At 54.3% G+C, this 248,555-nt stretch overlaps 18 protein-coding genes and 1 long non-coding RNA gene across 27 annotated transcripts; 7 read left to right on the forward strand and 12 right to left on the reverse strand.

The window, feature by feature from the left end:
• Window positions 1-684: 684 nt before the first annotated feature.
• Window positions 685-3,524, reverse strand: LOC122153268 (protocadherin alpha-2-like). The gene has a single exon (XM_042790508.1). It carries the CDS (start codon window positions 3,487-3,489, stop codon window positions 685-687), a length of 2,805 nt encoding a protein of 934 aa, XP_042646442.1. The 5' UTR covers window positions 3,490-3,524.
• Window positions 3,525-11,140: 7,616 nt separating this feature from the next.
• Window positions 11,141-14,488, reverse strand: LOC122153212 (protocadherin alpha-2-like). Its single transcript, XM_042789957.1, has one exon. The coding sequence runs from the start codon at window positions 14,451-14,453 to the stop codon at window positions 11,502-11,504; it is 2,952 nt and encodes a 983-aa protein (XP_042645891.1). The 5' UTR covers window positions 14,454-14,488; the 3' UTR covers window positions 11,141-11,501.
• Window positions 14,489-23,910: 9,422 nt separating this feature from the next.
• On the forward strand, window positions 23,911-25,513 carry LOC122153269 (basic proline-rich protein-like; the record flags this gene model as incomplete). Its single annotated transcript, XM_042790509.1, has 1 exon — window positions 23,911-25,513. A coding segment is annotated over one exon (1,494 nt), but the record flags the coding sequence as incomplete, so codon positions are not given.
• Window positions 25,514-35,189: 9,676 nt separating this feature from the next.
• On the reverse strand, window positions 35,190-40,546 carry LOC122153214 (protocadherin alpha-13-like). The gene has a single exon (XM_042789959.1). The coding sequence runs from the start codon at window positions 38,061-38,063 to the stop codon at window positions 35,238-35,240; it is 2,826 nt and encodes a 941-aa protein (XP_042645893.1). The 5' UTR covers window positions 38,064-40,546; the 3' UTR covers window positions 35,190-35,237.
• Window positions 40,547-55,143: 14,597 nt separating this feature from the next.
• Window positions 55,144-61,755, reverse strand: LOC104362636 (protocadherin-10-like). Its single transcript, XM_042790468.1, has 5 exons — window positions 61,651-61,755; window positions 58,294-60,999; window positions 57,035-57,093; window positions 56,841-56,929; window positions 55,144-56,588 (listed from the first exon to the last, which is right to left on the reverse strand). The coding sequence occupies exons 2-5, from the start codon at window positions 60,763-60,765 to the stop codon at window positions 56,329-56,331; spliced, it is 2,880 nt and encodes a 959-aa protein (XP_042646402.1). The 5' UTR covers window positions 60,766-60,999; window positions 61,651-61,755; the 3' UTR covers window positions 55,144-56,328.
• Window positions 61,756-70,996: 9,241 nt separating this feature from the next.
• On the reverse strand, window positions 70,997-80,814 carry ZMAT2 (zinc finger matrin-type 2). Its single transcript, XM_042789945.1, has 6 exons — window positions 80,727-80,814; window positions 77,651-77,744; window positions 77,019-77,142; window positions 75,787-75,860; window positions 73,329-73,474; window positions 70,997-71,825 (listed from the first exon to the last, which is right to left on the reverse strand). The coding sequence occupies exons 1-6, from the start codon at window positions 80,742-80,744 to the stop codon at window positions 71,682-71,684; spliced, it is 600 nt and encodes a 199-aa protein (XP_042645879.1). The 5' UTR covers window positions 80,745-80,814; the 3' UTR covers window positions 70,997-71,681.
• On the forward strand, window positions 80,743-86,465 carry LOC104364968 (histidine--tRNA ligase, cytoplasmic-like). 3 transcript variants are annotated; one of them, XM_032988481.2, is made up of 12 exons: window positions 80,743-81,066; window positions 81,145-81,264; window positions 81,678-81,773; window positions 82,500-82,625; window positions 82,793-82,900; window positions 83,088-83,186; window positions 83,502-83,595; window positions 83,747-83,874; window positions 83,975-84,217; window positions 85,026-85,142; window positions 85,425-85,571; window positions 85,821-86,465. In XM_032988481.2, exons 1-12 carry the CDS (start codon window positions 80,743-80,745, stop codon window positions 85,875-85,877), a joined length of 1,659 nt encoding a protein of 552 aa, XP_032844372.2. In that variant the 3' UTR covers window positions 85,878-86,465. The 3 variants fall into 3 exon arrangements, with proteins under 3 accessions (XP_032844372.2, XP_032844375.2, XP_032844374.2); XM_032988484.2 differs by lacking the exon at window positions 85,026-85,142; XM_032988483.2 differs by lacking the exon at window positions 81,678-81,773.
• Window positions 86,466-86,566: 101 nt separating this feature from the next.
• LOC104369479 (histidine--tRNA ligase, cytoplasmic) lies at window positions 86,567-101,654 on the forward strand. Of its 2 annotated transcripts, none has more exons than XM_042789942.1 (13): window positions 86,567-86,689; window positions 87,509-87,598; window positions 89,538-89,657; window positions 89,843-89,938; window positions 90,505-90,630; window positions 92,696-92,803; window positions 94,216-94,314; window positions 97,045-97,138; window positions 97,284-97,411; window positions 97,512-97,754; window positions 99,055-99,171; window positions 99,942-100,088; window positions 101,139-101,654. In XM_042789942.1, exons 1-13 carry the CDS (start codon window positions 86,609-86,611, stop codon window positions 101,196-101,198), a joined length of 1,509 nt encoding a protein of 502 aa, XP_042645876.1. In that variant the 5' UTR covers window positions 86,567-86,608; the 3' UTR covers window positions 101,199-101,654. The 2 variants fall into 2 exon arrangements, with proteins under 2 accessions (XP_042645876.1, XP_042645877.1); XM_042789943.1 differs by lacking the exon at window positions 86,567-86,689 and adding an exon at window positions 86,712-86,730.
• Window positions 101,655-102,112: 458 nt separating this feature from the next.
• DND1 (DND microRNA-mediated repression inhibitor 1) lies at window positions 102,113-106,029 on the forward strand. Its single transcript, XM_042789944.1, has 5 exons — window positions 102,113-102,139; window positions 103,238-103,355; window positions 103,469-103,930; window positions 104,654-105,052; window positions 105,331-106,029. Exons 1-5 carry the CDS (start codon window positions 102,128-102,130, stop codon window positions 105,345-105,347), a joined length of 1,008 nt encoding a protein of 335 aa, XP_042645878.1. The 5' UTR covers window positions 102,113-102,127; the 3' UTR covers window positions 105,348-106,029.
• Window positions 106,030-107,319: 1,290 nt separating this feature from the next.
• LOC116960616 lies at window positions 107,320-108,744 on the reverse strand. Its single transcript, XR_004406479.2, has 3 exons — window positions 108,569-108,744; window positions 107,939-108,465; window positions 107,320-107,769 (listed from the first exon to the last, which is right to left on the reverse strand). It is a non-coding gene; the product is annotated as an uncharacterized LOC116960616 (long non-coding RNA).
• A 1,956-nt stretch (window positions 108,745-110,700) lies between these two features.
• On the reverse strand, window positions 110,701-112,709 carry WDR55 (WD repeat domain 55). 2 transcript variants are annotated; one of them, XM_042790173.1, is made up of 8 exons: window positions 112,608-112,709; window positions 112,407-112,534; window positions 112,207-112,307; window positions 112,048-112,135; window positions 111,762-111,941; window positions 111,545-111,644; window positions 111,307-111,444; window positions 110,701-111,155 (listed from the first exon to the last, which is right to left on the reverse strand). In XM_042790173.1, the coding sequence occupies exons 1-8, from the start codon at window positions 112,623-112,625 to the stop codon at window positions 110,778-110,780; spliced, it is 1,131 nt and encodes a 376-aa protein (XP_042646107.1). In that variant the 5' UTR covers window positions 112,626-112,709; the 3' UTR covers window positions 110,701-110,777. The 2 variants fall into 2 exon arrangements, with proteins under 2 accessions (XP_042646107.1, XP_042646108.1); XM_042790174.1 differs by having other exon boundaries at window positions 110,778-111,155; window positions 111,275-111,444.
• Window positions 112,710-112,955: 246 nt separating this feature from the next.
• IK (IK cytokine) lies at window positions 112,956-122,675 on the reverse strand. 2 transcript variants are annotated; one of them, XM_042790381.1, is made up of 21 exons: window positions 122,588-122,675; window positions 121,745-121,811; window positions 121,468-121,560; window positions 120,324-120,383; window positions 119,590-119,757; window positions 119,391-119,505; window positions 119,082-119,152; window positions 118,925-118,971; window positions 118,496-118,659; window positions 118,272-118,380; window positions 117,849-117,888; window positions 117,236-117,449; window positions 116,858-116,876; window positions 116,278-116,356; window positions 115,911-115,991; window positions 115,293-115,350; window positions 114,753-114,841; window positions 114,329-114,437; window positions 113,914-114,037; window positions 113,615-113,649; window positions 112,956-113,213 (listed from the first exon to the last, which is right to left on the reverse strand). In XM_042790381.1, exons 1-20 carry the CDS (start codon window positions 122,601-122,603, stop codon window positions 113,618-113,620), a joined length of 1,755 nt encoding a protein of 584 aa, XP_042646315.1. In that variant the 5' UTR covers window positions 122,604-122,675; the 3' UTR covers window positions 112,956-113,213; window positions 113,615-113,617. The 2 variants fall into 2 exon arrangements, with proteins under 2 accessions (XP_042646315.1, XP_042646316.1); XM_042790382.1 differs by lacking the exon at window positions 113,914-114,037.
• Window positions 122,676-122,772: 97 nt separating this feature from the next.
• On the forward strand, window positions 122,773-124,167 carry NDUFA2 (NADH:ubiquinone oxidoreductase subunit A2). The gene is made up of 3 exons (XM_032988492.2): window positions 122,773-122,891; window positions 122,990-123,096; window positions 123,970-124,167. The coding sequence occupies exons 1-3, from the start codon at window positions 122,791-122,793 to the stop codon at window positions 124,059-124,061; spliced, it is 300 nt and encodes a 99-aa protein (XP_032844383.2). The 5' UTR covers window positions 122,773-122,790; the 3' UTR covers window positions 124,062-124,167.
• Window positions 124,087-131,289, reverse strand: TMCO6 (transmembrane and coiled-coil domains 6). Of its 3 annotated transcripts, XM_042790409.1 has the most exons (13): window positions 131,211-131,289; window positions 130,526-130,650; window positions 130,198-130,307; window positions 129,882-130,065; window positions 128,533-128,637; window positions 127,804-127,889; window positions 127,127-127,243; window positions 126,324-126,435; window positions 126,065-126,239; window positions 125,825-125,919; window positions 125,106-125,273; window positions 124,467-124,665; window positions 124,087-124,330 (listed from the first exon to the last, which is right to left on the reverse strand). In XM_042790409.1, exons 1-12 carry the CDS (start codon window positions 131,287-131,289, stop codon window positions 124,507-124,509), a joined length of 1,515 nt encoding a protein of 504 aa, XP_042646343.1. In that variant the 3' UTR covers window positions 124,087-124,330; window positions 124,467-124,506. The 3 variants fall into 3 exon arrangements, with proteins under 3 accessions (XP_042646343.1, XP_042646342.1, XP_032844393.1); XM_042790408.1 differs by having other exon boundaries at window positions 124,087-124,665; XM_032988502.2 differs by lacking the exons at window positions 127,804-127,889; window positions 131,211-131,289 and having other exon boundaries at window positions 124,087-124,665; window positions 127,127-127,215; window positions 130,526-131,046.
• Window positions 131,290-133,704: 2,415 nt separating this feature from the next.
• On the forward strand, window positions 133,705-137,406 carry CD14 (CD14 molecule). The gene is made up of 2 exons (XM_032988485.2): window positions 133,705-133,966; window positions 134,999-137,406. The coding sequence occupies exon 2, from the start codon at window positions 135,009-135,011 to the stop codon at window positions 136,362-136,364; it is 1,356 nt and encodes a 451-aa protein (XP_032844376.1). The 5' UTR covers window positions 133,705-133,966; window positions 134,999-135,008; the 3' UTR covers window positions 136,365-137,406.
• A 7,214-nt stretch (window positions 137,407-144,620) lies between these two features.
• Window positions 144,621-146,438, reverse strand: LOC104369482 (probable UDP-sugar transporter protein SLC35A4). Its single transcript, XM_009976997.3, has one exon. It carries the CDS (start codon window positions 146,417-146,419, stop codon window positions 145,472-145,474), a length of 948 nt encoding a protein of 315 aa, XP_009975299.3. The 5' UTR covers window positions 146,420-146,438; the 3' UTR covers window positions 144,621-145,471.
• A 53-nt stretch (window positions 146,439-146,491) lies between these two features.
• LOC116960625 (SLC35A4 upstream open reading frame protein) lies at window positions 146,492-147,687 on the reverse strand. The gene is made up of 3 exons (XM_032988504.2): window positions 147,576-147,687; window positions 147,369-147,467; window positions 146,492-147,179 (listed from the first exon to the last, which is right to left on the reverse strand). Exons 1-3 carry the CDS (start codon window positions 147,588-147,590, stop codon window positions 146,982-146,984), a joined length of 312 nt encoding a protein of 103 aa, XP_032844395.1. The 5' UTR covers window positions 147,591-147,687; the 3' UTR covers window positions 146,492-146,981.
• A 14,118-nt stretch (window positions 147,688-161,805) lies between these two features.
• STING1 (stimulator of interferon response cGAMP interactor 1) lies at window positions 161,806-181,188 on the reverse strand. The gene is made up of 8 exons (XM_032988507.2): window positions 179,608-181,188; window positions 168,280-168,451; window positions 167,734-167,978; window positions 166,217-166,397; window positions 165,203-165,311; window positions 164,807-165,045; window positions 163,061-163,247; window positions 161,806-162,233 (listed from the first exon to the last, which is right to left on the reverse strand). The coding sequence occupies exons 3-8, from the start codon at window positions 167,976-167,978 to the stop codon at window positions 162,040-162,042; spliced, it is 1,155 nt and encodes a 384-aa protein (XP_032844398.1). The 5' UTR covers window positions 168,280-168,451; window positions 179,608-181,188; the 3' UTR covers window positions 161,806-162,039.
• A 134-nt stretch (window positions 181,189-181,322) lies between these two features.
• Window positions 181,323-212,675, forward strand: UBE2D2 (ubiquitin conjugating enzyme E2 D2). Of its 2 annotated transcripts, none has more exons than XM_032988465.2 (7): window positions 181,323-181,438; window positions 192,523-192,586; window positions 197,367-197,398; window positions 197,485-197,562; window positions 197,651-197,756; window positions 209,070-209,163; window positions 211,019-212,675. In XM_032988465.2, coding segments are annotated over exons 2-7 (357 nt in total). In that variant the 5' UTR covers window positions 181,323-181,438; window positions 192,523-192,585; the 3' UTR covers window positions 211,065-212,675. The 2 variants fall into 2 exon arrangements, with proteins under 2 accessions (XP_032844356.1, XP_032844357.2); XM_032988466.2 differs by lacking the exon at window positions 181,323-181,438 and adding an exon at window positions 181,445-181,782.
• Window positions 212,676-248,555: the final 35,880 nt, after the last annotated feature.

A 248,555-nucleotide genomic window follows, 5' to 3' on the forward strand; every position in this document is an offset into this window, starting at 1 on the left:
TTCTCAAGATAAGCACCTCATCTCCCTTTCCTGTGTTAAGACATAGCCATGGTTTTCCAGTAATTTCCAATTCCCACAGACAAGTCTTCCCACCGTTCCAGGTCACCCTTCGCAGCAGGAAATGGACAGGCCCCACTCAGGGCCACCGCCACATTCACCTCACACTCTCCCGTGGCTTCAACAGTCTCAGATGGAAATGCTACAAACCTGGGAGCAATGCTACTTAGAGAGGGGCTGTCAGCACAACGCTGAGAGCAACAGGCACTGCGTTCATGGTGTCAGAAAACAACCCCAGATATTGACAAGCCAACCAGTCTCATCAATGATAAATACCCTGTAGAAGGATTTGGTGTTGACCTCTTGGGGTGAAGTATTTTGGGTCGGCTGTTTTGCTTTGGGTTTTTTTGTGTGTTTGGGGGTTTTGCTTGTTTATTGTTGGTTCGTTTTGTTTTGTCTTTCTACTGTTCTGTCTGTTCTTTCTACAAGAGGATTTGCGAGTGTTTTTTCTCAAGCTGTGGCTTCCGAATCAAGTGTTGAAAGACCATCAAAGCAGGGCAGCATATATCCCACTTGTGCTCTGGCCAGGAAGGCAGCTCCCCAGCCCGAGAGCTGGGCGGAGCAGGGACAGAACATTTCCCCTCTGCAAACCCTTCGCGGGGGGACGCTCCTCCTCCTCCAGGTAACTCACACGGCTAAACGCAGCTTCGACGCCCTGCGGGAAAAAAAGCCCGCGCCGCCGCCCCTGCTTTCGGAATGACTCTGCTGCAGAGCTGCGAGCCCCCGCTGCGGGCGGGAACCGCTGCTGGGTGCGGCGACACCTTCGCCGCCCCCCCCGGCCCCGCCAGAGCCGCGGGGCTCCCCAGAGGACGCGAGGGCACAGGCCGAGGTGCCGGTGCCACCCGCCACGCACCCCCCGCCCGCGGGCCCCGGGGGCTGAGCCCGGCTCCCACCAGCGCCCGCCCACGGCACGCGCGGCAGAAGGGCGGGAGGGGGGAAGGAGGGAGGGAGGGAGGGAGGGAAGGGGCGGGAGGCGACAGAGGGAGGGCCACTGACCGTGTCCGGCGGAGCGGGCGGCTCCGGCTGCGTCTCCTTCGCCGCGGGGCCGGGCGGCGGCGGGAAGTTGGGGCTGAAAACCATCAGGTCGCTCTTGCCCGCGCCGTCCGCCACGCACAGGCTCCGGCTCTGCCGCTGCGAGTACGACCAGCTCCCCACTTCGCTGGCGCACACCAGCGTCGCCGGCCCGGGCCCCGCCAGCACGGCCGCCCGCGGCGCCCACCGCGACGCCCCGTACAGCACCACCGCCAGCAGGAACAGGCTCGACACCGCGCAGATGGCCACCACCAGCCACACGTTCGTCGCCGCCGCCGCCGCCGCCGCGCCGCCCTCCGCGCCCGCCGCCGGCCGCAGCCCCGGCCCCGACGACCACGACGACCACGACGACGACGAGGAGCCCGCGGCCGCCAGCGCCGCCTCGGCGCCCTCCACCAGCGACACGCTCAGCGTGGCCGTGGCCGAGCGCGCCGGCTCGCCGTGGTCGCGCACCACGATCACCAGCCGCTGCCGCGGGCCGTCCGCCTCCTCCAGCGCCCGCGCCGTGCTCACCTCGCCGCTGTACAGCCCCACGCGGAACGGGCCCTTCCCCCGCGGCTCCCACAGCTCGTAGCGCAGCCACGCGTTGTAGCCCGAGTCCGCGTCCACCGCGCGGATCTTCGCCACCACCTGCCCCGCCGGCGCCCCCCACGCCGCCCACGCCCACAGCGCCTCCGAGCCCCCCGCGGCCCCGGCACCCGGCCCGCCGCCGGCGGGCGGCAGCAGCGCCGGCGCGTTGTCGTTCTCGTCCACCACGAAGAGCTGCACCGTGGCGTTGCCGCACAGCGGCGGCTCCCCCGCGTCCACCGCCCGCACCTCGAACTGCAGCACCTGCACCTCCTCGTAGTCCAAGGGCCGCAGCGCCCGCAGCCGCCCGCTCTCCGCCTCCACCGACACGTAGCTCGACGCCGCCCGCCCCCCGACGCCGCCCTCCGCCACCGAGTAGCTCACGCGCCCGTTGCCCGCCTCGTCCGGGTCCCGCGCCCACAGCCGCGCCAGCTCCGCGCCCGCCGCGTTGTTCTCCCGCGCCAGCACCGTGTACACGGCCTGCGCGAACGCCGGCGCGTTGTCGTTCACGTCCGACACCGGCACCCGCACCCCGCGGCTGGCGCGCAGCGGCGGCGCCCCGCCGTCCTCCGCCCGCACCTCCACCTCGTACTCCGACACCCGCTCCCGGTCCAGCGCCTCCCGCAGCACCAGCGAGTACGAGCCCGCGAACGTCGCCACCAGCCCGAACGGCGCCGCCGGCCACACCGCGCACCGCACCCGCCCGTTCGCCCCCGCGTCCCGGTCCGACACGCTCAGCAGCGCCACCACCGTCCCCACCGCCGCGTCCTCCGGCACCGGCACCGACAGCGACGTCACCCACACCTCCGGCGCGTTGTCGTTCACGTCCAGCACCTCCACCTCCACGCTGCAGTGGCCCGACAGCGGAGGGGAACCTTTGTCTCTCGCTTCGATTTCCAGGTCATACGACTGAATGTCCTCGAAATCCAGCTCAGAGGCAGTCCGGATTTCCCCGGATTTTCTGTCAATTATAAAAAGGTCCTGGACTTTGGCAGAAACCGTCTCGCCAAACGAATAATATAGCTCCCGGTTAATTCCCTCGTCTCGGTCTGTCGCTGTTACCTGGAAAACCACAGTTCCCGGGGAAGCGTTCTCCGGCAGCTGCACTTTATACACCGACTGGTTGAACTGGGGCGCGTTGTCGTTGGCGTCCAGCACCGAGATCACCAGCTCCATCGTGCCCGTCAGCGACGGCCGGCCCCCGTCACTCGCCGTCACCAGCAGCCGGTGCACGGGCTGCCTCTCGCGGTCCAGCGGTTTCTTTAACAGGAGGAACACGGAAATTTTTTTTTCGTCTTTAGACTTCACATCCAACTCGAAATGCTCGCTGGGGCTGAGGGTGTAGGAGAGCTGCGCGTTGGCCCCGATATCCGCATCCGACGCGCCCTCCAGCGGGAAGCGGGACCCCGGCAGCGACAATTCCGCGATGCTGAGGTTCTTGCGGGCGGCGGGGAAGAGCGGCGCGTTGTCGTTGATGTCGGTGACCTCCAGCTCCACGTGGAAGACGCGCAGCGGCCGCTCCACCAGCACCTCCAGGCGCAGGGCGCACGGCGCGCTCTTCCCGCACAGCTCCTCCCGGTCCAGCCGCGAGCTCACCACCAGCGCCCCGCTCGCCCCGCTCACCTCCACGCTCGCCCGCCGGCCCTGCGCCACCAGCCGCAGCCGCCGCGCCTCCGGCTCGCCCGCCTCCAGGCCCAGGTCCTGCGCCAGCCGGCCCACCACCGTCCCGGCCTTGGCTTCCTCCGGCACCGAGTAGCGCACCTGCCCGCCGCCCAGCGCCCAGGCCGCCTGCAGCACCAGCACCCGCACCACGGGCCCCCAGCACCCGCCCATCGCCGCCGCCGCCCCCCGCCCGGGCCCCGCACGGCTCCCCGCCGCCGCCCGGACGCACCGGCTCGCCCGCCCGCCCGCCCCGCCCCGCCCCGCGCCGCCCCCCCGCGCTCCCAGCCGGGCTCCCCGCCGCACCGGCCCGGAGCCGCCGTTGCTGAGCCTGCAGCGACACCGTGTGCTGCTCCGCCGCCCGCCGCGCTCCCCGCCATCGCCCGCGCCGCCGGCCCCGACCCGCTCCGCTCCTCTCCCGGCCCTGCCCACCGGCCTCCTCTCGCCGCCGCTTCGCCGAGCTCCTCGCTGCTGCCTTTGCGCTCGCACACCCGCCTCGCTCGCCGCCTTCCTCTGCCGCCTTCCAGATTGCCTCCGCCGGCTCCCTTTTGATTTCTATCGCTTCCCCTTTCTCTTTCCTTCTTTCTCCTTTCCTCCGTCTATTTTCCTTCTTCTCTTTTCCTTTTTATCGTTTCCCTTTTCCTTTCTCTTTCTTCCTTCCCTTTTGCTTCTTCTCTTCTTCGTATCGTCTCTTTTCCTTTCTCTTACCTGCTTTCTCTTTTCCTCTTTCCTTCCTTTCCTCCGTCTATTTTCCTCCTCCTATTTTCCTTTTTATCCTTTATCCTTTCCTTTCTCTTTCCTTCATTCTCCTTTCCTCCGTCTATTTTCCTTCTTCTCTTTTCCTTTTTATCGTTTCCCTTTTCCTTTCTCTTTCTTCCTTCCCTTTTGCTTCTTCTCTTCTTCGTATCGTCTCTTTTCCTTTCTCTTACCTGCTTTCTCTTTTCCTCTTTCCTTCCTTTCCTCCGTCTATTTTCCTCCTCCTCTTTTCCTTTTTATCCTTTATCCTTTCCTTTCTCTTTCCTTCTTTCTCCTTTCCTCCTTCTCTTTTCCTCCTTTCCTCCTTCTCTTTTCTTCTTTTCCTCCTTTCCTCCTTCTCTTTTCCTCCTTCTCTTTATTCTCGTTTCTCCTTCCGTCCATCGTTTTCTGCTTTTCCGTCTTCTCTTTCTTCTCCATTTCGTTCTTGCCTTGCCGTGCCCTGCCCTAGTAGTTACACCACGTTCCCTTCTCTTTCCATTCTTCTTTCTTGTCCTTGCTGGCAGATCAACAGCCGCCCCCCGCGGCGACCACCAAAGTCGGAGCCATCAGCGCTAATTAGTGGCCAGCAACACCGGAGCGCTGGGCTCTCACCCAGGCGGAGGGACCCAGACCTGTTCAGCGCCGAGAGGTAAGGGCGGGGCGTGCTGCTCATCTCCTTTACGGCATTTTCCTTTCTTTCCTTCTCCCCGTCGTCATCTTCTTTCCTTTATCATGTTTTTGCTTCATTCTTTCCTTACACATTTATTTTTCTTCCACTCTTCCTCTCTTTCTTTCTTCCCTTTCTTCTCCCCTGCCTTCTTCTCTGCCTTCCTTTTCTTCCTTCCTTTCTCACCCTCAACATATTTCTGTGCACAGTGAGAGCTCCAGTGCATGCTAGAAAACTCCTTCATCGTTCTTTCCTTTCCCTCTCTTCTTTCTTTCTATTGCTTGCTTTCTTCTTCTTCACCACTCTTTCTCTACATTCTTCCTTCCTTCTCCTCTTCCCACTCTTTCTTCTCATCTTCTCTTCCACGTACAGCCCCGTCCACCCAGAACCACACACCCTCCACGTCACTTCCCTCTTTGCCTCTGATTTGTCCCCTTAACCAGCACCTTTTCTAGGTGAATACATCATGCTGGCCACAGAGCACAGACGTGCCCTTTGGCAACAGCTCTCATTCCTCTTACTATTGCTTTCCATTCCTCCACATCGGGAACAACCACCCCCTGAAACACAAGCCCCGGCTCCAGGTAGTTTGACATCTGGGCAAAGTGGCTCCAGTGAGTCCAACCAACCCAGGGGACTATTTAGATCGGGGACTCAAATGCATCACTGCCCAGCAAGACCACGATCCAGGAAGGCTGAAAAAGCTCAATCCATAACAAGCATCATGAATGAAAGCATGATGCATGACAAGCTCTCGCTTCCCCTTCAGGCAGGCATGTTGCCACAGAACAACAGTGCAAGAACCTCCGTAGCCAGGGGCAAGAGTCCCCACAGAACACGCCTCACTCATATATCATGGTCCTCCCATCAAAAGCCACAAAGGTAAAACCATGCCATTTACACCGAGAACATCTCCCCCATGCCCAACACATCTGCTCCAAGAAACACGTCAGGGTCCCTCCTCCACCCCTGCTTGTCGCCCCTTGCTTGCGCTCTGCCTGCAAGCAGCAAGAAAGGAATGAGAGCAGTCAGAGGTGCTTTGACAGTCCAACCACAGAATCACAGAACAGCCCACGTTGGAAGGGACCCGTAAGGATCTTCGCGTCCAACTCCCAATCCAGCCAACACTCAGGCAACCCAACATGAAGAGATCATGACTAAACAGAAACAAACAAACATCTCTCTCGCAGACTCCTCTTCCTTCGGCACCAGTGACTTACCTGCAGTATCACTGCTTGCCTCTCCAGAAAAGAAACATTTTCAGGGGAGGGGAACTAGTCTAAAGGGACATTTTCCCTTAATGTTATCAGAGACTTCTGCAGAAGGTGGATAGGAAAAAATTATATGCAAGCTGCAAAAGCCTCGCAATCACAGCGCAGTGCACAGTGCTTCATTATTCACTTCTATCCCAGGGGAAGCAGCAGGGACACCTGCAAGCTAAGGACATTCTCTCCATGTCAACCTCAGCTCAGGAGACTCCCAAAGCCATCCCCCACACTGATGGCCAACGGCCTGAAACTCTGACACCCAACACCTGCCAAAATTCAGCGGTCTGCATTTCATCCAAGTTACCGATATGAGAGAAAGAAAAGAAAAAGAAATACAGAGATGGTAGTTTTTAGCAAGAGGAGAGAAGAAATCCAAAGGATCCCCATTCTGCTGTATCAAAGCACAAGGTTTGCAAACTTCTTGACTATGAAGAGCACTTGTTCAGCTGACTAGCAAGACTGAGAGCAGAGAGGTAACCAAGGAGAGGTTCAGAGAAGGCTGGCCAAATTTGATTGACATTGGAAAAAGCTTCAGTTTAATAAACACCCTTCCCCATCCAAAGTAAGGGCTCCAAGCTGTGTAGGGCAGATGTCTTCTCACCTGACAGGAGTAGTACGGAGAACACCGAGGCGCGAGGATGTGCAGTACTTCTGGAGGTCCTCAGAGGATCCCAGGCAAGCACCAACGGTGCAACGAGCATCTTCCCAAGGTTTTCTACTGGAATCCTCTATCCCAATCCATGGGAAATGGGATCTCCAGCTAAGCAGACATTCCCCAGTTCTTCCCCAATGACACAGTCCATGTTCTACACAGAATCTCCATTTATTCAGGATAGACTCTTCCCCACTAAGAGTCACCCTTCCCCAAACGGATGCCCCAAGCCCCACTCCGTGGCACTCAGGGGATCGCTGCCACAGTACCCACACGTGGTTCCACCATACCACCATGCCCCAGCAGTAACACCCACACTAAGTACAACCCAGATCATAAAACATTCCCACCTTCCTCCGCGATTCTCACAAAGAACATATGGATGGATGCAAAGTCAAAAAGTGTCTCTGAGGCTCTTCCCAGCTGCATAAACTACATCAAGAATACCTTGCACCTTTTCAGCAGTCTCAGATGCAAACACCACAGAGTTGCACATTCAAGTTCTTAAGAATTCTGTTTTTAGCACTGGAGCAGCTCTGATCACAATACAAATGGATTTTATTTAAGAGAATCACAGCAAGTGCTGAAGCGCAAGTGCACTCACAGTGTCAGCTTGCACCACAGAAAACCAGAGCTCGGATGCTGTGATGGATTTGGTGTGTACGTGCACATATGTGAGCTAAGCATGACAAGGGGACACACCATCACTTTTGAGGCCGACTCTGCAAGTGCACAAGTAGGGGAAAGCAAACACACACAGATTACACCCACCTCCTCATCCCATCCACTTACAAATCCTGCCAGAGGAGGAGCAAGGAACCCTCATGGCAACAGCAACAGATGTGGAAGCTCTTCCACTACACAAGCACAGCAGGCTGAAGCACGACTCTCCCACAACACTCCTCTCAAAACAAGTGGGAACTGGTTCGTCAGGCCACGTTCAGCAGTCTGCATCTCATCCCAGCTTACAAACACATTTCCTACGTCAATCCCATAACAGCACTGGTGACTGTCTCTGGTCAGAGATACTCCAAATCTCAAAAGACATTGTGGGCATTTCAATACCTTGTAACAATCTCAAGCTCCAGGAGGCCTCCAACCCCAGACCCTTGGAAACTTGGAATGCACCCTGCGAAAGAACACTCTCTGTGCATCCTGCCTCATGTTTTCCTCTAGGCATCCTCCAGTCCCCACTCTGCTGGTACACGTGTTCTCAAGAGAAGCAGATCATCTCCCACCCTCGGCTTATGACATGGTCCATGGTCTTCCCACTGGTTTCCACTTCCCTCAGAGAAGTCTTCCCACTGTTCACAGTCACGCTTCACATGAGATGACCAGTCACTACTTACTGCCACTGCCACATTCCCCTTGATGAACATGACAGGGTTTCCAGTCCAGCTTTTGTGAACTCTTTGATCAATGAATGAACAATGGGAAAAATTACAGGTGATATCTCAGACATGGTCAACAAGCCAGGATGCTACTGGCCTTCTTGGCCACCTGGGCACACGGCCAGCTCATATTCAGCCGGCTGTCCACCAACACCCCCAGCTCCTTTCCCACCAGGCAGCTTTCCAGACACTCTGCCCCAAGCCTGTAGTGCTCCATGGGGTTGTTGTGACCAAGTGCAGGACCCAGCACTCAGCCTTGTGGAGTCTCTACAATTCGCCTCTATTCATCCCTTCAGCCAGTCCAGATCCCTCTGCAGAGACTTTCTACCCTCCAGCAGGTCAACACTCCCGCCCAGTAATTTACTGTCACCTGCAAATCTACATCGAGTGCACTTGACCCCTCACTCAGGTCACTGAGGAAGGTATTGGGATGAACCCAAACAAGGACACAGGGCTGGCAATGAGTGGATGGGGAGCAGCCCTGCAGAGGTGCCCTTTGGGCTACTGGTGGATGAAAAACTAAGTATGAGCCAGTAATGTGCACTCGCAGCGCAGAAAGCCAACCTTATCCTGGGCTGCATCAAAAGACGTGTGGCCAGTGGGTTCAGGGAGGGGATTCTCTCTGTCCACTCCACTCCTGTGACACCCCAACTGCAGCGCTGTGTTTGGCTCTCGAGCACACAGACTAAGAAAGACATGGACTTGCTGGAGTGAGCCCAGAGGAGGGACACCAAGGTAATCAGGGGGCTGGAGCACTTCTCCTATGAGGACAGGCTGAGAGAGTTGGGGTTCTCGAGAAGAGAAGGATCCAGGGAGCTCTGATAAAGACATTTCTGAACTTACAGGGGGGCTACGGGAAAGATGGGGAAGGACGTTTTAACTGGGACTGTAGGGATAGGATGAGGGGTAACAGTTCTAAACTGAAAGAGGGCAGTTTTGCAGTAGATATGGGAAAGAAATTCTTTGCTGTGAGGCTGGTGAGAATCGGCAACTGGTTGCCCAGAGAAGTTTTGCGTGCCCCGTCCCTGGAAGGATCCAAGGCCAAGCTGGACGAGGCTTTGAGCAACCTGCTCTAGTGGAAGATGTGCCCACTCATTGCAGGGAGGCCCGAACTACGTGATCTTTAAGGTCCACTCCAACCCAAACCATTCCATCACTCTAGGATCACGGCAACATCAGCAGCTGAGGAAGCTGCTGTAAATGCCCACCACTACGCAAGAACAGCAGATTGAAGCGCTACCCTCCCACAACAGATTTCTGAAAACCCGAGGGAAAAGGTTCATCAGACAGTATTCAGCAGCCTGCATGTCACCCCTCCCACCAACACATTGCCCCCGGCAGGCAGGCAGCAGCATGAGGGCCTGTCTCTGGTGGCAGATATTCATACAGCATTGGGGGCATTTCAGTACCACACACGATCTCAACATCCGCACGGCCTCCAGCTCCAGGCCCTTCGAGCCCGGGAAAGGATCCTGGCCACGAACACTCCGTGCCCATCCTGCCTCATTCTTTCCTCCAAGCATCCTGCATCCCCCACTCAGCGACATGCCTTCTCAAGACAAGCCGAACAAACCCTTTGCTGGTCTTGCAATATGTCCCATGGTCTTCCCAAGGATTTCCAGTTCCCGCAGACAAGTCTTCCCACCGATCAAGGTCACCCTTCGCATCAGGAGATGCCCAGGCCCTGCTCAGTGCCACCGCCACACTCCCCTCTGTAACATGCCACAGTTTCCTTTCATTCCTCAAGCCTCAATCCCACTTTTCCTTTCTCCATCATACCTCCAGCTTCAAACCCACTTTGGCTTACCCTGCCCATCTATGAGAGCACCAGAAAAAACACACAGAGGTATCGCATCCACGGTGTCCAGCAGGCTCCTGCTGCTGACCCGTCATGTCTGGCAATGCTTCAGCTATCGCAGCTGGAAACATGGCAGGCCTGGCAGCAATACTCTTTCTAAAGGCGATGTCGGGACAGCTCTAAATGGCAAAGGCATAGATTTCACATTCTGAGAGAAAAAACAAAATGTTGATGAGCACGCTACCGTAATGGATGATACCGACTGTGGAGGAGAATTTGAATTGGATTTTGTGGGGGCTCAGCAGATCTTTGGTTTTGCGGTGTTTTTCTGTGATTTGTTTGCTTTGCTTTTTTCAGAAAAGAGTATTTCCAGGGCTTTTGAAACAATATGGCTCATGATGGAAGTTTTGAAAGAATATCGAAACCGATTTTCACGCTACTTCTCTGGCCAGCAACAAAAGTCCACAACCAGGAGGACACATGGAGCAGGAAAAGAAAAAGAAAACTCCCGTTTCAAACACAATCACCTTAGGTGAAACTCCTCTGCCTCAACAATTTACACTACTAAGTAGAGCAATAGGATAGTTTCAAAAAGAACAGAGGAAAAGTCCGTGTGGCTTCCCCTGCTTTCAGAATGACTCCGATGACCCAACCCAAATGGAGAAATGACACCACGGGGAGTGAAAACCCTCAACTCCCTGTTGCCACCTTCCATCCCGTCTCTTGCAGAGAACGAGGGGAGGGTTTTCGACAACGCTGACGCAAACACTGTCAGCAGTCAGCAGAGGCAATAAGGCAGTAAGTAGTGCCCGGGCGACTGTCACCACCCCAGCCTGAGCGTCTCGGGTCAATCAGACAGTATTCAGCAGTCTGCGTGTCACCCCTCCTAAATCAACACGCCACCTACGTCATTCAGGCACCAGCACAAGGTTCTGTCTCTGGTCGAGGACCTTCGTTACCTCCAAAGACATTGTGGGCATTTCAATACCACGCTCTATCTCGAGAGCCAGGAGGCCTCCAACGCCAGACCCTTGGAGCCTGGGAAAGAAAGGATCCTGGCCAGGAACGCTTTCTGTTCTTCCTGCCTCGAGCTTTCCTCCAGGCATCCTCCACTCCCCACTCTGCGACTCGCCTTCTCAAGATAAGCACCTCATCTCCCTTTCCTGTGTTAAGACATAGCTGTGGTTTTCCAATAATTTCCAATTCCCACAGACAAGTCTCCCCACTGTTCCAGGTCACCCTTCGCAGCAGGAAATGGCCAGGCCCCACTCAGGGCCACCGCCACATTCACCTCACACTCCCGTGGCTTCAACACTCTCAGATGGAAATGCTACAAACCTGGGAGCAATGCTACTTAGAGAGGGGATGTCAGCACAACACTGAGAGCAACAGGCACTGCGTTCATGGTGTCAGAAAACAACCCCAGGTATTGACAAGCCAACCAGTCTCATCAATGATAAATACCCTGTAGAAGGATTTGGTGTTGACCTCTTGGGGTGAAGTATTTTGGGTCGGCTGTTTCGCTTTGGGTTTTTTTGTGTGTTTGGGGGTTTTGCTTGTTTATTGTTGGTTCGTTTTGTTTTGTCTTTCTACTGTTCTGTCTGTTCTTTCTACAAGAGGATTTGCGAGTGTTTTTTCTCAAGCTGTGGCTTCCGAATCAAGTGTTGAAAGACCATCAAAGCAGGGCAGCATATATCCCACTTGTGCTCTGGCCAAGAAGGCAGCTCCCCAGCCCGAGAGCTGGGCGGAGCAGGGACAGAACATTTCCCCTCTGCAAACCCTTCGCGGGGGGACGCTCCTCCTCCTCCAGGTAACTCACACGGCTAAACGCAGCTTCGACGCCCTGCGGGAAAAAAAGCCCGCGCCGCCGCCCCTGCTTTCGGAATGACTCTGCTGCAGAGCTGCGAGCCCCCGCTGCGGGCGGGAACCGCTGCTGGGTGCGGCGACACCTTCGCCGCCCCCCCCGGCCCCGCCAGAGCCGCGGGGCTCCCCAGAGGACGCGAGGGCAGAGGCCGAGGTGCCGGTGCCACCCGCCACGCACCCCCCGCCCGCGGGCCCCGGGGGCTGAGCCCGGCTCCCACCAGCGCCCGCCCACGGCACGCGCGGCAGAAGGGCGGGAGGGGGGAAGGAGGGAGGGAGGGAGGGAGGGAGGGAAGGGGCGGGAGGCGACAGAGGGAGGGCCACTGACCGTGTCCGGCGGAGCGGGCGGCTCCGGCTGCGTCTCCTTCGCCGCGGGGCCGGGCGGCGGCGGGAAGTTGGGGCTGAAAACCATCAGGTCGCTCTTGCCCGCGCCGTCCGCCACGCACAGGCTCCGGCTCTGCCGCTGCGAGTACGACCAGCTCCCCACTTCGCTGGCGCACACCAGCGTCGCCGGCCCGGGCCCCGCCAGCACGGCCGCCCGCGGCGCCCACCGCGACGCCCCGTACAGCACCACCGCCAGCAGGAACAGGCTCGACACCGCGCAGATGGCCACCACCAGCCACACGTTCGTCGCCGCCGCCGCCGCCGCCGCCGCGCCGCCCTCCGCGCCCGCCGCCGGCCGCAGCCCCGGCCCCGACGACCACGACGACCACGACGACGACGAGGAGCCCGCGGCCGCCAGCGCCGCCTCGGCGCCCTCCACCAGCGACACGCTCAGCGTGGCCGTGGCCGAGCGCGCCGGCTCGCCGTGGTCGCGCACCACGATCACCAGCCGCTGCCGCGGGCCGTCCGCCTCCTCCAGCGCCCGCGCCGTGCTCACCTCGCCGCTGTACAGCCCCACGCGGAACGGGCCCTTCCCCCGCGGCTCCCACAGCTCGTAGCGCAGCCACGCGTTGTAGCCCGAGTCCGCGTCCACCGCGCGGATCTTCGCCACCACCTGCCCCGCCGGCGCCCCCCACGCCGCCCACGCCCACAGCGCCTCCGAGCCCCCCGCGGCCCCGGCACCCGGCCCGCCGCCGGCGGGCGGCAGCAGCGCCGGCGCGTTGTCGTTCTCGTCCACCACGAAGAGCTGCACCGTGGCGTTGCCGCACAGCGGCGGCTCCCCCGCGTCCACCGCCCGCACCTCGAACTGCAGCACCTGCACCTCCTCGTAGTCCAAGGGCCGCAGCGCCCGCAGCCGCCCGCTCTCCGCCTCCACCGACACGTAGCTCGACGCCGCCCGCCCCCCGACGCCGCCCTCCGCCACCGAGTAGCTCACGCGCCCGTTGCCCGCCTCGTCCGGGTCCCGCGCCCACAGCCGCGCCAGCTCCGCGCCCGCCGCGTTGTTCTCCCGCGCCAGCACCGTGTACACGGCCTGCGCGAACGCCGGCGCGTTGTCGTTCACGTCCGACACCGGCACCCGCACCCCGCGGCTGGCGCGCAGCGGCGGCGCCCCGCCGTCCTCCGCCCGCACCTCCACCTCGTACTCCGACACCCGCTCCCGGTCCAGCGCCTCCCGCAGCACCAGCGAGTACGAGCCCGCGAACGTCGCCACCAGCCCGAACGGCGCCGCCGGCCACACCGCGCACCGCACCCGCCCGTTCGCCCCCGCGTCCCGGTCCGACACGCTCAGCAGTGCCACCACCGTCCCCACCGCCGCGTCCTCCGGCACCGGCACCGACAGCGACGTCACCCACACCTCCGGCGCGTTGTCGTTCACGTCCAGCACCTCCACCTCCACGCTGCAGTGGCCCGACAGCGGAGGGGAACCTTTGTCTCTCGCTTCGATTTGCAACTCGTGTAAACGCACCTCTTCAAAGTCTAAGTGACCCGTCAGTCTGATCTCACCCGTCTTAGGATCAATGCGGAATACATCTCTGTATTCGGCATTAACCGGACTTATGATACTGTAAGAAAAGTCCTGATTCAGACCCTCGTCTGGATCTGTGGCGTTCACCCGCGTCACCAGCGTCCCCCCCGCAGCGTTCTCCGGCAGCTGCACTTTATACACCGACTGGTTGAACTGGGGCGCGTTGTCGTTGGCGTCCAGCACCGAGATCACCAGCTCCATCGTGCCCGTCAGAGACGGCCGGCCCCCGTCACTCGCCGTCACCAGCAGCCGGTGCACGGGCTGCGTCTCGCGGTCCAGCCCTTTCGTCAGCACCAGGAATAAAGATTTTCTATTTTCATCAGGGGATTTAACATCGAGACTGAAGTGCTCGCTGGGGCTGAGGGTGTAGGAGAGCTGCGCGTTGGCCCCGATATCCGCATCCGACGCGCCCTCCAGCGGGAAGCGGGACCCCGGCAACACCGATTCCGCGATGCTGAGGTTCTTGCGGGCGGCGGGGAAGAGCGGCGCGTTGTCGTTGATGTCGGTGACCTCCAGCTCCACGTGGAAGACGCGCAGCGGCCGCTCCACCAGCACCTCCAGGCGCAGGGCGCACGGCGCGCTCTTCCCGCACAGCTCCTCCCGGTCCAGCCGCGAGCTCACCACCAGCGCCCCGCTCGCCCCGCTCACCTCCACGCTCGCCCGCCGGCCCTGCGCCACCAGCCGCAGCCGCCGCGCCTCCGGCTCGCCCGCCTCCAGGCCCAGGTCCTGCGCCAGCCGGCCCACCACCGTCCCGGCCTTGGCTTCCTCCGGCACCGAGTAGCGCACCTGCCCGCCGCCCAGCGCCCAGGCCGCCTGCAGCACCAGCACCCGCACCACGGGCCCCCAGCACCCGCCCATCGCCGCCGCCGCCCCCCGCCCGGGCCCCGCACGGCTCCCCGCCGCCGCCCGGACGCACCGGCTCGCCCGCCCGCCCCGCCCCGCCCCGCCCCGCGCCGCCCCGCGCCGCCCCCCCGCGCTCCCAGCCGGGCTCCCCGCCGCACCGGCCCGGAGCCGCCGTTGCTGAGCCTGCAGCGACACCGTGTGCTGCTCCGCCGCCCGCCGCGCTCCCCGCCATCGCCCGCGCCGCCGGCCCCGACCCGCTCCGCTCCTCTCCCGGCCCTGCCCACCGGCCTCCTCTCGCCGCCGCTTCGCCGAGCTCCTCGCTGCTGCCTTTGCGCTCGCACACCCGCCTCGCTCGCCGCCTTCCTCTGCCGCCTTCCAGATTGCCTCCGCCGGCTCCCTCTTGATTTCTATCGCTTCCCCTTTCCTTTCTCTTTCCTTCTTTCTCCTTTCCTCCGTCTATTTTCCTTCTTCTCTTTTCCTTTTTATCGTTTCTCTTTTCCTTTCTCTTTCTTCCTTCCCTTTTGCTTCTTCTCTTCTTCGTATCGTCTCTTTTCCTTTCTCTTACCTGCTTTCTCTTTTCCTCTTTCCTTCCTTTCCTCCGTCTATTTTCCTCCTCCTCTTTTCCTTTTTATCCTTTATCCTTTCCTTTCTCTTTCCTTCTTTCTCCTTTCTTCCTTTCTCCGTTCCTCCTTCTCTTTTCCTCCTTTCCTCCTTCTCTTTTCTTCTTTTCCACCTTTCCTCCTTCTCCTTTCCTCCTTCTTTTTATTCTCGTTTCTCCTTCCGTCCGTCGATTTCTTCTTTTCCGTCTTCTCTTTCTTCTCCATTTCGTTCTTGCCTTGCCGTGCCCTGCCCTAGTAGTTACACCACGTTCCCTTCTCTTTCCTATCTTCTTTCTTTCTTGTCCCTGCTGGCAGATCAACAGCCGCTCCCCGTGGCGACCACCAAAGTCGGAGCCATCAGCGCTAATTAGTGGCCAGCAACACCGGAGCGCGGGGCTCTCACCCCCGCGGAGGGACCCAGACCTGTTCAGCGCCGACAGGTAAGGGCGGGGCGTGCTGCTCATCTCCTTTACGGCGTTTTCCTTTCTTTCTTTCTCCCCGTCGTCATCTTCCTTCCTTTATCATGTTTTTGCTTCATTCTTTCCTTACACATTTATTTTTCTTTCACTCTTCCTCTCTTTCTTTCTTCCCTGCCTTCTTCCCTTTCTTCTCCCCTGCCTTTTTCTCTGACTTCCTTTTCTTCTTTCCTTTCTCACCCTCAACATATTTCTGTGCACAGTGAGAGCTCCAGTGCATGCTAGAAAACTCCTTCATCATTCTTTCCTTTCCCTCTCTTCTTTCTTTCTGTTGCTTGCTTTCTTCTTCTTCACCACTCTTTCTCTACATTCTTCCTTCCTTCTCCTCTTCCCACTCTTTCTTCTCATCTTCTCTTCCACGTACAGCCCCGTCCACCCAGAACCACACACCCTCCACGTCACTTCCCTCTTTGCCTCTGCTTTGTCCCCTTAACCAGCACCTTTTCTAGGTGAATACATCATGCCGGCCACAGAGCACAGACGTGCCCTTTGGCAACAGCTCTCATTCCTCTTACTATTGCTTTCCATTCCTCCACATGGGGAACAAACACCCCCTGAAACACAAGCCCCGGCTCCAGGTAGTTTGACATCTGGGCAAAGTGGCTCCAGTGAGTCCAACCAACCCAGGGGACTATTTAGTTCGGGGACTCAAATGCATCACTGCCCAGAAAGACCACGATCCAGGAAGGCTGAAAAAGCTCAATCGATGACAAGCATCATGAATGAAAGCATGATGCATGACAAGCTCTTGCTTCCCCTTCAGGCAGGCATGTTGCCACAGAACAACAGTGCAAGAACCTCCGTAGCCAGGGGCAAGAGTCCCCACAGAACACGCCTCACTCATATCACATGGTCCTCCCATCAAAAGCCACAAAGGTAAAACCATGCCATTTACACCGAGAAAATCTCCTCCATGCCCAACACATCTGCTCCAAGAAACACATCAGGGTCCCTCCTCCACCCCTGCTTGTCGCCCCTTGCTCACGCTCTGCCTGCAAAGGAATGAGAGCAGGCAGAGATGCTTTGACGGTCCAACCACAGAATCACAGAACAGCCCACGTTGGAAGGGACCCGTAAGGATCTTCGCGTCCAACTCCCAATCCAGCCAACACTCAGGCAACCCAACATGAAGAGATCATGACTAAACAGAAAGAAAAGTACATCTCTCTCGCAGACAACTCTTCCTTCGGCACCAGCGACTTACCTGCAGCATCACTGCTTGCCTCTCCAGAAAAGAAACATTTTCAGGGGAGGGGAACTGGTCTAAAGGGACATTTTCCCTTAACGTTATCAGAGACTTCTGAAGAAGATGGATAGGAAAAAATGACATGCAAGCTGCAAAAGCCTCGCAATCACAGCGCAGGGCATAGTGCTTCATTATTCACTTCTATCCCAGGGGAAGCAGCAGGGACACCTGCAAGCTAAGGACATTCTCTCCATGTCAACCTCAGCTCAGGAGACTCCCAAAGCCATCCCCCACACTGATGGCCAACGGCCTGAAACTCTGACACCCAACACCTGCCAAAATTCAGCGATCTGCATTTCATCCAAGTTACCGATGTGAGAGAAGGAAAAAAAAAAAAATATGCAGATGGAAGTTTTTGGCAAGAGGAGAGAAGAAAACAAAAGGGTCCTGTTCTGATGTATCAAAGCAAAAGGCTTGCCAAATTCTTGACTATGAAGAGCACTTGTTCAGCTGCCTAGCAAGACTGAGAGCAGAGAGGTAACCAAGGGGAGGTTCAGAGAAGGCTGGCCAAATTTGATTGACATTGGAAAAAGCTTCAGTTTAACAAACACCCTTCCCCATCCAAAGTAAGGGCTCCAAGCTGTGTAGGGCAGATGTCTTCTCGTCTGACAGGAGTAGTACGGAGAACACCAAGGTGCGGGGATTTGCAGTACTTCTGGAGGTCCTCAGAGGATCCCAGGCAAGCACCAACGGTGCAACGAGCATCTTCCCAAGGTTTTCTACTGGAATCCTCTATCCCAATCCATGGGAAATGGGATCTCCAGCTAAGCAGACATTCCCAATTCTTCCCCAATGACACAGTCCATGTTCTACACAGAATCTCCATTTCTTCGGGAAAGACTCTTCCCCACTAAGAGTCACCCTTCCCCAAACGGATGCCTCAAGCCCCACTCCGTGGCACTCAGGGGATCGCTGCCACAGTACCCACATGTGGTTCCACCATACCACCATGCCCCAGCAGTAACATCCACACTGAGCATGATGTGGGTTGTCACGCATCCTCAACTTCCCCCACCACTGGCACGAAGAACATATGGATGGATGGAAAGCCACACAGTGTCTGTGAGGCTCCTCCCATCTGCATAAACTACATCAAGAATACCTTGCACCTTTCCAGCAGTCTCAGATGCAAACACCACAGTGCTGCACGTTTCAGTTCTTAAGAATTCTGTCATTAGCCTGTGGTAGCTCTGATCCCCATACAAATTGATTTTATTCAAGAGAACCACAACAAATGCTGAAGTGCAAGTGCACTCACAGTGTCAGCTTGTACCACAGAAAACCAGAGCTCGGATGCTGTGAGGGATTTGGCATATACGTGCACATATGTGAGTTAAGCATGACAAGGAGACGCAGCGTCACTTCTGAGGCCGACTCTGCAAGTGCACAAGTAGGGGAAAGCAAGCACACACAGATTACACCCACCTCCTCATCCCATCCACTTACAAATCCTGCCTGAGGAGGAGCAAGGAACCCTCATGGCAATAGCAACAGATGTGGAAGCTTCCGTGGATGTCCACCACTACTCGAGCACAGCAGGCTGAAGCACGACCCTCCCACAACTCTCCTCTCAAAACCAGCGGGAAGCGCTTCATCAGACAATCCCTTTTCAGCAATCTCGGATGGAAACACCATGGGGCTCCATGCTAGAGTTCTTAAGGGCAAGTCTTCCTGACCAACCCAGTGACCTCCTGTGATATAGTGACTGCAGCAGTGGACAAGGGAAGAGCTATGTGTGTCGTCTAAGTGGACTTCTGTAAGGCCTTTGACATGGTCCCCCACAACATCCTTCTCTCTAAATTGGGGAGATACAGGTTTGATGGACAGACCGGTCGGTGGATGAGTAATTGCCTGGACGGTCACAGGCAGAGGGTAGCGGTCAACAATGTCTAGATGGAGACCAGTGACGAGTGGTATCTCTCAGGGCTCCGTACTGGGACCGGTACTGTTGAATATCTTCATCAGCAACACAGAGAGCGGGATCGAGCGTACCCTCAGCAAGTTGGCGGATGACACCAAGCTGAGTGGTGCCACTGACACGCCTGAGGGATGGGAAGCCATTCAGAGGGACCTGGACAAACTCGAAAATGGGCCCATGTGAAATTCACGAGGTGCCACAAGGGCAAGTTCAAGGTCCTGTAGCTGGGTCTGGGCAATCCCGAGTATCAATACAGGCTGGGGGATGAAGGGATTGAGAGCCGCCCTGCGGAGAAGGACTTGGGGGTACTGGTGGGTGAAAAAACAGACATGAGGCAGCAATGGGCGCTCGCAGCCCAGAAAGCCAACCGTCGCCTGGGCTGCAACAAAAGAAGCATGGCCAGCAGGTTGAGGCAGGGGATTCTGCCCCTCTGCTCCGCTCTGGTGAGACACCACCTGCAGTGCTGTGTCCACATCTGGGGCCCTCAGCACGGGAAAGACATCGACCTGTTGCAGTGGGTCCAGAGGAGGCCACAAAAACGATCAGAGGGGTAGAACATCTCTCCGATGAGGACAAGCTGGGAGAGTTGCAGTGTTTCAGCCTGGAGAAGAAAAGGCTTCATTTTGAAGGATCTATTGCTCTAAGCAAGGTGATTTAGATGGAGTTGTCCCTGCTCATTGCAGGGCAGCTGGAATAGATGATCTTTAAAGGTCCCTTCCAACCCAAACTCTTCTGTGATTCCCAGGACACCCGACACAGCCACTCCAAGGAAAACATTAGGGTCCTTTCTCTATCCATGCTTCCTGCCAACCGTTCTAGCTGTGCCTGGAAGCGACAGGAAAGGAATGAGAGCTGGCAGTGGTGCTTTGCTGCTCCAGTACAGTCCAAATCTGATCACTCCAACATAAAGTTACTGTGACTAAACAGCAACAAAAGTACATCGGTCTCTTCAGATATGAGCAACTTACCTATAGCATCACTGCTTGCTCTTTCAGGAAAGAAACAATTTCAGGACAGCAGAGTTGCTTCTAAGCAACTTTCTGGGAAGCCAGAAAGAAGAAAAAACACTCATGTCCTCCAAAAGCTTTGAAATTACTGTACATTATATCACGTTCTCTTACGCACCTCTGTCACAGGGGAAGCAGTTGGCACACCTGAGAGATGATGATATTCTCCAAATGTCACACTCAGCTTAATACAGTGGAAAAAATATATCCCCCACACTGATGCCCGACCCCCCAATCCCCTGCAACCTGAGAGCTGCCAAAATTCTGCCATCTGTATCTCATTCACTGTTACCAACAGATTGCCAATGGGAGAAAAGGAAACACAAAAGAGTGGGAGTTTTTGGTAAGAGGAGAGGAGAAAACCAAAGGATCCCATTCCACTGTACTGAAATGCCGGGTTTGCCAACATCTCAGATATGGAGAGCACTTCTTCCTCTCCCCAGCAGGAAAGAGAAGCAGAGAGATGACCACGGGTGAATTTGGAAAGGCTTCTGTTTGACCAACAACACTCCCGATCAAAACCAAGTGATTAAAGGCAAGTATGGCAGATGTCATCGCCTCTAGCAGGAATACCACAGAGACAGGGGTGCAAGAATACGCAGCAGAACTTCTGCAGGCCCCGAGAGGATCCCAAGCAAGTAGCACCGTGCGCAGGGACACTTCTCGAGGTTTCCTGCTGCCAACCTCTATTTTGTGCTGTGGGAAACGAGATCAGCTAAGCAACTGTTCTCCAGTTCTTCCCCAATGACACAGACCAGGTTCTACCCAGCATCTCCATTTCCCTCAGGCAACACTCTGCCTGGCTCAAGGTCACACTCCCTGTGATGCACGCCCAGGCCCTATTCACTGCAACTCCGAGCCATCATTGCCACAATACCCAGACATTGCTCCACCACAAGAACATGCCACAGCTCTAAAGCCCTCTCTGAGCATAACCCAGGCCTTTGCACACCCTCATTTCCTCTCACAATTGTCACAAAGTATATATGGAGTGCTGCAAAGCCTCTCTGTGACTCTTAGATTCTTCCCAGCTGCCTGGACGCATTGCACCTTTTCAGCAATTTCAAACAGAAATGGAGTTCTTAAAGATTCTCTGGTTAGAGCCATGACCGCTCTGACCTCAGTCCACACAGCTCTTATTCTTCAAGAAGACCACCCCGTTGAACGTTGAAGTGCAATTGCACTCAGAGTGTCAACTGCTTAGGAGAATTGTGCCATAGGGAACCAGAGCTGAGCTGATCAGGATGGTTTGGCGTGTCCACCCAGGCATCCGAATGAGTCTTGGGCGATAACAGAACACACCATCTCTACCAAGGCTGATTCTGCAAGTGCACACTGTGCAAAGTTGAATACGCACAGATTGCATCCCCTTGCTCCAGCGTCCTTACACATCCTGCCTGAGGAAGAGCAAGGAACCATCATGGCAACACCCACGGACGTAGAAGCTACTATGGATGCCCGCCACTACACAAGGACGGCAGGCTGAACCGCGACCCTCCCACAAGCCCTTTCTCAAAACAAGAGGGAAAAGGTCAATCAGAAAGTATTCCGCATGAGGGCCTGTCTCTGGTGGCAGATATTCATACAGCATTGGGGGCATTTCAATACCACACACGATCTCAACATCCACACGGCCTCCAGCTCCAGGCCCTTGGAGCCCGGGAAAGGATCCTGGCCACGAACACTCCGTGCCCATCCTGCCTCATGCTTTCCTCCAAGCATCCTGCATCCCCCACTCAGCGACATGCCTTCTCAAGACAAGCCGAACAAACCCTTTGCTGGTCTTGCAATATGTCCCATGGTCTTCCCAAGGATTTCCAGTTCCCGCAGACAAGTCTTCCCACCGATCAAGGTCACCCTTCGCATCAGGAGATGCCCAGGCCCTGCTCAGTGCCACCGCCACACTCCCCTCCGTAACATGCCACAGTTTCTTTTCCTCAAGCCTCAATCCCACTTTTCCTTTCTCTTCCCATCCATGAGAGCACCAGAAAAAACATACAGAGGTATCACATCCACGGTGTCCAGCAGGCTCCTGCTGCTGACCCTCATATCTGGCAATGCTTCAGCTATCGCAGCTGGAAACATGGCAGGCCTGGCAGCAATACTCTTTCTAAAGGCGATGTCGGGACAGCTCTAAATGGCAACGGCATTGATTTCACATTCTGACAGAAAAAACAACATGCTGATGAGCATGCTACCGTAATGGATGATACTGACTGTGGAGGAGAATTTGAATTGGATTTTGTGGGGGCTCAGCAGATCTTTGGGTTTGGGGTGTTTTTCTGTGTTTTGTTTTGCTTTGCTTTTTTCAGAAAAGAGTATTTCCAGGGCTTTTGAAACAATATGGCACATGATGGAAGTTTGAATGAACATTAAAACCAGCCAGCGTATTTCATGCTACTTCTCTCGCAAACAACACAAGTCCACAACGAGGGGGACACATGGAGCAGGAAAAGAAAAAGAAAACTCCCGTTTCAAACACACTCACCTTAGGTGAAACTCCTCTGCCTCAACAATTTACACTACTAAGTAGAGCAACAGGATAGTTTCAAAAAGAACAGAGGAAAAGTCCCTGTGGCTTCCCCTGCTTTCAGAATGACTCCGATGACCCAACTCAAATGGAGAAATGACACCACGGGGAGTGAAACCCCTCAACTCCCTGTTGCCACCTTCCATCCCGTCTCTTGCAGAGAACGAGGGGAGGGGTTTCGACAACGCTGACGCAAACACTGTCAGCAGTCAGCAGAGGCAATAAGGCAGTAAGTAGTGCCCGGGCGACTGTCACCACCCCAGCCTGAGCGTCTCGGGTCAATCAGACAGTATTCAGCAGTCTGCGTGTCACCCCTCCTAATCAACACGCCGCCCACGTCATTCAGGCACCACCACAAGGTTCTGTCTCTGGTCGAGGACCTTCGTTACCTCCAAAGACATTGTGGGCATTTCAATACCACGCGCTAGCTCGAGAGCCAGGAGGCCTCCAACGCCAGACCCTTGGAGCCTGGGAAAGAAAGGATCCTGGCCAGGAACGCTTTCTGTTCTTCCTGCCTCGAGCTTTCCTCCAGGCATCCTCCACTCCCCTCTCTGCGACTCGCCTTCTCAAGATAAGCACCTCATCTCCCTTTCCTGTGTTAAGACATAGCCGTGGTTTTCCAGTAATTCCCAATTCCCACAGACAAGTCTCCCCATCGTTCCAGGTCACCCTTCGCAGCAGGAAATGGCCAGGCCCCACTCAGGGCCACCGCCACATTCACCTCACGCTCTCCCGTGGATTCAACAGTCTCAGATGGAAATCCTACAAACCTGGGAGCAATGCTACTTAGAGAGGGGCTGTCAGCACAACGCTGAGAGCAACAGGCACTGCGTTCATGGTGTCAGAAAACAACCCCAGATATTGACAAGCCAACCAGTCTCATCAATGATAAATACCCTGTAGAAGGATTTGGTGTTGACCTCTTGGGGTGAAGTATTTTGGGTCGGCTGTTTCGCTTTGGGGTTTTTTGTGTGTTTGGGGGTTTTGCTTGTTTATTGTTGGTTCGTTTTGTTTTGTCTTTCTACTGTTCTGTCTGTTCTTTCTACAAGAGGATTTGCGAGTGTTTTTTCTCAAGCTGTGGCTTCCGAATCAAGTGTTGAAAGACCATCAAAGCAGGGCAGCATATATCCCACTTGTGCTCTGGCCAGGAAGGCAGCTCCCCAGCCCGAGAGCTGGGCGGAGCAGGGACAGAACATTTCCCCTCTGCAAACCCTTCGCGGGGGGACGCTCCTCCTCCTCCAGGTAACTCACACGGCTAAACGCAGCTTCGACGCCCTGCGGGAAAAAAAGCCCGCGCCGCCGCCCCTGCTTTCGGAATGACTCTGCTGCAGAGCTGCGAGCCCCCGCTGCGGGCGGGAACCGCTGCTGGGTGCGGCGACACCTTCGCCGCCCCCCCCGGCCCCGCCAGAGCCGCGGGGCTCCCCAGAGGACGCGAGGGCACAGGCCGAGGTGCCGGTGCCACCCGCCACGCACCCGCCACGCACCCCCCGCCCGCGGGCCCCGGGGGCTGAGCCCGGCTCCCACCAGCGCCCGCCCACGGCACGCGCGGCAGAAGGGCGGGAGGGGGGAAGGAGGGAGGGAGGGAAGGGGCGGGAGGCGACAGAGGGAGGGCCACTGACCGTGTCCGGCGGAGCGGGCGGCTCCGGCTGCGTCTCCTTCGCCGCGGGGCCGGGCGGCGGCGGGAAGTTGGGGCTGAAAACCATCAGGTCGCTCTTGCCCGCGCCGTCCGCCACGCACAGGCTCCGGCTCTGCCGCTGCGAGTACGACCAGCTCCCCACTTCGCTGGCGCACACCAGCGTCGCCGGCCCGGGCCCCGCCAGCACGGCCGCCCGCGGCGCCCACCGCGACGCCCCGTACAGCACCACCGCCAGCAGGAACAGGCTCGACACCGCGCAGATGGCCACCACCAGCCACACGTTCGTCGCCGCCGCCGCCGCGCCGCCCTCCGCGCCCGCCGCCGGCCGCAGCCCCGGCCCCGACGACCACGACGACCACGACGACGACGAGAAGCCCGCGGCCGCCAGCGCCGCCTCGGCGCCCTCCACCAGCGACACGCTCAGCGTGGCCGTGGCCGAGCGCGCCGGCTCGCCGTGGTCGCGCACCACGATCACCAGCCGCTGCCGCGGGCCGTCCGCCTCCTCCAGCGCCCGCGCCGTGCTCACCTCGCCGCTGTACAGCCCCACGCGGAACGGGCCCTTCCCCCGCGGCTCCCACAGCTCGTAGCGCAGCCACGCGTTGTAGCCCGAGTCCGCGTCCACCGCGCGGATCTTCGCCACCACCTGCCCCGCCGGCGCCCCCCACGCCGCCCACGCCCACAGCGCCTCCGAGCCCCCCGCGGCCCCGGCACCCGGCCCGCCGCCGGCGGGCGGCAGCAGCGCCGGCGCGTTGTCGTTCTCGTCCACCACGAAGAGCTGCACCGTGGCGTTGCCGCACAGCGGCGGCTCCCCCGCGTCCACCGCCCGCACCTCGAACTGCAGCACCTGCACCTCCTCGTAGTCCAAGGGCCGCAGCGCCCGCAGCCGCCCGCTCTCCGCCTCCACCGACACGTAGCTCGACGCCGCCCGCCCCCCGACGCCGCCCTCCGCCACCGAGTAGCTCACGCGCCCGTTGCCCGCCTCGTCCGGGTCCCGCGCCCACAGCCGCGCCAGCTCCGCGCCCGCCGCGTTGTTCTCCCGCGCCAGCACCGTGTACACGGCCTGCGCGAACGCCGGCGCGTTGTCGTTCACGTCCGACACCGGCACCCGCACCCCGCGGCTGGCGCGCAGCGGCGGCGCCCCGCCGTCCTCCGCCCGCACCTCCACCTCGTACTCCGACACCCGCTCCCGGTCCAGCGCCTCCCGCAGCACCAGCGAGTACGAGCCCGCGAACGTCGCCACCAGCCCGAACGGCGCCGCCGGCCACACCGCGCACCGCACCCGCCCGTTCGCCCCCGCGTCCCGGTCCGACACGCTCAGCAGCGCCACCACCGTCCCCACCGCCGCGTCCTCCGGCACCGGCACCGACAGCGACGTCACCCACACCTCCGGCGCGTTGTCGTTCACGTCCAGCACCTCCACCTCCACGCTGCAGTGGCCCGACAGCGGAGGGGAACCTTTGTCTCTCGCTTCGATTTCCAGGTCATACGACTGAATGTCCTCGAAATCCAGCTCAGAGGCAGTCCGGATTTCCCCGGATTTTCTGTCAATTATAAAAAGGTCCTGGACTTTGGCAGAAACCGTCTCGCCAAACGAATAATATAGCTCCCGGTTAATTCCCTCGTCTCGGTCTGTCGCTGTTACCTGGAAAACCACAGTTCCCGGGGAAGCGTTCTCCGGCAGCTGCACTTTATACACCGACTGGTTGAACTGGGGCGCGTTGTCGTTGGCGTCCAGCACCGAGATCACCAGCTCCATCGTGCCCGTCAGAGACGGCCGGCCCCCGTCACTCGCCGTCACCAGCAGCCGGTGCACGGGCTGCCTCTCGCGGTCCAGCGGTTTCTTTAACAGGAGGAACACGGAAATTTTTTTTTCGTCTTTAGACTTCACATCCAACTCGAAGTGCTCGCTGGGGCTGAGGGTGTAGGAGAGCTGCGCGTTGGCCCCGATATCCGCATCCGACGCGCCCTCCAGCGGGAAGCGGGACCCCGGCAACACCGATTCCGCGATGCTGAGGTTCTTGCGGGCGGCGGGGAAGAGCGGCGCGTTGTCGTTGATGTCGGTGACCTCCAGCTCCACGTGGAAGACGCGCAGCGGCCGCTCCACCAGCACCTCCAGGCGCAGGGCGCACGGCGCGCTCTTCCCGCACAGCTCCTCCCGGTCCAGCCGCGAGCTCACCACCAGCGCCCCGCTCGCCCCGCTCACCTCCACGCTCGCCCGCCGGCCCTGCGCCACCAGCCGCAGCCGCCGCGCCTCCGGCTCGCCCGCCTCCAGGCCCAGGTCCTGCGCCAGCCGGCCCACCACCGTCCCGGCCTTGGCTTCCTCCGGCACCGAGTAGCGCACCTGCCCGCCGCCCAGCGCCCAGGCCGCCTGCAGCACCAGCACCCGCACCACGGGCCCCCAGCACCCGCCCATCGCCGCCGCCGCCCCCCGCCCGGGCCCCGCACGGCTCCCCGCCGCCGCCCGGACGCACCGGCTCGCCCGCCCGCCCCGCCCCGCCCCGCCCCGCCCCGCGCCGCCCCCCCGCGCTCCCAGCCGGGCTCCCCGCCGCACCGGCCCGGAGCCGCCGTTGCTGAGCCTGCAGCGACACCGTGTGCTGCTCCGCCGCCCGCCGCGCTCCCCGCCATCGCCCGCGCCGCCGGCCCCGACCCGCTCCGCTCCTCTCCCGGCCCTGCCCACCGGCCTCCTCTCGCCGCCGCTTCGCCGAGCTCCTCGCTGCTGCCTTTGCGCTCGCACACCCGCCTCGCTCGCCGCCTTCCTCTGCCGCCTTCCAGATTGCCTCCGCCGGCTCCCTCTTGATTTCTATCGCTTCCCCTTTCCTTTCTCTTTCCTTCTTTCTCCTTTCCTCCGTCTATTTTCCTTCTTCTCTTTTCCTTTTTATCGTTTCTCTTTTCCTTTCTCTTTCTTTCTTTTCTTTTGCTTCGTCTCTTCTTCGTATCGTCTCTCTTTTCCTTTCTCTTACCTGCTTTCTCTTTTCCTCTTTCCTTCCTTTCCTCCGTCTATTTTCCTCCTCCTCTTTTCCTTTTTATCTTTTATCCTTTCCTTTCTCTTTCCTTCTTTCTCCTTTCCTCCTTCTCTTTTCCTCCTTTCCTCCTTCTCTTTTCTTCTTTTCCTCCTTTCCTCCTTCTCCTTTCCTCCTTCTTTTTATTCTCGTTTCTCCTTCCGTCCGTCGATTTCTTCTTTTCCGTCTTCTCTTTCTTCTCCATTTCGTTCTTGCCTTGCCGTGCCCTGCCCTAGTAGTTACACCACGTTCCCTTCTCTTTCCATTCTTCTTTCTTGTCCTTGCTGGCAGATCAACAGCCGCCCCCCGCGGCGACCACCAAAGTCGGAGCCATCAGCGCTAATTAGTGGCCAGCAACACCGGAGCGCGGGGCTCTCACCCCCGCGGAGGGACCCAGACCTGTTCAGCGCTGACAGGTAAGGGCGGGGCGTGCTACTCATCTGCTTTACGGCATTTTCCTTTCTTTCCTTCTCCCCGTCGTCATCTTCATTCCTTTATCATGTTTTTGCTTCATTCTTTCCTTACACATTTATTTTTCTTCCACTCTTCCTCTCTTTCTTTCTTCCATTTCTTCTCCCCTGCCTTCTTCTCTGCCTTCCTTTTCTTCCTTCCTTTCTCACCCTCAACATATTTCTGTGCACAGTGAGAGCTCCAGTGCATGCTAGAAAACTCCTTCATCATTCTTTCCTTTCCCTCTCTTCTTTCTTTCTGTTGCTTGCTTTCTTCTTCTTCACCACTCTTTCTCTACATTCTTCCTTCCTTCTCCTCTTCCCACTCTTTCTTCTCATCTTCTCTTCCACGTACAGCCCCGTCCACCCAGAACCACACACCCTCCACGTCACTTCCGTCTTTGCCTCTGCTTTGTCCCCTTAACCAGCACCTTTTCTAGGTGAATACATCATGCTGGCCACAGAGCACAGACGTGCCCTTTGGCAACAGCTCTCATTCCTCTTACTATTGCTTTCCATTCCTCCACATGGGGAACAACCACCCCCTGAAACACAAGCCCAGGCTCCAGGTACTTTGACATCTGGGCAAAGTGGCTCCAATGAGTCCAACCAACCCAGGGGACTATTTAGTTCGGGGACTCAAATGCATCACTGCCCAGCAAGACCACGATCCAGGAAGGCTGAAAAAGCTCAATCCATAACAAGCATCATGAATGAAAGCATGATGCATGACAAGCCCTCGCTTCCCCTTCAGGCAGGCATGTTGCCACAGAAAAACAGTGCAAGAACCTCCGTAGCCAGGGGCAACAGTCCCCACAGAACACGCCTCACTCATATATCATGGTCCTCCCATCAAAAGCCACAAAGGTAAACCCATGCCATTTACACCGGGAACATCTCCTCCATGCCCAACACATCTGCTCCAAGAAACACATCAGGGCCCCTCCTCCACCCCTGCTTGTCGCCCCTTGCTCACGCTCTGCCTGCAAGCAGCAAGAAAGGAATGAGAGCAGGCAGAGGTGCTTTGACAGTCCAACCACAGAATCACAGAACAGCCCACGTTGGAAGGGACCCATAAGGATCTTCGCGTCCAACTCCCAATCCAGCCAACACTCAGGCAACCCAACATGAAGAGATCATGACTAAACAGAAACAAACGAACATCTCTCTCGCAGACTCCTCTTCCTTCGGCACCAGCGACTTACCTGCAGCATCACTGCTTGCCTCTCCAGAAAAGAAACATTTTCAGGGGAGGGGAACTGGTCTAAAGGGACATTTTCCCTTAACGTTATCAGAGACTTCTGAAGAAGATGGATAGGAAAAAATTACATGCAAGCTGCAAAAGCCTCGCAATCACAGCGCAGGGCATAGTGCTTCATTATTCACTTCTATCCCAGGGGAAGCAGCAGGGACACCTGCAAGCTAAGGACATTCTCTCCATGTCAACCTCAGCTCAGGAGACTCCCAAAGCCATCCCCCACACTGATGGCCAACGGCCTGAAACTCTGACACACAACACCTGCCAAAATTCAGCGATCTGCATTTCATCCAAGTTACCGATGTGAGAGAAGGAAAAAAAAAAAAAAACGCAGATGGAAGTTTTTGGCAAGAGGAGAGAAGAAAACAAAAGGGTCCTGTTCTGATGTATCAAAGCAAAAGGCTTGCAAATTCTTGACTATGAAGAGCACTTGTTCAGCTGACTAGCAAGACTGAGAGCAGAGAGGTAACCAAGGGGAGGTTCAGAGAAGGCTGGCCAAATTTGATTGACATTGGAAAAAGCTTCAGTTTAACAAACACCCTTCCCCATCCAAAGTAAGGGCTCCAAGCTGTGTAGGGCAGATGTCTTCTCATCTGACAGGAGTAGTACGGAGAACACCAAGGTGCTGGGATTTGCAGTACTTCTGGAGGATCCCAGGCAAGCACCAACTGTGTAACGGGCATCTTCCCAAGGTTTTCTACTGGAATCCTCTATCCCAATCCATGGGAAATGGGATCTCCAGCTAAGCAGACATTCCCCAGTTCTTCCCCAATGACACAGTCCATGTTCTACACAGAATCTCCATTTCTTCAGGAAAGACTCTTCCCCACTAAGAGTCACCCTTCCCCAAACGGATGCCCCAAGCCCCACTCCGTGGCACTCAGGGGATCGCTGCCACAGTACCCACATGTGGTTCCACCATACCACCATGCCCCAGCAGTAACGTCCACACTGAGCATGATGTGGGTTGTCACGCATCCTCAACTTCCCCCACCACTGGCACGAAGAACATATGGATAGATGGAAAGCCACACAGTGTCTGTGAGGCTCCTCCCATCTGCATAAACTACATCAAGAATACCTTGCACCTTTCCAGCAGTCTCAGATGCAAACACCACAGTGCTGCACGTTTCAGTTCTTAAGAATTCTGTCATTAGCCTGTGGTAGCTCTGATCCCCATACAAATTGATTTTATTCAAGAGAACCACAACAAATGCTGAAGTGCAAGTGCACTCACAGTGTCAGCTTGTACCACAGAAAACCAGAGCTCGGATGCTGTGAGGGATTTGGCATATACGTGCACATATGTGAGTTAAGCATGACAAGGAGACGCAGCGTCACTTCTGAGGCCGACTCTGCAAGTGCACAAGTAGGGGAAAGCAAGCACACACAGATTACACCCACCTCCTCATCCCATCCACTTACAAATCCTGCCTGAGGAGGAGCAAGGAACCCTCATGGCAATAGCAACAGATGTGGAAGCTTCCGTGGATGTCCACCACTACTCGAGCACAGCAGGCTGAAGCACGACCCTCCCACAACTCTCCTCTCAAAACCAGCGGGAAGCGCTTCATCAGACAATCCCTTTTCAGCAATCTCGGATGGAAACACCATGGGGCTCCATGCTAGAGTTCTTAAGGGCAAGTCTTCCTGACCAACCCAGTGACCTCCTGTGATATAGTGACTGCAGCAGTGGACAAGGGAAGAGCTATGTGTGTCGTCTACGTGGACTTCTGTAAGGCCTTTGACATGGTCCCCCACAACATCCTTCTCTCTAAATTGGGGAGATACAGGTTTGATGGACAGACCGGTCGGTGGATGAGTAATTGCCTGGACGGTCACAGGCAGAGGGTAGCGGTCAACAATGTCTAGATGGAGACCAGTGACGAGTGGTATCTCTCAGGGCTCCGTACTGGGACCGGTACTGTTGAATATCTTCATCAGCAACACAGAGAGCGGGATCGAGCGTACCCTCAGCAAGTTGGCGGATGACACCAAGCTGAGGGGTGCCACTGACACGCCTGAGGGATGGGAAGCCATTCAGAGGGACCTGGACAAACTCGAAAATGGGCCCATGTGAAATTCACGAGGTGCCACAAGGGCAAGTTCAAGGTCCTGTAGCTGGGTCTGGGCAATCCCGAGTATCAATACAGGCTGGGGGATGAAGGGATTGAGAGCCGCCCTGCGGAGAAGGACTTGGGGGTACTGGTGGGTGAAAAAACAGACATGAGGCAGCAATGGGCGCTCGCAGCCCAGAAAGCCAACCGTCGCCTGGGCTGCAACAAAAGAAGCATGGCCAGCAGGTTGAGGCAGGGGATTCTGCCCCTCTGCTCCGCTCTGGTGAGACACCACCTGCAGTGCTGTGTCCACATCTGGGGCCCTCAGCACGGGAAAGACATCGACCTGTTGGAGTGGGTCCAGAGGAGGCCACAAAAACGATCAGAGGGGTAGAACATCTCTCCGATGAGGACAAGCTGGGAGAGTTGCAGTGTTTCAGCCTGGAGAAGAAAAGGCTTCATTTTGAAGGATCTATTGCTCTAAGCAAGGTGATTTAGATGGAGTTGTCCCTGCTCATTGCAGGGCAGCTGGAATAGATGATCTTTAAAGGTCCCTTCCAACCCAAACTCTTCTGTGATTCCCAGGACACCCGACACAGCCACTCCAAGGAAAACATTAGGGTCCTTTCTCTATCCATGCTTCCTGCCAACCGTTCTAGCTGTGCCTGGAAGCGACAGGAAAGGAATGAGAGCTGGCAGTGGTGCTTTGCTGCTCCAGTACAGTCCAAATCTGATCACTCCAACATAAAGTTACTGTGACTAAACAGCAACAAAAGTACATCGGTCTCTTCAGATATGAGCAACTTACCTATAGCATCACTGCTTGCTCTTTCAGGAAAGAAACAATTTCAGGACAGCAGAGTTGCTTCTAAGCAACTTTCTGGGAAGCCAGAAAGAAGAAAAAACACTCATGTCCTCCAAAAGCTTTGAAATTACTGTACATTATATCACGTTCTCTTACGCACCTCTGTCACAGGGGAAGCAGTTGGCACACCTGAGAGCTGATGATATTCTCCAAATGTCACACTCAGCTTAATACAGTGGAAAAAATATATCCCCCACACTGATGCCCGACCCCCCAGTCCCCTGCAACCTGAGAGCTGCCAAAATTCTGCCATCTGTATCTCATTCACTGTTACCAACAGATTGCCAATGGGAGAAAAGGAAACACAAAAGAGTGGGAGTTTTTGGTAAGAGGAGAGGAGAAAACCAAAGGATCCCATTCCACTGTACTGAAATGCCGGGTTTGCCAACATCTCAGATATGGAGAGCACTTCTTCCTCTCCCCAGCAGGAAAGAGAAGCAGAGAGATGACCACGGGTGAATTTGGAAAGGCTTCTGTTTGACCAACAACACTCCCGATCAAAACCAAGTGATTAAAGCAAGTATGGCAGACGTCATCACCTCTAGCAGGAATACCACAGAGACAGGGGTGCAAGAATACGCAGCAGAACTTCTGCAGGCCCCGAGAGGATCCCAAGCAAGTAGCACCGTGCGCAGGGACACTTCTCGAGGTTTCCTGCTGCCAACCTCTATTTTGTGCTGTGGGAAACGAGATCAGCTAAGCAACTGTTCTCCAGTTCTTCCCCAATGACACAGACCAGGTTCTACCCAGCATCTCCATTTCCCTCAGGCAACACTCTGCCTGGCTCAAGGTCACACTCCCTGTGATGCACGCCCAGGCCCTATTCACTGCAACTCCGAGCCATCATTGCCACAATACCCAGACATTGCTCCACCACAAGAACATGCCACAGCTCTAAAGCCCTCTCTGAGCATAACCCAGGCCTTTGCACACCCTCATTTCCTCTCACAATTGTCACAAAGTATATATGGAGTGCTGCAAAGCCTCTCTGTGACTCTTAGATTCTTCCCAGCTGCCTGGACGCATTGCACCTTTTCAGCAATTTCAAACAGAAATGGAGTTCTTAAAGATTCTCTGGTTAGAGCCATGACCGCTCTGACCTCAGTCCACACAGCTCTTATTCTTCAAGAAGACCACCCCGTTGAACGTTGAAGTGCAATTGCACTCAGAGTGTCAACTGCTTAGGAGAATTGTGCCATAGGGAACCAGAGCTGAGCTGATCAGGATGGTTTGGCGTGTCCACCCAGGCATCCGAATGAGTCTTGGGCGATAACAGGACACACCATCTCTACCAAGGCTGATTCTGCAAGTGCACACTGTGCAAAGTTGAATACGCACAGATTGCATCCCCTTGCTCCAGCGTCCTTACACATCCTGCCTGAGGAAGAGCAAGGAACCATCATGGCAACACCCACGGACGTAGAAGCTACTATGGATGCCCGCCACTACACAAGGACGGCAGGCTGAACCGCGACCCTCCCACAAGCCCTTTCTCAAAACAAGAGGGAAAAGGTCAATCAGAAAGTATTCCGCATGAGGGCCTGTCTCTGGTGGCAGATATTCATACAGCATTGGGGGCATTTCAATACCACACACGATCTCAACATCCACACGGCCTCCAGCTCCAGGCCCTTGGAGCCCGGGAAAGGATCCTGGCCACGAACACTCCGTGCCCATCCTGCCTCATGCTTTCCTCCAAGCATCCTGCATCCCCCACTCAGCGACGTGCCTTCTCAAGACAAGCCGAACAAACCCTTTGCTGGTCTTGCAATATGTCCCATGGTCTTCCCAAGGATTTCCAGTTCCCGCAGACAAGTCTTCCCACCGATCAAGGTCACCCTTTGCATCAGGAGATGCCCAGGCCCTGCTCAGTGCCACCGCCACACTCCCCTCCGTAACATGCCACAGTTTCTTTTCCTCAAGCCTCAATCCCACTTTTCCTTTCTCTTCCCATCCATGAGAGCACCAGAAAAAACATACAGAGGTATCACATCCACGGTGTCCAGCAGGCTCCTGCTGCTGACCCATCATATCTGGCAATGCTTCAGCTATCGCAGCTGGAAACATGGCAGGCCTGGCAGCAATACTCTTTCTAAAGGCGATGTCGGGACAGCTCTAAATGGCAACGGCATTGATTTCACATTCTGACAGAAAAAACAACATGCTGATGAGCATGCTACCATAATGGATGATACTGACTGTGGAGGAGAATTTGAATTGGATTTTGTGAGGGCTCAGCAGATCTTTGGGTTTGGGGTGTTTTTCTGTGTTTTGTTTTGCTTTGCTTTTTTCAGAAAAGAGTATTTCCAGGGCTTTTGAAACAATATGCCACATGATGGAAGTTTGAATGAACATTAAAACCAGCCAGCGTATTTCATGCTACTTCTCTCGCAAACAACACAAGTCCACAACCAGGGGGAGAGATGGAGCAGGAAAAGAAAAAGAAAACTCCCGTTTCAAACACACTCACCTTAGGTGAAACTCCTCTGCCTCAACAATTTACACTACTAAGTAGAGCAACAGGATAGTTTCAAAAAGAACAGAGGAAAAGTCCGTGTGGCTTCCCCTGCTTTCAGAATGACTCCGATGACCCAACTCAAATGGAGAAATGACACCACGGGGAGTGAAAACCCTCAACTCCCTGTTGCCACCTTCCATCCCGTCTCTTGCAGAGAACGAGGGGAGGGGTTTCGACAACGCTGATGCAAACATTGTCAGCAGTCAGCAGAGGCAATAAGGCAGTAAGTAGTGCCCGGGCGACTGTCACCACCCCAGCCTGAGCGTCTCGGGTCAATCAGACAGTATTCAGCAGTCTGCGTGTCACCCCTCCTAATCAACACGCCGCCCATGTCATTCAGGCACCACCACAAGGTTCTGTCTCTGGTCGAGGACCTTCGTTACCTCCAAAGACATTGTGGGCATTTCAATACCACGCGCTAGCTCGAGAGCCAGGAGGCCTCCAACGCCAGACCCTTGGAGCCTGGGAAAGAAAGGATCCTGGCCAGGAACGCTTTCTGTTCTTCCTGCCTCGAGCTTTCCTCCAGGCATCCTCCACTCCCCTCTCTGCGACTCGCCTTCTCAAGATAAACACCTCATCTCCCTTTCCTGTGTTAAGACATAGCCATGGTTTTCCAGTAATTCCCAATTCCCACAGACAAGTCTTCCCACCGTTCCAGGTCACCCTTCGCAGCAGGAAATGGCCAGGCCCCACTCAGGGCCACCGCCACATTCACCTCACACTCTCCCGTGGCTTCAACAGTCTCAGATGGAAATGCTACAAACCTGGGAGCAATGCTACTTAGAGAGGGGATGTCAGCACAACGCTGAGAGCAACAGGCACTGCGTTCATGGTGTCAGAAAACAACCCCAGATATTGACAAGCCAACCAGTCTCATCAATGATAAATACCCTGTAGAAGGATTTGGTGTTGACCTCTTGGGGTGAAGTATTTTGGGTCGGCTGTTTCGCTTTGGGGTTTTTTGTGTGTTTGGGGGTTTTGCTTGTTTATTGTTGGTTCGTTTTGTTTTGTCTTTCTACTGTTCTGTCTGTTCTTTCTACAAGAGGATTTGCGAGTGTTTTTTCTCAAGCTGTGGCTTCCGAATCAAGTGTTGAAAGACCATCAAAGCAGGGCAGCATATATCCCACTTGTGCTCTGGCCAGGAAGGCAGCTCCCCAGCCCGAGAGCTGGGCGGAGCAGGGACAGAACATTTCCCCTCTCCAGACCCTTCGCGGGGGGACGCTCCTCCTCCTCCAGGTAACTCACACGGCTAAACGCAGCTTCGACGCCCTGCGGGAAAAAAAGCCCGCGCCGCCGCCCCTGCTTTCGGAATGACTCTGCTGCAGAGCTGCGAGCCCCCGCTGCGGGCGGGAACCGCTGCTGGGTGCGGCGACACCTTCGCCGCCCCCCCCGGCCCCGCCAGAGCCGCGGGGCTCCCCAGAGGACGCGAGGGCAGAGGCCGAGGTGCCGGTGCCACCCGCCACGCACCCGCCACGCACCCCCCGCCCGCGGGCCCCGGGGGCTGAGCCCGGCTCCCACCAGCGCCCGCCCACGGCACGCGCGGCAGAAGGGCGGGAGGGGGGAAGGAGGGAGGGAGGGAAGGGGCGGGAGGCGACAGAGGGAGGGCCACTGACCGTGTCCGGCGGAGCGGGCGGCTCCGGCTGCGTCTCCTTCGCCGCGGGGCCGGGCGGCGGCGGGAAGTTGGGGCTGAAAACCATCAGGTCGCTCTTGCCCGCGCCGTCCGCCACGCACAGGCTCCGGCTCTGCCGCTGCGAGTACGACCAGCTCCCCACTTCGCTGGCGCACACCAGCGTCGCCGGCCCGGGCCCCGCCAGCACGGCCGCCCGCGGCGCCCACCGCGACGCCCCGTACAGCACCACCGCCAGCAGGAACAGGCTCGACACCGCGCAGATGGCCACCACCAGCCACACGTTCGTCGCCGCCGCCGCCGCCGCCGCGCCGCCCTCCGCGCCCGCCGCCGGCCGCAGCCCCGGCCCCGACGACCACGACGACCACGACGACGACGAGGAGCCCGCGGCCGCCAGCGCCGCCTCGGCGCCCTCCACCAGCGACACGCTCAGCGTGGCCGTGGCCGAGCGCGCCGGCTCGCCGTGGTCGCGCACCACGATCACCAGCCGCTGCCGCGGGCCGTCCGCCTCCTCCAGCGCCCGCGCCGTGCTCACCTCGCCGCTGTACAGCCCCACGCGGAACGGGCCCTTCCCCCGCGGCTCCCACAGCTCGTAGCGCAGCCACGCGTTGTAGCCCGAGTCCGCGTCCACCGCGCGGATCTTCGCCACCACCTGCCCCGCCGGCGCCCCCCACGCCGCCCACGCCCACAGCGCCTCCGAGCCCCCCGCGGCCCCGGCACCCGGCCCGCCGCCGGCGGGCGGCAGCAGCGCCGGCGCGTTGTCGTTCTCGTCCACCACGAAGAGCTGCACCGTGGCGTTGCCGCACAGCGGCGGCTCCCCCGCGTCCACCGCCCGCACCTCGAACTGCAGCACCTGCACCTCCTCGTAGTCCAAGGGCCGCAGCGCCCGCAGCCGCCCGCTCTCCGCCTCCACCGACACGTAGCTCGACGCCGCCCGCCCCCCGACGCCGCCCTCCGCCACCGAGTAGCTCACGCGCCCGTTGCCCGCCTCGTCCGGGTCCCGCGCCCACAGCCGCGCCAGCTCCGCGCCCGCCGCGTTGTTCTCCCGCGCCAGCACCGTGTACACGGCCTGCGCGAACGCCGGCGCGTTGTCGTTCACGTCCGACACCGGCACCCGCACCCCGCGGCTGGCGCGCAGCGGCGGCGCCCCGCCGTCCTCCGCCCGCACCTCCACCTCGTACTCCGACACCCGCTCCCGGTCCAGCGCCTCCCGCAGCACCAGCGAGTACGAGCCCGCGAACGTCGCCACCAGCCCGAACGGCGCCGCCGGCCACACCGCGCACCGCACCCGCCCGTTCGCCCCCGCGTCCCGGTCCGACACGCTCAGCAGCGCCACCACCGTCCCCACCGCCGCGTCCTCCGGCACCGGCACCGACAGCGACGTCACCCACACCTCCGGCGCGTTGTCGTTCACGTCCAGCACCTCCACCACCACCTTGCAGTGGCCTGACAGCGGGGGCGTCCCCTTGTCTTCTGCTTCGATTTGTATCTCGTATGAACGGCAATCTTCAAAGTCCAGGGCGCCCGTGAGACGGATCTCTCCCGTCTTCGGGTTTAAAGTGAAAAGGTTTAATCCTTTTACAGGAAAAACATCCCTCGCAGTGAACGTCACTTCGCCATTGCTTCCGATGTCTGGATCTGTGGCGTTCACCCGCGTCACCAGCGTCCCCTCCGCAGCGTTCTCCGGCAGCTGCACTTTATACACCGACTGGTTGAACTGGGGCGCGTTGTCGTTGGCGTCCAGCACCGAGATCACCAGCTCCATCGTGCCCGTCAGAGACGGCCGGCCCCCGTCACTCGCCGTCACCAGCAGCCGGTGCACGGGCAGCGTCTCGCGGTCGAGGGATTTCCTGAGCACCAGAAACAGGGATTCTCGGTATTCCTCACTCCGCTGTAAATCCAGACCGAAGTGCTCGCTGGGGCTGAGGGTGTAGGAGAGCTGCGCGTTGGCCCCGATATCCGCATCCGACGCGCCCTCCAGCGGGAAGCGGGACCCCGGCAACACCGATTCCGCGATGCTGAGGTTCTTGCGGGCGGCGGGGAAGAGCGGCGCGTTGTCGTTGATGTCGGTGACCTCCAGCTCCACGTGGAAGACGCGCAGCGGCCGCTCCACCAGCACCTCCAGGCGCAGGGCGCACGGCGCGCTCTTCCCGCACAGCTCCTCCCGGTCCAGCCGCGAGCTCACCACCAGCGCCCCGCTCGCCCCGCTCACCTCCACGCTCGCCCGCCGGCCCTGCGCCACCAGCCGCAGCCGCCGCGCCTCCGGCTCGCCCGCCTCCAGGCCCAGGTCCTGCGCCAGCCGGCCCACCACCGTCCCGGCCTTGGCTTCCTCCGGCACCGAGTAGCGCACCTGCCCGCCGCCCAGCGCCCAGGCCGCCTGCAGCACCAGCACCCGCACCACGGGCCCCCAGCACTGCCGTGTCGGTCCAGAAATGCCCATCGCGGTCAGCAATTCTTTTTTCTTCACGCCGTTTCGTTACGGATCTTTGTATCTAGTCGGTTTTTGCTGTGCACTCTACAGAAATCCTCTGTCAGGCGCTGCACATCCTCTTCTCCTCTTCTTTTTCTCATCTCCGTTTTTTTTTTTTTTTTTTTTTTTTATCCGCACCGGAAGGTATTTCCCCGCCCTTCCCCCGGTTTTATCATACGTTTATTAGGTTAGAGCGGCATCATGTGGCACTCTGCACAAATTGCCTCTGTTGGTATCGACTTGGTTTGCTTCATCTGTATCATTTTCCATTCTTGCACTTCAATTCTTTCTTCTTATTTGTTGCCGAATATTTATGCCCAACATTCTCATTGTATTGGTTTCGGAGAAGTTCATATGAGTCTCCCCATCTTCTTTGTAGAGCACTCTTCGGCCAGTTTGTCTGAAACAAGGTGCTTTTTGCTAACTGCAGCTCATTTTGACGCCTGAATTTTGTTCATCTGTTAAAACAGACGGGAAAATCCCACCAAACTTTTAATTCTTCCCAGAGACATTTTCTCTTCTTTGGGTCTGGTCTTTCCTGTCACCTCTATTCATCTTGATCTGTAGCCTGTCATTAGTTGAAGTGGCTGAAAAACTAATCTTTCACACTTGTCTTCCCAAATAAATTGTTTTTCCATAAATTATTTTCAATTAATGGGACAGGTCCCAAGATGACCCTGATTGGGGCTCCTCTATTAGAAACTCTCAGTTTCGTTGAAGTGTTTCTGAAAACATGCATGTTCCACATGCAGTTCTATATGTTTCTTGCAACAAAATATATCTAGAGTGTTTCGTAATGAAGGCACAGGGGTGAGGGTGGTCACAGGTCGGTGCTTGTGAGCAAGTCTTGTATGGATTGAGGGTAGAAGGAAAGGGAAAACCAGGAAAGATCCCTTTCTCATGGTCTCTGTGTTCCCCCCCCAGCATCCCTCTGAGCAAACAGGGGGGGTCAAACTGTTCAGCGGTAACTGTTTCACAGTAGATACTCCCTGTTACCCATCAGCTCTGCTGACAGCACAAGTGACCGCTGAATGGAAAAGGGATGCAGCAGGAGAGCAGACTGAGAAACACAGGTTACTCCACATTTCCCTCTACTCAGAGCCAAGGGGGACACGGGAGGGCAGAGCTGAGAGGGGATGCGGTCGACTTGGGAGGAAGCAGAAGAGAGCCGCGTCAGGGGGGAGATCCTTCTTTCAAAAGAGACAAGGCTGAGTTTTTCTGCTATCTGTGCTCTCCATTCGAGCCCCGCTTCTACCGGAGGCTCATCTGTGTCTCAAGATACTGAAACAAACGTTACAGTCCTCTGCTCCCCGGCTCCAGAAAAGCCGGGTGCTCGGCTCTGGGTGGGTTTTCGACCACCATTTGAAGCCTTAGGGCAAAATCTGACGCCTGCCCACACAGCTTTGGCCCATCCCCGTTTGCATTGACCGTTACCTTCCCCCAGGCACACCGGCCCCGCAGCCGCTGCACTAAGGATGAGAGCAGCTTCTGCCGTTAGCTCTGCAGCTCACGTACACAGATCACAGTTCAAAAGATTATTGAACACAATTGTGCCTACTGACCTTTTTGTATTCCTGCCCGACTGATCTCCACAACTCCACCAATTTATATGGAAATCTGCCACTGAAGGTAGTCAAGCTTTCCATGGACAGCAATGATGTCTTGATTCCAGATCTGTCCCTAATGCTATTTTTGAATAGCCTATGGCATCAGAACGCAAAAGACGAACTTTTATTCCTACTGCATCTTCGTAACTTCATTTCCTTATCCCAACCAGTGACAGGGTTTTCTCCCCAGGGAAGGCATTCAGAAAGAGCACGTTTCATATCCCAAATTCTTGTGGAAGTTCAGCTTTTAAAGAGTGATCTTTCCCTCCAGCACTGCTCTCAAGCAGAGCAGCCCACAGGAAATGGCAAAAGGGACCTCTGGCAGATGCTGCTGCTGCTAGGGACTCGGATTTATTAAGCCCATTAACACATCCCTATTGCATTCATCGTCCCACAGAGGTTTCATAATTCTCTCCCATTGTGTAGGTTCTACACATGAATTTTCTGCAGTCTCCCGCTGTCATTACTATAGATCACAGATAAACAGACAGAGATAAATCTCTCCTATCAAGCAGAACAGCACTTGTTAACTTTTTCCAGGTGCAGGCGACGAAACTGATCTTTTTGATGGCAGAAGACTGACGACTAAGATTCTACAAGGCACAATTTTTGCAAAGGTGATCTGGAAACACGTTCCCGACCTCTGAATCTCCTGGAGTTTTCTGGCAGTTTGTTTTAATTCGTGTAGCAAAAGGAAATGAAGGTTTGGATAGAGATCATTGTCTTGACATGGATAGGAAGAGATGCTGGGGCAGATCTTCTATCAGCAAATTCATCATGCTTGGTCCATGTGAGTCCAGGATGAGAGGTGTTTAAGAAAGCTTTGATTTTGTTTTCTCTATATACCCACCTTTTAAGTTAATGCACTTACCTGGAATAAGTAGATCCTCTCTGGAGGAATATTTCATGCCTTATTTATAGGGATGAAAATGCAGTTTCTATGTCAGCAAAAGCAGCACCATTTTATTTTCAGGTATCTTAGAGCTGTGCTAGGGTCTAAGTTAAACGTAGTAGGATGTTTTAAATCAGTAAAACAGCTGTTAATGAGATGATAAGCACTGACGTCAAGGATAGAGGACATGGTCTTCTTTTTCCTGTGGTCTGAATGCTTGTCTGCATTGTTTCTATATCTACCAAGCAGCAGCTTAAATTGTCCCACAATGCCAGAGATCTGAGCTTAGCTAGGTTAAAAGTGCTTCTATACACAAAGAAACAGTTAAAGAGTCCAGGATAACCTCTGCGTTGGAAGAGTTGTTTCTTGCTTATTCAAATCCAGTCCACGTGAGATTCTCACATTCTGATGAAATCCAGCTACTACCTGAGTAGCAGTAAGGTAGTGGATGGCATTGGCAAATCCTTAAGCATTGTAGCATTGCACTACTACCACAGATGTCCAATGAAGTTTCCTTTTATACCACCTGCATCTATAATGAGAAGCCACAGAGGTCATAAGAAAAAGCTGAGATGATCTGGCAAAAATCACCTGAATTAGTGGAAGGATTAGTTTAGCTACCTCTAACTTTGGTCAGTCTCAGAGTGTGCCGTGTGCCTCTGACTAAGTGGCAAGATGTGAGCAGTGGTGATCCACATCAAGAAAGAATCTGTACAGAAAAATCAGTAAAATCTACTCACCTTTACACCCCGACAGCCCACCAAGTGCCCAGGCGTTACTCTGAGTCTCCTCCATTTGATGGGAAGGGGTGGAAGACTAGTTAAACTGTGGCAAATAATAACCAACGTGTTTTCACATCTCAAATTCAGTTCATCCATAAGAGCTCACTGAGTGAACGCTGGATTCTTAGAAAAGCAAGTACAGCCCGATAGCAAACACTTATAGTAGCTCCGGGTTTGTCTCCTGGCGTTCTTTGGACAGTGGAGAGACAGACATCCAGGGGTATTTGGAAAGCTCCCGTTCGACCCTCTCTGAACTCCTGCGCAGCGGGTCCTTCCCGCCTCTTTAACGCCGTTCAGCCGTTAGATCAAGGCACTTAAAAGCCGAAGTGTGGTTTCAAAGGCTTCCCGAGACTGAAAGCGTTAAGAAACAGCGTCTGCCACCATTCAAGAGTGCCCTAATCACTGAGAAAGGCACCGCTCGTACGGGGCCTCGCCGGTCCTTCAGAGGGGCGTTGACCCCGGGAAGTGCGGGCGGAGCCCGGGGCGGGGGTTGACCTGGTCGCCCAGCGGCTGGGGCACTCCCCGCCGCGGGTTTTACCCTTCGCTTCCGCACATCCCCCTCAGCAGCCCCCGAAAAGAAGGGGGGCAGGGTCCGGACACCAAACCCGTCCCTTTCCACCTCTGTCTTCCTCCCTCCCCCGGCCATGCCCGCTGCTGCCGGCGCTCTGCCTGTCCCTCGGGCGGTGACAGGACCCGTCGCAGGGTCCCGCAAAAAGCCTTCCCGCGGGCCGGCCCCAGCCCGCCCAGCTCTCCCCAACAAGCCCAGCGCTCGCCTACGAGCCCGGCTCCTTGAACCCGGAGCCGCTCGCCCGGGGAGCGGCCCAGCACCATCCGGCCAGGCCGGGCTGCCCCGCCGCCACCCGCGGGAAGCGAAGAGCGGGTCCCGGTCGGCAAGCGTATTAAAATAAATAAATAAATAAATAAATAAAAATAATCCACTTCCAAAGCGCCCCTAAGCCAGCGCGTCCATTCTCGGGAGGGCGCGGAGCCGCCCCGCGATGCCGGGGGGCCCCGAGCACCCGGCGGAGCCCGGCCCCCGTCCCGCCCCTCCGCCGGAAGTTCCCGGCAGCCTTTCCTCCCGCCTCACCGGCCCCCCGGGAGCCGTTACCGGCCCGAGCCGCGCTGGGCTCCCGCTCGTCCCCCTACGCAGGGGGAAGGGAGGGTGCAGCCCGCTGCCAGCCGCCGCGGGGACCGGGCTGTACGGACCCGGCGGAGCACCAGCTGCGCTTCTTCCTCTTCTGCCCCTCTCTCCCGTCGCTGTAGGTTTATCCCCAGCTGGCCTTTATTTAGGTGGGAATTTCTCCCAGTGGGGTTTATAGGAGCCCGGGTTTTCTCACGTGTTAAGTGTTTTAGGAGCACGCTGCCCGATCCTAGGTTCTGTAAGGGAAGGCATACGCCTGCTAACACAGAGCCCACCCGATCGCTGTCGGGCAGAAATACTCTCCAGCAATAAACACTTTGGCTACTCAGCCCCCGATGAGAGCTCATGCGATAACCTCTCCGCGCCCCCAGCCTTTCGCATTTAACATAACTGACACCTTGGCGTTCACAGCACCCCACAAGTTCCCGTTTTGCCGGGGGATAGCAGGCACCGGGACCGGGTGGCGGGCGGGCTGTTACCCGCCCGGTGTCGTCTCACAGCCAGCTCGTCCCTTCGGCTGCTCAGCGTTGGAACGGGCTGAGCTGGAAATCCTCGCCAGCTGCTCCGAGAAAACACATCAGGCAGCGTTAGGGGTGAAGGATAAAACGTGGAGAATAATATTTATGGGCGGCAAATAGCACCGACAGAGAGGAAAGGCGGGCGAGATCGGTTTCCACGCCCGGGGGTGGGGACAAAAGGCAGCCCGGGGGACCGGGGCTCTTCCCAGCCCAGGACCCTTCGATGTCTGGAAAGGATCTCGAAAGGGAGGGCGAGCTCCCCGGGGACTGGCCGAGCCTGGGAAGCTGGACAGGTGATGCTCACGCTCGGCCTGAATTCCACTTCTCTGCGCATCCATGCGGGATCTTGTCCGGGGAGTGGGGGACTCCTTGTGTTGTCTCACCCTGGAAAACCTGTGCGGAGACCAGGCACCCCGGGAGCCCGGCTGGCCGATCCCATTGCCTTTCATTTGATAAATTCATTCCCCAGACACCATTAGAGCTACCGCTGGGGAGCAGATGGTTCCCCTCCGTCCCGAGGATCATCCCGGACAGATTGCATACATTTTATTAATAACCCAGCAGATGCTCGGGCACTTTCCAGCTCAGATTATATTTCCTGATTGCACAAATCCGGGCCTGGGGGAGCTGTTCATTTATCTTCCACTGCTCCTCTGTACCTTACCAGCACTGACTGGACAAGGAGGGAAAGGGTGAAATCCGTGTGTCCCCCGCCCCAGTCCTGCGTATAAGCATCCGGAAACTAAACGGGGCATGATGCCAGCCTTGGTTTGACCCTCGCAGCCCCTGTGTCCCAGAGAAAACCACCTCTGCATGGTGCTGGGGCTGCTCCACACCTCGCGGGCCCAGCACAGATGAGCTGTCGCGGCCCTCTGGTGCTGCTCCCTGCAGCGGGGCTGGGAGCCGGGGTGCCCGTTAGCAGCCTGCCTCACCGGTGCCTGGCAGGGACACATCTGTTGTGACTCTGAGTAAAACAGCAGGAGTCAGGATTGATGCCTTTTACTTCCCAGGGTTACGCTAACTGGGTCATGGAGAGCCAGGTTCCCCCTTTCGGAGCTGCTTTTCGACCTGCGGGGATCGCTGTATCGAGGTGAAACTAAAACAGCTTCATGAAGAAAACTGATACTGCCCTCAACACGAACTCCCCCAGTCTTGGGCAGTATGGGCAGCGAGACAGGCAGAGCTGAGGGCCAGTGACCCCACCTCCTGCACAGACACAGGTTCTGAAGAGAGGAGGGGGATGTATGGGGAGAAACTGCTTACACCCTGCAAGACCGCTCCTGGAACTAGATAAGATGCGTTGAGTTCCAGAAAAAAGCCATCACAGACCTTTCAGCTATGCTATGTTCAATTTTAATGTATAAAATGGGCTTTTCCTTGCTCTGCAGGGAGAAGCACAAAAGTAGCAGGTTGTTTATACTACTGAATAAACTAAATGTAGGTCTCTGAGGGATCTTATGCAAACCACTTACCTTGAAATACAATCTCATGGGAACGTGAGCTATAGATGCATGTTTAATGTTTTACATCTTCAGAGTAGCATCCAAGTGGCTGGCTCAGCACCAGTTAGCATTAGATATCACAGAAGGTAAGGGCTGTGGTTATAATTCAGAATGTAGAAGTCACTTGTAAGACATAAGTATCAGGACATTTGGGGTTGAAATTTAATGGAGCATGGTGTAGAAATTAATCCTAAAGGCTGAGGGCTTAAATTAAGTCTTAAAGCTGAAGGTTAATTGTTAAAGTGAGAGTTTGAACAGAAGGGGTATGTATTATTAGAATGTGTGCCATAGTGTAGTTTTAAAATAAAAATAGGAAGCATGGCAATCTTTTCTGCTCAGTGGCAGCTGGACTTGGTAAAAGACACTTCTGTGAATGCAGGTGAGAGACACTCTCAGCAATAACAGCAGAATAATATTGACGTCTGTTACATTTTTCATAGCTCCTGACATTTGCAATATAATTCCACATCCTTGCTTTCTCCATGCTCCCCATGCCCAACAGATTTAGTGCAGGGGTGAGTTTTCATTTTAGCCTCTGTAAGTAAAGCGTGAGAATTATGCAGTTGCAGGAAAAAATATTCCTTCCTCCTTGCTCTCTTGTTCTGGGAGGGAGAATCAGGATGTAAAAGCTGGGAATGTTGTTTTAAAATGACCAGTGAGCATGAGGTTATGGGGGATTACGGGCTATCAGAGATCGAGCTCTTTGCAATTTCAGGTGGAAAGCACCCTGCTTCCATAGCAATTTTCTTTCCTATCCATAGGTTCCCCTAATACCACATTCCCTGAAATGTCCACCAGAAGAAAGGGTATAGAGGAAAATTCCAACACTGGTACAGGGTTCCTGGTCAGATAATGGCTATTTTATCCAGTTTTCAATGTTCTGCCCATCTTGCTTCATTTTTTTCTGTAACAACTACAAATAGTATCCCATGGCAGAAATTCTCATAGGCTGTTAAATTAGACAAATCTCCCACTGTATCTTTTTCTTTCACTTTCCTTTGCAGCACACCAGCTGTGCAGGTCCAGAATGCCATCTCCTTTTTTCTTTCACAGACCTCCCAAACACATCCTCAATGAGTTTCCTAGGCCAGGTCACAGAATAAAGCAGAGAATGAGCAAAACCAGCAACAACAATAAAAATATTTTCTGGGTTGATAAATGTTCTTCAATCACTCACTACTTTGTGCCTCTGACAAATTGTCACCACAGTGAGTAAATATTTTTAAATAACATATACATTTTAAAGGAATATATAATTATGCGATCTGTTGGTGTTTTACTAATTTTTCAGTCTCAACCCCCTCATTGTTGAGCCCAAAAAAGTGCAAGTATGAGGCATATCCAAAATAACAAAAGTTGCAAAATAGAACCTTGTAACAAAACAACAACAACAAAAAAAAAAGTCAGAAGGATTCACTTCCTGCATTTTTTTATTCTTTCTTTTTCCCATCAAAATTTCCTTGAGAGTGAAAGGATCATCCATACTCTTCATCACTTGGAGGACAGACATCCCAATAAAGACAAAATGGAAGTGTACTCTGATGATCAACCAACATATACATGCAAAAGAGAACTCACTGGGGAACTTCAGCTCTTCCCAGACCAAGGGTATGTGGAAATGTTTGGGCAAGAGAGAAAGAGATGGGGAAACAGGGCTCATGGGGCAGCTGTTCAACATAGAAAATAAAAGTTCATTGCCTTCAGACTCTGTTTCTGCCTGTACAGATTTCTAAACAGGTACCAGTAGTGACGAGGGTGCAAGGTCAGGCCCTGGGGGTTGTCTTTGTACAGTTTGACAGAGAGGTACAAGCCTCCCATCGCAGTAGTTTTCTCTAAGGTACAAATCTGGTACAAACCTCTGCCCATATTGCAGGCAGGAAGGGTTGAATTACCATCACTGATTCCAGGGTCTTGGGCAGTTTGGAAAACTGTGGGGACCAGCTGGTCCTCTTCCACCTCTCTAGGTCACACCACAGTCTTAGATAAAACCTGTTTTCTTCTCAGTGCCTTATATTCCCCAAACTTCCAATGTTTAAGCTTAGGTGAACATTCCTGGGCATTGTCATGGAAAGACACTTGCTTCTGCTCAAGCAGTTCCAAAATTACAAGGTTGCCTGGTGTTTGAAGTAGCATGCCAAAAAGCTGGGACAGTCAGCAGAGCCTGGCTGGTGTGCAACTGAGAGCAAGGCATGGTTAGTACAGGGCACGTCCAGCCTTTGTGAGGCTCCTGGAAAGCTTGGTTCCAAATGAGAGAAACAGAAACTGGTTTGCTTGATAGCTATGCAAAATATTGCATTGTGCTACATGTTGTAAGCAAATGTGATGCAAATATGGAAATGTCTGAATTGTCTCCTTTCTTGCTGTGGCCACAGTGACATGTCTGTCTCTTTTGGGTTAAGGAAAGGAAAAAGCTATGGTCACGGAATCACAGAATAGTTGTGGTTGAGAAAGATCTGTGGACAACTTCTAGCTCACTTCCCTCTGCTTAAAGCAGATTTCCCAGGACTGAGTCCAATCAGTGATTTTATTCTATGTGTTGGTTTCCTTGGGATCAGCTTTCAGCATTTGGAAGCTGGAAAAGCTGATTTGTTTGAAGAATTGCCTGGTTTGCTTTGTTAGAGTTATGCCTTCATCATTCTTATTTTGGAGGTCTTTCTGTGCACATGAGCTTAAAAGCATTCTCTGTCTTTGTTAAGACTGCTGCAAGATCGTCCTTAAGGCAACAACCAGCTGTATGTGTGCCAAAAGATTTTACTGAAAAAAACCCCATAAAGCAGCAAGCAAACCAGTTAAGCCAATGAATGACAGTCCCACAAGCCCAACCTAGAAAACAATGAAAACTGCCTCTATATTGATACTTCATTTACCACCAAAATAAATAAATAAATCAAGCCTTAAGCACCATGACGTGCAACAAGGAAACAAAAGCTAGTACAAGTGCAGATTAACAGCCTCCTCACTTGGAACTGTGGGGAGGGGAAATAGGATAACTGAAGCCTGACTGTCTCAGCCCTTGTAACAAATCTATATAACAAGGTCCACTATACTTTGCAAATACAGGGTATCAGGAACTGGAAATTTCCATTATCCACCCTGATTAGACTTGCTGCATGGACATCTGTCCCTGGTCTCTAATATTTTTTGTTTTCTTCCACCTTTTGGTTTCTTTCGGGCAGAAGCACACTCGGGCCCGCCCCACATGAAAACACACACTTAGGAGAAGATCTGCTGTCTCTGGTTCCTGCCCAAGTCCTTAGTTTGGCCAAAGGGCTCACTAGACAGCTGTAGCTTGAGGGATTCTGCAGCTGCTTTATTTGTTTCCAAAGACATCGGGCGATGCTGTTTTTCCAATTTTTTGCTAATACAAACTCCTTAGTTCACTGCCTTGTTTACCACTTCTTGGATTTTCAACTGAATCCCAGAAAGAAACTAGACATGCAATCCTAATGAAAAGCTTGGCATGTAAAGGGAGAATTTGTATTTCACTTTTTGCCTTTGCTATTGGTTTCACAAGTGATTGCTCATCAGAAACCAATTACCACAGAAAGGCTTGGGTTTGGGTCCCTACTGATGTTAGCAGGATGAATAGCCTCATTTACAATCTCTCAACTGGAACACAAAAAGTAATGATAATAATAATAATAATAAAAAAAAGTATTTTATAATTCTCTCTGCCTCTGTTGTAATTCACAAGAAAATTAAACTAATAAGTCTCTCTGTGAGCGTGTTACACAGATGCCAGGAGTCAGGGATAAATGGATGAAACTATCCCAGGCAAAATCCCCGGAGAAAGAACCTTTGAGCAGACAACTGTTAATGCCTTGCAAGATTCAGAGCTTCTCCAGTGTTGCAGTCTATGCAGAGAGGACACTCTTCAATTTTTCTTTCTTCTTTTTCTCCCCCTCTTTTTCACTTGAATTCCACCTGCAGGCAGCAAAAAACTTGCGCGTTTTTTTTTTTTGCTGGGCTTATTTCCCCCTCCATCTCCATTTCCCATTTGCACATAGAGGTCCTTTGTGAGGAAAATTCTCCATGCCAACACAATCAAGCTTTTCAAGAGTGCTCCCAGAGTGGTCTTCCTTCCTCATTCATTCAGCAGACAGACAGTGCTTTACTAGAAAGATAGGCTTGAGGGAAGACACATTTTGTACCCAATCCCTGCGCTGTGATTTGTCCCTGCAGCTCAGATCCAACTTTTAAATTTGTTTTTTATCTTTTAAAATAATATATAACATTAAAACAAGGTCTGTAAGTTGTGCCTGCCGGTCTCCAAGATAGGAGGAGCAGAAATGATCTTCTAACTCCTCTCTTGCAAGACTGGAAGTGTCTTGTGGGTCAACCATGATACCCCGTGTAAATCTACCCTGGTTTTCAGACACCACACCACTGCGCACAAGATGGCTCAGTAGACAGAAGCACAGCAGATAGGATGGTTTTGTCCCAGTTGGGTGCTGGTGGTGTTGTGCGTCAAGTGGGTGACATGGAGGGGGCACAAATTCACTAAGGGTTTGGCAGTTGGCAGCATGGGATCTTCATGGATTCACATGATGACTGAGACTGAAGGGGATGCCTGGAAGTGACTGGGTCAGCCTTCTGCTCAAAGCAGGGTCAGATTTGATCCAACACCACTAGGAAACTATAGCAGATATAAAACTTGAGCCAAAAGAGAGGCAGAAAAGAGGGCATGAGCGTGGACCCCGCAACAACAGGAGGAGCATGCTGAAGTCTGTTCAGCTATCAAAGGAACATGGGCATTACAGTGAGCACGTCACATTACAGTGACAGGCGTTGAGGGAATCAAATGGCTCATGTTGTGTGGCACAATCAGCCAAGAGGACTAGTGGGGGACATGGGAAAAGGATTCAACCCCAGCTGTAGATTTTCTTACATACTGCAGCAACTAACAGACTATTTTACAGTGGAAAAATGAGATGAAGGAAAGCTGCTTTAGGTAAGCAAACTTAATATAACATTGCATTTCCTGACAACAGAAAAAATAAGCTTTAGTTCTAGGAACTGATTTCAGGTTTACATTCCTGAAGTTTGGTCTTCTAGAGGAGACTCAAAACAAATAGCAAATTTGTTTCTCTGGTCTCTGATAAAAGCCACTGACAGACAGGTGCTGGGAACATAGGGCTTTATTTTCGCTTCTGGTAAGTAAGGTTAAAGGAAGATCAGGGAGGAGACTGGGGACAAGATTCATCCCCAGGTCAAACTCCTTACGTTTAGATACCTGGGTGGATATGTTCCATCTGTCCTCAGGGGAGCTCTGGAGATTTAATCAATACAGACTGAACAACTGCAGAGCAAGAGCAGTGATAAACTGGGTGCAAAAGAGCAGCAGCTCCTTGACAGAAAAATTAAGCCTAGAGTCCTCAGCCCTCACCCTTGGCAGTACGAAAAAAACTTTCTGTTAGTTAAAGCACCAAGAAATATGGACGTGGACTTAAGAGGAGACTCATCAAACCAGTCAGGCTTCCCTGTGATGCTAGAGTCTAGACTAACCTCTGAATTTCAAATAGACTTGGGCTGAAAAAAATCCTGGAGTAGAGATCTGCGTTGTTGTTTGCATCGTGATGAACTCCAGTGTTTTTTAGAGGAAGATTTGGATACAGAAATTCAGTGACTCATTGCAATAGAACAGAACAAATTCAGACAGCTCATCTTTTCTCTGGGTTCACATAGCAATTTAACCCCAATTTCTCATCCTGGACTATGAGAAAACCTACTAATGCTCATAATAATTTTCTTGATTGATGGTTGCTTTTCCTACTTCTGTTTCCTTCATATGATTTATTTTCTGTGCAGGTAAAATGCATGATAAGACATTTCTGGAGCTATTTAATGATATTTTCTGTTGTAGACATTATTGAAATGGATGGATTTGATGTGAAGACCTTAGTGACCCTTCTGGGAATCTTCACTCTCTCTTCAGTTCTTCTGATGCATTTTTTCACCTGTTGTTGCACATATTTCTAGCAATGAAATAAAATAAATATCTCATCACAAATTCCTGCAGATCCTCTGGATGTGTTTCTGAAGGCTGACTGCACAAATCTTTTATTTTTCAATCCGTTAAACATGAACTTGTTTGCCCTGTTTCCTGGCATTGCAAACCCACTTTGAATTCCAAATGCTGAAGTAGAAATCACTGCTATTGTTTAAAACATGTAAAAATGTATCATTTATTCAAATATAAGATTTGTATATCATTAAATTTCATGGGAGATGAATCATTAGTCAAAGTGCAGACTGCACTAGAGGTCATATTTAATTTATTTTCAAAGCCTTCATTTGTGCTTTTTGGTCCAGTATGTCATAAGTTATGCAATACACAAAGGTGTCTACTTACGTCTCACAATAATTAAGCTGATTAAGTCATATTATCACTAACAAGAAGCATTAATTCCACTTGAGTGAACACCGCAAACAGAGTCAGTGACATTTCCACCACTTAGATTGAAAACACATTATAGGCAAACTGGGGAGGCAAAAGCTTCACTTAGTCCAGGCCTGTTTCTTCATCTGATCTCTGTGGAGGGGTTGGCAACTGACGTTTTCAGAGCAGTGAAAAAAAGAAAAGATGCAAAGGAGCAGAGAAAATCAGCATGTGACAGTCATGCAGACCATTTTTCGGTGTGGCAAAGGCTAATTTATTATGACAAAAGCTAAAGGATATTTGTTTCTACAAAACATCTGCTGAAATCAAAACGGAAGCAGGAGGAGGGGATCCAGCCGAGAACAGCAGGCTGTTTAAGTATCTCCAGGAAGATACTTAAAACACTGGGGTAATTTGAAAAGGAATCAGGATGGACTGTGACCCAGTCTTGGCTAAATTAAGGTGCGTTTGGTCCAGCGTCATCTTCAAGTGAGAAGAGAACAAAGTCCTAGCCTCTCTGGAGACTGTAATTAACCACTGAGTGCCACAGACTTTGGGCTGGATCCAGAACCTTCCAAGGTCAATGTGCAGATTCCCAGTGGTCCCCATGGATTTTAGCTCTGTCCTGCCAATACCGACCCCTCTGGGGAGCTGAGGCTGCTGGTATTCACGGCTCTACCCAGCCTAACCTGACTGTGTGCTGTGTCCCTGCTAAGGATTCCTGGGGGCTTCACTGGCTGCTACTTGACTCCATGCGTGGCAGATCAGAGTAGAGCTGAGCGCCAGCCCCTCTGGGTCTTGCTCTGCCCTCTTTTCTCTCTAGCTCTGGACTCACTTTGTCTATCTTGTATACCCTTTCAAGTCATCACAGAGACATAAGTAATATTTCCATCCAAAGAGTCTATTCAGCAACAGCAAGAGTACTAAAAAACCACCCTATTTGTGCTGGTGCCCAGAAGCACTATGTACCTGCCTAGCATGGCCTGCAGCATTTTACATCCAGCTGCACCACATGGCAGCTTTCCCGCTGTTGTAGAAGCAAATCTCAAACTGGTTGACAGGTCCCTGAAAGCCAGATTTGCCTCTGGATCTCTGAGAGAGCTGGAATGTATGGGAGGGGCTTATAGAGAGCATTCTATTGAGTGTGTCTCCAAAGCAGCTCTCACGCCCAGTGCATTACCAGACTACAGAAACCAGCTAATGCTCATGAACTGTGCAGGAGTGTAAGCACAGGAAGAGTTGTAAAAATAACTGGTTGCAGGGCAAGACCTTGCATTTTTAATGATGCCCTGTCCCTGTGGGAGATCTTCAAAGGAGATCTCATCTATTAGATGCACGATTCTGACCTGGCGTGCCCTTTTTGAAGAAGGGATAGTTGTGTGGTTGAAGTAGTTTTAGGTAAGTGCTCTCTTCCCTAAAGCAAGTCCTTTTTATCAATACGGTGATTAAGAAGAAAGACTGAAACTGAACTCTTGTCAGTGCAGGGTTTTTTTCAACTCAGCAAAAGGAGATCCTCAGGGAATGTGGGGTGTTGGGGCCTGGGCTGGGTGCTGTGTTGACCCCCAAATCCATTTTGGAAGAGGCCTGACTTGAACATGCAAACCTGAGGATCAGCAAGAGGTACAGATGTCTGTGTGTGCATGTATCTATCTCATCTCCTGGGCTGAGGATAGCCAGGAGTAATGGAGAGGACAGGGAGGAAATTTACCGAGCACCAGTTGAACCTTAGTAGTTGGGGTTAAAAAATGCCAAGAAAATACACTTGGAGAGTGACACACTCATGGGGAGGTGGCAAAAGCTGGCCACTTGGCTGCTCAACCCCATGACTTCCCAAAGAGAGGGATGCAAAGTATCACTATGCCTATGGTTTTGGAGGATCAATTTGGAGATCAATTTCCCTTTGGAGAGTCACATCTGGGAATCTGATAGAGAGCACCAGCTCCATGTGTTTGTTTAGATCCTGGATACCACAAAGTACTGGGTGCTTTTGCTGTGGGACCTAAAACACAGCTAATGGCTTGGCCCTGCTGCAGAGGGGCTGTAGTTGATCCCCTGTGGGCTCACTGGAGAGGGGCTGCACCCCCAGAGAAGATACTGCCAGAGCTAATCCAAGAGAGGGAGATGGTTGCTGCCCCGCAAGGAGTCAGGTCCATTTGGTGCTTTTATTACTTCTTGAGGCTGTAGTTCATTTTATTATATCACTTTACATAATACTCTTGCTTTGAAGCAGTGAAACAGGGTAATGCTGTACAGAGGTCTCGGGCAGTGGCTGTTTGGGGTTTTTCACCCTTAACACCCTGTAGAGACCATTGAAGAATGCACTTGGCAGCATAAAATCCTTCACTCTATCATCCAATTGGGACAGGGAATATTTCATCTACTCACAGTGTGCTGGGTTTGTGTGGTGGGGTTTTTGGTAGTGGGGAAGGGGGCTACAGCTGTGGCCCCTGTGAGAAGCTTCTCAAAGCTCCTCCAGCTCCAAGCTGGACCTTCCTCTGGCCAAGGCCAAGTCAATTAGTGATGGCGGCTGCACCTCTGTGATAATGTATTTAAGAAGGGGAACATGAGAAGGTGTTGGGACGTGTAAAGAGGAATTACCAGGAGGACACTTATGTGAACACTGAGGTCAGTGGAAGGAAGGAGGAAGGGGGGGAGGTGCACTGGAGCAGAAACCCCTGTATCTCATGGTGAGACAGCAGGGCCACCCCCCTGCCACCCATGGAGGTCCCTGGTGGAGCAGAGGCCGATCTGTGGCCTGTGGAGGAGCCCACACCAGGACACGATGCTGCACTTAAGTGGGAGGCCAGGACTCTGGGGGGAGAAGCAGCCTCCACTGTTGTAATTCAGCGCTGGGTGGATTGCAACATGTGGGGGTGACCCACACCAGAGCAGCATGGGAATGGCTGCATCCCGTGGGGCGGACTCATGTTGGAGAAGGTTCATGGAGGACTGTGTCCCATGAGAAGGAAACCACAGGGAGCAGGGGAGAAGAATGTGTGGCATTCACCCCACCTCCCAAGAAGGAAGGAGCAGTGAACTGACTGTAACTCCCATCCCCTGCCCCCTGCGCTGCTGGGGGAGGAGGTAGAGAGATAGTGAGCAGAGCTGAGCCCGGGTGGGGGAAGGAGTTTTGGGGATGTGGTGGCATTTCTCACTGTCTCACTCTTTCTGTTAAGTGTTGTTTTTGTAACTGAAGTGATGTTCTTTTTCTTCCCCTATTGAGTCTGTCTTTTGCCTGTGACCGTAACGAGTGAGCCACTGCTCCCCGTCCTTACCTTGATTCTCAAGCCTTTTGGTTCATTTTCTCCTTCCAAGAGCTGGAGGGAAGGGGTGAGTGAATGGCTGCGTGGTGCTCAATTGCCCTCTGAGCTCAAACCATGACACACAGTCAGGCAGATTTGAGCTGGGACTGAAGTTCCCAGAAGCAACTAGGTCCCTTTTGTGTCCAAAGCACTGTCCTCATGGGTCCCTGACTCCTGTGGGATCCCTTTGAGTGTTCCCTGCCCCTTGCTTCTACTGAAGAACATGTTATCCACTTGTAGGCAAGGACTTTTCTGGGTTGCATTGCAGCCTCCCCAGGCCAGTCACTGAGCAAGCAGGGGGTAAAAGAAGGACAGCCACAGTGTGGCCATCTCAGGACTTCATCCAAAGTTGAATCACTTCCTACGTTAAAACAAGACTCATCCCACCAGCAGATACAGGCTTGCCTATTCCCAGGCAGTTGTTCCCTATGCCTAACACACATCCAGGTTATCTCTGTGACTCCTGAGGCAAGTTGGTGGGTGGTGAGCATCCAGGGGAAAGCCTAAATGAACCATAGAAAGCAATGCACACCGATAAGCCATTACTGCCAGATCCAAACTCTTTCCCCAGTAGTTCGGTGCCCTTTCTGCCCACACCTTGGTGCAAGTCCCTGCAGAGTCTCTGACCATGGAGCCAGCTGTGTGACATCTCCAGCTCATGGCTTCTCATGGCCATGACCCCAAAGTGCTCCTGTGTCCAAGGAAGGAGGCAAGGGGACCTTAATCCCCCAATATCCAGGTGAAGTGAATAAAATGAGCTCTCCTGGGTTGCTCCAGCAACTAAGGAGGACAGAAGGATGGACACACATGCATCCTGGAGCTGAGAGCTCTGCTCCAAGAGCTGAGCAGCAATTCCTGCTGTCATATGTGGCTCAGGGACAGTCAGGGTCCAGGGTGAGCTATTAAAATACAATTTATTGGTACAAATCAAACATCGTGAAACAAACCTGGTTTAGAAAGAGCTGTCATGTTCTGCACAGATGGATTGGAAATGAACTGTCCCGTGACAGCAGCGATTGGCAATGGTGGCAGACAGACCGGATGGACAGGTGTAGGGTAAGCAGGGAAGGGGAGAGACTGTTCTGGGACTGGAATCCTGCCCTTGAGTGCTCCTGACAGACAGCTAAAAGTCCTCAAAGAGAACCAGGGCACAGTGGGAGATGTCTGTCCTATGCAGGTGGGGACCCCAGTGCAGGGGTTCCCCCAGGCATTCATGAGCTGAGGAAAACAGAGATCTGGGTGAGGGCTGGAGGGGAGGGAAGAGGACCCTCACCTGTGTTGGGGCCCCTCCTATGGATGGAAACTCTCTTTTGATCAGATGATGTTGCCTTGGGCTAAAGAGTTACCAGCAGGGCCTCGCCTTGTGTATCTCGCAGCTGCTTAAGCTAACAGCTCTTGTGTGTGCCCTAGCCCATGTTGCTCCTGGAGCAAAGACTGGCTGTGTCCTTGACCCTGGCTGTGCCCTGGACTTTGGGTCTCCAGCCCTGCAAATGGTGGGTCAGGGTTCGAAGGGAAGAACCCATAATGGCTGGGTTTTGCGCTTGCTCCCCAGAGAAGACAGATGCCAGTGGCTGCTCTGGACATGCAACACATTCCACTGGATCTCAGGGACAGAGCAACAGTCACTGCCCCAGCACGTAGGATTGGGCTTGACTGAACCAGGTTTGGTCTGCGTACACTTTCCATGCCTACTGGGACAGAAATACAGGCATGCAGCTCAGTAAATTCACACAGCCAGACAAGACATATAAGTGATAATGTTTACAGAGAGATATGGTCCCTAAGGGGACATGAGAATGGGTAAACTCAAGGCAGATTTTCTTAAATCTGGTCATATGGACCCCCAACAGCACCTGCTGCCAACACAGCTCTGCAGGATGAGATGGCAGAAATGCCCACACCCCGCCCGCCTCCCGCTCATCCTTATCACTTTTCATTCTCTTGCTCATTAAATCCTTTCCCCTCACTCTGGTGAGCCACTATCCCAGCAGCCCCACAAAGTCCTGAGTGGTCTATACACAGAGCTGCGTGCTGCAGGTGCACATAGCAGTTGAAATAATGTGAGAGATTCACAGGGCCTTGGGCAGAGCCCTCCAGGCCCAGTGCTGGCCACTATTTCAGGTTGTTGTTGATAACCACGCTGTCATTCATGTCACAGTAAGTTGCCATCTTCTTCCTCTTGCCAAAGGTGGAGAAGCTGTTCTTGTTCTCCCGGCCCAGGAAGAGTGGCCCGTCTTTGCTGGAAAGCAGAGTAGGGGTGCCAGGGATGTAGACATTGTGCTGATAATCCAGGTCTGGATTGTGATCTGGGTACAAGGGGCTGTACTGGGGTGTCCAGATGCTGTTGGTGCCTGCTGAAGCCTTCTGAAACTCTGGAGAAAAGATGAGCATGAGACTGGCTCACGGGGAGGTCACATCCATAGCTCAGTGGGGCACAATCACATCCTTGTCCCAGAGTGCAAGCCCGTGGCCGTGTGTCACCAACTTCCCTTCTGGAGCCTGGACATCTCTTCCACCCCACAAAACTCTACCACTACTAGGAACAGGGATGTGTCCCCACCACTGCACCACCACCAAGTGACAAGAGGGTCTGGTCTTTCCAGCCCCAGCAACCCAATACTAACCAGAGACAGGGGTCACCAGTGTGCACAGCCTCTCGTGCTCCTTTTGGAGGGCTTTGCGGATTTCCCCCACATCCTCCATGCTCTGGGAGCTAAAGACAAGAGACCAGTTCAAAGCTGAGTTGGACATAACTTCCCCATCCCCACACCCCCCCTTCCACCCACTCCCTCTGTTCCCACGGGGCTGGATTTGGTACCTCTTCAGGGCAGGTCGCTGTGTGCTTGGAGGCAGCCAGTCCATGTTGGGCTGCTTGATCTGGAAAACAGAGGGAAGGGCAAGGCTGGTTATGAGGACACTCTGTTAATCAGCCCAGGGACCCTCTGTTAATTAGCCCTGTCCACACCAGGCTTCAGTTACTCAGGGATACAAGACTCCATCTCCTCCTTTATGGAGAAGCAAACAGCACATTACTATTTTAGTGAAACTGAGGCAGCGCTGAACCAGCCTTTTCCCTTTTGGACCTTCCCCACCCTCCTGAGACATCGGAGTTGCCTGGGGCTTGCTCTCCATCTCTGGGAGTTTAATTGCCAAGGTTTGTCCTTCCAGGGAGAGAGAAGGGCTTTTCCTATTTCTGTTAATTTTAAAAAGCCTTTTTTTGCATGTGGGATGGTAGCTTAGCCCAGATCTCAGACAGCAAAGGGTGAGAGGTGTGGAAATTGGCAGCGTACCCAGTGTCTCAAGGGGGTTGCAAACAACTAGGGGAAAATCCCATTAAGGTATTAAAGAAGTGAGTCCAGTCGTGCAAGAAGACGTGTGAGGAGAGCCTCTTGGTAGCGAGTCTTGGGCTCTCCTTAGAAGGGTTGTTTTATTAAAAGTCAAACGAAAGTGGATTATACACCTCGTCACTCTCCATCCTTGTAATTGCGTTTCAGAGGGATTCTTTCATTGGGAAAATTAGACATTCCACCTTTCAAGACCTAACAAATGTTGACATCAAAATCCCACCCCAAAGACCCCACCTCCCTCCCTGCTGGCGCAGCCCAGTGCAGCCCAGAGGCCAGGCCTGGGTGCCAAAACTGGGGACACGAGTGATGCTGGTGGGGCCAGGACCAGCCCTGGATGCAGCAGCAGGACACTGTGGAACCCCGCCGGCATGGGAGAAGCAGAGCGGCAGTGATGTTCAGGCTGCCCCAGTGTGAATTGCTCACCCACATGAAGGAGATGCCACCCCACCACCACCCTACCTTCCCCAGGGCACTAGAGCACCTCCGTTGCCTCTAACGGGTGCAAAAGGCATTGGCATTATCAAGCCTGCCACCCCCCAAGCAATTAGACCCGTTGTGAAACTCAGTGGAGAGTTTCCCACTGCCTGATGGCTCCTAATTTCTCCACTGACCAAAGGTGACAGTTATTCTCTGGGAAAATCCTTGCCTGGTTTCTCTCATGGCAGAGGCTGCAGGAGGGGGCTGGGGGTGCCTGTGGAGCACCAGTAAGCACCACTAGGCATGGCATTACCTGTTTTGAGACCTGGAGATGCTGGCCTGCTTGGGACCGCTTCCCGGGGTCCTTCTCATTGTTCCAGGGTGGGCTGCAGGGTTTGAGGAACATGAAGTCGCTCTGGGCAGACTCAGGGCCAAGGCAGACCTTGTAGCAGTAGCCCGGGGGGCCACCCCCGGGTACGTCAAGGCAGGTGGCAGCCGTGGTCCCTGTGGGGGGCTGCGTTGCCAGGTTGGATGTCTTCAGGCCATCAGGGGAGGGTCTGGACCTGGGGCAGCAGTGGCAGCCACCACCTTGACGGGAGCGCCGCTCTCCATGGCACCGAATGGCTGTGAGGATGAGGATGGCGAGGAGGAAGGTGAAGGAGATGGAGCCCAGGGAGACAAGGAGGTAAATGGTGAGTGGGGAGAACGAGGAGGCCTCTGGGGGGAGGCTGAACTCGCTGAAGTCAGAGAGAGTCTGCGGCATGGTCTCCACCACTGAAAGCAGAAGGGACACGGTGGCGGAGAGGGCTGGCTGCCCGCCATCACACACCTGCACCACCAGCCGCTGTCGGGTTGCATCCTGCTCCAGAAAGGAGCGGAGGATGCGCAGCTCACCCGTGTCCGGTGTCACGCTGAAGAGGGTGAAGTCAGTGGCCTGGAGGAGCTGGTAGGAAAGGCGAGAGTTCAGCCCCGTGTCCGCATCCACTGCCGACACCGTGCCCACAAGGTAGCCAGGCCCAGCTGATCGCGGCACCAGTTCGGTGGCCACGGAGCCATTGCGCGGCATGGGAGAAACGATGACTGGAGCGTTGTCATTCTGGTCCAGCACGAAGATGTGGACGGTGACGTTGGTGCTGAGTGGGGGGAATCCCGCATCCTGTGCTTGCACCTGAACCTGGAAGCTGCGGATCTGCTCGTAGTCAAGGGAGCGCAGGGCATACATGTGCCCGCTGTCTGAGTTGATAGACACATAGGTGCCCACAGGCATGCCGTGGATGTGCCCGTCAGCAATGGAGTAGGACAGGTAGGAGTTTTGTTGGCAGTCAGGGTCCAACGCGCTGACGGAGCAGATGGAGGCACCGGGTGCGTTGTTCTCCATCACGTAGACACTGTAGGAGGGCTGGAGGAAGCGTGGGGCATTGTCATTCACATCGGACACCGAGACGGTGAGGGTGCTGCGGGTCAGCAGGGCGGGGGACCCCATGTCCCGTGCTGTGATGCTTACGTTGTACTCGGACACAACCTCCCGGTCCAGTGCCTGCGTGGTGACCAGGGTGTAGTAGTTGCGGAAGGAAGAGCGGAGTTCGAAGGGTACATCGGCGCTGACCTCGCAGCTTACACGCCCATTGTCCCCGGAGTCCCGGTCCAGAACGCTGATGACAGCGATGACGGTGCCCAGTGGGGCATCCTCCAGCACGGGTGTGGACACAGAGGTGAGGGTCACCTCTGGCGCATTGTCATTCACATCTAGGAGGTGCACAAGCACCCGGCAGTGCACGGCCACAGCAGAGGGTCCACGGTCCTTGGCTTGCACGTAGAGCTCGTGGAGGCTTGCCCGCTCATAGTCTAGAGGGCCCTTCAGCAGCACCTGGCCACTCCGGGGCTCTACGTGGAAGAGCTCCCGGACGCGTGGCGGGGCGTGCCCACTGAAGGAGTACTCAATCTCCCCGTTGGGGCCCTCGTCCAAGTCAGTGGCATTGAGCTGGATGACCAGGGTGCCAGCAGGGGCATCCTCAGGCAGGCTCACGCCGTACGAGGGCTGGTCAAAGGCAGGCACGTTGTCATTCGCGTCCAGAACCGTGACGAGGATGTGAGCTGTTCCTGAGCGCTCGGGGACGCCGCCGTCGAGAGCGGTGAGCAGCACCCTGTGCGCGCGTTGCTGCTCGCGATCGAGGGCACGCTCCAGCACCAGCTCCGCAAACTTGCTGGCATCACTGCGTGTCTGCACTTCGAGTGAAAAGAAACCATTGGGGCTGAGGCGGTAGGTGTGCACTGAGTTGGTCCCCACGTCAGGATCCTGGGCACTCTCCAGTGGGAAGCGGGCACCGAGGACGGCGGACTCGGACACCTCCAGCACATACTCTTGCCAGGGGAAGGTGGGCGTGTGGTCGTTGATGTCCAGCACCTCCACCTCGACACGGTAGAGCTCCAGCGGGCTCTCGACGAGGAGCTGCAGGTGGAGCAGGCAGGTCCCCCCGGCCTCACACACCTCCTCCCGGTCAATCCGCTCGTTGACGAAGAGGATCCCGTTCTCCAGGTTCACCTCCAGGTGCTGCCTGGCCCCAGCCCGTGACACGATGCGGAACCGCCGCGCCGACAGCGTGGACACGTCCAGCCCCAGGTCCTCACCCAGGTTGGCCACGAAGGCTCCGTGCTCCAGCTCCTCCGGCACGGTGTAGCGTAGCTGCCCGCCCGCCGGGCGCCACGCCGGGGGCCCGGCCAGGAGGAGGATGAGGAGGGAGCGGAGGAAGAGCTGCCCCCGCCCGCAGCCTGTCCCGGCCCCCATAGCCCCGCAGCCCACTCGGGGACGCCGCGTCCCCCCTCGCCTTCGCTCGCCCCTCGCACTTTCAAAGAGTTTCGAGCTCCCGGGGGGGGGGGGCGGGGGAGGGCCCTGCTCGGAGCTGGGGTGCCGAGCGTCCGCTTAACCCTTTCCCTGCTGGCGCTGGGGAGGGGATGCAATCCAGCTCTCGGTGCCACACCGGAATCGGTCTCCCGGAGCCGGATGCACCTAGGGAAGGGGCTGGCCCCGAGGAGGTCCCGTTAACGGCAGTAGGACCTCCAGAGATACCGATCGCTTCCCGGGGCACCGGTATTACCCCGCAGACGCTGCGCTCGTCCCCGCGGTAGATTAAGAGGAGCCCAGATCGCAGCGGCTGCCAAATCCTCCGGCCGCGGCCCCCGCCGTGCCAGTCCTAACCTTTACCAGATGGTTAAGCCCCTCCAGACTTGATTACATTTCCCTGCACACCGTTTTCCTTGTAATGCGGAGTTTTTAATTACCGGAGCAGGGAGGATTACAGCCCTGGATAAAGCTGAGCCCATCCGCGCGTTGGCACAGAGAGACACCCCCACTCTCCTTCCCTTGCCTGCTCCCACCCCCGACACCCCTCCTGCCCACAGCCCCGCGCCCCTAATCCCGGTCTCCCACCGAGGACACCCAGTGCCAGCCCCCTCGGGCTCTCGGGGTACAATCCCGTCGGAGAACCCCACGATCTGCGCGCTCCCCGGCAGCTCCCCCCGCGGGCACAAACTTTCCACCCCCCGCGGAAGGCGAGGGGGAGGTGGGCGCAGACCGAGCCTCGGGTTCCTCCCCCCCTGCCCCCGGAGAGGGACAGACGGACCCCGCTGCGACACCCCCCCCTCCCCGCGTCCCCCCTCCCCGCCCCGGTACCGATCACGGTCCCTCCGCTGGCCGATCCGTTCTCCCCGCAGACCGGTCTCCAGCCGCCGCCGCGCCCGGGCGGCTCCGCGCGTCGCCTCCCACCGGCTCCGTCCCCGGGGGCGCTCGGTAACGGGACGGGACGGCCGCCCCCCCCCCCGCCCCGCGGCTGCTTAGGGCGCGGATAATCCCCTAACGATCTAGTTAAGGGCTCGGCGGGGCTCGGAGCGGCTTTAGCCGTGCAGTGATATTTCACCGCCTTTGTCTCCTGGTCCCCGGTGGGAAGGGAACAGCCGGCCCCAACCGCCGCGCCCCCCTCACCCCCCGCCGCTCCCCACGGGGACCCGCGTGGGAGGCAGGATCCAGGGCCGACCGGGAGACCGGAGGAAGCAGGAGGCGGCGGGGCTGGGGGGGTTCGTCAGGCTGGGAAAAGGGGATTTGGTCCCTGGGAGGGCAGCGCGACCCACGCAGGACGTGCCGGGCTCGTGGAGCCGCCGGTTAGGGAGAGTCGCGGGCAAGGGCGGGGTGGAGCCGCGGGGCGCGCAGGTGGAAGGAGCGGCGCGGCGGGGTCACGCGTGGGCTCTGGCCGCTCACGGGTGGAATCGGGACGGCTCCCGGTAAGTGAAACCCAGGCTGCATCGGAAGCGCCGATCACGGCCAGCCCGGCCCCCGCACCATCACCCACGCCAGGGCCACCCCTGCCGTCGTCGCTGTCCCCCGCCTCCCTGCCCCGACCTGTTTCTTTCTCATTCCACAATCCTCATCCCCACCCCCCCATCTCCGCTCTGCCCCCTCTCCCCGCCCTGCATCCCTGGGCTGGGACCCCCGGGGGTGGGATGCCTGGGATCGGGCTGCTCCGGGAGCCCCCCGAGGGCTGCTCAAGCCAGAGGGGGATTTGCGGGGGGCACACCGGATGCAGAGATTTTCGGGGGTCTTATTTCCCTCCCTCCAGACCTTCCCCTTCTCCGACCAAGTGCGTTCCGGGAAATCCTCGGAGCGGCTCTCGTCCTTTTGTTCGATTTAGATTAAAATATTCAATCTCCTCCTCTCCTCCCCGGGTGCAACCCGCTCCCGGCAGGAGCTGTGCCCCCCAGGGCCCGCTGCCCTTTTCCCCGCCTCCCCCACCCCCCCAGTCGTCCCCCCCCCCGTCCCCCCCCCGTCCCCCGCAGCTCTCTATCACCGCTTTCTTGGAAGGGGGGGAATTCGTGTGCCTGTCCGTCCCCCCTCCTTGCTTCCCTCTTCTAAGAGAGGTCACACGATAGTCCCATCCTGTTCCTTTTCCTCACCTCCCCAGACCCTGGGGTTGCTGCCTGCCCTGCCAGACCCCACAGTTCCAGTGGACCAAGGTCAAAAGTGGGGGGCTTGAGAGGGGGCACAAGATTGTTTTGAGGAGCTTTTTCCTGAAAGAAATGGCACAGACTGGGGGAGGCTGGGGATGCTGCACAGGGATAGGGGATCCCAAAAAACCCCTTATTTGGGGGACCATAGCAGAGGAGGGTAAACAGCAGGATGGGGAAGATGGCATGGGGGCAGTCCAGCTAACACCCCACTTCACATCTTGTAGATTTTAAGTCCTCTTATGATGCAGGGTAGTGTTCAGCTGCCAGCCCTGTTCTCTCAGGGTAAGGAATCAGGACGCAGCTAGAAGCTTGGTTTTGGAAGACACTGGAAGCTAGAAGGGCTCTGTGTGTGTGTGTGTGTGTGTCCCTGTGAGATGTCTTGGCACAGGCGGGCAGGTGGCCGGTTGCTGCTGGTAAGCACTGATGTGCCCTGGCAAGGCCAGCCGGAGAGCTCAGGGGATGTAGCAGGAGATGCCGCAGGTTAAGCCACCTTGGAAAAGCCACGGAGAGAGCAAAGGGTTGGAGGACCATCACCCAGCTGCCTGCAGGCACCAAACCTTGCCCAGCCACCACCGTCACTCCATTTTCCCATCCGTTGTGTTCTGGGGCAGCAGAAGGGTCTGCCAGAAAAGCTGTCCCTGCCAGACCACAGATCCCTTCCCCCAGCTCCCCGAGGCACCCGTCTGCCCAGCCATGCATGTGGGTTTGCTGCTCCCTTCTTGCTCAAAGCGAGAGCAGTTACTGTCTGCAATGACCAAGAGGGCAACCACAGTGGGAAGGGGGGGTGTCTCCTGATTGAAGATGAGAGCAGCCCTGGCCCCGGGGCTGCTAAGTCACTCCCAGGTTGCTTGTGCAGGGTCAGGTGCTGGGGGCTCGGTCTTTGAAGCCACAGAGCTCCTTGCCCTGATCAGTGCTCCTGCCCCTCTGAAGCATTGGCTCCCTGCCCTCCCTTGGGAGGAAAAACCAGTGCCCTGAAGGGGATGGTGGCCTTCCTGGTGTGTTTATCAGGGCTGTTGGGGCACTCTGCCTGCCTTTAGGTGCTGGGATGCAAAACATGAAACATGCTCCATCTCCTTGCAGAAGTGCACAGGGACAGGATGAGAAGCTATGAGAATAAGCTGGAGAAGGGAAATTCTTGTTAGATATTAGGGAAAAAAAATCTTCACTGTGAGGGTAGTAAACCACTGGCACAGGGACCAGACTGGGGCAGGAAGTGCCGTCCTTGGAGAGCCTCCTGAGCAACCTGACCTACCAGCCCTGCTCTGAGCAGGGATGTACCAGGGACCTCCAGAGCTCCCAACTAATCTAAACTGTTGTGTGATTTGGAAAGCCCCCATCTTTAGCAACCCACGCTGAGCAGAGGTGAAGTGGTCACTGAGGTAAGGGAGCTGGCTGCTCAGAGAGCCTTGGTTTCAAGAGAACGTGGGTCCTGTGTTTGTCAAGAATCCATTTATTTTCACAGACACCTTGCCCAGAGGCGGGGTATGGAGCAATGAAGGATGCTGGGGCTCCATTCCCACTGGAAGTCCCAGTGCATAGGCTCTGTCCTGCCAGGTGCTTGAGTTGCTCAGCACTTTCATATTCCGTGGCAGAAGTGCAGGTAGACCTTTTGCACCAGGCAGGTTTAGACCTCGGGTGTGTCAATAAAGTTTTCTTGAAGTTCCATGTAGTCTGTAGGTGAGAAGAAGATGTAGCTGAGGTGACCAACTCAAGGGCCACTACTGGTAGAGTAAATTGGATTCTTTTGGCCAGCAACACATAGGAACAAACCCCCAACCACTCTGCCTGGGACAGATGGAGGCTGAGACATGGGCTCAGCCCTGATCAGACCTTCTGTAGCCATCAACTATTTTTGAGCATTTTCAGAACCTGGGTGAGCCAATTCTGGCTCCCGGTAGGACACACACTTCACTGGCAGCTCAGAAAGCCAAAGTCTCTGCTCCTGCTTCAGAATGAGGGATTTTCTTGCAAGCCCAAGCCTGCAAAAGGAGCTGCTTTCATGTCTGGTGTCTTGTTCCTCTTGAAGTAAGAGACCTTGGACCCAAATCAGAAGAAGGCCTGTGTTCCTCCTGAGTGCAGGGAATTGTACTGCCTCGGTCACCATGTTAGAGCCTCTTCTCTAAAATGTCCTGTAGGAATGTCTCCTCTCCTTTGGGAAAGACTGAAGAGAAAGGGGAGGTCAGTAAGCAGGAAAGTAAGGGTGGGCAAAGGTGTGATGCTTGCATGGGGGGGAAGCAGAGGCTTTGGGAGCTAGGAGGTAACACCTCTCCCCTGTTGGGCACCAGTGTGACTGGTCTTGGAGTACTGTGCACAGCACCTGCACCTGAAGTTTTGAAAGAAGATTAAAAAACTGATTTAAGGCTTTGAAAAATACATTACAGGGAGAAGTGTAAGCGAACTTGCCTGAACTCTGTGCAAAAAGAAGCCAGAAGACACTTGATGCTCGGGCCAAGGAGGTGTCACAAGGAGGAAAAGCCGGGGATGACAGGACAGTTAAAGGCATGCAGACCCACGGCTTGATCCAGGCAGCTTCACACGTTGGACAGCGAGAAGCGATCGAGCTGTCAGAACTGTTGATGGTGTCTATGTTTCCTGGTGTCTGCAGATCCATGTGGAACAGAAGATGTGGGGTCATCAAGCCCAAGTTCCCCAGTATATCTTAGTGAAATGGGAAGACTGGCCCTGGGGACAGGCGTTCCGATTCATCTCACCTTCTCCAGCAGAGAAACCACTGCAGCTTGCCCCTCCATGTGGGTAAGCCTACAAGCAGTTGATTTGCTCTTTCCTATGAGAAGAAGGTCCTGTAGCCACAAGGAAGTATATTGTCAGCTCCCAAAGGGATCCAGAGAAGGGGCTATAATCCTCACATAACACTAACAACTTCCCTTGGCCTCTCCTCTCCTCAGGCAACATGCTAAATAACAGCTGGAAATGTTGGAGTTGGGGCCCCAACAAGGAGGTCAAGGGGCAGGAGTTGGGGTGGGTGTTTCCTTGTCTTTTCCCCATACACATCTCCTTGCATCAACACCCAAACAAAAAATGGGTGCCTGCATTTCACTTTGAAGTCCCACATCCCTGGGATAGGTTGGTGGTTTCACAAAGGAAAAGTAGAAAAAGACACATTCTCTTTTGTCCCCATTTCTGGTTTTTAGACACTTGCTTCTGTGGAGCCATCCTGGATTTCTGGGGATGCATCTCAGGAGAAGAAATTCCAGTTTCCAGTCCTGGACAGATATGAGGGTGTTCCCCAATTCCCCTTTCCTCCCTTCACTTAATTTTGCTGTCCCCATTCCCAGGATAGGGACCACCTCTACCTTCCGGCCCTCCCCTCGCCCCTGCCAGGGACTGTGTGGCCCCCTGAGACACTCCTCAACATCCCCATCTGCTCCCGGGAGCTTTGCAGATCCTCCAGGTCTCCCTTTTCTCCCCCACCAGCCCTACTTCTTTCCTCTCTGTCTGGGAGATCAGTCACTGAGGGTGTCGACACACACGCACCCGACTCCCCGGGGAGGATGGGGAGCATGGAGCTGGGGGTGGTGTTCTGCTGTGAGAAGGCAAAGCTGCCATCAGCAGGCGCTTTGATCTACAGACAATTACAGACGACTGTAGGACCTTGCTCAGCTCAGCCAATAAATAATGGAATTTGTGTGTTGACACAGACAGATTTCCCCCAAACTGTCAGAGAAGGGGAAACAGAGTGAGCGAAGGGGAGCCTGCGTGGCTGAAGGGGAGAGGAGCAGGCAGGGGAAGGGATGAGGAGGGCTTGTGGGAAAACAGGGAGAGGGGCAAGGGAGGAAAGAAAGAACAAGTTTGGAGAGGCAATGGTGATGGGGGAAGCCGGGCAGGGAGGAGGAGAAGGAGCCTAAGGAACACATCTTTGTAGAGGGGAAGGAAAATCAAGACAGGAACTGTGGGTGGAAAGGGGGAGGGGGGAGTGCTGCATGCACAGCAGACTGGAAGCAGAGGTTAAAAAAAATAATCTGAAGGTGGAAAAGAAAGAGAAGGAGGAACAAAGGCATGGCAGTGCCCCTGGGGCTCCCTGGCTGCCTGGCAGATCACATGCTTTCCGAGCAGGGACCGTATTCCCGCATCCCTCTGCAGAGCGGCCCTGACCCCCCCGGGCTCTAAGCCCATGGAACTGGCAATGGGGAGGTGCGTGTCAGTTGGCGAAATGGTGCCACTGGCATGCAGCCAACAGCAGAAATTTGTTCTGAGATCACAAGTCCCCGAAAAACCTCCCGTGGATGCCCTGTCCCCACAGTCCCCCCTCTCCTCCCCATCACCCTCCTCATCTCGCCCTCTCCCTGATCCTTCTCCAGCCTGGAGCTGTTTGTTCTTTGGGTGATGATGGTTTTTTACTTTGCTCAATGCAAAGAAATACCTCCCCTTTGCTCAGGGGCCCCACCACCAAACCCAGCAGAAACCATCCAGCCTTCCAGCAACCCTCTAGCCCAACCTGGTTGCAGCAGCAGATCTGACAGGGATGGAGGACCCACCTGGGTTGTCTCCTTCCTCCCAGCGTGGAGCACTCGAGCACCATTTGCTCCCTCTTGGCCCCATCTGTGGGCTGACCTGGCTCAGTCCCGAATACTTAGGGTGTGGAGAGTGGCACAGCTTTCCAACGTCACCAGGCCAAGCAGGACTTTGCTGTAGGTATCCCCTGCTTGGCCCTTTTTGAAAAACAAGTGTCCAAGTTTCCCATCCAAGCTCCAGATGGGAAGCAAACGCCTCCCAGTCCAGGGACCCCCCCCACAAGTCTCTACCTTTTCCTACCTGAGCCTCCCATCCCTTCCTGCTCCCTTCTGCAGAAACACCAGCTCCAACCAGGGGTTGGACCTTTGCCCTTGTACAGATCGAGCTCTCCCCTGGGGACACCTTGTCCCCCTGCGTGAGGAAAGCAGGACAGGTTACAGGTTGGGCCAAGGGTTGGCTGATTGGAGTGGCACTTAATAAACAAGGTGTCCATAGAGCTTGGGGGGCGGGGGGCGGAGAGGAGCAGCAATATTGGCTCCAGGGTGGTGTGGGATGGTGCCACAGCAGAAGGTTGCCTTTGAGGGGGTGTGGGAGACCCCAGAGCCTCACAGCCTGTCCACAGCAGATGAGGGATTCAGTGGTACATCGTCCGGGCACCGCTGCACTGGGTCGAAGCAAAACAGGAGGAAGGCTTTCCAGGGATATCGCCAGTGGATGTTGTTTAGCTTAATGATGGCAAATGGCAGGAACGGCCGCCTAACTGGGGCAGCAGTAGCTTATGGCCCAAGCAGTGGGAGGACTGGAGCTCCTGCCAAGCTCTTAAACCTCTCTTTTGGGAGGGCGGAATGTGAAACTGGTGTAAACTGCTAAAAAGCTGGGTCTTTTCACTAATAAAGTACTGGAGCAGCTAATGATTCAGCTGGCCACGTTAGACTAATGCACAGGGCCAGGCAGAATCATTCCAGGTCCCTGATCCCAGTCATTTTACAGGGATGGTGGGAATGCTGGGCTGGATCTGGCTGATGCTGCTCTAGTCCTGAGCAGGCCCTGAAGAAAGGGAGGGGAAGGTGGGCCAGCAGGAAAGGGCAGCGTTGGGGGGATGCCCAACAGCCTCCCAGGTCCCTCTGAAGGAAGGAAAGGGGAGAAGCAGCTGGGTGTTTGTGCTCAGCCCCTCCACGAGGCTTTAGTCGTCCCTCCCAGGATGAGGCCAGGGAAGAAGATGGCTGGGAGAGAAGTAGTGGGAGCAAGATGGTTTTGTGTTTTCTCTAGGGCCTGCTGTGATGCCTGAGTGCTTCTCCAAACACTATCATCAATATTTAATGGGATGGAGCTGTAGTAGTCCGGCCTTCCCCCGCTGTCCTCAGAGCTGCATGCCGCAAACAACTGCTCTGTGGCCAGGGCAGAGCCTTGCACTCTGCCCAGGCGCTGAGAAGAAGCACCAGGCTGGCTCCAGGCATCTCAAAACACTTCCATGGTAAGACCAGGTAGGGCACCTCAGCCTGGATGTGAGAACCGTGAGAAACACCCCTCCTTACTCCACCAGATCCCCATTCTAACTCGTGGATATGTCCCCTTTTGGCAAGAGCAAAGCAGGTATCAGCAGGCACAGAGCACCCCAGCCCTGTTTGCTGGTGGAAGGAAGCAGGAGGAAGAGCTGCAGAGCTGGGGCCTCCCTCTCTCCGGTTAAAACTCCCAAGGCCTGACCCGTGCGGGCACATCCAGCACCAGCAGCCTTACGATCCAGCATGGAGATGGCGAGTGGTGAGGCAGAGTCACAGAGGACCGCTGCTCCAGCGTTGGGGGCGGTGAGCAAAGGGTTAACACCCCACAGCAGCGCTAAGCAGCGGTGGGAGCAAAAGGTTAATGCGGCAGGTGCAGGGAATGTTATCCATCTCTAAATATTATTTCTTCCCGTGAAACCAGCTTTTCCTCCCTGGCTAGAAGCAGCTGCCGCTGCTGGGAATCCAGCAAGAGCCGGTGTCTGGTGCCACGCACGCCCGCGAGGCGAGACAAAGCCCCAGCACAGGGACCGAGTGGCAGCAGCAGCGCTGAGATGCTGGGGCTGGGCCTCCTGCCCTGAGGATGCAGAGGGCCTCGGGATAGAGTTTGGGTACCACAGGCTTTTTCCCAAAGGGGAATCTCGTTGCTGAAAGCTCTCTTCTGCTCCACTGTACCGCGGAGGGATTTCCCTGGGACTGGGAGCAGCGGGCAGAGATGGGCAGGGCGCTGGGACAGGCTCCAGCCCAGCGCCAGGAGGTTGCACAAGCCCAGCCAGCTCCCTGGGAAGTTTTCTGAGGGGCTTCCCATTTCACACCTCGCCCCTTGGGTGTGCAGGGATGGACAAAAGCAGCAGGATGCTCCGTGGGGAAACCAAGGCAACAGCCACTGGCTCCAAAGGCACACGCTGGGGAAGAGGGAGGGTGCACGGCAGCCCCTGCCCCTTCCCTGGAAACCAAATTCAGGCTGCAGCGAGGGTCTGGTTGGCTGTAGAACTGGTGGCTGGGATAAAATGGCTGCTGCTAAATCTTCTCTGAAACGTCCTAAACTTTTAATGCATACGAAACCACAGCAGCATCCCTTTTGCACCCCGGAGGGCACAAAGGCACAAGCGTCTCCTCTCTCCCATTCAGCCGGAGCCACGTGCTGCAGTCTGAGCAGCTCTAGGTACGTGGCTGGAATGAAAGTCGCCCTTCCAGCTCGTGTGCTTGGAGAGCGTTTGCCGAAGTCAAAGGATTGCCAAGTTAAAAGGGTCAAACCTCCAAGGACAGTTGTTATCTGACTGGCTATATATCATTTCAATAGCATCTTCAACAGGGATTATAATCTGAATTGAAGCGGAAAGACCTGAGGCAATGAAGCTGTCAGCAGTCTAAGATTAAGGAATTAAACCAGCAGCACAACATTACAGGATTTGTTCTAGATGTATTAGAAAGTGCAGGCTAAACACACTGCAGCCTTCCTCGGGTCGGAAATTTCATACGCATACAGAGAAGGGCAAGAGCAAGGATTTCATCAATATACATAAAAAGAGAGAGGAGAGCGAGACAGAGCTATGAAAACCCAGCCACGCAAAGTATAAATCCTAACTGTAGACAAAAATGAGTCACACAAGGTTTGATTGAGGTAAATAAAAGCAGAAATGTAGTGAATTTAGGGGAGGGTAGAGGTGAAAAGACACTGATAGTCAGTAGACAGGAAAAAAATGGCCCTTAATATACTAAGGCTGGTAAATTCTGGAACGCAGCCCAGCCTGCTCTTGGATTGTCCGGTGGAAATGCAGGTCTCTAGTCCTGCCCTCCCTTCTCCTTCCCCTTTCGTTCTTACACCCATCTCCAGGATTACTTTAAAAAGCCAAGAATGATGGCAACTGCCTGCATAGGGCAGCTGAGCCGAGAGAGAAGGGGTCACAAGCCTTGCCTTTGCCTCTGTCGAGGTCCCCAGAAGGCCACCACCAGCTCTGCGCAGCATGGGAGATATCAGCAGCTCTTCTTGGTGGGAGGCAGAAGCTCTCAAAACAAAGAAAGAATCAAACTCCCACCAAAAGACCCATTAAAACGATCCATTTATTTCCAGCAAACACACCTTTCTTTCATTCACACAATCCTAGATCAGTTGTGGGGAGGAATTTCTCCCCGACCTTAAAGATATCAAAGTTATGGGACAAAACACAAAGAAAAGCAGGGAAGTATCCCTTGCAGATAAAATACACAGGGAAGTTTCAGCGACCCAGACTCCATGCAGCCACCAGCTCTGCTCAGCACAAGCCATAAAGATGCAGGCTGTACCGCTCAACACTGCTTGCTGTGGCACATTTCCTTCAGTTACATGATCCAAAAAGAAAATACACAGCCTGGTTGACAACTAGAACAACCAAGGCCCGGAACAAAGAGGCCTGCTTGACAGCTAGATTAATCCTGAACCAGGCCATCTGTACAGAACTGTTGCACCTTATTGACACAAAAACGTACCCAGCAGAACGCTTCCCTGCACACACAAGGCCACAGAGCAGTGATGAGCAGCCAGATCTAGGACACAGAAGGAGATGGGAAGCTAATGGCAGGCAGAGCTTGTTCTGTAGCACAGGTAGAGCATGGAATCGCTTTTCGACTCCTTCAGCCAACTTCTACTGGGAGATTTACATACAAGTCCTCAATCAAGTCTTTTAAGAGTTATCCAGAGTCCCCTGGGTAAAAACAATCTGTTTCAAGAAAGAGGAGAGTCCAGAACTGCTCAGTGATTCTTTTTGGTTGAGCCGAAACCAGAGAAACCCATCACAGCTGCCATTTCATCATCCTCTTCAAACGTCAAATCTTCCTCCGCCCGCCTTTTCTTCTCTCTCTGCTTCTCCTTCTTGTAGGCTTTGGCTTTCTCCTCCTGCAGCAAAGGACAGAACAGCAAAATAACGTGAACCTCCTGAGCTGAGTAAGCTTTCAAGACACCAGGCACGGTTAACCCAAGCCCTACCAACAGCACCCAAGTTGTGTCTGAGGAAATCAAATAGCCAGCAGAAATCCTGGCTGCCTCCTCCTCCAAGGTTTCCCACTGTCTCCAGACCACCCCACCTGCCATCCCAAGAGCAGAGTAAACCACACAAGATGTAGCCAAAAGGAAGTGTTATGAAAGTCTCTCTTCTGAACAAACATGAGAAGTTTCATCTGGAATAAATGCTGAGGTAAGAAGGAGCTGTTTTCAAAGCAGGAGGCCCTTCCCTTGTATGATGCCCCATCCCAGAGACTGGGACGCTGAATGTTGCTGCCTGTTGGCTTTCAGCCTGGCAGAGTGACAGCTGCTCACTGGAGCACAAGCTGAATCTCTGAGCAGCTTTGGGGGGCTTTGGCATGAAAGAATTTGCGCTGCTCTAATCAAAGTGTTTTGCTCTGCAAGGATCACAAGCCCTGGAACAGCGCCAGGCTTGTACCGGGTGATGTAGACACATGGTTTTGGCTCCCAACTTAACAACTGCTCCTGCTGTTCCCATCACTGGCCGCTGCGCTGCAGCTACCCAAGACAGCCATGCCCCAGAGAAAGCTACACCAGAAGTTGCTGCTGATTTCTTTGTTGCCATACGCTGACTGGCAGTATCTTTTCAACCCACAGCACTCCCTTCACTGCTGGGGTACCTGTCTCCTACCTCCCCCAAACAGATCAGGCTCAGCAGCACCAGAGCCTGATCAAGAGCAGAGCACAGGACTGCTCCATGTGCTCAACAGAGCACCCCTGCAGCGAAGCAAAGCTCAGGGCTTGGGCAGGAAGACTCAAAAGGGCAGCGATTTTTAACGTTTGGTTGTTATGTGACTGCTGATGGAAGAGCAGCACCCACAGAAGCTCCTCAACTGTCAGAACCTTGTCAGGTTTTCAAATAAACTGAAACCTAAGCTCAAGTTTGACAGGAATCTGCTGTCTTTCACTGTGTCCACACACATCTCGCACCGCAGCACACTGTTCACAAGGCCCTTCCACACTTGGAGAGGCCACACAGAAGCAACGTGCCATGTGGAGAAGCATCCCAGCAATCCTAAGAACCATGGAAGATAAGGGACAAAGACAGATCTGCTTATCAGAGCACACAAGTTCAAACACAACTAATTGAAGACAAAAAATGGATGCGTTGTCAGCCTTGTGCTGCTCTCAGTGGAAACCTGAAGCATCAAAAGTTATTCTCACACAGAAAGAGGGGAAAAGGGTTTCCAGGGACAGGAGCAAAAAACTTTTTAAACAGCAAACAACAAAGAAACAAAACCCACTTGTGGCAGCAGACAAGAAGCCCATGCTAGCAAGAAAAAGGCTTCTGTGGAACAACATTAGGAACTGGGGTTGATTTCCTCACAAAACATGTTTCTGGGGTGCTTTGCTTCGTCCGTCGTTGCCCAGACTTACCTCCTCGCGGAGTTCCTTCATCCTCTCCTCAAAGTCATAGTCCTTCTGCTTCTCTTCCATCTTCTTCTTGTTCACCTCAAAGCGTTTCTTCACCTGGTCCAGCGTGGAGCGCTCCACCCGCATGGACATGCCCAGATTTCTCTGGTCTAGAAAACAGGAGTTGAATCAGCTGTGTTCAGCAATACTTGTAGCCTTTGACTGTCTGCCCATAGTCCCTGATCCTGATTTAAATATCTCAGCACAGCAGCCTCTTCCTGCCTGTCATCCGGCCCCTCAAAGCAGCTGCCAGGGCCAGGCTACCCTCACACCCAAGGCCGTAGGCCCTCAAGGATCGCTGCTCCGACCTGCCCTGACCGCAGTGACTCGCAGGCCACCCGCCCCACCCCGCAGTGCGCAGGGAGCAGCGCTGTCCCCGGCCTTCCCCAGCGGCAGCGCCTGGTACAGCCCAGCCTGCAGGCACTCCTCTTCACACCACGGCTCACCAGGTAACTCGGAGCCAGCTTGGAGAGCGTGACACAGCAATGCCCCCCTTCCACAGAGAGGCACGCACTTTCTGTCCTCCTCTGGTCCCATATTCCTACACAGAGTGGGATTTCTTATGTCAGAGGGGATGTGCTTTAGGGGGACACCATAATGTAAACCAGGCAGTGACTACAACAATCTGTACATTACTTGTAACAAGAAGGAGGATGCAGCCTATTCTTTTAAGTTTCCCTATTAAGATGCTCCTCATCGTGCTGGTGTTCTGACGCTTCAGGAAATTTAATCTTGGACCAGTGGGAAAAAGTAAGGTTGGAGTGTTGAAAAAGGAGCCAGAATAAAACTGACAGGCTGGCATCTCTCAGCTGTGGGAGGAGCTAAACAAGACATCAGTGACACTCAGAGATCCTGATTACACAGGACATTTCCAGCTAAAGCACAGACATGAAATATTAAGCCGGGCGTCTGATTCAGTGGCTCTTAACAGCAGATTCCCAGGTTTCTGCTCACGAGTAAGCCTAGGTTGAAGGGGCCACCCCGGCAATGTCTCCAACCCGCACGGCCAAGTGAATCCAAACGGCCTGTTGACTCCAGCAGCCGTGCACAGATTTGTCCCAGGGATGCAGCAGCCCTTCGAAGCTCAAACTGCACACCAGGAATTGGTAAGAGGGCTGCCAAGAACAAGCAGGTTTCCGCCAGATTTATGGACTGGAGCAAAAGCTCCCAAACTTACTCTGTAATCATATCGCACCCAAGAGCTATGCATCGGCCACTTTCCAACCCCAGCTCAACCCTTCATCTTAGGCCCATGCACAAAGTCATGCCAGGATTTTGATTCCAGATTCTCTCATATGGACTTACTGCTAATCTCCCAGCACGTCAACCAGGGCACTTCAGCATCCTCCTCCCATTCCCGTAAAAGCACAGGGCTTTAACACGTTGGGTTTTCTTTTCCTAGCTATAGAAAAGTGGCCCTCAGGTCCATTTCTGAACCCCCCATTTCTCCAAGGTTCAAACAGACAAGTGTGCAGGTCTGGATTGCGTTCATCGCTGCCTTTTTGTAAACTGGATATTTGTTGACTTCCACAGGGAGCCAAAATCACCTTCAAGTGTGGAACAAGATGGTAAGAGTATGTCAGTGTGTCCTGCTGCTCCTTTACTTTCTCCACTTTTTGAACATGTCAAGGAGAAGCAATGCCCACAGTTGTGAAATGAGTCAGTCCAACAAGGGCACAGTCCTCTTTTTCAAGTTAAACACATTAAGGGAACAGACTGATAAAGAGGGAATTATTTTCTCTTGTCTTTATCTTGGCCCAAGTTAACTGTAACATTGCAGCAACGGTGAGGAGAACCAGAGATAGGTAAAGGACAATAACATCACCATGCTGCCGGACCCGACTCCTGGGTCAAACTGCACAACTCCTGTCTCTGCTTATCCTCAGGAAACCACAGCCTCCATCCTTGTAAATTCTGATCTGCACTCTGGAGCTCAGGGACCAGCTAGTTCTGAGCTTCATAGTCAACTTCTATGAAGAGAAGCTTCCTATCCAAAAAGGGGCTAATCCCATACCTTTTACTTATCTAAGAATTTCTTTAAAGTTTTGGTGCTGTAAAAAAGCCTCTCTCCAGATTTTCAGAAGAGACATCGGGATATGCTGACCCTGGGCTTCTCGCAGTACAGACACTCTGAATGGGAGAAATACATCCCCCCTAACCAGAGTAAACCAACCACTGTTTCTTCTGGGTTTATTCCATGAAAATAGTCCAGCACCCTGCAAGATGCCAGGAGATAAAGGCAGCACCTCCACAGCTCTCATGAGCAAACACTGCCTCCATCCTGAACTCCAAAGCACACTTTGATCCATGTGTAAGTGTTCAGCCCTCAGATACTGGTGATTTATGAAGGGAATAGCCCAGAGTGTTGCAGCAGCCCTCCAACTCAACCAACCCTCCAACAAGGCAGAAATGTTATCCTTACGTTTTTTGCCATTGATGTGATCCAAGAAGTTGATGGAGTCTTTCACCACACAGTCGCACACGTTACAGTAATATCTGAGAGGAAAGAGAGAAAAAAATTAACTCCAAAGCATGAGACAAACCTCATATCACAGAACAACTATTTAAGATAATCTACAATGTGAAATCTGCATGTCACTTGGGATACGGGTCCTTTCTCCAGGGCAAGAGGGAAGCCACTTCCATTACAGAGCACCCCAGTGGAAAGAAATGTGCAAGGGCACACCCTGGACTTACAGAGCTGCCCGGTTTAACACTGGAGGTACCAACCCTTACGCCAACTCCAGTCTGACAGATGACAGAAATCATGAGCTGATCCGTAATACGTCAGCCACAGAATCTTCCCCTTCCAGTCACAACCAATAGGGTGGGATGAACTCTGCAACACCGCAGGGCTCGGCTGCTCTCCTCCCAGGCAGGACTGGCCATGCAGCCCAGGCTTCCAGACCGCAGCCTGCTGAAGGCTCTCACCTGGCTGCGAGGTAAGTCCTCCCACCCCCATCGCCTCACAGTAGCCACTCCCTGCTTTACACAGCAGTACTTTCTACCCATCTTAAGAGCTGTTGCAAAAACCCAGCCAGGGCCTGCACTTCTATTCCTGGATGCTGTTTAGGGCTGTGCACCTCCCTGGCACTGCTGGCTATTAGGCTAGGATGGTGAGACACTAAGAGGCTTACTCTTATGATGGCACAAACTTAATGTATTCTTTTCAACATCTCGACGGCTTAGGATGAACTAAGAATCCTTCCAGCCTTTGGCTGAACATGATCCACACAAACAGTGGCCAAATACCATTCCTAGAGAGAGGTATTTGGATGTTTCTCCCATTTCCAGTGCACAGATATCCAAACCAGAAACTCAGATCAACAGCCGGTAGTGTCTCAGTGCAAGCAGGCCTCTTGGCTAACAAAACCAAAGCAGGCAACAGAGATCTGCCTCAGCTGTTTCTACAGGTGGGCAAAGCAACACTGGTATCAGGTAATAATGTCAGAAGGGGCCCAGCCTGATGCGTGTCTCCCATACATTACCCCAGAAGACCCAGTTTTGGTGCAATACAGTGCAACACCACTGCATCAGGCTCAAAACACTGGAGGAAATCACCACCTGGAGCACCGTAAGGGCTCACTGCTGTATCACAGCCCCCTAGTCTCACCAGCACAACTCTGAGACCTCAACAAAAAGACCACGACCTACCCTCCCATCTCTGACTGAGGGGTAGTTTTGGTGATGACGATAGTTTTCCCCAGCTTCGATTCCAGGTCCACTTTGTAGTCCCGGTGCCGCAGAAGTTCCCTTTTGACAGGCTGAGCTGGTTTGCCTAGACACATGCAAAAAAACAAACTTTATCAGAAAAGGTCAAGCTTGACATGCTGGATTTCACACTGCCCTTGCTGAAGAGGGATCTGCCAGGAACCTGGAAACTACCTGATTCAAGCAGAAATTGCACTTTTTTTGTTTTTTAAAAGTCAGTAAAGGATATAATTTCCTCCTCACTATTTCCTGGTTCCTATCAGAACCAGGTAGATCTATGAGGTATCACCAGCTCCGATTTGAGTCATACTCTGAGATCTCCTTGTTTCTAGGGGCTTCTTGTTCCTCTCCCTCCCCAAAGAACAGGTAGACAGAGGCAAAGATTCTCAGTAATTACTTTTGTCAAAAAAATATATTCAGTGGCAATCACAGGAAAAAGGATCAAAGCAAGACAGCTATTGCTGCTTGCTATTTCCCTCTGGGATTTCACTTCTAGCTGCTTTCTGCCTCTCAAAGGGTTTGGGTGACTTGCTGCCAAATGAGCAAAGCTTGCCTAGAGTCAGTACACTACGCACCATCTTTCTTTTCTCTCTCTTCTGTGAGCCGCTTCTCTGCAAGTTTCTCATATTCATCCTTGTCCCACTTTCGGCGGAAGTCCAAGTTCTTAGTCTGAGAAGGAAACAAAGTATATTAACATTTATGATACAGTTTGACTATCTCTGAGGGGAAACTAGGGAAAGAGGTGGAATCACTTGGCCTGTGAGGCCACAGCAGTAAATTAGGGGCACTACATTATATCCCCATGTCCTCTGTTCTCCTATCTAGGAATTAAGGATGTAGCTTAAGAGAGTAACACTCAGCATGTCTATATCTACTTCTTCTAGAAGGATTTCAAAGCATTGAGAAAAGTAACGAGTTTATCTTAATAGCTCCTTAATCACTCAGGCTTTTGCTTTGAAAAACAGATACACAGAGGATTTAAACCCACTGATCTAAGACCTCAGAAGTGCCACTCGACAAACACAGCACAGTCATTAGCAGGTTACACGTATTTCTTCCAAAAGTCAGTTAAATCCAAGTTGCAAATATCAGATGAGGAAGCCATGAAACACAACACAAGCCATAAAGAGTTTGAGTAAAATACAGGAGTACAAAAGGCTGTGTACCCCTACTCTCAAAGAGATCAGCAGTGTGTCTGTGCATTACAGGAATCAAAATGCTGTTTGCTGTGAAATCAGAGGAACCAGTATGGGGTTTTCAAGTGAGACGTGTACAAACAAACGAAAAAAGGCTCTGAAATGCCCATCTGTCAAGGCAGGGTGTGGAGACACTGGGGAAGCACCTGCATGAAACGCACAGTAAGCTGTCCCACTCCTGCAGCCTCATGCTGCAGGCACACAGGGAAGGGAAAAAACACCTCTGAGGCAGTCCAGCCCTTCGTCAGCTCCCCAGAGGACTCTACAGTGACAGCGAAAGGATAAGTTGCAGGAAGGAAAGATGGAATCAGGTGAAGCTGGCACTGAAGAATATAAAAATTATTCTTTTTAGGAGGGATGTTTACCTAGTCACCAATGCTGAGGGCAGAAGCAACTGGGTAAGAATCTCATTTCCATTCACCTTTACTCTCACCAAACCAGCACAGCCTCCTCCCAGTGTCTGCCCCATGTGCAGTTAAGGCCTCTGTGCCTGCTAATGGTCATGGCTTATAACTTAGACACTTCTTTATTTTCCTGAGAAGATAACCCTCATTTGGTTAGAAAGCTGCATTTCACTTGGCATGGCAGTGAGAGGCTCTCAATTTCATATTAAAAAAAAAAAAGGACGGATGTATTTCAAAACACCTCCGGGAAAAAAGTACCCCCACACGCTCCTCTGCCTTCTCCGTTCAGCCAAATCAAGAATCCAATCACAATCCAAAGGAAATAAATCCCATTTGAAGCTATAGCAGCAGCACAGTCATTTAACGTTTTCTCCTCTGGCAGTCCTTCAAATGGAACAAACAACTACTGATAGGAATGAAAATGCCTTAGGGAGGCATAGAAAAATTCTCATTTATTCCCAGAGCTTCTTAAGCAGTTTAAGCATGTCATAACAGGTTTTATTAACCACCCTGAGCAAAAGAAAATAAAATATCACAGAGCGTAAATTAACCTTTGGGGGTATATTCCAGAATCGAGACTCTCCTGCATACCAGTGCATTATCACAAATCATAGCTGGTGGGAGCCCAGGGAGGAGGCAATTTACCCGTTGCTTCATTCTCCTGTTGTAATAAAAGGGAAGAAGTCTTTGGTAACTCTTCTACCAATCTTTCTCATCCAGGCACAGGGAAAGAAATTAAACCCAACTGTGTAAAAAGATCTTGGCTTGACATTATCTGAAGGAACTTTCCTTAATTGGTCTGGTGGAAGCAGGGGTGGCTGCAAGCCCTAAAATCTGTATCTAAGAACTGCTTTGGGTGACAGATAGTATTTCCCAAATAATTAACAACTATTAAAAACCAGAAGTGCCCTGAAGCCTCCTGCTCCCTGCACCAACTGATCTGCCCACTATCAGCATCAAAGCCTATAAAATAATACGGGAGTCTCAAGTCTGGCTCAACCTAACAGGAACACAGCTGCCTGCAGCTGAGAATAAACCACAAGCCCCATCTCAAACTCAGGCAGGCAGCCCACTCTTGACCTCTCAGCACTGCTCACTTCTCAGCAAATGGCTTAAAGTGAAGGAAAGATTGTCCAGGAAAGTAGAAAAACACAGGTCCTGTGGTGCTGACAGCTGCCTGGGGTATTGCTGGTGTTGCTTAAACCAGTCTGGCTCTCCAATCAGGCTACACCAATGGCATCCACCTCACTCAGCCAATCTCAGCGTTCCCAACAGCAAATCCTATAAGACCCATAAGACCTCACTGCCACGCTACACAAACTGAGCAATGCTAATAAAATAATCTAATCAGGTGTCACAGGAGGCATCCGAGACTCCAGGATCACAGTCACAGGAAGGGCACGTTTCCCATGCAGGGCAGATGGCAGCAAGCAGCAGCTTCAGCAGGACAGTGTGAGAGCCAACTGGCAAATGAGCAACACTTTCCCAGAGGAACCGAGAAGCAACGGGGCAGGTCAAGAAAGGGAATGGAAAGAAGGAGCTGCCAGCGCCCACCATCGCCCAGCCCCAGGAGGCTGAAGGCGGGTGGGCAGCCTCCCCCAGGAGCCAGGGGCACGTTCGGATCTCCTCACGCAGCCTGGCTTAAATTTGGGCTCCCACGGGGGGGGGCCTGGCCCTAGGAAGAGGAGATCGGGAGGGGGCCCACCCTCTTTGTAGCCCTGAAAGCACCGGGGCCTCTCAGGGGACCCCGTATCTCTCACCGCCCACAAGCAGCCGGCACTGCGGTGTGAAAAGCAGGGATGGGGCCTCCCTACGTGTCCCTACCCAAGTGGGGGATCCCCGGCTCCGCCACGTCCCCACCCGCGGGGCCCCTCAGGCCGCGGCCTCGCCGGCAGGCCCCAAGCACGGCCCGGCCGCCGCGGGGAAGCCCTTCCTGCCGCCTGTCCCTCCAGAACAGCCCCAGCTGCCACGACCTCGCCTGCGACACGGCGCAGGGCCTACCAAGCAAAAGAGAAAGCGACGAACACAGCCCCACCGCCCCCAGCACCTACCCCGCTGCCCGACGCCATGTTGACGGTGTGGGCGACGAGCGAACGGAAACTGTCGCGCGGTGGCTCCCGGGCCGTAAAGCGAGCCAGTCCGCCCAGGCACCAGCGAGTGCCCGCCACCCCCGGCCTAGAGCGCCGCGAGGCGGTGGCGGCGGGTGGTCACGTGGCGCGGCCGCCCCCGGGACCCACCATGTTGCGGCGGGGCCTGTTCGCCGCTGCCGGGCGGTTGCTGTCCGCGGGCCCCGCGAGTTTCCCCCGCTTCTGGCCGCCCCGTCCGGTCGGTGACCGCGGTCTCCTGTCCCGGCAGGACCCGGACCCGGGCCCGGTTCTGAAGACGCCCAAGGTAACGGCGGCCTCCGGGCGTTGTTCCCCTGCCCCGTCCCGTTCCCGCCGCTGACGGCCGCTCTCCCTCCCGGGGCAGGGCACCCGCGACCACCCCCCCGCACACGTGGTGCTTCGTGACCGGCTTCTCGCCTCCGTGGTCGCCTGCTTCAAGCGGCACGGGGCGGCCGCCATCGACACCCCCGTGCTGGAGCTGCAGGTGAGGGGGCGGCAGGACACCCCCCCTTCCCTTTGGTGGGGGGCGGGGTGATCCCCTCCGGGCCTGGGGCATCCCCCTCTGCTCCCCGTGGCGGGGGGGCTGTGGGGTCCGCCCTCCTCCTGCGGGGCAGAGGGGCACCCCCCTTTCCCCGGGGCTGAGGGGGCAGGTTTGGGGCAGGGCTGGGGGTTCCACCCGTGTGGGGGGTAGGACTTGGGCCCCCATTCTGTGGGGGGATGGGGACCCTCCTTCTGCCCCAGGTCAGAGGGGGCTTGGAGGGGGATGTGTGTCATGCCGCACTCTCTGCTTGTCTTGGGGGGCTTGGGGCTGGGCTCTGTCCCCCATCCTGGGCGACCCTGCACCGCAGAGCTGCCCCAGTCCTTCGCTTCCCTGCCAGCCCTCTCACTTCTCCCCAGGAGATGCTGACGGGGAGATATGGGGAGGGCGCAAAGCTCATCTACAAGCTGCAGGACCAGGGAGGGGAGCTGCTGGCCCTGCGCTACGACCTGACCGTATCCTGCACTCGCCCTGCGACTTGTGGAGGGGATGGGGGCACACCGAGGTCACCGCCACCTCTACCTTGCCGGGTCACCCTTGCCCTGCCCTGCCTGCCAGTCCCATCGGGGTGATAGAAACCCCCTTTCCTGCCAAGCAGTGGACACCCCCCAAGCTGGTCTGGCTGCCGTTGGCATGACCCCACCTCAAACCACCCCACAGCCCATCCAGGATCCGCAGCAAAGCAGCCCTTTCTTCTGTGGGCTGTGGACGTGCACCAGTATGCTCCACTGCACTGGTTTACCTCCTCCCAGTTACAGTTTCCACCTCTGTGAGCTCCTGCCCAGCGTATCCCAGTGCCTCAGCAGTTGTTCTGAGAGCGCAGCGGTCTTTGCAGGTACAGAACAGGTGTCCATCCCAAGCCTTCTCCACCTCTCACCTGAAAGCTCTCCTCTTTAACATCTGTGTGTTGGATTGTCTCTAATTGCACCATAAGAGAGCAAAATGACCTCGCAAAGGTCTGTGTTTGTAGAGGTGTTGACTTACTGTGGTTCAGGAGAAAGAGAAGGAGTTCTTCCTGTGTTGGAAGAGCTCATTGTACTCATCATCAACCTGGGTTGATGATCTCCCTATAGATAAGGGAGCAGCTGGCAAAGCGAAAGGGAGACAGGGTGCTTTGACGGTCAGTTTTCTGCAGCTCAGGGGATCTCCACATTCCTGTCCTTAACTCCTCGGCTGCCCAGGTGCCCTTCGCTCGCTATCTGGCAATGAACAAGATCACCAACATGAAGCGCTACCACATCGCGAAGGTGTACAGGCGGGACAACCCGGCCACGACCAGGGGCCGCTACAGGGAGTTCTACCAGTGTGTGAGTGTTGTGGCAGCTGCCACGCGAGGGGCCAAGACGGAGCGGGCGACCTGTGTGGGTTTTAGTGGCTGGATTGCCTTCAGCTGCTGTGGGGCTGTGTGGCGTGCCTTGCGGAACTGAAGCACCTCAGCAGTACCGGGAGCCTTTGCTGCTTCTTCTGCCCCCAGGATTTTGACATCGCTGGCCAGTTTGACCCAATGATTCCTGATGCCGAGTGCCTGAAGATTGTGCACGAAATCCTGAGTGACCTGCAGCTTGGGGACTTTGTTATTAAGGTGAGATCAGAGCTGAGTGGTTTTCATCCCTCTGCGCCTTCCTTTCCCATGGGATTGAGGCACTGGTGAAAAGGCACGAGGAAACACCAACAGCTGCAGCTTCCCACACCTTTAGAGCAAGAAGAAATGGTGGGGCCGGGGCAGGGGGAATTCTCCCCTGAGCTAAATGTGTCTCTCCCACCCCCAGGTCAATCACCGACAGATTTTGAATGGTGTGTTTGCCGTCTGTGGCATCCCAGAGAGCAAGTTCATAGCTACATGCTCTACCATGGATAAGCTGGACAAGGTAAGTGTTGTGCTCCGGGGGAGATCGCGTCCAGTCTTGGTGGTTGGATGTCTTGGGCTGGACAGTGTTGCGGCTGTTCTCATCATAAGGATGTTAACAGCAGCCAAGCTATTGATGTTTGTAAAGGATTTGGGGAGCTCTTGGGTGTGGTTAAGAAGAAAGCCTGGTGTTTACAGTGGTTTCTGTTAACAATTTCTGTGAGAGAGACGAAGATCATTAGTGAGACTGCCAACTGCTGTCTTCCTGCACATATTGTGAATGCAAGGGCTGGTGGACACAGTGTCCTGCAGCAGTGGATGTTCTCTCCCCTTGCAGATGCCGTGGGAAGAAGTGAGGAGCGAGATGGTAGGAGAGAAGGGGCTCTCTCCCGAGGCTGCGGATCGCATTGGGGAGTACGTCCAGCTTCACGGTGAGCGCTGTGGGGTCGAGCCCTCGGCCTTGTTCTTCCAGGCCGGGCAGGGAGGGCCAGCGACAGAGGGGTGCAAGGCAGCGTACACGGCTGGCCGGGCCCTTTGCTGCGGGTGCTGCTGCGCTGGGAGACCTGAGGCTCGTTCCCACAGGTGGCCTGGACCTGATTGAGCGGCTCCTCCAGGACCCAAAGCTGTCCCAGAACAAGCTGGCCAAGGAGGGGCTGGGGGACATGAAGCTGCTGTTTGAGTACCTGACCCTGTTTGGCATCGTGGGGAAGGTGAGGAGGTGCAGGGGCAGGAGGGGGTGCTGGCCTCATGGCCGGGCAGGCTGGGCCCCCTGAGTGCGCCCGGTGACGGGCCTTCCCTCGCGTCCTACAGATCTCTTTCGACTTGAGCCTGGCGCGGGGTCTGGACTATTACACGGGGGTCATCTATGAGGCTGTGCTGCTGCAGCAGGAGAACGACCATATGGAGGAGCCAGTCAGCGTTGGGAGCGTGGCCGGAGGCGGTCGCTACGACGAGCTGGTGGGGATGTTTGATCCCAAGGGACGGAAGGTGCCCTGTGTGGGGGTCAGCATTGGGATCGAGCGGATCTTCTCCATCCTAGAGCAGAGAGTGAAGGTAGGTGGTGCATGGGGGAGGGGTCTAGGAAGCCAGCTATCATTTATAACAGGAGCTCTATGGCTCCATGGTGTTTGAAGGGAAAGAATTTTGGGGGAAAGGGTGGCTCCTGTCGTGCCTGATTGTCCATGCACAGAAGACAGAGCCCTTTTCTGCATCTCATCAGGATGCAGGTGTGGGCAGCTGAGGGCAGCATTTCGTAGCGGATGCCAAGGAAGCGTTAGAGGCAGGTCCTGAGCTCTGGTCCTGGCTCTGAACTTTGTGCCCCAGTCACTTTGCTCTTGTGTCTTGCCTGTGAAGTTTTCTGTCTTGAGAACTGAGGAGCCATGAATTCAGTAACAGCTGTGGCACTCGCTCTGTAATAAGCACCCTGGGAAAGCCTATGAAGAAATTCATGACTCTGCATTTAGTTCTGAGCTTGTGATTCATAGCAACTGAGGCTGAGACAATGTGTCTGTATCTGAAGAATCAGAGGAGACGCTGGAAAGCTGTCTGGGTCCCGTCCAGGCGGGAGGGAGGAAGGCCAAGGTCCCATGGGAACAGCAGCACGTGATTAAGTAGAGTGTCACAATGCAGATTCTCTGGGGACTCGTTCCATGTGCCCAGGTTGTCTTATCTGTGCACTCTTTTTGCTTCTGAAAGGTTAGGCTTGCTCAGTAACATTCACTGAATGGTGGTGGTTAGCTTTTAAGTATACTTGTTTTGGGGAGCTAAGTTAAGTTCTGTAGGTAAGGCACGATGAGCTGCTGTTGGGAGCTGCAGGTTCCCTCAAAGCCAGTCACTCCCACGAGTGTGTCTGTCGCTGCAGGCTTCTGGGGAGAAAGTTCGAACGACTGAGACACAAGTGCTGGTGGCTACACCTCAGAAACACTTAACTGCCGCAAGACTGAAGCTCATCTCTGAGCTGTGGGACGCAGGGATCAAGGTAAAGGACTTGGACTTGGCAGTGGTACAGGTGAGGGAGGGATAGCCTGAAGGGAGTTGTAACACAGCAAGACCAACTCCATTACTTGTGTGTCTCTTCAAGATCTGGGCCTGTCTGAAAGCTAGCAAGCAGAGAAGAACAGCTGAGAGCACTAAAGGCAACCGGTTGCTGCAGGAATAATGAGGCAGAGTTTTCTGTGGGGTTTTGGTGCTGGCTGTTTTTCTCCAAGATCCATCAGAGCAAATTTAGCATTAATGATTTACCTTTTCCACTCCCTCCTAGGCAGAGATGCTGTACAAGAAGGATCCTAAACTGCTGAAGCAGCTGCAGTATTGTGAGAACACGGGGATACCCCTTGCAGCCATTGTAGGAGAGCAAGAGCTGACAGATGGAGTTGTCAAGTTGCGAGATGTTGCAACAAGAGAAGAGGTGAGAATGCCTTTTTACACCAGGTTTCAAAAGTACTTCCAAAATCTAGAGATCATTGAGCAGTTCTGGGTTTTCCCTCAGCGACATTGTTCCTCTGGGGAGCTGTAGCACAGATCTGTTGGGTGATTGCTTCAAAAAACGAGTCACAAACTGCATTGGTATCCACAGCAGGTCCTTAGAGCCAAGATTGAACTGTGCGCTACTCAGGGTTCCAGTGCTGCTACCTCTTCCTCTCTGTTTGCTTTGTAGGTTGATATCCCAAGAGAAAAGCTTGTTGATGAGATCAGAAGAAGACTGGAGCCTTAGGACTTTTCTGGCCAGAGATACTTGACTGAACCATTGTACAGCTGGAACCCTCCAGTTGCCCTTAGCCAGGCACTTTCCACTGAAGTCTGGTCACCATCTACTAACCCGAGGCTCATCTGCCTGGGCTAAGGCAGGGTCAACATGAGATACCCGCTTGGAAAGGAGCGGGCGGATTGTTTTAAGTTAAGGACAGCGAAGCCGCTAGGTTAAACCTACTGGTTAACTGCTCTGAAGGACTGGTCAGTCCCGTGGGTTCCTAATACTGCAGTGCCTGTCCCTGTACAGCCATTCCCACCCACTGCAGGTGGGGGCACAGGCACGGGTGGATGTACCAGCGCTCAGCCGGGGTCGGTGGGGGGAATCTGGCGTGCGGGGCAGCACCCGCCGGTTCAGGATTTGGGAGGTGGTGGCAGTGGAAGGCCACCACCGCCCCCCCACACCCCCTCACAGGGGCTGAGGGCCAGCCCCGGGCTGCAGCCGGGCTCCGGCGGCGGACGGGGAGCACAACAAGCGGTTGGTGGGGCGAGCATGGAGGAACTCTGTATTTTTATATATTGAGAAATAAAACAACAACAACAAAAAAAAAAAGGCAAAGCGCAACCCTCGGGCACGCACTTGGTTTTGGCGGGAGTGGCGCCTCGCCCCTCTCTTGGCGGAGGCGCCGCAGTGCGCAGGCGCGGCCCGGCAGGGCGCAGGCGCGGGGCAGCGCAGCGCGCAGGCGCGGGCCGGCAATGGCGGCGGAGGCGGCGGCGGTGCGGGAGCAGGCGGAGACGGTGCGGCGGCTCAAGCAGGATAAAGCCGATCCCGACGAGGTGCTGCTGGTGCCAGCGCCCGGCCGCGGGTCTGGGAAGGGGCTGGTTGGGGCTCCGGGTAGGGGGCTGGGGAGAAGGGGCTCGGGGGTTGCTGGGAAACGGGGTCCTGGGGGTGGACCAGTGTGACTGGGAGCCTGGTGTGACGGAGGGAAGTGGAGCGCTGGGGGGGGTGGCGTGGGGGAACTGGGGGTGCTGGTGCTGGGCTGGAGAGGGCGCTGCTGAAGCGACTGAGGTGTGGTTGGGGTTCCTGGGCTTAGGTGGAGGGTGCTGTGGGGGGAACCGGGAGTACTGGTGTAGGTGGTGTTGGGCTAGGGTTGGTGGCATTGGAAAGAGGGGTGTTGAGGGGGATGGTATTTCTGTTGTGGGCTGGGGAGAGGATGCAGGGGAGACGGGGAGTGGGGACTGGCAATACTGGTGTTAAATTGGAGAGAAGGATGCTTGGGGGCGTTAGGAGGATGCTGGAGACTGCTGATGCTGGGGTGCACGTAGCAGGAGCTGGTGGTGCTGGGCCTGGTGGTGATACAGAGACTGGGAGGTGTGGGGAGGCAGATACTGAGGGTAGTGGAGGTTGAGGGAGTCAGAGGATGGTGGTGGTGTTGGGGGTGCTGAGACTGGGGTGTTTGTAGCAGAAGTGGGGAGTACCGGCTAAGAGCAGGGAGTGCCCCTCTGGTTGTTCGGGGAGACTGGAAATCGTGGGTGTATTGAGGTTGGGACGTCGGGGTGTACTGGGAATGCTGAGGCTGAAGGTATTGGGGAAGGTCTGTGGGCTGGGCCTGGCAGGTAGGCTTACCCACAGCTCCCTCCTTGTTTCCTCCCCAGATTGCGAAGGAGGTGGCAAAACTGCTGGAGATGAAGGCGCACCTGGGGGGAGATGAGGGAAAACACAAGTTTGTGCTTAAGACCCCGAAGGTAACTTCCCCCAGCACACGCATTCTCATACAATCTACTCCTGTGCATGCACACAGCACTCCCCCATGCACCTGTGTCTGCAAAGTCTCAGCACAAACTTGCCTGTGTTTTTTTCATTTCTCTTTCCCTTTTTTCTTTTAGCAGTAGGGGAGAAAGGGGTGGAAACATCCCTGACAGCATATGATCCAGATACCCTACTAACTGAAAGGCTTTCTGGGGCTTCTGTGACAAGCCAACCACTAGCTGGTGTGGTCAGGAAATTAAATTCTCTTTTGGTCAAGCTTTATTGTAGCTGCCCAGCATGAGAAGTCTCATATCTGCTTGGATTGCGCTATTTGAAGTAATGTCATGACTTGCATTGCCCCAATGAGTTTAACATTAGGAATCTTGAGCTCTTGTAGCACTGACCCTGCTAGTACCTGCAGACACTGGCTCCCATGGATCAAGGGTCCTCAGGCTGGTCCTGTTCCCTGTTAAGCTGCACAGAGTGGTTGAAGCTGCTGGGAGGCTGTGTGTGGTAGGTGGGAGTGCTGCGAAGTGCAGCTCTGCTGCTGCGAGGGTCATTGTGGGGGAACTGCAAAGCTGAAGCCAGCCAAAGAAACCCAGATGCATGGCAGCGTTTGCCAGAAATGCAGCACATGTTGAAATGTGGGGAGCAAGAAAGCTCTCATGGCTTTTGATCTTGCCTTAGTCTCTGGGAGTGGGTAATCCTGTTTACTGAGCAGGCCTGGCCAGCTGCTGACATTTCTGTATCCTCTTGCAGAAGGACCCTTCCTTCAGGGGTTGGTTTTCAGTCTCCAGGCCCCTCAGAATAGTGTCCATAATGCAATTTATGCTGAAATTTTTTGTGACCTGAATGTTACATCACTAGCAGCTGACCAGAGACTAACTGCACTTCCATACTGTGGTGTGGAGACAGTTATGAACGTTGCGCACAAATAAAGCAGTTTGTTAATGCCACTGATTTATGAAATGTCTCAAATCTGTTTTCCTTGTCCAATTCCCTTAACATATGTTTTGGTAAATGTGATTGAGGTGTGAGATCTGGAAAGTGGAAGGGTATTTCACTGTTTAAAGATGTGGAGAGAGGATGCCATGATTTGAGCCCAGAGGGCAACCAAGCACCATGCAGCCGTTCACGGATTTTGCAGCTCTGGGAGGGCCAGGGAAGCACAGTTGGGGTTTCCAGCCTATCTCAGCCACGTCAGTGTACTGCTGAAAGCTGCTCTTCACTCTGCGACCTGCAGGTGGGGTGTTAGCAAGTTCCTGCTCTGGTTCCTCTTGCCTAACTTCCAGTCCCTAGAAAATGAAAACGAGAGGTCTAGTTAATTAGCAGTGATGTATGTGTTGCTGAGAGCCTGAGGGTGGTCATCGAAATAATTCAGTGACGCTTAACAGCAAAGAAATGAAAAAGAAGCACATCCTAGTGAACCGTAGATGGGCACTTCACAGGTATAACACTTTGGAAAGGTGATTTCTCTGTGTGTGTACTTGGAAATTGTAAAGCTGTTGGTTGTTCCCCAGCTTTGAAGCGTGCGTGTCCACTGATTCCACCTCTCAGAGTGGTTTGTTGTGCAGGGGTCTGGCTAATATGTCTGAATCAGAGCTGTGGACAGATCCTGGCTGTGCTGTCATCTTGTTTGAAAGCACTGAACTCTCTGACTGTTGGATCTGTATTAGCTGCTCTATTTCCTGAATTCTGAAACTCTTGGCTTAGATTTAGCTCTGCAGACCATGGCAGATCATGTCTGAGCTGTGTTCTGATGTTTTCCAGCATTTTTTTGGTGCTGCTTTTTACCACTTTGCCTGGTATCTGGACCTGACCTCTGTGGTTTTCTTAGCCGTATGATAGCTTCTTCACATTGCCTCTCATGTATATCTCCACTGCATGCCTCTAACCCAATGTGCCCTTTGCTCTTCTTTTCCTATCTCACCCCAGGGCACACGGGATTACAGCCCCAAGCAAATGGCCATTCGTGAGAGAGTCTTCAATGTGATTATCACCTGCTTCAAGCGCCATGGAGCAGAAGTCATTGATACGCCGGTGTTTGAGCTGAAGGTGAGTGAGGACACAGCAAGTTGGCTGAGCTGATGAGGATCCTGCAGTTGGAAGCTTGTGATGTGTTGAGGGTTGAGTTTTCTTCCATCTCCTAGGTGTCCTCCCTTTCTTTCCTTTTCTGTGTGCTCTAGGGCTGATCCCCTGTCACTGAAGATGCTGTTTCTTCCTGTGTCCTTTTGTTGTAGGAGACGCTGACGGGGAAATATGGTGAAGACTCGAAGCTAATCTACGATCTGAAAGATCAAGGAGGAGAGCTGCTGTCCCTGCGCTATGACCTGACAGTATCCTGCCACAGCCAGTGCTGAGGGGTCTTGTCACCTCTGCTGCCCTCCTTCTGGAGCAGTGCTGTCCAGAGGGGAAGGGAGGAGGAGGGAGGGCAGTCTCTTGGCTCTGGCTCTGTACTGACGAGGGAGAGCTTCAGCAGGCAGTGTGGTTCAGTGGGTACAGAACCCTTGCTCAGTTATTTACTGTACGTTACTTCTGTTCCTCAAAGTGACACTTGTATGTGGAGGTAAGGAAGGTCTGTACTGAGTGGGGTTTCTCCAGCAGCAGGGTACCCAGACCAGGCTGCTGTGGTAGACAGCCTGCATGAGACTGAAATCCAACTGCAGGTGGTGCTGGAAGATGCCTGTAGGGACAAGCATGTGTGGGCCGTGTCTTGGACAGCTGTGGAGACCCTGGGGAGCTGTGGCAAGTCCAGCCATCTCTTAGCAGTTGCTTTGCCCCACGGGTATATGCCACGCTGTGCTGAGTGTTGGGGAGATAGTGAGGACCCAGCACTGCCTGTGACTGATTAGCTGGGTGAGGCGATCCCTCCCTGTTCCCATCCTTAACCCTACCATCTCAGGTCCCCTTCGCTCGCTATCTGGCGATGAACAAGATCACCAACATTAAACGCTACCACATCGCGAAGGTGTACAGGCGGGACAACCCAGCCATGACCAGGGGCCGCTACAGGGAGTTCTACCAGTGTGTGAGTCTGGCCGTTGGCAGGGACACTGCTGAGTGAGGCTGTAGGCTGGGCAGTGCTTGTGGGCATGTAGCACCATAAACACATAGGACTAAAGGCTGTGTTACCCTGCAGTGGCCTTCCCCGGGGCTGTGGAAAGCTCAGGAAGGTCCACTGATCTTCTTAGCGTGCCCTTAAGGGTGTGAAAAACAGCTTGGGAATGGGAGAGTGAGGACAGTGGCTGACACGGGGTGCTGGTGTAACACAGCCCCCAGGTATCTGGCCTGCTCTGCACTGTGAAGGAGGGTAGCTCCTTGCTCCATCCCACAGTGCTTCCAGCCTGGTGGAGGGGAAGAATTTCCTTCTGATCCCAAATCTGGCAACAGTTGAACTGCTGGGGGTGTTAGCAGGATACATGAACCAGGCGAGCGACTCAGCTGTAGCATATGCTACTTACGTCCTGTGTTTAGGGGTGTTCCCTTCAAAGGAAGGGAAAAACCCAGATGCCAAATTACAGAACATATAAGAACGCAGTTTCTTTTGTGGCTTTCTCAGACAAATGCTGTAGCCACAGGGAATGGCTTCGTTCCACTGTACTAACAAATTCCTGTTTCGTCGTATGACCCCTGTGGGTACCTTCCAGCTCCAGCTTGGTGAATTCCCATTTCCAGACAACTCATGGTCTTTGCCTGCTGTCTCATCTGAGAGACTGTTCCAAGATCTCAATCCTAGGATAGCTAGAAATAGTCCTTTAATATCCAGGCTAAACTTACTGGTGTCTGATAGTTTATTTTCCCTTGTGCCAGTGCAGCTCTTCAAATGGTAGCTGTCATTGCTTGATATGGATTCTTCCCCTTTTCCAGATAAATATTTGGGAAATGTTTAAAGAAAACTTCCCTTCCTTAGTCTATGTAAATCAAGCTCTGTTATCTTCTGTCCCTGGAGATGCTTTGCTTCTTTGCTCAGCCTAGTAGCTCTTTCTGCATCTTTTCTTAAATATGTCTCACCACCCCTTGGTTGGGTTTTTTCAATGGGATTTCACTTGTGCCATGTAGAGTGGTAGCAGCACTTTCCTGACTGTACCAGGCTTTGCCCAACTTCCACAGGGATTACATCAGCTTTTGTTGCACTCAGCTGACTGGGGAGTAACTGATATGATATCATCTCTTTTCTCCTCCATTGCCCCAATGTATTTTGGAAGCTTGGTGATGCCATGTTTAAATTTACCCACTTAATTAAAATTGTACTCAAAATCTCACTGAAGACTTTGCATTTGGAGATTCGTAAATGTGAGTCGAATAAGAGGTCTCGTGTTTCTTCAGTGTTTTATTTCTCTCTGAACATTGATGTTGAATTTGCTGTTTTCCAGTCACAGGGTACCAGCCTGTTAAAACAACTTGCTGTTGGGCTTCAATTCTATGTGCTAGTTCATCTGGTAATCTCTGGTGGAGACCACTCAGGCTTTCTGATTTCTTTTTCTGTATTGGCAGTTGAAACTTTGGTTTTGCCTCAGTTGAGATTGCTCTTTTTGTCTTCTTCCCTGATCATTAACTTGACTGACGTGTGTATTAAAAAAAGAACGTTCTAAGAATCAAGGCAAAACATTCGGCATTTAGGTCATACCAAATAATAAGTAGTTTTCCCTTCCCCTTCCTGGTTCCTTTGTTCTACTTATTTGCTGTTGATAATTGCTCTGCTGTCTCCTTCTTGTTGTTTTTCAAGGATCTGTCTTTCAAAGTGTATCACACAGCAGACTGCTATGTTGGAGTCAGGGAGCAGGTCACACACCTCCAGAAGCACTAAGCAGGGAAAAGCAGCACGGCTTCTCGCAAACTGTCTGCACTGACCACCACACAGTATACAAACTCTTTGCAGTGCGGTGGACGCGAGAGCACTTTTGCCTTTGATGAAAGAGGGTCATAACCCCCATCCTGTCCCTTCTGGATCCTATTGGCGAGGGCTAGTGCTCCCTTATATCCCATTTGTGTCGCTTTTTGTAAACAAACTGCCATTAACAGCAGAGATGAAGCTGTATTGCCGCAGCTACACCAGTGGTGCTGAATTGCTCTGCTTTTTCCTGTCCCGCCAGGATTTTGACATCGCTGGCCAGTTTGACCCGATGATTCCCGATGCTGAGTGCCTGAAGATTGTGCATGAGATCCTGAGTGACCTGCAGCTCGGGGACTTTCTCGTTAAGGTGAGACTTGGCAGGTTTCTCTGTGCCGTGGTGGGAGGCAGCAGACATTGTTCCTGTGGTTTTATGCAACAGCACCTGTTCCTAACGCCCACTAAGGCCCAATGCAGATGTTCATCCTGCCTCTCTGCCTCCTCATGGTGTATAAGCTAAAATGCTGGACCTCAGCTTAGGCTTGCCTTTAGCTGAGAATGCAGGGAGGCTTCCTGAGGCTGCAGTTAGCAGAGTTCTCTCTAGCACCAACCACATTCCCCTGCAAAATGTCCAGCAGCCAGCAAACCAGGTGACTGTCACATTCACTGCCTGCAGTAAAACCCAGGCTCTGGCTCAGGATCCCTTCCCTTCTCCCAGCTCCCAGTGCCCCCTTAGTAGGGACACCCTGAGTAGAGGAGTCATGCCTAATGTAGGTTGAGCTTGCTGTTTGCTTGAAAACACTTCTTTTATCTTGGTGTGGCAGCAAGTGGTGCTGGGTGTGCAGGTCAGGCAGGGTGGGGAGGGTTGTCCAGCAGTAGGAGAGCGATAGGCAGGAGTGCCTAATGTGCACTGATGTGGTGGGGTCTCTGAGAGGGACCCAGAGCTGGGTTGTTTCTGGGCTCTGCAGCGGAGGTGAGCAGTACAGGCTGGGTGTTACCCTCCGATGTGCAGCCCCCACTGGATAGGGGGACAGTTACCAGCCCTTGAACCTGTCTGGGATGAGCTGAAGAGCTGTGCACAGGAACTGCCTGTCCAGTTACTGTGTGTTTAGGGCAGTGGTTAAAGTGGATGCCTTTGAGGATGAGAATGCCTGCACCCCTGCAATATTATAACCCCTGTGGTTATTCTTGCCTTCTATGAGCCACTGTCTGGTTCATGTTGATGCTGGAGGATCAACAGTCTTTGTTTCTGTCTAATTAAATTGCAGATGTTCTCTCTACCCATAGAAATTCTGAATCCAGCTGAGCCTTTGGCCTCAACTACCGACTGTTACAGAGCATAATTAAACTATGGTATTCACTAGACTATTAAAAAAAAAAATTCCTTAGCAAGATTTTAACACTGAGAGAGCAGCGTAGTGCACTGTATTAATCTTAGTCCATGGTCTGTTCGTGAGCTGTTTTTATGTGTTCACATGAGAGGACTCATAGGCCCCTTGGTTTTTCTTCTCTGTTGAGCAGAAGTGTCTATGGCTCTAGAAGGAGAATGTGATAGCTCTACCCAGGCCTCGTAGGAGTCAGTTGTGCTAGTTGGCCTGCTGTGGGCAGAGAGGCAGCTTAGTTGCCAGGAATGGGAAAGAGACAAATATTACAAACAGCAAAAAATCGTTGCAGACATCTGCTAGTTCCTCTTCCGTGCTTAAAACTAGAGAGGGGAGAAACTGGAGACAGCTGGAGCATCTATTTGAGTTCACAGTTAATGACTTGCTCCCTCTCCCCCAGGTCAACGATCGGCGCATCCTTGATGGGATGTTTGCAGTCTGTGGTGTCCCAGACAGCAAGTTCCGAACAATCTGCTCCAGCGTTGACAAACTGGATAAGGTATGGGCTGGAGCTCTGGGCTGCAACTACCGCTGCTGGAGTTCCAGTGAGCCTCTGTCCCTCTGGGATGCTCTTACTGTGGTCCACGAGAACTGGCTGGAAAATGCTGATAAACCCCCCTTTCTCTGGAGGGAAGGCATGCCACGCACAGCAGTCACAGGAAAACTGGATCCTATGCTTTCTTCTCCAGTATCCCACAAGGTCCTGACAAATGGAAAGGAGGGAGGAAGGGAAAAATACTTTTCACATGGGAGATTCAACATTCCAAACCTTAGGCTTCTTAAGGTGCTGCTGCTTTTGAACTGGGATTGTGAAAACCTGCCCCCAGACTGAGCCAGGGCATTGAAAAGCCTTTTCAAATGCATAGGGCTCAGATGGGTGGTGTGAGGAATCACAGTTGTGTCCTGAAATCATAGAACAGCCCAGATTGGAAGGGATCTCAAAAGATCATCGGGACCAACCTTGACTAAAATTTCAGACCTCAGCTGTAAGGCGAGTGTGACATAAATGATAAATCTCCGTGGTAATGCAGGAGTAGAGAAGTGCAATCATAGGTGACAGTCTGTAATCATAGCCTGTAAGGCAGTTAACTTGCAGGTGGCAGGGCCAAGTCAAATAGAAATCCACAGGTGAGTTGGTTGCCAGAGTCATTGTGTTGACCAGTACCCTATTCATAAATATTGTCTGGCAAGCTGGTGCTGTTCTTGATTGGCAGTGAGATATCTAGCATCCCTGCTGAGGACACGGAGCCTGCAGCATGTGTGTGGTGCTGGCCAGGCTGTTTCAGCATGATCAGGGCACCACTGGACAGTGTGTGCCTCCGGCTGGTTGTAGGACTCGGGAGGTACTGAGGAGCAGCAGGGAGGCAGCAAAGAGAAGCGAGGTAGACAGGTATGGCCAAAGTTTCTACATTTTACCTGGAAGAGTAAAGAATTTGAAGTGAGAGAGAGATTTCTAGATTTTAGAAAGATAGCAATTTTGGAGTGAGAGAGGTTTCTATAATTTACCTGAAAGAGAAAAGGATTTGGAGTGTGAGGGAGTAAGAGATCAGAAACAGAGACCTGAAAAATAACTGAGCAGCACATTTCTGTGTCCTGAGCAGGGAAGGGCTGTTCTACTCGGTGTTGTGCTGCACTGTGTGCCCCCACAGCATGTCTTCACACTCATCTGTGGCTGCCATCAGTGCAGGCATGGATTGCTAGGAACAGAGCTCCTTGGGGCAGGCCTGGACTGTGCAGCATTCTTGCAGGGTAGACACAGTGACAAGGACAATACACTGCTCAGTGCTGTAATCTCTTCCCACTGCAGTGAGATGGTGGTAGCCCACCCCATGTCTCCTCGTCACTTCATTCACACCTCTGCTGACTTGGACAGGTAGGACAGGTACTTTTATAAAACACGCTGTGTGTAGACGTCGCTGTTTGTATGGCTCACTCAGGATTGGTGTGACACAGAACAGCTCCTGCTACGTGCAGCTGCTCCTGTAGGACACAAGGCAGGAAGCACCCACAGGTTTGTGCTCGGCAAGCTGCTTCGAGAGCATGGGCCGTTAAGCTCTTAAGAGATTCAGGCCCTTCTGTGGCCCTTTGGGAGGAGGGAAAGGTGACAGTGTAGATAGGACTTTTTATTTGCAGCAGATTGTCTTGACTGTAGGCCCTAGTCAACTATAAAGATGCTGGAGATCAGTCTATAAATGTGTATACGGTACTCCACTAATAGCTAAGGAAGAGGAACCTTAAAATGAAATGCAATCTAAAAACTTAGTTTTCTTGGCTCAGGTTCTGAAGTAGAATTTGGAGGCAAATTTCTTTGCGTTCAGAGTCCTGTGGGGTACACTGCGGACTGACTGCTTAAAGGAGTGCTCCTAACCTTCCTGTGAAACACTGTTAAACAGAGTGGCCTTGTAGCTCGTCTTGTGTATTCATGTTGCTTTGTTCAAGGATGAATTGTGTTTTCCTCTGGAGGTTTTGTCTGACAGTCGAATGAAGTCAGCTAGAGGAAGGCTTGCTTAAAGTCCTGTTAGCAGTGAGATCTATTGCAAAGGCGTGACCAAAGTGTAGGTTTTGGGTCTGCATCTATGTGGAAGAGCAGTAGGAAGGGAGGACTGGGCTTTTTTTAGAATGGGATAATTTCCTTGTTTTTGTACTGAAATGCTGTGATTTATCTCAGTGCAGCTGGATGTGATCAAGACTGGTTCTCTCTGACCCTTTGTTCAGCAGGAAAACTGCAGCATATTCTTCTTACATTGGGTTTTTGCATCACCCAGCCATCTCCTCACAACTTTCCAGGTGGTAGGCATGACCAGCAACAATTTCTTGACTGGTGTTTAAGACTAAGTAACTAACCAGGGAAACCACAGCAGCAAAACATCTCTCAAACTTGGTGCTTTTACAGTACTGATGTTTGATTCTGGCCAGAAATCAAAACCAAAGTATTTGTCCTGGATCCTCAAGTTTTTGGGCAGCTTTGCTGACCACAACGTTGTGAATACAAACAGACTGTGCAGAGGTACAAGAAATGGAGTTATGGCCATGTAACTGTGCTCTGAGAGCATCTGATCTGTTGCTTCCCTCATGCACTTCTTAACCATGCTGACACTGATGATGGGCTTCTGCCATGTAAAGATCTGTTGAGGGTGGATATGCCTGTTCATCTGTATTGGGCAGGACCACCAGAGACCTTCCCCAGAAGAGACCACGTCCCAGTAGCTGATGTTCTCTCCCCTTGCAGATGCCGTGGGAAGAAGTGAGGAGCGAGATGATAGGAGAGAAGGGGCTCTCTCCCGAGGCTGCGGATCGCATTGGGGAGTACGTCCAGCTTCATGGTGAGCGCTGTGGGGTCGAGCCCTTGGCCTTCCAGGCCGGGCAGGGAGGGCCAGCGACAGAGGGGTGCAAGGCAGCGTACACGGCTGGCCGGGCCCTTTGCTGCGGGTGCTGCTGCGCTGGGAGACCTGAGGCTCGTTCCCACAGGTGGCCTGGACCTGATTGAGCGGCTCCTCCAGGACCCAAAGCTGTCCCAGAACAAGCTGGCCAAGGAGGGGCTGGGGGACATGAAGCTGCTGTTTGAGTACCTGACCCTGTTTGGCATCGTGGGGAAGGTGAGGAGGTGCAGGGGCAGGAGGGGGTGCTGGCCTCATGGCCGGGCAGGCTGGGCCCCCTGAGTGCGCCCGGTGACGGGCCTTCCCTCGCGTCCTACAGATCTCTTTCGACTTGAGCCTGGCGCGGGGTCTGGACTATTACACGGGGGTCATCTATGAGGCTGTGCTGCTGCAGCAGGAGAACGACCATATGGAGGAGCCAGTCAGCGTTGGGAGCGTGGCCGGAGGCGGTCGCTACGACGGGCTGGTGGGGATGTTTGATCCCAAGGGACGGAAGGTGCCCTGTGTGGGGGTCAGCATTGGGATCGAGCGGATCTTCTCCATCCTAGAGCAGAGAGTGGAGGTACGTGCCTTTGGTGCTCAACTAAGAATGGAGAAAGAGCAAGGATTTACATCTTCCCCACATACTCCCAGTCCAGCAGATGCTGAAGTGAGTCTTCCTTCCTGCAGTCTTTGATGGGGAAGCCTCTCAGGCCTCTGCCGTGCTCTGCAGCAGGAGTCAGAACCAGGACATTATCTCCAATTTTCTCTGGCTTGGGAGATCATCTCCGGGGCTTCCACTGGAGACAAAACCCCTGTTGCAGCAGCCCTCAGACATGGCTTGTTCAGCTGCAGCAAGAGGGGGCATTTTAATCCTCAGCAGTACCAGGTACCAGATCAGATGCCTCCGTGTTCCCCACTGCATTAGGCATCCGTGTGACCCCACGTCCTCCTTGGCCAAGGGGCACTGCTCTGCAAGGCTGGCAGGAAGACAGCAGCCTCACGTGTCTACTTGTCCTGCCCAAGGCACTACAGAGACCAGACCGGGATCGGATGTCCCAGGGCAGGGAGCACAGTGCCTCTGGGGGGTTCCCAGATACCTTTTTCCTATTCCCCACTCCTCAGAGTTGCTGCACCAATGTGTTGTCCTCCATCCCAATCAGTGGGTGTTAAATAGGTCTTTGTAGGCTCTCAAAACACTGCCACACATTTCCCTCTCCAAGAGGCCTGTTGTGGGGAGTTCTCTCTTGGCAGCCAGACACATCTGGGATTTCTAAGTGAAAAGTGTATTCTTCCCCCACTGCCCCCAGTCCTGGCCAGGTTTGTTCCTCTGCAGGTGACCTGTTAAAGGCTTCTCCCTTCAGCAAAAGCAGTGTCAGGAAAATGTGACTTTGAGTATCCAGCATCTGGGACAGGAGCAGCTGGCTCCTGACAGCTCTGGAACATCTCATCTTACTGCTATTAATCTAACCCATAGTTACCAGCTCAGCTGTAGAGCAGGCAGCTGCCTCTGTGCAGCTTCTTTTGGGCTTGCTGCTCCGAGCAGATTTCTGGAAGGCCCTTGGGTGTGGAGGAAAAGTCTCTAGGCAGAAGCTAGCAGGGACATTGCTTGTTTCTCAGGACAGCCTCTAGTCTGTGTGCACCTGCAGTGCACAAAGGAGGCTGTGTCAAGTCCATCATGAAACAACTGTAGAAGAGATTCTGCTCCAGGATGGGGTCTGTGGAGCCTCCCTGACTCTCCTGAGTTTATGCTGTTCATCCCACTAAGCCTGATCCTCTTCACCACTAAATTGACGGGCCTGGAGTGGTGATCTGTCCTGCTCATATGCTCTTAGATATCTCCCTATGCCCATGGCATTTTTCCAGTCTTGTCCTCTCTCTAGGCCTCTGAGGAGAAGATCAGGACAACAGAGACACAGGTGCTGGTGGCCTCTGCCCAAAAGAAGCTCCTTGAAGAACGGCTGAAGCTCATCTCTGAGCTGTGGGATGCTGGAATCAAGGTAGGACCGGGTGATAGCAAAGTCAGGAGCTGTGTGGTCCACTCTCTGTGGCAGGAATGGACCAGATCTGGCTTTGCTTTGGGAGGTAGGAGTTATAGGGAGAAGGTGGGCATCAGACTGCCTTCCTGAATGGAGCCTGCCTCTTCTCAGTGTCCCGAATCGGGTGTTCTCCAGCAGGACTTGGTTAGCCCTGTAACGCTGCAGGGGCTGCTCTTTGTTGTCTCAGGACACATTCCCAAAGCAGGCAACACTCCAGCCCCTGCTGCGTGGCAGCTGGGGTACTGTGCTGCTTACAGCAAAAAGAAAAAGAAAAAAAAAAAAGCAGAACCTTGCAAGGAGGGGAGATTGGGGCTGGGGGAGGAGCCTGGGCTGTTTTCTGCAGGCCAAAGGCAAGCTGTGTGGCAGGGCCCTGCTCCCTGCCTGCTGCAGGCAGACTGCCTTGATGGCTGAGTGGAGAATGCCTGAGTGCTCTGCTGTGCTCCTGACCCTGGAGGGACCCCACAGGTGTCAGCCCTGGTCTGACATGGACTCGAGCTAATGACCTGGTGCTTTCCCAGGATAAGCAGTGTCTTGTGAGCACCTTTGAGCTGTGTTGCATTACTCGTTAGCCATAATGCCCGGCCTGCTCCACTAGCCCATCTTCTCCCCCACCACACACCCCCGCGCTCACCAGATGGCAATTAGCAGACTGGCCCGGCAGCGCTTGGTTGAGGGTGTGCAGAGAAACAGGCCAGTGCTGATCATGGTGGTGTGGTCTGGTTCTCTTCCAGGCAGAAGTGCTGTACAAGAAGAACCCCAAGCTGCTGAATCAGCTGCAGTACTGCGAGGACACAGGCATCCCTCTTGTTGCCATCGTGGGTGAGCAGGAGCTCAAGGATGGAGTCGTCAAGCTGCGGGTTGTGGCAACCAGGGAGGAGGTGAGGCCTGTGGGAGTTTGGTGTGAGGGGGGATTGGCTACTTGACCCTTCATCCCAGCTCAGGCCAGCCCTCCAGACTCATCCGTACTCTGCCCTGCGGCGCTGCCGTCAGGTTATACACAGCAAGGTGGCTTTGCTGGCCTGTGCTTTGAGTGTAGTGCCCAAAGGGGAGATCAGAGGAGGAAGGCACTTCCACCTGATGTGAAAAGCCTCCGAGGCTTAACAAAGCTGCTTACACAGAGGGTGTGGTGAAGGGGAGGCTCTCCGCATGCCCTAAGCTGAGTGGCACAAGCCAGGGCTGGCAGGCTCGAGGTGAGGCCTGTGGACTGACGGTGGTGGCCTGGCACTTCTAGAGAGTGGGTGAGGCAAGTTTCCTCAGCCCCCCTTGACTTGCTGTGGAGCACTGGTGTCAGTTTGCCACCAAGCCCCTATAACAGGGTCTCGGGATTTTATACATTGGCTTCCTTATGAGATCTTTTCAAGCAGTGGTCTCTCCAGGGACTTCTCTAACACCTCACATTCCAGTTCCTTGACCCATGCAATTTCCTGGAGCACTGTTGTCTCCAGCTCTGGAGAGTTTCCCATCGTGTGACCCTGAACTCCCAGCTAGTCCTCAGTTCAGGAGCCTGGAACCCGGACGGGCAAGTCAGTGGGCTGTATGACTGCTCACGTTTTCCATCCAGGGTGTGGGACCATTACTGAAGGTCCTGGAGGTGCCCTCTTGGAATGAGTGGGACCAGTGCTGATCTATGCCCTGCTTTTGGCTTTGGAACCAGTAGGAAAAAGCGGGAAGGACATGGTTCTTGTGATCATTGGACAGGAGAGGGTTCGGCAGGGTTGCAGGCACGTGCTTGCTTTCACAGGTTCAGCTTTGCATGCGCTGCAGCCCCCTTGATCCCTGTAGAGGGACTGGTGACAGCACCGTGGTATGATCTCCCGAGACAGAGGACCACGAATGTGATGCAGGCTGTCCCCCTGGGACCAGAGAAGGTCATGATACGTCAAGCTGCTTGCGTTGTATTGAAACAACTTTGTGCTCCCCCTGTGTAGGTCAACATTCGCAGGGAGAGTCTGGTTGAGGAGATCAGGATGCGAACGAGCCGGCCTTAAACCCCTTCCAGACGTGTCTACTCATTTCTTGGATTCTGGCTGACAGATTTCCTCCGGTAAATGCCTTTGTCAGGCTGTGTAGCAGCGGGTGCAGGGCCAGGGGGGCCTTTGAAAGCTGTATTTATTCTTGTCTCGTGCCCCCCCCCCCTTTCCTGGCGGGAGCAGAGAGGTTGCACCAACTCCTACGACATGCCCTGGCCCTCAAGGATGTCGCTGGAAAGATGTTTTACAAGTGGCTGTGGCAAACGCCAGCCTCCTGGCTGCTGTCACTGCGGTGACACGTGGAGCCCCCGCGCTGTCAGCAGAGCTCGGGGTCTTGGCTGCAGCTTCTTGTTCCTGTCGCTTCGAATAAACATCCTGCCCTGGCTCCCTGCTCTGGCTGCAGGGAGGTGACCTTAGCCCAAGCACACTGTAAAGGCGCTGCTCCCAGAAACACAATAAATCTGTCTCTCCCGCTCGGTGACTCCTGTCCGTGCTTTCGGCTCAGGGCAGGGATTTGCTCACCTGCCTCGCTGGGCGAGAGCTGGTTTTTAAATGTCATGGTGGATGTTTCCACCCTCCTTGCCTCTGGATCCCACCGCTGCCACCCCTCTCCGTGCACTATGTGCAGGGCAAAGCCCCCACCGAGGGGGCCCAAGCAGCCCGCTGTGGGCTCCCCACGTCCCAGACACGGGTGAAACCGGTTCCCCCGGCCTCCTGGGGGTGATGAGGGGTGCCCTCCGTCCCCAGCTCCCTTCGCGCCCCACACCAGCTAGGGTTTTTTTTTTTTTTATAAAAACCCGCGCCCCCCGGCTTTCTCGCGTGGGAAGGCGGAGCGCTGGGTGGGTGGGGAGGTGTCGCTGCCCACGGGCCCGCCCGGGGCGGGGCAGCCGCGGCGCGATGGGCGGAGCGGCCCCGCTGGAACTTTCCAGAGCGCGGAGCGGGCGGCGATGGAGGCGGAGGTGGGCGGCGGGGGCCGGGGCCGGGGCCGGGGCCGGGGCAACGGTTCGCCTCGGTGCTTCCCTTCCCGGGGAGGGGTAGTGGTGGTGGAGGCGGGGGGGAGCCCGGGGAGCCCGGGGAGCCCTCGGGCGGGGACAGGAGCCCCCGACACTGGTCCCGGTGCGTTGCCCCCCTCCCGCCCCTGGCGCCCCGGGCCCAGCCCAGCCCGTCCCTCCCCGGTGGGTGAGCTGGGGCCTCGCGGGGCCCGAAGCGGCGGGGTCAGTCGGGCTCCGCCGGGGAGGAGGCAGGTCCCGCCGCTCCGAGAGCCCTGGAACCACCCTGCACCCCCCGTCCCCCCCCGTCCCCAGCCCCGGGGGCTGCAGAACCGCGGCAGGAGGCTCTGAGGCGCGCACCGCCGGTCTTTCTGAACCCGCTCTGCAGAGGTTTCCCCTATATGGCTCCTCACCTTCGTCCCAAAGCGGTTCCTGGGCTTGAGGAAAGATGAAGCCCCTTGGAGCTCGAAAGGTGCCACCACCTGGTGATGCACCTGGAGGTGGACGAGGTGAAGGTGCAGCCAAATTGCGTTTAGCCTGAGCTAGGGCTAGTCCCACTCGGTGTGCAGTTTCAGAGGCCTTAATGAGCTAAAACCTAATGATGTTGCCACCTGGATGGTCGTCAGATCTTCCTTGATGGCCTTAGAAGCCTGAGGAGATGCTGGTAGAAGAAAGTTGGTTGTCTTGGGGGTCACAGCCTGCCTGGGATCTCATGGGCTGCTTTGGCTCTGTGCTCCAGCAGCTTCTTGCAGTGCCAGCGAGCTGCTGCCTGTGTTTTACAAAGCCCTTTCAGGCACCCACAGGGGAACTGTTGGTGTCCTTATGCTTTACTAAAGTTGCTGGACTTAGTCATGTGGAGCAGGCTCGGACAGTGGGCAGGGTAGTCCGTTGGATGCGGAGTGTTGAGAGGCTCCTCAGGTTTCCTGAGGCCAGAGGGGTTCAGCATTTGTTGCTCCACATGCTGGCTGGTGCTAGGCCATGCCGTTGCTTCATGGGGTTGGGATTCTTCCAGTTGAGAAGTTGGAAACTCTTTGCCCAGACAAGCACCGATGTCCTCTCCCTCCTCAGACGTGGACCAACAGTATCAACCAAGCCAATAAGATGGCCCTGCTTGCCTGGGCAAAGGAAACCGGCACCGACTTGGTGCAGATCAACGGGCAGAGGCGATACGGTGGCCCCCCCCCAGGTAGGTGAGAGGAGCATCTCGGCGCCGCAGTGCCCTGGGAGCACAGCACGCAGGGCGCCTGGCAGGCGCGGGGGGGTCTCACTCGCGGGCACCGTGTCACTGTGTGTCTGCAGGCTGGGTGGGCAGCCCCCCGCTCGCCGGCACAGAGGTGTTCATCGGGAAGCTGCCGCAGGACATGTACGAGAACGCGCTCATCCCACTCTTCCAGAGCGTGGGAAAGCTCTACGAGTTTCGCCTCATGATGACTTTCAGTGGGCTCAACCGGGGCTTCGCCTATGCCAAGTACAGCAACCGGCGTGGAGCCAAGGAGGCCATCGCTGCCTTCAACAACTTCGAGGTGCGGGAGGGCTGTGCCATCGTGGTGTGCAAGAGCACGGAGAAGTGTGAGCTGAGCCTGGATGGCCTGGCCACCTCGATGAGCCAGAAGGAGCTGGAAGCCATGCTGCGGCGGGTCACAGAGGGGGTCCACAGCGTCACCCTCTATGCCAGCCCCTGCCAGAAACGGGCCCAGCTTGCTGTGCTGAAATACAGCTCGCACCAGGCTGCTGCCATGGCCAAGAAAACCCTCATGGAAGGTAAGTGGGAGGCCTGGGTGCTGTGGGATGCTGCTTGGGACGCGCTTCCTGATGTCTCTAAGGAAGGACTGATCCCATCTCCAGACTTAGCTGCAAGGTGACTTCAACCTTGAGGCATCCCTTGTTCTCTCCCTGTGTCCTGTGGGAGGCCAGATTGCTGATCCTCAGCAGTCTTTGTGCTGACCTAGTGATGTTTGGGTAAAGGGGCTGCTGGACGTCTTCAGGCAGGTGCCTGCTCAGAGCAGGAGCATCACCAGTACCAGTCCAGGGCATCCAGAACTTTGACCAAGTTATTAAACCCTCCTGCTGGAGATGCCCTGCCTCTCAGTGCCCCGGCCCACAACTGCATTGCCCTCCGGTGGGACATGTTTCCCAGACGTCCAGCCAGAACCTCCAAAGTCCTGATTTATACCTGTTTCTACCCCAACTGAGAAGCTTTTGGCTTTGACGTCTTTGCACCTGTCCCTAAAGGCAGGCTGCCCCTAAAATCCCCGGAGCTTTGCAGCCTCGAGCCCACCAAGTAGCAAAAGGAGATGGGGAAGCAACTGCCCTGTGACTGCGTGAGGGGTTGTGGAGGAAGGGGGAAAGGATGATGTGGGTCAGTGCCAAACCACCCGGGGGGTCACTGCACCAGATGCTGGGGGACAGGATCGGGTGGGATGGAGTGATACTGGAGGGTTGGTGTGTGAGCATCCCCTGCCAGCTGCTGCCGGTCTCTCCTAGGGAACTTGAGGCTTGGTGGAATGGAGAAGAGAGTGGCCTGGCTGAACCCCAATCTGAAGCAGAAACTGCAGTTGTGCAAGGAGAAGCCATCATGCAGCCAGGTGCAAGGGGGCAAGTGCTTGAGGGTGCCCAAGCAGGTGCCCCTGTCTCCAGTGCTGTGCAACGTGCTGGACCACCTGAACACCCTGTGCCAGAGGCAGCGCCTGGGGACACCCCTGTTTCTCACCAAGTGCATCCAGGCAAACCCCAACGGGTGGCTGCGGTTCTGGTGCCGGGTGGTGATCCCAGGGTGCCCCGTGCCCTTCAGTGGGTTCACGTGGGTCCAGCAGGATGGGCCAGGCAGGAGCGGGCATGAGGAGGCGAAGGTTGCAGTGGCACTGCAGGTTCTCCGGATGCTAGGTGAGTCCTCGCACGGCGTTGGTGCCAAACCTCTGCCTTTCCCAACGTCTCGGAGCATCTCCTGGGAGTGTGGAGCTGTAGGTGCTTCTAGTGTATGGGGGGACCCAGCCCGGCAGGCAAGGCTGAAACACTGTCACCCCCCTGCCAGGTGTGACCTCGGTGGCTCTGAGCTCCGGGTGGGATTCTGGGTTGGAAGCAGAGGATGCAAAGGGAGGAGGGTTTGGGGGGCTGCTCCCTGCAGCACCACACAGAGCCTGACGCTTTCCTCTCTGCTGCAGGGTGCCAGCTGACATAGGCGGCCGTTCGGCCTGAACCAGGAGTTGAACCTGAGCTGCCAGCCTCGGTGCCCCTGGCCGCGGGGGCGGTGTGCGAGCCCCGCTGGGGACCTCGTCCCGTTCCAGCTCTGCTTTGAGTTTGAGTTTGTTCGGGTTTGTTTTGAGAGCCAGCTCTGGAGTATAGGGCTGCTGGCCTGGTCTGTGACAGCTGCCCTGTCCTAGCCGGGCCCTTGGGGACAGTTTTGTTTGGTGGTGGGGTGTAAGTTTACTTGCCCAGTTTGACTTCTTTTAAGTTGGTTTGTGTTGCCCTGCTGCAGTGGAGGGGCCCGGTGCAGGTCTTGGGAGAAGCAGCAGCTGTGTGGAGAGACTGCCGGCATCGGCTGGGGAGGTGGGGGTGACACTGGGAGCTGCCTGGGTCACTGGGGGACGGGCTGTCCTCCACTAGCATGCCTGGTTCCTGAGGAACAGCCTCAGGTGAGGACAAGGCCACACACAGGGACTGTTCCGGTGAATGGGGAACGTTCCGTGAGCTGATGGAGCTGCTTTTTAAGGAGGGGAGCGTCTGTGGGCTCCGGGAGGTGCAGGGTTGGTTGCGCTGCGAGGAAGCAGCCATAGGGTTACTGGCTGTCTATGAATGATTCCTCGGGACCAGGAGGTCCAGCCACGTTCTGTTCACTTGGTATTAAAATAGCCTGGAAAGCATGGGCTGCGTCATGTTGTCTTTTGCTCCCTCATTCTCAGCTCTCTGCCTGTCCAGTGCCACCTTGGTGCTCTCCCCCCACACCAGGAAGCCTGTCTTCTCCAGTGGCAGGATAAGGGACACGGTGAGACTTGAATCCATCCTGTAGCCTCCAGGCTCTGGACCCAGAGCCTGCTGAAAGCAGCGTTTGATCCTGTGGGAAGCAGCGGTTCCTGGCACCCAGAGCTTTGTGTTCAAACTTCACACTTTCTCACTGCCTTTTGGTATGCCCCAGGCTCCTCCACGTACCTCTTGATGAGCCCCTAGTGGCCTGAGTGCCTTCGGGTGCACCTCTGGGACATCGTAGCACCTTTATGCTCTTCTCTGGGGCTTCCAAGTGCCTTTCAGTGTGCCCAGCAGTCTAAAAGTGGCTTCTGATGAGCATTGCAGGCTTCCGAGTGCATTTCAGGACAGGGCTCTGCTACTCTCTTCTGGGCAAAGGACCCTGGTACCTTGCTGTTAGCCCCCAGGGGTCTTTCCATGCTCGTGATGGTCCTGAGCACCTTGTGACCTAGGGGGACTCCATGTGCCTTTCTATGCTGCCCGGGTGCCTTGCAGTGCAGCACCAGAAGACGCTGAAGCACCTTCAGGTGTCCTCCAACAGCCATTCTCTGTTCAACACTGATGAACCAGTGCCTTTTGTGGTGCCCCAAAATCCTCCCAGAGCTTTCAGGTGTGGCCTGTGGGCCTCTGAGCCCATTTGGTGCACCTCAAATGTCCCTGCACACCTATCTCTGCTTCTGCTCTACCAGTACCTTCTGATGTGCATCTGGACCCACTGAGTCCCTTGGGCAGCACCCAAGTACATATATCCTCATTCCTTTTGGAGACCCCCAGGGGGAATCCTCCAAGAGCCTTTTGGTGCACCCTCAGGTGGTATGAAGTGTCTTTTTGTACACCCTGGAGGTCTGCGTATCCTTTCTGATGTACACTAAAGACCCTCAGCATCCCTCTGCACCCGCAAGAGCCTTCCGGTGAATTTTCTTGCCTTCAGAGTGTTTCTCATTAAAGCACCTGCAGTGCAATGTGTCTTCTCTTGTGACACCCTGCTCTGGGACCTCCACAGGCCATTCTGTTCCCTTCAGATGTCTACCAGTAACATTTAAAGGCATGCCAAGGGTCTCAGGGGCTGTGCTGGCCCTGGGGATATGTTGCAGGCTTGGTGCGGCTCGGGACCACATGGGTGTCTGATTGCCCAGGAGCAGGGCTGGAAGAAGGGTCACCCCAGCTCCCAAAGCAGCCAAGTCTTTTTATTAGCACAGTCTGGAACGAGAGACACAAACCCAGCCTCGGTGAGCTCCCTGGAGAGAGGGAATCCCCCTCCCTGGGAAGTCCAGCCATCTGCATCCATAGTCAGCAGCACCCACCGCATACGGATGCACCACAGCTTCACAGCTATCTTAAGATGTAGCTACATAAACATCATTGCTTCATCTTCATGGGAGCAACCTGGATGTCCAGCTGGGTGATGGTGCTAGTGTTAGTGAAGGTGCAGTGCTGCCTGATCCTCTGGCTGCCGGGCTCCATCTATAGCACAAGCCACCACGAGCCTGGGGGCACCGGCATGGCCCAGTAGATTTGCTCATAGTCCAGCTCCTGGAAAAACACTCGAGGGGAGCTGCCAAGGGTGGGAACTGGGGCTCCGAGCAGCCCCGGTCTGCAGGGGCCAAGGGGCTTTGCCAATGGGAAATCCTGGTGGGCACCTGCATGGAGGTAGTTGTGGAGGTAGAGAGCGTGGAACAGATTAAAGCTGAAGGGTGAGGAACAAGCAGCCCCACAGGGGAAGGGAATGAGCAGAGCGAATGTCTGGAAGGACTGGCCCCAAGGGCATTGAGTCCTTCTGCTGCCATGGCCACGGCTGGAACATCTTACCTTGAAAGCGATGTGCAGATGGACCAGTGCAGGAGATGCTGGCATGGGTGTTGCCACAGGTTTTGCAGGGGTCTGGAGCAACACAGCCCAGGCTGAGCAAGGGCTCAGGAAGAGAGCATCCAGCAGATCTTCAGTGCCAACACCAAATCCAGCCTGTTCTTCCAGGTGCAGCAGGGATGGGCAATGGAAACCAGGCAAGAGGGAAACCAGCAGAGTGGCAGCAGCGTTCTGCTCCCAGGGACACAACTGCCAGGCCTGGGATGGCACCAGGGACCTCCTCTGAGCTTTGACACTGGGGAGTACCTGTGGCTTGTGGTCCTGGCCACCCCCGGTGTGCACCGGCCCTACCCCTCCGCTGAGGTGATGGTCTGTGCGATCTGCTCATTTGTCACCCCGAGGCCGTAAGTGCGGGTGGGTGCCCCTGTCCAGCCGGTGCTGACGGGGATGCTGGACGACTCCCCGGGCCAAGAGGGAAAGCTGAGCTGCACTGAGGCCCGGCCTGTAAATCCTCCTGCCCTGAGGTAGAGCTGCAGAGATCAGGCCCTTCATCACATATGTGACTGAAGAATGACTGCAGGCAGGTGAACGGTCCAGCTCCACTGTTCCTCCCCAACTCTGCCCAGTCAGTACCTTGTGTCTCCCCATGTCCAGTCAGAAGGTGAAGACCAGCAGCATGCTTTTCTTGGCTGTGATGGTGTTGAAGAGGCAGGCACCAGTGCAGGCAGTGGAGCAGTGTCACTGACACTCGTTGAGCCTCGGAGACAGACCAGGTTGAGGACATCTCTCTGGAAAAGCGTCTCCCCACAAACCTGTGCTGGCAGAGAGCACCATGTCCAGACAGTGCCAACTGGGGACACCACAAGTTCCCTTAGGGACACTGACACTGCAAGCCCCCCCCCCCCCTCCCTCCCTAGCACCCAGAGGCATGTGAGAGGCTGGAACAACCCCAAGGGTCTCCAGGGATGATAGTGGACAAAGCCTGTTGCCAGGTAGATCTGTCCCACCAGGCTAGATGGTGTCCCAGCCCGGATACTGGTGTGGACCCAGGGACCTTCCCTGTGCTTCCTGGGACAAAGCAGCAGGGACAGCCTGAGCACAGCATGTGGGCCCCAGATGGGACACTGACAGGGACGGAGGGTGCAGGACCCACCCACACTAACCTTGAGAAGGTGGTTGGTGATGTGCTGGTCCATGCTGATGGCACTGAACCCGGTCACTTCATCCAGGACGCTGGTGGAATTGGTGCTCCTGATCCTCTGAGCCACAAATGTGATGGCAGCCCGGGCAAGGGCACTGTGTGGGACCCTCAGTTGCATCTCATGTGCCAGCTGGGGGATGGGTGCACACCCCAGTGTGAAGGACCACGTGTTGGGTTTTGGGCACCCAGTACACGTAGGCGATGCTGATGGTTTCAATGGGCTTTTGCCCCTCAGGTGTCTCATTGCCACCAAGGAGGACAGTGATGTCTTCAGGTCAGAGGGACCTCAACAGGATGTAGGGGGGTCACGAGATGGCATGGGAACACTGCAGCTCTGCACTCCCCTTTCTCCTGGTCCATGCTGCCTGGTGGTCACCGGCAAGATACATATAGGCCACCTTCTGCCACCCCCTAACCCATGGTCTCCCGGGGTCCCTGCCTTGCACCAGGACAGGTTGGACTTGGTGTTGGCATTGAAGAGCCGCTGGATGCTCTCACTGCTCAGACCAGCACCGTGCTCTTCTCCACGTGGGTCAACCACCCAGCCCTTGCTGGATCAGGAAGGTCGATGCCACCCAGGGCTGGGCTGTGAGGGAAGGGGGGAGGGCAGGGTTTGGCCCCTGGCCACCAGCCACCCTGCCAAGCCAGGCATCCTTGGCCACTCGTAGCGGTGTGGAAGGACCCCGGCTCCCTCCTAATGCAAGTCATGACACCCAGGCACAGGGTGCTGTCCCCACCGCAACCACCCATCCCCACCCAGTGCCCTGCGGGCAGGTCCTGAATGTGACCAGGGGAGCCAGGCAAGTTGGGGTGAGCCAGACCATCAGCACAAGGCACTATGAACTGAAAGGCACTGGGTTTATTTGTAGTAGAGCTGATGTCTAAATTAATTAACAAAAGGCTAATTAACGCACCTGCTTGGACAGTGGTGCAGGCGCAGCGGGGGCCGGGCAGACCCCCAGGAAAGGGAGGGACCTGTTTGCCCAGGCCAGATCCCCCAAGACACCATGTAATCCCCCGCCCTGAGCAATGCCCTGCCTCAACCCCCACCCCCCCATCCCAGCACCCCCAAATACACCATCAAACCCCAGCCTCAGCCACACCCACACCACTTCCACTCCCCCTCCCAGGGCCGTATACCCCCCAGGGACCCCCAGCCATGCACCCCCATATCCCAGAGCCACCCCCCTCCTGGCCCACCCCCCCGGGATCCTCGGTCACGACCCCCCCAAACTCCTCCACCAGGGACCCTCAGCCATGTCCCCCCACCCCCGAACCCCCCACATACCAGAGACCCTCAGTCACGACCCCCTGCCCAGTCCCTCTCTCTCTAGGGACCCGAGCCAAGCCCTCCCCAACAAGGAACCCCCCCATACCAGGGCCCCCCCCCTGCTCCCGACCCCTCTCCTGTCAGAGACACAACCCCCTCCCACCGCCCCCACCGCCCCCCCCCAATCCCGGGGCCACCCCCGGGCTCCTCCCTCCTGGGCCACCGCCCCCCCCCCACCGCGGGCGCGAGGGACCCACCGCGCAGCGACCCCCTCTCAGGCCACCCTCCGCCCCGCCCCGCCCCTTTAAGAAGCCGCCTGCATCCCAGCCTGAGTGGCAGCCCTGGGAGCCAATCAGACCCCACCTCCCCCGCTACCGAGGCACCGCCCCCCCCCAGAGCCACACCCCCCCGGGCGCGGCCCCGCCCCTCAGTCGCTGCTGTCGCCGTCGCTGTCGCTCCCTGTCGCCGGCCCCGGCCCGGCCTCGTCCCGCAGATCGGCGAAGAAGTCCTCCCCGCTGCCCGCCGCCTTGCCGCTGAGGGCCCGCAGCGGGCCCCCCTTCTTCTTCTTCTTCCGGTAGTCGTCCACCACCAGCCCCGCCAGGGCCGAGACGTCCCAGAACTTCACCTTCTGGTCGTGGGCGCAGCTGGCCAGCAGCTGCCCGCCCGGGGCCAGCGCCAGCTGCTCGATGGGCTCCCCAACGTGCTGCCCCACGCAGCCCAGCACCCGGTTCGGCAGGACGTTCACCGCCCTGGGGACAGGGGACAGGGTGAAGACCTTGCCCCGATCCACCACCAGCCCTTGCCCTCCTCCTCCCTTGTTCCTAACCTGGTGTCACCCCGCACCCTTCCCACCCCACGCCCCCCTGACCTGATGACTCCGTCCAGGGACCCCACGCATACGATGCTGTCCGTGACGGGGACCATGCAGTCAACGGACTCAGCCCTCAGAGCAAAGCGGTCGCTGGCGGCCCCGAAGCCATCCCAGTTGAAGAGGTAGATGGTGCCTTCGCTGGAGCCACATGCCACCTTCCTCCCTCTCTAGGCAAAATGGAGGACAGTAAGGCAGAGGCAGAACAAGAAACTCCGGGTGTGGAGAGGGATCTGCAGGATCCTGCTCGCGGCAGGGCCCGCGGCCGACCTTCAGCAGCACGACAGACGTCAGGTCCCCGTTCTGTGGCTCTGAGAGCAGCTCAAAGCGCCGCCTCTTCACGTTGAAGACGCCGAGGGTGCCATCACCACTGCGGGAGACGGAAGGAGCGTTGTTGCGAGCACGGGACCACGGCGCAGGGCACACTTCCCCCCCGCCTTACGGGAAGGCTCCGCGTGGGCACGGGGGGAGCCCAAGCCCCCAGTACCTGGTGGTCAGCAGGATCTTCCCGTTACCGTCCACGGCCATCGCGCTGATGTACTCCTCCTGCTCACGGGCCTCCAAGATGGCATCCTCCTTGCGCAGGTCCCACACCTTCAGTGCCCCACCGTCGTCGCCCGTGGCAAAGACGTGGTTGTCGATGGGCAGCACGCAGTTAAGGGCCGAGCTGCAGCGACACCGACACCGTCACAGCTCACACCACGGGCTCCCGAGGCGACGCTCCGGCTGCTGCAGCAGCCGCTGCCCAGGGGGAGCTGCGGGTGCAGACCTACCCGTGGGCCTTGGGGAAGCGCGTTTCCAGCCGTCCCTCCTCCACCGTCAGGACGTGGATGGACTTGTCCTTGGACACGGTGAAAAGCTCTGGAGAGCCGTGTCAGCGCCCCCCGAGCCCCGGCATCCCCCCGCCACCACCTCCCACACCCCGCACTCACTCTGCCCGTCCTGGGAGAAGCCCACGTCCCGGCACGACTTGAGGTGATGCCCCGATGACCAGAGCTGCCGGTTCTCCCCCTCGGTGCAGGAGTACGAGTACCTGCCGGCACCGGGTCGGGCTCGCCAGGGCCCGCGGAGCCCCGACGGCCGGTGCCCGGAGGCTCCTACGCGCGGGACCCCTCCCCACGACCCCACTCACAAGTAGACGTCGCCGTCCACGTCCCCCGCCGCCAGCAGTGGCCGGGCGGGGTGCAGGGCGATGGCGTTGGCCGTCGCCTCGAAGCAGATGTCCTCGGGGGTCTCCCGCAGCCGCGGCTCCGAGCGCTCCTGGGGGAATTGCGGGGTCGTGGGGCCGGGAGCCGGCGGGGCCGGGGCCGCGCAGCCCCCCACGCGTGCTCACCTCCCCCGGCGCCGCCATGGCGGCTGCCCGCTGGGCGCAGGCGCCGGGCTCGTTTGCAGAGCACCGCCCCCTTCATTTGCGTGGGGCCGCCCTCCCGTCGCGCGTCACGCGTGTGTGGGGGGGGGCTACGGTTACAGCGGTGTTTCACGAACGCGTTGCGTCTCGCCGCGCGAGGGGTTCGATCCCGCGTGTACGTTGCTGGGACTCACGCCGGCCGCCCCATTTTAATTTATTTATTGATTTTTGTCTCCTGCTTCAAAAAATGTTCAGCAGCGGGAACCCCCCCGGGCTCCCTCATTTGCACCACCGCGGCCTCACCCCTCTGAGCCCAGCCCGCACAAACAGCTGTTCAGGAAAACTGAATAGTTTTATTACGGCTACACCATTTACACATCACAGGCTATACAGCAAACACTGGAGGGGAGAGCCTCAGCACAGTCCAAGGCTGGGGGGGGACATACAACCTGCCCCCACGCGGAAAGTGGACGGTGTGAGGACAAGAAGAGCACACCAGCAAGCTCCAGGAAGCATCCAGCAGGCCAGGGTTCCAGGAGCTGGAGGAGAAGATACTGGAGGCATCAGTACTTGGGACGCTTCACCTCAACCCTGGAAGAGACAGAGAGTCAGGACAGCAGTGAGGATACAGAGCTCCATCACCCTCCCCTCCAAGGTCCGCTGCTTCACCCCACAGAACAGTGGGAGGGACCCAAGAGCTCCTTAGAGCATCCAGGTGGACAGGACAGAACTGTTTGGTCAAGGTAGAGCCACAACACGGTCCCGGGGTCTGCTCAGCACCTGCCCACGGCCCAGGGGAGAGTTGCCCTGCAGGCTCTGCTGAGCTCAGCAGGGCAGGAGCACCCTGAGGGCACCAAATGTCCTTTGTTCTCCTTCCCGATCCATGTCAGGGAGGTCTTTGCCCACTGCAGCCCCTGGGTGAGGTGGCAGGAGACAGCCAGGCGCCAGCACTGCCCTGTGGCTGACCCAAGAGCAGAGACAACTGTACTAACCCATCAGCCTCCAACTTCTTCCTCTTCTCGATGATCTGCAGAAAAAACACAAAGTTCCGTTACCCTCAGGGTAGCTGGCTGCCCACAACTGCAGCAGAGGGGTGGTCGGGTGCAAGATACACCTGGGGAGAGCTGCAGCCAGGCCAGAGCATGCTGAAGTAAGATAAAGTTGTCCACCAGCTGCCTGATCTCTGGAGGAGCTTGGCCTTTTCCCCCTCTGCTTCATTTTGGCCAAAGACCATTTGTTCTCACCTTCCTCTATCCCATCCCGTACCCCTGGAGCGCTCACGCCAGCTCACCTTCCCAGGACAATCCCCCAGTTCTGCTGGTTAAACAGGGAGCTGCTAAGGTGCCTCGTCCCCTCCAAGCCCCTCTGAATGGCTCCAAGCTGCCAGTTTTGGACACATTCATCTGCTGCAGAGCCTGGAGCAAAAAGCCCCCATTTGGGACTGCTCCCAGGGCAACAGTTCCAAATGCAACTCCAGATGCCTCTGCAGTCCCAAAGTCCAAAATATCTGGCTGATGCGAGGAGCAAATCCAGCTTCTAGAAGCCAACCCTGCTGCATGTGCACACAGGCTGTGCCTGGCTGCCAGGGCATGGGTCGGACCAAAGAGCCATGACTAGGACAGCGAGGGCAGGACTAGGTGGGAACTCTACTGGGCTACGCTGGCAGCTCGCAGCCTAAACATGATACCCCAGCACTGAGCACTCACTGCACTGATCTTCTTCCACTGCCGGTCCAGCTCTGCCTTGTCATTTGTCTCCTTGAAGCGTCGGGTTTTGCGTCCCTCAGACATCTTGATCCCATACTGGAAGGCTGCCCTGGGGAAGGAGCAAGACAAGAGCTCAGCGCTCGCAGGGGATCCAGTGTGTTGGGTGAACAGACACATCTGCCCCAGCCATGAGCCTGTACTCCCGAGCTGGCTTGGGCCTCTGAAAGCAGCAGCTCGGCAGGAGACCTCAACAGTGATACTAGGAGCAAAGACAAACCACCAGGCCCAGGATCCACAGCTCCTCCTTGGGTCCTTCACCCAGGAACACCCTTCTTGCTTTAAGCCCCCACTGGACCCAGGTTTGGCCAGCATGGCCACCCCTACTCAGAATCCTTGCTCAGCCCTGCACAACAGCTACACTCACTTGGGCAGAGCCTCTTTGTTGTTCATGTATTCGCTGTACTCCTCCTGGGTGTCAAAGTCCCAGCGGCCCAGAGGTCCTTTCTTGTTACCCTGCAGTGAAAAAAAACTCCTGAGAGCAGCTCCACAGTTGACGCTGACCACGGCTCCGCACGCAGCCCCGCATGCCCAGGCAGGATCTCAGCCTCATCAGCCCCAGTTCAATGGGCTTCTACACTCAATCTGGCCTTGGCTCTGAGATCCCCTCCCCAGGAAGCCCCAAACAAGGAGATTCTGTGGAAGAGGAAGTTGAGACAGACTAGCACACCTCCCCAGCACCTCTTGGTTGAAGTGCCAGGGAGTCGCTTGTTTGCGACCTGGGACAATAGATCCTGCCCAGACCCAGGCACACAGCAGATCAGCAAATGCCAAAACATCTTCAACACCCAGCTCCAGGGCGTTCAACCCCTCTGCACAAGCTTACTCCTATCCAGTGGGATCCTCTCAGCCTACACTGACTGACCCCTAGTTTGTTGGCTGATCCTAAAAGCTGGTGACGACATACCTGATCCATTTTGCTGTAGTCCACCTCTTCATCGCTGTCCACAGCCATATCATCCATTCTGTAAAGAAGAACAAGCAAAGGGTTTGGAGCGGGTCCACGGGACAAGGCTCAGGACCTCAGAGCCAGGCTGGTAGAAGCCATCTCTCATGGTCTCAGACCAAACACACGCAGTTCCTATACCAGAGAAAAGTTCCTCCAAGTCCAAGCCCTGCAGGTGAGCTTTACCAGAAGGGCATCCAAGCCCATAAATGCTCCTAAGATGACTCTACAGGCTGAAAGCTGTTCCTCTTCTACTGAGGGACTGCTCTGCAGCCAGAGCTCAACGAGCACATGAACTACTGGGGAACCCAGCAGACTCCCAGCCACCTCAGCCTCTCCCTGGCACTGAGGGGCAGCAGACTCTGGTAGACATATATAGCAGAGACCAGCTAAAAAATAGGCCGGGTCTGTCAGAACAAAGGACTCGGGGAGCATTTTAATAGTAGGTTGCAACCCCAGACAAAGCCGGGCCCGCTCCTCCCAACAAGTAACGGGGCTGATGTTCAAGTTCTTGCTGCCAGAGAACAGCAGCCCCTCGGCACACCCTGCTCCCAACACAGCTCTTTGCTGCTTCCTTACGTAGCAGGGTAGCACTCGGCGTAGCTGTTTGACATGCCGAAGAAGTCCCCCAGCTGCTTCTTGTCTTCCGGCTTCTTCAATGTGACAACCGTCAAGGAAAGCACCACCATGTAGCCTTACAGCTAAGGGCTGAGCATAGCCAGCCAAAGAGCCATCTCCTGCCCTAACACATCTGAACTGGAGGCTGAAGAGCTTATATATGGTGTATGAGCAGCAGAGAAATGCCACCTAAACCTTGCTACAGGAGGAAGAGCTCTCCCCCGAGTGAGGAAGGAGAGCCACACAGACATGCCTGGGGGGCAAGGTCTGACTGCAAAGAAAGCCCGGCTCCACAGTGAGCCAGGCTGGCACAGCCAGTAAAGGATATGACTCTGTTCCTTCCCAGCCAGCAGCTCCAGCAAACTTCTCATTGATGGACTTGATGAGCTCCTTGGCTGAGCCAGGACCTGGGGTAAAGAGAGCAGCAGGCTGAGTTTTGTGGGAGGAACAGCTCATTACAATGCACATGGTGCCAGGCAGAGCCCTCTTCTGCCCAACCAATTAATTGGGACAGGGTAACAGGCAAAAGAACAGGCTGCATATGAGGTAGGAGAAGCCAGGAAAACACCAAGGAGCAGCAAACCAGTCTGAGAACAGACAGGGTCAGGCTGATCCTAGGAGACCCTGAATCCTCCTAAGTTTATAGCCAGTATAAGGTTGTTTGAGCTGGTCTGCTGCCAGGGAAGGATCTGTAGACACATTCAACCCAGGCTGGCATGCAGCAGCCTGCAGGCACAAGAGTCTTCACCCAAAACCCTCATGGCAGGCAATTCTCTCCGTCTTAGCAGTCTCTGGGAGAACAGGGAGCTCAGGCAGGCCAGCAAGCCAAGCAGTTCTGAAATCTGCAACCCCATACAGCTCCGCTCAAACAGCCAGCCTCATTCAAATGTCCACACCACTTGGCTCACCTTTGTCGATGTCTGTGGGCTGCAAAGAAGAGGGAGAGATACCATGTCACCTGGGAAGGCTGAAAGCAGGCAAGTGACGGTGCTGCATGACTTGCAGCTCACTTTAAGACTCTTTGTGCCAAGCACACAGAGCTGAACCAGAGCTACTGGCTCATGCTAGTCCTGCATTACTTGCTGAAGAAGGGGACAAGCACACACAGTCACTCAGCAGCCCCTGGCTGGAGGGACACAGCTCAGCAAGAGCTGAACACTGGCACATGTGGGAGCATGACCAGAGACACCCAAAGCCACCAGGGTGACCCCACTAACTCCGCAACCGCACTCCCCAAAGAGCAGAGATCAGGTGGGACTGTCCAGACTTCACAAGCAGAAGCTCACCTCATCATCAGCCTTGGGCTTCTCAAAGTAGCTGTGCCTCTTCTTTTCCTCCTCCCGCTCCCGGTCCCGGTCCCGCTCCCGCTCTCGGTCCCGCTCCCGGTCCCTGTCACGCTCCCGGTCCCTGTCACGCTCCCTCTCACGGTACCTCTCCCGCTCCTTCTCCCGTGGCATCTTCGCAGTGGAGGGCACATAATCTCCAATGTCTTCAAAGATGCTAAAAGTGAAAAAGAGCCTGAAGTTACAGATGCTTCAAGAGAAGAGGCCACAACCACCTCCCTTTGAATTGGAACCTAATAAAGGAGCATGTAGCACCACGCCGAGCGCTAAGGATGCCTGCTAGAACTGGCTTCTACATCTGTCAGAGGCATCGCTGAACTTCTGCTGCCTGGGCCTGCTTCTTGTGGCCCAGGACAAGAGAGAGACCTTGCCTGCCTCAAGCCTGGAATCAAAACCAGACCTTGCATCCAGCCTTATCCTACAAGCTGCAGGTCCAAACAGGCAGCTAACTCCAGAAGCGCTAAAACCCAACCCCCTCCAAACATGGTGGGCCAAAAAGACATTCCTTAAGGCAGAGAGCTGTGACCCCACAGCCTGTGGGCAGGGAGGCACTTACTTCATATCAGCTTCAGGGGGCTTCTTCTCATCCAGCTTCCCTGCAGGAACACAACCACAGTGAGAGGCACATTGCCCACGCCGCCACCTGCGCTGTTTCCCTGTCCCCAGTCATGTTGCCAAGCCTGGAGGATGTCCTGACTTCCTCTTTGGTTACCACATCACATCTAGCCCCCTCAGGAAGTCGTTTTGTCCCTCCCCAACAGGGGACATTTCCCCAAGGAACTAGACCTTAACCAGGAAGAGGAGCAGCACAAGGCACCCTGGCAGCTATAATTCCTCAGCAGCCAGCTATAGGAGGTCACTGTCCTCTAAATCCACTGCCTCACGGCACAGGGGAATGCAGCAAACCAATACACATCTCATTCTCTTGGGATATGCTTCAAACATTAAGTCCTAATACCTGGTTCCCTTCAGCTCCTACCTTTGTCTTTCTTCTTAAGCTTCTTGTTGCGGGTCCCTTGCCTGAGGTAGGAGAGGATCTGCGTCAGTTTGCTGATGACAATGTCATTGGTGGTCAGCGTGGTCTGTGCCTGAAAGAGAAATCCCCGAGGAAGCATCCGACTCCCTTGACAGGGAACCCCTCCTGGCAAGACCTGCTCTGGCCAGGAGCAATGCAGTCAAGCAACCCAGACGCCAGCTGCGTACCTCCATGGTGGGGCAGTCGGCCTTGCTCCGGATCAGCGTGGTCGGGATATCGGTGTCGGCATACTCGTCGTCCAGATCTACCACATAGGCCATCCTCCCCGGCAGGAACAGCTCATTCCGCTCGTAGGCCTTGTTCTTGAACAGAATGCGGTAGATGTTGCGACCTGGAAGGGAAGAAAACATGTGGGAGAGCTGCTCTCACGGGAGCAAGGGACAAGCCCATAGTGAAGTACATTCAGTCTATCAGAAACATCAGAATCATCTCCTGAGAGACACACTTCCTTCAGCCCTCAAATTCAGGATGCCTACACCTCAGACTCTCCCCCTCCAATGACTAAAGGTTTTAATTCCTCCATTCAGCCTCCAGGGTTTCTCCCACATTCATGGCACAGCACAAGGTGGGGAGCAGCCACATCTACACAGTCTTACCCAGTCGGGTCTTAAATTCAATTTTGTTCTCAGGATCCTCATCTTTCCTGAACAGAAACAAAAAAAAAGTAAGTATTTTGCTAAGCATATGTCTCCTCTGCATTCTCCTTTCTGGAAGGGAGCTGCACTCAGGAGCGCAAAATCCTCAACTACTCACTTAGTTTCTTTCTGGGGCTTCTCCATCATTTCCTCCTCCTCCTTCTCCTTGCTGGCAATCTCAGCACGTACCTGCACACAGAGTAAATCTGTGCATTACAGACCAATCCATGACACTGATGCCCATCACAATCAGCAAGCCCACTTCCACCAGCTCCCCAACCCTTCATAAATCTCTCCAAGAAAAAGAAATCCACGCTGAAAAGATTGAAGCGCTCGTAAGTAGCAACTAGCACTCTCTTCCCACCCTCTCTGCCTGCCTGCGGGAGCGGATGGGGTAGAAGAGCAGCACGGTGCTATCTGTGCTCACCTTCTGCAACAGCGCAAAGTCCAGACCTTTTACCAAGTGAGTGTGCTCCATGTCACCACCCAAGAACTTGGACTCCTGGATCAACTGTCTCCTCTTCTCTGCAGCGGATTTATCCCTGTGCAACAAAAATGGAGCCGGTTACGAGACAGCCCCTCTGGAGCAGACTGGCAAGACAAGGCCATGCCACAGACCCACGTACGCCTCTGCAGTTGGCCCCACAGCCCTGTAGTTGGCAGTTGTGCTGATCAGTTCTGTTTCCTCGTAGTCCTTGTTCACACCATCTCTCCTCTCCTTGGCTCGATCCCTGTACTTCTCAGCCAGCTCCCTCTCACGCTCTATCTCCTGCTGACGCAGCTTTGCATAATAGCTAGGGTTGGAAAAACAGCTCAGTGTTAGTGACACAAGCGCACTGTTGATGCACCCATCAGGTAACAGCTCCCAAGGCCCCACACGTGCTTGTTCTGCTCCCAATTCCTTCCTCACAAATGTACTAAAGCACCACGGGACACAACATGCCTGGAGGACACCAGAGAAGATGAAACTGCTGTACTGAGGATGAAGAGAAGCTCAGTCTTCCCTTCCAAATGGAAGGGGTCAACTGCAGTCCTGCTGTGCAGATGTGCCCCGAAAAGACACACTCACCAGTGCAGACGTCCCACCACTGCCTTGCTCTGCCAGGCATCCACAGAGCTTTTCCTGCTTCTTCCAGAGATGAAGCTTCACGTTCATCCTGCTGCCACCCTACCACATCTGTTCCCACAAGCAGTGACAGTCACACACTCTGAACTCTCCTCACTCCGCTTAGCTCCAAAGCCCCAAAATAATCCAGACCACTCAAGGTCCTCTTTACTAGCCCAAGAGCTCAGAAGCTGCTTCCATGTGAGGGATGAGATGTATGAAGACAAGTCCCAGTGCATCGCTTTCCCCTTTTACCTTTTCTTCTTTCTCCTGCGAGCAGCTGGGTCTTCATCTTCGTTGTACTCCCGGGGCATCCTGGAAAAGGGTGAGAAATCACATGTACAGTCTGCAGAGCCACACAAACACAGGCAGCTAGACAGAACAGTCCCTCAGACACAGCAGAGCACCATGACGATCAAAGATGGGAACAGTACAGTCCCATTTCTCCCTAATTCCACTCTGTCAGCAGGGTGAAGGGGGGAAAGCACTGATCTTCACAGAAGAAAAATTAAATTTGCCTCCTGCCCAATGTTTAACAGTCACGCAAGACTTGCTCTGTTATTTACAGCAGTCCTGACCCACCTCTTTCTCCACTTAACACACACGTTCAACCTGCATGGACCAAGCACAAAGGAAGGCTGAGTTCTGCTCCTTGGGCCCTGTCTGCACACAGTTGTGGTTTAACCCAAGCCAGCACCTAAGCAGCACGCAGCCGCTTGCTCACTCCTTCCTGCTCCCAGTGGGATGGGGAGAAGAATCGAGAAAGTGTAAAACTCATGGGCTGAGATAAGAACAGTTTATTAACTAAACTGAACTAAAATATAGTAGTAGTAATAATAATTTTAAAACTATAATTATTATAATGAGAAGTAATATAACAAAAAGAGAGAGAAATAAGACCCAAGAGAAGACGAGGGATGCACAATAAAATTCCTCACAACCTGCTGACTGGTGCCTGAGCAGCCATCTACCCCTCCCAGGCAACTCCCCCCAGTTTATATACTGAACACGACATTCTATGGTATAGAATATCCCTTTGGCTAGTTTGGGTCAGCGGACCCTGACCAGGCTCCCTCCCAGCTTCCTGTGCACCTGCTTGCTGTCAGCATGGGAAACTGAAAAATCCTTGACTTAAGATAAGCCCTACTTAGCAACAACTAAAACATCTGTGTGTTACAATAATGTTGGTAACACTAAATCCAAAACACAGCACTGTACCAGCTGCTAGAAAGAAAATTAACTCTATCCCAGCTAAAACCAAGGCACACATTCATTAGCAAAAGCCCCTTTAGATACTCCACTGCAAAGTGCAGGGGGAGAGAGTCAGGCAGGAACGGAGCCTCAGAGGGAAAGCGGACATGCTTTGTCCCCCCGTCCTATGAAATTGAGCCCTACTCACTCATGGTGGCGAGATTTGGATGGTGGCGCAGATGTTGGCGCAGCCCGTGGGGTCATGAGAAGCTTTCTGAAGTCTTCATTGGTCAGCTTGGACCTGCAAGGAAGAGAGGAAACAGACACTGTCATCCCCCCAATGAGCTTTGGCAACCTGCTGACTTCTGAGGAGGCAGAGGGTTTGCCAGCACGTCCTGGGAGATGGAGTCAGACATGGGACCCCTCTGGAGGGAGCCCAAAGGCTGCGTTGCACCAGTCACTCAGTACTCCAGTGTCACACTCACTGGTGGAAGGAGTGCGAGTCGTCCACGTCGTGGCCATCAGGGGCCAGGGGGTTGGAGAACGGTTCATCTGGTGGACAGGAGAGAAAAGAGCACTCAGTCTGCCTGCGTGGCTTCAACCCTCCTCCAACCCTCAGCACAATCCTCCCAGCCCCATCCCTGCTCAGGGGCAGGGGAGGGAGCAGCGGTCACCCACCACTCCGCAACTCTGCCCAGCCCAGGCTGCTGACACCCCGGGGTGCGTGACAGGGTCCCGCCGTCACTGTCCACCGTGACGCCTTGCTGTGCCCCCAACCCCACCGCCCTCTCGGTGTCTGTTCCAGTGCCTCCCCTGGGGGTGTGCTGTCCCCCCACCTCCCGGGGCTGTCCTTGCATCCCCTCCGCCCCCAGAGACGCTCTGCTGCCGCACTCCCAGAGCGTGTCCCAGTGTCAATCCCCCGCGTTGAGCTTTACCTCCAAACACACCCCCTCTTTGTCCCTACGTCCCCCCCGAGCACTCCCTCACCCCCTGCGCTGCCCCCCCCCCCAGCCCGGGAGGTCCCCTCCCTCCTAAGGCTGTCACCAAACCCCTCTCCCCCTGGAGGGCTGTTCCTCTCAGCAGGCTGGGGCTGTGCCCGCGTCCCCCGTGGGGGCACTTCTTCCCTTCCCCCGTGGGGGGCACTTCTTCCCTTCCCCCGTGGGGGGCACTTCCCCACCCCCGCCGCAGCCCAGTGCCGGCCTACACTGCCCAGGGCCGCTCCCCCGCCACCCCGACCGTCGCGGTATCCCGCACCCAAGGGTCGGACGCCCCGGGGTGTCCCGAATCGCTCCCCCTCCGCGGCGTCCCCCGTCCCCCACCCCACTCACTGTCGCGCTCCGGCATCGCGCCCCACTCCGCGGCCCCACGGAACAAACTGCACACCGCTCCGCCGCTCCCCTTCCCAGCAACCCCTGCGGCCAGCCGGCCCGCCCCCCCCCCCCGCCGCATTGGCCGGCCGCTGGCCGGCGGGCGCTGCGATTGGTGGGCGCCGCAGCCACTCCCCCATGTTGTTGTCAGGAGCAGGGAGAAGATGGCGGCGGCTGTGAGGGGGATTGGGGGCGGGTTGGGTCGCAACCTGCGGGAGCTCCGCATCCATCTGTGCCAGCGCTCTGCGGGCAGCCGCGGCGCCAGGTGAGCCGGGGCCGGGCCGGGGAGGGGACGAGGCACCGGCCTGCCCGGTGTGAGCGGGCTCAGCCACGGCGACCTGCCGTTCCTCCTTCCCTCCCCAGAGACTTCATCGAGCAGCACTACGTGACCCTGAAGAAAGCAAATCCCGACTTCCCCATCCTGATCCGCGAGTGCTCCGGTGTCCAGCCCAAGCTCTGGGCTCGGTACGGTAAGTGGGGGGCGCCCGCCGGGAAGCACCACCTGGGGACGGCTAGAAATGAGGGCCAGAGCCCAGCGGTCTGCGTCAAATGGCCGGTTCGGCCACTACAGTAAGGGCCGTCGATGGCGAGGGAGCAGCTGTCTGCAAGGCGAGGTGGGGATTGGCTTCAGGGAAGTGCATTACTGCTGCATGACTTGGTGGGAGGCAAAAAAAGGGACCTGTGACTCAAAAAGTGGTTTGCCAGCTTGTGGCTTTGATGTCCCACTCCTGCAAGATTCATATGCAGAAAAATGTTTCTGGTTTTCCTTTGTTTTCACTGCGTTCGCTCTTGCACTGCTTCCTATGGGCTGGACAAATATAATTTAGAAACTTTCTTTCAAAGATATGCAATGACTCTTTAAGCAGGAGTTTCCCAGTGTGAGCACACAGGCCAGTAGAGCCTGTGGGTATAGTGCCAATCTCATCAGTATGTGACTTGCAGGGAAATACACCTCCAGATAGGGGCTGCTGTAGGAACAGCAAGTTTTTCAGGGCTGTTTTACTGATGCATTAGTGAGCATCTTGATCTGAGCAGGAGAAAACCCACCAAGTTGCTTTGGGATGTGGTGGTGGATGCTGCTGAGCTGCCGCACAGCAAAAGTTAACAAAAAGGCAAGGAAGGGTGTTAGGCTGCATTGGCTTCTCTCCAAGAGAAAGGCTGAGAATAAAGAGAAGAGAGGTGCACTGGGGAGTGGTGGGTGTGAAGGAAAAGGGGTGGTGATGGGAGCCTGGGCTGTGATACCAGTGGTGCTTGGGAAACCTAAAGCAGAGTTGTGGGTTGGCCTTGCACCAGAAGTAGACCGAGGCACCTGCCCCCTCTCCCACCCTCTGTCTTTCCTGCAGAGTTTGGCAAGGAGAAAAGTGTACCACTGAACAACCTTACTGTGGATGAAGTTGCCAAAGCCTTGGAGAACCTTGTGAAAAGCAAGGTGTGAAGATGGACAGTAAATGCGTGCATGCTGACGACTTGACGGGTGATCTTTAATGTAAAATGTGTATCTTTCACTTATCAGTTGCATAAACACAATGTGCTTACCCTGAGCTTCACATGTTGGGTTCAAAGCCAGGAGATGCTGGCGGGAATGGCTGATCCAGCAGGGTTTATACACCACCTCCCCGGCACCAAGAACCCATCTGCCTGGGTTGCAGCTCAGCTCTGCTGCTGCATCAAGCTCTGGGGAGGCACGGGGCAGCCGGCTGGTAGCTACAAGGATGGAAACAGCCATATCTTGGCAAGGACCAGTGTCCTCGTGCAGCCAGCACTGATGCTTACAGCTGGCAGTTAGACCTCTAACCAGCCCTTGGGAAAGCAGGGCACAGGTTGAACAAACTGTTTATACCTCCTTGAAGTGCAGGGGGAGGGAAGGGAAGTGGTGTGGCCTAGGAGAAGGCTGACGAGGTGGCATGGCAGGGACTGGAGGCTCCCAGGGGCTGCCCGACCATGTCCAGCAGCGCTCGTGCCCGCTCCTGGAGTTCTGGGGTGTTCTGGTGCTGCTCGAGGGCGCAGTGCCCACCTTGCCTGACGAAGTCAGCAGCAGCCTGTGCGGGAGGAGAGGGGTGAGAGCTGACTGGCTGCCACCCGAGTAGCTGCTACTGCTATCCTGTCTGCCCAGAGCCACCACGTACAGCCCAGGGAACAGGGCTGAAGAAATTCCCTAGAGCCCCACCAGACACCGAAGCCCCAAGTCAGGTAAATCCAGCCATGCTACTTGCTGACCAGAAGTGCACAGAGCTTCAGGCAAGCACAGCTGCATCAAAAGAATCCCTCCATAATAACCTCAGAGGGTACAAACAACCTGCCCAAAAAACAGTCAATGAAAAGGAACTCCCCAGAAAGCCAACAAGGGCTCCCACCCTCTGCATCATACACGTTCACCCCCCTTCAGGCACTTGTCTGGGTGCTGAGGAGTGGAGGGGCTACCGTGGCAATGACTGAGGGCGGTATTATTTAAATAATAATCCCCACCCCCAGCTCTTACCTCTGGCCAGTGCAGGAAGAGGAGGTGCAGCAGCTCGAGGCACTGCCCCACCACTTCGGGATCGGGCAGCGCGAGGGTGGGCAGCAGCAGGGGCAGGACACCCTGCTGGTGCAGCTGCTGGCAGTAGGCTGGCCCCTTCTCTGCTATATTGCACAGAACTGTCAGGACCTGGACGGAGAAGCCATGAGAGGGAGTGAGCAGTGAGGGCTTTGTTAGTGGGCAGATCCTGACAGGCTTAGGAGAGCTCCGAAGAACTCCCCGTGTCCTCCCTGGAGGTCCTGCCAGGGGCTTCCCCAAAGCCAACCACCTGGATTTTCAGTGCTCCTTAGAAGCCTTCTCCATCCCCACCCCAAGGCACTGTTTGTCCCTGTGCCAAGCAGACGCAGCTGTACCACCCACTCCTCGGCAGAGCATACCCCCAGGACCCCCTAAAGTTTTAGGGTCTTCCAAAAGAAGGTGGTAGTAGCATCTCTGGGCCTGCTCCAGGTGCTGGCAGGCCTGGCCCCAAGTTAATATCTGCCTTGGGACTCTGTTAAGGGTAAACACAGGTGCAGTGACTTCAGGGGAGGCAGAGGGTGACTCTACCACAACATGAGACCTTGCGCCAAGCTGTTGCTACCACCCCAAGCCAACCTCAACTTCAGCACCGTGTGTGTGGGATTCATTAAAGTCCAGTGCTTCCCCGCCTCCCAGACCCGGGGCATGAGGCAAGGTCTTACCAACACACTGGCCGTCTGGGAACACGGCAGAAGCTGCAGCAGGGCTGGGAGCAAGTCCAGGGAGAGCAGAGCGGAGCAGAAGAAGGGCTCATCCGCTGTGGCGGGCAGAGAAGGAACGTGTCAATAAAATCGATGTTTCTGAGGGAGCTCTCTGTAGAAAAGACTCCACGAGTCTTCCAGCAGTCAAGGCAGGTCCCGACAGGAGCTTTGGCTCTGCTGACAGCCCCGCAGGAGACCCACCCGTGAGGTTGTTCAGCAGCCAGAGACACTCCTGTACGATGAACGGGTGCTGCTGGAGGAAGCACTGCAGGATGAGGAAGAGGGCGATGAGCAGGCGCTCGTCCTGGATCTGGGCTTCGCCGCCCGTCTCCTCCGCGAGCAGGTTGCTGAGACACCGCAGCACTGGGCAGACGAGCTGTGAAGGGAGCACAGAGTTGTTCAGCCAGACCACGTCCCCACAGTAATGCCAAGAATGGGCAGCACCCTGCCCGTGTCTTACCAGCTCCAGGCCCTCAGGAGCATCTTGGGGGATTTCAGAAGCCAGGTCGAGCAAGAGCGAGGTGAGGGCTGGCAATGCCCCCAGTGACAGCAATGCCACGTTGGCCGTATGGCTGCAAAGGGAAGGGACAGTGTGGTTGCTCTTGGCACTCGGAGAGGGAAAACTGCTGCAGCCCTCAGCAAACAACAGGGTCTGGAAATTCGGAGCGCCTTCCTGAACCACCCTAGGGCTTCTTTCATGTTTGAATAGCAGCTTGTTTCTGAGCTTATGAGAAAGTTTAAAAGCCCATGGAAAACAGATCCACTGGAATAATCTGTGTGGGTCTGGAAACAACAGCCCCAATCCTTCTTTGAGTACCCACACATTCCTTTCTGCTGGGGCTGCTGAAAGAGATGGCACCAAAGCAGCCACGCCAAGACAGGCAGAGATTGTTGGCAGCAGCCAGCCCGGCCAGGTGACACTGGGCCAATCCCAGAAGTGTGAGGATTCAGGGAGCTTGCCTTGGGGAGTGTGGAGGACAACTCCAGACACGGGGAGGCAATTGGAGGGGTTTCAGAGAACTGGGAACAGCCTCCTCAGGTTTATCATCTGTTATCACCCTCTAAAGGAACTTAGCGATCCTGCAAACAGTACGTGTGTGCTCAGATACGAGAGCGGGAGTGTCCAGGGTGGCAAGAAAATTGCTTTCCCAAGGGAAAAGGGCAAGGGGAGGCAATTCAGGTCCCTCACAGGCTCCTGATTCTCTGTGCTTCTCTGTTTGGCTGCTTCCAGGGAACTCAGAATGAGGAGAAAAGTGCATTTACCTACAAATGATGTAGTGGAGACACCATGCAAATTCCACAGCTGCTCCTATCCCAGCCTTGAGGCCAGAGCAAACCAGTCGAATCATGTGCTGGGGGAGAACAGAGTCCAGAACCAAGCTGGGGTCAGAACGACAGAGTTAATGGAGGCACAGGCCAGAGCACAAGCAGGACAGACAACTGACAGGGAGACACAGCCCTGGCCACTGAGCAGGGAGTTGCTCTCCCTCCATCCTGGCAGCCACATGCTCAAAAAAACCACCTGGAAGAGACTCTTACTTAAGGGCTGAAGCCTCAGGCACTACTAAGGCCCATCATAAGCTTTCCCTGTTCATGGCAGGGCCTGGGGGCATTCAGGGCATCGTGGCTGGGGTCACATTTTTGGTACTGAGGGCTGTCAAGCTGAGCCTTTCCTTCACAGGAGGAATACTGCCAGAATTTCCCTGCGAGCCTACCCTGCTCAACACTGTCCTTTACCGAAATACCAGAGATGTCTGCTCTGAGGGAAAAAAGTCAAGTCCCGCACCCTGATCTCCAACAAAACCTCCACAGTTCTGGTAGGATTCCGCTCTGAACTATTAATATCGCTGGGATGGGAAAGGTGGTGTTGTCCCTGGCATGCAGTGCCATGCTGGGCCCCAGGGCCCATCCTGATGCAGGGTTAAGAGGCTTGGACTCACGGTATGATCTTGGCAGGGGCTTCCTTGGCTTGCAGGAGCTGTGAGAGGATGTAGCCCACACCTTCCAGCACAGCATCGTGCGGGGACTGCAATCAAACAGAACAAAGCTAATCCCCCATGACAGAGCCGGGGGATCCCGGGGAGCCAGCTGCTGTGCTGGTGAGAGGGTGATACCTCTTTGTAACACCAAATGGCTGAGTGGCACAGTCCCTCCACGCCTGGGGAGCAGGGGACTGGAATGATACAGCAATCTGTGGCCACACCAAAGCTGAGCTGTCCCCTCTCCCTGCGCTCATACGAGCTGCAGCTGTAGGGATCCAGGAGCCCAAACACAGCAGCAGCGCTGCTTTGAGCATTCAGATCTGCAAATTACGGCCCCGTTCACTGTGCTGGCCTCGTATGCCTGCTGGACCCAAGCCATGCAGAGGGGAGAAGCCTGCAGCTCCCCGTGTTACAGATTGTTTATTAGCAAGCCACAGTTATGGATGTGAGAGATTCAGCCGAGGAAGAGCACAAGGTGGTGAACTGAGCCCCAAAAATGGAGTGCAGGAGAGCCCACAAGAGACCCTCGCCCACAAGGGAACAGCCCTCTGCAGAGGGGTCTCTGCCTGTGCCCACAGCTGGAAGGAGGGCTGGTAACTCAGTTCTGTCAGCCAGCATCTAAAGGGCATAAGAAAAGCCTCTGCCTGGGGCAGGGCAGGGGAAGTGTGGCTGAGCTATTTCACCCACCTGGATGCAAGATGCCAGCACTGGAATGATGCCCTGAGGCAGAAGGTGCTTCCTCACAGCTTCACTTTCCACCACCAGGTTCCCCAGCGTGTACAAACACAGCTCCTGAAACATGCCCAGGAGAGCAGGTCACCTCCTCCACACCACCAGCGGGACCCAGGCCATCCTGGGCAGCCAGCAAGGCCTCTAGGTGCTTGCACTCTGGGACTAGGGCACACCCTTCTCCTGAGCAGGGCAGAAGCTGTCTTCAGATGGGTAAACATAGATGGATACTGCTGGACTCTCCAGCCACCCCATTCCCAGCTGCATCAGCTTCAATTTACCCTTTTTCTATCTGGCTCAAGTTGAGATCTACTCTGGAGGTTTTTCAGGGTTCTAATTATTGCGGTGACATTCCCCTGAGAGCCCTCTAATTCCACCGTGTTGTCCTGGAGACTGCCCGTGTGCTGCCTCAAAATGTGATCATCACCTTGGGGTTGCTCTCCATCTTACTCCTTAGCTCTGATCCTGTCTGCTTCTCAAAGGAGCACAGCGTGCTGCACAAGGCACACTGCGCAAACCGCACAGGCATCCCAGAGCTCCTCCAACTGTTTACTCCTTCGTCCGGATCAAACCGCACAGCTTGGAGCCACAGGCACTCTGCTCTTCCTCCCGACCTGGACGAAAGCCTGCCTGTTTGTTGCATGAAGGTAAGCTGACAAAGTAGCTGCCTCTGCAGCCCAGCCCGCAGCTGCTCGTTTCTTTCCCTTCTCCAAGACCTTTTAAAACATCTAGACTGACCTGCATGTAGTATTTCTGCTTTACCCACCACACAGACTCCACTGGTGGCTCCTGTCCAGGCCCAGCCTATGTCAACAGTCCAAACCACAAGCCTGATGATGGAGTCCAACTGCCACAGCCTGCAGTCCTTGCTTCCCCAAACAGAGCTTGGGGCTGAAGAGAAGGAACCCATTGCAAATGGGGCAAACCAGTGCCCTGGGCTGTGGCAGGAGGATTTGCCTGGCCCGGATAAGGCTTAGGAGCATTTCAGAGCAGCCTGCAGCTACCTGGAAGAAGGCGCAAACACAATGGAATCAAACTCCCCTTGGTGTTGGGATGGGGCACACTGAAGGGGGGGTCTCCGTATTTCCAAGATTTGGCCAGACAAAGCCTCACTGCCCTGGGCTAGCACCGGGGCCAGTCCTGCTCCACGGGGAAGGTTCCACTGAAGACTCCCAGAGGGCCCCTTCCCCCCAGCAGTCCTGTGTGAGCCGTGTCAGGCTAAGGCTGGCCGAGAGAGGTCAACACCCAACTGTCACCAAAGGATTATCAGGTGCCAGAGCCCTGGCAAACTCAATCACAGATCTTACCGTGAACTCAACGCTGTGTCCTGAGAGGTAGGTGAGGAGGTAGGAGGTCGCTGGCAGACATGCCTCAGCCACCGCAGGGTCACTGGAGTGGGAGAGCTCGTGGAGACAGCGGGCTGCCTTCATCTGCATGTCAGCCTGGCTGCTGGTAAAGAGCCCGATGAGTGTCCGGATGCTGCCGTCCAGCCTGGTGGAACCCAAAGGGTGCTGTCACCTCCTGCCTTCCCACCCTCGGCCACACACCAGCTCACCCGCACGACTGGGGCAAAGGGCCACTCTGGACGTGCTAACAGGCATGCAGTGCCAGACCTGGGCTGACCTGACAAACTTCTGCTGAGTTTCTTTGTTCTGCAGTGCCCAGCGGAGGTGGCCGAGTGATCTTTTCCTGTCCTCTGAACCCCTCTGCATGCCTCTGAGCAGCTCAAGAACCTTTTAAATGAAAAGATGAGTGAATTTCAAGCAGTGCCAGGGTTAAGATTTCATCCTGTTAATCCCGGAGGCAAAGAAACCCAGGGTGCAAAGATGGTCACAAAGAACCTTCCTGTTTCTCACCAAGCCCACCTCCACCCAGGCCCCTCTGCATGCTAAGAGGCTGGGGAAGACCCCAGGGACCACCCCCCCACCGCTGAGAACGTCACGTTCTTCACCTCATCCTCCGAGAGAGGGTCCGGCACGATCTCTGCTCCATCCTGTCCACCCTCCTCTGCTGCGCTGTCCTCCCGCAGGAGCCGCTTGCTGACCAGCTGCTGCTGCCGCCGGGCTTTCCGGAGGGCTGTGATGGAACCCGGCCCCGTCACCGCCCGCCCTAGGTGCATCTCCACCCCACCAAAAGAGCCTTATTCCTTTTAACCGGGAGAAGGTGCCAGTTCCTTCCTCCTGGTGCGAGCCCGGGAGGGACACGCGGGGCTGTGACCGCGTTTAGACCTCGCGGGGCTGCGGGGCCGGGCACTTGTCAACGTGCGAAACCACCCCGAATGCAGGACAGAGATGCGGGGAGCGGAGCGGCTGCGCTGGGAGGGACCCGAGGCTGGTTTTAGGTAGGCGAGGCCTCGGAAAACCCAAACTGCAGGGGGGGTGCCTGAGGAAATGGGGCGCCCAGGGTAGAAAACTCACGTGGACTGAAAAAATAAAACTAAAAGACTGCAGAACGCTTCCCTGAGTGGGCAGGGAGCCAACCGCGCTGCGCACCCCCCCCCCCCCCCCGGGACGTGCGGGCAGATGGGGCGAAGGGCCGGGGCTGTGTTGGGGCGGCCACGGGGGCTCCCACCGGCGACCCCCCCGCCCCCCCCCCCCCCCAATCTCCCCCCGACCCCGCCCGGTCCCGCCGCGGACCTGCCTCTCGCTCCCGCCGCCGGGCCCGCAGCTCCGCCGCGCCACCGGGCCCGGCCCCGCGCCGCCGCCCGCCCCACATGGCGGCTGGGGGGGGGGGGGGGGGGCGGGGAGGAGGGGGAGGAGGAGGAGGAGGAGGAGGAGGAGGAGGAGGAGAAGAGGGGGGAGAGAAGGGGGGGGGAGGAGGCCGGGCCCGGGGCGGGGCGGCGGGTAGAGCCGCGGCGGGGCCCGAAGCCCGAGCACCCCCGGGCAGGAGGGACCGGGCCCCTGCTGTGCCCCTGCCGGGGCTCGGCCAGCCTGGTGTCTGCCTCCCCGGGGCTGGATTGCATGTTTGTTGAAGCCAAAAAGAAAAACAAAACAAAAAAAAAGAAAAAAAAAAAAACCAAACCAAACAAACAAACAAACAAACAAACAAAAAAAAAAAAAAACAAACAAACAAAAAAAAAACCAAAACCAAAACAACAACAACAACAACAAAAAAAAAAAACAAAAAACAAAAACAAACAAACAAAAAAAAACACAAAACCCAGAGACTCAGCAGAAATGTGACACAATGGGTGTCAGTGTCTGGGGATCTTCCACAGTGGTGACGAGAACAAGAAAGTCATCACCCAAAAGATGGCTCCAAAATCACTTCTGTGAAGCAGGGTGTGGCTGGCCGCAGAGGGGAGAGAAGAGCTCATTTCTCCCCAGAAAAGCATTGGGGCATTTGCTGTTGGTGGCCAGGGATGAGCAATTCAAAGGTACCAGGCCCAGAAAGAGCGGCCAACCTCACCAAAAAGAGCAGGGAGGAGAACTCAGAAAAGCTGCTACGCTGTTTCCATGCTGCACAAACAGCAGCATTTTCCTGTAACCCAAGGATGGAGAAGAGGGATCGTGGAATTGCTGAACTGCTCTGCGCAAAGGAATTGCTCAAGGAAAAGCATCAAAGCAGTGCAGCACTCCACCTGAGCTGCCAGGCACAAGAAAAGCATCTGCAGTAGGTGTAACAACCAAAAGGAGACCTTCCCTTCACCGGTCCCAGAAGCAGAGTGCACGGGACAGGCAGCTCTGGCCCTAGCTGTTGCAGTTACCTTAATAAAATAGCTTGAATCCTAGAATATTATTTTGATTTTAAAATGGAGCTATAGTGGCTATGAGAATATAAAGCACACTAAGGCCCTTAGGAATAGGCAGCTAGTATGGTGTGGGCCTTGAACACTATAAGAATCACCATGGGCTCTGAATTAAAACAATGGGTACTGGTTATGGATCTTGAGTCGAAACAATAGGTACCAGAAGATACTGGTTTTGGTTTGGAAGACTGGCCAAAGAAGAAATGAGCATCAGCCAAAGATAAAATGAGCGTGCGCAAGGATGGAGTTCAGTCAGCGGACACAGTGAGGAAGACTATTGACGACCACCAGAGGAAACCCGTCCAACATGACCACACATACGTTAGGGACATTTGCATATGATAATGATTTCCAGGAAATAACATGAATATGCTGATCATCGCCCTCCCCTCATTCTATTCAAATCAATCAGTAAAGATGACCAATGATTTCTGTACAATAGGAATAGAGGTAAGGTGAGGTAACCGAAAGCCAATCATTATCAAGGTCAAACTAAACTTTATGAATTTTGTTGATCTTATGTAACCATGACTCCGCTGAAAAAGTGTATAAATATGTTGTGCTTTGTACCTGGCGGTGAACACGTCTTTGGTGGAGCTATCCCCCAGCGCTGGAATAAAGGAGTGCCTGCTTATCTGCTTTGTGTAGATAAGTTCTATTCGCGATTGCGACCACTAACAATAGTGTCTCTCTGTAATGTTGCATTAACAACAACAAACTGGGAACTGCATATGCTAGCTGTGCAGTCCCGTTGCCTTTCTGAAATCCAACATAGGCAGAGAAATCCCCAGGGAAGAAAAAAATCACTGACAGATCTTTCCAAGCGCCTCTTGCTGATGGAGAGCGTTAACATCTTGGTGTAGGCACAGCCACCAGCTGCCAAAGGAGCACGGGGCAAGTGATGTGAGTTCCTCAGCAAAGCCAAATAGCCGGTTTGCCAAGGAAGCTGACCTTAGGTGAAGAAGTGCCCTTTGCAGCATTGGGCTGCGGATGGGAATTTGTCCTGTCCCCGTCCTACATGGGACACAGGCATCTGGGGATGGTTTGGATGCTGGGTCTGACAGTCTTGTACCCTCCTGCAGGGTGCTTGGCACCCAGTGGGCCCCAAGGCACAGCAAGCCCAGAGCATCTGTGTTTGGGCTGGTCCCAAGAGCGCATTTATGGCACCTTGACTGCATTCTCCTCTCTCATCCTTCCTAGGAAAGCGAGCATCATTGACACTTAAACCAAAACCCTTCCCAGCCTGCAGCCGCCGGCAGCCGCAAGAGCCCTTTGCTGCAGGGAAGCGAAGCAGAAGTGACTTGGTGGTTGCTGCACAGCGTGCTGCTTCCCGTGGCACAACTGGCCCCATCCTGCTCAGGAAGTCACGCAGTGGGAGCAAGGGCAGTGTCCGGGAGCCTGCCTCCAAGCGCCGGCAGCCTCGACCGCGTGGATCTAAACGTGGCAGGACGGGGCTGCGGAAGCACCGGCGCCCGCTGGAAGACACCTGCAGGCACTGAGGTCCCGTCCAGCTGGAGGCAGGGGAGAATCCGCTGCGAGAGAGAGCCGAGCACTTGCAGAGCCTTTGGCACCTGAGCCCTGGATTTGGCAGCAGCTAGAGGAAGCGGTTGTGGGGCAAGGAAACATTTCAGTGTGAGCTGGCCGGTGAGTCACTGGATAAATCCAGCCCTGCTTCGCACTGTGCCTCCAGTGAGGGGGACTGTGCAAGTGCTGGAGGAGAGCTTCTCTCCAGGAGGGTGGTGCAGCCCTGCGACAGCACAGAGAGGTAGGGAGAGCTCTGTCCTCTCAGGTTTTTAAGACACAGCCAGAAAGAGCTGTCATTCTCTGGGGCTAGTGCCAGCAACATGTCTGCTCGAAGCAGGAGGTTGGATGGGAGACCCTCAAAGACTCCTCACCACTGCCCCAGCTGGGTGCTCAGACAGACCCGAGGCAGCACATTCTTAGAAGCTTTTAATCTTTGCTTGCTGCTTTGTTGCAAACTGTTGATAAGACTCTCCCCTCAGCTGGACAGCAAAACAATACTTGGTGCTGAGAGGGATGCATACGAACCCTCAGAAATTATTTTCTACTGTCCCTGTGGAGGCTGGTAGTGAATCAAATCACAGGGTAAGAAAAAGGAAAACATGAAGCCCTCTGTTGCAATTTCCTGCCCCAGATTACAGAGCGCCTCATGCAGAGAAACAAAGCAAGCTGTGGCTCTTCCATCTTTCATCAGTCAGACTGATATATCTGGCTTCACTGTCCGTAACTCGACATTTCCAGGTTCTCCTGATCCATGGGATTTCCTGGTCACTTAGGAACAGGAGTCTGCAGCAAGGCAGCCCAGGCAGGAAAGCGCAGAGCCCAGCGGCTGCTGCCTCAGGAGGAGCCACCCTGCCTTGCTGGAACCCTGCTTTTGGGGTGGGACTCGTGCCACCAACCAACTCCCTGCCGAGGAGTGGGTGGCCCAGACGCAGCTCTAGGTTGTTTTGCTGGTGATCTGAGCTTTGCCCTGAGTCATGGCTGAGTAGCCAGGCGGGTGCTGATGGGGTGCGCTGGACCCGCGCGAAGGGCAGGAGGGCAGCGCTATGCCTCTGGGGCTGAGCCTGCCCAAGCCAGCCCTCCGGTCGGCTGGATCTGAATGGTCCCCTCAGCTGCCGTGAGACCGCTGCCTTTCACCGTTGCTCTCGTTTCTAGGTTGTTCGCCATGAATGGGGCTGTCCTCCTTTTCCTGGGGCTGGGGCTGTTGGAGGCCGAAGGCAGGTGTTTCTTAAATCGCACTCAGAAGCACTGTGTGTGCTACAACCTGTCTGAGGAAAGCGTAGGCAGCATCATCCAGTGCTTCCCAGCCTCTGTTGTGGAGTTCCGGGGCGGAGAGCTGGAGAGATACATAGCCTTCCCCATCACTGACCTGGACACCTCCACCACTGAAATGCTGGGCTCCCTTGTCATCAGGAAAATAATTTTTGGTGATCTCCTGGTGCCTGAGATACTCCTCGCCCGAGTCCTGAGGTTCTTCTCCTACACCCAGGTGCAGGAGCTGGCGTTTGAGAGCTGCGTTTTTGAGGGGAGAGGCAACTGGGATGAAATGGCTGACCAGAACTTGCCCATATTGTCTCTGCACTTCCACAACGTGACATCCGCCCCACTGACGGGCCGCGAACAGGACTTGTCTAGTCTGAGCAGCTGGCTGGAGACCCTGCAGGAGCTGGCTGTCACTGGCTCCCATGTCACCAGCCTGCCCTGTGGCATCGGAAGGGTGTTCAGAGCTCTGCGCTCCCTGGACATGGCACAAAACAGCCTTGGGGATGAGAGCTTGATGCCCACCTTCTGCAAGGGGGCTTTCCCTCAGCTCCAGGTACTGAGCCTGCAGCGCAACAACCTGACGTCCTACCACAGCGTGTGTGAAAGCATGCAGCTGCTGCCTGAGCTCCAGCATCTAGATCTCAGCCAGAACAAGTTCATGGCAGACCCATCTTCCTCCTGCCAGTTCCCAGTGTCCCTCCAAATCTTGAATTTGTCCAACACTGGCTTGGATGAAGTCCTCACACCTCTGCCTCCCCATCTAGAAGTGTTGGACCTGAGCTGCAACCACCTCCATGCTGTAGACATCTCCCTCAGCTCCCTGAAGAAGCTCTTCCTGAGCCAAAACGTGCTGCAGGCTGCCCCCTCCATCAGGAATTACCCCATGCTGGACACCCTCCACCTAGACAACAACTTGATTACAGAGCTGCCAGGGGATGAGGTGAAGCTCCTGGGGCACTTGCAGGATGTGGCTGCGGCAGGCAACCCCTACAACTGCTCGTGCTCTGGGGCTGGGGGGCTCCAGGCGCTGGCGGGCACGGGGCACCTTGGGCAGGGCTGGCCCCGGGACTACGTGTGTCACTCCCCTCCTCGGTACCAGGGCAGGCTGGTGAAGGAGGTGCCGGTCTCAGTGCTGCAGTGTAACAGTGCTGCCGTGATTGCCCCTCTCTGCATCGCCCTCGCCTCCCTCGGCGTGGCCGGGGCCATCTGCCTGGTCAGATCCAGGCCTGGGCTCATCCGGCCCTGCCACAGGGTGTGAAGGAGGCAGGTGACCGTTCCCACCAGTGCTTCTCTGCAGGGGCTCAGCCCCTGGGGCTACAAGGCCAGGAGCTCTGTGGGAATACTCACAGGACCCCCAAGTGCTGGTGAGGGGCTCTCTCTTTCTCTCCAGTCCAGGCTCCCCTGTGGGGCAGGACTGTCCCCAGCATCACCTCACAGTGGCTGTGGTTTTGCCCATCCAAGTTTTGGGGAAACCCCCAAGAAAATCCCCTTGCCAAGCTCTGTCCCAGAGCTGCACCCTCCCAGAGGAGTTTTCCTGATTGCCAACTCTAACCCCCCAAGCCCCAGCATGCAGCCATTCCCCCCTGTGATGCCATCTGCCCTGAACAAGAGTTCAGCTCCATCACATTTGCGGCACTGCAGGCAGCTCTCGGATGCTCCAAGTGTCACCGGGGTCTGATGGTGCTCCCCCCGCCTTGTAGCCCTGTGTCCCCCAGCCCAGCCACCCTTGCAGCCTCTGCGGCCCCTCTGCTGATCCTCCACTTCTCCTCACCCAGGGATATGGCTGGGCCATGCCTGTGAGGATGTCTGCTTAACTGCTATTCAGCATAAGAGAAAAACCACAAAAGACAGGAAAAGGAATAAATGAAACACCCCTATACAGAAATGCTAACGGGTGGGAGGTAACAGGGACAGTAACCAAGACCCCAGCTCTCAAGGCACTGGTGGATGAACTCCTCAAGTGTGATCTTGAAGAGGTTCAACCAGAAACTTTTTAACTGCTAAGAAGAAAACTGATTTATTCTGGGTTCTGGGTTATTCAGAAAATGTCCCATAGGAAAGAGAAAATTGAATGTGGGATGCTGAGGGAGATCAGAGGGGAATGCAAAACTTGCTGGGGAATGCTTGGGGGAAGGATCAACGGGAGGATCACGGTGGGTGGGTGGGGAAGGAACAAGCATGGGAAATTGGGGACGGGGAAGAAGGGGGCTGGTTGTAGGTAGGCAGCGCTCACCCGGCCAAGCCCTGCGCTTCATCCCCATGGTCTGTCCTGCCTTCTCATTAAAATCCATTCCTGGGTATTTTCCATGTCACTTCACTCTATTCTGTTTGTGCACACGTGCACGTGCCCTGCGATCAAACGCAGGCTGGGCTTGCCGGTGGGTGGGAAACCAGAGTGTGGGAAGACCCACGGCTGGAGCGGGAGAGTGGCTGAGCCGGGCCCAGGATCCAGCCGTGGATCCGTGATGGGCTTGGGGTCTGCTGCGAGTTCAAGGGCACGCGGGTGTGCACCGGCCTGTGGGTCGAGGGTGGGATCGTGCCACCGGCCCACGTCAGCCCTGAGCAACTGGAGGGGAGGGATGGGGCCGTGCCGCCCGTGGGCTTGTGTTCACGGGAGTGCTGCTGGCAAACTTGCTGCTCCGCTTGCGTTGACCCGTGTGGACGTGTGGACACCAGGCAACTGCATTTGGATCTTGGGGGCTGGTGCTCAGCCTTGCTGCTGGCAGGACCTGGGGATAGGGAGCAGCAGCTGCTATCTAATGGATGAGAAAGGAGAAATCCCTGTGTCCCTGAATCCTAGGATTTGCTTTCCCGTAGCAACACCCGCATGAAGCACGTCCCCACCCCTTGCTTTGCACCTGATGGAGCCCCAGGCGCTTCTTGCTCCAATTGCAATGGTGGCTCGTGTCCAGCCTGGCATCACCCCTATGCCTGAAGCTGTCTGGGCAGTCAGGGGCTCAGGGAGGTGGGGGCAGCGTTGGCAATTTCATTCTGTAGGGGGAACGGTGGCAAACAGAGGGAGGCGTGTGCACCTCCGCATCGCGCCTGGTCCTGTCCAAATGCAAAGGGCAGGGGCTGTCCTGGGACCTCTCTCCTCTCTCCCACAGTCTGTTCCCACAGGCCACAGAGCTCCTCAGCTTCAGCATTTCCTTTCGTGTTTCCTTGATAGGAACGATCTCCAATACATGTGATTCTGTGGTTTGTGGCTGCTCCTTGTGTCTAGAAAACCTTTATGACAGTCTGATGACCCTCATCTCCTGTCCCCGGCTTGCAAAGATGTCCCTCTTGGGGCCAGGAGCACGCCAATGGTGCGAGTGGGTCCAGGCACCCACTTGCTCCCCTGGTCCCACTGAGTCCTTGCCCAGAGGGGCTCAGCCTCCAGGACATGGTGCCTCCAGGCTGGGCCCGGCTCTGCCTGGCTCTGCCCCCACGACTGTGCCTGACACCCATTAATAATGCAGGGGAACAGGATCCCTCCGTGTAACCCCATCTCCTGCCCTGTCCAAAACTGCAGCTCGAGGGCTGCTGCTACTGAGCTGGCCATGGATGCTGGGGAGGTGAGCGCCATCGTGGGGGATATCACAAGGTGGTTTGGGGGGATCTGTCCCCTGCCTTTGGTGCAGCATGGCCGGGCACTGCCCAGCTCCCCAGGGGCTCATCCAGCTCCTGGCAGGTGCTGGGTGTGTGGGGCAGGACCCGGCTCATTCTCCCTCTGCCCTGTGTCCTGGCAGGCTGAGCAGGACGTGCGCGTACGAGCAGCCGTGGGGCTCCACCAGGCAGCAGGTAGAGCTGGGGCTCAGGACACCCGCAGAGTCCCAGCGCCTTCAGCACCACGCCAGGCAACCAGGCACTGGGACCGCTGGCCATGTTGGTGGGCCTGGGCCAGGCAGTGGTGATGGGGAGGGGGTGTCCTCCCCACCTTGGTGGCTCTGAGCACCATGGCCATAGCAGGAGGGCTCGGGAATGACGTGAAGTCCTGGGACCCGGCCCCAGGTGGCGATGGCAGTGCTGAGGCAGGTGGGGGTGACACACACCGCCCGTCCACCCCCCACACTGTGTTTTCAGGGCCGGGGGAGAGCGGGCCGGCCAGCACCGAAGACCCCCTGCAGCTTCTCTTCGCTGGGAAGGAGGTCCAGGTGAGAGTGGCAGGGATGTGGGCATCAAGGGGACAAGGGTCCCTGGGGAACCTGATGGGAGCAGTGAGCTCTGTCCCAGCCCCCGGCCACGCTTGGGCCCCTGCTGGGGGCTGATCCTGCCCTACACCCCTACGGGACCCTCTCTTGCCGGGGGCTCATGGGGTTTACCAGATAGCAGGGGAAGGGAGGAGGTGTCCCCTCACCGCTGCCTGTGCCAGGCCCTCCACGCCACCCCTGCCATCTCCATCCTAGTGTGCCCAGTCCCTCCTTTACCCTGCACTGGTCATACTGGGATGGGGGAATGCTAAACATTATCACCCTCCTTCCCTCCTGCCAGGGGAGCTGCTCAACTGTCGATGGCGTCTTCCACTTGGATGCAGGACAGGTATTGTGGCCCCCAAATCCTTCTGCACCCCTGTCCCCAGCCAGATGAGCCAGGGACGTGCTGGCCCAAGCTGCGGGCTGGGGCACCCAGCTGCAGTTCTGGGGGCACTGGGCACCGCTGCCAGCTCCTCGGGTGTCACAGGCAGTGCTGGGGACCCAGGGCTTGGTCCTACGCGTGGCTCTGCTGGTGGTTCTCTCCCCTTCCCGGTTTCCTCTTGGGTGCTGGGACATGGCTGCCACCGTATGCCGCGCTGTCTGTGCCTCGCTGCCCGGGCCGTGCTCTCTCTGCTCAACGCTGTGCTGTGCCACACCACGCATGCCATGCACCTACACCGTGCCACCCATACTGGGCTATCTGTGCTGGGCCACCCATGCCACACCACCTCTGTTGTGCTGCCTGGTCCATGCCAATGCCCTCTGTGCTGGGCCGTGCCATACCTGCTCTGCTGGCTACGTCTCTCCTACCAGGAGAAGGTTCTGGAGTTGGCAAGACCCCAGCTGGCCCTGGTTCCCCTTGGCTACAGTGTGTCCCTGCTGCTGTGGGACCCCCGCGGCCCTGGGACCCAGCTACCCTTCCAGAGCATCGTCTGGCAGGTGAGGACACGGCGCATGTAGGGGAGAGATGACAACGCAACTGCACAGTGCTGGGCTGTTGGGACACCCCACTGACCCCAGTCCTGCTGGTGTGGGTGTGACACCTAGCCACGGGGTGCCAGGAACCAACGGTTCCCAGCTTGCCTGGCTTGTCCCCAGGTGATCGACACCATCTTTCAAGAACTGGAGGCCTTTCGGGGCGACGCACAGAGCCTGAAAACTGTCAGCCTGGTCCAGGTAGGGCAGGAGCAGGGCTGGCCAGGATGCCGGGGGGGGGGATCCTGTTCCCTCGCCGCCACTGGCCAGGCCCTGCTGCGCCAAGGGACAGTCCCCTATGCCAGTGGGTGACCGTGGCCGGAGCCGTTCAGATCCCAGGTTTTCTCACCCCTTTGCGGGACTTCCCAGGCGTGGGAAGCCTCAGCTGCCAACAGGGTGTCTCCCAGGCTCCAGCAGCATGGTGGGCACAGGGGAGCCCTCTGACACCTCCCTGCCCACGTCGTGGCTGGGTTTTTTCCTGCTCCCTGTGGCCTGGAGGTCCCTCCAGTGCATCCTCGGTTGGCACGGGAGCGATGCAAGCTCCTGCCACCACGATGGGCCCTACGCTTTGGCTCTGGGATGCTGCCAGGGACCTGCCAAGCTCCACACACGGCTTGAGTGTTCCCAGGGCTCTGCCTTTCCCTGGCCCTGGGGCTGGAAAAGCTGGGAGTGATGCTGAGATCGTTGCCTTCTCAGCCCTCACCTGTGAATGGCCATGAACAACATGGGTCCCTGGTGAGGGCAGGATTCCAGCAGCCCCCTCTTTCTGCCCCGCCACCTAACACAGCCCCATTCCAGGTCTGCGCCCATGACAAAGCCTGGGACCTGCTCCATCCTGACGGCCGAGCCCTGCAAGTGATGGATGTCGCGCCCCTGGGCCTGTAGGTACCTGATGCCCCACGGTCAGGCAGGTACACCCGGGGGAGGGGGGGGCTGGTAGCCTAACATCAAGCATGGGGCTGGGCAGGGAGCATGGTGCCCAGCCAGAGAACGACCAGGGGTATCCCTCGGGGATCCTGGGCATGCAGGAGGAGGGTGGACGTGGCCCTCCGCACTTGCTCTTGTCTCTCTCTGCTTCCAGGATGGTGGAGGAGGCAGCAGAAATTGCCGTACCCGATGCCCAAGCTGCCATCAGTGTCTACGCCTGGGGGCTGGGCGCCATCCCGGCACTGTTCCAGGGGTGTGCCCATCAGCCCCCCGCAGACAGGAGCTTAGACATGCAGGGGTGAGGGATTCGGCAGATATCCCGCAGGGTTGGGAAGGATTGGGCCACGGGGTCCTGGGGCTGGCTCCGGGCACTGCTGCAGCCCCTCTTCCACGTTGGCCTCTCCCTAGTGCTGGCAGCCTCTTCACTCTCACAGTGGAGCGGGAGCTGGAGGGCGGCAGGTACCAGCGCTCGGCCCTCAGGATCCTGGCATCCCCTGGGGCCACTGGGCCCTGCCCCGAGACGTACGTACTGGACCTGCGGCTCTGTGCTGGGGCTGAGCCGTGACCCCTTTTGGGGTCTCCCGCTGAGGGGCCGTGGGGGGAGTCAGTACCCAGAGGCGAAGCAGGAGGGACCCCGACACCCCGGTGGGAGCCCAGGGCTCAGATCCAAGGGGTTGCCGCTGCCCACTGGGAACGCGGGCTTGCTCCCAGTTCCTTGGGCTCCCGTGGGTCCGGGCTCAGCCTGCCTGGCACGTGGGTCCCAGCCCCATCCCTCTCCTGGGGTGTTTCTCGCCCCACGCGCAGGGCACCGGCCGCTGCCCACCCCTTGCCTGATGCTGGCTGCCTGCCCTGGATCGTCGAGCGGCTGCTGGAGGGGAACAGCCTGACGTTCCTGCTGCTGTGTGTGACGCTGCCAGGTAGCCCCTGGGACTGGGACGCTGCTTCGGGGTGCCCCCCTCCCTGAGGTGTCCCCCTCCGTCTCCCCCCACGCCTGGCACTCGGTCCCTGGCCACTGCCCAGGGACACCCGCAGTCATTAGAAGCCAGACACCGGCTCCGCTCATCCCCACCAGCCCTGACCCTGTGCCGGGCACTGGGATGTCCCCGTGCTGGTGGACCCCCACGGCCCCTGCCCAGGGCTTGCTGCTCTCCCAGACACCTCCAGAGAAGAAATCCTGGCAGCCCTGGGGCTGGCCGAGCAGGTCAAGGGGCTGGCCAAGACGATCTCAGCCACACTCTGGGACCCCGCGCAAGAGGTTGCGGCACGTCGGAGGGAGATCCGAGGGCTGCGGACGGAGCTGCTGGCTAGAGCTGGCCTCCCCGAGCAGAAGATGGCCCTGGCCCAGCTGCGGAGAGCCCTGCGAGAGCTGCAGGTGGGGGAATGCCCCTGGCCCCCAGATGGGACCAGGATGGCACTGATGGCCCCCCGGGCGGATAAGGTCCGGGCTCCATCCTGGGGTCAAGACCCAGCACTAAGGACAGGGGCTGGCGGCTGCCTGCCAGGGGATGAGATGGTGGAGGTGGGATGCATCCCCCGAGGTGTGACGTGCCTGGAGTTCTCCAGCGCTGCAGCAAGGATCCCCAGCCCGCTTTTCCAGGTGCTGAAGAGCCAAATGTGGGAGAAGAAGGAGGCAGCGGCTGAGGTGCTCAGGACAAGTCAGATACATCATCCCAGTGCCAAGGTGGGCACAGGTCAGGCCACCGCCCCGCTCACCCAGGGACAACCCAGGCGGAGGAGAAGCCCTGAATCCTGGTTGCGTTCCCGTAACATCTCCTCCTGCTCCCACAGGACCGGGTACCCGCAGGGAACACGGTGCCGGGCCAGCAGACTGGGACCCAGACGCCCCTGACTGGTGCCAGTCAGGAGCCAGCAGGTCGGGAGCATGGGGACAGGCACACGCCCTGTGCCTGGGTGGCTGATATGTGGGCGCGGAGCATTGCTTTACACGGTGGGAAAAGGCTTTCCTCAGGCTGGAAGAAGCCTCAGTCCTTTGTTTAAACTGACTTCTTCAGCTGTGCCACATCATGCTCCTTCTCCTTCCCTCTCCCTGCCCAGGACCAGCTGCCAGCGAGAGCAGCCAGGGAGGGGACAGCCAAGCCCCAGCAAGCACAGGGCACGGCCTGCTGGAGGAGCCCTTGCCGAGCGAAGCACCACAGCCACGGCCACTGACCAGGGGTGACACGGTGAGTGGGAGCCCACTGGGTCCCTGCCTGCGGCTCCTGGGCCTGCATCCCTCTTGCACCAGCAGCACCGGGTCCCCCAGCTCCTGTCTGAGCCAGCTCTGCTCTCTGCCAGGCAGGGAGCCGGTGCCAGCCGTGCCCGTCCCTGGAGGTCCAGTACGCCCTGGCCAAGGCGCAGAGGCAGCGGCTGTGGGCTCAGCACTGCCGGCTCCTCCAGCAAGAGCTTGGGGCTGGGGCAGTGCCAGGCCGGGAGGCGAGCAGGGAGGTGGGCACGCGTGGGCTCCAGGCTCTCCTCCTTCCCCGGCGCTGCTCTTCCAGAGCAGGGCAGCCGCAGGGAGCAGAGACACCGCAGAGCTGCCCCGTCCTCATCCCTGTCCCCCGCAGTGGGATGCAGCCCGCTGGCAGCAGGAGGTGGCCACGCTGGGGCTGAGCCTGGAGGCAGCGCGGAGGGAGCGGGAGGCGGCTGAGTGGGACCTGGAGGCCTTGCTGCAGAGCCATCGGCAGGAGATGCAGGCCTGCAGGCAGCACCTGCTGCAGGTGGGCAGGGAGGGCTGGGGACGCGCCTCCGGGCTGCTGGGGCCGTGCCAGGCAGCTCCAGGCATCCCTGCAGGTGCTCCAGGACCAACAGCGCCTGGCAGAGGAGCAGAGGGAGGCCCTGGAGCGCCGGCACCGGGGGCTGCTGCAGGAGGTGCTCCGGGACGCCGTGGAGCTCGCTGCACACAACCAGCAGCTGCAGGATGCCAGATGGCCGAGATCAGCCGATGCCACCACACAGACATCCTGAGCCAGCACCACAGGATGGTGGGGACAGCTGCCCTGGCAGGCAGGACAGGGCCCCTGCAGACCCTTGCCACCTCAACCCCCCCCCCCCCCCCCCCCTCCCTGGAGTGAGCCACCAGCCCCGAGGCCAGGGGACCAGCCAGCCTCAGCTACAGCAGTTACACAGGGCAAGGCCTCCTACCCTGCATGCAGAAACCTGGCCCTGGGGGAGGGCTTCACCCCTCTGTCCCTGCGGGGAAAACCCTGCTCTGCTGCTGGGCACCTGCCTGCAGGAGCATGGGCTCGGGCACACAGCCCTGCAGCAGGAGCAGAGCGGGCACGGTGGGAGGGCTGGTGGCTCCCGCAGCTGCTGCCATGTGAAATAAAGCGTGTACCCCTTCACCAATGCGTGTCGTCAGGCTTGGACATACCCCTGCCCCCCCTAAACCTCTGCCAAGAGAAACAGATGCCTTCCTGGAGGGAGGACAGACACACACATGCTGTTGAACTGCAACTTTAATAACCCTTGCCAGGGCCAGCAGCGACTTCTGCTTGCCAGGAACCCACTAGCTGCAGCACTGGTACAAATTTGGGTGCTGTTTCCCTTTTGGAAAGCAGGTGAAACAGTTCCCACATCCCCCCATTCCCCATCTTCTCTGCATGAAGCAGTGACACCATGCCCGAGAAGGGGAAATGGGGCCTAAGGACAGCAGCTCTTTAGCCAGGGGTGGGCTGGAAGACTGCAGAGGTGGGAGAGATGTCCCTGGACACAGCACGAGGCTCTCCAGGCACCAGCACTCAGCCTTGTGCAGATAGCTAGGGGAAGCATCATCCACAGGAGTTGAAACAGCATCAGATCAACGCCGGCCTGGCAGTGATCGTGCAGCAGGCCTGCCCGTGCACAGAGGAGCCCACAGCACAGCGGAGCTAACCACTGCAGGAGCATTTACAGGCACAAGAGACAGGTACACTCTGATGCAGGGGAGATGGGGGGAAGCAGCTTGGGAATGAGATGCCACATGCACAAGGGGCTCAGGACCCACCCTTGGGGCTGGGCATGTCTGATCTCACAGGAACCCCGTGGCACAGAGCCTGCCTGGGCTGGAGCAGGGCCCAGCTTCCCCCCCTGGCAACAGAGACAGGACGCTTCCCCCTCAGCATTCTTCCTCTGGGGCCCCTGGCTAGTCGTGCATGTGCCCACCAGTAACAACACCCCGCAAACACCAGCGTGGGGAAGCCGACAGCAAGAGCACCTCTGTGCTTCCAACACCAGCCCCGGCACAAGCACTAAACACCCCTGAGGAACGACTAAAGGCTGCCCTGGCACATGGAGGGCAGGGAGGCAGCAGCTACGTGACCCCATAGTACAAGTGAACAGCGAGGCCGATGCATAAGACAGCAACAAAGAAGAGGAGGGTGAGCTGCAGATTGAAGAGGGTGACAGACAGGAGGGCGTTGACCAGGATCGAGCAGGAGATCACGAAGAGCCTAGTGATGTTACTGCTGTGCTTCATGACCACGGACATGATCAAGCCATTCAAGGCCTGGCTGATCACAATCACCAACACCCAGGAGGAAAAGCCCTCCAAGAAACCGCCCTCCACGCTGCTCCAGAAGTAGCCGATCAAGTTGAACAGGACCCCAAAGAAGTAAAGGAAGAGGTTCTGAAGGCTGAGAGGCAAGGCCTGCATTTTCAGGATGGCTTCTGTGTAGACAGCAGACAAGCCCGATATCAGGCAGTATACGGAGATCAGCAACAAGCCCACCAGCGTGATGTGCAGCTGCATCTCAGAGGGGCTGCCAGGGTCTTGCAGGCCACCGCAACTGTAGCTCACCCCAGCAGCCACCAGCAGGAACAGAGCCAGCCATTTGCGCATGCTGAGTCTTTGGTGCAGGAAGAGGCTGTAGAGGAGCGCGGTGCTGACAATCTTTAAGTTACTCAAGACCTGGTAGGTGCTGGGATCCATGAAGAGCTGCATGTGAACCACCAGGTTGTTGTTGGCAGCATAGAGCAGGGCAGAGAGGGCGAAGGGGACAACGTGGCGCCATGACACAGTGACTCCCAGCAGCTCCCGGTCCCAGGTCAGCAGGAACAGGAGGGAGAACACCAGCTTTGTCAGCTCGACAAGAACCACAACGGACGTGGAGCTGAAGGGGATCATCCCGTCCACCTTGCACCGTGTCAGGAGGGGAGCATGGGAGCCATATATGGCTACAGACAAGATCAGCATCAGTCCCCACAGTCCCCTCCGGAGCACCCAGTTTGCAGAGCCAGCAGAACTACTAAACATGACCATTTTCAGGCAGTAGCCAGCAAGGACGAGCTGCTATCTGTGCAGAGAGGTCAGACAGACTCTCACCCTAGAACATTCAAGAAGAGACCAAATACCATGAATTTAATGAGCCTGATTAAAACAGGATGCTACCTGCTACATTTCTGATGAAGTAGAAGAGAATGGTTTTGTCCTTCCTTAGGGAGAAAACTACAAGCCTCCCCAGGAAGCCACACAAAATATGTTCCTAGGGCAAAGTGTGCACTTGGTGGAAGGGCATATGGGTGGTGTGCGTGAGGACATGTCACAAGCAGCCTTTCAGTGTACAGGAGCATGGGTGAGAGGCGAGGGGAAAAGCAGCTGGCAAACCGTCAGCCACCGTGGGTTAGTGATCACCGCTGCCACGATGCTCTAAGAAATACCCCAAAACCAGACCCGCCGATGTCTCACAATGAGGTGGTATAAAGCCCTTTTCCAGTGGAATAGATCAGTGTGCATGATGTGCCTCTGAAAGCCCTAGGAATCTTCTGCACCTGCTGACTAAGAAGTACTGTTCCTACAGTCACTGCCGCCAAAGGGCTCCTCGCTAGTCCCGACCTTTTTTCAGTGAACCGAAATAGTCCCGGACTGTCTTTTCAACATTGGGGACGGCGTAGTTCTGAGCGGCGTATATCCCCGTGCAGGTCCCAACCACGAACCCCAGGACGGCCGAGAAGCGAAGTTTGGCTACCAGGTAGCCTGCCAGGAAGCCTTTGAGAAAGGGTGAGGCCAGCAGAGAGCCATCCTGAGGAAAAGAGTGGAGAGTGAGGCCACCGGGCAGGTTGGGCTAGCAGCCGGAATGCAGAGCATAAATGTGCCCCAGGGATTTGGGATTTTTTTTTTTTTTTTTTTTTTTTTTTTACTAATCCCGCTCAGGACGGGGGACAGGCCCCGCGGCACACGAGGCACCATACCGGCGAGGAAAGCGCGTTACCTGCCCCACGCCAGCGTGCACCTCATCCTCCACCCTGCGCTGCAGGCTCTCCAGCTGGTCCTTCAGGAAGGCGAGGTCCTTCAGCTTGGGCAGCGGGTCCTGGGGAGGGGTTGGGGGAAGACACTCAAGCTGATTCCCGTCCCCCGGGGCCAGGTCCCGGCGCCCCGCCAACCCCGTGCCGGGTCCCCTCACGCCCGCCCCGCTCACCTTATCGTCCGCCATCTTAGCGCAGGCACCGCCCGCAGCTGATTGGCCCAGGGGAGGGCACGTGACTCCCCCCTCGCCGCCGGCCCGCCCGCCGCCATCTTGAGGCGGCGTGTGTGTGGGTGTGTGTGTGGGGGGGGGGCGGTCGCTGCCGTGATGGCGGCGTTGGCTTCCTCCTGAGGGAGGTCCTGCGGGAGGGGTGGAGATTGAGGCCGGTACCGAGGCTCGCAGAGCGGCGGGAGGTGTGGGGCCGCCCCTGGTGAGGGGGGGCAGCCGGGCATCGTGGCCCTCCCCAGAGCCATCTGGGTTCCCCAGAGCACCTAGCCGCCTTCTCGGCCTCGACGGGGGGGCCCTGGAGGGCGGTGGCTGGTGCTGGGGAAGGACACCCGGGGGGGAGCTGTGTAAGCATGTGGGAAGGAAGGGCCTCAGAGGTCCTGCGGTAGGGCAGGGGGCAGCTGCTTGTGTCTTCGGTTTAACTGTGCCCTGAGCTGGTGGGAGCTGCGGGGAGTGTGTTCGATCGCTCTCCTGGGGCACGGGGACCTTCTGCACCAGCTGGGTGTGCACACCTCTGCCGGTGTACCCAGATCCCCCGTGTGGCTGTTCCTCTTGCAAAGGTCCAAGTGTTCTGGCTTAATATAAGGAGGGCTGTGAAAGAGCTGGTAAAGCTGACAGAGTGACACTATAATTAAACCAAGGAAATAGCGAGGTAAGTGTGAGGAGTGACACCGTAAAGCCATCAAGCAGGGAAGTGCCAAGACAAGCGCGCAGGAACAAAAGCTGCTAACTGAACCAGGGAGAGAACTAGTTTAACTACGAGCGAGCTTTTCTCATTGACATAGTGGAAAGCTGCACTCGAGTAGGAAAAAGCCCCCTACCAAGAAAAGCCCCCTTCCTCACTGAACATGTGCAGTTAAGAAAGTATACCGTGACTTTAAATTGGGATGAGGCGCGTGTTATTAACTAATAAGGAACAAAGAGGTGAGAAACTAACCACTGATCGTTAAATATGTATTTGTGTCGTCTGAAGTGTATAAATGTCACCTGCGTGTGGTGTGCTAGCTGTGTGGACTTCCCACCGAGCACCCACCTCTGCGCAGATACTGATTAAACAAATACCTTGACTCTTGGCTTGTTGCACACCCGGTAAAAGAACCGGGGCAATGGGAGGCTCAGCACGGCGCCTGCCCCGAGGTGCCTTGCCGCACCCCTCGCTGGCTGGCAGAGGGGTCCCAGTGCCTTGGCAGGGCGCTTGCTGGGGGCTCTGTGCTCAGGAGCCCCGTGGCTCTGCCCCAGAAGGTCCTGCCGCGCTGCTGGGGCTGGCAGCAAGGTCGGAGCGGTCTCCTGCGTCGCTCACTTCCCCCGCCTGCCCTCCTTCCCCTTCCAGGCAAAGCTCTGCCCCGGGGTCCCGGTCACACCTCGGCGGGGCGGACACGTCCTGACGCTGAGTGTTGAGGTCCGGGGAGGGAGCAGCGGGAGCTGAGGGGTGCGAGGAAGAAGTGATGGTGGGACACTGATGCCTTAGGTTTCTGGCTTGGTGGTGGAGGACGGGCTGCGGCAGGGTGTGGGAGCAGCCTTCCCCCGCCAGCCCCACAGGCACGGTTCTAGCAAGTGAAGAGCCCTGCAGGAATGTCACAGAGGGACAGGAGCAGGTTGGGTTCCTGTTCCAGTTCTTTGGTTCATAGGTAATAGAAACCTGTCTGCCTTTATGCTTCGTGCCTCCCAGCGTTGGGCTGTGGCTTTTCGGCATAGCTGAGAAGCTAGCTGAGGTGACGGCGAGTTGTACAGAGACGTGGCTGAAGGAATTGCTTGTCGGTCTGCCTCTACCCGCAGTCTTCCAAAGCTGCCGCCATCCGCTTGTGGCCAGGGGCTGGTGGCAGAATAGCGGACGTGTGAAGGGAAATGTCACAGGATCAAACAGCGTGAAGGCAGCTGGGTGACGGAGTCCAGAGCTGGGGTTTGAAGGAAGCTGGCAGGGCCCAGCTGTGACCCTGGGCTGCCAGGACCTGCCCCTCAGCAGCCCCTGGTCCCTCAGGGTCTCTCCCCAGGGACGGCTGGGGACCAGGTTGAGGAGATCTCTACAGGTTTGCCCACAGCTCTGTCACGGGGGAATCATCTGGCACCTCGGTGTGGATGTGTGCCCTGAAAACACTGGCGTCTTCCGTGCTAGTGAGCAGAGCCCCGCGCCGTGGCTCATGTGCTCCTGCACGGCAGCGACGTGGAACTTGGTCTGACCTTCTTAGCAGCGAGGATATTTTCCAAACGGATGAGCGTTTCCCCGTCACCAGCCTAAGAGGGAGGAGATGTTCCCCTGTGGTCTGGGCTGCACCTGTCCGGGATGTGGTACCCGTCACAGGGTACCATGCCTTCAGGCCCCACGTGGGCCAGCTCTTGGGTCCCAAAGGGCCCTGCTCTGTAAGTCTGTGTGACCAGATACTGTAAGTGTGGATGGAGAAATAACTGCCGCAGGCCACAGAGGCAAAGTGCATGCTGAGAGGCAGGCTGTGAAAGTCCCCCAAGAATTGGTGAGAGGCTGGCAGTGGTTTTGAATACACAGGAACTGGTGAGTGTAGGACACCATAAGGCTTCTGTCACGGGCGAGCATCAGCAGGGGGTCGTGTAACTCGGACTGGGTCCGTTGCACGCAGCAGGATGTTGTACAAGTGTCTGAAGAGAGAAGAGCCTCTCTGAGGGACATTGCGAGAACCTTCCTGGTGGGCTCTGGTGTGTCAGTGCAACACTCCACTCCGGGGAACAGACGGGGTCGGCCCCCCCCGTGTCGCTGCATGAGTGAGAGTGAGTGACCCCCGTGAGCCGGTGACTGCACTGTGGGACTGGTTATTTGTGGTTGATACCAGCTTGAGCCTGTTAATAGCCAATGCTTAATGGTCTTCTAGTGGACCCTCTTAAAGGTCTTCTAATAAATACCGATTCAGACTTGGTCCCCTCTCAGGTGAAATGGAATTTACACTGCTTGAGCACCCCTTCCATTTCCCCCTCAGAGGGGGAGCACTGGGAAGCTGCAGATCTGTGGACTCTTCTCCACCCGTGTGTGCCATGGTGCCTCCAGGCTCTCCAGGCCAGCAGAGAAAAGTCAAGGGCCGCCAAAGGTAACCCCTCCAAACATAGCAGATAGTTGTCAATGTGCATGCAGTCCTTGTACCACCAGAGCAAGTGAGGTGAGGGTTCGCCCCGTAGGGCTGGCCGGGAAGAGCACACTGTCCCTCCAGCCCACGCAGGAGACGGGGCAGCCCTCGGGTCAGGGCGTGCTGTCCCTGGCACGCGGAGGGGAGCTGAGCCCTGGGGATCGCTATCTGCCGCATGCCTGTTAGTGAGAACCTGTGTGGGTGGGTGAATGTGTGCTAGTGCAGCTCCAGCCTAGAGAGGTGCAGAGCACAGAAAGGTGGAAAGCAGCTTTCAGTGTAGGGATCTGTACTTGAGCCTGTATCTCATCCCATCTCTGGTCCTGCTCTTGCGGCAAGCCCTCGCCATGGGGCACTGGTGTGGGTCTGGCAGACAGCTGCACTGGAGCCTCCGGTAACTGGTCCTGTGGTTGGTGTGGGGCACAGGTGGCAGGACCTGTTTGGTCCCAATTGTGGTGTCTCATCCTGTGGCTCAAGATCCCTCCTGCCCTCTTCCTGGCCCTAGGCCACAGTATCAAGACAGCCATCCTTTTCCCAATATCGAGGGGTGGAGGCAATCCTCCTCGGCTCTCTCCTGCTGGTGATTTCAGGGCAGGTCTGGGGCCTCAGGAGGCTGCGTCCAGCCTGAGGAAAGTACCAGATACAGGAAAAAGAGACAAAACATGTCCCAGCCTAATTAACTCCTCTTCCTCTCCCTTTCATGAGCAGGATGTGTTTGTGCAGCCAACGCTGTGGGCTCTTTCCTCAGTGGTCAAAGCAACTCAGACGTCAGTGCTGTTTTTCTGGGGATAGACAGCAACTCGGGGCATCCTCTCTGCATCTGTGTCTGCTGTGGTTAGCCAGGTCACTCCTGCCCTGAACAGCTTTATGCCACACCAGTCAGGTCTGGGGGGATGCTCAGCTATGATGGCTGGCTGCGCTGGCTGCCTCCTGCTCTTCCTGCAGACCCCAGCACCAGAAACCAGAGCAAAACTGATGAAGGGAGAACAAAACTGGCTCTTTAAAACGAACACCTTGAAGTTACTATCTAAAGGTTAGAGCTGGCAGTTGTCTCTTCGCTAGTAAGGGGCTTTGCTTAGTAAAGAGCTGCCAGAAGAAGGGACCCTGTGTGGGCCCCCTGAGCCCCCTGTGACCCCAGACTGGCACCCAGAAATAACCCTTCTTCCCTACTTGGGGCTTTAAGTTGTGTTTTCATTTCTTTGTCTGTTCACCTTTCTGCGAGACCTACGCATTGCACAGTTGCGCTGGGGATCATACGCCATCTAACGCGTTCATTGGAGATGCCAGTGAAACACAAACTGCTGCGCTTTCCACCCGGGAAACAGGCACAACAGAGCCACAAGCAAGACTGAAGAATTGGGAGAAATGCATGTTTCAGATGCTTGGCTAACAATGCAATTAAAAATCAAGATGTTGGGTTTTAGGTATATGTTACCTCCATGGATGCTACACCAGGATTTAAAGGCTCAGGGATTTAAAGGTGTGAATTTTCAGGCAGAGCTGTGCACTAAAACAGGCAGCATGCAAGAGCATTGAGACAGCCCTGTGAAGGCTTTTGAACTGTCAGGCTGCTGGCTCTCAAATTTAATTTATACACATTCCCATATATATATATATATTATACTGCTCCCACTGAGCCACTGGAGAGAGGAAATGAAAGGGACTGTGGAGTCAGTAGCAGGTGCAGCGCGAAGCAGAGGCAGTTAATTAATAACCAGTTTAAGTCCAAGAGATGTGAGAGTCCAACCATCGCTGACAGACAAAGCGTTGAGCTGCTGTTTCCCTTGCTTTGCAGGATGCCAAAGTTTAACCAGAGACAGGTATGAATGTAGTGAACCTGTCATTTTCCTCAGCCACTTCAAACAAGCTCACTTTTCAAGCAGGACTTTTACTACGTGAAAGGTAAAAAAATTAAATAAATCAGTCTGATTGCCAGGGCCTTTCTTGGGGCACAACCACAAGACTTGAAAAGTGCAACTTAGTGCAGGGTTTGAAAATTTGGGTATTGCTAAAGAACAACACTTGAGGGCAGCATAGCTCTATTAAACAGTCATTGCTGCTCACCTGTAGCTTGTTTCCTCATGGAAAGTGTACCCATCACCAACCTCACAAGCACTTTTCTGCAGAAGATGACGTGCGCGTTTTTTCTGCATCAGTGCACACAGCCCTCTCTGACTGGCACACACACCTATTTCATAGAATCATACCATAAAATGGTTTGGGTTGGAAGGGACCTTAAAGATCATCTTGTTGAAACCCCCCTTCCCCCAGCCCAGGGGGCTCCCAGCCCCGTCCAACCTGGCCTTGAACCCTTCCAGGGAGGGGGCAGCCACAGCTGCTCTGGGCACCCTGGGCCAGCGCCTCACCCCCCGCACAGGGAAGGATTTCTGCCTTAGATCTAACCCAAATCCACCTTCTTTCAGTTTAAAACAGTTACCTTCATCCTACCCCCACCCCCCTGACCCAGAGTCCCTCCCCACCTCTCCTGTCCCCCCTTTAAGCCCTGGGGGGCCGCTCCAAGCTCTCCCCAGAGCCTTCTCTTCTCCAGGCTGAAGTTACGTGCCAATAACTTGTTTTATTTCAGCTTTATGAAGTGACCACCACTGCACAAGCTGGCCGTGCACCTGCAGAGTTAGGAACTAAACTGACCTACTCTTTAATAATGATGTGGGTATAAGATTTAAGGATACAAATAAAAGTAGCTCCTGATGAATCTTTTTAGCTATTGTCAAGTTTCAGAAATAGTTAATTTTGGCTTCTTTTTCCCTCCTGCCCCAGATACAGAAGCATCCTGCACTTGCGAGGCTCCATAATTTGGCTTTTTCAAACAATCAGAAAGTTTCTGCTCAAAGGCTTCAGGACCCAAGTGTGAGGGTGGGTTTGTAGCTCTCAGGGGTGGAGGGGTGGGAGCATAAACAAAGTTAAGAACACTTCCTGGCTCTCAGCAGAGATGGCCTTACAGTGATTCAGGTTTGGGGGTCTTCTAGAAGATCCGTTTGGTAATGCCTGCATTTATGTTCAAGACATAACGTTTTTAAAGTGTCAAAATTCACTCTGGCTCTTCCATTAGAAGGAAACATTACAGCCAACGTATACACTTGACATGAGACTTCAAGACACAGCAGAGAGTAGTTACTAGGAATATAATAAAAAAAGAGAAATCTCAACACATTTTCCATCATCCAGTCGCTAACCACTAGCATTGTAAGAACAGTCTCTCTACCAGCCCTTGCAGAGATAAGGTCCCACAAGCACAGCCAGCAAGACGGAGAAAACCAGCATCTGGATCAGCTGCTCAGATTCACAAGTAAGTAAGTGGAATATAGCCAAGAGCAGGGACTGCTGCATCTTTTATCTTTGTTCTTTTAAGCCACGTCTTTCCTTAAGTAGCTGATAGTGATACACGAGTACATAAGCATTTTGTACAGCACTTGATCAACTCAGGTTCCCACCACAAACTGAATGAATTTAAATGACTCAGTAAGTTCTCCTGATTTGGAGAAGAGCACAGTCTTGGGGCCAGAGAAACTGTGCAAAGGCTTAAATCTGGAGACAAAAACGATCATTTCCCTATGGCAAGTAGCAACGTACCCCCAAACTTTAAGTGATGCTGGATGCCAAGGAATTGATATCTAGACATATTTGAGAGGACTTAAAAAAAAAGTCAGTGCTGAAGCCAGCCAAGAAGAGCCACCAGATCAAAGGAACCAGTTTACAAGAAGGGCCACATTTTGCTGATGAGTAACGCAAGGTACGTTTTTAAAGTTTTCTTGCTGTTCAGCACTGGAGCAGATGCAACCTAAACACGTTTGAGGTGCCAACATCCATTGCAAAATGGCAAGAAAATGGGTGTGATTTCCTAGAAGAGCTGGCTGTTGTTTCTTGCTCCCAAACTATTGTGTCTCTCGCAGAGAGCATCCCAGAGCAAGGGGCCAGGGGTGCACAGCAAAGTGGGTGCAGTCACTGCCCTGGCCACGTGTGACACCGCTCTGATACTGCTTCCCGCGAGCATCTGCCACACGAGCAACAGTTCCTTCCTCTCAGTGTGGGCCCTGCGTGGTGCAGGTTGAAGTGCAGTGCTGCATCACTTCTTCTTCGAGGGGATTAGCCAAAGGAGGCTGACATCCCCAGCTCATTGGTGTGTTCATGACACATTCACAGTGGAAACTGGACAGTTAAAACAAGCAGGTAATTGCAATAAAGATGACAGTTGACTATCTTCTATATGAACCAGAGCCCGGCAGGGTGGCCAGGTTTGCTGAGGTCAAACACCAGTGACAGGCTGGTGCCACTTCCCAGAGATCAGTGGCTCACAGTGGTGGCAGGGAACACCATCCTCCCGCACCAAGCAAACATTTGCCAAAAGAGGGATGAGACCATTCCTGATTCTCCAAAGCAGCAGAGAAAAACCAGGAGGGAAATTTCTCTGCTGTTGTTCCAGCACTTTTTTTGTGCCACTTATAGAAGCAGGAAGCCAGGAAGCTGGATGGCGTGGAGCACCTTTTAATTGCCAATCGTTCTCGAAATGATTTAGCACTGAGTTGAATGATGGTGCCTGCTTCTGCTGTCATTTACAGGGACAGGGTCTCTGTGGTCATACTGACACTGACCTCCCAACCCCAAACCCCAGCAGTAAAACAGAAGCAGAGGAACTCTCCTTTCTAGCCTCAAAACCAGAGTCACAAATACGTTAGCATCAGCTGGGAGTTATGCTCAAAAGAGGTAGGAACTGAAAACTCTGAAGGGCGCCTGGGAAAGGCAGCTCCTTGGAGGTGCTGCCCTGCTTTCAGCAGACTGCAGCCTCCTGGGCAGCAATGTGTTCACCCTCTGGAAAGGGTGGTCACCAGGGTGGTGACGAGTGCCCAGTGCTTCTGCTGACTTCTGCCATCCACCATGGCTGTGTGCGGTGGAAATGGTTCCTGAGCCAAAACCACTCCTCATCCTAAATCTAGGGAGTACAAAGCAGCTTTCAGCTCCATCCACTTCTTTAAATATCAGCCCATGTAGCTGGAGTCAGCCTGAAAATTCCTGGGACTTCCAGTACCCTCCAGAGAGAAAGTCCGGAGAGATTTTAGACAGTAAGGGGAATGCAAACTCCACAAAAAGAATTCCTAAATTCACCACGTCTCAACCAAAAGGCAAGCATTCAGGAACCTTCTCGATACACCCCATCCATCTGACCCAGACACTTGCTGTGCCTGTGGAAATGGCAGGTCAGACTGCACTGACGGCTTTTCATTTGAGGTAAAGGTGAAGAGGTACAAGAGCAGGAGTAAAGCCACTCTTGTAATAGGCACATGCATCTCCTGCATAAGAACTGAAGATAATTTTTTCCAAGTTTGTGGTAAAAGCCTGAGCACCTGCTCTGCAGTGGGTCTTTGATTCAACTCATGGTATCAGCCACCCTGAGATTAAAAAATAAGTCTCTTTGCTGTATGGAGCAGGATGGATGGATCACTACAGGCAGTTAATAGTGATCTGTGGTCACCCACAAGGAGAAAAGACCCAAGTGTGCCTCAGAAAGGACTGCCCACCCGGCTAGCTCTGTGGTTTCAAATGAACAGGAGCTGGACTTATTTACATCCCAATGGCGCCAACAAAACCTGATGGGAAAGCAGCTGTGACATGAGGAAGAGCTGTGAGAAGCCTCCTCCTCGCTGCATCCAAGCTCAGCCCTGGCCCCAGCCCTGGCTGAAGTGGGGGTGCAGCCACGCTGTGCCTGGCTCTGTGCCTTGCTCACCCGGGGCCCTGACTATGAACCCCCCACCCTTGCTCCACCTCGGACCTGCCTCGTCCTTACCGGGTGGTTGTGGATCTCAGCTGAGCTTGCTGAGGTGTGGTGGCATTGCTGCTCCTCACGGCTCAGGCACACGGGTCTGATGCTCCCTAACGCCTCTCCATCCTGAGGGCAGAGAAGAGTTTCTCAGGCTCTGGAGCAGCTTGGGTGTTGGGGGAAAAATGTTTAGCAAGACCACCCTGCTGCTGGTGGGACTGATGGCTGTGATTGGCTTAGTCTCTAGTTGTGTGAGTTCTGGATGCTTGAGACCCAGCGATCCCACTGCAGAGCTGGCTGTAAAGCTCAGCTCCTCATCACATATACATCTTCCCTGAGTGGAGAAGCAGTGGAGAGAGGAAAAAGGTAGGGCCAGAGCAGTGGCAGCCACCTCTCACTGCGGCACTGAGCCCGTCCTTGCGTCACCCCCGTGGCTCTGTTTGCCCCAGTTGCTGAGCAATAGCTGGGGCTCGTAGCCCTGTGTCAGGCACTTCTCCGTGGTGGTTAGACTTGGAGCAATACTTCTGTCCCCCACAGCTTGTGCTCCTCAGGTTGAAGGTGCCCCCTAAATCTGCTCATCACCCCTCATGGCCCTGGCAGGCCCCGCAGATCGGGCGCCAGGTAAGGGCAGTGCCTGTACCTACGCTGGCAGCCGTGGCAACGGAGCATGGGCCATCGCCCGAGCAAGGCTGTGCCCGAGCACTCTGTGGTGGTCAGGGACATCCAGGGCTTTTGCCCCCTCACGGCCGTGGGCACAGTGGGGATGAGGGCACGAGGCTGTGGCGGGGGACACCACTGCCCTGCTGATGCCTGCCAGCGACGGGCCAGGCTGCATCTGTGCTGCTGGCGCCCGGCAGCGCCTTCACCCACCCTAGAAACCTGGCACTCCTGGGTCAGGTCTGGTGTAGAACGCTGCAGTTAGCACAAAAACTGAGATGATTTGCGCTGTTAGGGAGCTCAAGGGGAAATTGGTTACCCTCTGTTTGCCAGCTTGGGCAGCGAGCTTCCACTTCTTCTGAGGTTTAATTTTCCTGCCTCTGATTCTGCTCTGCCTGAGATTCACTCTTCCAGCAAAGGCCATTTTCTTGGCACTGGCTTTGCCCTTGAGCAGTTACAGGAGCTGAGCCTTTGGCTGGCAGCACAGTTTCTGCTGAAACAAGGGCGTGCTGTCAGGTTTCCTCTGGGCTTGTGCCTGTCTTTCTACCTGTCCCCTGCTAATATGGGCTGAGCTTATCAGCCGTCTTCAGCCTGACCTGACTAAAGGTGGTGATAGACAAGATAAGCACCCATACGGGAAGGGAGGAGCTTGTCAGGAAGGAGACAGTGTTTGTGCCCCAGTGAATTTGAAGGTGCAAACCCTCGGGGACTGTCTCGGTGCTGGCTTTGCGGCTCACACAGCTGTTTCTGGCTGCTCCCATGTCGCTGAGCTCAGCCCTGATGCCATGCATTTACCTCGAATCTCAGCAGGTGCCCACAGCATTCGCTCCATGCCCTTGGGAACGCTGCTCTGAAATCAGGAGGTGGGTGATCAGGACCCATGTCCACCTGCCCATGCCAAAACCCCTTGGGTGCAGCACTCTGCCCCCTGCACCCAGGGGTAAGTGTCTCCTACCACGAGCAGGAGGTCCCTCGCCTGCAGCAGCACAGCTCTCCCCTCTCCCTCGCTGGCCAGTGCAGCACCAGGCTCTTGGCACATCCCGGAGGCCTAAGGCAAAGATCCCCAGCACCTCTGCAGACCAGCGGGCCAAGAGGAGCTGGCTCTTTGCATCAGTCTTTGCTGACACAAACCCTCCTTTAACAGCCCTTTCATCTGCTGTTTTTGTCTTTTGCACAGATGCAGCACTCAGAGATTAGGCTGCAGATTAAGGTTTTACCGAATCCTGAAATGGGTTCCAATTCCCAGTCCCAGCGGGTCCAATGTGCAGCCAAATCACCTCTGAAAGCTTGCTGGGCTGGAGCTTGGGAGAGGCATCTCCCACTGTGTTCTTCCATGTGCATGAAAGATGGAGCCCTGATATTTGTCTGGGGTGCTTTGCTGAGAGGCAGCTGCCGGATAAGAGCAATTTTATCCTGGGAAGGAAAGCTCAGGAGAGACAGAAGAAACTGGAGCTCTTTCATGAGTGGCTTTAAACGAGAGAGAACTAAGCTGTAGCTGATTCCTCTTTACTGGGGGCCACGCTGGGGGCAGAAGGTCTCAGCACAGAGCGCACTTCCAGGGCAGGAGAGCGGTACCAGCCCACGAGGGCCAGCAAATGCTGTCCTGCAGGGACATCATCACGTTAGCACTATGTGAGGGGAAGGACATCCAGGAGCTTGCTGGCCCTGGGCTGCCTCTTGCCTGGGAGCCTGAGCAGGTCCTAGGGGCCTTTTGAATCCCAGAGCCTTCAAAGGGTGGTTAAGGAGCTGAGTTATAGGCTGGCTGTGCCTCGGTGTGCCAGCTGGGCTTAACAGCACTGCTGTGTCTCTTCAGGTGGCTGTGAAGCACTCGCCTCTGCAGGCTTCTTGTGGCCAAGCCACTGATGGCCAGTGGTAGCTGACTGCAGGGTAAGGGTTTTCCAGGCTGCCTTCTTCCCAACAGAAATTGCAGTCGCCCAAGCTTTCACCCACCTGTTCAAAATAGCACGCCCAGGTTTTTCTCCTTCCACTCAGAGGGGAACACAGGGTGGTGTGGCTACGCTTCTGAGACCAGCCCAGTGAGCTCTCCATGGAGCAAACAAGGCTGAAGGGGGCTGTCATGTCGGAGCCCTTTGAGCTGCCCTTGGAGGCAGCACAGGCAGGCTGTTCCTAAACCAGGCAGCCTCTGAGGCTGTGTCACACTGCCCACTGGAGCTGCCTTCTCGCCTGTTGGGAGCACACAGCTCCCCACCAGCGTCAAAGCTGTTGTACCAGGTACATAAAGAAGCGGTGACATAAATGTCCAGCTGTTTAGTTTGTGTCAGGATTTCTCCCCAGGCACCTCTGCCTCCCACGCTGGGGCACTCGTCTTCCTGCCAAAGGGTGAAGCTTTGGCCTCTGGCTTTTCCCAGCTCAAGGAGGTGGAAGTTGTCTGAGCACGACCATTCCCTTGAGAGCCATGGGCAGAGGAAAGTGCATCCAGCATCTTCGGGATGGGAGCTGCAAGCACAGATAGGTATCAGGGTAAAAGGTGCTGGGCAGCCAAGGGCAGGAGTGGGGGGGGTGTGGGTTTAGCCCCAGCCTGCTCCCAGCCAGCCCTTTCCATCAGTGCCTCTCCATCCCAGGTGAGCCTCCTCAGCCACAAACACTCTCACTTTGTCCCCGGAGTGACAAAGAAACCCAGTGCCCTGCCATGACCCCGACAGCCACAGTTGGCTCTGTCCTCTTGGCTGGTTTTGTTGTCCCTGCAGTCCTTGCAGCCTTGCACAGGCTGTGTACGCTCAGCCCAGTGGAAGCTGGGCTCCTGGAAGGAACAGCTTGCTGGGTGCTGCTGGGCAGCGGTGAGGCTGGGCAGCCACAGCTCCTGTATCCTGCTCAGAGAGAGAGCACATACCTGGCACCAGATAGACCGTCAGTCAGCAGGTCCAGACAGGGCTTGAGGGACCCCAACCACACTGGAAAAATAGTGGCAGGGAAGCTGGCTTAGCTGGACGCTCACCAGGATCACGAGGAGAGGTAGCAGCATCCCCTAGGATGCTTTTGTGTGTCTGGCTCCAGGCAGAGCCACCCAGGGAGCTGTGAGAGGAGCCGGGGGGGGGGGGGAGCCAGGCACAGCACTCTTGTTGCCACTCGCAGCGATGCAGCCAGGTCACCTCCTCCGAGCCCTCGGACTCCACGGTCCCCTCGGGGTTTCCACAGCTGGCCCAGAGGATGATCGCAGCTGTGTCTAGGCCCTGGTACTGGACTGTCAGGCTGAGGGCAAGCACCTGGGACCTCTCGAGGGACCTCCTACTTCTGCCAAAGTCCTGGGAGTTGGGAGGGACCCAAGGGTAGGGATTCTGCAACATCGGAGGGTAACAGGCCAGCTGAGCTGCCTCCTGCTCCCACTTCTTTCCCAGGGCAGAATTGTCTGGCTGGATCCTCCTCCAGCTCTTGGCAAAAGGGGAAACTGAGGCACGGAGCAGCAGGTGCCCAGCTCTGGCCCCGGCTCTGTGGTCTTGCCAAGCTGTCCCACGGCAAAACTCTGCCGTGGTCTCTGGTAACCTGGCAAGCAACAAGCTCTGGGGCCACCACCCTGCCCCGTGGCTCTGGCCACACTGTGTCACTCGTGCTTGGTTGCCCGAGGGACCACCTGGCTCGTCTGCCCCATGGCCAGCCCAGGTCAGGCAGGGCACCTTGGGGATTTTGCTGTCTTCCCAGCTGGGAAGGCTTCTGGAAACAGCCCACCACGGGGACTGTATTTCTCAGCTGCTTCCTTGGCCCTGGCAGTCCCTCAGCAGCAGGCTCCATCCCCTTGCCAAGCCGAGTCCTTGCAGCAAGCATGGCCTTACGTGGGGTGCGCAGCCATGGGGGCTGGCCTGGGAACAGCCCCTTTTTCAGCCTAGGCACCTCCAGGCAGATCCTGGAGGAGTATGTAGATGGGCAGAGCCAAGAAATCGCCTGTCTCAGAGCCATGCTGAGCAGACCTGCTGCACATCCTCTGCTCTGCTTCTTCCTGACCAGATGAGGCTGGGGCAGGCAGGGAGGGCCCGGCTTGCTGGGCTTGTCGGGGGGTCCCTCACCCAGCTCAGCACAGAGGGCTGAGCAACCCCACACGTGATGTCTTGCCCCGACAACCTCATGCAAATTGTCCCAGGACTGCACCCTGCCCCTTTCCCAGAGCTCCAGGCAGGTCTGGCACATCATTTGGAGCTGGAGAAACATTTCTGCAGAGTGCTTGGGAGGAATGTGGGCATGAAGGGCATCAGCAGGCACTGCAGAGGGCTCTCAGTGCGAAATTACTGGATGGAGCAAAGACAAGGGGGGTTTCTTGCATTGCGGGACCACCAACTGTCAGAGTTCCTCGGGCCCAACCTCCTCTTCTCCCACCTCCACATCCTGAATGGGTGGAAAGGGAGGATGTTTGTGTGTGACCACACAGTGGGTCCATCAGGCTGAAGGGTACCCTGGAAGTCCTGCGCAGACTCCTTGTGTCTGCAGAAGCCATCAGGTTAGTCAGGCCATGCTGGCTGGACGTGTTGGGCTCAGCGCATGCACACACACTCATAGCTGGGGTTTCCAAGGCTGCATCCAACAACACAGGATGTCCAAGGGCAGACTGCACATCGTGCCCAAGATTCAGGATAATGCAACTTGCCCCAGAGGAAAAATGCTTTATATGACACAAATCAAAGCAGATTGAGAAAAAAAAACAAAACCAAAACACTCACGGATTAATATATGAGATATACATAACAAAGAAACTGGGAAGCATGTCACAAGACTGTGGTTTGAGTCAGGTGTTTCCAGTAAACACGATGCACAGGAGGTTTTGGTGCGAAGCTCCTGCAGGAAGCTGGGGATCGCTGCCGTGGGCAGCACTTGCTGCGAGAGGAAGGGGCTTGTGGAGGGGGGGCTGGAGCCCCGAGGTGGTGGTGCGGGGCTGGGCAGCGCTGGTGCTTCAGGAGCAGTCACTTCGCAGAGGCTGTGGCAGGTCTGACTCACTTATCTGGAGGCTGAGGTCTGTGGAGTTGAGCACTGTGGACGGGGCACGCGGGTGGTTCCCCTCACCCACGGCATACTCCTCGCGGTGCTGCTGCCGGAGGTGCCAGAGGATCTCTCTGGACAAGAAGTGGGGCTCTACTTCTCCTGACTCTGGAACAGAAGAAAGACAAGACCCACCTTTACTGGTGAGACCCAAGGCGGGGGTCTGGGCAGGGAGCTGAGTCTCTGGGAGATGGCCCAAAATACTCAGAATTTCCCGAGAAGTCAAAATACAGTTCGTTCTTCCCCCTTTCAGCATGCCAGAAGAAAGAAATTAAAACACAAAGTGCAGGAAGAAGAGTGAAATACAGGCACTACGTGCTGGATTCCCAGTGGTGCTGCTTGTGATGGGAACTACCCCCCATTAAGGAGAGCACTGAATTTCCTCTGAAAAACGAGACGCATTTCAGCTAGAAGCAGCAAGCCGTTTTCAAGCCCTGATGCTCAGGCAGAGGTGAGGAGAAGGGAAACGGAGGGAAGATGAGAAGAAGGGAGAGCCTTGCTTCTTCCCATGCCCTGTCAGGGGGGAGCGCCACCGAGTCAGCACACACATGTACACCCGTCCCACTACTGGGGGGGGACTGGAGAGCCCCAGCCCTTTCTCGCAGGAACATCAGCAGCAAAGGGAGCTGCTCCTGCCGCTGGAAGCCCACTGTTATACTTTATCCTTGAGGGAGTGTTCTTGCTGCCCCAGGGGTAGACTGCTTGTCTCAGGTCCCTTTGGGGACTTCAACAGGGACCAGCTCTGCCAGCGTCCTCCCTGCTCCTCTGAGACTCTTCCTCCAACGTGGCCATCTGAGTGGGGAATATCAGCCAAGCACTACTGCACAGATCCTGCCTACTTCCCCCTCGTTTGCCCGGATCCAAGGCCACTCCAAGGGCTGGGAGAGCAGAACCACTGTGCTGGGCACCCCTGCCCTCCTCCCCTCCTCACTCACCTTCGTATGCAATGAGCCGGTAGGTACCCACGCACTCCTTGGAGCCTTTCAGGATCTCCTCCAAGGTCCTGTAGAAAAGCTTGGCCTGCTCCAGGCGGTCCTCCCGGCTGAAGGCAGCACACTCGTCCTGGGACATGGCGTGGAGGGACTGCAGCGGGGTGGCATACTCCACTGCACAGTGCCAGAGCTGCAGGGATGGAAGGAAAAGCCATGGGGGGGCAGGAGGACCAAGCACCCGGCGAAGGGCTGCTGGGGGACGCTGGTGCTCTGCAGAGCCCTTGAGACCTCTCTGCAGTTCCTTGGCCTGCCCTGCGCTGCCGGCGTGTGCTGGGCCACCGGGACAAGGACACCCGTTCTGGCTGCAGTGTCCCCCTGCCCTGTGTTGAGCAGGTACAGCCATGCCCCGAGCTGCCTTCCTCCCGTGGGGCTCCAGGGTGCAGCCACCGGCTTTGTCAGTGCTCCCAAGCTGCGGCCGGGGGCGGGGGGGTGATTTTCCTCATGGAATTTGGTCCCCGATTGAGACACCCCTTGTCTGTGTCTGATCACACCTTCCTGGTGGCTTTTCTTCTAGACGAGGGGGAGCCTGAGCATCCTACTGGAGAGTAGGAGAGCAGAGAGGAGGATGAATGCTGGCAAGGTGAATGCACGGTTAGGAGGCTGCTCAAACAAATGAGGAGAGATTTGTTAAGGCCGTAAAAATTCCAAGGAGGAGCAGGGTTACTGGTAAGTCTTCTGCTGGAAGAGTTTAAGTAAGTGTATTAGGATGAAGGGGGACGGGATCCCTGTGTAAAAGCAGAGCAGCAGAAAGAGCTACTGGCCTTGGCAGGCAGTTGCCTCAGTGACCCGGAGCAGGTCCCAAGGAGGGGAGGTAGCATTGCTGCCATGCCCACGTTCGCTGGGCAGCAAGCTGAGGGGAAGGTTTTACTGACAACACGCAGCAGGTCAGGACAGGTCCAGGCTGCAGAGCTGCTGGAGCTCACTTGGTGCTGAGTGACTCCAGGAGACTGGCAGATGAAACACGGCATCAGTGCACGCATTGCAGTGGGAAAAACCCACCGCTGACTGTACCTCCCCAGGAGCAGGGCCAGGAAAGGGGTTCTGGAGTCACTGCAGACAGGGCTTTAAAAGCTGCAGCTCGGCACTCAGCCCCCATTGAAAGGCAAATTAGGGAGACCCAGGTGAGCAGCATCGCTCTGCCCATGCCTCCATCCGCAGCCATGTCAGCAGGACCAGTGTCTTCCCTCCTCCAAGGGTACAGGGGCAGAGGCCCATCTGTCTGGAGATGTGGAAGGAGATGAATGCAATGGGAGATGGAGGGATTTGGGGCTCATCAGCCTGGAAAAGAGGTGACTGGGGGAATGGGAGAAAGTCAAATTATACAATGACTCACACAGACATTTTCAAGAACCTCTTCACAACAAAAGGAAATACTCATTTGTCTCATGGGAAGTGATGCTCCGTACCCCACATCTGCTTTTTTTCTGCTCAGTTTTCTGCTCTTTTCTGGACTTAAATCAGCTCCAGGAGGGGTTAAGTGAGCCCAGTGACCCTGCAAGGGATGAGCCTGGGAGGAGGCAGCCAGGAGGAAAGGGTGCAGATGGCTGGCACGAACAGGACCTCTCCATCTCTAATAGGAGAGGGGACACTGTCCTGCCCTTATGGCTACTTCTGGGCTGGGATCTGAGGCCAGGAAGACCTTTGGGCTGATGCATGCTGACTGCTCTTCCGACACTGCACTCGGTATACCTTGTTGTCTTCATCCCTGATTGTGTAGAGGCTGTGTTTGTAGATCCTTTTTTTGGTGCCAGCTCGGGCCAGGGTGGTTTCAGTGAGGTCTTTCAGGTACTGGATATTGCTGTCAGCTTTCTCCAGGTCATCATAGACGTCACAGTTCAGAGGGATCAAGATGTGGAGTTTCCAGGTCTCCCTGTATGTCAGCACACTGGGGTTGGCTCTGCTGAATTCCTCCATTGACTTTTTCACTCCTGGTGGAAGACAGCATCACACAGAGGGGCCTGGCGTGAGTACAGCTGTTTTCTACCTTCCTCCCCATTTCCCTGCTGACACTGTAAAAGTGGGAGGATTGTTATTAGGAGCTATTTCTCTCTGTAGGCATGATAATGCAGGGAAACAGCTACGTACGTGGCAGGACTATTTTTAGGTACCCAATGTAATAAGACCAGGCGAGCCCATGAGCGACATTCTGCTTGGACCTTTCAGACATCTCAGATATTTCCACTGCTGAGGGCTTCTGTGGAGGGAAGGAAAGACAGACCAGCTGTGATGAAAGCAGCCACCTGGGCTCTTCTGCAACAGTCGGTTCTCTATAGGGGTTGGAGAGCAGTCGTCCTCTCCAAAGAGATTTGGAGAACGAGCAACCCCGCTACCCCCCTCCTACCACTGCGTTGGGCAGGGGGGCCAACACCCCTCGATAGCCCACGCAGCCCCTGCAGATGAGGAAGCTGCTGCTGCGTCGAGCCGGGCGCTTTTCTGGCTGTGCCCTCCACTGGGATCGTGTGTCCCAGTGCAACTTGTGCCACCTGCCCAGTGCTTCCAGCACGTGGGAGGAGACAGCCTGATGCCTGATGGTGGAATTTCCAGGGCCGCCAGTGGCCCCTGCCAGCTCGGTGTGTTCATTTAGGTGGAAATGAGTATTCAGTCCCCACAGGCACCTGATGCTGCCCTCCCCAAAGTGACTTTCTGTAGCCTGCGTGACCCCTCTCCCCCTCCAGCTCTGTAGGGGTAAAGCAGAGCCTTCCCAATGCTGCAGAGGTACCTGGAGCTGGGCTCTGCTGCCCACAGCACGCCTGATAATTAACGCTTTGGAGACCGCACAGGCTACCCTTTCCCCTCAAGCACCAGCTTGACTGGCAGATTTAAAAATACCCCTGTTTTTTGTGTCAGTGGGGCTCTGGCTGCGGCAGGGCTGCTGCCACTGCCCCGGAGTGGCTATGCTCATTAAAAGGCAGCCTGGCCCTCCTGCCGATGCCCGTGGCAGTGAGGGAATGAGGAGATCAGCTCTCTGGGGCTAAGCTAAGGAGAGTTTCTCCCAATGCGGGGCTGTGTGTGGGTGGGCCAGGCCAGGTGCCCCCACGACTGCTCAGGGCCGAGGTGCTCCCCAGGAGGATGGCCAGGCTAGAGGTGTTTGTGCCTTACGTGGAGCCCCAGAGCGAGGATGAGGAGCTGGCACAGGCTGGCGAGGCCGAGGTGGAAGCCGAGCGGCTGCTCATCTCCGTCATGAAGAGCCACGTAGGCTGAGCCACAGACAAGCAGCATGGGCCCGTGCCAGCGCAGGGGGAAGCAGGCGCTCAGGGCCCTCCAGAAGCTGCCGCGGTGCCTGGGTGGGAGAGGGAGACAGGAGACAGGGTGGCAGCCACCCACCCACCATCTGCAGCCCTCGGGGCACCGGCCAGGGGATGCTCCCACCTCCCTGCCAGCGCCGCTGACCTCCTAGAGTGGCACGGAGCCAGGCAGCCCCGTGGGACCCCCTGCTCAGCCCACCCCGGGTGCCCCCAGCCAGGAGAGGGCTTGGGTCTCTTGCAGCACTTGCGGGTCTCAGAGGGTACGTCAGCAGATGTGATGCTGCCCTGGACAGAAAGGGGAGACCATCTCCATCAGCCCCGTGCCCTCCGGCACCGAGTGGTGGGGAAAGGCTGGGGGCCAAGATGTGCTCCCCAGGGAAAAGACACACTAGGGAGCTACCACGGGGAGGAGAGGGTGTCCTGATTTTGGCTGGGATAGAGTTATTTTTTTCCTAGTAACTGGTATAGTGGTGTGTTTCGGATTTGGGGTGAGAACAATGTTGATAACACCCTGATGTTTCAGTTGTTGCTGAGTGGTGCTTGCACTAAGTCAAGGACTTAGTAAGCAAGGGGGCTAGGTGTGCAGAAGAAGCTGGGAGGGGACACAGCCGGGACAGGTGACCCCAGCTCACCAAGGGATATTCCGTACCGAATGATGTCATGCTCAGCATATAAACTAGAGGGAAAGCTGGCTGGGGGACCACTGCTTGGGAACAGGCTGGGCTTTGATCGGTTGGTAGTGAGCAATTATTTTTAATTTGTAACGCTTGTTTTTCTTGGGTTTTATTTATCTGTCTTTTTGTTATTTTCCATTTCATTACAATTGTTCATTATTATTATTGTTGCTATTATTATTATTGTTGCTATTATTATTATTGTTATTATTATTGTTGTTATTATTATTATTATTATTATTATTATTATTATTATTATTATTATTATTATTATTATTATTATTATTATTATTATTATTATTATTATTATTTTAAAGAATTTAAGCATTTTATTTTGGTTATTAAACTGTTCTTATCTCAACCCATGAGCTTGAACCCTTCCGAATCTCTCCCCCATCCCACCGCGGGAGGGGAGGGAGTGAGTGGCTGGGGTTAAACCATGACGGAGGGAGAGGTCCATAGACATACGGGGGGGGGGGGGGATCTGGGCAGTCAGGAGAGGGACAAGAGGAGGAGAGAGAGGAAAAGATGAGAGAGACAGGAGGCTGATGGAGAGCAGCGTGTGCTGCCGGGGCCACAGCAGAGCATTGCCACAGTGGGAATAGAGATCCCCCCACAACACCCAGAGGCTGCTACGCCCTTGTCCTCCAGGGCGGTGCCAGGAAGCCCGGTGACAGCCACCCGCCCGCCGGCTCACCTGGACTGGAGGTGGAAGATCTCCTCTGCCAGGAAGCAGGCGCCCTTGAGCAGCGCCCCGATCTGCAGGGCTGCAAAGTGGAAGGTGAGGCTGCGGGCGGTGGGCACGAGGGGCTCCCCGGCGAGGCACAGCGCTGCAGCGCACAGAGCCAGCAGCAGGTAGACAGCATGCCGCGCTCGCCCTCCCCGGGCCTTGGGGATCTGCAAGGTGGTGGGGTGGCTCGGCCGCCACGATTCCTGAGACATCTGGGGCAGAGAAGGAGGTGGTGGGGGGGGAATCAGCAGCAAGCTGTGAGGAGTGGAGAAAGGTGGGGACACACCCAGCGCTCACTGAGCCCCCCCAAAGCACACAAGAGAGGATTTGCAGGCTGCTGAAACGCAGCCGCTTCTGGCGAGGTTCCTCTGGGCGCTGCCCAGGCCACCTCAGGGCTGCCCCCCATGCCCAGCAGCGCCTGGCTGGCCACCCCACTCCCAAATTGACGCCGACCCTACGCCAGCCCTCCCTGCTCCGCAGCCACCAGGCTGCCCCTGCTTCTGCTGCACTCACCAGGGCCGCTACCGGCCACGAGACCAGGAGCTGCTCGGGTTAACGGGCTCTGTGCTCCAGCCTGGGCAGCTACGGCTCTGCTCGGAGGTCGCTGTCCCCAACGGAGACCCAGAGGCTCTGCACCACCGTACAGGCTTCTGGTGCCACGGGTGGAGCTGCACAGTTCCCAGCACTGAGGAAAATGAAAATGAAAGGAGCTATCATGCCTGCAGGCAGATTGCAGAAAGCACCAGAATCTTCCCACGCCCATGAGGTGTCCCAGCCCACTGGAAGTCCAGGCACTGGGCAGCACTGGGTGGATGTGGCAGGTTTCAACATCGATGAGCTCACACCTCTGGAAAGCCCCAACATACCTGTTAGGTCATAGTGGGGCTGAGCCAAGCTGGAACGAGGAAGAAACCAGAAATTTATTGAGATTTACTTTATTACAGTGCAGCGGATTTCAAAGATTTAGTTTATTAAGTGCAGCAGGTTTCCAGGGGTGAAACAGAAGAAACTACCACACCACTTTGCTCTTGGACAATCCTCCCGGCCACCCCCCAGCCTCTCCGGGCCCCCTGCCATGCTGTGCTTGGGGCTGCGCTTGTGGTGCGCAGCTCGGAGCAGAGCTGTGGTGCCTGCTCCAAGAGCAGAGCCTAAACCCCAGGACGGAGGTTTGAACGTCTCCAGTGGAGGCCGGACATCTGCGACATCTGAGCTTGGGTGGGAATGGAGAGCCCAGTGCTGCCCCATGCCTCTGCACAGTCAACAAGAAGCAGCAGCACCAAAACTGCCCACTTTGTCCTCCCTGGCCTTCTGCTCTAGCCAACAATTTGCATTTCTAGATTGTGCCTTAATTGAAGTTCCCTCTTTCCCTGCTTGCTATTATTCCCTGAAGTGGAGAGAACAGGAAGTCATACATGATGACAAAAGATTTCAGATGCATAAAAAAACATTGCAAGCGACCTCCCCAGACCAGTGCCATGGCACTACCAACCAGGCTAGTGCTGACACCTCTGAGATTTACTTGGGCAAAGAAATCAGCTCTCTGTAAAGCAATCTATAAAATACACCTACACTACAGGCCTCACTGAGATTAGTAGTTTCTCATCATAGAGGTTTTTAAAACATGAGTGGCAGGCAGTGTAAACCCCTCGTGCATCATGTGCCATGGCCTTTTACTAACCACAGAGCAGCGTGAGCATCAACTGGTGCTTACTGGATGCACGGGGCATCTTCACCTTCCCCATGCCCCACCGGCCATGCGTTGTCCTAGGGCAGTGTCCCGCCGATGCATCCCTGGGACACTCCTCATGCAGACAAACCACAGAAAACCCACCTTATTACGTTGTTGGAGATGCCCACGGTCACCTGCTGGATAACTGACCCAGCAGCACCAAGCTAGTTAGCACTAACCTCCCACTCCAGCCCAGGCTTGCTGGTTTCCACACTGCTGCTGTGCTGCTGTGAGTGGAGATGGGGCAGGGCCAGGGCAGCTCCATGGCTGGGTGTTGCTTAGGTGCCTGTTCCTGGCCTCTGCAGCCCACTCTGTCTTGCCTTTCTGGGCACCCAAAGGACCCTATGCCATCCCTCTGAGCAGCTGCTCCATTTCTATACACCTGGGCAGAGATGTAGGAGCTTATGGTCCAGACTCACTGCCCAAACCATCCATGGTTTAATCACTGTCCAAATGCAGCGAGAACTAAGCTGTCTGCTGAGCCAGCAAGGGTGCTTGCAAAGGCAGGGAAAGACAACTTCCACCTTTGGGAGCATCCAAAAGAGCTGAGCTGGCCCATAACACAACGCAGGACGGTTTCTAGAAGGGCCTTGGTGTACTGGTTGGGGCTGGGGAAGGGCTCAGCCTCTCAGGAGATCCCAATGGCCATGGGCAGAGTGGACAGCAGGACTTGGATTAGACAGGGAAGGGTCTCGGTGAAATGCCTGAGAATTTGTAATAACTCAGAAAAAGAGTGTAAAAATCCTGCAGTCATAGGAGGTAAGATCCCTTGCGGGTAGCAAGATGCTGCAAATTTCCTTGAAGTCTCCCCTGACCCCTGAAGACCCACGGGCTGCTCTGTATGAGGTGCCTTAGGTGTAAGGTGGATTATGGCAGGAGCTGGGCCTGGCCGCTGGCCCTGGGCAGGGCCGAAGGCGGTTAGCAGCAGGTGCTGGATGCGTGTGGCACGTCCCCAACCAAAAGCCAGCCCAGGAACGTGGTGCTTTCTCTGGTGCCTCCTGGGTCCAGGACTGCTCCTGGCAAGCAGGCAGGCAGCAGGCGTAACAGAGCCTGCTCCTGCTGCAGGATGGGCACTGCAGCAGCGCTTGCTTACCACCCTTTGTTTTTTGCTTTTATCATGTGCTGCTGCCCTGCAAAACCTGGTGGAGCTGCTGGCTTCAGCCGAAAGGCAGGCTGCCCAGTGACAGCTTTGCACCAGCGGTGCCTGCGGGGATGGGTTGTGGATGCCAGGCTGGTGTTAAGAGTGGCTTTGGTCTCTTGGCGAAAAAGTGCTGCAGTTGGGGTTTTTAGTGCTGCAATTGCACCAGCAGTGCACCCTCAGAGGTCCTGTGCACTTGCTTTATTGCCCATCCTAGCAAAAACAAAGTGCTCTGTAACGTTCTGTGTTGGACTGGGTTGTGTGAATTGGATCAGCCTCTCTGATGCAGTGAGGAGCCATCCACATACTGCGTAGAATCTTATGGAAGCAGGCGATCTGCTCCCTCCAGATCCCAAGCACATGTTGTCTCCCGCTCGTTCAGCACAGCACTTTCTTTGCAGAACAGAAGAGGTTAAAGACAGGGGACCCAGGGAGGTGTCCTGGCCAGATTTTCCCCTCTGTCTCCAGATTATCCAGGGCCCTCATCTTCGCTCACAAAGTCCATGTGGAGATGGGAAGCTTTTCCAGGGATGTGGCCAGCCTGGGAGATCCTTTGCCTTGCCCTGACCTGTGGCTGTGACCCCTCAACAATGATGAGTTTCAAATCCTGATGGCTGCATGGACCATCCCTCCACCCCTAGATCATGAGGCTGCTCTGAGTTCCTTCCTTTGTGGCACCAGAACTTCCTGCTTACGAGAGAGTTTTTATCCATTTAATAAACGTCAGTGGATCGGTCTGTGATTTATGCAGTCTCTTGACTCCCTGTAAACTGTCAGCACCTGCAGTATCCTGTGGCACCGAGTCCCCAGTTACACGTTGGGTGGAGAAGTTATTTTTGCTTGTTTTGAAGCTGTCACGGGATACTGTTGTTTGGGGTGCCCCTGTTCTTGTCCTGCGAGAGACATGAACAACCAGCCCTTCCTTCCTCCCCAGATCACTCATGGCTTCAGACCTCAGCCATCTCTTTCCCAGGCTGGAGCACCTCAGATACTCAGATGTTCTTTGAAAATAAGTTGTTTTCTACTTGATTGTGCTGGTCAAAATGCTTTGAACAGCTCCTCCAGTGTCCCTTCCAGGGACATGTGTTAAGCTGCTCAGGTCTCAGCACAGATCCCTGGGGGGCTCCCACTGGGACCTCTCCACTCACAAACGTGTACTCTTGCTCTCTGTCCTCTAACAGTCATGTACTTTCCTACCCTTTGTCACCAGTCACCGGGCACTGAGGCTGGGGAAAGGGAAGTGGCTGTCTGTGTCTCCTTTGGCCTCCCACCACATGTCCCCTGGGGCCCTGACTGGGCTGAGCTGAGAACAAGTGAAACTGCAACGGAATAAATGGCTGTGTACAAATGGCCTTTCCATCACTTCTGGGTGGTTTTTTTACAGGTATCTTCCAGCCTGCAGTACAGGCAAGGCTGGCTTTGGGGATGGAGCCACCAAAAGCTTGCTGGCAGCGGGTGGCTGGTAGGTGCTGTAGTCCCAGGGACTCCTGGAAAGTGGCTCTTGCTCTAACACATCCTGACTCCCACCTCTGCCGCGCGGGAGGGGACAGCCTTTGCGAAGACAGAACCCCGTGACTGGGCAGCCCCAGGAGTCAACGGAGCATCTTCTGATCCGGGTGTGCGACCTCGAGCAAAACGGCGCCTGAACCTGCTTTTCAGTGATGGTTTTCCCCCCTCCTCTGCAGCAGCAGGCTTGCAGCTTTGCCGAGGTTGTCCTGTACAACAGGGCAGCACAGAAACCCCACATGAGGCCAGATCCCCCTGGGGCAGTGCTGTAAGGCACAGAAGATGACCTGGCAGCTGACCCTAGAAGACTGGCATTCATACGGCCAAGGAGGATGAAAAGGGGATAAAACAACTTGGGGCCGAGGAGAGGAAAAGGTGGGGGTGTGGTATGGAGGGATATTGTCTCTCTGAGAAGAGTACTTTGGGGAATTGAAAGTGGCAGGGAGCAGTGTGGGAACTCTGCTTGCGGGTGCCAGGGATCTCCTCTGAGAGCTCCCACGCAGAAGGAGGCAGGCACGATGGGGAGATGCTGCACGGGGTGAGTGGGGACCTCCAGCACATCAGTGCCTGGGCGGCACTGGGAGGGCAGAGGGCACGCAGAGGGGCTGAGCAGGGCAGCCCGTGGGGTCGGAGCGAGGGGCAACGGCTGCGTGGAAAACGGAGCCAGAACCTGACTGCCAGTGAGGGGTGCCAGGCTTTCTTTCCCCCTGCAAGCAGGTATAATGACATGTGTGAATATCCTGTTTCTTTCCTTGTTCCTCCTCTCTCAACCACTTACAGGAAATTTATTGTTTCTTTCTTGGTCAGGACATGCATCCAAGGGAGATTTATTGGCACTCTCGTGGCCAAAGAGGAGATATTTACAGGAGCCCATCCCTGCAGCACAGACAGGTAAATCCAAGGCATAACATGGAAGTCTCTGATGTACTATGGCAAATGATGGAGATAGAAGCAGGCTGACTAGCATGGCTGGGATACTCACTCAAATACCCATGGAAGCCCAAACTGACCAGGATGTTTTTAGCAAGTTTGGAACATGGGAATGAACAATTCAGTGCCTGCCTATAGCTGTCAGCAGTACCCAGATTTTTTTCCCCCAAAGCTCTTGTTGTTTCTCTTTGACTATGTTTAACCATTCCATGACTGCCCTGTAATTGTCCTCAATATGCCATGGAGAGCTCTGCAATGCTGGCTGAGCTCAGCAGCTTCCCAGCCTGGGACTGAGCTAGAAGTTCTGGGTCTACCCCTCTTCTTTTATTTTCTGCCTCTGATGCCAATCCCCCAGCCTCCTGCTGAGGTCAGCATGGCCGTGAGCTTGAAGTGGGGCAAGAGTCTGGGATCGTTTCCTCCAGAAACATGCGCCTCAAGGAGGGGAGTTGGAGAGGATGAGTCTGATCTTGAGTGATGGGGGGGAAGCTTCTGACCATTTTGGTCAAACCAAGTGTTGGTGTTCAAGTTGGTCTCATGATGCAGGAGACATCATGGCAGTGGCAGGCTGAGGTCCCCATGCTCATAGCTGTTTGCAGGGCTGTGCTGTGAGCCACATCCATGTTTGCACCAAAACAAGCAAAAGCCTACAAAAGAAAAAACTGGAGTTTGAGACAAGATGGGATGGTAAATATCAAAAAAGAAAAGCACATCACCAAAACAGCAAGATGAGCTTTTCGAATCTGTAAAACCTGGCAATACTTTTTTTCAGGCTTGGATCTTTTTACACTGAAATTTCCATCGATACCTTTTTTTTTTTTTTTCTTGTAGAAAAATTCACTAGGTTTAAAATTAAAAAAACAAACCCCCCTAACCTCTGCTTTATTTAAAGAATAAACGTGTTCACACTTTCTTGGACTAATTTAGTTGTAAATACATTTAGCTGAGAACAAGAGCAAGTAACTTTAAAAGTTACTTCTGTTAGGTTTTAAAATTGTAGCAATCCTGGATTTGATTCATTCAGCACAGGGCAAAGGACTCCAGAAATGGAAAACTGCTTTGGAGCAGAGGCAGGTGACACGGTAGGGATTGTTAAAGACTCTCCAACTTGTTCGGCCACTGCTGGCCTTCTGCTGCTGGGGTCGCTCTGCAAATCCAGCCCCTCTACACACCTCTGCAGCAGAGAAAAATGCTGGACCTTTGTGAGGAGCTCTAGCATCTACTTTGGGCATCTGTTACCCAGACAGTCAAGGAGGGGTGAGAAGGTGGGGACGAGATGCTCTGCAAGCCCCAGCAGAGCCTGCTGCTGCTGCCGGGCAGCTTCAGGAGGGCAGATGACAATGTGATGAGGGGCTAAGGAGGCCCAAACAGAGACTGAGAGTATGGAAAAAGGCACAATAAAAGCTAGTAGGGTGCAATGAAAGAGGAAGGAAGGAAGTGTACCTCAAGGAGGAGACATCAGACCTGGCAGAGCTGGTGAGGAGGAGTATGGATCAGCTCTGGGAACAGTCCTGGGTGCACGTGTGTGTGTTGCAGGCAGAGGAGGTGGGCTCAGCGCTGGGGGACTCTGGGGCTCGGCTGCTGGCTTTGCTTTCACAAACCAGACTTAGCTGGTGAACGGCAGGTTCGGTGACTGCTGATGGGAACCTTCTCCAGGACACTTCCAAGCAGCCTGAAATGCAACTGAGGAACTTTCTCAGTTCTCCTCTCTGTATTGCATGAATTTTCAGGCAATGCTGCCAGTGAAAGAGATGGGTTGTCCTCTTTTGTGGGGATTCCTCCAGCATGTTTTCTTGTGTTGGCACAAGTGATTTCAAAGAAAACCAGTTCAACTCACAGCCCTAGATGCCAAGTAAAGCTGGGTGAAGACTGAAATTACTTTCAGATCAAGCGATCCAACTTAAGCACAGCTGCATGTCAGAGAACAGCTAGTCGTTTGCTTGCAGGGGGGTGGGCCGGACTGCTTCTTTCAGCAAGTTTGCAGTTAGATCCATTTGTGCAGTTAAAGCCATTTGTGAATTTGGATCTTCTGCTTCCAATGCCAGAGACGACGACATATAAACAAGGAGAAGGGTCTTGTCCTGCTAGGAGGAGCTTGTTACAATAGGTCCAGGAAATCCAAAGTCCTGAGAGAGCTAGAGATGGGCACCATGTCTATTCCATGACACCAGTGAAAGTGTCACTGAGATTTACAGTTATGGTGCCTTCAGCCTACAGCAATGCATTGCTTGCTGGAAATTTTCTTGTGGGCAAGGTGGTGGCGGTGGTAATTTGTGGATTTTGCTCTGTGGTTGTTTCGGTTTGTGCTTTGCCTTTCTCTGAAGTTTAAGGTCCCAGGTTGTTCTGTGGGGGTATGCTAGACTGGAAGAGTTTATAATGATGCGTTATGAGAAATCCTATCTTCTGTGATCCTACACTTGGCAAGCTTTTGGTCATGTTCAAGCCTGGGATAGCTGGTGCCACAAGACAGTTTAGCGGAGACCTTGCTGCTGTGTTCCTTCAGTGGGTGATGGAGAGCACATCTGTTGGGCTCAGGTGGCCACTTTCACCTTCCTGCCGTATACCGTCATAAAATCAGGGCTCCCTGACTGTTCCCAAGCTTCTATTTTCAGTTATGACTTGAAGAACAATCTTGAAAGGAGTCCAATCATTTTATATTAACTCATCTGCAGATTTCAAAGCCAATATAGGAATGATTCCACGTATTTTCTTCTTGGGTGTGATCTCCCATGTTCTACTGATACACAGTCATGGACACATACTCTGCAGGATTGGGCCAAGATAAAAAGAGCATTTTTATAGCTCTTCACTTGGGCTGAAAACCTACAGAGTTAGCTCCTTGATAACTGTTGCTGTGGATACTGACCCATCTGGTCTCCTGATGGAGAGGACAACAGAGGAACAATGCTGTAGCTGACTTAGAGGTTGCCCTTGCAACCAAGTACAGCCAAGCCTAGGATTTGCAGCAGGAGGGGAGAAAGGTGTGTTTTGTGTGGTGGGAGTCTCCATGTGACACCCACAACAACTTATGTACGTAAGTTCAGTCCAGAAGTTTTTTTTTTTTAGAAATGCTTTGAACTGAGGTGCCAAAAAACCCTGAGACTGAAAGGCTTTTAGCTGCTAGCCTGGCCAACTCACCTCAGGATCTGCAAGCTTCTGCACTGGAATTGCCACGGTTCCTGCTTCTGTGGGTAACTCAACCAGACTGGACCTTGGCTCACTCTCCTGCTGGCAAATGACTCTTCAGGGTGCAACGCAGGGAAAAATTGGTGTGAAATTGTACATTCAGGTGGTACTGCTGGGCAGAGCACTGTTGGGACAGGAGCTGTGCTGCCTATAGCTGAGAGCAGCCTTCACTACACCAGCTCTTCCCAACAGACAGGGCTTCAGCTGCTCCTGGAGGAAACACCAACAAGCAAGGAGAAAAAATGTCCTCTGTGTCTGTTTTTTTAAAGACGCAAAGGCTTTAGCAGCTATGGAGGCAAGCAACTCTCAGTTCATGGCTGCAGATGGGGATGCAGGTCCTTTGCTGTTTGCCAAGGGGCAGAGGCAGAGCTTACTTTTCCCTAGGCTTTCACTTAACTTTCTCCTCTGCTCCACGTCTGTTTTTCTGGGAGTTTTTCTTTGAAGCTTGCCCACTAGTGAGTGTGCACCCGACACTGCTAAAGCGTGGGGTTTTTCTTTTTCCAGTTGCATCTTACCTCCTCTAGACTAATCTTTTTTCACCTTCTAACAAAGGTCTTACTGATGACCGAAGCCTAGGAAAATCAGATTTAGCCAGCTAGGCTGGGAAATTTGTACTCCTTCAAATTTTTATGACTTTGCCTAAGTATGCCTAGGTTTTTTTTCCCAAATACAGCACTGCAGCCTGACCTTGTTGAACAGAGTCGATCAGAGGAAGATGGTGAAGGAAAGGCACATGGAGGCAGAAGTCATCTGAGGATAAGGTAGGACTCATCTAACTCCTCCAGCGATGCTCTGCTGTTCTGTAGTGGGTGCATGTTGGCATGGGATGATGTTGGCAGGCACAGACAGCAGATCACTCAGTGCTTTTCTTTGTAACCGAAGCCAAGAGCACAGAGGTGCCCCCAGGACAAGAGACCACAGTACCCCACAGTGCCCCTGGTCTGCAGGACCAGCTCCCTCCCCTGGAAAAGAGAGCAGAAAGCTGCAGGTGGAACACCTCCTAAAATGCTGTGGTGGGGTGCTGTGCAAGGGGCCAGCAGCAACTGGCACAGGGAGACAGCATCTGCCTAACAAGCAATGGTTTCTCTGCAGCAAGGGCTGCCACGGGTGGGGACCAGCTGTGAATTTTCACAGCAGTTGCAGCCCAAAGCATCTTCTCTGGTGCTGGTGACCAGATCCCTCTGGAGAAGAGGACCAGGATATGATCTGATGTGGGATACAGAAAAGTGCGTATGGATCGATCCCCGTTTGGACAGTGGGAAGAGACCGAAACCTGCAGGACACCTGCAAAGGGCACAGGTGAGGTGGAAGAGAAGCAAGGGAGAAGGGCAGCAGGTGGGATGAGGAAGTCCTAACAGGAGAAAGTAGAAATCAAGAGACACAGGGAGATGGGAAGTGAGAAAGTGCTGCAGATGGGACCACGAAGAGGAAATCTAAGCAACAAACCTCAGCAAAGAGGAGAATGCAAAGGAGATGAAAACCATAGTGTGATGGGGCAAAAAGCCAGGAAGAGAAATCCTGACCTCAAACTCAACAGGGCCTGGCTCTGCTCCCTGTGATCTTAGGTTAATGCCTATTTGTGCCTGATCTTTCTTCCATCTCATGGCATTTTTAGACATGTCCGAGCTCAGGTGGAAAGCATTTAATCTGTTGCCACATCAGACAATGAATCTTGAGGAAAATACCTTCTGGGTAAGACAAATCTGTGAATCTTGAGGAAAATACCTTCTGGGTAAGACACATCCCAGTCTTCAATTCCCTGCAGCCTACACCAAGTTAACATCTATCTGTTTACAGCTACAGGCCAAATGTCAGAAGCTGCCACTGAGATTTGACTTTCAGCAATTTTAAGGGGACTGACCTTGTGAATAACAATGATGTAAATGACTCTTCTACTTCCATTTATTTTCTCTTAGAGATGTTCATGTCCATCTGGTAAGAAACAGCAGACGTGGTTATCACTGGTATTAAAAACCACAACAAAACTATATTCCTATCTCTTTTTATTTTCAAAATTGTTTATTCTCTGGATTGAGTTTTACAATGTTTTACTACTCAGAGAGGACTTTTCAAAGATTGACAAGGACAAAGCAGCAATCCAGACTGTTTCTGTTGCTATTGTGAGCCAAAAATAATTTTCAGATTTGGGGACAAAATCTAACACTTTTCCTGAGAATACAGGAAAAAGATTAATCTGGGCTGATGCACAGACCTCTGAGAAGCGAAATCCTCGAAGGCTGACTTTAAGGTATTTTGAAAACTGCCCCAGAAAGTTGCTTCTGGAGAGATGCCTGAGGAGAGGGAAGCCTTTGTCTCTCCAGCAGTCACCGGTACAACTGCAGTTCCAGACATGAAGTTTGCCCTGCCAAAAGATGGGCCAAGTCTGAGTGAGGGGCAAATCCATGGTGGCTGTACCACTCTTGTGGACCAAGGCAGCATCTCAGTAAAGAGGAACTTGCGATGTCACTTCTAGCAAGCAGGATCAGACTGCTTGACCAGGATCAGACATTGGCTGGGCAGTAAGACAAGAAAGTGGAAAATGATGGAAGAAAAGCAGATTTGTCTCTGCCCCAGGACTGTGGGGAGCCTTGAGGGCCAGAATTACTTGGGATTAGTATTTGAGCATTTCCAGCTCCCTATGCTCGTGGAGTCTGGTGTGGCACTGAAGGACAGCAGGCTCCCTTGTGCTGGGGGGTGGCAGAGCAATGAGCCAGTACAGGGTTGTTGTCTGCTCTTCTGAAATCAAGGGATGTCCAGCAACCCAAAAGGCAACAGAAAAGAGGGAAAAGAGCAAGGAGCCACAAAATGAACTAAAGCAGTTGAAAAAACCCAACCAAACAGAAGACAATTTTTATGAATCTGTGATTTATTTTCTCCATACCAAGTGTGGAGGAGGAAAGAGAAATTAATTCAAAACACACCCTATGCTAAAACCACCAGAAATCTTGAATTGTTGCAGAAAGGCTGGCAGCAAAGTCAGCATGGGAACAGACCACAGCTATCACCAAGAGGCAGCAATCCCCAGGCTCCTGAGAGGCCAGGGTGAGCACTGCCAGACCTCCTTACCTCCACCCCGAGCAGCAGCTATGCGGGCAGAAGGAGGGAGCAGGTGCTTTGGGAGGAGTGGACATGAGTTCATCATCACCGACACATGAGAAGTAGCGTGAGGTTTCCAAACCTTGCCCGTCCAAAAGCAGCAAGGAAATGAATCCTGCAGGTAGTTCTGCTGGCTGCAGGGACCAGCTGGCAGAAGGGTGCTTTAGCAAAGGGGCAGTCTGACCCCAGAGGAAGTTTTGGAGATGCGCTCCAAGCCCAGAGCTGCTTCTTGCTGCTTGCAGTTGAGTATTTTACTTACCTCTATAGCCTCCTGTTTAAGCCTTTCAACTCTCTCTGCCAAGAGATGCACAGGAGGTGTGGGATTTTCGAGAAGAGTGGAAAGCAACCCTGCTGCAGTACTAGGTGAGGAGAACACAGGCAATAAAATAAAGTTGTAGTATAATTCACTAAAAATGTTACTTTCACAATATAGAAATCCATAGGAAATGAGGCTTTCCTGTAAAGGAACAAAACCTGATGCCTTCTTGGAGTCTTATGACTTCCAACCCTGATTAAAAATGCTCTTGGCATTTTTCTTATTCAACTCGGTAGCAGGACTGCCAACTTGGGAGGGTCCAGACAGCACCAAGCAGCGGCTACCACAAGCCCAAGAGGGAGGGGCAAGTGTCCAGTCCCAGTTCAGGATCCAAAGCTGGCAATGGGAAGCGGGACCGACAGAAAAGACTCCAATTTGATGTAGATTTTTAAAAACGTCTTACAAGATGTCCCATGGGTCTGCGCACGTGCAGGCAGTTTGGCTGTTAAGCTGAACACCCCTGCAGAGGCGCCCTGTTTGAGCATGTGCACAGAGTCCTTGTCCCAAGCAGTGTCCTGTTCCCAGCCTTGTTCACCCAGTTTCTGATGATTCAGAGCTGAAGGGAAGTTGCCCTTTTGTTTGAGCTGGCTGTTTACAGCAATTCACACTTTGATCGTGCAGTTACACCAACAGGCCATGGTTACTGGGCCTGGAACTTCGCAGAAGCTGCACAGAACCCTTCTGCTTATTGGCAGCCATCAGAAAGGTTATTTGATGAAATTTTTTTGATACAAGCCGCTCGGTCATCCGACAACAATCATCGTTTTTGCCCCTATCTGTGTCCTCCATGGGGATGCTGGATGGAAATGAGTTTTTCTTCTACCTCAGGCCGCTGGGGCCGTGGGTGCTGTCGCTGCCACCGCTGCCCTGCCAGGTCCCCGGTTGCTCACCTCGCGCTCCCTGCCGCGGCTGTGCTTGGCGAGCCTGGCACGCGAGACACTTTGCTCTACCAACGAAAGGCTGTTTTGACGGTTTAAACCTTTATTACGCAGCCATGCTCTTATCTACTTGGCGTACTTTGTCTACACGGCCTCCCAGGCCTAAAAATGAACTGCTGCGTGCCGGTCCCGCTCCACCACCCCCGGGCGAGGGACACTGAGCCACATGGCACCCCCGCAGGGTGCGAGGTGTCACTGGCACCGCTCTCGGTGCCGCCCACCGCGCTCCCGGAGGCCCTTTTGCCTGTCCCGGATGCTCTTTCCAGCCCTCCCCGGGGAGGGCACGCCGCCGGCCCGCAGGCCTCAGCGCTTCTCTAGGAAGGGGCCTCGGGCCCTCTGCGGCTCGGGGTGCCGGGCAGCCCCCGCGGGGCGGGCAGTGAGGTCCCGGTGGGGCCCGGGCCCCGGCCCCGCTCCCGCCTCAGGCCCCGGGCCCGTCCCCACAGCGGCGGCGCGGCCGGGACTTCTTCCCGTCCTCCACTTCTCGCGAGAATCCCCCGTCACCGGCGCGCCCGGCCCCCTTCCACACGCGCCTCCCGCAGCCAGCGCCTCCGTATCCTTCCGCGCTCTCCCCCTCCCCCTTCTGGAGAGTTCTGCACGGCGGCCGCCCGACAAATAGTCCCCCCCCTCCCCCCCCCCCCCAACACCGCGCTCCTCCCTCCCTCCCTCCCGCGCGTCCGGCCCTCCCCCTTCGCTCCCCGCCCGGCCGCGGCCCCGGCCCCCTCCACGCCGCCAACCGAGAGCGGCGGCGGCCGCAGCGGTCGGGGAGCCGCGGCGGAGTGATACGCGGAAGGCCGGCGAGGAGGCGCCAGCGCATAAAGAGGCGGCGGAGGGATGCGGTAGGAGCTGCGGCAGCGGCAGCGAAGCCTCAGCCCCGCGGCGCCGCCGGGGAGCAGCGCGCCAGGCCGGCCCGCCCGCAGACCCCCGCCCCCCCCCCCCCCTCCGCCGCCTTCTGGGGGGGCCCCCTTCCCGCCCTTCCCCCCCCCTTCTCTCTCTCCTTCCCCTCCCCCTTCCCCTCCCTCCCCCCCCCTTCTCCTTCCGCGCCGCCACCACCTCCGCGCTCCTCCTCCCCCCCCTCCCCTTCTCCCTCCCCCTCGGAAAATAGTCCCCGCGGGCTGCCCCCTCCCCGCCCGCCCCTCCTCGCCGCCTCGCGCACACAATGGCGCTGAAGAGAATCCACAAGGTAAGGGCAGGGCCCCGCCGGGCCCCGCGCCCGCCCGCCCCGGGGTAACGCTCGCCTTACATAACCCGGGGAGGCCGGCGCCGCCGCCCCGGGCCCGGCGGGAGGGAGCGGCCGGGCCGGGCCCTGCCCCGGCGGCGCGGGGTCCGTGTCCCCCCCCCCCTCCTCCGGTGCCCGCCTCGGCTGCCGCCCGCGGCCTTTCCCCGCCCGCGGGAGGAGGCGAGAACCGGGCCGGGGTAGCGCGGAGCGGAGGGGGAAGTTCCGCGGCTCCCCTCGGCTGGGCCGCGGGAGCGGCGGGAGGCGGGGGGGTGGGCTCCGGCCCGTCCCCGCGGGGCGCTTTGTTTGTCCTCCCCGGGGCTCGGGGCGGGTGCCGTTACCCGCGGCGGGGGTGGGCTCGGCGGGCCGGGCCCCTCCGCAGCAACGTGGCCCCCGGAGCCCGGGCCCTGGGGCCGCGAGGGGGCGCCGGCGGCGGGGCCCGGGCCGGGGGGCAGCAGCCGCCGCCGGCTGTCGCAGCCGAAGAGGCCTCGGGAGTCTCTCGGGGCCTGGAACCGGGCGGGAGGGGAGCGCGGCGGGGGGGGGGGGGGGTCCGCTGCGCTTGGGAGTAGGAGCCCAGAGGAGCGAAACGCTGCCCCGCGCTGGAAGTTTTGACACGGCTCGTTTGGGACCTTCGTGGCGAAAGGTTCTTCCTCAAGCACCGGTGGACGGACGAGCTTGGTGTGGGATGCGGAAGCGCCAAGCGGAGCCAGCTTGTCACGTTCAACTTGTCAAAATAGCGCGATTTGTTGTTTTCACGGAGCCACTGCTGTTCTACAACCTGAGTCATCTAGTAGACTCGTAGGGAAAGGCATGCGAGGTGCCTTCTCCTGGAACGGGAGGTGCACCGCACTCGGTGTCCTGGCCTCTGAGAAAAACACTGCCGCCGAATCCCTTGTCGCCTTAAAACTCTACTTTGCTTGATCATCATGGTATCTTTTAATTAAGTATTGAAGTACGCTTTTATTGCCTTGGTGAGTCAGGCAGGGAATTTCTGTCCTTTCCCCTGCAAAATGTATAGCTGTCAGTTTTAAATCTCTGTACATGGTTCAGGTGTAGAAGCCACTCCTCCCATAGGGTTTCTGCTCTCGATTACTGTGTAAATCTAATTTTTGTCTAGGACCAGATGCAAACCCACTACCTGATATTTAGGATGAGTTTGCTAGCTCTTTTTTGTTATGTATATGCAGTATCAGATTTGGATTATGTGTTAACATCTTTTGCTTTGATTGTAGGTTATCCTGAAGTTTTTGTGAAGCGTCATGTGCCATACTGATTAAATTAAAGCTAAGGTGGAGAAGAAAGCGGAAAAGAGCTTGAAGGCTTACATACGCTTGTTGAATAGGTAGAGCTTGAGAGGGAAGGATTTTGAGTATAACTTCAGCGTATTGAAATTTCCAGATAAGCGTGTGGTAGCGGATTACATAAGGAAGTTGTGCTCCAGCTGAGTATCGTTTGTCTGCATTGTTCTGTCAGTCACTTTAGTGACACTCAATACACTCTGAAGGCTGTTCCACAGTGTGTTTGTGGGCTTGCAGGTGTTTTGAAAGTGTTTCCTCCTTGGGAGCAGGTCGTGTGCCTGCCATTGGAATAGACCTCAGAGACATGGCAGTGAACGCCAGGCAGGGTAAATGTGGCTGCTGGGGGCAGGGGGGACACACAGATAGTGCAGGGCTTTTCTGGGGAGGGTATATCTTCTATCAGGTAACTTGGGAAACAGGGAAAGCTACTTTATTGTAGTTGAATGTGTGCTGAGGTTCAGTACTCTCTGAGCACTTCTGTTTCTAGGCTGTGGTTTTTAATAGGAGAGAAGCTGAATGTGTCGAGTCTTTGTTAATACTGGGTGCTCATGGACTGATGCTTTGTGCTGCTTTTCAAAGATAAAGAATCCTGAAGGATAATGGGGTTTGTGTAAAGTTATAAGAGTCTTTAAATTCTTGCGAGGTAGTGATAGTATTGCCAAGGCAAGTGGTATATATTGAGCTCTGCAAATTAGCAAGTGTTTCAGTGGATTAAAAGTGGTAGCTGTTGAGGAGAGGGGAGATGGTAGGGTTGTAGGCAACTCTTCAACAAACAAAGTAAGTGAAGGGAAATAAAGCTCTTCCTGCAGTCCGGATGCTTTAAAAGTTAGATGGGAGTTAAGCTACAGACTAGAGAGGAGCACTCTTAATTTGAGTTGTTGTCTTGCTTAATTACCTAAATGATAGAATAGGTTGGCTTGCAAGGGTCCTTAAAGATCATCTAGCTCCAACCTCCCTGCCCCGGGCAGGGCCCCCTTCCCCCAGCCCAGGGGGCTCCCAGCCCCGTCCAACCTGGCCTTGAACCCTTCCAGGGAGGGGGCAGCCACAGCTGCTCTGGGCACCCTGGGCCAGCGCCTCACCCCCTGCACAGGGAAGAATTTCTTCCTTAAATCTAGCCTAAATTTACCCTCTTTCAGTTTAAAACTATTACCCCTTGTGTTAACCCTACACCCCCTGACCCAGAGTCCCTCCCCACCTTTCCTGTCCCCCCGTTTAAGCCCTGGGAGGCCGCTCCAAGGTCTCCCCGGCCCCTTCTCTTCTCCAGGCTGAACCCCCCCAACTCTCTCAGCCCGGCCTCCCAGGGGAGCTGCTCCAGCCCCCCCAGCATCTTCGGGGCCTCCTCTGGCCCCGCTCGAGCAGCTCCGTGTCCTTCTGCTGTTGGGGGCCCCCGAGCTGGCCCCGGCACTGCAGGGGGGTCTCCCCAGAGCGGAGCAGAGGGGGACAATCCCCTCCCTGGCCCTGCTGCCCCCCCTGCTCTGGCTGCAGCCCAGGGCATGAGTGGGTTCTGGGCTGCGAGTGCACATGGCTGGTGCACAGTTGGTTTTCCAAGCACCAACACCCCCAAGTCCTCCTCCGCAGGGTTGTTCTCAAGCCACTCTTTGCCCAGCTTGAATTTGTGCCGGGGATTGCCCGGACCCATGGGCAGGACCTTGCACTCGGCCTTGCTGAACTCCATGAGGTTTGTCTGGGCCCCCTCTCCAGCCTGTCCAGGTCCCTTGGGATAGCATCCCTGCCCCTTCTGCGTGTCACCACACCACACAGCTTGGTGTTGGCGGGGAACTTGCTGAGGGTGCATCGATTCCCCCTGTCCATGGCTCCAACAAAGATGTTAAACAGTGTCAGTCCCCATATCGACCCCTGAGGAACACCACTCATCACTGCTCCCCACTTGGACATGGAGCTGTTGACCACAACTCTTTGATCGCTTAATAATCACTCGTTGTTTGCACTCCAGCTATTTTAAATCCCATGGAGAGTGCTTGTATAGTCCTCTTGTTTTTGTTCTGGTTTCTGGGAAAAGCAGTGGTATCTTCTGTGTAGTGACCATCTCTGTCAGGATAACGAGAGGAACAGTGGCAAAAACAAAAGCCTGCAGAATGTGGATCAAGTAGAAATAATCCCAGTCGACTTGAATACAAAGAAGCAATGGGAAGGAAAGCTGCCGCTTAGACATTTTTAGAGGGTGTTAGGAGTCTCTATATCAGTGCTCAGGTCTCAATCTTGCCACTGGCTTTTGTGCTTGGCAGTTTGGGTTTTATGCTCAACCGCAGACTGTAGTTTTCGCCAAAATTTTTGTGTCCTTGGCTAATACAGGGATGGGAATTTGGAAACAAGCAGAAAATCCTAAGAGTAAACTTTTGATACAGTGTCAACAGTGTTACCTGAAATGGCCTCTTGCCTGTTGAACTCTTCTGGGCTGGAAGAGGGGCAGAAGAAGAAGTTTTTTGCAGCTGGGTAGGTAGAGCTGTTGCTGGTGCGTGAGGTAGTGCAAGAACCTTCACGGTCTGTCCAGCATGTCTCTGGTGGCACGGCTACTCTTGGGGTTGTCCAGAGACTCAAGCCGGGGTAATGTATCTGCATGAAACAGCAGCAGCTGTTCTTGAAGCAGGTGCTCTGAAAGAGCTCAGACTTGAGACCTGCTATCAGATTGCTGCTTGTATTATTCACTGCAGTCTTTCAGGCAGTGGTGTTCCTAGTTCTTGCTTAGGTGCTCGCTAGCTCTCGGATCTAAAACTTGGAACTCTTTTCTAATGAGAAATGTTTGGGGATGTAACCAGTGATGCCAGCCAGGGTCCCTGTGAAGTGTGGGGATAACAATGAAGTGTAGCAATTTCACTGTTATTTTTATATATATAACAATGATCTTTATCAAGGATATATTTTTAGAAGAAATACAATGTGAAGCTATCCAGGGGTAGGATGGGAGTGATACTGGAGGGCCACAATGAGTAGCTTCCATTTTAAGGTTTAAGCCAAAGCACTTTGGATTCAGCCACGTCCCCATCTGTGTTGCTTATCTTTAGGGGAATGTGTTGCCTATAACTGAATAACTAGGGTACCCTTTTCAGTTCTTTGAATGGGAGAGCAAGTAAAAGACAAGAAACTAACCTTTTATGGGTTCCCTCATATGAACTGCTTGATCAACCCCTTAGCTTGGGGAGAAGGAGAAATCGGAAGCTGTGCTTCAGCTCTGCTGAAGTAAAACATTTGCTTATAGAAGAGGAATGCTGGCTTATTATGTAGAGGCACCAAAAAACGGGTAATGCTATGCAGAACTAAACTGTGTATTTCAAAATGATGTCCCTGTTCAGCTGTGGAAGACAATGGGCTTGCCTGTAGTCCAGAGCTGCTTGACCTCCTGAGATGCTTAAGTATCGCGTCTGCCAAAATGAACACTGCCTGCAGACGGGGTGCGGTAGATCGATCGGTTAGTTGAACCATGTTAGTGTTCACCGAGTTGTACGCATGCTACCTGTGTTGAGCAAACTTTGTTATTTCTGCACTACCAGTTCGGCTTTGCAGCAGCCAGTGGGAACAACTTGTTTCTTCCGTTACGGCCTCTTGCTGTGTTCGTGGAGCTGCCAGCGCAGCCCATCTGTGTTAAATATCTTGTGTGTTGCTAGTACAGAAAATACCGATTAAGCTTCTGTTAGCTAGCTAGGCTTTTGATACTTGGATTCCACACCAGGAGGAAGTTATACATTACTTTGGTCGTCTTGCTGTTCAGGCTTTAAAAGAAAAAAGTGACAGTTATATCAGAGCTTGTTTATAACATGTACCTTGGTTATTCCTGTATTTCATGCAGCTTGACTCTTTTCATGCTACGCACTTTTGCAGAGTCCTGTAAGAAGACAAAGTCAGTGGATCTGGGCCATTTCAAGCATTGAAAAAGCAGATTCTGTCAAAGCAAAAGGATTAAAAATCTTTCTGAACATTAAAATGCTTTGTTAATAGGGCTAGTAGTCTGAGAATGTGATTCCAGAATATCTGCCAAAAGTCCTATAGACCAGGAGAGCACCTGTGGATGCTGTAGGGAGTCAGTGATCTGACCCTGGTGTGCACGTGTGGGTGCTACCTTGTGCAGAGATACTGCTTGGCAAGTAGACAGCAGAGTTGGGTAAAACGTGTGGTGGATGTAGGGTTTTATGCCTTGCCCTACACAGCCCCTTCAGCTACAGGTAAAGGTAGAACCTGCTGGCTCAGGGAAGAAGCAGCAGCAGGCTCTTGCCCAGCCTGATGTCTGCGTTGGAGCTGCTCAGGTGGCTGGTGGCTGCTCATCTGACCTGTGGTCTTGCTGCCAAGGGAAGGCAGAGTGTTGTTGGTTTGACTTGAGCCCTGATTCCATACTGCTTGGCACTGCTCTGTTGAAACAATTAATAGTTAAGTGGCTGAAAGTTCATTATTGGTTAGATAATTGTGATTTTTTTTTTTTTTTTTTTTTCCAGCGTAGCCCTGCCTGTCACAGAAAGGGGCTTCAGGCAGATAAACGTGCTAAAGTTGGATTAAAAGCTTATTTTGCTTATAGCAGCAACCTAAAGAAAAAATAGGATTGTAATCAAGTTAATGATGTGATCTCTGAGCAAGTAACAGTTTGAAAACAGCTCAAAATGGAGTACGGAGGAAAGACCATGGAGTCCAAGCTAAAAGGACTTTGGATAATGTTTGACTGTGTGAAGGTGTACATCTAGTGTGTTGGACTGTATCTGGGGAACTCTGCTGTGTACTGAGGTTTATTAAAATTGCTGGAACTGACTGCAAAAGGATGCTGGCTTTTTACTTGCTTGATTGGCTTCTTGATGTTGCCACTTATGTTGGTTATTCTTACTGAAGGCTGTGTTAGCATTAACTTAATTCTTAAAACCGGTCTTCTGGTCGGAGCAGTTTTTAGCAGGAACATGGTAGACTGGGGAGGGAATTCTTGTCTAGAGGAGTAAATTTGAACTTTTCTTAACAAACTTCTTTGGAGGTTACAATTAAAACTAATTATAACTTGAAACATGTGCAGGGTTAAACTTCAAGATAAGACTTAAAACACCCGAGTCTGGTGCTTTAAAAACTTATCGGGCAGTTTGTGAACTCCTTGACCAATATGTGTTTCAAATGCAGTGTACTAGCTGCTGGGAAATGGTACTAAGCAGAGGGGGGTAGCTGGGTCTGGGTGAGACTTGTGGCACTGGCTTTCCTCTGCCCTGAGGTCTCAGTGGCAGCTGATCCCTTTTGTGACTTGGGAAGCACAGCTAGGGGCATAAGCACACCCCCTGTTCCTTAAAATGCTTTCCTGGCACTGCTGAGTAGGGGTTTATTTTGTTGGGAACTTAGGAACACAGTTAAGTGTTTTGGGAGCTTAAATGTCAGTTTCTTGTGTGAGTTTTATAGCTTTTAGGGTATCTAGTTCATGGACGTAATGCTAGTAACTTCTTTCAACTTGGCCTTTGGGCAAGATACCTTGAACCTTGCTTTGCTTTGTGCTGTGCTTCCACTTCCTCATTTTTGCTGAGGAACTAATTAATACTTTTAACTGTAAGATGGGTCAAGTTAATGGTATGATCCACAGCAGTGGGCCCAACCTCAAAGGTATTTTGCTCTAGGGGAGGTGGCAGGAACTTTTAAGTTCTGTAAGTTGGCTTTCCAGCTGAAGGCAGTTCATGGTGAGGTAGCCTTCTGGGAGCTGAATAACTCAAACTGAAACTTAATCTAAAGGCTGCTTGTATCTTCACTTTCAAGTTCCTAAAGCAAAACTTTCTGCATGTGCTTAAGGATCAGAAACTGTCTTGAATGGCAACCAGCTACAGTTTTCTGTGGGTTTTGGTTTAAAATCAGTGTTGTCAAGATCAGACCTGATAGCTGACCAGCAAGCCTTCCCAGATCACAGGGAAATAAAGCAGGCATTGAAGCTTAGGATCCAATATGTGCAGTAATGGCTGGTTTGTAGATGATACCAAACTGTAATTGAATCTTTTATGTATTATGAGTTCCAGTTTTATGTGAACTTGAGTCATTTGTTCTGAGTTACAAACCAGCTGGTTCTCAGTCTCCCTTAGCAAGGGTAAGGGAGACCTCACTAGGTCTGGTGTTATGCTACCTGCACCTTGGCAACTGCACAGGCGTTTTCAAAAGGCAAAATAACCTCTTAGACAGATGCGAGGGCTTGGCACGGTGCTGCAGCAGTGGATTCTCCTCTCTGTACCTGGACGAACGCAGCCGTATGTAGCTACCATTTGTGTTTTTAAACTTGGCTCTGCAGGTCTGACAAATGAGTAGTGGGAGTCTTACTAGCATGTCAGCAGCTTGAAGAGAATGGCATGTTGAAATGATCATCTGTGCCCTGCCAGGAAATCTGGTAATGTGTCAGCCTCTCTGGTGTGTAGAGGCAACTGGTGGTCTGCTGCAGCTAGTGACTGTGCTCCAGAGGTTTCTTGTGGAGGTTAAATTTCCTCATTGTTAACTGAGCTGTTGTTCTACAAAAGCTGGGAGGGTTTTATTGCAGGGGCTTGAATTGAGAGTTATTGCTAAACTTTTCCAAGCGGAAGGAGCTTATGCATTTGCTTTTTACAAGGGCCTTTTATTCTGTGATGTTTCAGTCTGTGAATTTATAGAGTAGAACCTAAAATGCTGCCTTAGGTGAGAGTTGCATCACTAAGACAAGTGGTATGAGTGTTCGTGAAGTCATCTCTTTCCAGTGAGGTACTATACATGGATTCAGAAAATGAAAGTATTCCTTCTAACTGGAACTGAAGATTGAAGAGAAACAGGGCTAGTACTAACTAAACTTCATTGCTGCCTCTGCGGCTGTTTTGAGACTTACCTTGTGGTGTCACTGAAGGTGTGTTGTTTCATGCAGTTTGAAGTGATGCTTTTGAGCAGCAGGGCATAGGGTTAATGGTGGGGCAGCTTTGGAGCTGTGGATTTTACTAGCTGGTAGAATATGTGCTCAAGCTGCAGCCTGCGTTTGTAATTATTTCCCCTTTAGTGTAGGGAAGGTCCATGCTAGGTTTTAAAATATAATCCACAGTAAGTTGTGGTCTTACATGGAAAGCATGGTTTCTTACGGCTGTACTTCTAGTGAGTCTAGTGTTGCTGCATTGTATTCATGCATAAAATAGGAGTGAAGGGGATGAGAAGTGGTAAGGGAGAGAGGTTTAGATGTGTGGTGTTTTTTTTCTTAATAGATGCATTTTGGGGTTTTGAGTACTGTAGTGTTGTCTCTTCCAGAAGACTAGAGTCCAATAGCATTTAGAAATGGATCATGCTGTGTACACCTTTAGAAAGCACAGGTTCATTCCTGTTTTTAAGTTTTCATGCCTGTACTTCTGAATTTGTGCATCTTCATTCTTTGTAGCCATGACTAGACTGACCACAAAGGAGATGTGTGGCCTCCAGGTGCCAGTGGAGTTGTGTGTAAGTGGTTTCCTTTGCTGCACTGTTGACACGGGCTGTCGCTTGGCTTCCTGATGCTGAAGCAGAGCACAGTGCAGTCTGCTACTCTGTGATTTTCAGACTGTCACTATCTGAAAACTTTGATAGGACATGCACGTCTCTAGGGTAGAGCTGTATTCTGTTGTGCTGGACATATTGGATGTTCTGGAGTTAAAGCAGAGAGGTGTACAGCGTGTGGTGCGAAGTATGCTGGTGGGGAGTGAGAGCATATTACTGATCTTCATGCTAGCTGATGCTTGCAACCAGGAGGTGAGGAGGGAATCCTCACTTGGATAAAGTTGACTACTCAGAATTGACGTGCATAACTGACAACTCTGAAGGGATTTCTTCCTTCAGAGGACATCTAGAGATGCTTTCCACTTTCAGGATGATGTAGGCTATTCAGCAGGTGCTGCATCCTCAAGCCGAACTACCAAGTGTGGGAGCAAGGTTTGCTTGGGTCAGCACTGTAAGGAGCTCACTAGGACCACTAGCAAAGTATCAGGAGGCTTTCAGCTGGGTGCTTTAGAAGTTGGGAGCTGCTGAGAGCAAAACCAATCTTGTGTATGCTTTACAGTAGTCAGGGGATGTGAGGCTTTTTATCTCCACTGTCAGACTTTCAGGGGACTGCATACTGCTTTACCTTGATGTAAGGCAGCACTCCTGTGTTGCAACAGAAGGTGATTTGGTTAGTGATGGCCTCCCAATTCATGGAAGTAGAAGCTGGAACTCCAGAGATCATCTATTCAAGAGCTTAAATACTGCCTGTAAATAACAAAAAGCCATTAAGTGGCAAGCTTTTCCCATTCCTGTAGTGGGCTTGTCTTGATCACTGTTCTTAAATGTTTTGTCTATCAAAAACTTCAGATGAATGTGGTATCTGAGACTCAACTGTGGACTTGCCCTTGCAGGCTGTGAGGTGAAAAGCTGAACTGCAGCGGGCCAGGAACAGTATGGGAGTGTTTCCTGACTGCTAGATTTAGTAGTGCTTATAAAGGTTGTCTGGTGTTTGTTTAGCTTTCTAGACTAAGCTAGCAAAGAAGAAAGTTAGTATATTTGGGCCCATCATGCAAAGCCAGTCAGTGACTGAGCCAGAAATAGAGCAGAGTTTGACTAAAATTTTACTCTATTTGTGCTTCCCACTAAACGACCACCTTCTGAGCAAATTGCTGATGTGAGTTACTGGTGACAGTGTGTGGACTCTTTCTGATGCGGCCTGAAATTTTGCTTCAAATTGAAACTTGGTATAGTTTAGAAGTGTTGTGAATTACTCAACCCGTTCAGCTGGAGCAATTGATACTCATATGGTTCTTCAGAGGAAAATTTGACTGACAAGGCTACTTGAAAAGTGAGTATCTTCATTCATGTGCTAGCAGTTCTGTAGGTACAGGAGACCTTGTGCCTTGGTCCATTTAACTACCTATATTCACTGATGCGCACATCTAGAGATGAAACAACCACAGGTTATTGAAGTTTTGTACATTGCAACAAGGTAGGGGCTGGAGGTGATGATAAACTAGATTCTATAGCTGGAGCAACCTGGGAGCTGTTGCAATACAGAGGATAAGATGAGAGTGATACTGAGAGTCATTGGATTGAGGCCATCTTATCTTTCTGTGACCTGGAGATAGTGGAATATATAATACCCTGGTAGTGCTTGGGATATCTTAAGTTGTATTATCAATGAAGGCAAACCTGATAGACTCTATGACTTGATGAGGATTGCTGTGGCTTAATACTGTGTGGAAACCTAGAAAGGTAACTGATGCATATGCCAAATGTGTTACCTGGATTTAAGATGCAACTTTGCTTTCTGGGGTCCTGGCTATTAGTTTTGTAGTGTTGCTATTCTTGTGGTTTCAGAAAACTCAATAATGTGAGCATTATGTTCAAGAGCAAGAATGATAGCCAAAGTGCCACTAGCAGGTTTTTTTAGCAGTAACATGATTGGTTTTGAAATTAAATGAAAAAAACCTGTTCCTGTTTTTTTTAGGAGTTGAACGATCTGGCACGTGATCCTCCAGCACAGTGTTCAGCAGGGCCTGTTGGTGATGACAGTAAGTATGCTACTACCAGCAAACACCTGCAGTCTCTAACTTTTTCCTTTTTGTTCTAAAACAGGATATCCAGTTCCTTAGCAAGGCGAACCCTTCTGTTTCTTTTGGTTAGAGTACTAGATACTATTTCACATACTAATCTTAAATTTGTTGCCCTTCTATATCTCTTAATACTTGTGTATTGCTGGATATCTGTTACTCACGTTTTATTCATTGGGCAGCTCTGCACACTGAGGACATCTGAAGCTACATCTTTTGAATTAACTGTTTTGGCATTCTCATAGGGCATGAAGTTAGTAAACTTCAGTAGCTCTGTGGCCAAACCAGCAAACAGCTGCTTACAGCTTTCTGAACATTTTCAATATCTAAACTGTATATGGGATAGTTACACAGTGCTGTAGAAGTAAAACGTTCTGTTTCTAATACTAGATGATAGTACAACAAGGTTAGGGTTAACTGTATTTTACACAGAAGTTAACACCACAATTTTTTTTTTTTTCAAAGGAGGGTTACATATATTCCTTGGGGATAAGAGGTTAAAATGTGAATGGAAGGAAAACTAGTTGGTAAATTAAGAGCTTGAATCATCAAGTAATGTTAGAATTTTAAAAAGTGTTTAGTACTTACTGTGGTCAAATGAGTTATAGGAACACTAGAAACATTGCTTGTTCTTTAATCTGTTTTATGCTATTATATGTAGGGCAAGCCAGAGTATAAGAACTGAAAAACAGGTTGGCTCTTGATTTTTGGGCAGGATTCCATTCAACTTAGAATACTACTTGTGGCACTCTCAATAAGCAAAATCAGGATGTCTAAAATCCTGCTGTCATGGCTAACTTGTCGCTTGATTTGGACATGGCTGCTTAGGTATGAGATAGGAAGTGCAGGTGGAATGTCCTTAAATCACACTGTACTGTTCTGTTTGAAAACTGCTCAAATCAGTTGGCCCTGTTGGTTCCATATAAGGGACAGCATAGGACAATCTTTTTGGCCTACATGTCAGCTGGTTGTCTTTCCTGTGCAAGATTGTTTACCTGGTGTGTGATTTGCAGTTGGTTTTCTGTCCTTTTGAAGTGTGAGGAGCTGTGTTAAAGCAGAAAAGAACCCCCAGTTATTCTTTAAAGCCCTACCCTGATTTTTTTTTGTCCAACATTGTTTTATAGTAAGAAGATCTACTGTCATCTTGTGCATGTATTTTTGCCCAGAGAGGAAGGCAAGATACATTATGTGACTTGACTTTGAGAAGCATATGTATAAACACCATTATCTTAGTTATAGGTAATGTTCCCCAGTCTGCTTTGATTAGCTGTGAATAAGGCAACTTAATTGTTTCTCAGTACTTTATAGTGGTTTTCTGTGAGAGGCCTTTAAACTGCAGTGGTTTTGCAAGCTGTACAGCCTTCCTCCATACCATATTAACTAGGATTTTATACTTTCTGGTGAACTACTTTTTTTATAGCAGCATTAGACTCTTGGTCATAGCTTAGGTGAGCAAGATCAGTAGGATGTTTGCAATGAGCCAAGAACACTTGCAAATTCACCTTTTGCTTTATAACTTTACCATGGGCCCTGGGGACAATTCAGGTTCTTGCATTATGCATTAAATGTATTGACATTTAATGCATGAAATGCCTGAGATGAGGGAGTGAGTTTATGTTCTTGTAGCAGATCAACTTTGTAGAAAAGGCCCCAAAAGAACAATTGGAAGCTTTGACTGGGATGTCCATTAAACAACATGCATTGAACTTGCTGTGCAGGTTCAACAAAGCATCCAAGTTCATGAGAGTAGGGGATATTTAAGTAGGAAACCCTTAATCTGTGCACTAAGAGCTCTAAGCTTGAGTATCCTTTTTAAAATGAAAAATATATGAAGACACCTAATTTCTGGGAGCTGTTCTTCAGCCATGCTGAATTATTTCTGAACTATTCAGAAGTGCTGAAATATATAAGAATTTACACATTCCTGTAGAAATCTAGGACTAGATTAAAAAAACCCCAAAAACAAACAAACAAAAAAAAAACAAAACAAAAAAAAAAAACCAAAAACACTTGAAACCAGAGAATGAAAATACTGAAATTAGTGGAGATGTTACTTTTCAGCAATGCTTTCGAACAAGTGGAAGCTGCATTTGGTTTTGAGGGTTTTTAGCAGCAGTGTCAAGCTGCTTGTAGTTACCCCACAGGTTATTTCTTCTTTCAAAATAGTATTTCAGAAAATCTTGTAGTTTCGTGCAAGAGAAACTACTAAGATGTAGAGCCAGTCTGAGGCTTTTCTTTTCTTAAATTAGCAAGTGTGATTTGTGCCATGATAAACTAGTAGTTTCCAAAGACTGTCAAAGGTGATGGAGATTGTCTGGTGGAGGAGATGGTAACCTAAGTTGGTGAATGCTTATAATGGAAAGTTACTACTGAATGCAGAAAGCCTTAAAGTAATATTAAATTATTCTCCTCATGCCAGCTATCTGAAAGAACTTTAATGAAAGACTTTCACTATTGAGAGCAACAATTTGGGTGTATGTAAGTGGATAGCATTGGCAGTAACAGAAAGGTGCCTTCTCTGAGATCCCTGTGCTCTAGGTCTATCTCAGTTGCCTTGTCAGAATGACATTTCTCAGAGTTCAGGACATGCTGTGCTTGCAAGGTGGTAGGTATCTTGTGGCTAGTCCAGCCAATGTAAACTGTCCCTAGTTAAAAGCTTCTTGTTCCTGTAGTTCATAAACTCTGGAAAGAGAAGTGCTGTTCCTGCCTTGTTAACTGTAGGGACAGGATTTTCCTTCTCTTGGTAATGTAGTTTTAGCCCTCTGCCACCCACCTCTGGCCTTTGTTTTGGAAATATGCCTGGGACTGGATTACATTAGGATACTTCCAGAGTGCTGTGCAGTGGCTTAGTTCACTTTCAGACATGTACCTGGGCTTAGGTACTGAAAGTCAGCAACCTCCTTAACTGGTAAATAACTTTGTGAATGGCTGATTTCAAAGTAAAGAATCAATTGAAATAAGCTCTGTATGACAAATACATCTTCTAGTTAATCAGATTTGTCCTGGATGTCGTGAGAATCTAAAGCTTAGGTTAAACAAGCACTTTCATTGAGCCTGGGGTGGGAGTTGCAGGAAAAAAACAGAATCAAAATACCATACCACCCTTCTAGCTTGTGAAATGTTAAGATTCACTGTGAAAGCATTTTTGTTTCTGGTTTCATTTTGGGTTTAAGACAATAGTTGGTTATATTAGGTTCTCTTTTCAGTGTGCAGAGGTATGCAGGTTAAGGTCCAGTGTACTCTGTACTTCTGTGCAGTCACAGTGAATCTTATCAGCATCTACTGATGCCTGTGAAATTCTTAGTGGTTTTTCTGTGATTAGCCACAATCTTCACTGCTGGGTTTCTGCTGCACCTTTGTCCTCTTGTTCTAGGTTTCTCACTGTTCCGTTACAGGTGATAGGGGCTTCATGTGAAGCTGTCTGAACCCTTTTAAAATGGGCAAACACTACAGATGTACCTGAGCCACTCTTGTTTTCCTGATCCTACACTGAATGCAGTTTCTCGAAGGGCTAGCTGGTATTACCAGCTGCAATACCCTTTGTAACAAACCTGCTGCTCTAACCAAATGCTATTTTCCCCTTGCCTTGGCAAGGCTGTTCCCACTCTGCTTTTTTTCCTCTTCCTTGTATGAGATCATTCACAGCTGTAATGCCTGTTCCACATGTAATTTAAAAACTGCTCATTAGAACAAGTAGTGCCACTCTGGGCCCAGGTAGTTTTGAAAGCTTTAGACACCAGTTGCAAGTTAAGTGCACAGCTGCAGGTGGCTTCAACTTTTGTGTCTTAAAGACTTACCTTGCAATGACTCAAGTCTTCTGTACAGCTCCCTGGTTCTGAAGATGCAGTGTAGCTGATGTTCATGCAGAGGAAAACTTACCATGGTACTATTCCACAAATAACTTGCTAAGCTGGTGCTCTTTAGCATTAGAGCCTTTGTGGAATGCAGGAGCCCTGAGAACTTCCTAATGTCCCATACAGTTTAACAGCTTTGTTTCCCTTATTTTCTGCAGCATAAAGACATTCTTCCTGAATCTTCTATTTTACCAGATTAAAATGTTCTCTTGGACAGATGCATGCAAATGAGACAATTTCTGTACATTTAACGTAGAAGTGTGTATTAGCACACCCTGAGAGGACTGTCATTCTTGCATTCTCTTAAGACTTTTATTGCTTTCTGCTACATTAATGAAATCTTGAGGCCCCTGTGGAGGCTAAGCTTAAACATTCAGTCAAGATACCACTGGCTTAGGTTACCTCTTTACATATGGTATATACAAAGCTTGGGCTTACTCTCTATTTGACTAAGGAGTCAAATCCCCCTGTGTAGGAGACATCCTACCTAAGAAAGGTATGAGTTCATAGTGTACGTTTGCTGTAGCTCACTTTAAGAGGGCAGTCATTAGAAACTGGGCTTTAATTCAGGTGCTTCATTGGAAACCGCAAAGTAGAACTCACAGATTTGTTGGGTCTGAAAAGTTGACTATAGCTTTCCAGATTTCTATTGTAATGGGATTTTTTCCAGGGCACGTGTGTAGTACCACAGCAGTGCTAGAGTGTGGACCGAGTGCATGTGGAGTGTTGAGTACTTTGCTCTGTCTCTTTAATTCTCTGGCTGGCTTCCCTGCAGCTTTTCAGAAGGCTTTGTTTTTAAAACAGACTTTTCTGTGCTGCTTTGTCTGGAAGAAAGTAGTTAATTACTTGAGCTTCTCCAAACTGAAGTAAATCTTTCTCTTTTTCAGTGTTCCATTGGCAAGCTACAATAATGGGACCAGTAAGTATGAGAGAATTGATGTTCATAGCTTTTTATGACTAGACTTCTTAACTCCTCAAACTGCAATGATTCTTTTTCATTAACAGAATGACAGTCCCTATCAAGGTGGAGTATTTTTCTTGACAATTCACTTCCCAACAGATTATCCCTTCAAACCACCTAAGGTGAGTGGCTTGGACCATAAATCTATTCATTACCATGTGGTGTAATGTAAATTCGTGAGCCTACACTGAAATTTTCCTTCTTCTGCAGGTTGCATTTACAACAAGAATCTATCATCCAAATATTAACAGTAATGGCAGCATTTGTCTTGATATTCTACGATCACAGTGGTCCCCAGCACTAACTATTTCAAAAGGTACCTCCAATGCTCATTTAATTTTACTCTACTGAAATGAATTACTGATTTGGATTTAGAATGTAAAACCTGCTGCATTCCTGCTATGAATCGTTTCTGTGGTCACTACTTCAGTCTTGTGACTTTCCATCTAGCTTGAAGCCAATTCATGAGCACAGGATGCTCTGGACATCCAATTTCCTGGTGACCATAGGGAGACTGTTCAACTTTGCCAGTAAGATAAGTCTTGCTACACTAAGTATGTAGTCTTGCCACCTCACCTCTGAGTCTGAACAGTTTGAAAAAAAAAAAAAATTAAACCTAGTATATGACAATGGAAGACTTCAATGTTCAAAATGCACACCAAGTAAAATACAAAGGGGAACAGCTGTGGCTTTTAAAAAATGGTAAAGCTGCTTTGATTCTTTTTCATCTTAAGTCCCTTTTCCAAGGGAGCATTAGAACTCTGTACTGGTTATTTTTAAACAACTTTCAATGACATGAACTACTAAAGCATGCTTTAAAACTTAACTAGCTTGTGCTATTTTTTTTTTAACTAAAAACATCTTGGTCGCTGTGAACTGTCAGCTTGTGGGGCACTGGCATATATCCTTTGCCTGGTAAAGCAGTATTCATATTTAATGTAAACAGAAGGCTTTAAACATCTTGAAGACCCAGGCTTGAATTGTATTGATTTTTTTTTTTTTTTTTTCCTCCTGGCTATTAAAACTGTAGATCTACAGTTCGTAGATTTAGCCATGGCTATTGAGGAATATTTTGGTTCTCTTCTGTGCATGAACCATGTCTTGACCATTCTATTTTGTAGCTTCACACTGTCTCTACAATTAAATGTTGCAGTTATCACATATTTAATTACAATATCCTCCACATCATGGCTCAGCTCTATGAGGCTATCCTGTTGCCTGTAATTCTTCTCTCCAACTACATGTGATGTTCCTGGATGCTTTTTGATTCAGATAGATGACTCGTGGTACCCTTTCCTTGGACATCATAACTATCTCCCTTTTACTGAACTTGTAAAAGCTCCTACCTTCTATGTCCAGCTAAAGTCTTCTGCGTTTGTAGAAACAGATAGAAAGGCAAAACAGTATCTCAATTTGTCTTTTGACAGAAGTGAATCTGCTAGAGCACGAAGCTGAAAATTTTCACTGAGTTGAAAGGACTGAAAAAATGGTGTCAGTAAAGGGAAAATGATTGTCAGATCGATGCAGCTTTCCTTACAAATGCTTTCAGTCAAGTACTGGCTACTGTTTGAACCACTTAGTACTAAGTACTGATGTCTATTATGTTTTGATTAAGTTGGTATATAACTGGTTAAAATAATTTAGTCGGAGAATGTGTAATGTGGCATGGTATCTTTCATTTGTTTCAGAGTCTAAAATGACTGTAGGTAGTGGGGTGTAGTATGTTTGAAAATACTGAAAGATAGACTGGAATTAGGACAGTTGGAAAAAGATGGGGCAAGAATTTAAAAGGCTAGTTAAGGATACCAGTGGACTGCCTATTAATGGCTGTCAGCTTTAATCACCCCCAAAACATATCTTAACATCAACTTTGCAACCCAAATACAGTTGCAGTATGCTTTTAACATCTCCATCTCCCTCTGTTTTCTGACTTGAACTCCTTTTTCTTGCCTCCTTCAAACTGCATCCTCATGGCTTAACTGGAGTAAGCCATGGGATCAGTGTGGCCATTTTGTGCTACTTAACCCCTTCTGTTGCTCCATCTCCCTCTTAAAGTATGCTCCCTGAGGTTAGGTGTCTTTATTGCTGATCGTTTTTCACTCATTGCAGAAGAGTTCATATGAATGTACAAACTCTCGGGCATATAGCACAAGATACATACAGATCTCACCAATGAGAAAACAGTCTTGTCGTGAGTTCCTTTAGTGTTCATTTCATGAAGGAATTAGTTAGCAAAAGGCATTCTTATTGGTGATTTCATAGAAATTCAGAATACATCCCTTGGAGATAACAGGGATGTCTTGTCAGAAATCAGACTTCAACTTAAGAAGTGAGAGCTGATAATTAGAAGCAGCATTTCCATCTCGAATATAGATTCTACAAAGGCAACTTGAATCTTTTAGGGTGGAAGTCTTGTTTTCAGTCAGATTAGAACTGTCTTGTCACAGGCTTTGGGTCTACTTCAGCTCTAGTAACTCCTTGATTAGCCTTATCAAAGAATAAATGTGTTGCTAGTAGGAAAAGCTGTTGGGTTATGTAACTTAAAGTTAATAACAAGACTTATTACATAAGGTATTCAGCATGAAGCTTGCATCCCTTCTAAAGCAGCAATTTAGTATTTGTAGTGTAAATTTCTTAGAGTATTTCCTAAATTGTGCCACCCTTTAAAAGGGGATGCTATTGGAGCAAGCTATTTGAATTTAAAATCTGTAAGTGGATAACTAGAACACAGCTACAAAAGAAAAGTGTACTTTCTACTGATAGAGTAATTGGGGTAGACTAGAAACAGTCCTTCTAGGAAACAGCTTGTCATACACAGCGTCTTCCTCCTGAGGCATCTGGTAGGCGACGTTGTCAGCAGCTTGCATGGGCTAGATGTTATGTTGCAATTAATGTGTAGCACACAAACATGTTTTTCACCCTAACCTGCAAGGAGAAAGGTGGAGGGGTATGCAGTGACTTCCTTCTGTGAAAAGTTATGTCATTGGTACTTAATCATCCCAGTTAAGTGGTAAAGGTAGGGGTCTTGGCTCTGTACTCTGAAGGATGGTAGGCTGTTCCCGGGGGCACTCAGAGTATCTGGTTTGGGAACCTGCCCCTGCCCTCCTTGCTGGGTAACATAGTGAAGGCCTGAGTGTGGGGGAGCTATTGGAGCAGTTTTATTTCAGACTGCTGAATAAATAAGTTTCTCTTTGTCTATGAGCAACTTGATAAAGTGGTCTTGGCTATGATAGTAGAGGTGACTGGCATCTTGGTGTTTTTGGTGTGTTTTTTTTTTTTCTTCTTTCCGTGTTTCTAAATGTTTGTCACTCCTAGACTTGTTAAAATGAGTTCTGAAGAATTCAGAGAGCAGCACTGAGTGTCTCAGTAGAATAGCTAGCTTCCTTGTGTTGGTAATTCTGAGGTAAGTGTTCCTTAAAGAATGCATATTGTAGAAAAAAAATCATATCAAAATAGTCTTAAACACACCTTGGTGGTTAATTTAAACTCCGAAGTTTAAGAAGAATACATAGGCTTACATTAAAAATGTTATCTCAAAGTCTGCATAAATAAGAATCCCTGTTGCCTTAAACAGGAGAATAAAGTGTTTTAACATGATTACAACTGTTCTCAGCCATTTTGGGGAAAGTCCCACTTTCTCTTGAATTTGACAAGTGAATGTGTAAGAGCTAATACTAAACTGAAGTACTTCTTCAGGCTAGCCTGAAGGTCAGGCTAACTTGCTTTGTCCTGTCCCACTTCTCACTACTGTTTTGTAACTAATGAACCATGAAGCTTATATTAAAGATGTTTGGAAGACTCTGCCTGGTGAATGGCAGGGAGTAACTTCAGTCTCATTCATTCAAGAGTTTAGCTCACACTGTTCAGACTCTTCCATGACCAGTGCAGTATGAATTTTCTGTAGTGTTGCTCTTACAAGTGTTCAAGAATTACTTTACTAAGACTTGCTGGATGGGAGTTCCCAAGTACCCAGCAACCTAAATGAACTTGATCTTCACAGTGAAGCTTTCAAAATTAGGAAGTTGGTTTCTGATCATCCTCTTGGCTTTTAATTTGCCTGTTTGTAACGGTTACCCAAATAACTGGTGGGGAGGTGTGACTTTGTCACATAACCTGGATCAGTCCCTCCATATGTGCAAAGTTAGGGTTCCAAGGGAAACTTTAATTCTTGCATTTCAACTCTTGCAGCTTTAATACAGCTACTTGTGTAACTTCCAAGATGTTGCCCTTGCTGCGAAGAAGGCTGCACTAGAAGGAGTGTTGCTGACAGGTTAAGGGAGGTGATCGTTCCCTTCTGCTTGGTACTGGTGAGGCTGCACCTGGAGCACATGTCCAGTGCTGGGCTCCCCAGCACAAGAGAGACATGTATGTACTGGAGAGAGTCCAGTGAAGGGTTATGAACATGGTGAAGGGACTGAAGGATCTCCCATTGAGGACAGGGTGAGATAACTGGAACTATTCAGCCTTGAGAAGGAGGCATCTTGTCAGTGTATATAAATACTTGAAGGAAGGGTGCAGTGATAACAGCCAAACTCTTCTCAGTGGTGCTCAGTGACAGCAGAAGAGGCAATGGGCACAAACTGAAACGTAGGAGGGTCCCTCTGAATATCAGGAGATGGTTTTTTTTACACTGTGAGGATGCTGAGCACTGGCACAGGTTGCAGTGGGTGGTTGTGGGGTCTCCCACGTTGGAGATATTCAAAAGCCATCTGGACATGGTCATGGGCGACCTGCTCTAGGTGGCCCTGCTTGAGCAGGGGGGTTGGACAAGATGGTCTCCGGAGATGCCTTCCAATCTCAACCAGTCTGTGATACACTGGGCAAAACTTAACTTTTCTTCTCTTGTCACCAGAAATTGTTGAACTGACTTAGCAGGAATTCAAGTTGCTTTGAAGCAAGAAGTTTAAATTCTTCAGATTTAAAGGTACACTTCCTATGAGACTAGATAAGACTGCTGGAAGAGTTTAAAATGGGACTTTGGTTAAGAAATAGGATTTAACTTGAGTGGAGTCTGAAGTTGCTTTAATTTACTCAGATGCATCTTGCCCATTCACAGTCAGAAGCCAGTCACTTTGTATTTAGCATTTGAACTTGTTGAACAGTGGTGTTTTCAGTTGTGTTTTAATGTTAAAAGCTTAATGTTTGTCAGCACTGATAGAACTTTGATAACTGTATGCCTCAAAAGTTTCAAGGGCCTGAAACTCAAAAGTAGCAACTGTATAGGTGAATGCTTCTGCCAGGAGTCAGATTTCTTCCTGTTTGTGAGGAACAGAGATCTACGTAGTAGTGTGCCTTGATGTGGAGGCTTTTGGCTATCAGGCTGATGATGAGCAAAGGAGGAGCCCTAGCTGGTGTGAGAAGCAGGAGAGTTGGATAAAGCCTTTGAAATGGAATTAAGAATTCAGCAGTGGTATGTGTCCAAAGCTCAAATTTCTTGGAGATGTTTCATAATCCCCAGAGTACTAGGCTGCGTTAAACCTGAGCTGATAAACTTTGTTACTTTCACGCTCGGAAACTTGGCTGGATGAGCTGGATCAAAAAGCACAGCACAGTCTGTCAGAGCCTGTGGCGGGGTCTCCAGGAGGGTGACAAGTGGCTTTCCATAGAAAGAACTTCCTGCCATAATATTTGTCAGTCACCTGGGACAGAGCTGGCAAGATGGGCTGCTCCCGTTACTGCGAACTCACAATACTGGCACGATGTCCAAAAATTGATACTTCCTTGTCTTACCTGACTGCTCCATGTCGGCACATGAGCTTTTTGATTATAGGGTGATCTTGAGACTACTGTGTGGCTTCATCCAGGACAGGTAGCTGAATAAGTATCATCCTGCTGTCCTGACAATCTGGTAACTGCTGTATCAGCAGCTTGATACAATAACAAAAATTTTGTTGGTGCAAACTCTATGCTTGGAGAGATGGACCTTCCTCTGGTGGGAGGAGACTGGCTTTGGGTCTGCTGGGGCCTTTTGCCCCATACAGGAGTTGAGCCTGCAGGAATAACTTATTTTTTAAAAAGCAGTTTATCTATTCCTGTCATAGTGATATGCTTTTTGCCTTTAATATAAAAGTTAAGATAGCAGGGATCTTCAAGGAGGAGAGCAAAGGCTTTCACTCATCTGTTTTTTGATCTAAAATGCTGGGTGCCCAAGAAAAAAAATCACTTTAGTCCTAGATGAATTCTAAATTGGCTCCTCTTTGGAGAGCAGTAACTGCACCAAACAGCTGTTGAATCAGAATGCACCAGTTCAGATGTTTCTTCTGGGTGGCTTATTACCTTGGTAGAATTGATGCTTGCTTTTTATCTCTCTGCAGTGACTCAGCTGGAGATTCCATTGGTCCTCAGTTCTTTCTCCTTATTTTGAAGTGTCCCATAGACAAGTACTTTACTGGAGCAAGTTTTGTTTGCAATTCCAGCTGGGATTAAATGGTAGTATCTATAGTGGCTGGTATCCTATGTTAAGGGGACTGCTGGAAGTGATGGATGTTACACCCATTTGGGCTTTGCAGACAAAGTGAATGATTGGAGTTTTGCATTTGGAAGATGACTTCTGCATTGAGAAAAGGGAGATAATAATCTGCTGCTTTTGGCAATCTCTTGGATGTCTTTGCCTTACCTTTCATGTCTTAGGCTTCTACATGAAGAGCATCTACACTTCTAGATAAATTGTGATTACTGTATTCAATACAGGGTGATAGAGCAGAACTAATACTTGCCTTTGTAGTGCTGATATCTAAAGAAATCAGAAGGTGTAGCTTTTGGCTCTTACGTGTAAGAGTTTTTCAGTGATGATCTGGACTGTTGAGCTGCTGTGGAAATCAGCCTAATTGACTTGAATATCAACATAATGTGTGCAAAGGTGTGTTAAATACTGTGGCTTCTACACAGCTGCTTCTGGCTCCTAAAGGCCACTTTCAGCTCAACTACATGCTCTGGACATACAAAGGTATGATGCGCTTGGTTATAAAGTCATCCTTGACATCAAGAGTTGCTAATTGCCATGTATAAATTGCTAAGCATCCTTATCTGTCTTCCCTTGTTGACACTCTAAGGAAGATGTTTGTTTTCTGAATGTAGAGCTTATTCCCTCTGCCTGGAGTTGGTGTCTTGTAGCTTTTAAGAATCTCTTCAACTCTGAGATCCACCAGCTTTGATGTGCCTCTTAGATTTGTATGAGCCAATAGATGTTCTAGTAGACAGATGGGGGTTTAAATTGTTTTCAGTATTGCTCATTTGGCTTTTGCTAGAACGATCTGAGGAGAGCTGACTTCATGAATTGTCCTGACTAATGATTGAGCTGCTTTATAGCAGAAGAAGCTTAGCCATGGAGTTTACATATTGAATTTGCATCTGCCCTGCACACTCAGTGTGAGGTGTGTCAGAACCAGGAAGATGAAATTGCTCATCAGAAATGACAGAGTACTCTTAGTGCTGTAAGAGCACAGCACAGAAATCTGCTGAGAAGATGAGGTGGATCATGCAGTAGTGAACTGTAGCTAAACTTGTTGACAAGTTAAATGGCATGATTCTCTGCACAGAGGAGCTGCCTTGAGAAAGATTGTCTTTGAATTTTGGAGTGTTATGTACTCTGTAAAAGGAAGTCTTGCAGTGGAAACGGGTCAGTGTTGTGCTGTTATATCAGCAGACCTTGTTTTGCCTCAAAGAGCACCTTGCTGGAGCATTCTTAATTGCTAAGTGATCATTCTGCTTGATGAGAGTGCATTTGTATCACTACTCTATGGTGAAACTAAGCCCATTACTTTTTTAGAAACACTTTGTTAGCAGACTTTTTGCTTGATTAGTTTGGGTCTCCCAGTTCCTAGATGGTGAAGTACTTGGTCCATGCTAGTCCATAGCAGTAGGAAGCCTGCTAAAGGATAAATTGTTTTTGTTGTCTGCAGTAGGTAGATGCAGATCACAGTTGAAGTATTGAAGTTAAGTAGGCTGCATTGTTGGTGCAATAAAACAAAGCAAACCCCAGTTTTTTGAATGAAAGGGAGCTTTAAACTGACAGTGTTTTAAGTTGCTTAATGTTTTGCTACAGTCTAGACTGCTTGGACAATTAAGAGTGAAGGGATAAAAAATAACTCTGTACTTGAACCCAGTGGAAATCAATGGAAATCAATCAATGGAAAGTAAAATTCATCTATTTGCTATTACTGACAAAAATCCAGGCTTGAATTCTGAAGAGTGCATGCTTCTATTTCATTCAGTGAAAGGCTCAGGAAGGGATGCTGTCAGACTGATGCTGTTAGAGCAGCTTTGCCTACGGTCATGCAGGATGAGTAGGACAAGGTGTAAAACAATGTCACTTACCTGTCTTGTGTAGTTATTCAACCTGATTCTGTGGCTACAAAACTTGATTTCTGTGAACTATCTTTAAATTGTCTTCTACCAATGCTGCTGTCATTTGACTAAAATGTCAAGGCTTTGCTATTAAATTCATTGCAATAATACTTGATTGGAGAATAAAATGGTCTGGTGATTCTCTATTCCACAGTGTTGATTTAATCACTTACTCTGCATCAGATAACTCCTATACACAACTGACATTTTTAAGGATTACTTCCTCTTTCCTCTTGCACTTGGCTCCTTTAAACTTTCTGGGAAGGTACCTTTTTTCAAGGGTTTTTTTGTGGTGCTCTGGAGCCTACTTACATCGGTTGGTCTAAAACACGTGAATATGCAGTGTTCTGGTGGAAAAACCTCAAGAGAAACTTCCTGAATTTCTTTCTTTTTGACAAATAGCTGGGTTCAGCAGGCTATTAAAATTAAACTAGTTTAGATAACTCAGTTAAAAGTGTTTTTCTTGCTGAGGCTATACAGATAAAGTGAAAGATGTGAAGTTACCAGTGAGAGCAAGCATAATGGCAAATACTTTTGATTAATGAAGACTTACAAAAATAAAACAAAGCAGCTGAATGTGACAGTGCAGCTTGAAGCCAAATAATTGTGTCCATTTTTATTCGGTGTTTTTGGAGCGATACTTCTTACAAGACAGCTGCTGAGGAATGAAATCTATAAATGTTTTTTGAAGTGTCTAGATTGACAGACTTAATCACGGGAAGCATTTAGCTACCGATTGAGTTCTAACAAACCACAGCCTGTTTTACTAAAGAGTATTAGTGGCATGGGATTTTTTTTTTTAATGGCCAGTAAGTAGCAATGATATGCTCATGTTGATAGCCTGTAAACTAAGAATGGAAACTCCTAGACTGGGACAGGGCTTAACTCTCCCTTTCCTTTCAGCAAAGGAGGTGCTGTTCAAGGCAAACTTGCATCCTGTCAGACAAAACTGACTTGTGGGCAGTGTCAGCCCGTGGACTGCTGTTGCTCTGGAGGGCACAAAGCAACACTCCGGTTATCCTGGTGCCTGTGCTGACCAGCAGCTGAAACACCACCTCTGGTTTGGTGCTTAGATCAGGTGGTGTTGGGGGTTTTACAAGGCTGATGTGAGGTGTGCAAGGAGGAACTCATAACCAATACCACCAGTGTTGGGGAAAGGGGTGTTACGGTGGTTTGGGAAGCTGGGCAGAGAGGATTGGATGGTCTTGCAACTTGGTTTGGCTGATGAAGGCTGAGCCATGTTGTTCAGAAAAATCCTTGATTATTAAAAGGTAAAACTTGAGCGAGTAGTGTTAATAGTTGACCAGAAAACTTTGGATTTCTCATGGCTTCTGTTAAAGGGAGGGGATAGATATTAACTGTTTTATTCGTCCTACTAGCTGAAGAAACTTCAGTGTAGTCTGATAAACAGAGAAATGAGCTACAGGAAAATAGCTGGGGAAGTGGCTGTGTTTTTGAAGCTAACGTGACTGGTGGCAGCAGCTGGGTGTAAGGTGGCAGGGAGATTCACGTTACTGAAGGCTAATGTGAGTTTTACTCAGTGTACGTGGGGCAAGGGGAGGAACAGTGCTGAAGCTGATGGAAAGTGCTACAGGTACTAAACATGCAGTGTCCCTTGCTGAGAGAGAGCAGTTTGGGACTAGCGGCTTCTACATGCCTCCAGCACAAAATGAAAGTCTTCACACTCTGAAGCTGTATTCTGAGAGGTAGCTGAATAAATGTCAGTGTCAGTTGATAGTAGAGCTTAATGAAGCTCTTAACTCTTTCACAAGGGTATGGTAGAAAATCAGGAAAAGGAGGAAGAAGTGGTTTTTTATTCTAGAACAAGAAATATGTTCACTTAAATCAAGAACAGTTCATTACTAAACTTGTTCTAGAAGCTTTTAACTTGCAACTGATAATTTGCTAGTGAAGGGTCTGCAGAAATACGTAGACAAACTGAACTAACTGGCTTTCTGTGTTCTTGGTGCTCTCATCACTGCGCAGCTAGCTCAGGTAAAACCTAGTGAAGCTTTCAGTTTTGCCCCACTTTAAAAATCTTCTCCAGTTCCAATGACTATCAGACCTGTTTTCCCCTTTCTGGCTGCATCTAGCCATTTTTTGTTTTGAGGCCTCTTTTTTTTAACCTATCTTAAAAACAGCAAAATAGTTAAGGCATGCATGCTGTTTTCTTATTTTTCAGCTGATGTCTTTCAGCATGGTATCTCTGTAGCACAGTAGCAACTGATGGAAGTTCAGACATTTGTGTTCAGTGCCTTCAAACTTCCAACTGCTGTCATCTCCAACTTGCTTGGAGGACACACTGTGACAAGTTTGCTGTTGCTGCTATTGGTGAAGGGACATGTGGAGTGGCACTGTTTGATTAAAACAGGCTGAGAGGAAGCAGGACAAAGGAATGTTTGGCATTTCTTATGGGGGGGCAAGATGTCCCCGACATGCCTCATGTAGTGTTGTCCCAATATGTGTTGCTTATAACTTACTGCCTTCTCATATCTTCTACTTTGGTGTGAATGTAGGAATGTACATGTGCTATTTGTAGCTTTGCAGGCAGTGTCCTGACTCCTTATATGGATGAAGGTTGACGCTATGCCGAGCGGCATCATATGAGCGGGATGTGTCTTCTGGGATGTATACAATATGCATTTATAGTGAAACTTTGAAGTTCAAGGGCTTTGTGGTTGGTATGAGTGCAGTAAGTTACGCTCTCTTGATTCATTTTGAATACTGTTGTACAATTAATCTGTCTCAACCTTCCTTACTCTCAGAAAATATTTGGATAAAGCCTCTTAAATCTCTGCAAGACTAGTGGCTTTTTTAAATAGCTCTTGAGTAGCTGTGAGCAGCTTGTTTCCTTCATCTCGTTTGGACCTGTCTGCTCTTTGACTTCTAGTGCTTCTGCAAGTCATTAACAGTGATGTTGTCTAGTTCAGGGAAGGGATGGATTTTAAGTGCAAAATCAAGGATTTGAGAGAAGGCTTTCAGGTACGGCTTTGGATAGAACACTTCTGCCTTGTGACTTAAGGCTGTAGTCAGGTACAGCTATCCGGGAGGTTGTCTGTTGTGATATTTAAAAAGTTGTGGTCGTGCAAAGTTGTGTAGTTAAATGGTAAGGCTTTTTGTTCAAAATCACTTGACCGGAGTATGTGGGATTACTGCTCCTTGGCATTTTAAAAAAAAAGATGCTAATACTAATGGCTAGAGGGGAAGCAAGTGTGTGGACTGACTTCTACAGGTGTCTTCAGCTGCACTTAAACTAATTCAATATCTTTTTTTCTCTCCCTAGTACTTTTGTCCATCTGTTCTCTGTTGTGTGATCCCAATCCAGATGATCCTTTAGTGCCTGAGATTGCACGGATCTACAAAACAGATAGAGAAAAGTGAGTATGGAAGCCAAAACAGCACGTAACGTTCTTGATGGAGCAGAATCCACACTTAAATGGTAAAGGGGAACTGAAAGCACCTGCTTCTTGGAAAAGAATGTGAACTTTGATTTGCCTTTTTTGTTGTAACTGTGGTCTTTTCAGAGATTTCCCCTCCCCCGGGATCTGTAGTACCACTATCTTAACAGCATTGCATTGCTGTAGGAAAAAGGTATATATGCCTGTAGAAGTGAAGTATGTAGAGGCCTTGTACATCTGTGGTTTTACTACTGTGTTTTCATTCCACACAGTGGTCTTTCAGTAGTGTTGTAGCTGTTAATTCCAGGTTTGCTTGATTTAATGAAAATGTGAAGTGAGCAATGCAAATCTTTTTAATGTGGAGCTCTGAATGTGACCTGCTTTTCAGAGCCTTCACTGCCTGCTTTACTTCTACGTAACCAGCAGAGGGAGAACAAGTTACTCTAGTGGGAGACTGTTTCCATGCTAGCTATTGGTGATGGAATCATACAGGCAATTAAAAATACCTTGTTTTCACCTTCATTTGACAACACAAGGGAAGAACGAGTGATGTAGAGATGGGGTGAGAGGATTCCAAGCTTCTATGAAGTAGACAACAAGAATGGAGAGAACTCTAGCACCAGCGAGCAGTTTAAAAGTAACAGCTTAATGATCATTGTAAACACTTTTCTACCTCGCTGTTCCCTGCCAGATCTGATCAGTAGTGTTAATTTCTGAAGCTATGTGGTCATCTGATGAGAATGAGATAGGAAGGGAAAAATGACCTACAGATTTGCTTACTCTACTGAATACTTGAGAAACAGTGTTAGAGAAGTTCATGCATCCCGTTTTTAATGAGCTGCAAGAGTAGCAGTATGTGTTTTGAGCCGTAGCTAACAGTGACTGACTGCACTTTCTGTATGCAGAACTCTTTCCTATTTTTTCCAAAAATAGGGAAATTAGTTTTGTGCTTAAACATAACTGGACTTGCTTCCTGAGTAGTCTGAACAGTGATGTGAAGGCAAGAGCACTTGTTAGGAGTGGATTGTCAGATTCTTTAAGCTAGAGAGCATTGTCTATAGACTAAATTCCAGCACAAGAACCTAGTCACTGTACATAACTAGGAAAATTGCTATATGTGTCTTATGCTTTTCCTATGAATTCTGTAGAATAAGAACAACTTGCCTTCTGTTGTCAGAAATAAGCTTTCAGCAGTGCTGTTCATCACAATGACTGCTTTTGTTTTATGTAAGTGTCCTGAGCTTCCTCTAGCAGTGGCTGTGGCTATGAAGGGTGTTTGGGTACAGAAGCTGCAGGTGGCTTGGGAAACAGAGCATATTGTGACTTCAGAATAATAATAAAAAAAATAATCTGGTGGACAAATCGTTGTGTCCTGATAGTCATTGAAATAGCCAGATATGATGTGTAGCAAGAAACAAGCCTGTTGGGGTTTGACAGTCTAGTAGATACCAGGTACTAGGCTTAATTTGCCAAGGGAGTAAGAAGAATGAGGTGGGAGACACATTTAATCTACTTTTTTCCAGAATGCCAAAATTAAACCCAGCAGTAATAGTTTCCCATGCAGCAGCTGGGAACAGACCTGTGCTAGCTGTCTGGTGGCTCAAATCAAAGATTTCATATTCCTGTTGCAAATATGACTAGTTATTTCTTTTCCATGAAGTACTGTGAGCTTTCTTATTTCCCCTGTTCGCCTAGTATTTCAGTTTGCTCTTATATTCTCTAGCAGTATAATAAACTTGTAAAATTTAAGTTTATGCCATTTGTAGACTAGACTACTGGAGTTGAAAGACTGTTCAGATGCTATGTTAAGTAAATCCTCTTTTTATACATACAGGTACAACAGAATAGCTCGGGAATGGACTCAGAAGTATGCGATGTAATTAAGAAATTATTGGATAACCTCTACAAATAAAGATAGGGGAACTCTGAAAGAGAAAGTCCTTTTGATTTCCATTTGACTGCTTTCTATGAGCCCACGCCTCATCTTCCCCTGTGCACATGTTTACCTGATACAGCAGTGCTGCGTGTTGTACATACTTGGAACAACAAAATAGAAATACTGTATTTCCCCGTACCAACATTGACTCCTAGCAGAGAAGTGTGTGTGTGAAAAGCTGGTTCTTCAGTCATAACTTTGTGAGCCTAAAAGCATTCCTTGTTGATTTGAATTGAGTAATAAAATATGAATGGAAGAGTTACGGTGGATTTCATATTTCTAGGGACAGTGCTGATCCATGAAGGATTTTAAATGGAATCCTTTTAAACTCATAAGTTATGAAAAGCAAGGTGAAGAACTTGAAGCTGTTTCTGTATTCATTTTATTCTGAAGGACCTACACCTTAGGTAAATGTTATGACCAATGAGATAAACTGTACCCACATCCTGTGTTTAAGGTCTAAGTTTAACCGGTCAACATTAAATGGAATGGAGCTATTAGTGCATCAAGTGATGTTGATTTGTTTCAACTCTCTCCCTTCCTTCATACTTTTTTTGGTTTGTATGTGGTTTCTCAGTTAATACATAGCTAATAGCTCTTAATTTTCTTAAGTTTTTTAACTGCTTAGGTCTTTCTGGATGTAAGGGTAAAAATCCATTTGACAGAAAACTTGTGTATATTTAAAGACCCAACTGCTCCCCTGGAGCTTGTACGTTCAAGAATGATTAATCTGTGTAATAAACTGATTACTACAGTCATTACATATAACTTTGTGTGAATAGGCTTTTAATTTTAAGAGCAGTTTGTTACAGGCTAAAACTAATGGTGGATTTCTCTAAAACTTTTGCATTCACAAATGGTTGCATTTAGAAGTCATGAAGGAGTTTGGTTTGCATCACACAAGGCTATGCACCTAAACAAGACAAACATAAGCTTAAGCACTTACATGAAATCAGGATGTGTAGTGTGCCAGGAACTTGACTGTTAAACCAAATAAGCAGTTTACTAAATGAGAATCTGAGTGACATTTTACAAAGCCTAATGGTATTATGGTATTATTCCCACTTGCATGGGACCTAACACAATGCATATGTACTGTAGGTAAGTGAAACCTTATGTAACTAAAATAATGGATGTAAAAGGGTAAAAAAAAAAAAAAGGAAAAAAAAAACTACTACCAAACACATCAGCACAAACTTTCATAAAATGTAGCTTTTACATAATTACTTTGCACTAAACATTTGCAAATGTTCATACAGTTTTAAATTGTACTTGTATGTGTCTTTTTTTGAACAAAGTCTTCACTTGAATCTAGTGGAAAATGTAGTTTGAAACTTTTCTTTGTATACAAGTGTATTTGCCAGCATCCTTGGTGTGACAGTAGGTGAGTCTGCAAATTTATCTCCTCTTAGTAGAATTGTAAACAAAGCCATCAGCTGAAGGAGGGGCTGTAGCCTCCAGCTCTCCAGCCACAAGGGTCTGTCCCATCCATTTTCAAATGCATCTTTACACTCTTGCATAAATGAGGAATAAATGTCCACTGCTTTTGGTCTAACTCTGTTCCACTTGTCTCATCTCTCAATGTCCTTGTGTACGCACCTCTGGATGTAAATGTTAGCAGTGTTTCTTGGAGTCCTCTTACAGCAAGCTGTAGGCGAACCCGGGATACGTGTGCATCTCCAGCAGGCACGAAGACAGCTGCTCTAGCGATGGGATGCTGCTGTGTGGGGACAAAGCAGCTCTAAAGCGGTGGAGCAGAGCTTCACTCGAAAAGAAATGGAGCGTGTGGCCGCGGTTCCTGGCCGAGTGACAACGTAGGGGTGACAACTGCAGGGGAGGGGGAGAAATGCGGTGTGCAGGGTTGTGAACCTGGGCATCTGCTCATCTTGCGTTACGGCACAAGATGCTGGTGTCTTTGTTTAGAAAGCAGTGTGTGGCCCTCGATTAAAAACCTGTTGCATTGTCAAAACTAGAGTGAGCTAGTGGCTGCTAGTCTATCTTGGTTTTAACATTAACCTTTAACCGTGCCCGGCCTTACCTTTTACTAAAGTGTTCTGGCATAGGGGCTGACACTCCTGCTGGACCCTCCACGCCGGAGAATGAACATCAGCGACGGTGGAGTTGTGTTTTTGCAGTGGGGTCCCCAGATAGTTGCTTTCCGAGAAGTACAGGGAGGGTAGGTTGGAGCGGTTGCGAGCCTGGCAGCAAGCTCCTGCTGGGGGATTCCCCTTAACTGCTTTACAAGTGAGCCACCCGAAAATTACTTGTGGTGAATTTGGCTGGTGTTTGGCACTGGCAGTTACTGGAAGAGATCAGAGGCCTATGTAGGGGGGAAAGGGAAGGGAGCGGTGACAAGGGTGGAAGTTGAGGATGATGGATTCGCTTTCTGGTGGGGCAGAAGTCATGTGTGCTAGGTGACAGGATAGTAGCGCAGCCATATGTGAATTGAAACAGTCCTGAATGTTTTAACAGGGTCACCTTAGATCCTATACTGACACATCTGCCTGTGTTGGGATGATTGCCTCACCCTTGCAATGAAGTGTTTAAACAGGTCTGAGTTCCTTGCTGATGGCATGACAAAAGTTGGGGTATGGCAAAAGCAGGTCTGGTGATCCTGAAGTAGGGAGTACCTATGCTGTCCCTCATGTGGGTTGACCATTTGTTGTTGAGGGTTTGTACTGTGAACTAGATGAATGAGCCTTTTTTTCTAGGATTTAACTTAAAAGCTGACCCAGCTTGTAGCCCTTTTTGGGATTAGAAACTTGCTCTTTTGAAACTGTATTGTGTGTATTCCAATGTAAAGCAGCACAAGAAGCCGGGGCCTTGGTCATTGCCTTTCTAGGAATTCTGAACTTGTCATGTCATGAACTTTGTCAGTTCCTGTACTTTTTTTTTTTTTTTTTTTTTACTTGATTTAGCATTTTAAGTTAACTACTTCACTTTGCATGGCTTGCTTTGTGCTGGGACTTCTATGGATGTAGATTGTACATGCAATTTCCCTTTCTTCCTGTCATATACTAAGCAAATAAAAATAAATGCTGGGTTGCTTAGATTCCTCCGGCTCTGGCAAAGCTGTGAAGGTGAAACACTGTCTGGCCGCATTGCTTGTGTTCATCAGCACCCACTCACCGTAACAGAGTGAACCAGAGGACAAGTGACTCCAGTTCAGTGAGCCGTGCCGTGTATAAATGTTCTAGGACCACTGCCTTTATCGAGCAGCTGGCATTATTTGATAGTACCTATACCTGCTGTCGTGTGTATTGCCTGTAAGTCGAGTTTTCCGGGGCTGTTTGTAACCGTGTCCTGTGCTTGCATATGAGAGAACATGATCCAATGTATTTCAGAAACTTCTAGCTCAGTACTGAGAAATCACTCATCTGTGTGCAGGAGTTGCCAGCTAGCTTAAATGTTACCATGGCTTACAGTCCACAGACCTAGGGACTGGGCTGGAGCTGAGCCTGGGCAGTACTGGAGACCTGCCTGCTGCTTGAAATACCTAGCTTGTCCTGCAGCAGCACGTGCTGCTGCATTTCTTTAATAGCTTTTTGGCAATGCAAGTGTTTTGGTTTTTTCCTTATTTGTGTTACTACCTTCCTCTACCAGTGCATTCAAGTAAACTGCGTACAGGAGTGTCTGCAGACTTTTCTGCTCAGTCTGCACACATGGAATGTGGTAGAAAAAACCAGTGGTACTAAGCTGTAGTATCTTGTGGCCCTAGCATGCTCAGTAAAGCAAACTGTAACCTGTCCTTTGCCACTGAAGGCCTTGCCTTGCCTCGCTTTTGGGGGCTGCGCTGGCTGACAAATGCCTGGCTGCGTTTTTTGACAGTCATCTTGCTATCCACAGCAGCAAAACGGCTCGAGAGCTGTTAGTGTTCCCGGTTCTGATGTACAGTAGAAGATCAGAAGCCTAAAGGAAGGACAAGGGGAAGTGCTTTGCCCGGGCAAAGATGGATTTCCTTGTGCCCTGAGCAGCTTTTGTCAGGGAGGCCATGGCAGAACACCTGGCCATGTGGGAGGTGCAGAAGAAAACTACTGCTCAAAGCAGTTAAAACTTACTCATATGTCATATTTAAAGAACCAGGATACCATCACAGAACACCTCTGAACTGCTCAGCACTCCCATTCCAGATGGAGGAGCCCTTGGGCTTAGGCTCCAGGCACGCGTGCTCACCCCGGCCAGCCTGGAAGCCATTCCTGCAAGAACAAAAGCCCTGGGGTACATTTGAGTAGAAGGAAGGCTGTCCTCCTTAAACGACCCTAGAGCAGTTTTGCTCTCCTCCCTTCAGCATTAGAGAAGCCTACCTCTTGTCTCCTACAGATAGCTAGAAAAGTGTTTCATTCCCCCCCCACCCCCAGTTATTGTTTCCTTCCATTCCTTGGCTCCTTTGTGTAGACTTAGAGCAAGTCAATGATTAAAGTTGGAAATCTTAGTTGTTTGGGGGGTTTGGCAGAAGCAGTTTCCTACAGGGAACGCACAGCGACAAGAAATGTGTTGAGGGCACCTGATCGAAGGTTAAAAGCAGGAAAAAAAAACCAAAAAAAAAAACCAAACCACAACCCTGCTGTCCCGCTTTCTGGATGTGTGGAGACCAAGCCCTGCATGAATCGCAGCCGCCAGCGGCTGCGGGGGGATGCCTGCAGCCCTTGCCTCGCTGCCCCTGCCCTCCCCTGGACGTGTGTGTGATGATCTATGCTAACACTACCTGTACTGTTGTAACGTGTTGCAATTTGATCACAATTAAAATTCCCTTAAACTTACTGTGGCTTGATTGCTTTTTTTGCTTTACCTCTGCCTTTTACCCATTTTTTTTTTTTTTCTGCTCATTTTGTTTTCTTTCCTCTTGTGGCTACTCTCCCTTCGCTCCCATAATTTAGTTCTGCGCTGTCCTCCGCTCAGCCGGCTCCAGTCGTCCCTGTCTTGCTTTTTTAACTTCCTGCAAAGCCTGCCTTGTTCTCTGAACACGGGCAGTGCTTTGTGGGCAACAGCGAGTAGCCTTGGTGGTCTTCTTGGCACAGAAGCACATATGCGCTCACCAAGCCCAGTGCTGTCCTCTTCCTTGCTGGAAGCTGTGATTTAGTAGCAAGCTGCTGTGAACACCCGTGTCCTTGATTCAGTGGGCTTGCTGTTCTGTAAAACTGGGATCATCTCTGGGGCAGGAGCACAAGGCATGTGTGGCATCTGAGGAAACCAGAGCCATCTAGACTGTTCAGGGGTTCCCACAACTCGTGACCTACCCTTGTGGCTTACTCATCCTCCCATTTAACATCCACGGGTTTTGTTCTATGGTTCTGTTTCTGCCTCTCACCTGTCCCCCCCCTTTCCTTCCCTGTGTGAGAATATTTAGTTTTTATTGTCATAGAGTTAGTTCAAAACATCTTGGGGTGAGTGGAGATTGGATATATTTACAATTCTTGCTTTTTCATGAACAAATGTATTTATAATGAATACTCTTTTTACGGATGTATCTCTCACTGAGTTGCTTGGCAAGAGATCTATCAGTGAGTTTATCTTGGCGAGTTGCTTGGCTGTATACACTCCTTCCTTCTCCCCATCTATGGGGAAAAGTAGTTCAGCTCACACCGATGGAAGCTCTTGTTGAGCTGGAGCTTCTTGTAGCTGGGTCCACTGAGCCTGCAGAACACAGTCAGGATGGGATTGCGCAGGATCGAGTTGAAAGACCTGAGTCGCAGCGTGTAGATGCAACTTGGCATTTTGAATAACCTGGCGCCTGAGGTTCGGTTGGTCACTGCGAGCACTTGTGTTGGTTCTTGAGCTCTGCACTGACTTTTTATACATAGGAGAAATCATGTTTATTGCCACTGGAAATCCAGCTAGACCCTGTTCTTTCTCCAACAGTGACCAAAATAAAAGGCCGGTGTGAGAAGATGGGAACAGGATGGGCAGCTGTGGTGCTTGATCTGCACTTGCTTCCAGCTGAAGAGCTTCCTGAGGGGAGGTGTGGGTTTGGCAACCTCTGGTTATCTGGAATAGACTTCTGTCAGTGTGTCCTCTCTGTCCTTATGTTTGTGTATCTCGTCTTGTTTATCCGTATTTGATCTTGTCGATGTGTTTAGTGATACTGGTGACGATCGCAGGGTTTGGGGGAAGCAGGGCTTCTCATAGATGGAAACAGGTAGAGGGAACTTGGGTGACTTGGAATAGCATCACCGGTTAGAGCTGATAGTAAAACAGAACTGCTGTTAAACTTCTACCCTAGAAAACTGATGTGTGATGCCTGTGATAGAAAAGTACTTTTTCCTAACTGAAGATAAACACAGAGGGAGCAGCTTCCAAAGTCTGGTGGAGGGCAGTCTGTGCCGTGGTGCCCCTGCCCTGATGGGAGAGCCTGCTTTGCTTCACCACCTTGTTGGTCTTGACAAGAGGGAAGTTACAGTCTGCAAAGACAAAATTTTGTAGGGCTTTTTTTTGCTGGTCTTTGACTGAGTTTTTTCAGAAGACAACTTAGTTTGGGGGTTTTTTGGTTTTGTTTTTTTCTTTGCTTTTTTGGGGGGGAGTTGGATTTTTTTTAGTTCAGTTTGTTGGGTTTTTTGTTTGTTTGTTTGGTTTGTTTTTTTTTTGTTGTTTTGGTTTGTGGTTTTTTTTTTTTAAATACCAAGTTATGTGACATCATAAATTGATACTGATAAGAAGGCCCAGCAGACCAAGGGGAGCTGTGGAGCTGTGCACTCTCAGGCTGTTGTTACAAGATCAACATGTAAAGAAGCATCCTGTCAGAGTTGCTGGGGGATACCTACCCCTGAAAGCAAAGTTTAGAAAGCGAGTATAAAGCAGAGTAACCAGAGAAACCAAAGCCCTCAACCTGGACCAGCCCACGGCCCGGGGGAAGGTGGCAGGGCACGGAGCTGTGGTGCGAGTGGTCTGGCTACGGGCTGTGCAGGGGTTTGCCCCTTGTCTCGGCACCGGCTGCTCGGCAGCGGCAGCTCTTCCTCCCCGGCTCTTTCCCGGGTTCCTCTAACGCGAGACGGTCGGGGTCCCGCGGCCATGAATTGCAATTTTCTGTAATTCCCTTCTGGTCTGCCCCCGCGGTGCCCGTGTCCAGCTGGAGGCAGCCGAGGAGGCAGCGTCTCGCTCCACGCTCCCAGCGCGGGGGAGGCGTCTGGGCTGGTGGGGCTGGGGGACAGGAACCAGCCGGCGTTGGGCCACCACAGCTGGCGGCAGGATGGGAAAAAGTGCCGACGAGAGTGTTGCAGGCAGGGGGCAAGTATGCATTTCTTGGTCTGGTGGAGCAAAGGGGAACCTGGAAGTACTGGTGCGGAGGTTTCTGACCCTTTTCCCTTAAGCAAAACTGGTGTTTCATATCTAAATCCTATCCCTGCTCTCACCCTGAGGCACCCCCAGTAGTTCTGGTTCTTGGGAGAGTTGGTTTCCCTGCCTTGTGCCTGCTCTTGAGCCAGCTTTTAGCAAGTCTTATTAAAACTTTCACGCATCTTGGGAGTGTGATTTCTTTTCTTAGTCTTGACCTAGAGTTTGGTGAGTCTATGCAGTGACACTGTCAGTGGCTGTTGGTGGGGTCTGCCTGTCGCCAGTTCAATGTGGGGTTCAGTAATTCTGCATTTCTGCAGGGCGTTATGCACGTCCCTCGCTCCATGCTTGGGAGCAGCCCCAGGAAATTCAGCAGTCATGTTGAGCAGATGAATAACTTGGCGTAGCCAGAGCTTCAAAAAAGCCATCATTATACATTATGGCTTAGCCTTGGCTGTTGTATGGCTTCCTTATGTTCACCTGCCTCCTGCTCAGTGAGAGGAAAGGTGCTCTGAAACATCCAATACACTATCCTGCTAATTCTGTGCATGGCTTCCCCGATTTGCCCCCCTTTTTATCCCCCTTGGCTGACACCTTGCAGGATAACAGCTCAGATTTTCAGGGGAACAAATGGAATTGAGCAGTTGGTGAAGATGGGCGAGTGGGGTGATGCAGGGTGGTGGCGTGACAGCCTGCTCCTGGACGTACTCGGGCTGTTTGCTGTAACTAAGCAGGTGCAAGTGGCGCCTCGGCTGCAGAGATAAAGGTTGCATGCACAACCCAGACATGGCACCTCGGTCCCCGGTGAGCTGTCAGCAGCATGTACTGCACGTTGATCTTGCTGAGTTAGTGACTGGGATTGACCCTACTGGATTTATCACTTGTATAAAGCTCCATGTAAGTTTTTTCCTGTTGTAACCCTAAATACCAACATAAAGTAGTTGGTGTTTCAACTTGCAATCCCTTCTTGGAAAACGCTGATGAAAAAGCTGTGGAAGCATCTCCGAATCCACGTTGGACACCTCACGGGAGGTAGGCAGGTTTCACTGGGTTTGTTGCAGTCTGAGATGACGTACAGGAGGTAAGCGTAGATGGTCTGTGTTTAAAAACTGAATTCTTTCCTCAAGTGAAACCTTGCCTCGGTCAAGTAACTCAACTCACAAATGACATACTGGACTCTGTAAGGCATCCACCGGGGACACCATACTCTTTGTCCAGAGGCTTGCCTGCAAGACTTGCCCGTGTCGGTGCCTCCTCCAGAGAAGAGGGGGTCTTGGCTGGGCGTCTGGGAGCTGGTGCAGCCCCATGGAGGAGCAGATGGGGCGGGTCTGGGAGCACCCCCCTGCCAGCAGGGCCTCGAGCCCCACGCTAAGGGCACGTGCCCCGCGTGGAGATGACATGGGACACACCTCAGGGTGGTGTCAGCGAGGCACCATTGGTGCAGAGCTAAAGGGGCTTCGCTGGGGGACTTGAACCTCCCCTGCTTTGATCGGTTCCTGTCACGCAGTAGCAATGAGCTCCTGCCCCGCCGGCGTGACCTGCATTGCCTTATCCCAAACTACATGAAATTGTTAATCCTTCAGGCTGCTCGGCCCCGTTTATCCTTTTTATTGCTCTCTTTTCTCTTTTTCTCCTAGCAAACCTGACTTTCTGCGGGGCTGCGTTTGTCCCAGCACTTGTCTGCGTTAGCAGCATCTGAGCACAGACGTCTCGGCCAAGCCCTTGGCCGGGTCACAGCAACATTCTGGGCTGGCCGAGTGGCAAATGCAAACCCGAGGCCATCACTCTGCTGACGGAGCCCCTCTGGGTGCGAGGTGTGTGCGGGGGGGAAGGTGTGGGAGCAGGGGCAGCAGGCGTGGGAAGGTGTCACTTTGCTTTTGCCGTGGGCTTGAAGACCAGCTCCGAGCTGGACACTGAAATTCCTGCCTCCGCCTGGATGCTGCTCCCAAGTCCTTCCTAGGAAGGCAAGGGTGCTGGACACCTGCTTTGTGCTGCAGAGATGCTTGTGGGATCCTGGAGAAGGGTCATGGCCCCTGGACGATCCACCCTGCCAATGGGGTGGCCACCTTGCCTCCCCACCACGGCCCAGCAAGGCTTGAGCTGATGCTGCCGAGGGTCCCTCAGCTTTGCTTGCAGAAGAGCAGCCAGCAAGAGCCATGGAACCATTTTCCCTGCGTAGGTTGGTGTAGGATTGGGGTGGCGGGGAGCTGGAAGCCTCTTTGGGGCTGCCCAGCCACCGAGGGAGAATCCAACTGCTGTAAAAACTGCTCGGTATTTTGAGGTTTGGGTGTTTATTTTTCCTAGCTTTGCCTTTCAGCTTATGACTCTTGTTGCAATTTTGTTTGCTGGGAGAGGAGCCGGAGCTTGAGTTGAGACCAGGAGTCCTCCAACCTCTCAGTGTAAATAGGGGATCTGCTGAATTCATGCCCCTTTCTCACAGCCCAAGCCAAATCTGCCCTTGAAATGAAATGGCCAAGTCTGAGCCTTCACACAAGGGAAGAAACTCAACCCAGAAACTCCTTCCAAAGAGAAACCATCCTTCCTGCCCTAAGGCTGCCTGTCTGGGTACTGCTGGAAGTGCAAGGGCTTCTCCAGGAAGGACCAGGAATGGGCCTGTGAGGGCCGGGGGGGCTGAGACAGGGCTGGTTTTGCCAAGTTGCTTGGCGGGCTGGGGCTGGGCTTGCACAAGCCCCTGCCCCATGCTGGCCCCAGAGCTCATTCCAGCTCCCTCTGCCCCTGGCCAGGCACGAGCATCACATCCTTGCTGCTTGTGGTTTTGCCCAGGAGAAGGGGGGTGCTGGGGCAGCTATTCCCAGGCAGCTGGCGGGCCAGGGGGTGCTGCTCCGAGCAGGGCTGAGGCGTGCTGGGCAGCTGTCCCGCCTTTGCCAAGCGCTCCAGGGAGGCTGCAAGTGACCCTTTGGGTGCCGGGGGGGGGGGGGGTTGGGGGGCAAGAGTTCCCCCTGCAGCTGTGCCACCGGGGAAGCAAGGATGGGGAAGGGGGCAGGCTGGGGTGACGTGATGGGCAGCGGCTTGAGCCCCACGGGGAATGGGTGTTTATCACTTGGGTGTGGTTTGCCAGGCCAGATTTGGGCTTTCCAGCTGTGAGTGAAGCTGGGCACAAGGGGACCCCCAAGCGTGTGGGGCGTGAGAACAAGGGGAAGGGGGGGCTGGGGGGACAGCAGCGTGCCCCCGCTGGCACCCGGCCACCCCACCAGTGAGCCCATTGCATCTCACTGGGTGCGAGCGGAAAAAAAAATACGGCTGAAAGCTGGAAATACCCCACCCCCCCCCGCCCCAGCAGGGCCAAAAATAGAACACACACCCACCCCCCCACCCCCCAATCCCAAAAGGAGGGGGTGCGTCTCCTCTCCCCTCTGCGGGGAGCGAAGGCGCCGATCCGCCGCGCTGCCAGGGGGTGGCAGCAAAGGCCCGGGGATGGCAGCGCGGGGGTGCGGGGGGGGCCCCCCCCTTCCCCCTCCGCAGCCGCGGGCTGCCAGCGAGCAGCGCACCGCAACCCCTTTCACATAGAGAGCTGCTGTTATTAGTATGTTTAGTGTTAATTATTATCGTTATTTATTATTATTACGGTTCTCAGGTGCAAGCTTCGCTGCCCCCAGATGAGCAGATGCGCTCTGTGATGCTCCGGTGCCCCAAATCCTCCCCCAAGTGTCTTGTGGAGCTGCAGAGGGTCTGTCCTGCTGCTGTGACTGCTCAGCAGCTCCTGGGAAACCCACGGAGCGATACGGGGCGGGCCGTGGGGTGCCCCCAGCGCAGGGGGATGCGGGGCACCACCTTATTGCGGTCCTCTTTTGCAGAGCCGAGGCCAGGATGGGGGGGACGCTGAAGCTGCCCACCAGCCCCTGTGTGGCAGGAGCACCCCCAGCCCCTCCACCCCCCTCCCACCAGCAGCCATCCCAGCAGCCTGGTGCCGAGGAACGGCAACGGGTGGACCCGTGCCAGCCATCTGCTGCGGCCGCTGCTGGCAGGAGGCACCTCGGGGCTCTGCAGCACCAGGCTGGGGTGCAGGCGGGGGTGCTGCACCCTCCCGGGGCCCTTGCGCCTCTGCCGAGGAGCTGCAGGCTCCTGACACATGGGGTGGCCTGGCCCCAGTTGCCCCAGTGCCCTACAGCCAGGCTCCAGCTCAGAGGGCCCCCACGGCGCCAGCTACCCCCCCTCCCCGGCCTGGCTTGCTCCGTGCCCTGCCATCTTGTGCCTGTGAATAATTCACCGCCTCTGTCCCCGTTGTTTCCTTGCAGGTATTTATAGCCTGTGATCACGTCTCCTTGGAGGCATCTTGCTTCGCGGCGGTGTAAATTTAGCTCCCGCCGTCTCTCACATGTCATGCCCTCCAGTCCTTGTGGGAGCCCTTCCCTGTGGCTCCTTGCCGGCGGGTGCCGGACCCCCCCGTGTCCCCCTTCTGCTGCTTCAGCCCCACCGCTACCCGCTACGGCTGCCTGCTGCCCACCCTGCACCACGGGCAGCGGTCCTGGGGTGCAGCCGGGAGACGCTGTGCCGTGCCGTGCCGTGCCGTGCCGTGCATCTTCCTCTTGGCTGCCTGGCCCCGGACACCAGGGCAGCTCAGCTCGCCTCCGGCAGCTGCACAGGGCCACCGAGCTGTTCAGCTGCTGCAGCACGGGGGATGCTTTGAAATTCCTGGGCTGCCATCTGTGCTATGCAAATCCCCCAATCTGACGGCTGTGTGTGGACCTGCTTCCGGACCCAGTGACGGGAGCTGTTATTATCTCGCTCCTCCTCCCTTCCAGCACCCAGCGGCAGATTCGGAGCAGCAGAAACATCACCCTTCCCCGCGGGAAGAAACCTGACATCCTTTGACAAAAGGCCTTTGCTCTGCCTGAGCTGGGCCACGGAGTCAGGAGGGAATGGTTTGCCTGGGGGGGGGGGGGCTTCAGGGAGATGGTTGTGCCACTGGGCCACCGGTCACCTCGAGTCCCCGGGGTGCTGGGTCTGGCTGCCAGAGTCAGGGGACCCCATGAGCATCCCTCTGTCCTTCCCAAGCAGGAGATATGAAGCCAGGGCTGGGGACAAGGGGCAAGCAGGCTCAGTGCCCGGGGATGGAGCACGCGGCTGCGTGGGTCGGCTGTGCTGCCCGCAGGTGGGTTCCGAGGACGGGGACCGGTGGGGACTGAGGTGTGCTCAGCTGCTGGGGCAGCTGGCACAGCTGGTGAGATGGGGTCCCCAGCACCGGGAACGGGGCAGGAGGCAGCCCCAGGAGCTGTGCGGGTGTCCCGGGTGTGGGGTGAGCACCGACCGGGTGGGTGGCACTCAGGGCTGAGCTCTTCCCATATGACACTCCACTCCAGCACCCCGGGGGTGCCGTTCCCAGCCTGGGGTCTGCACGAACCACGCGCAGACACAAAAAAAAGCAGAACCAAGCACTGTCCCCCCCCACCCCGTTCCTTTCCCCAGTGTGGGGCTGGTGTGCAAATACCTCAGTGAGCTGCCCTGTCTTTTGCCCAAGCTCACCCTGAGGTGTGTCGGGAGGATGAGGCTGTACCCAAGGGCGCTCAGATGGCAGTGAGGGGCCACCTCCCTCAGCACAGCCCCTTGCTTTGTGTTCTTTAAATGCGGAGCCAGTGGGAAGGCGGCAGATCCCCCGCCTCGGGTCGGAGCGGCGGCGGCTCCCCGGGGTGGTGAGGGAAGCGGGGGGGCAGGTTTGCCAGCGCCGAGCACGGAAGGTAATTAATGAGCATCCTGCGCTGCTCCCCGCTGTGCCTCCATCCCCCCGGGGACCCCTCGGCCGGCAGTGCGCATACCGCCTGCTCCTGCCGGCGTTGGGGGCCGGGGGACCTGGCGGCACAGGGCCTCGTTAATATTTTAGGAGCTCTTTTGTCCGCAGGGGATGGGGAGGCTCGCTCGCAATCGCCTTTCATCTCTGTGAGGCCTCAGCGCGGGCTCCAGCCTCTTATCTGCCGCCTCCTCGCTGCTTCACTACAGCCAGCTTGTTATGGGGCTTGGTGTTTTTTTTTTTTTTTTTTTTTTTTTTTTCTGGGCAGGGCTGGGAAAAAAGCCTGGCTGCTCCTGGCCAAAGGGCATCCGCCAGCCACGCCAGCGGCAGCTGCCGGAGCATCCCTGCACGCCTCCTGCCTGCCTGCTGCCACCCCTCAGCTGCCTGTTTCTGGGCTGGAGCCCCTCCCCAGGCAGGGCTCTGCCAAGGGGCTGGATACAGCCCCTGTGGCCCCGGGGAGGGCTCCGAGGCAGCTGCTGAGCGTGGGCACACGTGGGTTCCCATGGTGGCAGGGAGAAGGGGTTTGGCGGGGGGGGGGTATGAACTGCCTGCCGGGTCCCTGGCCATGGGTGGAGCTGGGGTGGGATGCGCCGGGGGCTGGCTGTGTCCCCCAGGGCTGTGCCAAAAGGTGCATTGAAACACTGTCCCCCGTGGGGGGATGCCCGGTGTGGCTGTGAAACACCAGCCCTGGCGCTTCCTGGCTGACTGGGATGGGGCAGAGCCGAGGGGCAGATCCGGGTTGGTGCAAGGAGGAAGAGGGTGATGAAGGAGCAAGTGGCTGGAGAGGGAAATGGGGGCTGAGCTGCATTTCTGCTCTCCCCGAGCTGGTGAATGGAGGGTGCTCTGGGAACAGCTCCAGCTCAGCCCTGGGGATTTTTCCAGCCATACCGCATGGATGGTCCTGTCTTGGTCCTCTCCTTGGTCCCCTCACTGGCTTGGCCTATGCCTGGCTGTCCCCAGCTCCCACACTCACAGGCTTGGCCCCTCTTGGCTTCCCCAGCCAGTGTTGCTGTGGTGCCCTTTCCTCGGTGCTGGACCCAGATCACCAAGATGCGTGAGCTGCTCAGGGTGCCTGCTTGGGGTCCCCGGAGACTCTCCAAGTGACCCCCCTGCACACATGGGCTCTGCTGGGCACAGCGTGGCATTTCTCTTGCTGACTCTGTCCATCGTCTGTCCCCTCTGTCACAGAGGAATGATGCACCAGGACTCAGCTTGCCCTGGCAGAACCCCCAACCCATGTGCCTGGCTGTCTCCGAGTGTGGGGAATGGCCCTGGCAAGGACAAGACGTGGCTGCCCACGTCCCTGTCCCACCAGAGCCGAACCCATCCCTTTGCCCAAGCAAGAACTTGGGTCCCAGGAGGAGATCTGGCTGAAGGCCTTCAGGGGGCTTTGCCGGCTGTGTCTTGCCAGGGCTGATGGCTTCTTCCCACGGGAAAGTCCTTCGCCATCAGCCAGTGATGCTCGCTGCGGTTCAAAGCTCCTTCATCCCACGCCGGCGCCAGCTGCAGGCGCACCGGCGGGGGCTGCTGCCGTCCCCGGGGAGGTGGGCACCCCTCCCGGCGCTGGCACCGCTGCCTGGTCGCCCCAGCTGACAGGCCAGGCTCGGCGACCACAGGGACGTCTGGCGCCTGCGCTCAGGAAGGCGGTGAGCTCACGGGTTTAATTTTCTCAAGGCTTCGTTCGGCTCTGACATGTGATCCCCGTTACAGGAAGGACGCAGCGAGCGCATTGTCCCCCGGGGCTGGCTGGCTCGACCTTGTGGGAAGAGGTAAGAGCACATCACGGCTTTTCCGCCCCGCTGGTGTTGCTTCCAACAGCAATTTAATATCTCCCTGATAACTCAGGCCGAGTTTCAGGCACCGTTAAAAAATATAAAGAAGCATCTGCTGACAAAAGTAGCCGTCCTCAGTTGAAGTCCCTGGTGTGGGTGTGCATGGCTGGCCCTGCGCCGTGGCTGGTCGGTGCTGCCCATCGCCAGCCCCAGGCCTGTCCTTGTCCTCTGGCAGGGGGCAGGTTCCCCCAGCCAGGGACCCGATGCGCACCTGGAGAGCTGAGCAGGACCAGGGGGGATCCTGGCGTGGGGGCCATCACCCCTGCTCTGTGCCCAGGGGAGGGGGAATGGCCACCAGCCCCATCTAGGACAAGGTGGGAGCTGTCACAGCTCCAGGCCCAGCCCGTGGCAAAGCTGCCGTTGCCCCCCCCCCAGCACCCCAGCCACCCCCCCCACCCCACCCCCAGCCCTCCCCCCGGGGGCAGATGCCCGGGGGCTTTCCCCAGCCCTGGGGCAGCCACAGGGGAAGGGCTGGGATGCCCTTGTTGGCTTCGCACAGTGCCGAGCACAGCCACTGGCCTTGCTGGTGGACCAGGACAGGCAGCAGGGTGAAGCAGGACTGGAGAAGAGCTCGTCCAGGCTTGGCTCCCCAGGCTGCTCCGGCCATGCGTATCTCTCCATGTCCAGGTCTTTGATGGTGGCTCCGTGGGCTCAGTCCCCAAGGCTTGGCTTGCTGAGCTCAGCTCTCCAGACTTGATTTCCCAGGCGCTTTTCCTTGGGCTCTGCTCTCTGTGCTCAGCCCTGCGGGCTCTCCAGGCTCGATTCCGTGGGCACGGCTTGTTGGACGTGGCTCTCCAAGCTTGGCTCCCAGGCTCTGCAGGCTTGGTTCTCCAGGCACGGCTTGCTGGAGTGACTTTCCAGGCTTGGTTCTCCAGACATGGCTTGCTGGAGGTGTCTCCTCAAGGCTCGGCTCTCCAGGTACCACTTGCTGGAGGTATCCCCCCAGGTTTGATGCCTCTGGGGTGGTTCGGCGACGTGGGGCCCGGCTCCTCGGCCAGCCGGGTGCCAGCAGAGGGCCTCCCTTACCAAACAGAGCACTGAGCCACCATGAAATTATAAAACACATTATCTATTTGGCAAAACTTTGTGCAAGGACCAGGAAATGGGCTGGAGTTCATTCTCCTCCAGAAGATCGGAGACAACGTGTCCCCCCCTGCTTCTTTTTTAATGCCAACACTCGAGATGCATTAAAGCCGCAGGAGTGTTCATCATTAAAATGGCAATTGCGAAGGAAGGCAATAAATTTAACATCATAAAAGGCACTGGGAGGGTCTTGCTCATCTGTTGCTCTTCAAAGAAAGTGTTAGTTGCTTCCGAAAAAAAAAAAAAAAAAAATTGGGAAGAAACAGGTGAGAGGGAAAGGGGTGGCAGCCCTTCCTGGATTCTGGGGTGCTGCAGGGGGAGCCGGCAGTGGGGTTTTGGCTGGGGAGACGTGACATTTTGGGCTGCCCACCTCGGGCTGGGGCAGCGGAGGAGGGAGCGTTGGGGCTGTGGCTCTTTGCAGGTGATGGAGAAGTGCGGTTGTGCCTCTCGGCAGCTCTCCCCGCCGGGGTTCTCCTCCCCAGGTCTGCGCATCGCAGCGGGGGACGAGCAAAGCGCAGGGGCTGCCTTGTGACCCTCGCCCCTTTCTGCTGGGCGGGGTGGCTCTGCCCACCCCCACCCCCCCCCCCCGGTCGGGCAGGGGATGTGAAAAACCCAGGAGGCAGGGTGAAAATCGGGCAGGGCCCCTTGCTCTGCCCTTAACCACTGCGGTGCCGCCGGGTGCCCCTGGCCGGCGGGACCTGCCCCGGGCTGGGACCCCCCGGCTCCCGCCGCGCCGGCCCTCGCCGGTAGCCGATAGCCATCTCCCACCGCCGGGCTCCGGCAGCCGGCGTCTGCCGGCAGAATTAGCCGGCGTATTGGAACCGTTTGCTAAATAATTCAGGAGATTTCTCTTTTTTTTTTTTTTTTTTTTCTTTTTGCGAGAAAGCTGTTTTCTTTTCTTTTTTTTTTTTTTTTTTCTTTCTTTTTGCGAGAAAGCTGTTTTCTTTTCTTTTTTTTTTTTTTTTTTCCTTAAGGTCGTAGTATTTTCCAAGCTGGGTTTCAAGCCGGGGCGGGGAGGGGGGTGGGGGGGAGAGCATGGACACGCTCAGGCAATACTGCCATGTGTTTACAGCTCAGCTCCCGGCGTTATTTAGGGATTGTAAAACCACAGCAGCTCGCTCGCTCCCCCTCTCTCGCCGCAGCCAATTTTTTTCCTCCATGCGGCTCTCATTGCAGCGGCAAAGGTCAACCCTGCTCCTTTGAAAGCAGCGCCCCCCCCCCCCCCCCTCCGTTATCAGATTTAGGAATCCTAAGGGGAGGCTGGAGCTGAAACGCAGGCAGAGCCAGCTGGCCATGGCCCGGCGAGCAGGGGTGCCGGGTGCCGGCTGGGGGGTGCACGGTTGGGCTGGCGGGTGGGAAGGAAGGATGGAGGTGGCTGGTGTGTGTGTGTGGGGGGGGGGGGCGGTGGGATGAGCCCCCGTGCCTGGGCAGCGCGGGGGGCAGCAGGGCTGGGAGGGCCGGCAGCAGCGAGCGCGTGAATAATGGGGGCGAAGATAATATAGCTGATTAGAGGTGGCTATTGCGAGGAGACGCTGAGCCGGTCTCGGAGTGGGGGGGCAGGGGGGTTACGCTGGGAGGATAAAAAATCTCTGTCTGGGTGAAGTGAGTGTGGCTCTGGTGGGGGTGCGGGGTGGATGGGTGAACACCACAGCGGAGGGATGGGGATTGTGGAAGAGGGGTGAGCCCTACGGAGGGGAGTTGGGGGGGGGGGGGGCACGGTGATGGGATGAGCCTCATGCAAGAGGGTTGGTCGCATCAACGGGAGCCCCACAGAAGAGGGTTGGGGGGGGGGGGGGTCATGGTGACAGGATAAGCCTCATGGAAGAGGTTTGGGGAGGTTGCAGTGATGGGCTGATCCCCATGGGAGAGGGTTTGGAGTCACAGCAACAGGGTGAGCACCGTGGAAAAACGCTGAGGGTGGTGGTGGAGGTGTGAGCCCGTGGAAGAGGACTGGGGGAGGCAGTGATGGGATGAGCCCCATGGAAGGGGGGTGCGGGGGGTCACAGTGAGTGGCTAGGGCCCATGGCAAAGGGCTGGCAACCATGGAGTGGGTGGTCCCCTGGGGTCCTACCCTGTTCTGGGGGCAGGGTAGGATCCCTGCCTGCAGATGGGCAGCTGAGGGGCACCCCCAGCCCTCTGCCCCCCCAGCCCAGGGGCACCGCATGGAGGCTGGGCATGGGGGGGGGGTGTGGGGGGGGCTCCCCAGGGGGACACGGCCATCGATGGAGTGAGCAGGGGACAGCAGGGCGGTGACTTTGGAGCGTCCCTGGGGAGAGGGAACGAGGCAGGAGGGAGCAGAGGAAGGGCTGAGGGCAGAGTCCAGGGCGTGGGGCAGGATCCAGGCGTGGGGCAGGATCCAGGCGTGGGGCAGAGCCCGGATGTAGGGCAGGAGGTCCTGGCAGTGCTGCGGGCAGCCGGCAGCCCCGGTGCCGGTCGCTCCCCCGGAGCCATTCTCTGCTGGCCTTGTCCTAGCCCAGGCACCGCTCACGCCTTCAAACTTTGCCAGCGGATGGTTTTTAATTAAAACCAGAGGACATTGCTCCGTGCCCCAGCCCTTCAGGGATGACCACTGCTCACATCCTCTGTCTTTGGTCTTCCTGGCTGCACAGCTTGACACGGGGAGATGAAAGCGCTCCCCTGCCTAAAAAGCACCAGAAAAAAGCCAGTCGGAAAATCCTGCTGTCGAGGCGGCCCCAGCTGAGGGTCCGGTGAGGTGCTGGCTACCGTGAGCCATGGCTGGGGCCGAGCGGCTGCCTGGGGAGCAGGGCCGACGTCTTCAGCCCTTCTAAAAATAACAGCTCAGAGCGTGGCGAGTGCCGGGCGCCTAACTGGAACCAGCTTTCCAAACTCCCAGCTGGAAGCGGCTTTCGAAGTCTACACCAGCCTTTCTGGGAAAGAGCAATTAAAAATAGCGAAGGACTGAAAGGGCCGTCCCTGCTGCCTGTCCTGCCCCTGCCCAGGGAGCACACGGAGAGCCGGGTTTGAAGGGCAGGTGTTTCCCCTTGCTCGGCTTGGAAAGTTTGGCAGGGCCTGGAGCAGTGGAGACGGGGCTGGAGGAGTGTTGTGCGGGGGATTCAGCCTCTCCAATGCCTGGAGGAGGGGGGCAGTGGGGCCGGAGTCCCCCCCGGGAGAGCCGCTGGGGCTATTCCAGCATTTTCCCCAGGTGGTTGCCAGCACGCTTGAGCTGGAGCTGACACGCAGCTGGGGCCGCATCCAGGCTTGAGCCCAGAAGGGCAAAGGCCCCTGGGCGGGGGTTGGAGAGAGCAATATCCTGCGGCCCCACTCCAGCTGGCCAGGGTGGGAGGGTGGCTCTGGGGCCAGGTGGGGGGGTTCTGAGCAACCCCCACGGGCTGCAGCCCATCCACCCACCCACGGGCTCCAGCCCTTCTTCTTTGGGGCTCAGCCCCACCACTCTTGCAGGTGCCCCTGTCTGGGATGGGTGCTAGATGCTGGACCCCTGCCCACGCCGATGCTGGAGGTGGCCCCTTGCAGGTCTAGCCAGCAGCACCTGCCCGATGCCCTGTGCCAAGCCCGTCACCTCTTTGGTCAACCCTCCATTGCACCAGGGAGGATCCTGCACGCCCGAGCGCTGCCGTCCGCTGTTCCTGTGCCTGCTGCACCCCCAGCTCCACGCTCGCTCGCTTTCCCCACCACCAGCCTCACAGCTCAGCCCTCTCCCCGGCTGGGGCTGGCTCGGCCCGGTGGGCAGTTTGCCTGGGCACCCTCCCCAGGGCGCAGGGCTGCTTCAGGCATCCGTGCTGTCACGCTCTCCCCAAGCTGTGGGTCGCCTGCCAGAGTCTGCCTGCGTTTCCTTCCACCTCCCTAACGACAGCAAACAGGGCCAGGGCAGAGCCCCCGCAACTCCCCCAGCGGCAGCTCCCCTGGCGTTCGTTTCCTCTCCGCTGCATTCGTCTCGTTACGTCCTAATTCCCTAACGAAGGGCCATGGGAGAGGAAGTCTTGTGGAAGCCCGTCCTGGCAGCCGTCTTCCTGCTACCAACCCGCGCGTCGGCTCCAGCAGAACATGATTTCCTCGGAACTGGACAAAACCTAGTTTGTGTATTTGGACTGGCATAAACCACAGAGCTCTCCTTCCCCTCTTGATTGAACAAGGCCCCGCTCATTCTTCCTCCCGTTTCGCATTTATCAAGGTCACAAACAAGGATGTTCCATGCTCTTCTTTAAAACACTGGAAAAACACTCATTTTCTCTCATGCCAGCAGCATGCAGTGGATTTCGAGGTGCCCCTGAGCATCCCAAGTGCTCCCCGTGTGCTGGCAGCCACCAGCTGAGTGGCTGCCACTAGTACCTGTGGCCAGACAAAGTCCTCCCAGTGCCTGTTGGGGACGGTGGTGTTTTGACATCATCCTGGGATAGCAACTGTTCTGAGCACAAATGTGAATATCCGCCGTCACCGGTTCTCCTTAGCAATGCGCTAACGCCCGTGATTGCCTCTTCTTTATTGCTGCTAGGGAGAAACCCTCACTGATTTTCCTTTTTTTTCCATGGTCCAGGGAGCTCCTGCAGCCCTTGGCTTCCCTCACCTACCTGTGGCCCCTGCAGACTCCTTTCCCTCCCTCATCGCTTGTTAAAGGCCTTCAGATCTGTGAGAAATGGGGCAACGGTCCCTGTGTGGAGCCGTGCGAGCCCCTTGGGGCTGGGGCAAGGGGCCGGAGGAGGGATGGACGGATGGACGCCGCTGAGGCTGTGCAGTGGCTGAGGAGCAGATCTGCCACCTCTCACCGTGGCGCTCGGGCTGGCTGGCTGCTAGCCACCCCTGCCAGCTCGAACAATGGACATGCTGCCACTTCTTGGTAGTAAAATCCTTCCTCCGCATATCTAGATGCATGGTCAGGGGCTTTTATTGGTTGGTGTTTTTTTTTTGGTTTTCTTTTAGAGCTAGCCGTGTCCACGCAGCACCACCGGAGACGCTGGGCGGGCAGAGCAGTGTCGGCAGGTCTTCTCTGTCGCTGCCACAGGGCCGTGGCATCCCGGCGGGGACGGATGCACACGGGAGCAGGTTTGAGTGTGGGTACCAGGTTTAACGGTCTAGAAGCCTCCTTTGGGGACACGGAGGAAAAAGCAAAGCCTTGCAAAGTGGCAAACAATGGTGTGTGTGCTGGCTGGGAGGCAAGCCTGTCATGCTCCTGGCTTGCTGCTTGGCCAGCTGGCGTAGGTCAGCAAAGCTCAGGAGAACACAAGGACTTGCCCCTGCACCCATTCCTGAGGCAGTTTTGTTCCTGAAAAAAGCCAAGGGAAAATCCAGGGCAGGGAGACTGAGCCGATCAGTGGATGGCCCAGAGGGGATGCCCGCAGCAGTGCTGGTCCTGCAGGGTTCACTGGTGGTTCACTGGGAAGAGGGGCAGCTCATGGGGGGGGGCTCTACCAGGCAAAGTGGAGAGCAGCTCTGGAGTCTGGAAGAGATCAAAAAGGGAGATGGGGCTTCTCCTGCCTCTTCTTTGCTCGCTGTCTTCCCCGAGCACGGCTCGGCCCCGCCAGGTGAAGGCAGGAAGGCGGCAGGCAGCCACGCAGGCTGTGCAGGCAGGAGCACAGCAGGGGCGGTGGGAGTAGCACGGTGGGGGGGCCCAGCTGGTGCGTGGGCCCACAGAAAGGCTGCACAGAGGAAGGAGAAACAGGAAAATGGCTTCTTTAAATCCCCGGGCTCCGGGTGCCGTGGGAAGGCAGGAGCGGGGCAAGGCGGGGAGGGCAGAGCCCCAGAGGAGCCCCTTCCTCTGAGGCAGGAGGGGATGGAGAGCCAGCGTCCAGGCACGGGGCTGGCAGGAGGAAGGCAGAGCCCCTGGGACTGGACCGAGCTGCAGTGGCCGAGCTCCACCAGTGACCATGGGCATTGCCAAAGCAGCTGCTGGGCTAGGAGCAGGACTTTCCCAGTAGCCCACAAAGCCTTGGTCCCCAGAAGCCAGCAGCACATAAACTAAGCCCCTGCACACCCTGCCCCCCCCCCCCCCCCCCCCCCCGCCCAGGGTGGGGTCCCAAAGAGCAAGGTGCAGGCAAGAGCCCTTTCTCCTGGAGCTGCTGTCCTGCCCTGCCTGGGGAGGTGCTGGGACCTGCCCAAGGGAACAGACTCCCACTTCAGCATTTTCAGATTTTCTGGACTTGGATCCTGACTCCTGATGGACCTTCTGGCTCAGTGGGGACAGAGCTCCAGCTCTGCAGGGCTGCAGCAGGAGATCTCTTCCAGACCACGGGGTGCATGCTGAGATGATACGTGTATGGCCCAGGGAGGGGGGCGTGTTGTTAACCTGGATCTGTTCTTCTGTACATCCATACACATCCACCTCTCCGTCCCTCCCCTCCTGTTCAGCACCAGTTGTTTCCCTGATTGCAGGTGATGGCCAATGACAGACCAGACTCCTCCATTGGCCCATGAGTCCCAAGGGGACAGAAGCACCCATGAGGAAGCACAGCCAGCTTGCTGGTGACCACCACAAAGAGCTCAGCTCTGCCCTAGAAGCATCTCTCTGGCTGCCTGGTAAGGAAAACCAGCAGCCCCGGGAAGCCTGGGTGCTCCTCACCATGGGACAGCGGTCAACAGCTGGAGCTGGCCCTGAAGCGGTCTAGGGGCTTACATTTTGTGTTGAGAAGACATCCAGCACTGAGAAAACACCCGGCATGCTTGGGACATGGAGAGAGTCTCTCTACAAGATGACCGCTCATTAATACCGCCACGTCTTCAGAGTTGCCAGCTGAGCTCCTCGAGCGTGTCACCATATCTGCCTTGCTTCAAGGGTTCTCTCTCCTTCCACCACACGGAGCAGGAGCCTGCCACCTCCCACTGGTGGGGCCAGCCGCATGGCTTTCTGCCCACGGAGGAGCCAGTCCCCCAGGGCACCGACCCCCAAGAGCCACTGAAATGCCATGACGTGGGCAATCACTTCTTGGGATGGCGGCAGCAGCCGACGGAGGGTGGACTGAGACTGAACCGTGAGCTGAGCTTGAACGAAAGGGATCGTTTCGATGAGGTGCAGGGAAAAATGAGCTGGGGCAGGAGCCCTTCGACCATGGGAAACAGTGGGACAGGGCTGTGGAGGAATGGCCAGGGAATAGGTGGCACTCTGAGAGGAGGAGCCTGCACTGGTGGGAGGTTGAAGGACTGAAGGTGCCGCAAGGTGTGTTTAATTCTCTGGATGGCTCCAGCAAAGGACACCCTAGCAGCACGGCGCAGTTTCTCCCAGCTGTGCTTGTCTGCAATACAGCCATCCCTGCTTCCCCAAAATACTTGGGAGGGCTGGAGTAGGCCAACTCCACCACCCTCATCGATGCTGCAGGGAGCCTATTTTAAGCCTTGCTAACGTAGGAGGATTAAATTTGGCTGGCTGAGACACGTCCTGCTCCCAGCTGTCCCCCAGCCTCCCCTGAGGTTGGCAGCTCTGCTGCAGGCACGGCTCATGATGCAGGAGGCTGCCCTGGACCTCCAGGGTTGGCTGCCCTGCGCAAGGGGAACCCAAAACTGGGGCGTCTTCTTGGCCACAGAGCCGTCCGGCTCGGGTTGACGGCAAAAACTCTTCTGGGTGTCGGTGTCAATGGGCTGACCCGCGGGAACCTGGTGGGAAACACCGTGGGATGAACCCCGGTGATACAGATGGGTTTGAAGTGAACTGAGGTCTCCAGCCCCACGGTCCCCTCTACAGTGCTCTTACTGGGAGGGGGGAAGGATGAGTGATGGGGGGGGGGGTCCATGCCTCCCCCCCATCCCAGCCAGCCCACTGCCAGGGTGAGGGCAGAAAGCCAGCCCTGGGGCTGCCTGCCCCTGCCCTGCCTGCCGAGGATGCAGGTGCCTGGGGAGCCCTGCCAAGACCAACTCAGCGATCCACCTCTGCAGGCATCCAGCTCCCTGCAGGGTGCGCGGTCCTCTCGCTTGCTCTCGCTCCCCCGGACCCCTATATATGCTATACGTTCCTGGTCAAGCGCGTTGGGTTATTAATTTATAGAGCGTTTGTTGCTGGAGGCCTTGCAGAAGAGCCTCGTGGAAAATTGCATTTTGCCTGCGCAGATTTATCTGCCCAGAGCCTGCAGTGTGTATATTTAAGCGAGCGTCACACCCAGCCATCGCTGGCTGCATTACCAAACGCCGTCTGGAGGCTGGGCAGCGAGGGACAAATGTTCGGCTGGAGGAAATGAGGCAAGCGGTGGAGGGGAGAGCACTGATTTACACCCAGCGGGGCAGACCACCACCTACTCCTGAGCACCGCCCCGGCCTCTGTTGCTGATTCCCGCTGCCACAGGGAGCATCACTCGATGGCTCGTCCTCCGTTTGTTCGTTTAGAAGGGGGGGGGGGGGGGGGGTAATAATACCCATCACCTATTTGTGAGGCTGTTGTGAATTTTCATGAGCTACCATCTGAACGGGGCTTTGAGCAGGAAAACTGCTGTATCAGCTCTAGGCAATGATAAACAATACTCAGCATTTACATATTCAAAGCACTTTGATTAACTCTTGGGGTTTAAGGACTTGAGTCGATTCCCACCCGACCGTAATGGCAGCTGGACGGGGGTTAGCGGCAGCGCTGGGTGCAAGCTGGGGGGAGAGCTGGGGCTTCACCCCGCCGGGGCAGGGCCAGGGGAAACTCCCCGCCGAAGTCAGGCAAGGCACCTCCTGCCTTAAATCCCTGACTGATAAAGGAGAAATAAATAAGGCTCGTCCCCGCCTGCGGGGAAGGGGCGAGATCCCGCGATGCAAAGCGGGTGCCGAGTGTGGAGTATCATCGGTTCTGCTGAAAAAGCTGTAACCAGGTGTTAAATAGCTGTGAAATTCTAACTTGATTCATGCAGGAGTTGCCAAATAATGGGATTTTTCTTTCTCTTTTTAAAAAAGATATTAGGGAAAGATGGGCCTATGCCTCCCCTGATGCAGAGCGCTTGTTGATACGGCGTGACCTCCTCCCCAGCCCGCCTGCCATGGGGGCAAAGAGCAAAAGAGACCAAACCCAGAAGCACAGTTTTTCATTTTATTCAGCAGATTTTTTTTTTTTTCTTACCAATCCTTTTCAGTCCCCTGATTTTAAATGCCCCCACGCCCCCCCATCCAGCTGATGGTATCTCCACCTGGGTGCCTGCTGCAAGAGGATCCTTCAGAATGATTGTTAAAATCACTGTCAAAACAAGAGCAAAACCTGGTGAAACTTTGGTCCCATCATCATCTCATGACTTCAGATCAAGCAGCGGCCTGGGGCTGCCTGCACAGGGGAGAGGGTGTCTGTGGGGAACTGCCAGCTCCCAGGCTTAAAACCTTCCTGAGCACTGCCAAGCCTCCCTGTCAGCTCCTGCTGCCATTAATTAAAGGCACTCGTGGAAAAAGTAGCTCTCCCTGCTCCAGCGCTGGGGTCACCCTGCACTCGTGATTTCGGTGCATCCCACCCTGAGGCAGACGGGGAGATGCTGCTGCCACGTCCGAAGCTGTTGTTTTACACCGCTGCCGTGTCCCTGGCCCCGAAAAATCTGGCCCTGGCTGGGAAAGATAAAGGGCAAAGACACAGCCATCCCTCCCGGGCGGTTGCAAGCGGTGAGCTGGGCTGCGCTAGCCGCGGCGCATGTGCATTGCGAGCCAGCCTCTTTGGTTTCCTATATTAAAAAAGGTTTCCCTGCCGCCAGGAAGGAAACTTTGGGCAACGTCCCCTGTGTAGCAGCCTGAAAGCAGCAGCCAGAGCAAAGCCTTCGCCAGCTCCAGGGACAGCAGATGCTCAGAGCTGGCAGGATGGGGCGAGCGTAGGGGGGGCTGCATGGGCACAACTGCTCCGGTCCTTGTCCCAGTGCTGGTGGCTGGTCATGGAGCTCTTTGTACCTGGTTCTGGAGACACCTGCGAGGAGCGGCAAGGCCCAGGGTTGTGGAAGGGCCGGGTCCCACCGCCGCAGCTGAAACGGCTCCGTGAATTGGGGGAGGGAGAGACCCCGAGCAAAATGTCCCAGCTGGTGCCTTCTGCAGGAGGGCGGGGGGATGTCCCAGCGATGGATTTGGGCTGATCCCGCCTGTCCGCGTCGCGCTGGGTCACAAGGACACGGCGACGGGGCAGCGTCACCCCCCCCCCACCACCTCCCCCCCCCCCAAAAACTCGCTGCCGGCTCCCGGGGGTCCGTGTGTCCCTCCCCAGCCCCGCCGAGCGCGTCCCCCCCGGGGCTGGCAGGACGTCCCTGGGGCTGGGCTCTCGGCGTTCACCCCGTCCCGGGGTGGAAGGGGGGGGGAGCGGCGTCCCACCGCCGCCGCTTCCCGCTGACCCCCGGGGGAAGGATGCGTGGGGGTGGGGGGGGAGCGGGGGGGGGGCGCCATGGGGCGACGCCCGAGCGGGGACCCCGCGGGGGCGAGGGACAGGGAGGAGGTGGCGGGGGGTGGGGGGGGGGCCGGGGGAGGGGGGGGTGCCGGGGTGCCGGTGCCGCGGTGCCGCCCGCGCCGCGATCGATCCGCATCGACCGTCCCCGCCGCGCTGCTCCACTTTCCAGCCAATGTCAGGCGGCGGCGGCGGCGGCGGCCCGGGGAGCCCCGCCGGTGGCACCGCACACCCCGCCTGGCGCGCCGCCCGCGCCGCGCTGCCCCGAAGAGCCGGCCTGGACCGCGCCGCGCCGCGGAGCCGCACCGCGCCGGGCAAACGGGCGGGCACCGGGCCGGGCACGGGACCGGGCAAACGGGCTGGGCAATGAACCGGGCACCGGGCTGGGCACGGAACCGGGCAAACAACCCGGCACCGGGCTGGGCACGGAACCGGGCAAACGGGCGGGCACCGGGCCGGGCACGGGACCGGGCAAACGGGCTGGGCAATGAACCGGGCACCGGGCTGGGCACGGAACCGGGCAAACAACCCGGCACCGGGATGGGCACGGAACCGGGCAAACGGGCTGGGCAATGAACCGGGCACCGGGCTGGGCACGGAACCGGGCAAACGGGCGGGCACCGGGCTGGGCACGGAACCGGGCAAACGGGCGGGCACCGGGCTGGGCACGGAACCGGGCAAACGGGCGGGCACCGGGCTGGGCACGGAACCGGGCACCGGGCTGGGCAATGAACCGGGCAAACAACCCGGCACCGGGCTGGGCACGGAACCGGGCACCGGGCTGGGCACGGAACCGGGCAAATGGGCGGGCACTGGGCTGGGCACGGAACCGGGCAAACAACCCGGCACCGGGCTGGGCAATGAACCCGGCACCGGGCTGGGCACGGGACCGGGCAAACGGGCTGGGCAATGAACCGGGCACCGGGCTGGGCACGGAACCGGGCAAACAACCCGGCACCGGGCTGGGCACGGAACCGGGCAAACGGGCTGGGCAATGAACCGGGCAAACAACCCGGCACCGGGCTGGGCACGGAACCGGGCACCGGGCTGGGCACGGAACCGGGCAAACGGGCGGGCACTGGGCTGGGCACGGAACCGGGCAAACAACCCGGCACCGGGCTGGGCAATGAACCCGGCACCGGGCTGGGCACGGAACCGGGCAAACGGGCGGGCACCAGGCTGGGCACGGAACCGGGCACCGGGCTGGGCAATGAACCGGGCAAACAACCCGGCACCGGGCTGGGCAATGAACCCGGCACCGGGCTGGGCACGGAACTGGGCATCGGGCTGGGCACGGAACCCGGCACCGGGCTGGGCACGGAACCGGGCAAACAACCCGGCACCGGGCTGAGCAATGAACCCGGCACCGGGCTGGGCACGGAACCAGGCAACGGGCTGGGCACTGGGCTGGGCAATGAACCCGGCACCGGGCTGGGCACGGAACCGGGCAAACGGGCGGGCACTGGGCTGGGCAATGAACCCGGCACAGGGCTGGGCACGGAACCAGGCAAACAACCCGGCACCACGCTGGGCACTGAACCGGGCAAACGGGCAGGCACCAGGCCGGGCAAGCAACTGGGCACTGGGCTGAGCACTGGGCTCAGCACTGAACTGGGCACCTGGCCAGGCACCAGGCTGGGCATCATGCCGGGCAAACAGCCGGGCACTGGGATGGGCACCGAACAGGGCTTGGCACTGAAGCGGGCAAGTGGCCAGGCACCAGGCTGGGCACTGGGCTTGGCACCAACCCGGGCACTAGGCCAGGCAAACAACCAGGCACCAGGCTGGGCATCAAACTGGACAGCAGGCCGGGCAAACAACCGGGCACCAGCCTGGGCATCAAACAGGGCACCAGGCTGGGCAAACAGGCAGGCACTGGGCTGGGCACTGGGCTCAGCACCGCACCGGGCAAAAAACTGAGCACCGGGCTGGGCACTGAACAGGGCACTGGGCTGGGCAGCAAGCCACGCACTGGACCAGACAAACAACTGGGCACTGGGCAGGGCACTGTGCCAGGCACCGAACTGGGCACTGGACCAGGTACTGGACTGGGAAAACAATGGGGCATTGCAGCAGACACAGAAGCAGGCACAGAACTGGGCATCAGACCGGGCACTACATCAGGCGCTGAACTGGGCACGGAGGAAGGCACTGAGCCGGGTACTGAACCAGGCGAAGAACGGGGCAGCACTATACTGGGCACTCAGTGGGGCACTCCTACACCAGGTACTGCACCGGGCACCAAACTGGGCATCAAACTAGGCAAAGAACCAGGTACTGCGGCAGGCAGCGCTGGGCTGGGCACCAAACAGGGCTTTGGGCTGGGCAGCATCGTGCCAGGGACCGAGCTGGGCACCAAACCAGGCACCACGTTAGGCAGGACCAAAGCAGACACTCACCCAGGCACTGGTTGCCACAAAACCCAACTGGGCAGCACCGTGGCAGCACCAAGCTGTGTATTGCTGCGCCCAGGCACCGAACCGGGCACTGCACCGGGCGCAGTGGCCACACCAGCACCGAACTGGGCAGTGCTGTACTGGGTACTGGGCGGTGCCGTGCTGGGCACCACACTAAGCACTGCCACCCTGGGGGCCACGCCGGGCACCACCGTGGCAGACGCTGTGCCAGGCTGCGCTGCGTCTGCTGTAACCACGCCAGGCATCGCCGCTGCACCGCACCAGGTGCTGCGCTGCAGTGGGCATCACCGCGGGCACCGCTGCTGTCCCGCAGCATCGCCCTCCATCAACACCCTCCACACCCCTACTCCCACGCTGCACCCCCCCTCTAATCCCACCCCAGCCCCCCACCACTGTGCCGGGTCCCCACCCCGCACCCTGCGCCCTGCTGCCCTTCACACTTGCTCCCTGTGCCAGCAGACTCCTGGGGAGGTGCACGTGTGCCCCCCCACCCGGACACTGACACCGCAGCTCCGTCCCCTCAGCACCCCTGAGGTGTGCTCCTGCACCCACCCAGCGCTGCCACCCAGAGAGCCTGTCCCAAGGGTGCAAGTGCCACCCACCACTCCTGGTTCACTGGGTGCAGCAGCAGCAGGTCTGCCACCCCTGTGCTGCCAGGGTGGGCGCAGCAGTACCCCAACCGCCCTTAATGCCTTTGCGATTTCGGGAAGGGGACCAACCCACGGAGCTGGGGGCTTTCCCTGGTTTTCTCGCAGTGGCCCCTGCAGCTTGGCCAGGCCTGCAGTCCCCCCCAAGTGCCCAGGGCGCCGGGAGGGTGCCGCGGCCGTCGTGCAGCTGCAGGAGGATTGCCGGCTTGCGTTATTTCCGTGATAGCGCCGAAATATGTCCAAACACTACCTCCATTATCTCCTCCTTGGTTCTCGGCGCAAGCGGGAGAGCGACCTGAGCGTGTTTTGAAACGCAGCCTTTGCGCTAGGTCCACAAACCGGCGACTTTTGCTTACCACGGAAACGCTCGCCACCGAGTTAATAGAGCAGCTTTTGATTGTGTGGGTAACACTTTCGAAACCCTCCCGCTGCTCGCCTCAACCGCTTTACAACCGGCAATGCAAACAGTTGAAAAAACAAGGCTGGCCAGAGCCTGATTTGAAATCAGCTCCTAATAAAGGTCCCGCCGGAGGAGCTGCGCTTCGACCGTACATTAAGATGAGAGCACTAGCGATGCGTTATTTGAGGCATCGTTTGTAAAAATGCTGGGGAAGGGAGATATTTACCCGTCTAATGCCTTGGCACTAAGGACTTCAGAAGATGGTTTTAAGGAGCAGCGGGAGGGACTGGGCGAGGGAGAAGTGCTGGGAGCGGCTGGGGGCTCCCAGAGTGGGATGTTCAGAGCTGTGGGGCACCCGTCCCCAACAACGGACCTCAATACTGGGCTGGCATCACCCGTCTCCTGCTGGGATGCCCCGTGCTGCTCCCCGAGGCCAGCACTGCCCCCCCAGGCCTGGGGGCAGGTTGGAGAGGCTGCCTTAGGTTGGTTGGCCATGTGGCGCTATGCCAGCACCCCGGCAGTGGGGGCCGGAGGGGGGCCCATACAACGTGTAACCTATTGTGTAAATGCTGCCTGCAACCACTCCTCAGTGAGAAGGCAACGGGTACCAGCCAAAGCGGGTGCTGGGGTGGGCTGCCGGATCCCCAAGGTGGGTCGGAGCACCCCAAATGTGCCCATAGCGCACGGGGCTGGGGACGGGGGAGGTGAAGCCAGGACCTTGGGGGTAGCTTTGGGAGGTGACTCAGTTTCCCTGCGCTGACACCGGCCGGGGGGCCCAGCTGCCCCCACCGGCTCGCTGGGAGGCCGGTGGTGGTGGTGGCAGTGGTGGTGGCCGTTGGGCTGCCAGGCGGGCGGTTGCAGAGGCTTCCTGTTTCTGCAGGATCCGGCTGGCATTGTGCCGCACAGCGAGGGGGGCAGAGCCTCTTCTTGCACCTGCCCAGAGCATCTGCTAGGGAGAAATCTCCATGGCAACTCTGCCGGTTCCTCCATCCCTGTTCCACGGGGGACAGGGGGCTCTGCCTCTGCCTCCCCCCCACGCAGCCAGAACGTCCCCATGGTGGGGACGGCCCACTGGTGCCCTAGGAGATCGGCTTCTGGGCAAGGAAGGCTTTTCCACAGGGCAGCCCCTTGCCATCGAAGCCTGCTGATCCCTCCCCTGTGGGGACCACCAGCAATGGGAGGTGAGACCTGGGATCCTCCGGATTAAGGGAACGGTTCTCCATTTTGCTCCCAGTTTCGGGGAGGGCAGATGGTTTCCCATCTTCCCCGACACAGCCCATCAGGACACGCCGAACCTACCTGTGCCTCAGCTGGAGTTGAGACCTTTGCCCTTTCCAAAGCAGGGGTGGGGAATTTTGGGGAGGCGACATGAGGTCCAACGGGGCCAGGGCTCCTGAGCCTGGAGCCAGCAGTGAGCCTGGCTACAGGGTGCAAAGTCCACGCTGCTCATTTGGGCTTCCCCCCCTGGGACTCCTGATGGGGGGTTGCTGACCATCACGCAGAGCCCTGGCATCTCCCCCTCTCCTTGTGCAGGGGAAGCGATGGGAGATGGAGGTCCTTGCATTTCTGGTGTCCCGTGGGATGCTGAGCACCCTCAACCAGCTCCCATGAACCCTGAGCACCCATTGTCTTGCTCTGCCCTTGCTGCAGGGGCTCTCTGAGGGCCTGTGGGTCTGGGCTCCCTGAGCTGTGGGCACTGGAGAAAGTGGGAGGAGATGGTTTTCAGCTGAGCCTGGAGGCAAAGCGGGGGGGGGGAGGTGAAACTGGAAGCAGTGGTCAGGAGGGTTACAGAGACTGCTCTTACATCATCCAGCCCTGCCATCTGTAAAGGTACAGATGGACTGAGGGAAGGGGTTTTTTTTTGAAGGGCTGGAGTGACTCAGTGCCTTGAAAACCCTCTCCTGGTTCCAGGAGTGACTGGGATGCTGAGGGATAACCCCACCACTCTGAAGGCCACTAGTCCCACCAGATCCTCTGGGCATCTGCCACCCTTGCAGCCCCAGCCTGGCCGGCAGTGCCTCTCCTCCTCCTTCCTGGGACAGCTGAACCCCAGGGACACTCCCCACACTCCCCCCCCCCCCCCATCCCTTGCCTTCTCACTGAGCCCCTTTCCCAAATCAGGGCATTTGGGCAACCCCTCAGCCACCAGAAACCCACAGTCCACTCATTTTTAATAAAGGGAAAGCAAATTGCACTGCCAAGTACTGGAATGAAGGAAGACCAGCCCTCACTCTGAATAAGGACAGGAACATTTCTCGAGTGCAGACAGATTGCCCCACTGCAGTGGGATGCCCAAAGTTTTTATTTCTGGAGCCAGTCCTCACAACAATAGGCAGCCCCTGCCCCAGAGGATTTGGAAAGGGAGGATAAAGAGCGGGACAACTAAAGGAATGCCCTCTCTTTTAGGTGGGAAACTGAGGCACAGGATGATTTAGGGACTCAGTCAAGCCATGGGACTCAGTTACATGGGTGGTAACTGATGTCGAATGCAGATGGCCCAAATCCCAGGCTCTTTTCTGAATTGCTGTTGAATTTTCCCAGAAGCAAAAAATAGCAATTTTTGATTGCCTCTGAAGCACCCGCTGAGGATGCTGAGCCCTCAGGAAGGAGGGAGCGGTTAGTGGAAAGTCTCCCAGGGCACCGGCTCAAGCACAGGGAGATGGTCCAGCTGGGGGGAGCGGGGGACAGAGAGGATGTGCTCCTCAGGACCGTGTTGGAGATGGGTGGTTGGGACCATCTGTGAACTGGGGTGAGTGTCAGCAGCCAGACTCTGTGAAGAAGCTGCTAGGGCACACGGCAGGCCCCTTCCAGGAGGTCATTCGTGCCTGGAGAGCTCAGGGCAGCTTGTACAACCTGCTGGTGCCATGTGCAGATAGAGTCTTTGTTGGGACAGGCTGTGCCCATCCCCAGACGGGCCCAGGAGCATGCAGTGGCCAAAGCAGCACCAAAGCACTGCTCCTGGGATGAGGACCTGGCTGCTCTGGGACCCATAAATCTGACCCCACGGCCAGTGCACTGCTTGAAGTAACCTGGTTTCTACCTCTGGGCAATGTTTGTCCCTTCCTGGGGACCTTGCTGGTGGGCTGGAACCAAGTGCTGGTGACTGGGTGTCCCTTCTCCTGGCTGCTTGTGGGACACGTACGCTCTCAGCCCAGATTTGCCCCCACCTGAGCTTACATGCCAGGTGGCGGGAGGGTTTGGCCTTTGCTGTGGGCAGAGCTAAGTGCTTGTTGAGAACTGCCCATGTGTGAAGGTAAAATGAAGGGAATGTCACGTCCTGGCGCTGCCGTCTCCAGGAGCGGCCGAGGGGGCTGGGACGTGCCGGGGATCAGCCCAAGCAGCACGAGGAGCTGCAGTGGACTGAGCTTCCCGACTTCACCTCTCTCAGACAACACCTCTCGGGTTCGTGCAGGACCCCAGGATCTCCCCAGAGGTTTCTGAGCCCCAGACCCTTCCATTTGCCCCATTGTGGCAAACCCTGCTGTCCCACTGTGCCTGGACTCCAGTGGAGGTCCCCAGTTGGCTGTGGAGGGGCTCATCCTGACCAGGCGCTGGGCTTTTCAAGCAGGTCTGAAGTGGGGAAGAAGTGCTTTTGAAAGCGGGGGGTTTCATAAACTACCTCACGGCTGGGTGGCACCGGCACCTGTGGGGTGTCTGGTGTCCCTGCTCTGGCTACGACAGTGCCCCAGGCCGGGAGGAGCTCGGACGCTTGGGACCTGGGCAGGGGCTGGACACAATGTGCTCATCACCCCGATTTGGACCGGAATCTGCTATTTTAGTTGCTGTGACCTAATGCTCTGTAGGTGCCTTTGAAAATAGACGGAGGGCGGTTGCAGGGGCTGGGTTTCAGCAGGGCTCCCAAACCTGAGTTGCAACGGAGCAGCACCACAGTCCAGCAAAACACAGCAGTTCGACGGAAAAAACCTGAGGAACTGAAATTGCTGAGTGTGGAGCAAGGGAAAATGTTTGATCCAGATGATGACAGAGCACCGGGTCATTGCGGAATGTGAGAACAGGAAAAGATGGCAGAGTCCAAGGGAACGATGCTGAGGTCATCTGCATTAAAAATGGCACCAGAATCAGTCTTTTCCCATGAAATAATTTGGCTGGAATTAAACCGTTTTTCCTGATGGCAGCCAGCTCCTTTAGGGGTTAACTACAGACCTGTTGAGAGGACCGTAAAAGGTGTTTCCGAAATATTTCCACTGCCCCGTTGTTTTTATGGCCAGGAAAGGCAGGGCAGGCCTGCCCGGGCAGGAGGGGGCTGCTGGCTGGCCGTGCAGATGGAAACCGGGCTCGGGAGAGCGAGTGGGAATTTCAGGTTGGGCATCAGGAAAGTCACCCAGTGATGGGGGTGGATGCAGGAAGGGAGCCCCCCCCATCGATGCACCCCAGATGCCATGGGGGGGTGACAAATGGTCCTTCCTGGCTTGGGGGACAGTCGGAGGCTGCTCAGACAGAGGTGCTGGGGTTGACTGTGGCCAGCTGCTTTCGAGTTATGGAGGGTCTGGAGAGGCTGTGGATGGAGTTGTTTATTTGGGGGGATTGTGGAATCACATTTGGCCAACCTAATTATCCCACCCTTGCCCAGTGTTGACCGCTGAGACCTTTGCGGGTCTCAAACAAGGGAGAGGGTATAGAGGAACCACACCCCGCTGATGGTGGATCTCAAAGTCGAAGAGAGTAGAGACACAGAAGTCTGCAGATCTGAAGGCCACAGGAGCTGCTGTGGTGCTGCCCGGGTGATCTTATCCACGTGCCCTGGGTTATTTGACTTCATCCGTGTGCCCTTGGGTTGGGCTTGGACGGATGCAGGGGGCAACGTCCTGAGAGACACATAGGTGCTGGCCGTCGGTGTGCTGGACACCCCAAAGCTCACCCCAAATAGCACCTTGCAGAGAGCGTGGCCAGCAGGCAAGCTTTGCTTTGGTCCATGCCGAGCACCCAGGAGGCTCTCCCCGGCCCGATCCCTCCCTTCAGACACCTCCAGCACTTGCGCTTGCACTGTGCTTGCTCCCTCCCGCTCTCCTGCGCAAGCCTTGGCTGCCCCTCTTCCCCGTGCTTTCTGGCCAGAGAGGTTTCCAAGTGCTTTACACTTAAGCTCAGGCCCAGAAATTCGTGTCCAGGCTGCGGCAAAGAAGCAGCAGCCAAGTTTTATTTGGGCAAAAAGTATATTGAATTCCCTGACCTGCGCAGCGCAGGACATGAAACAGGAAGGCGGCTGAGGTGTTGCCTCTCCAAAGCATCCCTGAATTTGCAGGGGGGTCTCCAGGGACCCCATCTGGGACAGCAGCTGGGGGTGGAGGGGACACACGGGCTCCGGGCTTCACTGTACCCAGGAAAGGACATCCCAGGGTGGAGGATAACTGAAGGAAAGATGTGATGGGATTTCTGCAGACGTGTGGCTTGTGGCCAGGGGCCGGCTTGCAGCCGTGGGCACGGGTGGCCAGCAGGAGCAGGCACTCAGTGGCCAGGCTCACCCAGCCAAGTTGAGGGGAATTTTTATTTTCACTCTGTGCTTTTCTCGCTCTCAGAAGTAATGAAATGCAGGAGCCAGCATTAATGCACCATTAAGACTGCAAATTTCAGCACGCAGCCATCAGGAAATGCAAATACTTGGGTCTGCTGTCAGCTCTACCTCTGCTGTGGCGGCGGAGAAAGGGGCTGGCACGTGGCTGACCTTTGCTACCGTGATGCAATCCCCAGTGATGCTCAGCTGCTGGCTCTCGCCTCCCTCCCCGAACCCTTTGTCTTCCCCCACCAATGTCTGGGCTCCCCCCTCTGCCAGCCCTGGGGTCACAGCGGGGGAAGAGGTTGGCACAAGGTGGTGGTTGGGCTCATCTGTGCCCGCTCATGGAGGGTCTCCCTTGCTTTGGGACCCCGTGCTCATGCGGGTGGATTGGGGCGCTGCTGGGGGGCCGGCACTCCCGGGGAAGCGAGATGCGGGGAGGAAAGCTGTTCTGTGGGTGCTTTGGCTGTGCAGGGCTGTGTCCATCCCCAAGCCACTGAGGGTGACAGCCTGAGGAAGAGAAAAGAAAGAGAAGGGCTGTCAACGGAGGAGGCTGCAGGAGCTCTTTCTGAAGCCAGTGAGCACCGCCTGTTCTACCTCATGATTGTACTGGTCTCCGCTGGCAGGGACCTGCTTTTCCATAAATTTGGGTGGAAGGGAGAGTTTGGCAGAGCCCTGGGCTGCAGGGAAGGATTTACAGCTGCTCAGGCTGCTCTGTGTTCTCCTTGCAGGGCTGGGGCTCCTGCAGAAATGCCCCACGGGAGGAGGAGGTGGAGGAGGAGGAGGAGGAGGTGGAGGAGGGGGCCTGTGCTGGCATCCATCTGGGAAATGGGGTCCCAGCCAGCGTCAGATCAGGGGAGCAGGGGGGTCTGGAGGAGGCGGGATGAGGAGGGACATCCTCGGTCCACCCACGGGTCTGCAGAGGCCTTGGGGCTGGGAGCTTTGGGGCAGGCGTGGGACCCCCATGCTGGGCTGGAGGTGGGTGATGCTGCCCAGCACGGGCATGGCTAGACATCGGGTCTACCAGCAGTGGGGAATTGGTGGGGAGACGCCTCATCTCCCTCCAGGAAGCCAGTGACATTTCCCAGCTCCAGCCTGGCCATGTGCTGTGGGCCCCCGGAGCATCTCGGGGCACCTGGAACACCTCATTCCCCGGGACACCTCAGGCAAGGCCACGGGCTGCTGCGGGTCCCAGTGGTGAGCACTGTCCTCCTCGGGCAGGCAACAGCATGCTTCTAGGTGCACGTTTGCTGGAAAACGATGGGTTTCCACCAGCCCGTGGCCTTCTGCCTGGCTGGCAGCCCGGTGGGTGGTCCCAGGCTCTCCCTTCGGCTCGAGTGATGCACATCAGTGCATCCGTCCTGGAAGATATTTGTCCCAGAAAGCATCCGGGGCTGGGTCATGAGGATGAAAACACACTCTGATAGCTCCAGCTCACTCTGGACTGTCAGAGGTGACGAGTTGTGCTGCTCCAGACTGTGGGGAAAGGACGTTTTTCACTCTTTCCACCGAGGTTTGAGTTTTCCAGGCAGCCTGAAGCAGCACTGGAGCTTTCCCAGCGGAGCCTCGTGGCTCTTCATTCTTCCCGTCTCTCCTGCCCGCTCTCTTTAACTCGCAACAAGTCGCCCAAGGAGGGAGATGCATCTCAAATGTCCCTCCTCTCTCCTTTGCAGTGAGCGCAAAATAGGTATTGGCCACGTTTCCAGATGGAAACGTGAGGCCTGAGGATGGATAAAGAGTTTTCCAAGGCTTTGGAGCAAGGTGTGGACAGCGCTGAGAATAGCATCGCGAAATCTCAACTGCCAAGCCCTTAGCCTAACCAGAAGGTTATTCTTCTTCCCTTATGCTCATACATATCCATTAGGATGAGACCATATGTGTGAGATGTAGATGAATTTCTTTCCTCTTGACAAGTCCAGTTGGTCGTCCTAGGTAAGGAGATGATGGTCTGTTCCCATCCAACTCTAGGCTGGCTCCTTGCCGTGATTTCTTGGGTTGTGTTTGCCCCAGAAGAAATAGAGCTACAAGTCGGAGCTTCAGGCCTAGCTCTTCTCCACCCGCCAGGGCTTTCAACAGCAGACTTCCCTGGGGAGCTGCAGAGGTGTCCCCTGAGTGTGGGGAGTGGGTGAGTGCATGGAAACCTTCAGGGGAGGAGAGCAGCAAGGTGGGACGGGGCAGTAGAGAGGAGCTGCTGGCTTGTCCCCAGTAAGGACCTGTGTTCCCAGTCAGGTCACAGAGGCCTTGCTGGTGAAGAGG

The sequence above is a fragment of the Tyto alba genome, unplaced genomic scaffold, assembly GCF_018691265.1.
Source record: "Tyto alba isolate M040663 unplaced genomic scaffold, T.alba_DEE_v4.0 Super-Scaffold_17, whole genome shotgun sequence".
Taxonomy (NCBI): domain Eukaryota; kingdom Metazoa; phylum Chordata; class Aves; order Strigiformes; family Tytonidae; genus Tyto; species Tyto alba.

Bases quoted from the DNA above. Each gene is read 5' to 3' on its own strand.
- CD14 (XM_032988485.2), top strand. From the start codon at position 135,009: ATGAATGGGGCTGTCCTCCTTTTCCTGGGGCTGGGGCTGTTGGAGGCC.
- IK (XM_042790381.1), bottom strand. The intron at 119,758-120,323 runs GTAAAAGGGGAA...TTCCAACCCTAG, and splicing joins CGCAGGAGAAAGAAGAAAAG to CTATTATGCAAAGCTGCGTC. The intron at 114,038-114,328 runs GTGAGTGCTCAG...TTTTTGCTCCAG, and splicing joins AGTGGAAGAAGATCAGTGCA to GCTCTGCAGCAGATGAATGT.
- NDUFA2 (XM_032988492.2), top strand. From the start codon at position 122,791: ATGGCGGCGGCTGTGAGGGGGATTGGGGGCGGGTTGGGTCGCAACCTG. The intron at 122,892-122,989 runs GTGAGCCGGGGC...TTCCCTCCCCAG, and splicing joins GCGGGCAGCCGCGGCGCCAG to AGACTTCATCGAGCAGCACT. The intron at 123,097-123,969 runs GTAAGTGGGGGG...TCTTTCCTGCAG, and splicing joins CAAGCTCTGGGCTCGGTACG to AGTTTGGCAAGGAGAAAAGT.
- LOC104362636 (XM_042790468.1), bottom strand. From the start codon at position 60,765: ATGGGGGCCGGGACAGGCTGCGGGCGGGGGCAGCTCTTCCTCCGCTCC. The intron at 57,094-58,293 runs GTAATGCCATGC...TCTGTTTTCCAG, and splicing joins ATCTCCAGGTCTCAAAACAG to ATCAAGCAGCCCAACATGGA. The intron at 56,930-57,034 runs GTACCAAATCCA...TCTTGTCTTTAG, and splicing joins CAGCGACCTGCCCTGAAGAG to CTCCCAGAGCATGGAGGATG.
- ZMAT2 (XM_042789945.1), bottom strand. The intron at 75,861-77,018 runs GTAGGTCGTGGT...CTTTCCTCTCAG, and splicing joins CCTCAGTCAGAGATGGGAGG to ATATTACTGTAACGTGTGCG. The intron at 71,826-73,328 runs GTAAGTCTGGGC...CCTTTGCTGCAG, and splicing joins TGAAGGAACTCCGCGAGGAG to GAGGAGAAAGCCAAAGCCTA.
- TMCO6 (XM_042790409.1), bottom strand. From the start codon at position 131,289: ATGTGGGGCGGGCGGCGGCGCGGGGCCGGGCCCGGTGGCGCGGCGGAG. The intron at 127,244-127,803 runs GTGAGTCCAAGC...TTCTGACCCCAG, and splicing joins GCCCCTGCCAAGATCATACC to CTTGGTTCTGGACTCTGTTC. The intron at 126,240-126,323 runs GTAAGACACGGG...CTCCCTTCACAG, and splicing joins CTCCTGAGGGCCTGGAGCTG to CTCGTCTGCCCAGTGCTGCG.
- WDR55 (XM_042790173.1), bottom strand. The intron at 111,645-111,761 runs GTACTGGGGGCT...CGTCTCCCGCAG, and splicing joins AAGATCCTGCTGACCACCAG to TGGTGATGGCACCCTCGGCG. The intron at 111,156-111,306 runs GTATGCGTGGGG...CCCTGTCCCCAG, and splicing joins TCCCCGTCACGGACAGCATC to GGCGGTGAACGTCCTGCCGA.
- LOC122153212 (XM_042789957.1), bottom strand. From the start codon at position 14,453: ATGGGCGGGTGCTGGGGGCCCGTGGTGCGGGTGCTGGTGCTGCAGGCG.
- LOC122153268 (XM_042790508.1), bottom strand. From the start codon at position 3,489: ATGGGCGGGTGCTGGGGGCCCGTGGTGCGGGTGCTGGTGCTGCAGGCG.
- UBE2D2 (XM_032988466.2), top strand. From the start codon at position 181,759: ATGGCGCTGAAGAGAATCCACAAG. The intron at 181,783-192,522 runs GTAAGGGCAGGG...TGTTTTTTTTAG, and splicing joins CGCTGAAGAGAATCCACAAG to GAGTTGAACGATCTGGCACG. The intron at 197,563-197,650 runs GTGAGTGGCTTG...CTTCTTCTGCAG, and splicing joins ATCCCTTCAAACCACCTAAG to GTTGCATTTACAACAAGAAT.
- DND1 (XM_042789944.1), top strand. The intron at 103,356-103,468 runs GTAGGTGAGAGG...GTGTGTCTGCAG, and splicing joins ATACGGTGGCCCCCCCCCAG to GCTGGGTGGGCAGCCCCCCG. The intron at 103,931-104,653 runs GTAAGTGGGAGG...GGTCTCTCCTAG, and splicing joins CAAGAAAACCCTCATGGAAG to GGAACTTGAGGCTTGGTGGA.
- LOC104369479 (XM_042789942.1), top strand. From the start codon at position 86,609: ATGGCGGCGGAGGCGGCGGCGGTGCGGGAGCAGGCGGAGACGGTGCGG. The intron at 90,631-92,695 runs GTGAGTCTGGCC...CTGTCCCGCCAG, and splicing joins ACAGGGAGTTCTACCAGTGT to GATTTTGACATCGCTGGCCA. The intron at 99,172-99,941 runs GTAGGACCGGGT...GTTCTCTTCCAG, and splicing joins TGTGGGATGCTGGAATCAAG to GCAGAAGTGCTGTACAAGAA.
- LOC116960625 (XM_032988504.2), bottom strand. The intron at 147,180-147,368 runs GTAACGCGCTTT...TCTTTTCCTCAG, and splicing joins TGCACGCTGGCGTGGGGCAG to GATGGCTCTCTGCTGGCCTC.
- STING1 (XM_032988507.2), bottom strand. From the start codon at position 167,978: ATGTCTCAGGAATCGTGGCGGCCGAGCCACCCCACCACCTTGCAGATC. The intron at 165,312-166,216 runs GTAAGGCACAAA...TTCCCTCCACAG, and splicing joins TCCTCGCTCTGGGGCTCCAC to AAGCCCTCAGCAGTGGAAAT. The intron at 165,046-165,202 runs GTACGTAGCTGT...GTCTTCCACCAG, and splicing joins CCTAAAAATAGTCCTGCCAC to GAGTGAAAAAGTCAATGGAG.
- LOC122153214 (XM_042789959.1), bottom strand. From the start codon at position 38,063: ATGGGCATTTCTGGACCGACACGGCAGTGCTGGGGGCCCGTGGTGCGG.
- LOC104369482 (XM_009976997.3), bottom strand. From the start codon at position 146,419: ATGGTCATGTTTAGTAGTTCTGCTGGCTCTGCAAACTGGGTGCTCCGG.
- LOC104364968 (XM_032988481.2), top strand. From the start codon at position 80,743: ATGTTGACGGTGTGGGCGACGAGCGAACGGAAACTGTCGCGCGGTGGC. The intron at 81,774-82,499 runs GTATCCTGCACT...TCGGCTGCCCAG, and splicing joins CCCTGCGCTACGACCTGACC to GTGCCCTTCGCTCGCTATCT. The intron at 82,901-83,087 runs GTGAGATCAGAG...TCCCACCCCCAG, and splicing joins TTGGGGACTTTGTTATTAAG to GTCAATCACCGACAGATTTT.